Source organism: Schistocerca americana, chromosome 10, assembly GCF_021461395.2.
Source record: "Schistocerca americana isolate TAMUIC-IGC-003095 chromosome 10, iqSchAmer2.1, whole genome shotgun sequence".
Taxonomy (NCBI): Eukaryota; Metazoa; Arthropoda; class Insecta; order Orthoptera; family Acrididae; genus Schistocerca; species Schistocerca americana.
The window spans coordinates 63,090,278-63,334,070 of record NC_060128.1 but is presented as its reverse complement, the minus strand read 5'-3'; the positions used below and the strand labels follow the sequence as shown (position 1 = coordinate 63,334,070).

The window sequence follows — 243,793 nt, the reverse complement described above, 5'->3', positions numbered from 1 at the left end:
ACACAAATTCATTAAATTGTATTTATTTTTTTACAGGCCAGGCTAGCCATCACTGAAGTAGTAAATGTTTGTTGTGTAGTTAGTTCTCTTTCAGAAACATTAATGTTTATCTGATCCCATGTACCATAACCCTCATCATGTTAACAGTCATCAGAAATGCTGCATAGTGGTAAAACAAGTGTTTCATTGCTTGCATCCCTACCATGAATCATGGCAGGACGAATAGTGCACGAGGTCCAGTGGTAACCTCGAATCCTTTCTTGTATTATGAAAGCAGTGAAGTCCACTGTGCTTGGGCAAGACATTCCCTTTCAATGTTTAAAGAAATGAGGCTTGTGCTTAGCTATGTATGTATAAGTATGTATGTGGTGTTAACTCGTTTGCTTGCCACACTAACTCATCAGTGAAGTCCCCCACTGGGCTTGACCATCATATCATTTCAGCTCGGTCAGTTGAAACCCACTGACTGTACTCAACAGAACCATGTTAATTGTACTCCTCAGATTTTCATTGTAAAGAGCTGATAAGATTATCTTTCCATGGACACTTGTCACAGTGCCTCAGCATACATTCCGTGCCTGCTCCTTCCCAAAGAATGTACAACGTAAGTCCTTTGTAATTCTCTCTATCCCCGTGAATCGATGAAAGGACATTTTAACATCCGATGCTATTGCATACTAAGTGTGTGCCACCAGCACCAGCCAAAAGTACCGTGTAGCTCTCAGAGAACAAATCTTTGAAAAATCTCCTAAGCCAGGAGATTTCAATTAAAAATTGAGTATACCTCATGCAGATTACATAAAATCAATCGTTTATCTCCTGTATACATCTACATCTACATTTATAATCCGCAAGCCACCCAACGGTGTGTGGCGGAGGGCACTTTACATACCACTGTCATTACCTCCCTTTCCTTTTCCAGTCGCGTATGGTTCGTGGGAAGAACGACTGCCGGAAAGCCTCTGTGCGCGCTCGAATCTCTCTAATTTTACATTCGTGGTCTCCTCGGGAGGTATAAGTAGGGGGAAGCAATATATTCGATACCTCATCCAGAAATGCACCCTCTCGAAACCTGGACAGCAAGCTACACCGCGATGCAGAGCGCCTCTCTTGCAGAGTCTGCCACTCGAGTTTGCTCAACATCTCCGTAACACTATTACACTTACCAAATAACCCTGTGATGAAACGTGCCGCTCTTCTTTGGATCTTCTCTATCTCCTCTGTCAACCTGACCTGGTACGGATCCCACACTGATGAGCAATACTCAAGCATAGGCCGAATGAGTGTTCTGTAAGCCACCTCCTTTGTTGATGGACTACATTTTCTAAGGACTCTTCCAAATCGTTCCAGAAACATACTCCCAGATATTTTACAGAAGTAACTGCTACCAGAGTTTGTTCCACTATCATATAATCATACAATAAAGGATCCTTCTTTCTATGAAATCGCAATACATTACATTTGTCTATGTTAACGGTCAGTTGCCACTCCCTGCACCAAGTGCCTATCCGCTGCAGATCTTCCTGCATTTCGCTGCAACTTTCTAATGCTGCATCCATAACACCAGCAAAATTCTGGGCTGTTCATCATTGTGATAAAAATTATTACTGATTCAGTAGTTTCAGGACTCAAATTCTTCCCAAGTCTGCAATCAGGTTGTACTAAAAGCTCTTATCTTTGAATATTTTTTCAGTTTTACGAGCAGAATAATCCAGTATATTGAACGTCTCCATTACTTTTCCCCTAGACTAATTTAGTGCAGGTGGAATTGTCAGCACCTGTACCTGTTTGTTTCACGGTGTAGTGGGTAACTCATTTTTAGTTAAATCAACAAGCTTGCCCGTATCTTCAGATTTTGTTCCAATGCAGAAAAAACTGACAAGCTCATGGTGTACGAAGAGTGTAGGAAGAATGCAGTTCATTCTCGTAATGTGTATGCGGCAAGATATCCCAATAGATGTTATCCGTCTCGGCAATTATTTATCGACCTCTTTGTCCATTTATGTAAAAGTAGTAGTGTTAACTTCCAGATAACATAACAGTAGGAAACAAGGGATGATAGAAGAGAGGAAATTAGTATTCTTGCTGCTGTTGCAGTTGATCCACACGTTAGCTTCCGCGCAGTCGCACGAGGGATTGACACGAGTCGGGCTGGAGTCCTATGCATTCTCCACTGTCATAGGTTCCGTCTCTATCACATCTCTCTCCACCAATAGCTTCAGGGAAGAGATTATGAGAATTATGTTAACTTCTGTACATGGGCATTAAGACAGGATATTCCAGATGTATCGTGTATCTTGTTTAGTGATATCCTTGAAGTGTAAATGTGTGGCACTCAACAGTGAACCATCAGCTCATAGGCCCATTTTTCATAGACAGAACACTGAACGTGAACAAGCCTCGAAGCCTCCTAACACACCATCTTCCACAGATGCTAGAAGATACTCCTCTGTAGACTAGGAAGAACCTGAGGTGGCAACATTTTGGCTGTTCAAACTATAGTGCACAAAGTACTGCAGCATGCCTTCACAAATTGTTTCCACATTGTTCAATTGGTTGCAGAGGACCTGTATCTCGGCTGGCCTGTTCCTCAGAGTTGACGCCTGTAGACCTTTTTCTCTGGGGAAAGCTGAAAGACACAGAGACATACAAACTACACCTGATGATATGCAACAATGTATTACTGCAGTTGTTAAGGACATCTTCACTCAAATGCTGGCACGTGTCCAGCAGTCATTCCAGACTGGACTGGAGGTGTGTATTGCCACTGCTGGTGCTCATTTTGAACACAAACTGTGATAATCAATTGTTTCGTCACTGGTCAGAATCCATATAACCACTTTATGCACCTGTGTTGTTCTTTAGTCTATGCTACTACAGGTATTATACAAGTGTCGGTGCGGGAACTTTTCAAAATATGGTATCTGGTAAAATACTTGCACCAGAATCCTGCAACAAACACCACTGACATTCTAATTTAGCCTAGTTTTAGTCTGGCATTATTCCATTTAACAAGTGCATGTTTGCACAAAAATATACTTTCTAAGGCATAATCCATATCATTTCAGGCAGGGGGGTTACCTTCATAGTCTTGGATGTTATTGAATTTAGCATATGTTAAAATTCAGGAGTAAGTAAGAAAACATATTTTTTTGCTTTCTCTTAAAAAAAAAAAAAAAAAAAAAAAAAAAAAAAAAAAAAAAAAAAAAAAAAAAACCTCTAACAGTTCTAGATATTTTGTTGAGTTTTTTTTATTTGAAAGATAATTGCTTTATGATTACATAAGTACCCTCCGTTTGGACATACCTGTCGAAGTCCTTTTACTGTCACCTTTTTAATTTTTTTATAAACTACAGAAAATTTTATTTTTTCTAAAAATGCAAATCCAGAAAAGTTAGATTTTTTTCTGTTGATTAGTGCCATGCAGTACTACATTCTCCATAAAGGAGAGTTTCCACTTTTAAGTTGAACAGGTTTTATTTTTAAAAAATCGTTTTTTTTAACTTTCAAGGGTAATGTATCTTCACTGAAGTTGTTCCTTACTAATTTCTTTGTTACAATGTTTATTTCTATTGTCTTTGTTGCAGTTATTTCTTCTCACTTTCATTGTTGCAGATATTTCTTACACTTTGTTGAAGTTTCTTGTCAGTTTCTTTGTCATGGCTGTTCATTGCACGTTTCTGTATTGTAGTTGTTCAGTGGAAGAGGCTTCCAAGAAATCTGAGACCATCCAGCGAGTTCTGTGTTTTTGTGAGGAATTTGTCAGTTGACACAGTTGAAGTATGTTTTTGGAAAAGGACTGAAATTTCTTCTGACTGGGGTTACAGGAGAGCGAAATGTGCTGACTATTTGCATATCCGTATAAGAGTGATATATATGACAAACAAAAATACAGACTTTGTTCAGGTTGGGAATAAGTGTTCTCATTTGAAGACTCTTGTTTCAAAGTGAAGATGTTCCCAGTGATGACTTTTTGTGTTCAAAATGTTTTGACAGAACAACAACGATAGTATCTAAACTAGGTGAAGCCTCCCATGAATCAGTCAACTACAGAGGTACGTGTTAGCGCTGTTAAGAAACCACGTTCAGAGAAGTCGAGTCATAAACTCTATGCATCACGTAAGTGCAGAGGAATTACTAAATCTATGGATGAATACACTACAGAAAAACTGAACACACTCTTCTAAGTAGAAATTCCATCTTCAGAAGAAAATGAACCAAAGCATTCTTGCCAGGAATTTTTCACAAATATCAATTCAACTGTTGAATATTGTGCATCCTACAGTGAAAAGGTGCAAGTTTTAACTATTATTCCAGAGACTTTTTCAAAGAAAACAATTCTGAACCATGTTCTGTCAGTATCAAAGAACATGGTAGACAAATCAAGAAATGTGAGGCCTGTAAAAGGGGTCTTTGGAAGACCAGATCTCTATTATGGTCATCCTGTAGAAGCAGCTCAAGTTCAAATAGTGCAGTCATTTTATCTGAAAGATAAATGGGACTGTTCACCCCAGAATGCCAACAAAAAAGACACTATGACTGCAACAATTGAAGGTCAAAAAGTTGTGAAAGTGAAGAGGTACATGATTCGCAGTATTAAAGAAACTTTTGCAATTTATAAGAGCGACTATACATCTTCACGTATTGGAAGATCAAAATTTTATGCACTACGACCTAAGAGATGTCTGTTTATGTGTGTACTGCATGAATTTCAAACTGTGTGTGGTAAGTTTGAAGAACTTACTCGAGCACGTGACATATGACACCTTGGTTGGCATGTGAAGTCATTAGTAGTCTGTGACGTAAAGTGAGATACTTGTTTGTTTCGAGAATGTGGTGACTGCCCTGGAAAGGGAGGACTGTCTTTACAGACACTTGGCCTGGAGGAAGTAGCAGATAATTCTGCAGAAATTACATATGCAACATGGGAGGAAAATAAATTAAGAAAACTGTTGCCTTTGACAGTGTCATTGATGAGCTTGGTAAATGGTCAGTGAAAGCAGCAACACACCAGCATCTGAAAAAATTGCAACAACAACACGTTGCAGAAGTGAAAGGGTGTGTACAGGCTGAAGAACTATGTTTAGTGCTTCACTGTGATTTTGCTGAGAACTGGTCTGTAATTCTCCCACAAGAAGTACAAGGGTATCATTGGAGTAATGACCAGGTTTCAATTTTTACAGGAGTGACATATTTTCAAAACAAGAACACAAGCGTTGCAGTTATAAGTGATGACACAGGACATGACTCAGTACATGCTTTGTTAGCAATACGCAAAATTCTTCAACTGCAGTTAGGGCAGAGAAGATTATTATTTCTGATGGTGCTCCTAGTCATTTTAAAAATCAGTACCAGCTGTTTGAATTGTGTAAGTCGCTTGTGCCAACTGACTCGGTATACAGTGCTACTGGTCTCGGGAAGGGGCCTCGTGATGGTGTAGGAGGCCTCCCGAAGCACCACGCTGCAAAACAATCTTTCCGGACCAAATACAACTGCGATTCTGAATGCTGAGGATTTTATGAGAGTTGTGAAATCTTACACATCCACAGCCCTCATTGTTTGTCCAAAGAAGAAATCAAATTCTGTAAGCGGAGGAAAGAAAAATGGTCCAAACAAACTACTCCTGTGAAAGGAATTCAGAAGACACATTTTTTGACTCAGTGACGGGCGAACTCATACTGCACGCACTTTAAAGAGCAAGAAAGAAGAAATTTCATTCATTCGGCAACCACCTCAGAAACAGCAGAATAATATTAAGATTCACAATGTGAGAAGGGGGATGTTTGTGGCGTGTGTGTATGACTGTGACTGGTGGATTGCAGAGATTATAGACACCAGTTATGAGTTAAACGAAAGTGTAGTGAACTTTATGCTACCACATGGACCAGCTGCTGGATACAGGTTTTCAGCTGAAGAACAGCAACAATACCATCAGTGCTCACTTCCCGTTCACAATGTTTTGAAGATTGGAAGTGCTCCAGTTCCTATTGTTTCAACAGGAAAGCATCACTATATATCAAAGGAAGATAATGAAAGAGTGGAACACATTTTTAGTTCATTGACTGGCTAATTTCAATACAAAGCAGAGTGCACAAAAGTTGTATAAATTGAAACCTTTATGTTTTTTGACCTTTCACATACATTTTGGAACCATTTGAAATGTTTGAAAAATGAGTCTCTTCCTCATCTTTCAAAACTAAAATTATGTTAGATAAGGCTAGGTTTTGATTTTTATGTGCCTGTTATGTGATAATAAAACAGGTTTTATGTATGGCAAAAATTTCAATTGTTTATAAAAGGTGTTCTACCTAAAAGTGGAAGCTCTCCTTTTCAGGGAATGTAGAGCTACTACATGGTACTAATCAACAGAAAAAATCAAAATTTTATGGATTGGCATTATTGAAAAAAATTCCATATATTATAAAAAAAGTTCAGAACACTATAGTAAAAGAACTTTGACAGAAAAGTCCAAATAGTGGGTTTCTTTGTAATCATAAAGCAATTATCTTTCAAATAATAATAATAAAAAACATATCTAGAACTGTTGCAGAGACACAGCATTTTAAAATTTTTTCCAAACTTTGCATCTTCAAAATGGTATGCGGAGTGTAATCTTTGGAGGGCTGTATCTTGGAGCAGAAATTTTTTGGAGAAAACAAAAGAATACATGATCCTTACTTAAACTGTCATTTTAACATATGCTAACTTCAATAACATCCAAGACTATGAAGGTAAGAGTTTTTCCTAGCCTGTCTGAATTGAATGAGTATCATTACAATCTGTTTATTGGCAACAGTATGAGCCCCTGACTATCAACCCATTCTGTCAAAACCACACCAATAGCTCTTTCCATTTCCACAATATTTGAAGAGCAAGTTTTAGGTGATTCATGCTGTATATATATATTTACCAAACAAAAGCGCTGGCAGGTCGATAGACACACAAACAAACACACAAAATTCAAGCTTTCGCAACAAATGGTTGCTTCGTCAGGAAAGAGGGAAGGAGAGGGAAAGACGAAAGGATGTGGGTTTTAAGGGAGAGGGTAAGGAGTCATTCCAATCCCGGGAGCGGAAAGACTTACCTTAGGGGGAAAAAAGGACAGGTATATACTCGCACACACACACACACACACACACACACACACACACACACACATATCCATCCGCACATACACAGACACAAGCAGACATTTGTAAAGGCCTTTATAAATGTCTGCTTGTGTCTGTGTATATGCGGATGGATATGTGTGTGTGTGTGTGTGTGTGTGTGTGTGTGTGTGTGTGTGTGTGTGTGCGCGCGCGCGCGCGCGCGCGCGCGCGCGCGCGCGCGCGCGCGCGCGCGCGAGTGTATACCTGTCCTTTTTTCCCCCTAAGGTAAGTCTTTCCGCTCCCGGGATTGGAATGACTCCTTACCCTCTCCCTTAAAACCCACTTCCTTTCGTCTTCCCCTCTCCTTCCCTCTTTCCTGATGAGGCAACAGTTTGTTGCGAAAAATTGAATTTTGTGTGTATGTTTGTGTTTGTTTGTGTGTCTATCGACCTGCCAGCGCTTTTGTTCGGTAAGTCACCTCATCTTTGTTTTTATATATATATATATATATATATATATATATATAAAATGACTGTTATAAATGAAATGAGTCAATTTCAAGTGGTTTAATGTTTAGGCCATAAATATATATGCTACATCTGAATATGGGGAAAATTAGGTTTGAGAAACACAGAGCTCTTACTGAGATGTAAAAAATGAGAGAGCAATTGAGTGCTTGTGAATGAGTGTTGATCTGGAGAGAATTATTTCACAGTTATTAATGGTGGTACAGAGACTTGAGTGTCATCGTTAGTGTGGACCTGGGTGAGGAGTTTCTGTCGGGAACTTCACACTGAGGAAACACACACTGTGTGTGTGTGTGTGTGTGTGTGTGTGTGAGAGAGAGAGAGAGAGAGAGAGAGAGAGAGAGAGAGAGAGAGAGAGAGAGAGAGAGAGTGCATAGTTATAGTTTAATTTTAGTTAGTTTGTTTGGTAGATATAAAAAAAGTTTCCATGAAGCTGGAAGCTAAAATCTTGCTTCATTAAATTGCAACCCAGATCCATTGGAATCAACACATATGTGGAAGCACAGCTAACAAACTACATTGAGGCACGATAACTGGTCATCGTGGAAGAAAGAAAAATTATAAATATATTACTGTTTCTCATTTTATTAAAGAAAACAAGAAAATGAAATGACAGTGCATTACAGTACAGGAGAGTATAACAATCTGCAGTGATAAATATTAGGACCTTTTTGTACTTAAAGTGTGCACCGTCACGGATATAACTTCGGAGTTCAGTAAACATTAAACAAATAAAAAAATGGTACAAAACATTAAAACAACATTTTATTTACAAACACTATTGAACATACATAAATAGACACAAGCACAACAGCATTGCCCAAAATCCTCTTCTGTTTTCTCCTAGACGAAACATTCAACTGTACTTGTTACGGAACTGCAATTATAGTGCATTTGTTTAACAGTTTTAACATTTTAACTATGTGGTACAGAAGTGGAAGATGAGCATAGCTGTATTAGCACTGTCATTAAAACAGTGACAAAAGTGACCGGTTTGGAACATCAGAACACCAGTTACAGATAGAGCTACCTCTAATAGCACCACCACAAAGACTTTCTTACACATGACTTGAATCTCTAGCATGCCCATCACATCTTGTGACTGATTATTTCCTCTTCCAGATAATATTCAACCGAGGGGAACAAATGATGGGGAGATTTAGAGTGTATCTACTGAGAAAGATGAGGTATTACAAGTGATTGTGAGAGTTGGTATCTTAAATATTCCCTTAATATGATATTTATGCAAATGCTGGGTGCTCTGTACACAAAGCCTCCCTGTTTTTAATGGGAAATACACAGTATCTGGCTGATCCATCAATAATACACAAAATATGGAAGAAAATAGGTCATGTTCAGTCTGAATTTACCTGTCTTTAGATCTGTCATGCAAATGATGTGAAGGAGTCGCACTTCGGATTTTATGTGAGAAGGAAGGGAACAAACTGCAAGTTTCTGTACTGTCCCACATGACAGAACAGATAAAGTTAAACCATTTGACAACAATTGGAGAAAGAGTCACTTCTAAATAAGCAATATATAATAATAATAATATTGTTACATTCCATCCCGGATTTACCATTGTTTGATTTAAACAATATAGAATTTTGACACAGGATTCAACAAATCTTTTTTGTTGCATCTAAAGCTGATGGCTTCTTTCTCTTTTCAGTGAGTTGAGCAGTTCTTCATTTGTATAAAGAGGTTTAGAATTCTGACATTATTTCAGCTAAAGCAATAATAAGATCACCGGACAAAAAACTAGTCACCACAATGCGCACACACAAATGAATCATAGACCTTTACAAATGGTGCAGCGATCAAGTGACATGCTCAACTGTGATTTGCCTCTATGTCAGCATATGGAAGCATTGATCAGTGAAACATTTATGTTTCAAATGGATATTGTACGTAAACATGTGTCAATGTAAGAACATGACAGAGTAGCAAAAACAGGCAATCATGTTTGACCATGCCCATGGCCATGTAGGATGTGTGAAGTTAAGTTGCTGGATCTGTTGGTTTGCAGTGGACCATTCAATTTGCCTACATCAGTGGTATAATGAATGTGGCCATGAAACACAATGTCAGAAATGTGGTTGGAAAAATATCCTGACCCAGAGTGACTGGAGACATGTTCCACGGCTTGTGAATCAAAATTGCTTCCAAACCTGATAGGAATGGCAGCAGGTAATGAATGAAAATCCATCCCCATCTGTTACTGAGAGAACATTGTGACAGGAACTGCGTGTGACAAGCATTTGGAGTCAGTAATCCCACAAAAACTGCATGTCTTATTTCACTGAACATATACAAAACACACAGAAACAATGTAGTTAGTTGGGACAAGCAACTGTGTGCGCAGACAACTGTGTGTGTATGTTTGTAAGGATACACATTAGTGTGGTTTTGTTAGTTAGCTCTGAAGTAGGTGGTAGACCAAAATCTCAGTAACATTTTCAATCTTTCAGATGTCTGTGGACTGAACACACCTTCTGTCTTCACTCCACATTCAACACATTACACAGTACATATCTAGAACATATCTGTACAACAGCATTGTTTCTAAGTTACAGTTTTATACACGACCAGATTGCCGAGGAGGTATGGCGATCTTCCTGTTTTGCAACATTAAAGAAAACATGAAAGAGCATAGATCAGTTCCGTGACAGCATGAGAATTAGTTAATTTCCAGAAAACAACAACCATTTTTATTACATTTTGGCTGGTTAAAATTCTGTACCTCTTCACGAGGAATGCTAATTTGGCACAGTCTGGAGAAACTTTTGTGGATATTGTAAAAGAGAAGGATTAGGGGGTTTATGTCCCATCAGCCACATTATAGATCATTAGAGACAAATCACAAGCTTGCTGTGGGGACGGATGGGAAAATAAATAAGCTGTATCCCTTTCAGAGGAATCATCAGGGTGTTTGTCCTAAGTGACTTAAAGAAATCATAGTAAACACAGATAAGGCTGGACAGGGATTTGCAACATCACTCTTTTTTTAAGGTGTATCCTAACTGCCCACATCTCACAGAAAGTGTGCCTACAACGGGTTCTGGTACTGAAATATAGTTTACAAATGTTCAGCATTTACTTTTGCAGACTCCACTTTTCCAGGTCGATCTAACGGTTTCAGCTGTATTTTCTTCATCATACATTGGCTAATTTTCTATGTAGGTGGACCATTGTGTATTGGATGGATGACATATTTGAGCAATCTGCCAGCTTGGGAGGTTCTTGTGTGTAGTGTCAGCTGCAGCCAGGACAACTTTTGCAATATTTCAAGAGGATAATTACTCGTCATCTTCAGATGTGACTGTGGGGAGGTGTAGTAGCAGAGCAGCATACGTGCTAGCTCGCTGGCTAGGAAAGCGAAGGAACTGAGAGGTTGGTCGAGAATGGTGGGCATCACATCAGTGTGAGAGAATTGGCTTCCAGAGAGCCTAGCCGAAGAAAGGTGTGACTGCACAGAGCCTCGCATACGTAACGGGGCGAGTCACCAGCAGCTGGCCAAGGTGGCCCGGCTCCGAGATCCAGTTTTCGGATCCGTTTCTCTGATTGTAGTGTGACGACATCGGTTCCAACAACTTGCTGAACTGAGTTCCTACGTCTGTCAATTGAGTCATTTGGGAAACTTATTTTGAATGGTTCTCTGGTAATGGAGTCCCAATAGGTCACAGCAGACCACATAATCTTATAACACCACACCAGGCTAGATCAGCCAGAAACTTACGCTGTTGCCACCACCACCTAGGTACGGGACCTGGCATGAACTGCAGGTGGCTCTGGAAGTCTACATCCACTGTGACAGTTTGAAAGCCCCTCCTACACAATTCTAGTGAGGACTGCCACCACAGCTCACCAAAGTCTCATCACGAGAGGATAAGCAATTGCTCCATTGAGGTAATTTACAGTTTTCACAAGAGCATCTGACACTACATCTGAGAAACTTTCAAGCAATTGTTATGTAAGGAAAGTGTCATACAGGACATTATATTGAGCCATTACAGTTTGGGCAGGCAACTGTTAAGGTCCTATTTCTTCACCTGATATCTCGGCCATATATCTTTTGACCACCTTCCAACTGATCTGAGACACTGAAGCTATTCAACCTGCAGAATGCACCACTGTGCACGCGGCAGGAACACGAGTGTTAGAGATGTCATTTGGCGGCAAAGAGCTATGCGTAAACTGAATCTGCGGTCAGTCGGTTGACGTGTGCTGAGATATTGACCTGTCTGTAGTTGCAGCACTGTAGTGACATCTTTGAGAGTTTATTAAAGAGAGTTCTGGATTCCATGCTGATTACAGGCTGAAACCACAATGTCTGTTAATTAAGTTCTTCACTAAATTTGTAATGTATCCTTCACCACTGAGCCTGCATCCTTCACCACTGAGTCACAAAAAGATGAAGAGCCTGCTATAAATGTGTAACATCATGCTACACAGAGTGAATGGTGTAGATGCAGTGCTCTGCCACAACTGATTTATTGGGCTGTAAGTGAGAAGCACACTTTCGGTGTTCAGTGCACCTTTCACGGACCATAGGCATTATCTCCCCAACGTACGAATGGCGACACTCACACGGGATCTCATAAATCCCAGCCATGCAGAGCATCAGGTTACCTTCGGTGGACCTCGAAATGACAGCTGTGTTTGGCGAGAGATTCAAAATCACTAACTTTGCGCTTGCTGGTGATCAAACAGTTTGAAGATAAATTGCCATATATGGCAGGAAAGCCACTGATTTTAATCTCTCTGTATCACCTCCCTCATTCCTTTAGGGGGGTAGGACGTCAAACGTGCCGACTTGCAGCAGGATAGACACCAGAGGACATTTTAATTTCCACTGTATATACTTTTACAAATAAATTCATAAAACTTTGTCAGCATGACCAGGAAGGGTTCAGAATTCACACTCATATCAGTGGAAGTTCGAAAACATAATTAAGTACTTTTTTAACATGTCAAATTTCATCTTTTTTTTCACTTACTAATGGCAGCATTTGTTGCTATAGGTACACTTTTCTTCATAAGTAAGAGATGCTTCGATGAATTTTGCACACCATACAAACCATACTTAAAGGTGTATGAAAGTCTAGAATTTTCCAAATCTATTAAAAACTGTGGTAAAAATTGAGGTAGTTAACTATAAAATTTGTGTTTTTTCTAAACATGAAGTTAAAATTTAACAGCTCATTCGTTTTTTTATAAATTAAATAAATTCTAGAGTTTTATACACCTGTAAGTATGGTATGTATGCTGTGCAAAATACATCGAAGAAACTCTCTAACTTATGAAGAAAAGTGTACCTATAGCAACAAATGCAGCCATTAGTAAGTGAAAAAATGATGAAATTTCACATGTAAAAAAAAATTACTTCATTATGTTTTCGAACTTTCACTGCAATGAGTGAATCCTGAATCCTTCCTGGTGATGCTGACAAAGTTTTATGAATTTATTTGCAAAAGTATACTCACTGGAAATTAAAATATCGTGTGATTCCTCTCCTGCGCCAAGTTGGCCTGTTTTACGTCCTACCCCTCATAAGCTGATCTTTCGTTTTTATCTCTGATGCCTTACGAAATCTGTTGTGGATAGTACCCAGATCATTCTGCAGACAGCTCTCATCTATGGGTTTAAAAAGGGTAGATCAGGTACTGTAGCTTCTGTCTGTCAGCTCAGTCGGAAGATGGCCAACAGACATACAGTGTAAATATCAGATCAAGAAATAGGGATTTAACAGCCATTCTTTCCTCGGTGCCAGTGACTCTTGTAGATGCACAGCACATTATGTTGTCCTCTGGTGCAGGTGCACGCTAGGTGTGTAGCCTCCCCGTTCACCGGTAGTCCTTGTCCTCGGCAGGGTAGGCCAGGTAGTACGGGCTGGGCCCCAGCCCCGACCCAGGTCCTGGACCCTGCAGGTACGGCGGCACCTGCTGCGCCGGTGCCGATGCGACCCGCAGGTGACCGTGCTTGCCGGGCAGCGTGTAGTACACGGGAGGCGGTGCCAGCGGCATCGGCGGTTTCACGCAAGTGCACGTAGAACCGGGGGCCGAGCCGGGGCCGCCCCCGCGGTACTGGGACGACGCGGGCCGGCCGCCGGCGCCGTTCCCGCCCCCGCCGCCACCCCCGCCGCCGCCGCCGACTCCGCGCCCGCGGATGACGCAGACCCCGGCCACCAGGATGGCGATGAAGGCGACGACGCCCACCACGATGCCGATGATGAGCGTGTCGTCGTTGGGCCGCGGCTGCACCGGTGACGCCGCCGCCAGCCCGGGCGCCGTACCGGGCACGGCCGGTTTGCCACCGTCCTCTTCGCTGCCCCCGCCGCCCTGGCTGGCGGCGCTGCCGGGCCGAGAGGTGGGCTTGGCCGTCCATATGATGTCCGGCTCGTCCGCCGGTGGCGGCACCGTGGAGACGGAAGCGGCGGGCGCCTCTGTCGTGGCGGTGCTGGAGGCGGCGTCGCACGTCAGCTCCGAGTCGTCCACGTCCGACAGCAGGCGGCCGGACAGAGAGGCGGGGCTCGCGCAGGTGACCTGTGGCCGAACAGAGCACAGGTGGTTTCCTCAGTTGTAAGGCGATTGACTGTGTAAGCGATCATAACATTGTAGACAATGTGTCTGACACTACAATACTGAAGTAGCTTATGTATCAGGTAGTACAATACCTACTGCTTTGTGTTGGGTACTACAATTTAAGGTGCATGTTCTAATGTTTGTAAATAAAACTTGTAAATGAAGAAATAGGCATCAGAATACTGTCTCTGACATTTATATAATTTTATTATGTTCTGTTTATTTTATCACAGATTGATAACGAAAAGGAAGGTTTTTAATATGGCCATGTTGGTGACATACAGGGTGTTACAAAAAGGCACCACCAAACTTTCAGGGAACATTCCTCACACACAAATAAAGAAAAGATGTTATGTGGACATGTGTCCGGAAATGCTTAATTTCCATGTTAGAGCTCATTTTAGCTTCATCAGTATGTACTGTACTTCCTCGATTCATCACCAGTACTTCGGTACTTGTGTTGACATGCGACTCATTGCTCTACAGTACTAGCATCAGGCTCCTGCACATTTCAGTCGAAGTGTTCGTACGCTTCTCAACAACAGATTCGGTGACTGATGGATTGGTGGAGGCAGACCAATTCCGTGGCCTCCACGCTCTCCCGAACTCAACCCTCTTGACTTTCATTTACGGGGGCATTTGAAAGCTCTCATCTACACATCCCCGGTACCAAATGTAGAGACTCTTCGTGCTCGTATTGTGGACGGCTGTGATACAATACACCATTCTCCAGGGCTGCATCAGCGCATCAGGGATTCCATGCGACGGAGGGTGGATGCACGTATCCTCGCTAACGGAGGACATTTTGAACATTTCCTGTAACAAAGTGTTTGAAGTCACGCTGGTACGTTCTGTTGCTGTGTGTTTCCATTCCATAATGAATGTGATTTGAAGAGAAGTAATAAAATGAGATCTAACATGGAAAGTAAGCGTTTCCAGACACATGTCCACATAACATCTTTTCTTTTTTTGTGTGTGAGGAATGTTTCCTGAAAGTTTGGCCATACCTTTTTGTAACACCCTGTATATTTATCGTAAGATAGTATCTTGAGAAGTAGTTTGGTTCTGGTTAATATGTGATTTACTTTTACAGTGACCACAGAGTGTGAAAACTGAAAAGCCAGCCATACTACTAAAGAATACAAATTGATACATCATTTGAAGAAACATTTAGTTTCAAAAGTTAGATACTTAGCTACAGTTATTACATTTTGATAATTTCTATTTCACGGGAAGGCCTAGAGGATGGATAAACACGATGCACTGTAGAATATGTAATGCACACACCTGCATGTCACGCCCGGTGGACCCGGTCAGCCACCTCCTGAGGGGCCGTGCGTGGCAGTCACAACGCACCGGATTCGAAGCCAGGCCCCTCAGGGAGACGCCAGCCCGCCGTTCGTCCAGTGCCGACAGCACGGGGGCGCCGAGTGATGTCACGCGGCTGCCCGTCACGTCTAGCAGCACACGGCTGGAGCGCGGCAGCGCGAAGAAGAGTGCGGGCGGCAGTGACGATACAGACGTGTTGCGCAGCCACACCTGTGACAGGGAAAAAGTAAACTGTGCTATATAATAGGGAAGTTCTTACTGATTCACCAAATACATATTAAATATCAACTCAGGGCATTTTAACCTTGATGTTTCAACCTCTGTATGTAATAACGTGTGTGTGTGTGTGTGTGTGGTGTGTGTGTGTGTGTGTGTGTGTGTGTGTGTGTGTGTGCACGCAACCGTGCATGCTATATGGATTAAGTGCCTATGGTGTATTCGTCTTATGTTATTCTACGCATTGACTCATTCCGTGTCCCCGAAGGTCCTCTTCAGTGTGACTTACAGAACATTATGAAAGAATGGGAAGAGGTGTGTTACTATCATTGTGCACAAGATTCACAAGGTTGACAAAGGTCACGAAATACCTCCTAATATCCTGTCGGACCTCGTTTTACCCAGCATAGTGCAGTGCCCCAACAGGGCACAGACTCAACAACTCTCTTGAAGTTTCCTTCAGAAATACTGAATGATGCTGCCTCCATGCTTGCCAAAGTACTACTGGTGCAGGATTTTGGGCACGCACTGCCCTCTTTCCACAAATGTTTGATGGGATTCAATTCGGTGGTCTGGGTGGCCAAAGCATTCACTTGAACTGTCCAGAATGTTCTTCAAACAAACTGTGAGGAGTTGTAGCCCAGTGACATGGTGCACTGTCATTCTTAAAAGTCCCTTCGTTTCAAAATTGTTAAGGCTTTCATGGTCACTTGTTGACAACCTGACTGTCGGCTTCTGTCTCGGGTTCCTTGGCTGATGTTTGTTTCACAATTTTTCTGAGGTTTTGCCAGCATGAGTGGCTGGCATTGTCAGAGCTTCACCCTTCATTGCTGGTGGTGAACTGAAGTTGAGCTCAGAAATGTACCTAGTGCACCAATGTCCAAGGGTCATTTCTGGTGCAGTTCTCCTGTTGCTTCTTGCAATGGCCGTTCGCTGCAGCACGGGAATTCAGGATCCGTTCACTTTTTTGTCGAAGTTCTCCTGTTTTGTATTTCTGTAACATGTCTGAACAAGCGGATGTGATAGCTCTTCTTTGCAGCCAGAACTTCTGTGTCAGCGAATTTTACTATGTGGTGGGCCTCACACTGCGCGTGCTCTGACATGACCAATTTCTCCTCGTGCCCTAAGCTGCAGTGCCACTTATGCTCTGTGGTCCTTGTGTTGATTAATCATCCAGTCATTCCTACATAAACCTTTCCTCATGTGCAAGGTATGCGGTGGATTCCCAAGATTGCAAGCGAGTCCCTTTCCTCTTTTGTCAATCTTAGACAGTCTTTGATCTTCTTTGGTGGTTTATAAATACTCTTTACCCATGTTTGCACAATATATGGCTGATTCTGTTTGTCACTATGGGAATGTATGGCAGAAAGACTGTACCCGACATTCTTTCTCTGATGTGTCACAAAGGTAACGTAAGCTACATAACAGAACATAAGTGGCATTGCAGACTGGGGCAGGCAGAGAAATTGGTCTTGGCAGAGCATGCGCCATTTGAGGCTGACCGTATAGTAAAACTTGCTGACACAGAAGATCTGGCTGCAGAGAAAACCTATCACACCCACTTGTTCGAGGAAGCTATAGAAATACACAAACATGAGAATAGCTTCAACACGAAAGAAGAAAGCCTCAAGGTGAGTGGATCCTGGATTTCCTACAATGAACAACTGTTGCAGGTAGCAAGAGGAGAACTGCACCGGAAATGACCCACGGAGATCGGTGCGCCTGGTACATATAATCTGCAACTGTGAGCTCGACTCCAGTCCACCACCGGCAATATAGGGCTCAGCTTTGACAACACCATCCACTCATTCTGGCACAACGTCAGAAAAATCGTGAAACTAACATTAGCTGAAGAACTCGACACAGAAGCCAAAAGGCAGTTTGTTTGACAACAATGAGTTCATGAACTGCTGCAAATGGTCCCCAAGTAGCTGAACATAACCATTTACAGTCAATGATCAGTTCAGTTTTTAACACCTATATCAATTAGGAGTAGGTTTATACTATGTAACTGTGAATCTGTGATTATGAAGTGTTTGTTCTTTCTTACTTTAGGTCATTGATTTGTGACAGGAAAAACTAAATAATGTTTAAAATAATGAAATTTTGTAATATATATATATATATATATATATATATATATATATATATATATATATCTAAAAACAAAGATGATGTGACTTACCAAATGAAAGTGCTGGCAGGTCGACAGACACACAAACAAACACAAACATACACACAAAATTCAAGCTTTCGCAACAAACTGTTGCCTCATCAGGAAAGAGGGAAGGAGAGGGAAAGACGAAAGGAAGTGGGTTTTAAGGGAGAGGGTAAGGAGTCATTCCAATCCCGGGAGCGGAAAGACTTACCTTAGGGGGAAAAAAGGACGGGTATACACTCGCACACACACACGCACACACACACACACATATCCATCCACACATATTTCCTACGTGGAATGTTTCCCTCTCTCTCTCTCTCTCTCTCTCTCTCTCTCTCTCTCTCTCTCTCTATATATATATATATATATATATATATATATATATATATATAATGAATATAATAGAGGGAAACATTCCACGTGGGAAAAATATGTCTAAAAAGAAAGATGATGAAACTTACCAAACAAAAGCGCTGGCAGGTCGATAGACACACAAACAAACACAAACATACACACAAAATTCTAGCTTTCGCAACCAATGGTTGCCTCGTCAGGAAAGAGGGAAGGAGAAGGAAAGACAAAAGGATATGGGTTTTAAGGGAGAGGGTAAGGAGTCATTCCAATCCCGGGAGCGGAAAGACTTACCTTAGGGGGAAAAAAGGACAGGTATACACTCGCACACACACACATATCCATCCACACATACACAGACACAAGCAGACATTTGTAAAAGCTAGAATTTTGTGTGTATGTTTGTGTTTGTTTGTGTGTCTATCGACCTGCCAGCGCTTTTGTTTGGTAAGTTTCATCATCTTTCTTTTTAGACATATATATATATATATATATATATATATATATATATATATATATATATATATATATATATATATATAAAAAATTTGCCTCGGATGGGGATTTGGCTGTTGCATGGTACTCTCGGCAATACGGAATGGTGCTAACACATTAAAAATCTGTCACCAAGAAGAAATTGTAAAGAACATTCAAACATCAAGAGCTGTGAGTACAGTTAGTGGACACATCGCTTGCCACCACTACGTCGCCACTGCTCCGCCAACTTCATGCATACAGATATGTATCAGAGCAGCATGGACCAGTTAATTTGTGTGAGTGATTAATAATAATCCAAGTGCTATAAACCTGTGTTTAGAACCGTATCTTTTATCCTAATCATGACCCTATGCAGGATCCCCTCCTAAGTGTTCAGAAAACTGAGTATCCTGTTTCAAATAAACTAGTAATTTATTTCTGTGTATTAAATGTGCATAAATTCAGTGTCAGATTGTGTAAATGTTGCTTTCTAAATTACCTGCTTCACAAGTGATGAAAAAGGCATGTACGTTAAACTTATTTGAAACATAATTTAGCCCGGATTGCTATCATGAATGATTTTTTGAGGTCAGTCAAGTTGGGTAATTTGCTTTGAAGTGGGGCTAAGAATTAAATTTAGTAGAATTGAATTTTGCTACTGAAATAATCACAGGGTTTGATTAGTGAGACAGTATCAGTTTATGGGTCCCTGCTATAATTTTCTCATATTAGAAGGATAATTGGAATATAATAGTTACTAAAGAAATCTGATACATTTCTATAAATGGGAGTATAAACAGTGTAACTGAGGTGTTATTTAATTTTTATTTGTGGTATTTATATGTCAGTTAAGTCAGAAGCCCCTCCATGTCCAACTTTTGTTCGATGCTTCCTGCAGTAACATCTCAATGCTTAGTCACGTAATGATCGTGATTGTAACTGTTATTATTATGCGCTGGGTACAATTTTCCTTTCTATGATTACTGGTTTGTGCATTAATGATAACTACTGCTACCCACAACTTAGATCGCCCTGTATTTGTGTGTATCCAGGGTGCTATTCAAAGGGAGTCTTAATGAAAGTTACTACAACAAGTAATATTCAATTTTCTTGAACATAATATTTCAAATTAATGTGCCTAATTGGGCTGGCAACTATTCGATTTTTCATTCGTATATGAACTTTACTACTTTCATTATCCCCAAAGTAAAAGCCTGTTTAGTTTTCCTATTAATTTCAATATATTCAGAATTACTGTCTGATACCTTAATCCATTAGACTCACACACGATTGGAACTCAAAATCCTCCCAGAGGGTAACTTTGGTTTGTATCATGACAGGCGAGTGTTATAAGTTGGAGCAGAGGAGCCAGTCCACTCCGTATAAACATAGCCCACTCCATTATGCAGCCACCACCAACTCGCACAGTGCCTCGATGACAACTCGGTTCCCCGGCTTCGTGGGGTCTGCGCCCCACTCGAGCCCTACCGTCAGCTCGTGACAACTGAAGTTGGGACTCACCTGACCGGACCGCAGCTTTCCAGTTGTCTAGGATCCAACCGATATGCTCACGAGGCCAGGGGAGGTGCTGTTAGTAAAGGCACTCACATCAGTCTTCTGTTGCCACAGCCCATTAATGCCAAGTTTTGCCACAGTGCCCTAACATAGACATCTCCGTCATACATCCCACATCGACTTCTGCAGTTACTTCATGCAGTGTTGCTTGTCTGTTAGCACTGACAACTACACACAAATGTAATCACTCAAGTTAAGGCTGCTGCGATGCCCACGGTGAGAGGCAATTCCTAGAATTTGGTATTTTCGGAACATTCTCGAGATCGCGGATCACGATTTCTGACATAGAAAGCGCTATATGTCTACCTCCGACTGCTACTCTGCGTTCAAAATCTGTTAATTCCTGTTATGTGGCCACAATCACATCAGAAACCCTTTCACGTGAATCACCCGAGTACAGGTGGCACTCAGCCACTGCATTGCCCTCTTATACCTTACGTACACGACACTATCGCCCTCTGTGTACGTGCGTGTGGTTGGCACATCACTTTTGTCACCTCAGTGGATAATAACGACAACTACATCACCGGTGCTGGTACACGATACAGGAGGGCACCGATTTACCACAATGTGGATCACCTCGATCGTCTCCCGTTAATGAATACATTGTGATAAATGAAACTGGAATAAGACTGAGACTTAACCAGATTCCCCCCTTCTTACTGTCCTAACTGTGCAGTGTGCTACAAGAGCGTGCCTCCGTACCTCACTCAGATTTTGGTTGCCTGTTGCTTCCAGCTACGGTTTCCGAACACTGCTACCGGAGGTTGTCCCACAGGGTGCGTGGGAGCAGGACAGCACCACACGGGGAACAGAGACTGTGGAGGGCCGTGGCTTACCTCACTCTGCCACAGACACGCAGGCTCGATGCTTGGCCTGGCACAAATTTCCATTAGTCAGAATATACCCATTATATTTTACGCTCGGCATTCCGTGTCGGCGAATCTAATTCAGTCGATCTCCTGTTAAGCGAGTTAGAAACACTGTAATAGCTAGAAAATAACAGTTGTACACCTATCGTAGCACTGAAAGACCTGAGTCGAAACCGGGCCCTGGGAGTAGACAACATTCCATTAGAACTACTGACGGCCTTGGGAGAGCCATTCCTGACAAAACTCTACCATCTGGTGAGCAAGATGTATGAGACAGGCAAAATATCCTCAGACTTCAAGAAGAATGTAATAATTTCAATCCCAAAGAAAGCAGGTGTTGACAGATGTGAAAATTACCGAACTATCAGTTTAATAATTCACAGCTGCAAAATACTAACACGAATTCTTTACAGATGAATCGAAAAACCGGCAGAAGATGACCTCAGGGAAGATCAGTTTGGATTCCGTAGAAATATTGGAACGCGTGAAGCAATACTCACCGTATGACTTATCTTAGAAGAAAGATTAAGGAAAGGCAAACCTACGTTTCTAGCATTTGTAGACTTAGAGAAAGCTTTTGACAATGTTGACTGGAATACTCTCTGTCAAATTCTAAAGGTGGCAGGGGTAAAATACAGGGATTGAAAGGCTATTTACAATTTGTACAGAAATCAGATGGCAGTTATAAGAGTCGAGGGGCATGAAAGGGAAGCAATGGTTGGGAAGGGAGTGAGACAGGATTGTAGCCTATCCCCAATGCTATTCAAACTGTATAAAGAGCAAGCAATAAAGGAAACAAAAGAAAAGTTTGGAGTAGGCATTAAAATCCATGGAGAAGGAATAAAAACTTTGAGGTTCGCCGATGACATTGTAATTCTGTCAGAGACAGCAAAGGACTTGGAGGAGCAGTTGAACGGAATGGACAGTGTCTTGAAAGGAGGGTATAAGATGAACATCAACAAAAGCAAAACGAGGATAATGGAATTTAGTCAAATTAAGTTGGGTGATGCTGAGGGAATTAGGTTAGGAAATGAGATGCTTAAAATAGTAAAGGAGTTTTACTATTTGGGGAGCAAAATAACTGATGGTGGTCCGAAGTAGAGAGGATATAAAATGTAGACTGGCAATGGCAAGGAAAGCATTTCTGAAGAAGAGAAATTTGTTAACATCGAGTATAGATTTAAGTGTCAGGAAGTCATTTCTGAAAGTATTTGTATAGAGTGTAGCCATGTATGGAAGTGAAACGTCGATGATAAATAGTTTGGACAAGAAGAGAATAGAAGCTTTCGAAATGTGGTGCTACAGAAGAATGCTGAAGATTAGATGGGTATATCACATAACTAATGAGGAGGTACTGAATACGATTGGGGAGAAGAGAAGTTTGTGGCACAACTCGATGAGAAGAAGGGATCGGTTGGTAGGACATGTTCTGAGGCATCAAGGGATCACCAATTTAGTATTAGAGGGCAGCGTGGAGGGTAAAAATAGTAGAGGGAGACCAAGAGATGAATAGACTAAGCAAGTTCAGAAGGATGGAGGTTGCAGTAAGTACAGGGAGATGAAGAACTTGCACAGGATAGAGTAGAATGGAGAGCTGCATCAAACCAGTCTCAGGACTGAAGACCACAACAACGACAACAACAGACCTGTCGTGGTTACCAGAGCTAGAAACTTTCAAACGAGCCTACGAGATGAACGACAGTAATGAAGCTTCTTCTGTTGGACTCCTCAGCAATATAATGAGGTTATTATTAGAAAGGAGAGGAAAACAACTCCAGTCTGGACACAGACGGGCCAATCGATCCCACCCGAGTGCCGTATCATGACATTATTGAGAGATGCAGTATAGAGGGGTGTGCAGTCAGCACACAGCTCTCCCAGCTGTTGTCTGGTTAGCAGAGCTCAAGCCACCACTCGAGTAACAGGAGCATTCGATATGTAATGCAACACGTTTTTTTTTCTCTGCCATTTAGGTTGAAAAAATGCAGAATTTGCTGTGGGACATTGTGGAATATTCCTGCTTCAGCCCCTATAATTTTGTGAATTTCCGATACGTGGTAGCCTTCAAAATGGCATCTGTAACAGAGGAGCACTGCACACTTAGACCTGGCATCGAGTTTCTATCGGTGGAAAAACAGAGCATTGCAGATATTTACAGAATGTCGACAGAGACCTGGCAGTGAACGAAAGTGCGACAAGTTGTCGAGCGAGGCATCTGTGTCGTCGTTGCAAACTTTTCCGATCTCCCGTGTGCCAGCTGGTCGTACACAATTGTGACTCGAGCGGTGTTCGAACGTGCGGTCACTCTCATTCGAGACAGTCGATAAGAACCTCGTTGCTCAACTGTGTGTCTCTGTGGTTACTGCTGACACACTCTTCCACCAGTCGTGTTACCCGAGAGTGTGTGCTCGCCGGGTTCCCTGCTGCTTAACGGAAGACCGTAAAGAACAAGGAAGGGCAACCTGTGTTGTACAGCTTCCACATTACAAGGCTGACAGTAATTCTTTTTTGTCGAATATTGTCACAGGTGCCGAGATGTGGGATCATCACTTCGAACCAGAAACAAAATGGCAATCCGTGAGTGGCCCCACACCACTTCTCCTCCAGAGAAAAAGTATAAAGCCACACCCTTAACTGATAAAGTCACGGCAACGGTCTTGTGGGACACGGAAGATGTTATTCTGCTTCACGTCCTCACACACGCTGCAACGACCAACTGTGGAGTGCACCGTGCTCCCCTCAGGAAACTGAAGAAATGACTTCAGCGCGCTCGTCGCCACGAAAATGCAGAGGAACTTCTCCATCTCTGTGACGATGCCAGGCCTCACACAGGTCCGTGCACCCGAGATGAGATCACAAAACTCCATCGAATTCTTCTTCTTCATCCACCCTACAGCCCGGATCTCACACCTTCCGACTTCAATCCGTTTGGACCGACGAAGTTGGACTCCACGGGAAGTAGTACACGGATGACGGGGGAAATTACTGACACACAAACGTCGGCTCCGACGTCAACCAGTAGAGTGGTACCGGGTCGGTATACGGGCTCTCCCAGTAAAGCGGCATAAGCTGTCGCATCGAACAGAGATTGCCGGCCGATGTGGCCGTGCGGTTCTAGGCACTTCAGTCCGGAACTGCACTACTGCTACGGTTGCAGGTTCGAACCCTGCCTCGGGCACGGCTGTGTGTGATGTCCTCCCACTGAGGAAGAATCGCTGACAGTATTGGGAATTGAACCCAGGCCCCCTGCATGGCAGTCAACTCAGCTGATCACTCAGCTACAGATGCGGACTCGTTATTAGAACTACGCTACAGTTCGGTCCCAGTTCACGAGTTACGACTTGCGACCGTCACCATTTTAATAGGTACAAAATAATATAGTCCTATAACTCTTTCCAGAGCATGAAACTTCCAAACAATCCCACAAAGGGAGCAATAGTATTGAATTGTCTTCTGTTGGGCTCCTCAGTAACATAAAAAGGACATTATTAAGGCAGCCGTACAATTCTGCCACAGTCCACAGGTGATACGACTTGGAACTGTGACGTACTACAGGACCGAACATTATTTGTCATCTGTCATTACCTCTTCAGGAACACTGCAACAGCAATATGGCAACAGCCACCGTCACATCACAGCCAGTGGAAAAGACTCGCAAATATGAATAATGAAAAGAGCGAGACATATAAAATGATACATGTGGTGTGAAGAGTTACACATCTGGCCTGTACAGATACAATACAGTGTTCAAATGATCTACCACATTTGTTTTTAACTAATAGGGAGAGGTCCCCAGGGGTGGGACTAACATTTTCAGACTGCCTTTTACAGTTGTGTAGGTCAGGTTCCCAGGAATCACACCTTGGTGTGCCCTCATTTGCAAGTAAGTGACAAAAAAGTATTTCAGAAGTTCGCTTGATCCACTAGGGCCTTAAGAATAGCATTAAGTTTCAGAATGGCATTGTAGCATAGTGGTTAAATTATTTGGGTAGTATGCTGAACGTTCAGGTTTCATTGGGTACTACTTATTTTTTATATCTTTATCTACATGACTGTGATCATTACTTTCATTCAGTTAATTGTTTAAGCACTATTTCTTTCATTTATAATCATTTGCCACATCATTCTAATCATCTTATTTACTTTTAGGGTTCTGTACTTCAATCGGTAAAAACAGAACCCTAATAGGATCACTTCATTCTCTGTGTATCTGTCGGCCCGACTTTTCAGAACCCTTTTTCTCAGGTATGGATAGACATTTCAAGCTGAAATTTATGTCACACATTAAGCTCTAAGGTCCCTTGGTAATGTAAAACAGTGAAGCTTCTAAGTCAGGGAAATCGAAAGATACAGCCAGTTATGTCACATATATTGATACTTAGGAATTAACTTATCAAAAGCCTATATTCTTGAAAGTCTTGGGATCCCTCGGACTAATATCCTGACAGTATCAGTGCTGACAACAGGCTAAAATCATTGAGATTCTTGATTCTTGGAATGAATGAACTGTCTATGCAGGTAATTAAGTCTGTACAGAACCTTCAGTGTGTCAGTCCTACTCACATCTGGCCAATTCTTCATTTTTGTTTCTTGTACAGTTTTTCCATTTGCAATCTTTTCCCATGTTTTTTAAGTTATTTTTGTGTTTATTAAGATTTAATTTCTTTCTTTTCATCACTTTATATTTTCATCTGTGTTATTACAGTTGTTACATGTGTTACTCATTGTGCTTGAATTTCATTTAATTAAAAAAAAATTCGTTTAAATCTTCATCTGTATTATTTTGTCAGTGTTATGACAATAATTTATGTTTTAAATCCTTGTGTGGTGATTACCAACCAAAAAAATTATATCTTATAATGATAAGGAAATATTTGGCATCATTGAACTGCCAATACAAATAAATTATTTCATCTTCTATTTTTTAATCTGGTTATCAGTGTTTTTAAATGTGTAAAAATCATGACAGATAAATAATCGCAAGAAAAGGATTTTTGAAGAAGAGAAATTTGTTAATGTTGAATATAGATTTAAGTGTTAGGAAGCCTTTTCTAAAGGTATTGGTCTGGAGTGTAGCCATATGTGGAAGTGAAACATGGATGATCAACAGTTTAGACAAGAAGAGAGTAGAAGCTGTCAAAATATGGTGCTACAGAAGACTCCTGAAGATTAGATGGGTAGATCACATAACTAATGAGAAGATACTGAATAGAATTGCAGAGAAAAGAAACTTGCGCACTTCACTTCATATCTACAATGCACGTCGTCTACGGATCTAATAAACGTAAGCAAATAAATGAAAGATTAATTCGGCAGCCACTACGCTGTCTTACAGTAGGAAGGGTGGAGTGCGGTACCTCGAGGCCGGACGCACGGAGCCCGGCCAGTGCGCCCCCGGACACCTGTCGCAGGGCGCGGCCGTGCAGCCCGAGGTGGCGCAGCCGGGGGTGCAGCGTGGCCGCCAGCTGGTCGCTGCCGAGGGAGGCCTCCGTCGTCTCCAGGTCCAGGCTCTCCAGAGGGGGCAGGCCACGCAGCACGGCGCGCACGTCCAGGAAGCCCAGCCTGGAGAATGCTCAGATTTATTAATAGACGAGTATGGGATTCGGGCACGGTGTACTGGTCCGAAAGAGTTTTGACAAAGACTGTACAAAACAAAACAAAAAGGGTTGGAAACTGATCTTTCATCTGGAGCATTCTAAATCAAAAGTTAAAATTTATGGTATATGGATTTATAACTATTGACAACATTCCATTAGTATCACACATGCCCATTGGTGAAAAAAAATTGTGTACAGTACTTCTTGTAGGCTCTCTTACACTGTTTAATCTATAGGAATAACTTCCCACTAAATTCTAATTTGCTCAAAGCATTTACATTATTCTGGAGGCACATAAAAAGGTTATCCCTGGTTCTCTTCAGAACATACCTACTGCATGCTGAAAGTTATCTTAAAAATGTTTGAGGATGCTCCTATCGAACCTTTGAATTGGCCCGTCCAGAAAACCTACCTATTTCTTTGAACCACAATACAATGGTACTTGTCATGGCTACAAGAACACCCTCTCACACTAACATTGCCAAATCCGTAGTAACAAGGCCGTAAGAAAATGATGATGGAGACGACACTTAAGGCCTAAACTGCTATTGTAAATATCAGCATTCATTTTGGCATTAGCTGAAACTGTTGGTTTAGCACCAAAGAAAATTTTTTTCTGACGATCGCACCACTTTCACCATATTGTAGCGTCACCACACCACACTCAAATACACATCATTTGGGATACAGACAACGCAGTCTACGCATGTTCAGCTGAAAGCACATCACATCACATTCTGTGCTCACCAGTGTTCCTGTATAACTTGGCCAGCCGGTTAATAAAATACATACAAAATCCATAAAGAAGTAGGAGATACACACTTCAAGTAAAGTGAGTGATACATCGTAATTTTTACTATGTTAATGTACATTTACCATTATGTTTCTTCCTGTTGTACATATTAATCATTATTTAATATCACATGAAGTAATGTAATTACCTGCAGAAGACAGAGACCATTATCAGAAAACTTCAGGTATACATGTGTCTCTTCAGGCAGTTCAGATGTTTCATATCTTGGAAGGCACAAATTTGTTTTTAACGCAATTTTGGACAATATTATAGAATTATCACATAGAAATTTCCAAAAAAGTCTGTAAAATTTCATAGTTATATGTTCAAAATACAAACATTTCGAACATAAACAGCATTTAACTCTCAAGATGGCACACTGTTTTCCAGAACACGAGCAGGCATGCGGTGTACTTTGTACCCCCGTAAATAACAACTGTCTTTATGTTACCGAGGTAAACATGTATGTGCAAAATCACAGTTTAATCTTAGTTTAGTCAAACAATAATAAAATAAACTTTCATTATATGAGCTAAAGCATGGTTTAATTAAACAATAATACAATAAGCATCCACCCCCCAGGGGATCCACAACTCTTTTGTGGCTACGTGCGTAGCGAGCACGGGACACCGAGCTAATGTGGCCTTCCTTCCTTTCCGGGCTGCATATCTTCCCTTTCCGCATCCTTCCCCATCCCCCATCTTCGCCCCCCCCCCCCTCACCTCTGGCTCTTTCCTTCCCTTTCTCCCCCTCTGGGAGCATGGTTTGTGCCTACGTCCGGATACGGACGCTTGTAAATGTACCGTATTCTTCGCCTTTCTTGCTTGTATGTCTTCATCCTTCCTTTGTCCTTCTCTTTTCCTTACCTCTTCTCTTTACCCTTTTCTCCGCTGCGGCGTTTGAGACCTCTCTTTTTTCCTTTCCCTTTCTCTTTCTTCCCCCCTGTGCGTGTCTGAAGGCCGACCCACGCACTTCCATGCGTAGCCGGTGACGGGGTAACGCGTAATTCCCCGCCCCGGGTAGACAGGTAGGACACGTACGTACCCCCTGGTAACACGGCCAGGCCCAGGGAGGGGTGATTACCCGATCTGATACCTTCCAAAAGTGCCGATTGGTCCCTCCGTCCGTTTGTCAGGAGGTGTGACCTGAGGTGTGAACAATCACCTAAGGCGGGAGTGCCCTCAGAGAGGGCCCCCACAAGGGAGGAGCGCGCCATCGGAGACGCCTGTAATCATGGGGGATTCTTCCGCAATGGTTTCCTTACCTTCCACTATGTCTGCTCACAAACATCAGTTCACTGAGTCTCAGCCACAGTCAGTTCTTCCATCGTTGCCACAGCTCCTTGTTGTTTCTCGGTCTGACGAAGGTCACGACTTCTCCATGGTCAACCCTTTCATTATTAAGAAAGGTGTCGACGCAATTGCAGGTCCTGTAAAGTCTTGTTCCAGATCACGGAATGGCACCCTGTTGTTAGAAACAGTCAGTGCCCTCCAGGCACAAAAATTGCTGCGTACTTCTCTGCTCCACACCTTCCCTGTCCGGGTGGAACCGCACCGTACTTTAAATTCCTCACGCGGAGTCGTTCATACACGCTCCCTCGATGGAGTGTCTGACGAAGAAATTCAGCACTACCTGTCTGACCAGGGCGTAACGGCTGTTCATAGGGTTATGAAAAGGGTTGACACGAACATCATTCCAACCCGCACTGTCTTCTTGACATTTGACAAAGTTCAACTCCCATCGAAATCAAAGCAGGCTATGAGATAATTTCCGTTCGCCCTTACGTCCCAAACCCTACGCATTGCTATCGGTGTCAGCGGTTCAATCACACCAGCCAGTCCTGTTCCAATCCGGCCAAATGTGTTACGTGTGGCAAGGATGCCCATGAGGGTGCTTGTCCACCTCCATCCCCTCGCTGCATCAACTGTATGGGTGACCACGCTGCTTCCTCTCGAGATTGTCCCGTTTTTAAGGACGAAAAGCCCATCCAGGAAATTAGAGTAAAGGAAAAGGTGTCGACCTTTGCTGCTCGAAAATTATTCGCCAGTCGACAGCCCACCGTGCCTCAGAAAGGAAAATACAGCACTGTCCTTGCTTCTCCTCGGCCAACAAAGGAGGCGGCCACGCAGACTTGCGACCTCACATTTAGTACCACGGTCGTCTGATCGGCCAGCGCAAAGATCGCCCGTTCAACCTCACCACTTTCGCCTGCCCACTCTCTGGCTCACCCTTTGTCGAGTTCTGCTAAATCTCGAGCCCAAAAGTCAGACACCAAGACTTCGAAAAAAAAGCATACTCGTGAAGAGTTTTTACGTACGGCAACTTCCCAACCATCGGTTCCTCCTTCATCTAAACATCATACTTCCAAGAAGGCTACAAAGAAACCCAGTTCCTCTCCTTCTCTGCCAAGGCGTGTCCCATCTACAGCACCACCTGGCGGAAATCGCCCTCGGCCGTCTTCTATGTCGCCGAGGCGCACTGCTGACGGCCGATCAACCGGCCAATCGCTGGTGGCAGGAGCTGCTCCTGAACAACCTATGGATCAGGATCTTCTGCCTTCAGCTGAATGCCATTCCATGCTGTCGGTCGCAAGCTCAGAACAGTCGTTGAGTTGACAGCGACCTTGGTCACATTCCTCCATTTTCTGTTCACCCTATGTCCATTATCCACTGGAATATCCGCGGTATTCGAGCCAATCAGGATGAATTGTTGATCCTCTTACGATCCTACTCGCTGGTCATCATCTGTCTTCAGGAAACAAAGCTGCGTCCCCATGACCGCTTTGTTCTCCCTCATTTTCAGTCGGTCCGATATGATCTCCCCTCTGTTGAAGGCACTCCAGCGCATGGAGGACTCATGATTCTTCTCCATGAAACTCTCCATTATCACCCAATCCATTTAAACACTTCCTTCCAAGCTGTCGCCGTCCGTCTTTCCCTTTCCGGATACACTTCTCTCTTTGTACTGTATACATTCCATCGTCCACACCAATGGCACGAGCTGATCTCCTTCATCTACTTCGTCAGCTTCCACCCCCATATTTGCTGGTTGGGGACTTCAATGCCCACCACCCGCTTTGGGGATCTCCACATCCTTGTCCACGTGGCTCACTATTGCTAGACGTCTTCCACCAAGCAGATCTAGTTTGCCTCAACACTGGGGTCCCAACATTTTTGTCTGCCTCCACAACAAATTTATCTCATTTGGACCTTGCGGTCGGTAGTGTTCCGCTAGCTCGGCGCTTCGAATGGTTCACCCTTGATGATACACACTCGAGTGACCACTTTCCATGTGTCCTTAGACTGCAGCCTCAACTGCCCTACATGCGCCTGCGACGCTGGAAGTTTGCCCAAGCCGATTGGACACTTTTTTCGTCTCTAGCGACATTCGATGACCGTCACTTTCCCAGTGTCGACGATGAGGTCACACATATTACCGACGTTATTCTTACAGCTGCAGAACATTCAATACCACACACCTCCGAGTTGCCCCGGCGCCCCCCAGTTCCTTGGTGGAACGAGGCATGCCGTGACGCAATACGTGAGCGGCGACGTGCTCTCCGCGTTTTCCGCCACCATCCTACTTTGGCCAACTGTATCCGCTATAAGCAGTTCCGAGTGCGATGCCGTCGTGTCATCCGCGATAGCAAGAAGGCAAGCAGAAAATTCTTTATTAGCTCATTTAACACCTTCACTCCCTCCTCGGAAGTTTGGAGTCGGCCTCGACGGTTCTCAGGCGCGCCTAGTTTCTACCCGGTCTCTGGGCTCACTGTCGCGCATGACACATTAGTGGACACCGTCGCAATTTCTAACTCGTTGGGTCAGCACTTTGCTGAGATTTCGAGCTCCTCAAATTACCCGCCAGCGTTTCTCCTGAAGAAACGTGAAGCGGAAGTGCGACCTCTTGCTTTCTCCTCTCAAAATCGCGAAAGCTACAATACTGTTTTCTCCTTGCGGGAACTCCAACATGCCCTCTCTTCTTCTCGCTCCCCCGCCCCAGGACCAGATGGTATCCACGTCCAAATGTTGCTGCATTTATCAACTCATAGTCTGCGTTACCTCCTTCACCTTTATAATCGAATTTGGACCGACAGTACTTTTCCCAGACGATGGCGGGAAGCTATCGTCGTTCCTGTTCCAAAACCTGGAAAGGACAAACATTTCCCCTCTAGCTATCGCCCCATTTCTCTCACGAGTAGTGTCTGTAAGGTTTTGGAGCGTATGGTGAATTACCGTTTAGCGTGGTGGCTGGAATCCTGCAGTCTTTTAACACCTGCCCAATGCGGATTCTGAAAGCATCATTCTGCAGTTGACCATCTTGTTTCTCTCTCCACTTATATCATGAACAATTTTCTCCAGAAACGCCAAACAGTAGCAACATTTTTTGATCTGGAGAGAGCATACGATACCTGTTGGAGGACAGGCACCCTCCGCACACTGTTCTTTTGGGGCTTTCGAGGTCGGCTGCCCCTTTTTCTTCACAAATTTATGGCCGAGCGCACATTTAGGGTGCGGGTGAACACTACTCTCTCCCGTACTTTCTCCCAAGAAAACGGGGTACCCCAGGGCTCCATGCTGAGTGTTGTACTGTTTGCCATTGCCATCAATCCAATTATGGATTGTCTCCTTCCTGATGTCTCGGGCTCCCTCTTTGTGGACGATTTTGCGATCTACTACGGCTCTCAACGGACCAGCCTTCTTGAACGACGTCTTCAAAGATGTCTCGATCGCCTCCACTCTTGGAGCATCGAACCCGGCTTCCGTTTTTCTCCCAGTAAGACCGTTTGTGTTAATTTTTGGCGACGTAAGGAGTTTCTTCCGCCCTCCTTACATCTAGGTCCTGTCAACATTCCGTTTTCAAACGTCGCTAAATTCTTGGGTCTTATGTTTGACAGAAAACTGTGCTGGTCCTCCAACGTTTCCTATCTTTCGGCTCGCTGTCTGCGATCCCTTAACACCCTCCGTGTCCTGAATGGTACCTCCTGGGGAGCGGACCGAGTGGTCCTTCTCCGCCACTATCGCGCCTTAGTGCGCTCGAAATTGTACTATGGAAGCATAGTCTACTCCTCTGCTCGGCCGTCTATTCTTCGGCGTCTCGACTCTATCCACCACCGTGGATTACGTTTAGTGTCTGGAGCTTTTTACACCAGCCCTGTGGAAAGCCTTTATGCTGAGACTGCTGAACCTCCGCTGTCCAATCGGCGAGCAGTCCTTCTGAGTCGTTATGCTAGCCATCTGTCTTCCATGCCTGCTAATCCAGCCCATGACATTTTTTTCGACGCCTCCTTTGATGTAGGGTATGCAGGCCGCCCCTCCTCCCTACTACCACCGGGAGTCCGCTTCCGTCAACTGCTCCATTCTCTTTCCTTCCGCTTTCCTAAAACCTTCTTGACAACTTGGGGTACAGCACTGCCTTGGCTCCATCCCCGGATCTGCCTGCTCTGTGACCTTTGTCGATTTCCCAAGGATGGTACCCCTTCACTTGTTTATCGTCGGGCATTTGCTGCTCTATGTGCACAAATGACGGACGCCACATTTATTTACACCGACGGCTCGAAAACATCATTAGGTGTAGGGAGTGCCTAGATTGTTGGCGACACCCCAAATCACTTTCGGCTTCCCGACCAGTGTTCGGTTTATACTGCGGAGCTTTACGCTGTTCTCCAGGCTGTCCACTACATCCGCCGCCATCAGCGGATACAGTACGTTATCTGCTCAGATTCTCTCAGCTCTCTCCTCAGCCTCCAAGCTCTTTACCCTGTGCACCCTCTGGTCCACCGGATTCAGGACTGTCTGCGCTTGCTCCACCTGGGGGGCGTCTCGGTGGCGTTCCTCTGGCTCCCGGGACACGTTGGTATCTGCGGAAATGAGGCGGCCGATATTGCAGCCAAGGCTGCAGTCTCTCTTCCTCGGCCAGCTATTCAATCGATTCCCTTCACCGATCTACGGAGCATTCTATGTCGATATGTTGTTCATTTATGGCACACGCATTGGTCGACACTTACCCATAATAAATTGCGGGACGTGAAAGCTCTTCCTTGTGCTTGGACCTCTTCCTCCCGAACGCGTCGTCGGGAGGAGGTAATTTTAACTAGACTCCGGATAGGGCACTGTCTTTTTAGCCATCGACATCTTTTAAGCGGCGATCCTCCCCCAATCTGTCCCCACTGCTCTCAGCTGTGGACGGTAAGACACCTTTTAATTGAGTGCCCCTATTGTAATCCGTTACGCTCCCGTCTACAGCTTTCGCCTGATATATCGTCAATTTTAGCAGATGACACACGCTCAGCCGACTGCGTTCTCAAGTTTATTAGTGCCAGTGAAATGACGTCAGTCATTTGAAGCTTTTTTTGGGGACAACCAACCCCTTTCTGTAGTGGATTTTTAAGCCTTCCTTCTGCTTTTAGTTTCTCCAATTTTATGACTTTCGTTCCCATTGCTGCTGGTTTTCAATTTCGGCTTTTTACTGTTTCCTAAGTCACGGACCGGGCGCTAATGACCATAGAAGTCTTGCGCCCTAAAAAAAATAAATAAGCATCCAATATACCACACTGTTGCAATCTTCAGTTGTTACCCTGCAGTAATGATTCACTCAGAGCATGAGACAGTGCAGTTGCATCATATTCCAACCAACCACTTATTTGATTATCCCTTACACAACTGCCTCATTATGAGATTGTGCTGCTAGCTCGTAGTCTTGAGTCATTTTCTAACATGGATTGTAAATTTTTTCTCACCTAGCCCACTGTATATTTTTTATTGCTGTTACTCCCTTGGGCATATGACAACGCAACACATCATTGTGTTAGCTGAGGCAATAATGAAGGAATATGCATGGACTCACAATTAGAAAACAACAATGGGACTGCACAAGACAATATTATTTGCGGTTGCTGCACTTTATCCATACGGACACCCGTGCGAATGTTAAACTAAATTGAAAGGCATTTGTTTGTATCAACTAACAAATCTGTAGCATTGAAACATATGACTCAATACCACATGTACACTTATTGTCAAAAGTATGATCATATGGGATATCAAGTGAAATTTGTTACTGGATTCAGAACTTTTTGGTAGGGAAGATAGAGCATGTTACCTTGGATGGAGAATCATCATCAGATGTAGAAGTAACTTTGGGTGTGCCTCAGGAAAGTGTGCTGAGACTCTTTCTGTTCATTTTGTATGTTAATCAACTTTAGGACAATATTCCTAGTAACCGAAGATTTTTCAGATGATGCAGTTATCCATAATGAAGTACTGTCTGAAAGAAGCTGCATAAATATTCAGTCAGATCTCCATAAGATTTCAAAATGGTGTAAAGGTTGGTAACTTGCTTTAAATGTTGAAAAATGCAAAATTTTGCTCTTCAGAAAATGAAAAAAACATAGTACCCTACGTTACAGTGGAACGGCCAACTCGTATAAATACCTGGGTGTAACACTGTGTAGGGATATGAAATGGAATTATCACATTGGCTTAGTCATGAGTAAAGCAGGTGGTAGATTTCAATTTGATTGTGTAATCAATCTACAAAGGAGGTAACTTAGAAATCACTTGTTTGACTACGCCGACCAGACGTCCGGATTAATCTGGACATGTCCAAGGTCCAGGTGGATTTTTACAGTGTCCGGCTTTTTCTCAAAGCGTAATACAGATTAAATTTACAATTTGTCCTGTTCGATTGCTCTTTTCTTAAATACTTTAACTATTGGCACAGCCTTCGTGATAAACACACACGAAGGCGGTGTTAGTAGGTGGCACCAGGATCGTCAATGTTATCGTTTATCGACCTATAAGCGAATGCAAATATAAATTATTTAAAATTTTCGTTTTGTATCTTCGCTTTGTATTGGCTTGGATTCCCGTAGTGCACGTGTGATGGGGAGTACTGCAGAAGAGGATACCACCCGTCAGCTTTGGACAAGTCACATGAAAGTAGCCAATCCGGAGTGGCGTTTAGACAGCCGTCTTTGTTAAATCTTAAAACTACGCATAAATATAAAAACAATTGATGCCACACTGTCTCCACAATCAATGTTTTTAATTTAAAAATTAAAAAAAAATATATTGCTCTAGGAATCACCACCTGACCACCAGTAACAATTAACTACTAGTTTTACCGGTAATTCCCGGCAGTCGCGTGACTTGTCCAAAGCTGACGGGTGGTATCCTCATCTGCAGTTGACCCGTTTGATGTGTCCTCTTTTTTCTTCCTTTGTCCTCCTTTTTGAGGCTGCTTGTCCTCCATTTTAAACAACTGCATCTGGTCACCCTATGTGTGACACATTCTAGAACACTGTTCAAGTGTGTGGAACCCATACCAAATAGGACTAACAAGGGATATTGAACATATACAGAGAAGGTCAGCACAAATGGTCACAAGTTTATTTGACCAATGGGAGATTGTTACAGTGATGCTGAAGAAACTTAACTGGCAGGCTCAGAAGGTAGACATAAACTATCCCCTACTAACAACATTTCAAGAACTGCCTTTATATGACGACTCTTGGAATATACTGCAATCCCCTACTTATTGCTCGCATAGGGATTGTGAGGACAAGTTTAGATTAACTACAGGATGCACAGAGGCATTTAAATAATTCTTCCCACTCTCCATACTTGAAAGGGATAGGAAGAAACCCTAATAACTGGTACAGAGGGCTGCACTCTGTGCCACACTCTTCACAGTGGTTTGCAGATTGTAGATTTAGGTGTAGATGACAATGTATGTAACTAGAATAGTTAACAGAAACTTGCAGGTACCAATAATGACTGTTAAAACCCAAAATTTTACAATATTTTCTATGTGAAAGTTGACAATACTCATTACTTCAGAAGTGCCATTTGTTTGTAAATCCCATTGTGATACTTAAAGTTTTATGAAATTTTAATTCTTCTCTGTAAATCAAGAGAAGTTAAAATTGTAAGAATGAGAAATTATATGTAATTGTAAAGGCCAATGGAGCGCCAGGCACAGGGCTCGTTATTCAGTTATTGAGAAGTCGTCAGTTTGAATCTGTTGTGTAGCACATTTTGAGGCTAAAATGCACTATTTTTGAACCAGTTCAGTTAATGAATTCTTCACGCTGTGCTTGATCAGACAGTACAAGTTTTTGTCATATGTAAGGTGGTGTTTTATTCCACAGGTTTGAGTTAAAATCTGGAACTCTATCAACTGTAGACAGTGTGCCAACCTCATCAGCACATGTACATTAATATGTTCTACAGAAATGATTAGCATTTGACCAATGTCGGCCCACAGGTTCACGGTCAACATTGATATTGCAACACTACATCTATATCTACATCTACATGATTACTCTGCAATTCACATTTAAGTGCTTGGCAGAGGGTTCATCAAACCACAATCATACTATCTCTCTACCATTCCACTCCCGAACAGCGCACGTGAAAAATGAACACTTAAACCTTTCTGATCGAGCTCTGATTTCTCTTATTTTATTTTGATGATCATTCCTACCTATGTAGGTTGGGCTCAATAAAATATTTTCGTATTCAGAAGAGAAAGTCGGTGACTGAAATTTCGTAAATAGAATTCGCCGCGCCGAAAAAGTCTTTGCTTTAATGACTTCCATCCCAACTTGCGTGTCATATCTGCCACACTCTCTCCCCTATTACGTGATAATACAAAACAAGCTGCCCTTTTTTGCACCTACTGGTTAGCTGTGCCTACTGCTCTCGTCGCTATAAACTGAAGGCGATGGATGAGTGTGACTTGAGCAGGTGTGCAGGATGCCTTGCAGATGCACGCACAAAAAGTACTGTCAAATCTTAAGAGGGCTCATTATTGGCATGAGAGAATATGATGCATACATCTGGGAAACTGCTGCTCGTGTGGGACGAATTGTTTTGGCAGAGCAACAGGTGTGTGCAGAATGCTTCACAGAAGCCCGTAGAACACGAGGAGAAGAGTTAGGTCGCACTACCCAGAGCGAGCCCTGAGAAGATCAACACCTCAGCCGAATGGCATTGCAGGACTACCCTTCTCAGCTCTGGCACGACAGCGGAATAGTGTGACACGTCGTACACTATCAGGGTGACAGTCTGTCGCCGGTTATTACGGCACGGGCTACGCACGTGTCGCCCAATTCTCCACCTGACTTTGAAGAATGTTCAGAAATGTGCTAAACGACAGTGGTGTACGGAGCAATGCCATCGGCAAATGGAATGGCAGGAGATAGTGTTCTCTGGTTTGTTTATTTGAAAATAATGGCTGCACTTTGGCTCTCCACAGACAGGGTGAGCGGCATCACCGTCACTGCATTCGCACGAGACCTCGTGGCCTGACGGTGTGGGTTGTTGTCGAGTTCTACCACAAATCACAGATGGTTCTTGTCCAGGGCACCGTGGTCAGTCTGACCTATGTGAATGACATCCTGGAACCTGTGGCCATATCCTTTCTGCACAACACCCCAGACGCCATTTTTCAGCAAGACAATCCACTGCTGCATGAACATGTGCCTTCTTTGTGTCACAGGATGTCAGCCTTTTGCCCTAATGCACGAGATCACCAGACTTGTTGCCAGTTGAAAAAGTGTGGGATGTTGTTGTTGTTGTGGTCTTCAGTCCTGAGACTGGTTTGATGCAGCTCTCCATGCTACCCTATCCTGTGCAAGCTTCTTCATCTCCCAGTACCTACTGCAATCTACATCCTTCTGAATCTGGGATACGGTCCAAAAAAGGGAGCAGTGCTGTGACCCAATGCCAACCACCACAGGCGAACTTTGGAGGCAGGCGAATACAGCATGGACGGCCTATAGCCCAGAAAGCGACTCGTGTCTTATACGTGCCAATGCCATACTGCATAGAACAAGTTATCAGAGCCCATTGCAGAACCTGTGCCTACTAAGCGTCAGGAGACATACTGAACTGAGGTGACTGAAATGTTAAACATTTCTGCAAAACATACTAATTTACATGTCCTGCGAATGTGTACGTCCTTATCTCTTGTCATTCAAGGTGTTCTGGTTTTCCTGAACATGTCTGTATTTATTAAGATTTTTTATATTCCTCCTGTTGCAACATTAAATACAAACATGATTATTTTAAACTGGTTGCGCTTTTGAAGATATATATTTGGCTGTAGATAATAGGATAAATTAGAGCTTCTAATATTACATGGGCCGACTTCATTTGCAGTAGGATTTAGAAACATATAAATAATAAAATACCTTAAAGAAATCAATCTATTGACATGTGACAAACAGGGTTCCAGGAAATGTCATTTATGTGAAACATAACTGACTACGTTTGGACAAAGTGTGAGTGCTACAACAGGGGACATCAAGCTCGCAGTTTTAGATTATCTGAAGGCTTTTAATACTGTTCCTCATAAGTACCTTGTAATAGAATTTCATTCCTAGGGAGCATCACCTCAGTTGTGTGACAGGATTCATGATCTATCAGAAAGGTCACAGTTCATAGCAATAATGGGAAGATGTCTGCTGAAACCTGCTGTTCTTAGCCCATAGAAATGATTTAGGAGACAATTTGAGCACCTCTATTATTTTGTTTACTGGACATTAACTTACAGAATCACCTGTATCAGTAGAGGACCAAAACAAATTGCAAAATGATGTTGACAAGATATCTGCATGCTGCAGAAAGTGACAAGTGACCCTAAACAATACAAAGTTAGAGATTGTTATGTGGAAAAAATATTAAACACACACAAATTTATAGGCAGTTGGTTGAACTAAATACTTGGGTATTACAATTGCAAAGAATTTATATTGCAACTACCATACAGAAATTCTTGTGAGGGAAGGCAAACCAAAGGTTGTGTTTTATCGGTAGAACACTTTAAAGATGTAACACATCTGCTAAAGAGTTGCCTATCCTATGCTTGTATCTCCTCTTCTGAAATGTTGCCGCACGATATGGGATCCTTACCACATAGGATTGACAAAGAACATCAAAAGAGATCGAAGAAGGGCAGCAGGTTCTGAATTATTGTGAGATGGGAGAGAGTGTCATGCATATTATCAGCTAGTTAGGGGTGACAGTCAGTATTACAAATGTGTTTTTATTGTGGAGAGATCTTTTCACTAAGTTTCAATCACCAGCTTTCTGCTAACAGTGCAACCAATGCAAAAATATTTTGTTGACTCCGATCTACATAGAGAGAAATGATTGTGGTAATATGAGGGAAGATAAAAAAGTGTTGTTGTTGTGGTCTTCAATCATGAGACTGGTTTGATGCAGCTCTCAATGCTACTCTATCCTGTGCAAGCTTCTTCATCTCCCAGTACCTACTGCAACCTACATCCTTCTGAATCTCTTTAGTGTATTCATCTCTTGGTGTCCCTCTACGATTTTTACCCTCCACGCTGCCCTCCAGTACTAAATTGGTGATCCCTTGATGCCTCAGAATATGCTCTACCAACCGATCCCTTCTTATAGTAAAGTTGTGCCACAAATTTCTCTTCTCTCCAATCCTATTCAACACCTCCTCATTAGTTATGTGATCTACCCATCTAATCTTCAGCATTCTTCTGTAGCACCACATTTTGAAAGCTTCTATTCTCTTCCTTTCCGAACTGTATATCGTCCATGTTTCACTTTCATACATTGCTACACTCCGTACAAATACTTTCAGAAATGTCTTCCTGACACTTAAATCTATACTCGATGTTAACAAATTTCTCTTCTTCAGAAACGCTTTCCTTGCCATTGCCAGTCTACATTTTATATCCTCTCTACTTCGACCATCATCAGTTATTTTGCTCCCCAAATAGCAAAATTCCTTTACTACTTTAAGTGTCTCATTTCCTAATCTAATTCCCTCAGCATCACCCAACTTAATTCAACTGCATTCCATTATCCTCGTTTTGCTTTTGTTGATGTTCATCTTACATCCTGTAGTAACACTGTTCACGTTTACGTCCCACTTCACTTAGCGTAGACCGGGACTGTGTCCTAGGCATGCCCGATGTTAACTGACTGGGCACGGCCCGTGCTGCCGGAGTTGTTGTTGTTGTTGCCATGCCGGCAGAGGTCACGTCCGAATTCTCGCGTGCCCTCTGGTGGACAGGACTCTACTTGCGGCAACTACCGTCCGTGACGCGCCGTGCCAATGTGCGCCTCCCGCGATCTTTCTGGTGGCTACTACACTCTCCTCCTTCGGGGGGTGAAGCCACTGTGATCCACTGTGTCGGAAGGTGGAGTGTCGGGCAGGAGCGATGACCTCCACATCCATTGGATGGCCGGAGTCAAGGGGTTCTGCCAACCTTCGAGCCGGAACCTTCGAATACGGCTGGAAGTGACCCACACGAAGAGGCCCCCGTCGTCCCACAGCCGGAGCCCGGGACAGAACGGGCGACAAGCTGTCGAACTCCGGATCCTGTTCCACCTCGGGAGGGGCAAGACTCAGTGGCGGGGACGAAGGGGAAGGGACGACCACAGGTGAACCAACCTCCTGAGAAACTGGGCCCGCTAGGGGGGCCGGCTCTCGCTGGGGCATCTCGAACGATGGCGATGCCGGTGCTGGAGCTACTGTAGGCTGCCAAGGCTGAGAACCATAGCAGTGCGGCAGAGGCACAGCGGGGAGAGGAGGCAACGTCCCCTGTGAAACCAACACAGGTGCCGGCAATGGGGAAGCCGGTGTCCTAGAGAGCGGAGGGTGGGTGCCCGAACGTGGACGTAGCTGATTTTGGTGACGACGTACCACCCTGTCCCCCGCCTGCAAGGTATAGAGCCGGCGGCCATTTCAGTGCAGGACCACTGCTGGTATCCAACGTGGATTGCGACCAAACCCACGGGCCCAGACCGACATACCCAGTGGAAAGCCAGGTACTCCGTTTTGTGAAGACTGGCGAGGACCAGGCCGGAGGAGGTGCAGCAGAGTCCTAGGTTGACGCCCATGGAGGAGCTCTGCGGGGCTGCGTTCTCCCATTGGTGTGGTCAGGTATGCTGTCAAGAAAAACGTCAATGCTTCCTCCGCAGGAAATTCGTGCACATACTTTTTCATCTGCGCCTTAAATGTGCACACCATGCGCTCGGCTTCCCCATTCGATTGTGGATGGAAGGGGGGAGAGCAAACGTGCCGAATACCGAAGCGCCTACAAAAATCCTGGAAGGTCTGCGAAATAAACAGTGGTCCATTGTCAGAGACCAGGGTGATTGGCAGACCTTCCACAGAAAAGATTTTTGCTAGTGCCTGGATTGCAACTTCTGAAGTGGTTGAGGAGCAGCAAACCACATATGGGAATCGGGAATAAGCATCAATGACAATGAGCCAAAAACCGTTGAGAAACGAGCCCGCAAAATCAATGTGAACACATTCCCATGCTTGGGTTGCCGGCGGCCACAAAGAGGACGCTGCCCTGGGAGATGCCTGTTGGCTCGCACACTGGGAACAGGCGGCCACCAAGTGCTCAATTTCTCTGTCAATACCGGGCCAGTACACATGTCTGCGAGCCAAGGTTTTAGTACGGGAAACACCCCAGCATGTAATAACGTGAGGACCTCCCGTCGTAAACTTGCAGGAACAACCACGCGAGGAGCTGTATCATCGGTAGCCAGAAGGAGAATGCCTTCCAAGACCGAGAGGTGGTCCCGTAGAAGAAAATAATTACGAAGAGGGTCCGAGGCCCGGCCCGGAGGGCGGGATGACCACCCCTGCTGAATGAGGCGAACTACTTGCCGGAGAACCGGGTCAGCTGCCGTTTCCCTGGCGACTCGAGAACTAGTGATCTGGAAGCCATCAACCGCTTGGCGGGACGCCTCATCCAAATGAAAACACATAATCTCCTCTCGATCGAACGTAGGATCCGGGCCCACCAGAAGACGGGAAAGAGTGTCGGCGTTGGCATGCTGTCCTGTAGGGCGAAAATGAATGTCATAATGGTACTTAGAGAGGATCAAGGCCCAGCGCTGTAGTCTGTGGGCCGCCCTATCCGGAATCTGAGAGGCGGGGCCAAATAACGATATTAACAGCTTATGGTCAGTGATTAACTGAAACTTCGTGCCATACAAGAAAGGGTGAAACTTGGTAACAGCGTAGACAATGACCAAAGCCTCTTTTGCCACCTGGGAGTAACGGGCCTGCGCGGGACTAAGCGTTTTAGACGCAAACGCCAGTGGTTGCTCGGAACCATCTGCGTTGCGATGGGCCAGGACCGTCCCCACCCCATACTGTGAAGCATCTGTAGCCAGGACCAAGCCCTGGGAATGAACCGGTGGTAATAGGCTATCTTGCCTAAAAAAGCTTGTAACTCTTTCAGTGAAGTGGGCCGAGGAAGGTTGACGATACCTTGGACCAAACTTCCTAGTGGCTGGATGCCGTGCCGAGATATGGTGTAGCCCACATACTCAATGGATGGTTGGAAGAAGGTTGACTTATGCAGGTTGCAACGCAAGCCCACGGACCTGAATTTGAGAAAGAGGGTGCGAAGGTTGTGCAAGTGTTCCTTCGTGCTGCGGCCTGTGACAAGTATGTCATCCAGGTAATTAATACAATGAGGAATTGTCGACGTGACATGCTCAAGATAATGCTGGAATATCGCCGGGGCACTGGATATTCCAAAGGCCAACCGCTGGTATTGGTAAAGGCCAAACGGGGTGTTGACGACCGCCAACCGTTTGGAGTCCTCATCGAGTGGTATCTGATGATAAGCCTCCGACAGATCGATTTTCGAAAAATATTGGCCTCCCGCCATGGAGGAGAACAATTCATCAGCACGAGGCAAAGGATAGATGTCCACCACCAATTGGGAATTAATGATGGCCCTGAAATCGCCACAAAGACGTAATTTTCCCGAGGGCTTCCTTACAATAACGAGGGGCGAAGCCCACTCACTGGAAGAAATGGGAAGAACGACCCCTAGGGCTGTCAGCCGGTCTAGCTCTTCCTTTACCTGAGGGCGGAGAGCCAAGGGGATCTGCCTCGCGCGTAGAAAACGCGGGCGAGCCGACGCCTTCAACGTTAAGTGAGCTTCAAAATCTGAAACACGCCCCAGGCCCTCCTCAAAAATATCTGGAAAGTCTGAGATCAAAGATTCCAATGATTGATAGGGAACGTCTTCGGAGGCCAACTGTATGGTGTCAGCGATAGAAAAACTGAAAGCTTGAAAGGCATCCAGGCCAAAAAGGTTAGCTGAGCTCGCATCACTGACAACAATAAAAGTAATAGGCCGAGTGACTGATTTGTAAGTCACGTCGGTAGTGAATTGACCCAGTAGGGGAATGAACTGTTTACCATAACCGCGTAGACGCTGGTAAACTGGCGCCAACGGGGGCGATCCAAGATCGGAATAAGTTTGTGCATTCAACAACTAAACTGCCGCGCCCGTATCTACTTGCAGTTGTAACCGGCGCGACCGAACCGACACCTCGATAAAGAGTTTGCGTGCCGATGCGTCGGGAGCCTGGCCCGATGAAACTTCCTGAATGTCAACGTCCATGTCCTCTGTACCTGCTTCCTTCGATTCTTTTGAGGCTGAGCGGCAAACTTTAGCAATGTGACCTTTTCTATTACATTTGCGACAACGCTGGGGGCACTCTGACCAATCGTGATGTATATAGCACGACGCACAGGACGGCAACAGGGGCCGGCGGTCGGAATTCTGTTTACGCGCCGTGCGGGAGCGGCCGTAACGGCTGGATTGTACCGCTCGCACGTCGTCCACCCCGGACACAGTGGACGCGGCCGCGCCGCCCTGAACCTCCGCGACGTCGCACCACGCTTCCAGCTGTTGACCCGCTGCGTGAGAAACTTCATACGATTGAGCAATGGACAGGACTTCCTCGAGGGAAGGGTTTTCTAACTGCAGGGCCCGTTGCCGGACCTCCCTATCAGGGGCCGAACGAACAATGACGTAGCGTACCATAACGTGGGCATACGACTCTCGCGACTTCTCCGTGACAAAATGACACTTGCAACTAAGACCGTGCAGGGTAGCGGCCCACGCCCGGTAAGACTGATGGGGCTGTTTCTTGCATTGATAGAACTCGACCCTAGCCGCCACAACATGCGTGCGGCGGCGATAATATGAAGAGGGTGTAACACTCCGGTTTATTTTACTTATCCCGCTCGATCGGGATCTGATAGCAGCCCAAATAGATAATAACTAATGTGACCGTGTACCTAATGGGGCTGGCAATCGGATTGGACTGCTACGGAGTTGTTACATTCCATTTTGTCCTCCTCGAATGCTGTAATAATGAAATGTCTGGTGGCAGGAAGAACAACAACACAGCTTCATTAATCAACGACCTATATTCTCACAAAAACACAAAGTAAGGAGACAGCCACTGCCTTCGTCGTACAGAATTAATAACGGCTAGTCTCAGCACAGGCCCATTTGTTATTCATTATCATCACACGCAAATTTTAATCACTGTATCCAACACTGCAATCCAACACTGCAATCCAAATAATGCCGGCGCGGTAGACGCGAAAATACAAATATCGGCACTTAAATATCACTGAATCACACTAGTAATTGTACTTGTTCACTTTCCCGTATATTTCTAACACAAAAGGGGTTGAACCGCGGCGATGGCCACCCCCTTTGTCGGTACGGCCTTGCATTACGGCCACCGGCCGCCCCACGGCCCGGCCCGCAGCCTGGGTCCCACTCTACTACTCTCTCAACACTCGCTCTCGCTCTCGCAACCCGACACACACTATCGATTGTTTGTCCTGTCGACCTGTGCTGTTGCAAAACTTATAGTAAGGGCCTACGGACCCCTTACAACAGCAATGAACACAATGCGTCAAAAGACAAGGACGAGGGTTCCTGCAACGGCGCTAGCTGCCGCAAAACTTGATACAGCGAGGGAGATATCCGAGACAAGAAGAGAGCACGACATACCTCCGCATCGGCAACATCAAACGCCTGGAAATGCTGTCGAAGGCGATGTTCATATGCGTCCCAATCCTCCGCTGTCTCGTCATATGGGGGAAAGGGAGGAGGGAACGGCGCCGGAGCAGACGGCGTGGAGAGCAACGCCGGTAGCACTTGTTTCATGGTGGCCATGAGCTCCGTCTGCTGCGCAACCAAAACCCACACCAAATCCTCCATGCCATGGAGAAGCTGCGAAACCAGAACAACGATGCAACACGTGAAAGAACGACCCTACTCGTCGCCAATTGTGTAGTAACACTGTTCACGTTTATGTCGCACTTCACTTAGCGTAGACCGGGACTGTGTCCTAGGCATGCCCGATGTTAACTGACTGGGCACGGCCCATGCTGCCGGAGTTGTTGTTGTTGTTGTTGTTGTTGTTGTCATGCCGGCAGAGGTCGCGTCCGAATTCTCGCGTGCCCTCTGGTGGACGGGACTCTACTTGCGGCAACTACCGTCCGTGATGCGCCGTGCCAATGTGCGCCTCCCGCGATCTTTCTGGTGGCTACTACACATCCTCCTTTCAAAACACTGTCCATTCCGTTCAACTGCTGTTCCAAGTCCTTTGCTGTCTCTGACAGAATTACAATGTCATCGGCGTACCTCAAAGTTTTAATTTCTTCTCCCTGGATTTTAATACCTACTCCAAACTTTTCTTTTGTTTCGTTTACTGCTTGCTCAATATACAGATTGAATAACACCGGGGAGAGGCTACAACCCTGTCTCACTCCCTTCCCAACCACTGCTTCCCTTTTATGCCCCTCAACTCTTATAACTGCCATCTGGTTTCTGCACAAATTGTAAATAGCCTTTCGCTCCCTGTATTTTACCCCTGCCACCTTTAGAATTTGGAAGAGAGTATTCCAGTCAACATTGTCAAAAGCTTTCTCTAAGTCTACAAATGCTAGAAACATAGGTTTACCTTTCCTTAATCTTTCTTCTAAGGTAAGTCGTAAGGTCAGTATTGCCTCACGTGTTCCATCATTTCTACGGAATCCAAACTGATCTTCCCTGAGGTCGTAATTTTTTGACCAAAACGTTTAATAAGTAAAAAAAAATCACAAATGAACTTACATCTTTGATGTACTTTTCTATATAATCACCAATGTTCTCAACACATTTCTCCCATCTTGGTACCACTTTCAATACGGCCTGTTTGTAGAAGTCCATTTGGCTGGAGTATAGCCATCTGCAGTTTTGGATTTGACTTATGCATCCATCGCAAAGTGTTGTTTGGCCAGGAATTTCCTCATCAAACCAAACAGATAACACTCAGGTGCTGCAAAATCCTGATGGTATGGTGGATGCTGGGGCACCTCTCACCCGAATCTGGCTATTTTCTTATGAACAGGAGCAGCAACATGGGGGCGAGCAGTGTCACGAGGAAGAATGACACCGTCAGCTTTAATGTTGTGGCACTTGTCACGAAGGGCCCGATGCAAGTTAACCAGGCTTTTAATGGAAGTTGTAGCATACTCAGTGCTCCCATGTTGTGCAAAGCCCACCAATAACAATCCGTGCAGCACTGCAGCTCCTACTGCCTGCTCGGAGTGTGGCGAAACACTAAGTTTCACAAGGTCCTCTTGGAAGAATACACACCACGTGGAGACATTACTACAGTCCATACATCTCTGTAGGACAAACTTCTAACTATATTGTTGTAAAATTTCAATATTCCAGCTGCAACAATGGGGGAGAAAAAAATTATTGCGCATTACTTTCAGATCCCCCCCTCATAAAATAAGACAAATCGGGTTTTGGAGGGAAGACTTGTGAGTTCATTTTTCCCACGTGGTATTCAAAAATTAAATGGTTGGAAAATAGTCTAAAACTGGCTCTCTGATTCCGATGTCAAACACTTCAGTGCGTTATTTACATAGATGATGATGGACAGCCATTCGAAATTAGACCAAAATCATTTTGGTGAATGAATAATTTGGTGTCAGCTGTATTATGTCACCAACATGTAGGACATCTGTACCTAATTCAGCTGACGCCAAGTTATTTAGATCCATCGAATATTTTTTTATGTACTTGCATGTGAATTACAGAGTAGTCAAGGAGACATAGATGTTTGTGCTATGCTAAGCAATGCCAAGCATTTATTCTTGACATTTGTGGCTTTCAGGTAAGAGCACGACAAGGACATTTGCAGAGACTTCCGTCGCACGGGGAAGCAGAACACAATATCCCTGACGAGCAGTCGGAGTTTGCCCGCACGTTCCCCACAACACGTCAAATTCTGCAGCAATGCAATCACAGACCTGGGGTATCCGTAGACGGCGAGCTCCCGGAGGGACCTCAGCCCGCGGAAAGCGGCGGCCTCGATGCGGGTGCACTGCGGCAGGTCGCTGGCATCTAGGCGGGCCAGGGTTCGCAGCCCGTCCAGGTCGCCGGCCTGCACTGCCGCCACCGGGTTCCCCGACAGCCGCAGCTCCTGCAGTGCCGGCAGCCGTCGCCACGTCTCACGGTCCAGCCTGCCACACAGGTGAGGTATATCTTCCTGCACGGTTCTCCAATCGTGGGTGGGTGTTTTGGATGGAGTTGAGGAATAAATGCACGTATGTACTTTATATTTTATTCCAGTCTAATTATTTATGCACTAAATTGTTGTTTAACCTCTTTCATATTCGTTATTGTAAAAACAACTGAATTTTTACACTGAACACAGACATAAAAAAAGTTCTCCATCCATACAGGCTGTCTTATTTATCCTGATTACCTCAAATAATTTTTTATAAAGAAGAAAAATAAAAAATAAATGTATCAAGCACATGTTGAACAGCAGTACATCTTTTTAAAAGAGTACCCTCTATTTTTTTTATCCAGTAATGTACTTTGTCCCTTCTTTTCAAAAATGTATTACAATGTACTTTTCACATAAACATGGCAGTATGTAAAATGTAATAGAAACGTGACTTACACTATTGTGTACTAAAGTGCGCATCATTTACAACGGCGGCCGAGTTTAGGTTTGTTCTGCGCATCTGATGTCACAAAACACAGTCAGCTAATGAACAGAGAACGGCGTTGCCAGAGCTCGACTGCAGTGCAGAGCACGGACGAGTGTCTTCAGTTTTAGAAACGTTCAGTCATAAATAAAGTAACTGAACAAAAGCAATGTCTTGATAGCAGATTTTCTTTTATAGAAAGCTTGGAAAAAGCATTCTTTATACCAATTGCTTCATATTCTATTAATTAATTAAACCAAACAAGCAATAAGCCTCCTAATTCAGGTGATAGCAAGGAAAGGTGTTTGTATCATTCTAACTAACCGCTTTTTCGCAATAAAGAACAGCGGTAATTGTTTCTTTCCTATTGTACTTCGACAAAACGTGAGTAATTCACAGTCATACCAACAGTGTTTGTCTGTATTTTGCGTGCTAGTTTAAAGTCCTTCAGAAGGTCCACTGGATGACAAGTTGCGTTAGCGTAATGGTTAAAGTGTTTAGCTGCTAGCCGAAAGGTCCTGAGTTCAAACCTTCCTCGGTGTTTCATATTTTCTTTATTTTAAAACAATATTGAAGTGTCTTACTTCATGAATTTTATTCGTTTGAATGTAATTTTTTGAAATTTCTAGTGACAACTAAAATCAACCGTACGAAAAAGTATACGCTGTGGTCTTTTACCTCTGCAAACTCTTCAAAATTTCGTGCAATAGTTTACTACATCTAATGCTACACAATAACTGTGTTGAACATCGAAACAAAATTAAGTCATTTATGGGGGGCAGCTATCAGTCAAGAAGATGTGTAAAAATCAATTTATTTGGCCAAATACTTTTTGTGAAATCGAATGATAAAGTGTGTCAAAGCAGTCGAAACACCATGTATCTGCACAGGCGAGCAGTGCAGTGATGACAAAATCGCGCACAGCGCGGAATGCAGGGAGCACGTCTCTGTAGCAGCGAAAGGGTTAATGCGGCCGTGGTGGCTTTACTTCATAAACTGCGTGCTCCCCCCAAACGTAAGATTGCGAACTATACTATGGCGCTACTTCTCTTGGCGCGTACAACTGGCAACGTAGCAATCTCCTGTGTCTGGGCGGGCATGCGCTAACTGCCAAGATAAAAGAATTGAACTATTGCACACAGTACACGTATCCCAGGTAACATAACCCATCAACTTGCTGGCGTTGATAGTAAACAAATGGAAACACAATGAAAATGCACATCAGTCAATAATTTTCAGTCAACAAGATTTGTGTGAGTACAGTGTACACCAATGAAGAGAAGATACACAAAATATAATTTAAAAGTATTACAGTACTGTACTACATATATCCATACCTGTATTAAAAAAAAAAAAGTAAATGTTGATAGTTCTTCACTGAGTGCTTTGAAATTCTGACACAAATGCATATCTTTTTATACTCCTACTGAACTCCATACAAACACTGCCCACCACCACACTGAATGCTGCCTGGCGAGGTTGTAGGTGCGTGGCACAGTAACAGAGGTATGTAAGTGGAGTAGACATGGATGGCGAATCCCCCTAGTGAAGGCATGGGCTACAAATGGGGAAATCCACTGAAATAAGCAACTTTGACAAAGAGCAGATTATTATTACACAGAGTCTGTGAAAGAATATCTCAAAAATGGCGAAGCTGTTCGAATGTCCATGTGCTACTGTCATGAGCATCTATGGAAAGAAGAGATAGAAGGACGGTGAAATTACCACTACGCACTAAGTGGTTGGATGTCCACAACTGGTTGGAGGCTGGTCTGCTAGGTAAAGTAGGACAGATGGTGATCTGTAGCATCCTTGCTGAAAGAGCAAGATGGTTGTGTGCGCACACGTGTTTCAGAGTGCACTGTTGAACACGGAGCTCTGCAGCAGACCAACTATACGTGTTCATATGTTGATCCACTGACATCATCAATTACAATTTCAGTGGTCACGAGACTATCAGGGTTTGACTGTCAACCAATGGAAATGTGTCGCTCTTTAGGTGAATCGCATTTTTGCTACACAAGGTTGACGGTGATCTCCACAAATGCTGCCATCGAGTTGAACAGCGACTAGAAACATGCAGCATACCACAGACTCGTGTTGGTGGGAGCAGTATTATGTGACAGGAGACATTCTCCCGCATTTGCACGGTGTAATGTAACGGACTACTGAAACTACCGATACCACCGGCTGGCGAGGTGTGCGGTGCTGTCAATCAACTTGAAGGAGCAAGTGAACTTTATCTACATATACACAAACTGAAATATTATTATTTTGTTACAAAACTGTTAATATGAGGACAATCATGAGGTATATTGCTGCAGAACTATATTATAAACACTTTTCATTTTTCATACTACGTTTTTCATATATGTATACGTGCAATCGGTAAAATATCGATATACAACCAAGGTTGGCAGTACTGCACAGTTTGTAAGCTCTGTGAACAGGAGCCGGTTGTTGGTGGGTGTAGAGACAATGGGCAGTTGGCGTTGAGACGTCTTGTAATACGCTTGCTTTGAGAAGGTCAAGGATAGAGGGAACGAACTGATGTATTGGAAAAGCTGTTACATTGAAAATTATTGAATATTGTCATGATCAGCATTTATAAAATAAAAGTTGGAAGTTTAAATATGTGTCAGTTCTTACACAGCAGAATACACACCCTGGACCTCCAATTGATTTAACAAACAGCGGATGGCGAGATTCACCACTGGACAACGAGCATGCAACATTGACAAATAAAGGTAAGAAAGCTATATTACTCTAAATTCAAATTGTGATGATACTTTTCTTTCTCCATGTCTTCAACCCTGTATGTACTCTGTTGTTAGAGTGAACAGTGTGATGGGGACTTGTGGTCGACTAGGCACACCAGGGAGACCACACAGGTTTAAAATGGTAATTTGTAGCTTAATATACTACTACTGATAATAATTAATATTTGTCCCCCAGAGAAAGAGGTGCATTACAACTTGACCCGTGGTAGTAACTGAAGACACGTTGGTAGCTGCGAACAACATGCACCCATTCATGCTTGATGTCTTCTCCAATGGCAAAGTCATCTTTCAGCAGTATAACTGTCCACATCTCGGAGCCACAACTGTACTACAGTGGTCTGGCGAGCAGTAAAACTCACGTCGATGTGTCGGCAACAAATTTGCCTGATGTGAATCCTATGGAACCCTTGTGGGTTACTATCTAGCACCATCACCACGTACGCATATCAGCGGCCCACTATTTATGCAAATTACATGGTCTGTGCATAGACAGCTAATGCCACATATCTCCACAAACCTAACAACAAACTGACGGATCCCTGGTACTCTGAATCAGTTACGTATTTTTTTCCAAAGACGGACAAACAAGCTATTAAGCAGGTGGTCATAATGTCTTGGCTCTCAGTGTATATGGTGCTCCCATAGCTTTATAAAAATGTGTGTATTCAAATGCAACATTTTCAAATAAATCTGTGAAGAACATACATTTGCACCTGTATAAATAAAAATGTAAATGTTCATTGCTACAAAGTCTTAAATTTCTGAAAGTTTACCGATTGCTTTGAAACTTCGAAACAACATTGCATTCAGGTATGTGTGTGTTTTTACATACCTGTTTTTTAAATATATGTAATATATAAATAAATATCTAATATACAAACAGGAGGTGTTATTACCAAATATCTCAAAAATTTTCTCAGTTGATTTACTTAGAATTTTTACACATTACCATAATAAACAGTCACCCACATATATATTGCATGCACAAACAGGGTGTTGGAAATGCTCATTCCAAACTTTTAGGACCTGTAGGCAGGAGTGAGTGCATAATGTTTGGAAAAGGAACCTATGTCTGGAAACATATCATTCTGCTCTATAATGATATCAGTTCAGATGTGCTACGTGTCCACATCTGTTGACAGAAAGAGAGTCTCAGATTTACTTGTCATAGCATGCAACAGGGTAGAGAGGATGATGTGTACTACTTTTCGGGTCATATGCAAAGTTTAATTTGTGAGACAGCTGTAGTGACAGAGAAAGATCTGCTGGCACGAGTTCTGACTGCCGCCCTAGAAACTAAAGAGTCACCAGATGGGACGGAGTGGGTATACGAGAACATGCTCCATAGGTGCAGTGGCTGTAATAATATCGGTGGTGGCCTCTTTGAGCCACTGTTGTAATGAATCGGTACTGTTCTGTTCATACAGTATGCTGGATAGATATGTGTGTGTGTGTGTGTGTGTGTGTGTGTGTGTGTGTTACCCCTAAGGTAAGTCTTTCTGCTCCCAGGACTGGAATGACTCCTTACCCTCTCCCTTAAAACCCACATCCTTTCGTCTTTCCCTCTCCTTCCCTCTTTCCTGATGAAACAACCGTGGGTTACGAAAGCTTGAAATTTGTGTGTGTGTGTTTTTTATTGTGTGTGACTTACCAAATGGGAAAGCGCTGGTACATAGACACAATAAAAAATACACAAACACACACACAAATAGCTAGCTTTCACAACCCACGGTTGCTTCATCAGGAAAGAGGGAAGGAGAGGGAAAGACGAAAGGATGTGGGTTTTAAGGGAGAGGGTAAGGAGCCATTCCAACCCCGGGAGCGGAAAGACTTACCTTAGGGGGAAAAAGGGACAGGTATACACTCATGCACACACGCACGCACACACACACACACACACACACACACACACACACACACACACACACACACGTCCATCTGCACATATACAGACACAAGCAGACATATGTAACGGCAAAGAGTTTGGGCAGAGATGTCAGTCGAGGCGGAAGTACAGAGGCAAAGATGTTGTTGAGTGACAAGTGATGTACGAGGGGCAGCAACTTGAAATTAGTGGAGGTTGAGGCCTGGTGGGTAATGGGATGAGAGGATATATTGAAGGGCAAGTTCCCATCTCCAGAGTTCTGATAGGTTGGTGTCACTGGGAAGTATCCAGATAACCCGGACGGTGTAACACTGTGCCAAGATGTGCTGGCTGTGCACCAAGGCATGTTTAGCCACAGGGTGATCCTCATTACCAACACCAACAAACACTGTCTGCCTGTATCCATGAGAGAGAGAGAGAGAGGAGAGAGAGAGAGAGAGAGAGAGAGAGAGAGAGAGAGAGAGAGAGACATGAGTTGGACACTATAAATGTGTGCTTTTGTTTCCTTTCCATTTAACCAGAATGATTGACAGCAACACATGACTGGGAGCACTTAGTTGTAAATAAGAAAACATTGTCACTATTACTATTGCCCACAGATGACTAGCCTTTCTACCCTCTCTTCGCCAGTCTACAAGCTGCAGATCCAATATCAAACACTGGTACTTAGCGACCATAACAGAACAGGTGGCATGCCTGCAGGTGTGTGGAGTGGATCAGTGTCCCCCCCCCCCCCCCTCCTCCTGCCCCCGCAGACACACGCCGCCCCCACTCACCTGGAGAGCTGGTTGTGGGAGACGTCGAGCACCTCCAGCAGGGTGGCCCGCTCGAAGGCGGCGGGTGGCAGGCGCGCCACGGCATTGCCGGACAGGTCGAGCTCCCTCAGGAAGGGCGTCTCCAGTGGGCCGGCGGGCAGTGCCGTCAAGTTGACGCGTGACAGCCGCAGCCGCCGCACCGTCTTGGGCTCGGACAGCACCGCCGCCACCGCTGCTGCACTCAGCGGGTTCTCCGACAGGTCGAGCTGCTTGATGTTCACCTGCGGAGCGACACGGTGCACCGCTCCTGTACCCAGCAGACTCATCACACGCCTCTACCCTAACCTATGAGGTACATACTTTCTGTCTGTACTACAGGGTACAGTCAGTCGCCCGGCAGGTTCTGTAGCTCTGTGTTCACTGGCAACAGTGCTCGCATCACCCCAGCTCGTTACTGGCAGAAGCTGTGACAGCTAAATCACACAAGCAAGAAAATGAGCATAGGCCTCTACCTGATACGATTTTTTCTTCTTACCGGTTTGATGCACCCCTCTACAGATTCTTGTCCTTTGCCAACCTTTTCATTTCAGGGTAAGCCTTGCACCCTGGTCCTCAATTATCTGTTGAAAAATTCTACCTTCCCCTACAGTTTTTACCCTTTACAGGTCCCTCTGGTATCGTGGAAGTTAGTACTCCTTGTCTTTCATACATGACCGATCAGCATTTTTGTCAGTGTTACATGCATGTTCCTCTCTTTACCAATTCTGTGGATCACCTCCTACTTCACACCTTCTCATTCCACCAGATTTTCAACATACACTATGCGATCAAAAGTATCCGGACACCTGGCTGAAAATGACTTACAAGGTTGTGGTACCCTCCATCGGTAATGCTGGAATTCAATACGGTGTTGGTCCATCCTCACTCTCACAGATATATGTTCAATCAGGTGCTGGAAGGTTTCTTGGGGAATGGTAGCCCATTCTTCACATATTGCTGCACTGAGGAGAGGGATCGATGTCAGTCGGTGAGGCCTGGCACAAAGTTGGCATTCCAAAACATCCCGAAGGTGTTCTACAGGATTCAGGTCAGGATTCTGTGCAGGCCAGTCCATTACAGGGATGTTACTGTCATGTAACCAATCCGCCACAGACCGTGCATTATGAACAGATGCTCAATCGTGTTGAAAGATGATGTCGCCATTGCTGAACTGGTCTCCAACAGTGGGAAGCAAGAAGGTGCTTAAAACATCAATATAGGCCTGTGCTGTGATTGTGCCACGCAAAACAACAAGGGGTGTAAGTCACCTCCATGAAAAATATGACCACACTGTAACACCACTGCCTCTGAATTTTACTGATGGCACTACACACACTGCAGATGACTTTCACCAAGCATTTTCCATATCACACCCTACGATCGGATCGCCAAATTGTGTTCCATTATTTGTCACTCCACACAATGTTTTGCCACCGTTCAATCGTCTAATGTTTACACTCCTTACACTGAGCGACGCGATGTTTTGCATTTACTGGTGTGATGTGTGGCTTTTGAGCAACCACTCGACCCTGGAATCCGAGTTTTCTCACCTCCCTCCCACCTAACTGTCATAGTACGTGCAGTGGATCCTGCCACAGTTTGGAATTCCTGTGTGATGGTCTGGATAGATGTCTGCCTATTACACATTACGACCCTCTGCAATTGTCGGCAATCTCTGCAAGTTAACAGACGAGGTCAGCCTGCACACTTTTGTACTGTGTGTGTCCTTTCACATTTCCATTTCACTATCACATCGGAAATATTGAATATAGGGATGTTTAGGAGTGTGGAAATCTCACATGCAAATATATGACACAAGTGACAGCCGGTCGGAGTGGCCGAGCGGTTCTAGGCGCTACAGTCTGGAGCCGCGCGACCGCTACGGTCGCAGGTTTGAATCCTGCCTCGGGCATGGATGTGTGTGATGTCCTTAGGTTAGTTAGATTTAAGTAATTCTAAGTTTTAGGGGACTGATGACCTCAGCAGTTGACTCCCATAGTACTCAGAACCATTTGAATACAAGTGACACCGAATCACCTGACCACGTTCGAAGTCCGTCAGTTCTGCAGAGTGGCCCATTCTACTCTCTCATGTTGTCTAATGACTACTGAGATCACTGATATGGAATACCTGGCAGTAGGTGGCAGCACAATGCACCTAATATGAAAGATGTATGTTTCTGTGGGTGTCCGGATATTTTTGATCACATAGTGTACCTCTTTAACACCACATCTCAAGCACTTCAACTTTCTGCTTTTCTGGTTTTCCCCATCCTCAGTGTTTCACTTCCTTCCCTGAATGCCCTTTTTGTGTTTTATAGTCTGTTTTCCATATCCTCTTTGCTTTGACCGCCACATTTTATTTTCCTCCATGGTACCAGAATTTGTACTCTTTATCTGATTCTTCATCCACAATTTTAGTATTAAGTTTATCATTAATCTCATTTCTGCTTTTGTCGTTCTTCACCTCACTCTCGGTCAGTATTCTGTACCAATTAGACTGTTCATTCCATTCAACAGGCCCTTTAATTCTTCTTCACTGTCACTGAGGATAGCAATGTCATCAGCTAATCCTATGACTGGTATGCTTTCATCCTGATTTTTAATACCACACTTCCATATACAGAGTGAACAGTAGGAGTATAAGATTGAACTCCTGTCATACACCTTTTTTATCCAATTACTTTGTTCTCGGTCTTGCACTCATATTCGTCTCTCTTCATTCTCATACATACATTCAATATAGCGTTCATATTTTTGCACAGCTTACACCTATTTTTCTGAGAATTTTGAGTGTCTTGCGCCACTTTACAGTATCCAACTATTTTCTTAGATTGGCATACCCTATGAGGGAATTTTAATTCCATTACAAAGTGAAACATCATAAATGCGTCTCTGGTGACTTTATCTTTCTTAACCCCAAACTGATTGTCCTCTAAGAGATTCCCAGTTATTTTTTTCATTCTTTGGTATATTATCCTTGTTTGTAACTTGGATGCATGGGATGTAAAGAAGATTGTGTTTAATGTTGTCGTCTTTTTACATTACTGTCACCTTTTTAAGCTGTTATAGGAGGAAAATAAGTTACTTGCTTTTGTTTCCACGTTTCTTTTGCATTCATGTTTATTAGTTTAACCTTTTGGAATACTCCAAAGATGAAAGTAGATATAATGTAACCTGATGGGCTTCTGAAATTTGAGTGTGGTTGTTCTGTTTTGTTTTTTGGGTGTTTTTATATTTTGTGCAACTATTATTAATGTCAAATATTCCTCTGTTCAATTTTGAAAAATTTTTTGAAATGCGAAAATTTTTATACAGAATGTTTCCATAAAGTTTTTAACCACTTACTTTATTGGCACAGCAGATCCGTGAATTAAAAAAATGTTTAAGCTTTTAGATAGTGGTCTACAGGAATCTCTGAGGCAGACAACTTATAAACATTGGAACTTGCAATGTTCATACAATGCATAATGCCTATGTAAAGGCTTTGGAGTGTTTAGGTGAAAAACCATCAAAGTTTCTGGTCAATATTTAATCATTATTTTGATGGTTCACTTGTCTGCTAGGGAAATATTTGACGTAATTTAGTCTGTGTTTAACATCCTATATCACAAGTTTTTTAGGTGTACAACCACTTTCTTACTTTCTTAAGCATATATCTCTAAAAAAGTATTTGGCTACTGTCCAGTTCAAGTCATACAGTGCCATTGCTAATGCTTTAAAAAAAACTTTTGATGAAAACAGAACCTCATTTCATAATTTCATAAGCATAACTTTTCAATAAGTTCACACAATGTTTGCAAAGCCAAACATCTTTTATTCACAAGTGCATAAAAAATACACAAAAGATATTTGAAGTCTTATCGGTTTGGGTTTCGAAGGTTTTTACTTTGAGTACAATTGAGAGCATTTCTGAAGTTCTCCATAATGAACTCTTTACATTTTCTGATCTGCTTCCTCTTGAACAAGTAGTTATTAGTGGGCAGTAACCAAAGATCTTAGTAAGCTGGAAGAAGGTGACAAATTGTGGTTTCTAAAGAATGGTCAAAAACATTACATCGCAGCTTGCAGATGTGATGGAAAAGATGTGCTTGTCGAGATCACCACTGAAAAGATTTAGGTTTTTAGACCTCAAAGAAAGAATAAAAAGCAGAAGTTAGAGTGACAGGTTAAAGGTTGTAAAAATGATGCTGTTCAATGTCTGGAAAGAATACTTATTAGACGAGTGAAAGGTTCTACAATTTGAAAAAGATTACAGGGGGTATCTGTTGAGAGGCCAGACAAGCGTGTGGTTCCTGAAGAGGGGCAGCAGCCTTTTTAGTAGTTGCAGGGGCAACAGTCTGGATGATTGACTGATCTGGCCTTGTAACACTAACCAAAACGGCCTTGCTGTGCTGGTACTGCGAACAGCTGAAAGCAAGGGGAAACTACAGCCGTAATATTTCCCGAGGGCATGCAGCTTTACTGTATGGTTAAATCATGATGGCGTCCTCTTGGGTAAAATATTCCGGAGGTAAAATAGTCCCCCATTCGGATCTCCGGGCGGGGACTAATCAAGAGGACGTCGTTATCAGGAGGAAGCAAACTGGCATTCTACGGATCGGAGCGTGGAATGTCCCTTTATTGGGCACGTAGGTTAGAAAACTTAAAAAGGGAAATGGATAGGTTAAAGTTAGATATAGTGGGAATTAGTGAAGTTCGGTGGCAGGAGGAACAAGACTTCTGGTCAGGTGACTACAGGGTTATAAACACAAAATCAAATAGGGGTAATGCAGGAGTAGGTTTAATAATGAATAGGAAAATAGGAAGCAGGTAAGCTACTACAATCATCATAGTGAATGCATTATTGTGGCCAAGATAGATACGAAGCCTACGCCTACTACAGTAGCTACAGCCAACTAGCTCTGCAGATGATGAAGAAATTGAAGAAATGTATGATGAAATAAAAGAAATTATTCAGATAGTGATGAGTGATGAAAATTTAATAGTCATGGGTGACTGGAATTCGGTAGAAGGAAAAGGGAGAGAAGGAAACGTAGTAGGTGAATATGGATTGGGGCTAAGAAATGAAAGAGGAAGCCATCTGGTAGAATTTTGCACAGAGCACAACTTAATCATAGCTAACACTTGGTTCAAGAATCATAAAAGAAGGCTGTATACATGGAAGAAGCCTGGAGATACTGACAGGTTTCAGATAGATTATGTAATGGTAAGACAGAGATTTAGGAACCAGGTTTTAAATTGTAAGACATTTCCAGGGGCAGATGTGGACTCTGACCACAATCTATTGGTTATGACCTGTAGATTAAAACTGAAGAAACTGCAAAAAGGTGGGAATTTAAGGAGATTACTTTAGTTTTTGCCAAGATTCCTAATGAATAGTAATCCAAAAGTATTTTGTTGAGGTCTTTTGATTGAAGTGTGTAAGTCATTAATTGTAAAAATGTCATTTACATTTTGTTTGGGAATTAAGATTACCAATATTGAATTACCATAACCAAATTACCAATGTCTCTGCATATACTGGTATTAAGAAATTTGTATGAAGGGAAAAAATGGCCATAACCCATCCAGATTCATAGCAGACATTTTACTATGGTCTTAACCAGCCTTTTTGGTAGGGCATTATCAAAAATGAAAATAATTCATTTGTGCCATATCTGTTTATTGAATCTACAGGCACACAGATCCTTCAAACCAATTTTAATGGTCATTTGGTTGCCACTTCCCCAAACAACTGTATAAATTGTGCAGGGATGTTATCTATCTGTTTACCTTATTTTACCACAAGTCTTCCAAGGTCCTGTTAAACTCTGACTCTATCAGTGGAATTCCTATGTCTTCCATTTCGAGTCCTATGTCTTTCTCAGGCATGTCATCATCAAACAGCTGTCTCTCCTCATAGTGTCCTTCAGTACACTGTTTCCAGCAGTCCACTCTCTTTTCTTTGTTTTAACAGTGAAATTCCTGGTATGTCAACGCCATTGCTTTTAACCTCACAGAACTTTCCTTCGACTTTTCTGTATTCTGAATCTGGCCTTCCCTCTTCCTATATTTGCTTCCTAAGTGATTTGTTGTTGTTTTCTGAATCTGCTTGGTGTGTTCATCTCTTGGTCTCCCTCTACAATTTTTACCCTCCACGCTGCCCTCCAATGCTAAATTGGTGATCCCTTGATGCCTCAGAAGATGTCCTACCAATCGATCCCTTCTTCTAGTCAAGTTGTGCCACAAACTTCTCCTCTCCCCAATCCTATTCAATACCTCCTCATTTGTTACGTGATCTACCCATCTAATCTTTAGCATTCTTCTGTAGCACCACATTTCGAAAGCATCTATTCTCTTCCTTTCTGAACTATATATCATCCATGTTTCACTTTCATACATGGCTACACACCATACAAATACTTTGAGAAATGATTTCCTGACCCTTAAATTTACACTCGATGTTAACAAATTTCTCTTCTTCAGAAATGCTTTCCTTGCCATTGCCTGTCTACATTTTATAGTATCTCTACTTCGAACATCATCAGTTATTTTGCTCCCCAAACAGCAAAACTCCTTTACTACTTTAAATGTCTCATTTCCTAATCTAATTCCCTCAGCATCACACGACTTAATTCGACTACATTCCATTATCCTCGTTTTGCTTTTGTTGATGTTCATCTTATACCCTCCTTTGAAGAGACTATCCATTCCATTCAACTGCTCTTCCAAGACCTTTGCTGTCTCTGACAGAATTACAATGTCATCGGCGAACCTCAAGGTTTTTATTTCTTCTGCATGGATTTTAATACCTAATCTGAATTTTTCTTTTGTTTCCTTTACTGCTTGCTCAATATAGAGATTGAATAACATCGAGGAGAGGCTACAACCCTGTCTCACTCCCTTCCCAACCACTGCTTCCCTTTCATGCCCCTCAACTCTTATAACTGCCATTTGGTTTCTGTTCAAATTGTAACTAGCCTTTCGTTCTCTGTATTTTACCCCTGCCACCTTCAGAACCTGAAAGAGAGTATTCCAGTCAACATTGTCAAAAGCTTTCTCTAAGTCTACAAATGCTAGAAATGTAGAATTGCCTTTCCTTAATCTAGCTTCCAAGATAAGTTGTAGGGTCAGTATTGCCTCACGTGTTCCGAGGTCGGCTTCTACTATTTTTTCCATTTGTCTGTAAAGAATTCGCGTTAGTATTTAGCAGCCGTGACTTATTAACCTGATAGTTCGGTAATTTTCACATCTGTCAACATGTGCTTTCTTTGGGATTGGAATTATTATATTCTTCTTGAAATCTGAGGGTATTTCGCCTGTCTCATACATCTTGCTCACCAGATGGTAGAGTTTTGTCAGGACTGGCTCTCCCAAGGCTGTCAGTAGTTCTAATGGAATGTTATCTACTCCCAGGGCCCGGTTTCGACTCAGGTCTTTCAGTGCTCTGTCAAACTCTTCACACAGTATCGCATCTCCCATTTCATCTTCATCTACATCCTCTTCCATTTCCAGAATATTGTCCTCAAGTACATCACCCTTGTATAGACCCTCTATATACTCCTTCCACCTTTCTGCTTTCCCTTCTTTCTTAGAACTGGGTTTCCATCTGAGCTCTTGATATTCATACAAGTGGTTTCTTTTCTCCAAAGGTCTCTTTAATTTTCCTGTAGGCAGTATCTATCTTACCCCTAGTGAGATAAGCCTCTACATCCTTACATTTGTCCTCTAGCTCCCATTTTGCACTTCCTGTCAATATAATTTTTGAGACGTTTGTATTCCTTTTTGCCCGCTTCATTTACTGCATTTTTATATTTTCTCCTTTCATCAATTAAATTCAATATTTCTTCTGTTACCCAAGGATTTCTACTAGCCCTTGTCTTTTTACCTACTTGATCCTCTGCTGCCTTTACTACTTCATCCCTCAAAGCTACCCATTCGTCTTCTACTGTATTTCTTTCCCCCATTCCTGTCAGTTGTTCCCATGCTGTCCCTGAAACTCTGTACAACCTCAGGTTTAGTCAGTTTATCCAGGTCCCATCTCCTTAAATTCCCACCTTTTTGCAGTTCCTTCAGTTTTAATATACAGTTCATAACCAATAGACTGTGGTCAGAGTCCACATTTGCCCCTGGAAATGTCTTACAATTTAAAACCTGGTCCCTAAATCTCTGTCTTACCATTATATAATCTATCTGATACCTTCTGTGATTTATATTGCCGTATTCCTGTCTTTCAGTGAAGATACATTTACCTTCCTTGTACCTATGTTTCTCTGCACAACTTCTGTGTTTGCCCATTTTAGAGATGTTCAATTTAACTGGCTACTGTGATATTTACAATGGGTGTATCTACAGCCTTGGAGAATGAACTTCTCATCATTCCTCAGTATCTGATAACCTCACTTCTTTCCATGTAGATTCTTCCAGTGGTTCTCTTAAATGTCAATCTACTGTTCATAATCACTAAATTGTGATCTGAGCGTACATCTGTTCCTGGTTATATGAAAATTCGAGTTGATTAGTTAATGGTCAGACAGATTCTGAAATCAATATACACTCCTGGAAATTGAAATAAGAACACCGTGAATTCATTGTCCCAGGAAGGGGAAACTTTATTGACACATTCCTGGGGTCAGATACATCACATGATCACACTGACAGAACCACAGGCACATAGACACAGGCAACAGAGCATGCACAATGTCGGCACTAGTACAGTGTATATCCACCTCTCGCAGCAATGCAGGCTGCTATTCTCCCATGGAGACGATCGTAGAGATGCTGGATGTAGTCCTGTGGAATGGCTTGCCATGCCATTTCCACCTGGCGCCTCAGTTGGACCAGCGTTCGTGCTGGACGTGCAGACCGCGTGAGACGATGCTTCATCCAGTCCCAAACATGCTCAATGGGGGACAGATCCGGAGATCTTGCTGGCCAGGGTAGTTGACTTACACCTTCTAGAGCACGTTGGGTGGCACGGGATACATGCGGACGTGCATTGTCCTGTTGGAACAGCAAGTTCCCTTGCCGGTCTAGGAATGGTAGAACGATGGGTTCGATGACGGTTTGGATGTACCGTGCACTATTCAGTGTCCCCTCGACGATCACCAGTGGTGTACGGCCAGTGTAGGAGATCGCTCCCCACACCATGATGCCGGGTGTTGGCCCTGTGTGCCTCGGTCGTATGCAGTCCTGATTGTGGCGCTCACCTGCACGGCGCCAAACACGCATACGACCATCATTGGCACCAAGGCAGAGGCGACTCTCATCGCTGAAGACGACACGTCTCCATTCGTCCCTCCATTCACGCCTGTCGCGACACCACTGGAGGCGGGCTGCACGATGTTGGGGCGTGAGCGGAAGACGGCCTAACGGTGTGCGGGACTGTAGCCCAGCTTCATGGAGACGGTTGCGAATGGTCCTCGCCGATACCCCACGAGCAACAGTGCCCCTAATTTGCTGGGAAGTGGCGGTGCGGTTCCCTACGGCACTGCATAGGATCCTACGGTCTTGGCGTGCATCCGTGCGTCGCTGCGGTCCGGTCCCAGGTCGACGGGCACGTGCACCTTCCGCCGACCACTGGCGACAACATCGATGTACTGTGGAGACCTCACGCCCCACGTGTTGAGCAATTCGGCGGTACGTCCACCCGGCCTCCCGCATGCCCACTATATGTCCTCGCTCAAAGTCCGTCAACTGCACATACGGTTCACGTCCACGCTGTCGCGGCATGCTACCAGTGTTAAAGACTGCGATGGAGCTCCATATGCCACGGCAAACTGGCTGACACTGACGGCGGCGGTGCACAAATGCTGCGCAGCTAGCGCCATTCGACGGCCAACACCGCGGTTCCTGGTGTGTCCGCTGTGCCGTGCGTGTGATCATTGCTTGTACAGCCCTCTCGCAGTGTCCGGAGCAAGTATGGTGGGTCTGACACACCGGTGTCAATGTGTTCTTTTTTCCATTTCCAGGAGTGTATATACAACAAATAAGAGAGGAAGTTGGGTGTAGGTGCTTCTCAGAGACAATGGGATTGACACAGCAGAGAAAATTGGGGCAGGCTGCTGAAGTCAGAGGAATGAAATGAGGTGCAAGCCACTTGACCAGTCTAGTGGGTATCAGGAATTTTATCATTAATTTAAAATTTTTACTAGTTTAATGTTTGCTCTCGTACCTATTACTGTAGCCTATGTGCCAGATTAGCTGAGAGCACTAATGCACTAATTCCTGGACTCAGGTAGGTGAGCTGGCCCCAGATCGAATCTGTGAGGTGGATTACCGACATAGGCCGGTGTTCCGGCCAGCCTGGATGTGGTTTTTAGGTGGTTTTCCACATTCCACTAGGTGAATACTGGGCTGGTCCCCACGTTCTGCCTCAGTTACACGACTCACAGACATCTGAACTTGTTCGCACTATTCCACGGATTATACTAGACGCCGATAGCTGGGGTACACTAATTCTGTCCCGGAGGGGTACAGGGTGGCATCAGGAAGGACATCCGGCCATCCCTTAAAAATTAATCTTGCCAAATCCGACCCTAACCGTGCAGACCCTGTGAAACTGCGGGACAACGGCACGAGCAAAAGAAGAAGAAGACCTATTATTGTGGCCTACGTAGTCAGCAGAATCACTGCTACAGCAAAAGTTGTTTTTGTGAAATATGCTGAGACAAGTTGCCTGCACTACTTCTGGTGGACTAAAGAGTGAGGGTAGAGGGAGGTGAAGGGGCATTGGGGATGAGGCGGGAGGGAGGGGGGGGGGGGGGGGGGCGGTGCCGAATGGCATGCCAGTACATCCGGCTGACACAGGGGTTCTCTCTGGCTCTCAGTTAAACACAACATCCATCCTCAGCTTTTGCTCTCGGTTGCTCACACAGACTGCTCTCCGATGCAAAACGACATCTTCCATAACTACCACAGCCAGTGGGCGGTCGGTTCTTCTACCTCAGGCTGTACTCGCATATCGTATCCTCGAACACACTTCACAATGATTTTGAAACTACTTCCATGATTTTGACTACTCACTTCGGGTGCCCATACACCTGACAACTCTTCCATTTACCACTCTACACGGATACAGTAGATCTGTGCCAGCAGGCGGTACTCACCAGGGTGCTGTCATCAGCAGGCAGGTCACGGATCTGGTTGGCGGACAGGTCTACGGAGCCTAGGAAGAAGTACTGACGCTGGAGGGCGCGCAGTGGCGCCTCCTGGAAGCGGTTCCTGGCCAGCGCCACATCCTCCAGCGCGTGCAGCCTCGCCCGCTCGAACACCGCCTCCGGCAGCTCCGAAAGGAGGTTCCCGGACAGGTCGAGGCGTGCCATGCGCAGCAGCCCTTCCAGCAGGCGTTCGCCGATGCGCTCCAGGCGGTTGTCCGACAGGTCCAGCTCCTGGAGGAACACCACCACCACTCCAAGGGTTCTGGTCAGCCGATCGAAACTTTGTTCAGTGTAGCACCAATTGCCCTGAAGGCATGCACTACAAACAATGTACCCTGAAGCATCCCTACACGAAATATGTACGGTGAAATTACAATCCCTAGACAAAATATGTATGGTGAAATTACAATGAAATGGACACCCTTTGCTGCTTACAGGCGTTGACATACGTCAACGGGGACAGATGAAAATGTGCGCCCCGACCAGGACTCGAACCCAGGATCTCCTGGTTACATGGCAGACTCTCTATCCATCTGAGCCACCGAGGATACAGAGGATAGCATGACTGCAGGAATTTATCTCTGGCATGCCTCCTGTGAAACCCACATTCTCAATGTATTGTCCCGGATGTAGTGCGGGACAATACGTTGAGAATGTGGGTTTCACAGGAGGCATGCCAGAGATAAATTCCTGCAGTCACGCTATCCTCTGTATCCTCGGTGGCTCAGATGGATAGAGAGTCTGCCATGTAACCAGGAGATCCTGGGTTCGAGTCCCGGTCGGGGCGCACATTTTCATCTGTCCCCATTGACGCATGTCAACGCCTGTAAGCAGCAAAGGGTGTCCATTTCATTCTAACGAGCTGTTTGGTCACCGATGGTATCTGTTCTTTTGGACATGTCTGAAAGAACAGATACCATCTTAGTAAATATGTACGGTTCTGGGACTTCGCTATTCATTTAATAGAAGTAGGTTACGTAGTATTCAGTTTAAGTAAATATTAGAGTGCTCTCCATCAGGCATGTTTGTTCCATTTTGTGAATGTGCCAGGGAATGTGGACCAACAATGTGGAACATTGGTTTCCACATCACAGCCAGATTTTGTTTCAGTTCAGTATTTACTTATGTTTCTAAAAAATATTCTACATTTTGGGATACATAATATAGTTTGCACACTCTAAGATAAAAAAAGGCACTGCACCATGAAGGAATTATGCAAACTGGTGACAAATTGATATTCATATAGATATTGATGGAAAACGGAAAATTGTAAACTTTGGTGGCCGATGGATGAATGTGTGACACTGCAACGCCATTTCACTGTGGAGCTGGCAAGGATAGTCAGCAGGGGACATGTTGAAATGTCATGTGACGAGGGCCTCCCGACGGGTAGACCGCTCGCCTGGTGCAAGTCTTTCGATTTGACGCCACTTCGGCGACTTGCGCGTCAATGGGGGTGAAATGATGATGATTAGGACAACACAACACCCAGTCCCTGAGCGTAGAAAATCTCCGCCCCAGCCGGGAATCGATCCCGGGCCCTTTGGATTGACAGTCTGTCGCGCTGACCACTCAGCTGCCGGGGGCGGACAGGGGACATGTTGATACCAGGGCAAATTTCATTCCATGTACTCAATTGGACAGTAACTGGCAGACAGGCGTCTGAACGATACATGTTGTTGTTGTCGTTGTTGTGGTCTTCAGTCCTGAGACTGGTTTGATGCAGCTCTCCATGCTACTCTATCCTGTGCAAGCTTCTTCATCTCCCGATACCTACTGCAACCTACATCCTTCTGAATCTGCTTGGTGTATTCATCTCTTGGTCTCCCTCTACGATTTTTACCCTCCACGCTGCCCTCCAATACTAAATTGGTGATCCCTTGATGCCTCAGAACATGTCCTACCAACCGATCCCTTCTTCTGGTCAAGTTGTGCCACAAACTTCTCCTCTTCCCAATCCTGTTCAATACTTCCTCATTAGTTGTGTGATCTACCCATCTAATCTTCAGCTTTCTTCTGTAGCACCACATTTCGAAAGCTTCTATTCTCTTCTTGTCCAAACTATTTCTCGTCCATGTTTCACTTCCATACATGGCTACACTCCATAGAAATACTTTCAGAAATGACTTCCTGACACTTAAAACTATACTCAATGTTAACAAATTTCTCTTCTTCAGATACGCTTTCCTTGCCATTGCCAGTCTACATTTTATATCCTCTCTACTTCAACCATCATCAGTTATTTTGCTCCCCAAATAGCAAAACTCCTTTACTACTTTAAGTGTCTCATTTCCTAATCTAATTCCCTCAGCATCACACGACTTAATCCGACTACATTCCATTATCCTCGTTTTGCTTTTGTTGATGTTCATCTTATACCCTCCTTTCAAGACACTATCCATTCCGTTCAACTGCTCTTCCAAGTCCTTTGCTGTCTCTGACAGAATTACAATGTCATCGGTGAACCTTAAAGTTTTTATTTCTTCTCCATGGATTTTAATAACTACTCAAATTTTTCTTTTGTTTCCTTCACTGCTTGATCAATATACAGATTGAAAAACAATGGGGATAGGCCAAAACCCTGTCTCACTCCCTTCCCAACCACTGCTTCCCATTCATGCCCCTCGACTCTCGACTCGACAATATATGTAGATGTCACCATTTGAGAGAAGACACGAAGTTGGACTCAAAGAAGCCTGTCAGAGTAATCGGCGAATCACTCGATATTTGAATATGGGTGATGTCACTATCTGACGATGTTGGCAGCAGTGGGTCAACCGTGGCTGAACAATGTGTGAACAAGGAAGCAGTCAACCTGGAGAGGTGACAGAATGTGAAGACTGATCAATCATCTGAGAGGCACTCAGAGCCCCAGAATCGTAATTATCATTCACCTAATGTGCAACTGGAGCTGCAGTGACCAAAAGGACATCAGTACGCAGCTCACAGGGAGGGGGCTGAGCTCAGGGCACTTCTTGCACCACCTACCACTGATGTCTCTACACCAACAAGCCTGTCTGCAGTGGTTTGGGCATATTCGGCCTGGAATCTCATTGACTGGAGTAGAATTGTCTTCAGTGATGTGTCCAACATCCAATTGAGCCCTGATGACAAGTATAGGCATGTCTGGATACACCCTAGACAGTGCCAGGTTCCCATCCTATAAGCTGCCACACGGCCAACAACCGTGAGTGTTGGTCTGGGATGCCATTTCTTTTCATAGTAGGACCTCCCCTCTTGTCACCCACAGTACCCTTACAGCACAACGGTTCATCAACGATACTTTATTGCATTTTGTTTTTTGATACCCTTTGTAGTAAGCCATATTTCAGCTAGATAGTGCTTGTCTGCACATTGTGAGAGCTTCTACTGCTTCTCTTTGTGCTTGCCAAACCTTACCTTGGTCACCAAGGTCTTCATATCCTTCCCCAATTGAGAACATTTGTAGTATTATGGCATGGCCCTCCAACCAGCTTGGTATTTCCATATTCTAATGTGACAATTGGACAGAATTAAGCACGATATATCTCAGGAGGGCATCCAAAAACTCATAAATCAGCGCCAAGCTGAATAACTGCTTGCATATGGGCCAGAGGTGGACCAATACGTTATTGGCTTTCTCAATTTGTGAAGCTCTTTCTCTCAAATAAATCCTTCAATTTTCCTGAAACTGTAATTGTGAACTCAAATGTTCCACACTTTTTAAAAATTCTGTCATGGAACAGAAGCAGCGAGCTTTCAGTTTTACTAAAATTTGATAATGCTGAAATAATCTATTTCATAACAGGAAGCCTATTGTAAATTTGTATTGCATGTTTTGTGATTTGTAATGGATGTTTTGAATGGTGACACCCTTACTGACTGGGCACAGAACAGTCCAATTTGCCTTAGCATACTGAAGATTTTATCTGTGTGTACCACGAACTGAGCAATATGGCTGGCATATGCACAAGGGAGAAAATGTGTATTTCAACAGACCAAGCGTACTAATTTTACATGTATTTCTTTTTGTAAACAAACTGTGTGATTTGCAAGCCAGATACAGCTGATAAGTGCCACTGGAGAGTGCTGTGATCCCGAATCATGCACATTGTTAAGCACCATCTACATTTTAAGTATGCCCAAACCATAATGTAAATCCTATCTGTCATGCAGTATGACAAAACATATTTACTTGTGAGGATGGCTTAACTGTTGTTCTCAGCTGTTCATAAAAAAATTGACAGGGCAGCATAATTGAAGAGCTTATTTGCAGACGTATCTCCATCTCAGATATATAGTACCAGCATACAGTTTCAAAAGTTGTCTACCCATTTCTCCATCATTCTGCTAGCTTTTTAACAGTCTACTTTCAAGTAATCGGCCGAGCTGTTATCTGCATTTCATGCACAATATTTTGATGCCTGCCCTGTTGCCTTCTTTATATGTTCTCTTCTGGATGGAGTCCTGGAAACAAGTATACATAAGAGCGAAACTGGCAGCACTATTAGAAGACAAGTGGGTTTCTGTTTGGAATACTGTGCACCAAATGGAAACGACAACTCGGTCGAATACCCAGAAAACTGCTAATAATCAATCACGCAGAGAAAACCTGAAGATCACATTATTTGCTTTTTCTTTTACGAGGGCGGTTCAGAAAGTAACCTCCGATTGGTCACAGTGCGGGTTGTGGGGGGAGTAGCGACGCCATCTGTGCGTTCACGCACTCAACAGGTCAGTCGGCATCAAGCCGTGGTCGAGTGAACGTAGTACCTGCACTAGTTTAGTTTTTGTGGCAGTTTGAAATGTGTGCTGCAATAGGAAACCCCGCCAAATGTGAAGTGTGTGCTGTCATAAGGTTTTTTACAGCCAAAGGATATTCTGCAGCAGCTATTCATCGTGAGCTTTGTGCCATGTATGGACCAAGAGTTATGAGTGAAGGAGTTGTCCGTGACTGGGTACATTTATTTAAAAGTGGACGAGAAATCGTTCATGATGAAGAGAGGAGTGGTAGACCATCATTGGTGACTGACGAACTCGTTCAGACAGTTGATGCAAAAGTTCGTGAAAATCGACGTTTCTCAATGTCGGAGTTGTCTACTGGTTTTCCACAGATTTCTAAGACTCTCTTGTACGAGATAGTGACAGCAAGATTGGGTTACCGTAAGTTCTGTGCACGATGGGTGCCCAAAATTCTTACCGACCACCACGAAACTCAAAGAATGGCCTCTGCATTAGACTTTCTGTCACGTTATGAGGACGAAGGAGAACCATTGTTAAACAGAATCGTGACCGGTGACGAAACCTGGATTAAGTATGTGAACCCTGAGACAAAAGAACAATCAAAGATGTGGGCACATTCAAATTCGCCTACCAAACCAAGAAAAGCCTCGCAAGATTTTTCTGCCAGAAAACTGATGGCAACGGTGTTTTGGGATGCCAAAGGGGTGTTGTTGGTTGAATTCATGGAACGTGGTACGACCATTAATCAAGACGTGTACTGTGAAACAATAAAAAAGTTACTACGGGCTATACAGAACAAACGCCGTGGTATGCTGACTTCCGGTATCTTTTTTTGCACGATAACGCCCGTCCTCACTCTGCTCGCAGAACAACGGCCCTTCTTGAATCCTTCAAGTGGGACGTTATCAACCATCCGCCTTACAGCCCAGACCTGGCGCCAAGTGATTATCACCTCTTCATGCATTTGAAGAAATGGCTCGGGTCACAGCGGTTTGATGACGACGAAGAGCTCAAAGATGCGGTCACAGGCTGGCTCCAGGCACAAGTGGGTGATTTTTATGCAGAAGGAATTTCAAAGCTTGTGAAGAGATACGATAAGTGCCTCAATCGCTATGGAGACTATGTAGAAAAATAGTGCAAAGATGTACTTGTAAGATGTATATATTAAAATATTTTTATTTAACTTGGTGTATTTTTTTAAATCAACCGGAGGTTACTTTCTGAATGGCCCTCGTATTTTCATTGCAGCATTGAAAATGAAATGAAGTCCCATGCTTCTTTACAGAGCGTAGGGAATGATGCGGGAGACGCGCACCGCCTTACTAGGCAAGGTCCTAGGGGAGATGGTTTGCCGTTGCCTTCCTCCAACCATCATGGGGATAAATGATGATGATGAAGACGACACAACAACACCCAGTCATCTCGAGGCAGGAAAAATCCCTGACCCCGCCGGGAATCGAACCCGGGACCCCGTGCTCGGGAAGCGAGAACGCTACCGCGAGACCACGAGGGGCGGACCATTGCAGCATTAATCCTGCTCAAAACATTATTAGGAAACTAGTGTTGTTTCCAAACTGACATATTTTCTTTCTCTGTTTATTAGCAGACTGCCGCATTTATGCACAACCAATTCAAATACTTGGGAACCCATTATAAAACTTATGGGTGTAATGTTACAAGTACTATGCTGTCCTCGTTCATTGGACACCATATCTAAAGTCCTCAGTACCCGGCAACATTACACACTGCTTTTACCATTCCTTAATACACTGTCTGTCAGCAACACTGATTCCCTCACTCTCCTAGAATCGAAACAAGGCAGCGTATACTTCTTGCAGCTGTTGACACTTTCAGCCGAAGGTGCAGAGTTTCACACTGTCTCTCATCACTCAGTGCAGTGTCTGCCTTGTGGGTCCTGTTGCCAATTCCAGTCTGTGTATGGGAATGACAAATGGCACGAATGGGTATTCTACTATGCTCAGTGCAGATTTACACTGATCAGCCATAACATTACAAGATTCACACTGATCAGCCAGAACATTACAATCACCTACCTAATAGCCAGTATCTCCACCTTCGGCACAGATAACAGTGGCAACGCACCGTAGCACAGAAGCAACGAGGCCTCAGTAGGTCACCGGAGGAAGTTGGAACCACATCTGCACACACAAGTCAGCTAATTCCCGTAAATGCTGGGGAGGGGGGTGATGAGCTCTGATGCCACATTAAATCACATCCCAAGTGTGTTCGGTCAGGTTCAGATCTGGCAAGTTGGGGGTCAGCACACGAATCGGAACTCACCACTGTGTTTCTCGAGCCACTCAGTTGTACTCCCGACCTTGTGACATTGCACATTATCCTGTTGAGAAATAATACTGTCATGAAGGGCCACCACACTGCCTTGCACAAGCTCCACTGGAACCACAGATGCCCACACAAATGTCCCAACATAATGTAGCTGTTGCCAGCTTGTCTCCATCCCACAGAACAGGTGTCAAGTCGCTACACCTACATCTACATGGATACTCTGTAAATCACATTTAAGTGCACGGCAGAGGGTTCATCGAACCACCTTCACAATTCCCTATTATTCCAATGTTGTATAGCACGCAGAAAGAATGAACACCTATATCTTTCCGTACAAGCTCTGATTTCCCTTATTTTATCGTGGTGATCGTTCCTCCCTATGTAGGTCGGTGTCAACAAAATATTCTTGCATTCGGAGGAGAAAGTTGGTGATTGGAATTCCGTGAGAAGATTCTGTCGCAACGAAAAATGTCTTTCTTTTAATGGTGTCCAGCCCAAATCCTGTATCATTTCTGTGACACTCTCGCCCACATTTCATGATAATACAAAATGTGCTGGCCTTCTTTGAACTTCTTCAATGTATCCATCACTCCTATCTGGTAAAGATCCCACACCACCCAGCAGTATTCTAAAAGAGGACAGACAAGCATAGTGTAGGCAGTCTCCTTAGTAGGTCTGTTACATTTTCTAAGTGTCCTGCCAATAAAACGCAGTCTTTGGTTAGCCTTCCCCACAACATTTACTATGTGTTCCTTCCAGTTTAAGTTGTTCGTAATTATAATACCTAGGTATTTAGCTGAATTTACGGCTTTCAGATTAGACTGATTTATCGTGTAGCCGAAGAGTAACAAGTTCCTTTTAGCACTCGTGTGGATGACTTCAGACTTCTCACACAATTCAGATATCTTTTCTAAATCGTTTTGCAGTTTGTTTTGATCTTCTGATGACTTTATTAGTCGATAAACGACAGCGTCATTTGAAAAAAACCAAAGAGAGCTCCTCAGATAGTCTTCCAAATCATTTATATAGATAAGGAACAGCAAAGGGCCTATAACACTGCCTTGGGGAACGCCATAAATCACTTCTCTTTTACTCTACCACTTTCCGTCAGTTACTACGAACTGTGACCTCTCTGACAGGAAAGCACAAAGCCAGTCACATAACTGAGACGATATTCCACAAGCACGCAATTTCACTATGAGCCTCTTTTGTGGTACTGTGTCAAAAGCCTTCCAGAAATCCAAAAATACAGAATCGATCTGAAATCCCTTGTCAGTAGCACTCAACACTCCATGTGAATAAAGAGCTAGTTGTGTTTCACAAGAATGATGTTTTCTAGACCCATGTTGACTGTGTGTCAATAGAACATTTTCTTCAAGGTAATTCATAATGTTCGAACACAATATATGTTCCAAAATCCTGCTGCATATCGACATTAGCGATATGGGCCTGTAATTTAGTGGATTACTCCTACTACCTTTCTTGAATATTGGTGTGACCCGTGCAACTTTCCAGTCTTTGCGTACGGATCTTTCATTGAGTGAATGGTTGTATATGATAGTTAAGTATGGAGCTAATGCATCAGCATACTCCAAAAGGAAACTAATTGGTATACAGTCTGGACCAGAAGACTTGCTTTTATTAAGTGATTTAAGTTGCTTCACTACTCTGAGGATATTTATTTCTACGTTACTCATGTTGGCAGCTGTTCTCCATTCGAATTCTGGAATATTTACTTCGTCATCTTTTGTGAAGGCATTTTGGAAGACTGTGTTTAGTAACTCTGCTTTGGCAGCACTGTCTTCTATAGTATCTCCATTGCTTTTGCACAGAGAAGGCATTGATTGTTTCTTGCTGCTAACATACTTCACATACGACCAGAATCTCTTTGGATTTTCTGCCAGGTTTCAAGACAAAGTTTCACTGTGGAAACTTTTATAAGCATCTCGCAATGAAGTCTGCGCTAAATTTGGAGCTTCTGTAGAAGATCGCCAATCTTGGGGATTTTACGTCTGTTTAAATTTGGTATGTTTGTTTCGTTGTTTCTAGAACAGTGTTCTGACCCATTTTGTGTAGCAAGGAGGATCAGCTCCATCGTTTGTTGATTTATTTGGTATAAATCTCTCAATTGCTCCTGATACTATTTCTTTGAATGTAAGCCACATCTGGTCTACACTTATATTATTAATTTGGAAGGAGTGGAGATTGTCTCTCAGGAAGGCATCAAGTGAATTTTTATCTGCTTTTTCGAATAAGTATGTTTTTCACTTATTTTTCGAGGATTTGCGGATTACAATGTTCTCTAATCCCTGAATCAGGTTTGATGCTCATTATTAACTATGGATTATTTGTTGCTAAATGGTCAAGTATGTTTTCACAACCATTTACTATTCATGTCGGCTCATGAACTAACTGCTCGAATGCATTTAGCACAATTTCGGATGATATTTTATGCGTACCTCTGGAATTGAACATGTATTTTTACCAACATATCGAGGGTAAATTAAAGTTACCACCAACTATTATTGTATGAGTGTGGTACGTGTTTGAAATCAAACTCAAGTTTTCTTTGAACCTTTCAGCAACTGTGTCATCTGAATTGGGAAGTCAGTAAAAGGATCCAATTATTATTTTATTCTGGTCCAACAATGACCTCTGCCCATACTAACACACAGGAAGTATCTACTTCAATTTTGGGACAATTTAAACTACTACTGACAGCAACAAACACGCCACCACCAGCTGTGTTTAGCCTACCCTTTTGAAACACCGTTAGGTTCTTCGCAAAAATTTCGGCCTAGCTTACCCCTGGCTTTAGCCAGCTTTCAGTGCCTATAACGATTTGAGCATCAGTGCTTTTATTAGTGCTTGGAGCTCTGGTACTTTCCCAACACAGCTACGACAATTTACATCTGTTATGCCAATGGTTCCTGTGTCTATGTTCTTCTTGTGTTCAGCCTGCACCCTTAGTGACTGAAGTGCTTCTTGTGTTTTTCTGAGACCCTCTAACCTAAAAAACTGCCCAGTCCATACCACACAGCCCCTGCTACCTGTGTAGCCGCCTCCTGCATATAGTGGACACCTGACCTATTCAGCAGAACCCGAAACCCAACCACCCTTTGCCGCAAGTCGAGGAATCTGCAGCTTACACGGTCGCAGAACCGTCTGAGCTTCTGATTCAGACCCTCCTCTCGGCTCTGTACCAGAGGTCCACAATCGGTCCTGTCGACTGTGCTGCAAATGGTCAGCACTGCTTTCATCTTGCAAGGAAGACTAGCAGCCTTTACCACTTCTGTTAGCCACTCGAAACCAGAGAGAATCTCTTCTGATCCAAAGTGACACATATCATTGGTTCCGAAGTGAGCAACCACCTGCAGTTGGCTACACCCTGTGCTCTTCACGGCATCCGGGAGGACGCTGTCCACATCTGGAATGACTCCACCCGGTATGCACACGAAGCGCGCATTGGATTTCTTACCCTTTTTGGCATCCGTGTCCGTCAGGGGCCCCATAACGCGCCTAACGTTGTAGCTCCCAACTACCAATAATCCCACCCTCCAAGATTGCCCGGATCTTGCAGGCTGAGTGGTTTCCTCTGAAACAGGACAGGCGACAGCATCTGGCTCAGCGACAGTGTCAGCCACAGACAGCACCTGGAACCTGTTTGTCAGACAAACTGGGGAGGCCTTCGCCACCTGCTTCACCCTGCGGTGACCTCCCACTCGACCACAGATGAGGGGTCAGCCTCAGTGCAAGCAGTAACTGGCTTGGCCACCGGTGAGGACCGATCGGAGGACTCGGACGTGCTGGACGTCCGTTGGATCTCCACGGCCGGTCCACAACAGTGGTGACCATCCACTGCAGCCTCAAGCTGTGTAACCGAAGCCTTCACAGCCTGTAGCTGAGAGCGAAGGGTCACCAACTCAGCTCACATCTGCTCACAACAATCGCAGTCCCTGTCCGTACTAAAGACTGTGAAAAACCAAACTATGCAGATAAACAGACTATCGGCACATGCTGCCCAACTCTACTGTAGACCCTGATGAAAATGCAGGAACTGTCTAGTAATATGCAGATATTCAAAACCCTAACTACCAAAGCACTCGGGTGAAACTAAATAATTCGCCCATGATTAGGAACTTGTAATATGTCACAAAATTGGTTTACTTTCCAACACAAATGAAAACACGAGAACAGTGGCTATTAGATATTAAATTTACACGCAGAAACTCAAGAAACTAAACTATTAAAGCACACAGATGATATAATAAAATTCGCTCCTGGTTAGGAACATGTAAATGTCACAAAAGCGGTTACTTCCCTGTTGCTGCATCTGTCTTGGTCGGCTACTACAGATACCTCTGGATTCCATCACTCCACTGACTGTTACAGCTGACATTGTTATAACTTTGAACTGAATGGTATGAATCTTTTGTAAACTCTCGTGGGTGATCAGTTTCACAATATGATCCCTAGTTATTATTACTAAATTGTATTTATTACAGGTTTTTGTATCACTGTGGTATCTTTCTTTGTGATTACTGACTCTCTTGGGTTTCTAAATTGTATGTATACAGGGTGATTCAGGACGAAAGGTACACGTGTACTGGTGTGACAATATTGGCCATTCCAAATAGAAAACTACAAATGAACATATGACCTTTTCTTAACCGTATCTGACATACAGGTGTTTGAAACTCACAGGTATCAGTTGCATGTCCTTCTTCATCAGCATTCACGCACAACCAAATACTACCAAAGTGACATTAGGCTACGTAATGTTATCTTCAGTGACCCATACAGTGCTCTGCGCATTCTGTATGGCCAGTGACACAGTACCTCACTGAAATGTATCCTGGGCAGTGGGTCAATCGCAGTGGAGTTTCTGGGCCACTGAGGTCACCCATCTTACTCCGTCAGATTAATGTTTGTGAGGTTGGCTTAAGAGCTAAGTCTACAAGCACAGAGCAGGCATGAAACAGAACTTCTCACTCATATTTTACATGCATGTGCTCAAGCAAGAGGCCACATGAATGAACTCAGCAACACGGCAGCTAGACAGCTGAGCAGCAAAATATATGCAGTTGACAGAGGACATTTTGAAAATTTTTCGTGAGGAAGTATACAAAATTAAACAAAGAATTAGATCACAATGTTACATTTACTATCACCCTGTATTTGTCTGTTCCTAACTGTTTTCATTAGTTTCCTTGCAAACTCTTAAGAACAGGAAATACAGGGTTATTACAAATGATTGAAGCAATTTCACAGCTCTACAATAACTTTATTATTTGAGATATTTTCACAATGCTTTGAACACCCATACAAAAACTCAAAAAGTTTTTTTAGGCATTCACAAATGTTTGATATGTGCCCCTTTAGTGATTCGGCAGACATCAAGCCGATAATCAAGTTCCTCCCACACTCGGCGCAGCATGCCCCATCAATGAGTTCGAAAGCATCGTTGATGCGAGCTCGCAGTTCTGGCACGTTTCTTGGTAGAGGAGGTTTAAACATTGAATCTTTCACATAACCCCACAGAAAGAAATCGCATGGAGTTAAGTCGGGAGAGCGTGGAGGCCATGACATGAATTACTGATCATGATCTCCACCACGACCGATCTATCGGTTTTCCAGTCTCCTGTTTAAGAAATGCTGAACATCATGATGGAAGTGCGGTGGAGCACCATCCTGTTGAAAGATGAAGTCGGCGCTGTCTGTCTCCAGTTGTGGCATGAGCTAATTTTCCAGCATGTCCAGATACACGTGTCCTGTAACGTTTTTTTCGCAGAAGAAAAAGGGGCCGTAAACTTTAAACCGTGAGATTGCACAAAACACGTTAACTTTTGGTGAATTGCAAATTTGCTGCACGAATGCGTGAGGATTCTCTACTGCCCAGATTCGCACATTGTGTCTGTTCACTTCACCATTAAGAACAAATGTTGCTTCATCACTGAAAACAAGTTTCACACTGAACGCATCCTCTTCCATGAGCTGTTGCAACTGCGCCGAAAATTCAAAGCGTTTGACTTTGTCATCGGGTGTCAGGGCTTGTAGCAATTGTAAACGGTAAAACTTCTGCTTTAGCCTTTTCCGTAAGATTTTCCAAACCATCGGCTGTGGTACGTTTAGCTCCCTGGTTGCTTTATTCGTCGACTTCCGCGGGCTACGCGTGAAAATAGCACGCACGCGTTCAACCGTTTCTTCGCTCACTGCAGGCCGACCCGTTGATTTCCCCTTACAGAGGCATCCAGAAGCTTTAAACTGCACATACCATCGCCAAATGGAGTTAGCAGTTGGTGGATCTTTGTTGAACTTCGTCCTGAAGTGTCGTTGCACTGTTATGACTGACTGATGTGAGTGCATTTCAAGCACGACATACGCTTTCTCGGCTCCTGTCGCCATTTTGTCTCACTGCGCTCTCGAGCGCTCTGGCAGCAGAAACCTGAAGTGCGGCTTCAGCCAAACAAAACTTTACGAGTATTTCTACGTATCTGTAGTGTGTCGTAACCATATGTCAATGAATGGAGCTACAGTGAATTTATGAAATCGCTTCAATCATTTGTAATAGCCCTGTATATTCATACGGCATTGTGTTCAGAACACACACACACACACACACACACACACACACACACACACACACACAGAGGGTGTTCACCTTAAGAGCCATCAGGCTCATTTTATCTGGCGTTTCAGCAAGTATTTGCAATTCTGTTTTTGCTAAGTGTAGTTGGAGTAAGCCCAGGCAAGTACTGATCATTATGTCTTTCAGGCAACACCCAGTTTCGAAGGAAAGAGTCTGTTTATTCCCTGCCACAAACAAAATTATTTTCAAAGTGGCATTTACATAGCCATTTGACAGAGTGGTCCAACTTATTCTTGTGCAATGTTCATGTTTTAATAGGGCCAGTAAATCACGAAGAATAACCAGTACTCCAGCCAGTGACAAGTGTTGCCCTGCGCTGACTACTACCGCCTTGCAGCAGTGCTGCTCAGCTGCTGCTGGAGTAACAGTTATTCTTCTTGTTTTAGTGTCCTTGTTAATACATAGAGGTAGGGGTGTAAATATGGAAGCATGTGGGTAATGTGGAAATGTCTAGTATCTGGCCAGCAGAGTACTGTACTGTAGCGAGGCAGCCAGAAATTGTTGCAGTGTTTTCCTATTTGTCATGATAAAGGGTTAGCAGTCAGTTGAGCAACAGACGCTGTGACAGTGATGGAATTTACATTCACGCATTTTCTATACCTTTCTCGAGGTACGTTGTGGTATTATATTTATCTACATACTTTGTAGTTATCTTTCTTTACGTCTGATAGCTTATAAAGGAGGGTGCATAGAAGGTGTTAGCAGCCCTTTGTCAACCATAAATGAATAGTTGCTTAATGTAATCTACTGAAACATAAAATGGCCATTGTGTAGGTAATGTGGAAGCATACATACGCTGCCATTGTGGAAATGTTTCCACAATATCGACATCAAGTACATTATTTCTAATACCTTTTTCATATGTTTCTAAATGCCACGAAAGCTAACTGATCAGAAACCAAGAGCTAATGTTAAGAAGTGGGATGCAGAAAACATGATTAAGGCTATAATAGCCTTAAGGGAAAAGCAGATGAGGTTAAGAAGAGCAGTTAAAGCTTTCAGTGTACCTCAGATGACACTTCAAAGGTTTGTGCATAGTGATATGTCACCTGAAGAATGTTGTCCTTTGAGACTTTGACGAAGGCCTGTACTACCTGATGCTATTGAGGAACAGTTGGTACAGTATCTCATTGAAATGGATAATCACTTCTATGGCCTTACCAGATTAGATGCCAAGAGAATGGCATATCAGCTGGCAGAAAGAAATAATATTAATCATCCTTTTACTTCAAATTCTGTAGGTAGAGCTTGGTTTGACCTTTTTCTTAGACAACACAGAAATAAACTCACAATCTCTCATTCTCGAGAGTGAATGGGTTCAACAAAGAAGCTGTAGAAAAGTTTTTTGACATTTTGGAAGCTGAGTACAGTAAACACTTCTATAGTGCTGATTGTGTGTACAATGTGGAGGAGACCGGGCTCACTGTCGTCCAGAGTAGAATAGCACATGTAATTGGACTGAAGGTAAATGTCAGGCAGGTGCCCTCACATCATCAGACTGAGGATCCCTGGTGACTGTCATATGCTGTATGAGTGCTGGTGGTACTTTCATATCACCAATGATGATCTTTCCCAGGAAGAACTGGACTGATACTCTATTGGAAGGAGCACCACCTGGAACAATTGGTAAATGCCATCCTTCAGACTGGATTCAAACTGAGCTCTTCTCCAAGTGGTGTGACCACTTCATTTCTAAGGCACTCAAAAGAATCTCTTGTGTTCTTGATTCTTGATGGGCATAACAGTCATGCCAGAAACCTTCAAGTTATAGAATGTGCAAGGGAGAACCGTGTTACAATCCTGCGCATCCCGCCTCACACCTCTCATAAAATTCAGCCACTTGATAAGACCTTTATGGGCATCTAAAAACCTAATATGCTGAGTATGTTCGCCAATGGTTGTGACACAGCAGCCAGCCCTTAGGGCCATATGACATATCTGAGTTGTTTGGGAAAGCCGCCAGACTGGCTCTATTGCTGCAAAAGGATTTTTGGAGACTGGAATTTTCCCATGTAATGGGAGTGTTTTTGCAGAAATTGACGTTATAGGTGCCACGTCAGATTTAGATGAGGCCAGAAGTCTGAGAGGAACTTATGAGACTCCAGCATCTCCAGGCAGAAGTAATGACCTCAGCCAAGAAGACACTCAAAACGCATTCAGACCTGTGACAACTGACAGCTCAAGTGAAGTTGGCCAAATAGAAAGCAGAAGGTCAACATCGTTGTCAAATACCTCATCAAACACACGTGTGTCTCCACAGGATATCATGCCAATCCCCCCTCTAAAGAAGAAGGTTTCCAACAGAGATCGTAAGCCAGGTTCATCAGCTGTTTTGACATCTTTGCCTTATAAAACACGCCTTGAAGACTCCTTACTGAAGGGTAAACAGAAACTTCCTAAGGCACCTGCCAAAAGCAAGAAAAAACGTGAAGCTCCTCCTAGAAAACCATGCAAAAAAACGGCTTATCTGAGGATTCAGGTGAAGAGCCCAAAGCGCCAACTGTCTCTTCAGGCGAGTCAGATTTGGGTCTCCCAGTTTGGGAAGAAAAACCTACTGAAGAAGATACCATTTGTACTTTTTGTGGAAGCGCATTTCCAAAGATGTTCAGGGAGAATTTTGGATTAAGTGTAAAGTGTGAGAGGAGTGAAGTCACTCTGTGTGCCAGAAATGAAGGAGATATTTACATATGCGATTTTTGCAAGTTAACTTCGCTTATGAAGCATTTTTCTATTACACTTGCATTTAAAAATATTTTTGTGTGATTTAAATTTAATATAAAATAAAACAGTTTCTAACATTTTTAATAGTTTTCATTTGAAATAGTCAGTTTCCCACAATTTTAAGGCATTTCCACATCACCCGCACTTCTTGAAAAATTAATGTGTTTTTGTGCAAGCAGAAAATGATTTTATGACAGATTCACGAACAGAAAAGAGCGTGTGTATCAAATTCTATGCAAATCTTGGGAAAAGTGTTATGGAGACATGACCTGGAGACAAAGCAACGATTGTCCCAGTGGAAGAGCCCGGGCTCTCCGAGACCCAAAAAAGTAAAACAGGTGAAGAGCAAAGTGAAGAGCACGATCATCGTTTTCTTTGATACTGAGGGAACTGTGCACAAAGAATTCGTCCCACTCAACCAAACAGTGAATTGCGCATACTACTGTGACTTCTGCGACAGCTCTGTGAAATGGTGTGGAGACGATGGCCCGAACTTTGGCATCGAGGGAACTGGCTGCCGTGTCACGACTACACGCCCTGTCACACGTCCTTGCTCACTGGGACCGTTTGGCAAAAAACAACATGGCGGTGGTACCCCACCCATCGTACTTGCCAGATTTGGCACCTTGCGACTTCGCGCTATTCCAAAAACTGAAAATGAAGTTGAAAGGCCGTCGGTTCGACAGTCTAGAGAGAATTCGAGAAGTATCGCTGACAGTGATAAACACCCTCAAAGAGCAGGACTTCCAGAAAACATTTGACCGGAGGCAGAAGTGCTGGGACTGGTGTGAATGTGTGGATGGGAACTACTTCGAGGGTGATGGTGACCATTAGTCCGAAAGTAAGGTTTTCAACAGATGGCAGTACCAATCCCGAAAATTTTGGATAACACCTCGTAGTTTAGGACTACTCTATTGAATGAGTACATAAAATTCTGCTTTAAAAAAAATTTTGTTCGTGACAGGAAATGAACCGGTGCTTTCTGTTGATACTGGTTGTTACGTGACAGATGTGACGGGCAGTATTTGTTTGGGCTGACTCCAGCTACATATTGCAAAAATGAAACTGCAAATATCTGCTGAAATATCAGATAAACTGTGACTGATGGCTTAAGAGCATATCACTACAGTGCAGTGCCTTCAGTGCAAACTAGTGAGAGTCATTTAAAAGTTGTGCACCGGATGAGCTCATCCGGTGTTATCGCCTATAAAACGTAGCACTGTGGTATCGACCCGAAGACTCAAAGTAGCCCTAGTTTTGTATATAGTAATATGCCATTTACATTATATACATGTTCCTGTAGAAAAGTTAATAATGACGAAAAAATTCATTTATGGATGAAAGGACTTGGTGTACTTGCTGAAAATGTAGCTGTAACTGGAGGTATTACTCTGTACTATAATTATTAATAAAGTGTGATCCTTGACCTCTGTAACTGCTAGTCGTACATCGCGAACCAGAGGTTCAAGGATGCAACAGTTTTGAAAAATTCAGAAACATAGTGCCGCACTGCCCGTCGAGTGCCTAGCAAGTCGGTGACGCAACCCGCCCGACTCGGCTCGGCGCCACATGGCCCAGACACACCGGCTCATCCGGTGCACAACTTTTAAATGACTCTCACTAGTTTGCACTGAAGGTGACTTGACCCAGTGCATTACCTCTTAATGAAAATGATAGGAAAGAGCTGTCAGTTTGACAGAGAGCGCACCTGCAGCTGTGTGGAATTGTGGAAGGCGGCCTCGCTGACGCTCTCGATGACGTTACGCGCGAGTAGCAGCCTGCGTAGACGGGGCAGGCGCGCGAAGTCGAGGTCGTCGACAGTTTTGAGGTTGTTGCCGGAGAGGTCGACCGTGTCGAGGAATTGCAGCGACGAGATGAGCTCCGCCGCAGGGAAGAAGCTGAGCCTGTTGTCGGCGGCGCGCAGTTCGCGCAGCAGCGGGTGCGTCCTCTTCAGTGCCGACGGGAACACGTAGCTCAGCTCATTCCTCGACACATCCAGCTCCTCGAGTGCAGTCGGTTCCGCCCCACGGAAGAACTCACCCTGGACAGACGACAGAGTTAAGGTGGGGCAGATATACAGGGTGTTACAAAAAGGTACGGCCAAACTTTCAGGAAACATTTCTCACACACAAATAAAGAAAAGATGTTATGTGGACATGTGTCCGGAAATGCTTAATTTCCATGTCAGAGCTCATTTTATTACTTCTCTTCAAATCACATTAATCATGGAATGGAAACACACAGTAACAGAACGTACCAGAGTGACTTCAAACACTTTGTTACAGGAAATGTCCAAAATGTCCTCCATTAGCGAGGATACAAGCATCCACTCTCCGTCGCATGGAATCCCTGATGCGCTGATGCAGCCCTTGAGAATGGCGTATTGTATCACAGCCGTCCACAATACGAGCACGAAGAGTCTCTACATTTGGTACCGGGGTTGCGTAGACAAGAGCTTTCAAATGCCCCCATAAATGAAAGTCAAGAGGGTTGAGGTCAGGAGAGCGTGGAGGCCACGGAATTGGTCCGCCTCTACCAATCCGTCGGTCACCAAATCTGTTACTGAGAAGCGTACGAACACTTTGACTGAAATGTGCAGGAGCTCCATCGTGCACGAACCACAAGTTGTGTCGTACTTGTAAAGGCACGTGTTCTAGCAGCACAGGTAGAGTATCCTGTATGAAATCGTGATAATGTGCTCCATTGAGCGTAGGTGGAAGAACATGGGGCCCAATCAAGACATTACCAACAATGCCTGCCCAAACGTTCACAGAAAATCTGTTTTGATGACGTGATTGCACAATTGCGTGTGGATTCTCGTCAGCCCGCACATGTTGATTGTGAAAATTTACAATTTGAACATGTTGGAATGAAGCCTCATCTGTAAAGAGAACATTTGCACTGAAATTAGGATTGACACATTGTCGGATGAACCATTCGCATAAGTGTACCCGTGGAGGCCAATCAGCTGCTGATAGTGCCTGCACACGCTGTACACGGTACGGAAACAACTAGCTCTCCCGTAGCACTCTCCATACAGTGACGTGGTCAACGTTACCTTCTACAGCAGCAACTTCTCTGACGCTGACATTATGGTTATCGTCAACAGCACGAAGAATTGCCTCGTCCATTGCAGGTGTCCTCGACGTTCAAGGTCTTCCCCAGTCGCGAGTCATAGGCTGGAATGTTCCGTGCTCCCTAAGACGCCGATCAATTGCTTCGAACATCTTCCTGTCGGGACACCTTCGTTCTGGAAATCTGTCTCAATACAAACGTACCGCACCACGGCTATTGCCCCGAGCTAATCCATACATCAAATGGGCACCTGCCAACTTCGCATTTGTAAACATTGCACTGACAGCAAAACCACGTTCGTGATGAACACTAACCTGTTGATGCTACATACTGATGTGCTTGATGCTAGTACTGTAGAGCAATGAGTCGCTGTCAACACAAGCACCGAAGTCAACATTACCTTCCTTCAATTGGGCCAACTGGCGGTGAATCGAGGAAGTACAGTACGTACTGACGAAACTAAAATGAGCTCTAACATGGAAATTAAGCGTTTCCGGACACATGTCCAAATAACATCTTTTGTTTATTTGTGTGTGAGGAATGTTTCCTGAAAGTTTGGCCATACCTTTTTGTAACACCCTGTATAGTGGTGCACTTGTGCTCTGGGTCACACACTACGTGAAGATGCCAGAAATAAGAAGACGAGCCAAAACATTGGTCTACCTTCTGAATGCACTACAGCAGTGATTCTGCGTGTCACGGACCTGACGAGTACTTGCTCAGTTTCTGGAGCTAAGTGCCTTAGATGCAACATAATTCCCACTGTAATGTGGTAGAGTGAGAAGCACATATTGAATTATTCGATACTTCATTTAATAAACTACTTGATCCATACTTTGTTACAACTGTAGATATTCCAGCTCGTGACGTTTGGTCAAATATGTAAAAGTGCAACCAGTTTTCCACATTGTCACATTCTTAATTATACCGTAATTTACAGCAGCAATATCAAAACATTAATTACATGTTTAATTAAAGATTGATGATTCTTGATCATTAAAATTGTTATCTTCCAAATCTGAAACTAAAAATGTTTAGCACTCAGTACGCTGTCGCAGCCAATCTGTTTTGCACTTTATTATATGTCTCCCATTTGATTAATAACCTAATTCTGTGATCATAAATTCTTCAAACCTGTAATATTAACAGTAAGTTTATTGATTTCAATTATAATTATGTATATGCTCGGGCAGTGGTGACCGCAAGACAAATTGTCATTGACAGAAGTTCACTGCAGGTCATTTTTTAGTTCACTTGTGCACACCTGACAGTACTGGTCAGACTCTGCAGGAAAAGTATTTTAAACAATGGAATATCAGCTTGGAATATCGGCGGTGTAAGGAAAAGATAGACACTCAATGTAAAGAAGGCACGTTGAGCTGCAGACGGGCACAATGAGAAGACACTTACTCATTAGCTTTTGGCCAGCACCTTCTTCAGAAAAGGAAACACACGCACACACATTCATTCGTACGAGCTAGCACACCACACGCACACACGACTGCCATCTCGGGCAGCTCAGATAGATCCGTACGAGCTGCCAGAGATAGCGGTTGTGTGTGCGTGAAGTGTGCTTGCTTGTGTGAATTACTGTTTGTGTCTTTCCTTTTCTGAAGAATGGTATGTACAAAACATAATGTTTTAAGTGTCTTTTCATTGTGCCTTTCTGCAACTCAATGTGTTCTCTTTATGGTGAGTCTATCTTTTCCTTATACTACTGAAAAGTATTTTATGCTTATTAAATTTCAGTTAAAGTTCAAAATTGTGTGGTCCTCCTTTCATTGCAGTATCAAACCAGTTTCCACTGCAATTAAAACCCAAAAGGGAAGAAAACTGCCTGAAGTGATATCAACACCTGTCTTTGACATATTAATGAGAATGCAGAATGAGTATTTTTTACGAGGGCTATCCACAAAGTACATTACGTTTTGGAATTAAAAATAAATAAAGTATTGGAATTTTTTTAAATTATATACAGATGAAAGCCACACTTAAATACTACTTTTCTACATAGTTGCCATTTAAATTAAGGCACTTATCCTAGCGATGGACGAGCTTGGAAATTCCTTCGTCATAAAATTCGGCCGCCTTCAACCACGCGGTTACCTCTTCTTGAAGCTGTGCGTCGTCGCCAAAACGCTGCATAGCCAACCACTTCTTCATTGCTGGGAATAAGTGGAAGTCACTCGGTGCCAGGTCAGGACTGTACGGCGGATGAGGAAACAACTCCCATTTAAAAGATTCGACAACTTCACGAGTGGCATTTGCCGTGTGGGCCCGGGTGTTGTTGTGAATTGGCAAGATCTTTGAGCCCAACTTTCCCCTGCACTTGTTTTGTATTGCTCTTCTGAGGTTGTGCAGAGTTTGGCAACACCTTTGAGAGTTTATTGTAGTGCCTCTTTCCAGGAAATCCACAAAAATCACACCTTTTCTGTCCCAATAGACAGTCGCCATCACCTTCCTTGCCGACATTGTCTGCATGCATTTCTTTGGTTTTTGGGGGGAATTTGTGTGCTCCCACTGCATTGACTGCAATTTTGTCTCACAGTTCACATGCTTAAACCATGTTTCGTCACCAGTAACGATGCGATCGAGTAATGAGTCGCCATCTTTCTCGTAAGCCATTTGCTGATTTTTGTGAATCTCTGTCAAGATTTTTGGTATGCATCTTGCACAAAACTTGTGGTAACCAAGCTTTTCGGTAAATGATTTCATGTAACAAACTTCGTGAAATTTGTGGAAAACTCATAGAGAGTTCCATTATTGTGAAATTACGGTTTTTACAGACCGTGGCATCGACTTTTTCGACAAGTTCGGCAGTCACTATGCTGGGTCTTCCACTTCGCTCTTCATCGTGAACGTTAGTTTGGCCATTTTTTAATTTTATGACCCATTGACGCAATCCAGCTTCAGTGATTATGTTGTCCCCATACACTTCACAAAGATGCCAATAGATTTCTATCGGTGTACAGTTTTTTGCAGTCAGCACGCACTTCACACTTCGCGGCATTTTCAATTAACGCTGACATTTCAAACTGTCACAGTAACTCAACGGAGTACAGCACGAACCTCTCACTAGTGCGGCAGGATGCCGACTGAGCGGCGGAATGCCATGACACCAAGATGGCCGTGCTAGCCCCGCCCCTAACGGACACAAACGAAAATGTAATGTACTTTGTGGATAGCCCTCGTATTATTTTTGTACCTCACATCTACCATCCTCTATCTATTGTACAATAAGCTTTGTTCTGATCATTCTAAAGAAGCACCTCACTTTGTGTACTATTAAAATGGTAGCATGTAAAATTTTACATCATACATTATGACCTGTAATTTGTGGGTGTAGATCTGGTGGCCAATACTGTCCCAGATGTGTTCCATCATGTTCAGATATTCTTTGACTTGTCTGCATTTTTTTTTTTTTTGCAAATGTGCTGTGGAGATAAAAATGTTTGCTTGCATGCAAATTTGTTTGCATGTACTATACCTATGTGCTATCTACCAACCGCTGGTAACAGGACTGGGGCAACCTGTTTTCAAAAATTGAATAAGTGCATGAAGATGAGTCCTTAGAGCTCAAAATGTATTGGGTATTGAAATAAAAATCACAAAGCAATAGAAGATGCTTTTCTTCTACCAAAGTAATACAGGCAGTTATGCTGACAACACTGACAATATTGGGCAAAACTAAGTACAATGATGAATACTTTTCCCAATATGAACCTAATGAAAGAAATTTATCTATGTGGCTAAGCATCAAGTCTGTTGCTGAGCTCAGTGAGACTAATTAGGCCCCATATAAGTACTTCAAGTGCAATATACTGTGTTTGAACTGAATGACTTATATTATTGCTAATACTCATTAACTTAAATACAGTTCTCTACAGTTACAATATGCACAGTCCCCACATTACATGACAGCAATCTGTGAATCTGGTCTAATGAACCCACCCGCTCATCCAGTTGCCAAAGCTTGGGTGAACATTTATTTTGAGGAGAATACAAATGGAGTTTGACTTTTATTGATAAAATGAAACCAGTAGAGGACAATGAATGGCCAAATAATCCTAATAAACATAAGTACAGACACCAATGGTTTCCCTGATATGATATATGCACAAGTGCAGTCATGCACAAGCAAACTGATTATTTGGATAAATGAAGGGCCTACAACCCATAGTATTTTAAATGCAAGTGGGCTGATTTTAATTTAGATTAATATTAAAGTTTTGATTGTGGTTCTGCACAATGGACAAAATTAAAACAACTCTGAAGGAATTTAGGGCTTGTCTCAGTGTGTGACAGCTGAAGCAAATGGAAGTAATGTGAATGAAATCCATCAAACTGTAATGTCATGAAGTTGCAGCAGTGAAGTTATGGAATTGGTGTCAGAACTCTTGATTTTGTCATATTCATCATGACAAGTGTATAGAATGTCATATTCTAGCAGGGTAATGCATTGTAGATCACACTATTTATGTCTCGAGGAATAAATCGACATATTACTGGCCTGTCCAGTTCCCCAAATTGTCATCCACACAGAGTGTCTAGGATTTGATGGCGTACAGCCAGTAGCCCTCACGAACTGACTCAGCACGTTCTACATATTGCAAGAAATTCCTCGAGATATTTGGAGGCTTCTACGCCCTGATGAATACGAGAATGTAATCGTGCCTGTGGAGGTCACACTGTAGCACCTGAAAGTCCTGAGCAACTGGAAAAAAGCGCAGGTGACGCCTGTATATAAGAAGGGTAGAAGGACGGATCTTCAAAATTACAGACCAATATCTTTAACATCGGTTTGTTGCAGGATTCTCGAACATATTCTCAGTTCAAATATAATGAATTTCCTTGAGACAGAGGAGTTGCTGTCCATGCATCAGCACGGCTTTAGAAAGCATCGCTCCTGCGAAATGCAAGACGCCCTTTTTTCACGTGATATCTTGCGAACCATGGATGAAGGGTATCAGACGGATGCCATATTCCTCGACTTCCGGAAAGCGTTTGACTCGGTGCCCCACTGCAGACTCCTAACTAAGGTACGAGCATATGGGGTTGGTTCCCAAATATGTGAGTGGCTCGAAGACTTCTTAAGTAATAGAACCCAGTACATTGTCCTCGATGGTGAGTGTTCATCAGAGGTGAGGGTATCATCTGGAGTGAGCCAGGGAAGTGTGGTAGGTCCACTGTTGTTTTCTGTCTACGTAAATGATCTTTTGGATAGGGTGGATAGCAATGTGCGGCTGTTTGCTGATGATGCTGTGGTGTACGGGAAGGTGTCATCATTGAGTGACTGTAGGAGGATACAAGATGACTTGGACAGGATTTGTGATTGGTGTAAAGAATGACAGCTAACTCTAAATATAGATACATGTAAATTAATGCAGATGAATAGGAAAAAGAATCCCATAATGTTTGAATACTCCATTAGTAGTGTAGCGCTTGAGACAGTCACGTCGATTAAATATTTGGGCGTAACATTGCAGAGCGATATGAAGTGGGACAAGCTTGTAATGGCAGTTATGGGGAAGGCGGATAGTCGTCTTCGGTTCATTGGTAGAATTTTGGGGAGATGTGGTTCATCTGTAAATGAGATCGCTTATAAAACACTAACTGACCTATTCTCGAGTACTGCTCGAGCGTTTGGGATCCCTATCAGGTTGGATTGAGGGAGGACATAGAAGCTATTCAGAGGCGGGCTGCTAGATTTGTTACCGATAGGTTGGATCATTACGCGAGTGTTATATTTCGCGGAAAGACCACAAAGATAAGATAAGAGAGATTAGGGCTCGTACAGAGGCATATAGGCAGTCATTTTACCCTCATTCTGTTTGGGAGTGTAACAGGGAGAGAAGATGCTAATTGTGGTACGAGGTACCCTCCGCCATGCACCGCATGGTGTATTGCGGAGTATGTACATAGATGTAGATGAATAACAGGTGATCAGCATGATACAGTTCTGTTAAGTCTTGAATGGAATGAAATTGTCAGTTTGTCACCAACTGAGACAAAATTAATTAAATGGAAAGGTGGAGTATGGTCGATCACAAATGCACCTGCAACTCTACCACTTCTTCCTATTATTATTATACAGATAAATTACAGCCTACCTGCAAAACTGCCTGTCTCCTTGTACATTCAGCATTGGGTTTGCAAATGAAAACAGGTGTTTCAGTTGAGGCATGATAAAATTAATTTGGAACAGGGGAGGTCTTACAGAAGCAACAGAGATACTGCAATTGAATTACAATCAGTGTATTGCTCTTAATACCAAGACAGACGCAGTCTTTTGGGAAAGCCATGAAAGCGCAATTCTGAGAAAGTACAGGCACAAGCAAGCTATCCATGGAAAAAGAATATGCAAATTACACAAGGAAATAACAGTGGGAGTTCATCCAGGATTTAGAGAAAAATACTCAAAGCACTGAGGGAGAACCAATTGAAGGGAAATGTGCAAACAATTAATGAGCCATACAAGTGACTAAGATGAGGAAAGACGGCACATTAGCATGTTGCTTACCACAGATGCACTGAAGTATAGTCGGAGGACTGCTCGAAGAACCGGGAACGAGCACGTGCTGTCGTCACAGTCACTACCGTAGTGTGCACCTTCTCAAAACATACTCAGACTTTAATGACTTATTTAAAATGTGAGCCTGGCTTCAAAGCAATGAAGTCCAGTGCATGGTGGGACTACAAATGGTAGCTGACTTACACGTTAATCTTCCAATGTATTATAATCAATGGACTGTGTCTAGATGCTGCTTTCGAGTGGGTCTCTACAGTATGTGTCCCTCGGTTTTTTTACATCAGTGGTGACAAAGCAGTGTGGGTAATCCAGAAAAAAGTGATTCTGTACTGTCAACCTAACCCGAGAGGTTGCACTGTCATTCCTGGGGCAGTTCAGATAGAGATGTGGGGACACCTCTGGTCATTTACACTGGTCATTCTCAGGACGTGGTGCCAAACCCCCCATCCCTCTCCCTCAGCCCAAAAAATAAGGTCTCCGTCCACGGAGCTGTGTCTGCGAACCAAGTACGAACGTAACAGCTAAAGTCTTCCCGTACAGCACACTGCCATATTGGGACTATTTTGCTAATGTCGCTTTCAGGAAACTGAAAATTATGCAGACTGTCTCATCTGGTGATGCTATATCCTGGCAATGTTGGGTTGGTTCAGAACTACTGTGAAAATTAGTTATTAGGGTGTAAATTTTCTACAAGATTTAACAGCTCATTAATTACACTGCTGGCCACCGTAAATGCAACACCCTGAAGGAAGCACCCGAATCAAGTGAAATTTACACCATGGGTTTGCAGCGATGAGATATGCAACTGATTAGAATTTCAGCACAGACGCACATCACGCGCGCCTGTGGTGCCACCTCATAGCACCATTTAAGGCTTGGCGATTTCGATGAGTGTACGTTCGGCACGTGTGTTTACCTTGTGGTTGTTTCACAAGACGATCAGTTATGCCTCGTAGACAACAGCGAACATCGTTTGATCAAGTATCCGAGTTCGACAGAGGAAGGATAGTGGCTTACCGAGATTGTGGATTATCATACAGAGAAATCGCTAGTCATGTTGGACGAAACCAAGCAACTGTAATGCGGATATGTGACCGTTGGATGCAGGAGGGTACGACGGACCGACGTAGTCGATCGCATTCACCTCGGTGCACCACTGCACGTGTTGATAGGCAAATTGTGCGCATGGCAGTGACGGATCGCTCAGTGACATCCCAAACCATAGCACAGCACATTGCGTCTGTAACGCATCATCCAGTGTCTGCGTGTACCATTCGACGCCGTTTACAGCAGAGTGGTCTGTCCACAAGACGTCCATTGCTTCGTCTACCATTGACGCAGAATCACAGACGTCTCCGTCGCCAATGGTGTGATGACAGACGGATGTGGACGGCAGAATGGAATGACGTTGTCTTTACTGATGAGGCACGCTTCTGTCTGCAGCACCACGATGGTCGGATTCGAGTGTGGAGACACCGTGGAGAGAGGATGCTGGACAGCTGCATTATGCACCGCCACACTGGTCTTGCACCGGGTATTATGGTATGGGGCGGTATTGGATATTACTCTCGCATGCCTCTAGTACGCATTGCCGGTACTTTAAATAGCCGGTGCTACATATCCGAGGTGCTGGAGCCAGTTGTCCTTCCTTACCTTCAGGGCTCGGCCACAGCCATATTTCAACAGGATAATGCGCGACCGGACGTGGCACGCATTGTCCAAAGGTTCTTCGTTAATAACCAGATTGAATTGCTTCCCTGGCCGGCTTGCTCTCCGGATCTTTTGCTGATAGAAAACATGTGGTCCATGGTTGCTCAACGAGTGACCCAGATTACATCCCCAGCTGCCACACCAGATGATCTTTGGCAACGTGTGGAAGCTGTTTGGGCTGCTGTACCCCACGAACACATCTAACGTCTTTTTGACTCAATGCCGAGACGTGTGGCAGCGGTGATCTCCAACAATGGCGGCTACTCTGGCTACTGATTCTGGCAGGAACCACATGTCACAGATGTCTGTCAACGTAATCATTTGATACTTGGTCAACATGTTATCTACAAAATAAATTTTGTTGTGCTACCTCTTGTCTTTCTTGGTGTTGCATTTATGGTGGCCAGCAGTGTACATACATAATCGACCCGTGATTACAGACACTTGAAACTTCCTGTTGCATTAAAACTGAGTTTCAGACCTGGACTCGAACCTGGGACCTTTAGCAGGCAAGAGCTCCGGCAATCGAGCTTCCCGAGTGTAAATCGCGACCCACCACCCTCATAGCTGTATCTCCGCCAGTGGCTCATCTTCTAGCTTCTGAACTTCACCTAAAGCTCTCCTGTATACCAGCTGTAGAAGTATGAAACTGGAATTTGGTTGCAATAATTACACGTCTGTTGTCTGAAAATGATAAACAATATTTTATCCAAAATAATCTCCCACATCTCTGGTAGGGTACGCATGCCACACCAAAAAAACTGCTCTTCTTTTGAAGCGGTCCAGTCAGCTAGCCGTTTTCATACGAATTGAAGCATTACTCAGTGAGTGTCCCAGTGATGCAAATAGATGATAACTGGATGGAGTCAAGTCTGGAGAATAAGCCACATGCCCTAGTATTTTCCAGAGACATGCCTTTTCCACAACCTGGGGAAATGTTTCCGGAATGAGTTTTTTTCGTTCTCTATTCTGGAAACAGTCTCCCAGGCTCTGACTAAGCCACGTCTCCTGCCCGCAAAAGGTCCCAGGTTCAAGTCCAGGTATGAAACGCAGTTTTAATCTACTAGGAAGTTACATATAAGCCCATGCCACTGGACAGTGAAAAATTTACTCTGGAAACAGTGATTTGATTTGTCATCTCGCTTACAGTCCGACAGTCCGAATCTGTACTCTGCTTTTAAATTGACTGAATATTTTGTATCTCTTCCATTGTGAGGCTCAACATAACTTATCTTTGGGTCTCTCAATGTGAGTGTGTGTGTTGTAACGGAACATATTAAAGGCTTTACTTTTCCGAAGTATGCGATACCCTCCAAATTCAACCAGTTTAACGAGTATTTATGATTATAGAAAAGTTATTGTGTATGTTAACAATGATTGCATAAGATGTCTCCATAAACAGTCAACCCATTAAATTATACTGAATAACTGACCCACACAAAAGTTAATTCCACTTGATCACTGATACAGCAAATTTCATCATGTAAAAACACTAAGTTCATCTTAAATAACTAAAACGAAGTACAAAAAATAGTGGCCAACTTCGGTATTATGGATCTCCTTAAATAAAAATCACCCAGTGAAACCTATTTGTTCACTAGCAGCGTTTTCACTCCGTATTCAAGTAATCACTCCTATTTTAGACGAAAACCAATGTAATTCTTAATAATTCATGTTATTTACTTATTTATGCAAATTAGAAAAGTCAGTTGACAAACTTCTAAAAAACGGCCTTTTTGTAACAAAGAATTATTCTGTCAAGTCAACAAATCTGTCTGTCATTTTAATAACATGTTAAATTATGTCACTTGCTGTAAATTAATAACTTTTCTGCACAAATTATGATAACAGATGTACATGTGACTTATAAACTATATCGCTTTTTAGTAGTTCTTTGGCAATGTTATAAATACAAGCAGCAAGAAGGGTCGGGGGCGCAGTCGGAATGTCACTTTGGTAAAGTGTGTTTGTGTGTTATTGTTTGAGGCGGATAAACAATGCAAAGAACATGTAAAGGAAGTACTACTTTGTGTTGTGTCATGGTCTTTGGTGGACAGTGGAATTAAGATGGCCACCAGAGTAATAAATATTTGAAGTTTACATATTCGTTGGTTTCGCTCGTTCTTCATCATCAAAAGCACATAAAAAACACGGGACCTCATGTTTTTAACCCTAGACAACCAGATTTAGAGCCAGCATCAGCATTGAGACACAGCAGCAATCCAGCAAGCAGTAGCAATTACCACAATGCATTTTAATGGTGCCAACCTAACATCAAGTGCTAACAAGCTCTGTAAATGGGAGTGAAATAGTGCGATTATAGCAATTAGCAATATCTACAACCAGGTGACCATTACAGTGTGTGCGATAGAAAAGTCTCGTATTTAAAATACCTCATACCGATTTTGATGATGGACAACAGTTCCAAATGAAACAGAAGGTTAATCATTTAATACTGTTACATTATGAAGGTCTCCACCAAATTTGATAAATATCACATCGGTGTTTCACGGTGCAACATTTTCCATTTCCGCCTGTGTTTCAGTTGATACGGGACAGTGCCGTCTACTGAACTCGGCAGACCCCGCGCACTAACTGTAGTACCCGTGCCACACTGGGCCCACCTTGAAGGCAGAGATCCTGTTGCCCTGGAGGCGCAGCACCCGGAGTGACGACAGCCCGGAAAAAGCGCCGGCCCGCACGTTGAGGATGGCGTTCTCAGACAGGTCCAGTGTGGTGAGGTTGCGCAGTGCCGCGAATGCTCCCTCGGGCACCTCCTGCAGCTGGTTGCCCTGGAACACATGACACAGATCAGCAGTCAGTGGGTTAACAACCTTCCACACATTTGGATTTCCAGCGGGTTCAGTTCAGCTACACTTTCAAAGGTACAGAAATGTGTCACAGCGTGTTCCGGATTAGGCTCGTGTCCTCCGCTGTCCGATGCGGGCCACAGGAACCTGCACATCAGAATGTAAAAAATGTAGAGGTGTGTTTTATAATTTGGTGATTGCACATGATAGAGTGATACCACAACTACCTTCTGACACCTTTTAATTCAATGAAAATTCTTACCTTCTGATACCTTTTAATTCAATGAAAATTTTGTGATACTGAAATAGAGAAATATTTGAGCTTTTAAGAAAAGTTGATTTTCTTTTTTTGCTACTCAATACTTATCATGCCATATCTCCTAAGCTACGTGTCAAACAACAAAATAATTTTATAGTTGGCATCAGTAGTATATGTTGAAAACATCTTGTAGCGGGGCTTTGAATTTCGCCGCGCTACACTCGTTCCCTCAGATAAAAAATATCTCGTCGCAGCGGTATGAGCGCTCGACGGCAGAGAAACTACCAAAATTGTTAACTTTTTTTGTTTTTTTATTCCGTTTTCAATTGTCTCTTGACAGCCGTAGCTTAAGGCAGGCGTGATCGGATGCTGACGTAAAAACTTAATGGCTAATCTTGATCTGATTGTAATGTGTAGATATTGTGGAAGTTATTAAGAAATTCGTTGGATGGAAGTAGCAAAGTGAATTAAATTGCATACAGTATCAAGATGATTTTAATTGGTATAAATTAGTGGTCCCTGGACTATTGCAAGATTTCGGAGCAGATTTTTTCACGCTGAAATGAATGAGATTTTTGAAGACGTGGACGCCGCCCTAAAGAAGATAAGTTAATCTGGTAAAGGATGATCTCTCGTCTACGCCACTTCCCCCTGTCCGTTACATTCTGTTATTCTCTGTTTCTTTTCAATAACTTTTGTAGTGAAAATTGGTTTAACTTTTGCTCAAAAACGCCACAAGGACCACCCCAACAATAGCTTTTCCGAATAACGAAGTCCGATAGCTTTTCTGTAATACAAAGTCCGATTTGCTTTTCATTCTTTCCCTTTTTCACGGTCTCTCTTCTCCCATTTTTTTTATTAACCACTACAACTGGCTCCCGCGACTGGACGCAATTTTCGGATGTGTCGTTTTTGAGCAAATTTGAAACTTTAATTTGTATTTTTCCCAACAGAGAAAAAAATCCTGAACTTTAAATGGTAACTAAAACACAAACTTTATTGTACCTAAGCAAATGATACCACAATATTGTAAAGAATTTTTGTAACTAATTCAATCTGTTTTTCTTTTCATGGCATATATTGATGCAAAACTGTTATTTTGAGACCTTTTGGTGATTATCCGATGGAGATGTATTAAGAAAATCCATATTTTGACGAATACGATTTACGCAGAAGTGATTGACCAGCCGTTGCAGGACAGAAAATTTAATGGTGAGTCACACAATTATGTTTCATTCAAACATTCAATAGCCAACTGCAGAATCCATTTTTCCTTTTCCACACATCCTGTAGTTTTCTTCTAGATTTTTACAAAATTATCTATCTCTATTGTAGTTTGTCTTAATTATAGTATTGTTGTAGCATATGAAGATCGTGAATTTGACAGCCAAACAGTCATTTGTTACGAAAAATTTTGTCCGCCCTGCTGCATCTTTCTCAACCATTGTTTGCAATAGAGCAATCATTTACATTGACGAGAAAATATTTCAACCTAAATTTGAGTCAAATCTTTATTAATCAGACTTATATTATTCCCTTTTTGACTTACTATTATACATCCTATTACAATGGAACGTGGTAAGGTAGAGATAGTTTCGGCAGATGAGTTAAGTGAAGTAGAATCATCTTTCAACCAACAAGAAAGTCCGCGTTTCCCTCCATGGACGAGTTCACAGATCAATGCAATGATTTTGCCTCAAACTCGCAACATTTGTGATAGTACACAGATGGCGACTTTAAATGACGAAATGTGGAATGGACGCGAGACTAGACCGTCAGCGCCATTGTTAACATCAATGTCAGAACCGAATATGAGACAAATTCAGCAATGTGACACAAATCGGACACAGGTAACTGACAAACTGGACCGACTATTAGAGTTATTTGCAGACATGAAACGAGACGTTAGTCAGAAAATTGACATATTAAACCATACTATGACCGAAAATTTTGAACGGACGACAAAACAGATGACAGAATTAAATAACACCACTCAACAGCTCAGCCAGCGATTTGAGACATTGTCCGATCGAGTCACTAAACAGGAAGAAACTTTGGTTACATTCACACACGAAACAAAAAACAATATCACCCGATGTGAGAATCAGTTAACTCAAATAGTTAATGTGCAGCAGGAAGTGAACACCCGTGTGGAAGAGTTAGCTCAGGCCCACACTTCAGCTAGCTCCACCCAAGAAAAGCTGACTGAAGAAGTGGGAAATATTACCCAACAACTTACAATGGTAGTTCTTGAACAGACCCACCTCAAAGAAAAGATAGAAAAGTTAGAAGATCGAGCGGACCTCGCGTCACTAAACAACGACACCAACATGGCCGAAAGAATTGTACATGAATGTAAATTGTGTGACGACTATCTGGACAAAAAACTTGAAACAATTACACAGGACATACTTTCAAAAACAAAGACACATGTTAAAGACGAGACAAAACACATAGAAGACGAAGTGACAAAATTACGAGACAATGTTGTGCCGTGTTTGGCGATTGGTGCAAACGCATCGCTAGGAAACGACAAAACAGCTAAAACCATGGCTAATGACACAGACAGAACACCACCTATTGTGGAATCACCTATTTCCGATCAAAATTACAATGTGCCGCTTTCTTTTCCACCGAACGACCAATATTACGGTACCACACCTAGAGTAGCAAGTGACCTAAATCACATCAATACAGTTATGCCAACCGGCATGGCCGATGACACGTTTGTAAGACAAGGGTATTTCCAGACATTTTCCAGTGAGGACAAGCACAAAGTCCACCCTATTGTGTTTATTAGATCATTTGACGGTGTTTTTCCACGTAGTTGGTCAGAAGTCGATAAAATCAGATACGTCACCAATCTCATGAGAGGACGAGCAGCTAAGTGGGGTGCCGCTATGAAGCGGCGGTGCCTTACGTTTGAACAGTTCGAACAAGCCTTCTTGGACGAATTCTGGTCCGAGAATGAGCAACAGAGTCTAAGGAGAGAAGTGTGCAACCCCGAGACCTATGACCCTAAAAAAAGAGACATTAAGACAATACTTTGAGAGGTACCTAGACAAGACACTGTACTGGTCCAAACCAGCCGACTTGCCAGCGATAATTGACACTTTAAAGAGCAACTTACCCTTTCCATACCGAGACAGATTAATAGGAGTACCGGAGAATGACGTTAAGACTTTCTTAAACTTCTTAGATCAAATGGACGTAGTTTACAGAGGCGATTCACGCCATTCAAATTTTATTCATATTAGTAACCAAAACCAGCACCCACCCCAAAGGAACCGTAGTGACGGTGGTTGGTGGAACCATCCGCCTGCGCGCGAAACATATTCAAATGGAAACGTGTATAACAGTAGGAACAACCGCAGAAATTCGTGGAATAATAACAATAATTATCACCCATATCAAAATGGTAACTACAAGCAAAATGAAAATTACAGACAGTACAACAACAACAACAATAGGAGACGTGAGAATAACCGGTACAACCCGGGCTACTTTGACAGGAACATGACATATAACAGACATAATTACCACCAAAACAATACCAATCCCAACAATCACCGACAGAATATGTGGAACACACAAAATTCACGCATGACAAATCATAACCCTACACGGAAACCGCCGCCGTTCCCCGGTACAGTTATGCACTCCCCGCCACGAAGTAGCAATAACAATTGCGGCGCGCCATCAGCTGACGCGTGGGCGCCAACCGGTCGGAATGTAAACATAGTGGAGCTGGTCAATGAACCCGGCCAAACACAGCAGACGACGGAAAACAGTCGACGACCGAGCTAAGCGCTCGTGCTACGGTCGTGGGGTGTTGTAAGAGCGCAACGGCTGAGACGGTTTGTTTCCTCAGGTACGATAACAAAATGACAGCAGAACAGGAATTAACCAACGAAATAAACATTAAATCAGGCAGTTGTGTAGAAGAATTCATACAAGCTACGGCATGGGTTAAGTTTAACGATTATGATGTACAAATTTTATTCGATACTGGTGCTGCTGCAAGTGTGATGTCAACCGCATTCTATAATGAATTGAAAGAAATTATAAACATACCTACATTACCTGTACAGAATTGTCATGTGGTTAGTGCCACAGGTACTAAATCTAAGAACATACGCATGCAAGCCCTTGTTAACTTCACATTTTCCAATACACAGTTCAAGTGTAATTTTCTGATTGTAGACAAGCTTATCGTACACTGCATCCTAGGGATGGATTTTTTGAATGAACACAAAGCAATCATAGATTTAAGTAATGGCATATGTCAATTATCCGTAGGAGAACAACTAATTAATGTTGAACTTAACAAGACGATTGAACCACGACAAAAACATTACGAAGTAAGTCAATTTCAATTGGTATATCCTACCATAGTTAGTGTATGTAATTTAACACCTGAAGATTCAGACTATCAGGAAATTGAGCAGGATTTATTGTATCAGAAATGTGTCGAATCTGACTACTTAACGAAACCACAGCAAGAAGAATTGTACAAATTATTATGTGATTATGCACAAGTTTTCAGTGAGAGGCCTGGTGTAATCAGAGGTTATAGCTACAAAATGGATGTTAAGCCACATAAGACTTATTGTAGGACACATTATAATATTCCATGGGCGAAGAAACCTGCAGTTTTACGTGAAATCGAGCGTATGTTGATCTGGGGTGTTATAGAAAAATCACATTCCCCTTATTGCAGTCCTATCCTGGCGGTAGGCAAGCAAGATGGAAATGTCAGATTGGTGCTAGACGCACGTGAAATCAACAAAATTATTATACCCGTTAACACAAGACCCGTCAACTTGGATGAACAGTTGCTAAAATTTTATAATGTACAATACCTAACTAATATTGACCTCCGCTCATCGTACTGGCAGGTGTCCCTTCACAATGACAGTCGTAAATACACTGCTTTCCTTTGTGAAGGACGCAGTTATCAGTTTTGTGTGTTGCCTTTTGGCTTGCGCGTAAGCGCGGGCGTGTTCATCGAGGCGCTTGACGCCGTCCTCGGCCCGTGTTTGTTGTCACGCGTCACGGCGTACGTCGATGACATCGTCGTGGCAACAAATACGTGGGAGGAACATATTGATCTGTTACAGCAAATTTTATTTAAATTTTCACAAGCTGGAGTCACAGTAAATCTTTCGAAGTCCAAAGTAGGAAGGCGTGAAATCAAGTTTTTGGGCCATATTGTCTCGCCGGAAGGCGTTCGTCCCGATTCTAAGAAGATTGATGCTATTCGTAATTTCCCTCCTCCACAAAACCGTAAACAGTTGAAAGCATTCTTAGGTTTATCTTCTTTCTTTAGGAAGTTTGTTTCAAAACAGCTTCTGAACAGCTCTCATCTGCTAACTTTACTGAAAAAGAACGCAATTTGGAGATGGACAGAGTTTTGCCAAGCTGATTTTCAGGCTATTAAAGATGCATTGGTGAACGCACCCCTCCTCTGCCACCCTGACATGACGTCAGATTTTTGCCTATCCACGGATTCGTCATCATACGGCCTTGGAGCTTTTCTATTTCAAATTCAATCCGAATCAAGACAATCTGTCATCAAACCGATAAGTTTTGCGAGCCGCACGCTCACTGAGTGCGAGAGGTCGTACTCGGTGACGGAACGGGAGGCTCTTGCCATTATTTGGGCATTCCGTAAGTTTCGCTACTTTCTTTGGGGTAAACATACTCGCATATACACAGACCACCAAGCCCTTTCTTTCTTGCTATCATGCAAATTGCTTCATTCACGGCTCACCCGGTGGTGCCTTTCACTGCAAGAATACAGCTTCGAAATTGTTTACATTAAAGGTGAATCAAACGTAGTAGCCGATGCCCTGTCCCGTTTGCCCCAAGGCATACAGGATTTTTCGGAACTTTCCGAGCAAATATCAGACTTTAACATCTTACTTATGTATGATGGTACATACGCTCCATACTACCACAATATGTGCAAGAACTTTGCTTCACTTCAGGACAGCGACCCCAGGTGGTCAAATATCAAAAAGAAATTACGTACAGATCCTTCTTCACATTTACAAAAATATTACACAATACACAAAAATGTACTTTTTCATAGGCGTACCCCAGACTCGCACCATTGGTGTGTCTGTCTACCCGACGCGCATGTTGATGATTTTATTCTGTTCACACACAAAACTTGGGGACACTACGGAGTCACCAAATGCACTGATAAAATAGTACAGTACTGTTATTTTCCCAATCTGCGTCGGAGAGTGTTGCAAATTGTTCGTAAATGTATCATCTGCCAAAAAGCAAAATTTTCCAACCGATCATCTTTGAATGAATTACATCCTATTATACCAACCCGACCTTTGGAGTTAGTATCGTTGGATATCGCAGGACCTTATCCCAGGGCTCGTGGAGGTGTGAAATATATCGTTGCTGTACTTGATGTCTTCTCAAAATACTTAAAATTGTATGCTATCCGCACTGTCAACGCATCTGCTATTGCTAGACGTTTGACTAACAGTTACTTTACAAGGTTTGGCAAGCCCCACAGCATTATTACGGATAACGCACCCTATTTTACGGGAAGAAAATGGAAATCTTTTGTTGCTACACATAACATCAAACATATTCTTACATCAGCATTTCACCCAGAAGGGAACCCCGTAGAAAGGATTTTTAGAGAATTTGGTCAATTCATGAGAATACATTCACCTCGCAAACACACCAAGTGGATCGAATTTTTAGCACCCTTTGAGCAGATAGTAAACAACTTGCCTCATGCCTCAACAGGATACCCACCACAGGAATTATTATTAAACAAACCTGAACAGAACAAGTGGGCTATGCCCATTCCAAAGCTAACCCCATCCACAACACACATACCTTTGGAAGAGAAAGTAAGACAGGCATACACTACGTTGTGCAATAAAGCCAAGAACAGGAAAGAGAAGTATGACAAACGTGTTACAAATACACAAATCTATCAGGTTGATGACCTTATTCTGTTGCGTTCACATCCCAAGTCTACAAAATTAAAACAATTGAACAGAAAATGGCAGCTATTATATTCAGGTCCTTTCAGAATAGCAAGCATACCTCACCCAGGTTGTTACTCCCTAGAATACCCGTTATCTCACAAGCCGAGGGGGCTGCATCCCCACAGACATTTGAAACCCTTTGTGCACTAAAACAACATAATATAATGATAACTAAGTTGAACATGAGCAAGTTGCTGTGAAAACGAGATCATAAATATTTGTATTGAATACACGAACATTAAGTTATACAGCCTAAGAACAGAAACATTCATTTATGGAAATTATATACTGCAGTTACACTTGCACACATAATTATGAAGAGAAGGTAAACCCAGGTGAGTACACTTGCTGAATGAGAAAGATATTCATATAGGAATGAGGTCTATGCAGGTTACATTGGTTGTTAATTGTAAATTATAAGGTGAATCAACAACTAGTTAGTTATTTCAAGGCACTATAATGAGAGGAACTAATAGCTATTGACATCAGTAATGACATAGGTATGTAGCAGAATGAATGAGGATGTAAGAATGAATGATCAGTATGAATGAGTTAATATTTAAGTTAATATAAGAAGGTATGTTACTGTGAAGTGGTTGGAGACAAGAGATTATTTGAGGAAAATATTATTGGAGTTTTATGAGAATGGAAGTGCCAAATGGCCCCACGTATGTGATATATTAATGTTTGATGAGGAATATGTTTAATGTATAAGGATATATATATATATATATATATATATATATATATATATATATATATATATATATATTATGATGAATATGTGAGTAAGGAATGAGTGAGAATGTTTTGGTAATATTGTGCTACATGGAGAAGTGAGTAAACAGTTTATATCTTTAAGATTACATAAGAATTTCAGTTTGAAAGAAAAAATTTGTGATGAGTTAGAACACGTGAGTACAAGACGTTAAATGTGAATCTATTTTCAGTGCCCTTGAAAAGGAATGAATGCAAGAAAAGCAGAGTGAACATAACGATGATTACAGCTGTGGAAAGAAGTGTAATAAGAATGTAACTTGGAAACACATTAGCTTTAATTTATTTCAGAAGTGTAACTTAGTAACCTTTCGTTAAGTTTTGTTACGCCATTGTGTGGAAGAAAACATTTATAGTTCGTGTTCAGACAGGAGAATGATATTTTAAGGAACTTAAGTTGAAACGTAGTTTTTACACAGCCCTCATGTGAATGCATTTGTTAAAAAAAAAAAAAAAAAAAAAAAAAAAAAAAAAAAAAAAAAAAAAAAAAACACGAAAGTGAAATTTAGTGCCATATTAGCCTTTATTATAATTACATATGACAGAAAACCCTGAGGAAGCAAAAGATAGGAGAGTTATTAAGGCCGTTTTGCGACTCGTACAACACCTCCACTTAAGCGAACAGATGACAAAATTACATCTACGTTGAAGACATTTGACTTTTTAGGCTATGCAAGGTAAGTGCAAAGGAGCAGTGACCATCCGTGCAGCCGACGTCGAGCAACGGACAGTGAGAAAGAGACATTTTGCTGTCAATTATAATAATATGTTCTTTGTTTATAATTTATAGATAGAAATGATATATATATATATATATATACTACATACATGATATTTAACCTTCACTAAAGTCGAAGAAAGTTCATGGTTGAACTCTTGAGAGGAAATTTGATATGTTACCATATAATACACATTATGAGAGAGACAATCTCTGAGATACATTTTCCATTTGTATAGACGGTATCCACAAGAAGTGGAGATATTGAGGATGTACTGAGCAGACATGCGATTCACTCATGCAAGGATTTGTTAAGGTATAATACACTAAGTCATATGAACAGTCAGAACACAAACAGAGAATCTGTCATGATGTTACACTACACAGACTTGACGTAAGGACACTTACATGTACCCATGATATGGTAAATTGTAAGCACCTCCTTTCACACACCCCTTGAAGGTGATGCAAACGTTACAATGTATTATATTCTCTTTTTTTATGTATTAGCTGTAGGATTTGGTAGTTTATAGGTAGTGAATAGTTTCTTCCAGTCTATCTTTCTTTCTTTCTCCATTATCCTACCACATACTGCAGCTGGGTATTGTTTGTTTATGGAATGTAAGAATATATTGTGTGACAGTAAACTTTCAGGTATGAATAAAAAGACATGAAGAAAACTGAATATTGATGGCATTACAAGCCTGGTCAACCACTAGCCAGCCAAGATATGGAATCAAAGAAAAGAAATAAATAATAAATAAAGGAAAGCCCGTGCTTTTAAACATTAAGTCTTATATCCCTTGGCACGTCAAAACCTTAATAAAGAAAATCAAAATGACCATAAACCCCAATAAAAGAAAGCCAATGGGACTTAGTATAATTTTTTTTAGCGTAAATATTTCACGTGTATATATTGTAAATTTATATGTATTTGTATATGTGTTAAAACTTTGCATATTGTCAACATTTTGAAACGTGACCACGAAATGTAAGCTTTCATAATTAACGATGTAAACATGCTTGGACAAAGTGAACTGTTGAAATGTAAATGTGGCAAAAAGTGATGCAAACTGTGTTAAACAGTGAACGTTATAAACGACGAATTTTGTGTTGTTTGTGAAACTTATGGCGCATAAACCAAATAACTGTTTATAAATCGATATAAACTGCAGTTTACTTTGACGATAATGAGGATTTTCACACTGCAAATGAACGTTTGTTGGCAAGTGTAAACAATGTGGTGAAACACCTACCTTTGCGAACATCGACGCCGTTGTTCCTGGCCGGCCTTCAGATGCTTGGAGACAATAAACTCAGCACCTGTCGTAGGCGATGTGGAGGCTAAAAACTACATCGACCATATATGCCCCGGGAACAATAGTCATGAAAACGCACAAGGACCTGGAGTGTTGTGTTGTAACAGAAGACATGGACGTTGCTTCAGATCACGCACACGCTCAATCTTATGGTGTCACCGAACTTAACACGCCATTTATGCTGGAATAACAACTTGTAATGAACACTATGTGAGAGTGAATACTGTTGAAGACTGTCATAACACAGCGATTTTGAAACTGCCGCACGCGAAATTCAGTGATGCTACTGCGCATGCGCAAAGACTACGTGCTGCCAGATGTGCATTGGGAAACCAACGCTGGGAGCACACAACATTAACTGCTCTGGTGAACAGCTTGTTCAAACAAACTGTATGTATATATATATATTAATTGTGTAAAAAAGGATCCAAACTGTAATAATTGTATTTAGTATATAGGTTTAGGAAGTAAGTGTTGGTTAAGATTATCCCCTATGGATGCACGTGGCCTTTCCAATGAAAATTACATGTATTGACTTTTAGGTTTGCTAGCCTGCCACGCTAAATGTTTTAGCGTGACAGTCGAGGGGGCGATGTAGCGGGGCTTTGAATTTCGCCGCGCTACACTCGTTCCCTCAGATAAAAAATATCTCGTCGCAGCGGTATGAGCGCTCGACGGCAGAGAAACTACCAAAATTGTTAACTTTTTTTGTTTTTTTATTCCGTTTTCAATTGTCTCTTGACAGCCGTAGCTTAAGGCAGGCGTGATCGGATGCTGACGTAAAAACTTAATGGCTAATCTTGATCTGATTGTAATGTGTAGATATTGTGGAAGTTATTAAGAAATTCGTTGGATGGAAGTAGCAAAGTGAATTAAATTGCATACAGTATCAAGATGATTTTAATTGGTATAAATTAGTGGTCCCTGGACTATTGCAAGATTTCGGAGCAGATTTTTTCACGCTGAAATGAATGAGATTTTTGAAGACGTGGACGCCGCCCTAAAGAAGATAAGTTAATCTGGTAAAGGATGATCTCTCGTCTACGCCACTTCCCCCTGTCCGTTACATTCTGTTATTCTCTGTTTCTTTTCAATAACTTTTGTAGTGAAAATTGGTTTAACTTTTGCTCAAAAACGCCACAAGGACCACCCCAACAATAGCTTTTCCGAATAACGAAGTCCGATAGCTTTTCTGTAATACAAAGTCCGATTTGCTTTTCATTCTTTCCCTTTTTCACGGTCTCTCTTCTCCCATTTTTTTTATTAACCACTACAATCTGCAAATTTTATGGCCAGTAGTCAGTAATAGCGAAGTAATATACTAAAATCTCATATCTGAAGCAGACATTTTACAAGACCAGCATCTGAAAGGTAGTAAGCAACAAACATTTTCCCTTAACATTTTGTGTTGCAGAGTGAAAGTGAGAAAAAGTTTTCAAAAGGTTTGAATTATTTTTACAGTTTGTTGAAAGTCGGTGTGTGCCACAGGTTGTCCTAGGTGACAGGACTGTTGCGTGGTTCACTGGGACAACACAGGTTCCAACGTGCGCCGCGGAACATTTCTCTAGGAGCAGGGCAGTGTGGTACCAGAGTAGTAGTAGTGATGGCAAAGGCCAAATATGCAGTGGAATGCTAGATCTATTTGACACTCTGAAAGTACAAATTAGGGAGGATGAGGATGGTATATTATTGGGATGAGTACTCGAGAAGAGCTGTTCACAACGCTGGCCACAATAACAACATCCATCTCATTAAACTATGGTTAAGGAATTAGTACAAATATATTTACATATGTATTACAATGGATATAATAAAGACTTTAGTTGTTTTCTTCATGCTTCTTCTGATTTCTGCCCAAATTATGTCCCATTTCATTTAGCTTTTCTGCTTGGCATCAGCCATGTTCCGCCAAATATGCTGTGTGGATACAACATGACAACATGATAACATGCTCATATTCTGAGGCAGAGAAGTGATGAACTGACATTTCTGGCGAATGTTTCAATAATTAAATCTGAAGAATTAGCTACTCTACCGCTGACTCTGCTCGTGAAACAAATACTGCAGCTCTCACCCAGCAGTTTGCTGCTGTTCAGTGAAGCCTTCCCTATTTGTCCAACCGAACAAATCATTTCAACATGCAGGACAACGTCACCTGGAGACCAAGAGTTGGCAGATGCGATATGTCTATAGTGGTAGTTATGCAATGTAACTGAGCCTCTGGGTAGACAGACCTCGGCTGGTCACGCAGTAGAACGATGATTGCAGTCTCACCCTCAGATTGATAGTCATCAGATAAGGACTGAGCTCCACTAGTATCTGAGTGATGTCATTTGCCTCGGCACGGACCGAGTGTTGAGGAAGAGAATGTGTGAGAGCCGGGTCAAACCAGAGCCGAGTAGTGGCGTGCAGCGGACACATTGAGGTGTGAACTAGTAAGGGTGGGAGGTAGTGAGCTCTTACTGTTAAACAGTCCACAGGTTGGGATAGCGCTCCTGCAGCATTAGAGTGACAGACCTGTTCCTTATAGCACGGAGATCTAGAACTGGTCCAGCAGGTAACGCAGAGAATGTGGACTGCCATCGAGATTCGCGGTCCTCGAGCGGGGACACGGCATCATTAGCACTCAAGTAAACATTTAGACAGGGACGAGGGAGAGAAGAGAGACACCGATCTGCATTCTTACCTTGAGACTGACGGTCCGCAGGTTGGGACAGGGCTCGAGCAGTGCCGGAGTGACGTGCTTCAGCCCCACGGAGGACAGGTCGAGCACCTGCAGCTGGTGCAAGCTGCGCAGCGCACTGCCCCCGAGTGCTGGCCCCAGCTGGGGGTTGGAGCTGAGGTTGAGGTGCAGCAGCGACGTCAGGTTGGACAGGGGTGGCACCTCCGTCAGCCTGTCGACATACGTGCACAACACGCCTGTCAACGGCATGTCGTAGTAGACTCTGCTGGTATCATTAGAGGGGTCTGACCTGTACACCCTTCCCCACAGAACTATTAAGCATGAGAAAATGAAGAAGTATACACCAAATCAAGAAAACAAGAAGAAAATGCAGAAAGTTCGCCCTTGCTACAACGAGACTACACACGTATGATTCTGGAGTACAGTAGTAGGCGATACAGCTGTAATCAATCGTACAACATGATACAGCTTTTGACCCTGTAAATAATTTGTGACACTAGTAATGTACATTTTCTCAATGTGAATTCACTGACTTATTTTGATGTTTCGGTCCTATAATTTAATGCCTTGTCGATCTAATGCTTATGCATCTTCCATTTGTGTTTTCTTTGGCTAGTAGTAGTAGAAGCAGTAGTAGTAATAGAAGAAGAGATGTGAGCTGTGATGGAGAGAAGCCGAAATGTAATGTGTTTCTGATGTACAGTTGTGCGATGTATTCTTAATGTTTCGTAAGTGTGAAAAAACTGATTTGTAGTTATTCAAATGTGAATAATACATGCTAAGTGACTCAAACTGGTCTTCGATTTCAAAGAAGCTACATTTTATACCTGTTTACATCATTTTGATTACATGACAGAAATTCAGTATTGAAGGAAGAAATTTTGCCACAATAGTGACAGCAGCAACAAGATTAACATATTGTTCTTGAACACTTTAAGGTCCTGGAAACCCAGCACTGATATCAAAACCTGTTTAGTTTGCACAACAATGAGCAACAATTACAGCAGCAACAACTATTGCCTCAAATAAAAATGTGTGTATTGTTCTCAAATAACAACTTTGTGTAATTTCCAGTGTTATCAAAAATTGTTCTAGGTTCCATACCCTACAGTTGGCTTTAACCAAGTCTAAATATGCTTTCATTAAAAAACATAATTAATAATATTTCAATTGTTGGCAGGGCAGGGTTCCATTAGATGTCTATTCCTGTATGTCCAAGACACTCATACTTTTTCAGGATAGACATCAAATATGCACTAACATCAGAGAAAATTGCTAGAAGGACACATGTAAGTGAAATAAATCTTACACTCTACAAGTACAGGTATTTTCCTGGGGGTTGAGTGTCTTCCCCCTCTGCCCTGCTTGTGATTACTGACTGACTTCTCTCCAATACGCCTGGCTTTTATATCACCTTTGAGCTACCACAACGCCGTGTGATTAAGAGTGTCGGGTCTCAAGGCCTACAATGTTTCTGTTGCGGCACACGAGGCTGTCAAACTTTATTGAAACAAAGATAACTCTCCCTAGTTACGCTTGCAGTAACATTATATTTTGTCACGAGGGTGGTGCAATGCACACTTACCGCTGGTCACCAGATCGTGACACCTTTACTTTGCCTAAGAGTACAGTGCATCCTGTCGCCGCCAGCTCAGCTGACCACATACTTATGTAGTCCACCCACATCGTACTTGTCTCAGTTTGTCCAGCCACGACAGTGGCAACTAGCTCAGACGGGAGACTGTAGAGTTGACTAGAGGCAGACACCCACCTGTTGGCAGAGATGTCCAGCAGTCTAAGCTGCGGCAGGTGCAGCGGGCCCTGGAGTGCCGACAGCCGGTTGTCCGACAGACGCAGTCGCGACAGTGTCGCCCCCACGCCTGACAGCGCCGCGCCCCCTGTTATAGAAAATGACAAACAGGTAGATGTGTTTAACTTCTCACGGTTGGGATTCACAGTCATATAATATTTCTTAAAAGACATCATAGTCGCCATTGACCGTATAAAATATTTATTGTTACTACTGCGATTTCGGCCTTATGGCCATTTTCAAGTAAACTGCAAAAGTTACCTAAACACAAAAATACAAAAGTGAAGTACAGAGTGTATATACATAATTAAGCAAACATTTCATTAAGAAAGTAGCTCAATTATAAAAATTGGAGATAAATGTACATTACTTACATTCTGTCAGAATATAAAACTATCTGACATGAGTACATGTCATCGTCAAAATGCAGCCTTTTGCATGTGAATGTAAAATACACCAGGATTACTGATAAAATTTGTTACTTATGATTTAAGACAAAACCAGTCAGATCCATCACATAAAAATTAGCGATCTTACAATACATAAAATAAGAGATGTGATGTATCTGACCAGTTATGTCTCAAATCATATGTAACAAATTTTACCAGTAATCCTGGTGTATTTTACTGCAAAGAAAAGTTTATGGACTATAACGAGGGAAGAAAAGCATACTCCAATGTATTTTATTTTTGTATGTTTTATAAATGAAATGTAGCCTCGCCAGTTCATTGTATCCAAAGAATGTGATTTATTGTATCAATCTACTTCAACAGTAATTTATAAAACTGTACAATTATTTTAGGCACTTACCAAAAACATTTTAAACAATTCTGATGGAATAGTATACATATTTACTTAGTCCTGTTTGCTATAATAGAGCCTGGTTGAAGGATGCATCTTGTATTTGTGCAGAGGTATTGTGATGTTTTGTCAGAATTTGTGGTGCTACACAGTGAATTGGATTGCTGGCGAGTGTTTTACACCATTCATATTCGTAAAATTTATATGCATACAAAGTATTATATATCAGAGCTCTGTCTTCATCTCATTTACGAGCACTTAAGTCAATGCGAGAGATTATTAACAGATAACAAATGTATTATCCCCTATTATGTTATAAATAAATATTCCCATCCTATCCTACTGCCCATTACAATCATAGCACTATTTAGTAAGCTGTATGATGTCGACAGATGAAAAGACTTTACGATATAAAGCTTATAAGTTGTATCCTCGGTGTGCACTTTTGTTGCTACGTGCACGGGCAGTATCTTTAGTAAGTGTATTTTCACGCCAACTGACTTAGCTCCACATGTCGTCAGTGCACCTGAACTTGTATGTGTGACAGATTATTAGAATGATGGTAACATCGACAGTTCAGTATATATTTAACAACATATTACGATGTAATAAGTGTGGTACTCATCGGATCTTGTGGGAGTCTCACAGTCAAAAGGCTGCATTTTGATGACGACATGTACTCATGTCAGATAGTTTTATGTTCTTACAGAATGTAAGTAATGTACATTTATCTCCAATTTTTATAATTGAGCTCCTTTCTTAATGAAATTTTTGCTTAATTATGTATATACACTCTGTGCTTCACTTTTGTATTTTTGTGTTTAGGTAACTTTTGCAGTTTACTTGAAAATGGCCATAAGGCCGAAATTGCAATAGTAACAATAAATATTTTATATAGTCAACGGTGTCTTTTAAGAAAAAAGGCAGATGTGTGTCTCCACCTCACTCACCTCAGAGCCCTCAGACTGGGTTCACCAGTACATTGCAAAGGGTCCAGTGCTCCCTTGACTGTGGAATGTTGCACTGTGCTGCCTGTGTACTCCTAGGCTTTCCTGAACGTAACAAATGCCAGGGTGGTTCCTTTCAAAAGAACATGGTCAATTTCTGTCCTCATTCTTTTCAACCTGAGCTTGTTTTCCGCCTGTAATCACCTCATTTTACCACGACATTAAACTGTAAATGTGTGTCTCTACTAGCAAGTAAACTTCCAGACAACACTTGTAAAAACTACTTCTGCACTTTCTTTGACATGGAAACACCACCAGCAAATCAATTTCTGGGTAGTTCCTCAGGTTCCAAAGTAGCTTCTGGGAGTTAATAGAAACAGTTTCTTACATCTTACTGCAATTACATGGCAAACTTGCCAGTTGCCTGAAGTTTTTTTCCAACTTGAAGTTCTGTGTGTTTGTCAAGAAATAGGGAATACTTGTGGAGCAATGAGACAGTGTAATTTTTAATTCAGAAAGTGAAGAGGTTTACTGTATTGTTGAACATGCAACACATAGAAAATATAGTGGAAGATTTTGAGACAACAGATGCTGAATTTATCCACAAATTGATGCAGCATGAACAACAAATTAATAAAGCCTTTCTTGAAAATTTAAATATGTACCCATTTCTCCACCTAAACACTAGTTTTTTCCTTCATTTTTTTTCATAATTTTTCTTTAATAACAACAGTAACACAATAATGGTGGCACACGCTCTGTCTTTTAAGTGTGATATTGCAAACTTCCAATAGCCTATCTCACCATGTGACTCTAGTGGAAACACTTGAGTGACAATTACTTGCAGTGAGTTAACTTGTCCGAGAGACTTTGTTGCAATTCAAGTACCTCAGCAAGTGACAACAGAAAATACGTGCAGAAGTTACTTGCTAGTAAACACAAGCCTTAATCTTATGTCCTCATTTCACAACTGTGTGAGTGTGTCGTGTAACACAGACAGGCTAGCTTCACCCACCCCTCACAAAACGCCAGTGCTGTGTCTCAGCAGTGGAAGCAGGACATGACTCATTTCCATACACCACGCCACAAGTTAAATTACAGATCACAGCTGTTATGTATCTCTGATTACAAAAATATTACAAAAAACGGTGGCACAGTAGGAATGCACTGAACTCAAAAACTTTCTGCTGACAACAAAATGTCGCAGGCTACAGGACAAAGACTGTGCAGTACTTCATAATAGTCAATGTTGACATACTTCGGAGATGTTGTTGTTGTTGTTGTGGTCTTCAGTCCTGAGACTGGTTTGATGCAGCTCTCCATGCTACTCTATCCTGTGCAAGCTTCTTCATCTCCCAGTACTTACTGCAACCTACATCCTTCTGAATCTGTTTAGTGTATTCATCTCTTGGTCACCTTCTGTGATTTTTACCCTCCACACTGCCCTCCAGTACTAAATTGGTGATCCCTTGATGCCTCAGAACATGTCCTACCAACCGGTCCCTTCTTCTTGTCAAGTTGTGTCACAAACTCCTCTTCTCCCCAGTTCTATTCAATACCTCGTCATTAGTTATGTGATCTACCCATCTAACCTTCAGCATTGTTCGGAGATGCCATATTGAATTTTGCCATATTTCATTGTTTTCATATTATAACCTGCATGTTATGATGGTATGCTGTTTCAAGCCAACAGCACACTGAAGGTTTCTCACAGACACGTCACTCTTGGTACAATTTGCTGTAATTAAATGCCATTTATTGGCACGTAGACATTAAAAGCCTTCAGGAGATTCTAAGATTAAAGACGCAGTAGCATAGATATTTTTTTGTGCATCTCTGTATTTGTGAATGATTCTAGGACTTACTTATTAATGGAACAGAAGTATGTTCCGCAATATTTAATGAAATTTACATATAAGAGTGCTCTTTCTCCCAAGAGTGAATTTGTTCAATTTTGTAACTTCAGTCTGATGAACGAACGAAAGATGAAATGGCTTGCTTGTCACAAATCTTTAGTGTTTTTTCTTGATTTTTTGGGTGGTGGTGGGGGGGGGGGGTGTTGTCATAATTACTGAGGGTGTGCAGCTGAAGAGTACAGTTTAAACTGCTGCTGCAAGTAAAATGACCAGCAATGAAGTCATACTCTTCCTTGTCGCAAATATTTGGCTGTTTATTTCTGAATTCGTCGCAATTTCCGAGGGTCCTCTCACACACACCTTATCTTCTCACACCACCATTCACAATTACTTTTGCGCAACTTCAGTTATAAAGTGCAAACAGTCGTGATGTCGCGCTCATCCAAAGCAGTCCACAGCTACCGAGTACTGCACCATCTTCGTAATAAAGCCTCTGACGAATTTTGCTGTCGGCAGATGGTCATACGGACCCGCAGCGTCGAGAGCGACGCTTCACATCACGCGGCCAGAGCTGGCTACCGACCTTGGAGGGCACCGGCGAGCAGGTTGCCGCTGAGGTCGACGGCGGCGAGGTGTTCGCAGCCGGCAAAGACGGCAGCCGGCAGCTCCCTGACGAGGTTCCTGGCCAGGGAGAGTGCCTCGAGTCGCGGGCAGAGCGGCCGCAGGATGTCCGCCGACAGTGCTGCCACGCGGTTGAAGCCCAGCTGCAGGTGTGACAGCCGCGGCAGGCGCGACAGCGCTGCAGCCGGTAGCAACAGCACGTTGTTGTCCAGCAGCGAGAGGCGCGACAGCGCCGGCAGCCCCTCGAACGTACCGTCCTCCACCTGCGACAGCCCGAGCTCTGCTGCACTCACTCTCCTGTATTCTGCCGGTGAATACTGCAATTGCGTATCAGAAAATGGCACCCACACCAAAAAGGAGGTTAATGGAGACTTGAGAGCCATGTTAGATCTGCTCCTATTCAGTAGCTACTCCACAATATCTAAGAGGGAAAGCTGCTGTGGTAAAAGTGTACAAGTACATCAATTCTTACAAGGGAACCTCCCCATCGCTCCCCCCCCCCCCCCCCCCAGATTTAGTAATAAGTTGGCACAGTGGATAGGCCTTGAAAAACTGAACACAGATCAATTTAGAAAACAGGAAGAAGTTGTGTGGAACTATGAAAAAAATACGCAAAATATACAACCTGAGTAGTCCGTGGGCAAGATAGGCAACATCAACGGTAATGTGAGCTCAGGAGTGCCGTGGTCCCGTGGTTAGCGTGAGCAGCTGCGGAATGAGAGGTCCTCGATTCAAGTCTTCCCTCGAGTGAAAAGTTTGGTTTCTTTATTTTCGCAAAGTTATGATCTGTCCATTCGTTCATTGACGTCTCTGTTCACTTTAATAAGTTTAGTGTCTGTGTTTTGCGACCGCACCACAAAACCGTGCGATTAGTAGACGAAAGGACGTGCCTCTCCAATGGGAACCGAAAACATTTGATCGCAAAGTCATAGGTCAATCGATTCCTCCACAGGAAAACACGTCTGATATATTCGATACGACACTGGTGACGGCATGTGCGTCACATGACAGGAATATGTTGTCGACCCTAACTTGTACACTTGGTGAATGGGTAGAAAGATTCTTCTACCTTGTCCGATTTAGGTTTTCTTGTGGATGTGATAATCACTTCCAAAAAAGTGATGAAAACATAAGAGTTTGTCACATAAACTGCAACAAATGAATGCAACAGTTTCGCTAACCATGTTTTCCCTGTGCTCTGTCAAAACATATTTTTTTAACATTTTCAAATTTTTCCATTTAGGTGTAGCATCTCCGTACTACGTCGCAGTTACCTCACATCGGATGGACGGACAGATAATAACTGTCTGAAAATAAAAAATTAAACTTTTCACTTGTGGGAAGACTTGAACCAAGGACCTCTCGTTCCGCAGCTGCTCACACTAACCACGGGACCACGGCGCTCCTGAGCTCACACTATCCTTGATGTTGCCTGTCTTGTGCACGGACTACTCAGTTTGTATATTTTGCTTATTTTTTTCATAGTTCCACACAACTTCTTTCTGTTTTCTCGATTGATCTGTGTCCAGTTTTTCAAGGCCTATCCACTGTGCCAACTTATAATTAAATCTGAGGGGGGTGCGATGGGGAGGTTCCCTTGTTAGAATAAATCTTTTTTGTACAGTGTCCTACGAGATCCACCAACAACTCATCTCAAAACATGCTAACCACCCTGGTTTGGTTCAGAAAATATCAATTCTGTCAAAGTGACCTCTGCGTGGTGGCAACACTGGAGTGAACACCTACCCATCAACGCTCAGCTGGTTCAAGTTCCAGCAAAGAAGATTCACGGGTCGCAACTATCGTGCCAGACCTAGTTGCAGCTGAACTGCATTACGATTGGTCAAGGGCACAAGAAAAGCAAAAATGTTGTTAGGTATAAACTTTCTCCTTATTTTGAGGGAGGTCGCAGAGAGAAAAAGCTTCAAACAGGTTTGAAACTACGTTTAATGTGCAGATACTGACAAGGCTGAGTACCACCAAGCAGTCTGCTGAAGAAGTCATGGCTGCGAAACATGGACATGAATTCTTTACAGAAGGATACAAAGCCAACCTGATGCAAGATCAGTTTGGGTTCCAGAGAAATACAGAAACATGCAGGGTAATATTGTTCCCATGACTTATCTTAGAAGATAAGTAAACCTTCATTTATAGCATTTCTAGATTCAGAGAAAGTTTTTGAAAATACAGGGAGTCAATGGTTACATACTACTTGTACAGAAACGGGACTGCAGTTTTTAAGTCATAGATCTTGAAAGGGAAGCAGTGGTTGAGAAGTGAGTGAGTGAGACAGTTTTGCAACTTATTCCTGATATTATTCAGTCTGTACATTGAGCAACCAGTAATGGAGACCGAGAGAAATTGGAAGACTGAACGAAAGTCCATGGAGAAGAGACAGAAACTTTGAGGTTTGCCAGTGACATTGTAATTCTGCCGAAGACAATAAACGGCTCGGAAGGGTAGTTGAGTGGAATAGGCAGTGTCTTCAAAAGAGGATATAAGATATATATCTACAAAAGAAAAACAAAGATAATGGAATGTAGTTGAATAAAATCAGGTGATGCTGAGGGAATTAGATTAGGAAATGAGACACTAAAAAAAGTGTATCAGTTCTGGCATCGGTTCAGAAAAACAGTGTACAACTGCTGCGGAAGAGAGAATTTAAAATGCAGACCGGCGATACCAAGCAAAGCATTTCTGAAAAAGATGAGTTTGTTAATATCTAATATAAATAAAAATGTTAGGGAGTCTTTCCTGAAAGTATTTGTTTGGATTGTAGCAAAATGTTGACAATAAACAGGTCAGGCAAGAAGAGAATGGAAGCTTTTGAAATATGGTGCTACAGAAGAATGATGAAAATGAGATGGGTAGATCACATAACTAATGAGGAGATGCTGAAATGAACTGGAGAGAAAAGCAATTTATGGGAAAACTTGACTGAAAAAAGGGATTGGTTGATAGGACACATTCTGAGATATCGAGGGACAAAAGTTTAGTATTGGCGGGAAGTGTGGGGACAAAACTCATAGACAGAGACTGAGAGATGAATACAGTAAGCAGATTAAGAAGCATGTAGGTTTCAGTAGTTATTCGGAGATGAAGAGGCTAGCACAGGATACAGGAGCATGGAGAACTGCATCAAATCAGACTTTGTACTGAAGACCACAACAAAAATATCAACAACTTTTGTCTTAAGATTCTTAACAAAACAGTACTCTCTTAAATTACTACTGCATGCTCTAAATGCCTGTAGTTGTTATGCTCATAAAGTAGTTCTGGCTCTCAGAAACCATTTCATGTTACTTATTATGCTATTTGAAAGCAGAAAATTCTTTCTGTGTCTTGTGCTAGTTGTTGTGATCGTTAAGTACGTAAATTCAGCTATACTGCATACAAACAAGTTAGTCTCTGCAGTTGAAATTTAAAGCCATGACAAAATTTTGGAGGTTATTGTGGGATATTTTCAGAGTATTTTTGTGTAAGTGACCCAAGTGGCTCATTACAGATTAATTCTATAGTTATACTTAATTATATAGTTATACTTGTTTGTTCTATTGAGTCAGCAATCAAAGTTTACATAACAGTACTTTCAAAACAATGAAAAGACCCTTAATGTGTACTCCTGAAAAACTGCAGAACAAAACACAGAGTAATGCAACAGTTCTCTGACGCGAAATAACTGTAATGACTGATCGAGTTGGCATCACGGTGGGAAACGTCGAGCACAGCATAGTCGTGCCACTCTTCCACGAGGTGTACGTCGGCCAACCCTCCATCAGTAAACTCGTTCATAGCACTGCCGTGTATCACTGTTAACGCACAACTAATGCTGCGGGAAAATGAACCCCTGGACAGAACTGAATGCGAGTTTCAGGGTGAGGAGCAAGGTATGATTCACTGTTGTCTAGAGTAAAATAAAATAAAATATATGAAAAAAATTTAAAAAACAAATAAAAAATAAAATATATGACAGTGGTGAATGGCCTGAGGACTTTCTGACAACAATAATGATTCCATTACCGAAAAAACAAGTAACCAAGAAATGCAACGAGCACAGGACAATCAGCCTCATTTCACATGCAGCCTAAGTGATGTTAAGAATAATTAATAAAAGACTTGAAAAAGTAATGGAGGAGAATCTTGGCAAGGAGCAGTTTGGCTTTAGACGGAATACGGGCACCAGAGATGCTATAGGGCTCCTACGAATCTTGGGAGAAAGGTTTATTGAAAAAGGAAGAGACCTATATATGTGCTTCATTGATCTAGAAAAGGCATTTGACAATGTGGTTTGGGACAAGCTGGTGACTATAATGAGGGAAAAGAGAGTGGACTGGAAACCAGAAGACTTATAAACTCATTATACCTTAATCAAAAAGTTTCAGTTAAAGTGAGAGGAGAAAGTACAAACTGGATCAGACTAGGAAAAGGAGTAAGACAAGGATGCTGTCTATCACCTACTCTTTTCAACCTCTACTTGGGAAATATGATTGACCAATGCTCATTAGATGACAAAGGAGTAGAAATTGGAGGAAGAAGAGTAGGGTGTTTGAGGTTTGCTGGTGACGTGGTCCTTTTAGCCACAGGGGAAAAAGAATTACAGGATTTGGTGGACACCATTGCAACTAACAGAAAAAAATATGGAATGAAAATTAACACAAATAAAACAAAAGTATTGGCATTAGGAGGAAATAAGGAAATAAAAATTATGCTGAATGGAGAAAAACTAAAACAGGTGCAAAATTTTAAGTATCTTGGAAGCAGGATAGACATCAACTGGAAGTGCACCACAGAAATTAAAACAAGGATAGCAATGGCAAAAGAGGCATTTTATAAGAAAAGGAGAATTTTCTGCAGCAGTCTGGACAGAGAACTCAGAAAGAGACTCATAAAATGTCTTGTATGGAGTGTGTTGTTCTATATGGCACTGAAACATGGACTGTGAGGAAAAAAGACAGAGAAAGGCTGGAGGCTTTTGAGATTGGACATGGCGGAGAGTGGAAAGAATAAGTTGGATGGACAGAGTAAAAAAATGAAGATTTACTGAGAAGAGTGGGAGAGAAAAGACAGTTACTAGATGTAATAAAGAGAAGAAAAAGAAATTGGAATTGGGCATATATTAAGAAAGAATGACAGACTGATAAAAACAGTTTTAGAAGGTTATGTAGAAGGGAAAAGGAAGGGAGGAAGGAAGAGATTCCAGATACTGAATGACATGATGAACGGTACAACATACAGCCGCCTTAAGAAGGAAGCACTGGATCGCAGAAAATGGAGAGGCAAAGGACCTGCTAATATAGCAGATAACTGATGATGATGATGAGAGTGAGTGCAACAAGTTTGTTTTGAAACAAGACACACACCACATACTGCCAACATTTGTACTATTGTTCATATAGACCGAGGTGACGAAAGTCACGGGAGACCTCCAAATACAGTTTCGAACCTCCTTTTGCCCGGGGTAGCAGAGCAACTTGACGTGGCAATTTGTTGGATCTGTGTACGAACTGCCCTCTCAATAATGTCACATAGTGTTCCGGGGGATTCATAATCAGGTGATCTGTGTGCCAAAACCATTTGCTCAAATTGTCCAGAATGTTCTTCAAACCAACTGCACACAAGTTTAGTCTGGTGACACGGCACATTGTCACCCGTAAAAATTCCATCGTTGTTTGGGAACTTGCAGTCCACAAATGGCTGCAAGTGGTCTCTGAGTAGCTGAACGTAACAATTCCCCATCAATTATCGGTTTGGTTGGACTGGAGGATCTGGTCCATTCCAGGTAAACACAGCCCACACCATTATGGAGCCACCAGTAGCTCGCACAGTGCCTTGTTGACAACTTGGTTCCACGGCTTCGTGGGGTCTGCTCCACACTCTAATCTTACCATCAGCTCTTACCAACTGGAATTGGGACTCACCTCACCAGACCACTGTTTTTCAGTGTCCCAGAGTCCAACGGACACAGTCACGAGCCCTGGTGAAGCACCGCAGGCAATATTGTGCTGTCAGCACTCGCGTCAGGGCACTTGCGTCGGTCATCTGCTGCCACAGCCCATTAATGCCACATTTCTACATCTACATCTACATTTATACTCCGCAAGCCACCTAACGATGTGTGGCGGAGGGCACTTTACGTGCCACTGTCATTACCTCCCTTTCCTGTTCCAGTCGCGTACAGTTCGCAGGAAGAACAACTGCCGGAAAGCCTCCGTGCGCGCTCTAATCTCTCTAATTTTACATTACCACCTCGGGAGGTATAAGTAGGGGGAAGCAATATATTCGATACCTCATCCAGAAACGCACCCTCTGGAAACCTGGACAGCAAGCTACATTGTGATGCAGAGCGCCTCTCTTGCAGAGTCTGCCACTCGAGTTTGCTAAACATCTCCGTAACGCTATCACGCTTACCAAATAACCCTGTGACAAAACGCACCGTTCTTCTTTGGATCTTTTCTATCTCCTCTGTCAACCTGACCTGGTACGGATCCCACACTGATGAGCAATACTCAAGTATAGGTCGAATGAGTGTATTGTAAGCCATCTCCTTTGTTGATGGACTACATTTTCTAAGGACTCTCCCAATGAATGTGAATCTGGCACCCGCCTTACCAACAATTATTTTTATATGATCATTCCACTTCAAATCGTTCTGTACGCATACTCCCAGATATTTTACGGAAGTAACTGCTACCAGTGTTTGTTCCGCTATCATATATAATCATACAATAAAGGATCCTTCTTTCTATGTAATCGCAATACATTACATTTGCCTATGTTAAGGGTCAGTTGCCACTCCCACCGAGTGCCTATCCGCTGCAGATCTTCCTGCATTTCGCTGCAATTTTCTAATGCTGCAACTTCTCTGTATACTACAGCACTGCACTGCACTGTCCTAACGGATGAGTTTGTCGTTCGTCCCACATTGATTTTAGCAGTTATTTCACACGATGTTGCTTGTCTGTTAGCACTGACAACTGTGCGCAAACACCACCGCTCTCAATTGTTGTGTGAAGGCCGTCAGCCACTGCTTTGCACGTGGTGAGAGGTAATGCCTGAAATTTGGTATTCTCTGCACACTCTCGACATTCTGGATCTAAGTATATTGAATTCTCTAACAACTTCCGAAATGAAATACCACACGTGTCTAGCTCCAACTACCATTCTGCATTCAGAATCTATTAATTCCCACTGTGTGCCCATAATCACATTGAAAACCATTTAATATGAATTACCTGAGCATAAATGACAGCTCTGCTAATGCACTACCCTTTTATGTCAGGTGCATGCGATGCTGCTGCCATCTGTATCTTTGGTACATCACTATCCTGTGGCTTTTGTCACTTCAGTCTACATTGGTTGGATAAAAAGCAGTGAAAACACAGTAAAATGCGTACCAGATTTTATTGACAGTTGTTCACCATACCTTCAATACATTCGCCCCGCACCTCAATTTCCTTCTCCGACAGATGTGGAAGTCTTACTCTGTCAGTTTATCCGACGACTGTAGATGTCTCACGATGAACATCCTATGGCACGGGGGATATCTTCTCGTGTTGTAGCACACACCACGAAGAGGTTCCTTCATTTTGATGAACAGGTCATAAACGGACAGACTCGTATCGGGTGAATACGGGGATGTTCCAGTATCTCCCACCCTCGTGTACGCAAGGGCTCCTGCGTGAGGTCGACTGTGTCACATCGTGCATTGTCACAAAGGATGATGGGAAGCAGTGCCAGAAGCAAAAACTGTTGTGCACTCTGACCACGTGCTACGCCAATCTTCATCCGTGCACGTGGTTTATGTTTCCGAAACATACTGTTAGGGTGCTTGAACTGGCCGCCTGCACTTTCAGACAACACACTGCAACTGACTCAAACACAGCCATCGCCACTCACTGCACTATTTCAGCTGAACTTCCGCTATCTGCTGCTATAGTGGGCATGCCGTGTGATGCGCATCCTTCATGTTATGGCAGTGTTGCCACAACTTTTTATCCAACCTGTGTTTCACTGCAATACGGGTACAAAGACAATAGGTATAAGAAATCAAACATAGTGCATGGCTACGAAGTCTTTTGCGACGTATTTCTTGAATAAAAATTGGCTGTCCTACGTACAGGCTTGCAAAACACTTAACTAAATTGTTGGCACCTATAGTTGGTCACTGCCCACATCATATTAAAAATTCAAAAATGTTTGTTGATATCATAAAACAGATGAAGATAGGCCAAAATGATATCACGGTCCGCCTCAACGTGGTTTCTCTGTTCACCAAAGTAACTGTGGATGACACATTACAACTGTTGGCTGCTCATTTTTCCTCAGAAATTTTAAAGTTGTTCCGGCATACCTTGACGACCACTTACTTTTTATACAGTGGAAATTATTATGAAATGACGGATGGAACAGCCACGGGTTCGCCACTATCACCAGCAATAGCGAATTTTTTCATGGAGGATTTTGAAGAACGAGCGTTGAGCAGTGCTCACCTATGCCCATCATGCTTCTACAGATACGTCGACGACACTTTTTTAAATCTGGGCACACGGCAGCAACACACTGCAGCAGTTCATTGAACATTTGAATGGGGTACATCCAAACATAAAATTTACAATGGAGGTAGAGAACAAAGAGAGGTTACCTTTTTTAGATGTGTCGGTGGAGCGAAAACCGGATGGACGACTGGGCCACTCTGTGTACAGGAAGCCAACGCATACAGACTTATATCTGCATAGCCACAGCTTCCATCATCCGTCTCAGAAGAGACCTATGCTGAATAGTTTAGTACACAGAGCCAGGACTATTTCTGGCAAGGATCACCTCGGTCACGAGATTAACCATTTGACGACTGTTTTCAAGAGGAATGGTTATTCTGCCGGTGAAATTAAATCAGTATTGCCCAAGAAAGTAAGACATGATGCCGTCCATAAACAAGAAGAGGACCAACACATAACGCGGCTTCCATTTTGCGGTGATACAACAAGCTAGATAGCCAGAGTCCTACGACGCAAGGAATAAAACCAGTTTTCCAACCACCTAGGAAAATTAAGGAAATGTTGAGACCAGTCAAAGTCAGTCTCCACTTAAGGGTGCTGGGAATTTATAGTATTCCTTGCGAATGTGGCAAGAGTTACGTGGGCCAGTCTGTAAGAACCATGGCCGACCGTTGCATCAAGCACCAGCGCCACCTGAAATACAGGTATTTCGAAAAATCAGCTGTGGCTGAGCATAGCCTGCTTAACAAGCATAAGATTTTATTTGAAGAAACCAGAGTAATAGCCTACGCATCCAATTACTGGGACTCTGTGATCCGGGAAGCAGTCAAAATTAGACTTAGCGATAATAACTTTAACTGAGACAACAGCGATGCACTTAGCAACACGTGGAAGAGTGCACTGGATAAAGAAAAATCGCAGAGGAAAACTTCCTGCACTTTACCTCCCGATTCAAGGGATGGTGCTGCAAGCAATGCTGGATAGAAACTACATCTATGGAAGTAGAGGGCACCACTTCACTATGCACCATATCGCTGTTGCTATGACGTATTCCAGCCAATCAGAAACCGTCCTTTACATACAAAAATGGGAGCCTCGCTAGTTAATGACAGTCAGTTTTAGCCCTGACAATGACCATGGAGGTAGTGGTCGAAAGCTTGAAGTTTTATCCTGAATTGATGCGGCATGTACACCGAGAGATTTTTATTCAAACATAGTGCAATTACTGTGTAATGATCAAGCAGAGACTTCGGGCCCCCTATGTCAAAATATTCAGAAAATATACCTGAACAACCTCTGAAATGCTGTCAGTGGAGTTGCGCCTTGTAGTGTATATCCAGGTATGCTACCTAGTTGGAACACAGCAGTTGCCTTTGAAACAAAATTCTTCTATTGCACCTTTCTCTTACTTAAAGATGTTCATAATCAGTTTTGATTTGTTTAAAAAGAAATGAAAACAGAAATGTAAAATTCTAGAAAATCAAATTAACAAACAGATTTTCCTTTTCACAATTACAGCAATTCATTGCATTACATAGTAACTCATTAAAGAATAGCTAAAGAGGCCAGAAAAGATGTTGCCAGTGTAGGTACCTGCACTCTGATCGGTGTAACTGATGTCTACAGTTAACTACATAGTAGTATAACTCTTAAATCACAGATATAAATACAATTTTGACATAATAAAACTGATGCCAGAAATTCACTATCGGATCAAAAGCATCTGGACACACTATGTGATATGGAACTGACCACAAAAGGTGGATACACCAGTATAAAAGGAAGTGGGGAGTACTGTCTAGTCAGTAGAGAAGCTGTAACAGGAGAACAGGTTAGCCTAGAGCACTCGGTGACTTCAAACCTTGACCAATCATTGAATGTCACCTGAGTAATAAATTCACCAGGGAGATTCCAAACTTTCCAAAGCTGCAAAAGTAGACTGTTGGTGATGTGATTGTGAAAAGGAAACACAAAGGAACGGCCATCTAAACTGATACCAGGTGGATGTTGCATACTGACAGACAGGGACTGTCAAGCACTAAGAAGGGTGGCTGTGAAAAAAAAAAAAAAATCACGCAAAATTAGTGGAAAGAACATACGGGAGTTCCATAGTGCTACCAGCAGTTTAAGTAACACAATGACTGGAATGAGATTTTCACTCTGCAGCGGAGTGTGCACTGATACAAAACTTCCTGCCAGATTAAAACTGTGTGCCGGACTGAGACTCTAACTCGAGACCTTTGCCTTTCGTGGGCAAGTTCACGCCTCGGTCCGACAAACAGTTTTAATCTGCCAGGAAGTTTCATATCAGTACACACTCTGCTGCAGAGTGAAAAATCTCATTCTGGAAAAATCGCCCAGGCTGTGGCTAAGCCACATGTCTACAATATCCTTTCTTCCAGGTGTGCTAGTTCTGCAATGTTCAGGAGAGCTTCTGTGAAATTTGGAAGGTAGAAGACGAGGTACTGGCAGAAGTAAAGCTGTGAGGACGGGGCGTGAGTTCTGCTCGGGTAGCTCAGTCGGTAGAGCACTTGCCCGCGAAAGGCAAAGGTCCCGAGTTCGAGTCACAGCCCGGCACACAATTTTAATCTGCCAGGAAGTTTTAACACAGTGACTGTCTGTATGGAGTTTAAAGGAAGGGGTACAATGCTCGAGCAGCTCCTCATAAGCTACACTTTTCTGTAGTCAGACGCTCGATGTAGTGTGAAGTTTGATGCCACTGGACAGTGGATGACTGAAAATGAGTGATTTCCGTGTGGTAAACTGACAGAAGGGTTTGGGTTTGGTGAATGCCTGTAGAGCATTGCAGGCTATCATGTGTAGTGCTAAAAGTGTAGCACAGAGAAGGTGGTGTTACAATACGGGGGTGTTTTTCATCGTTAGGGTGCGGTCCCCCAATTGCACTTAAGAAAATGCTAAATATGGAAGAATACGAGCACATTTTACAGCACTATGTACTGTAGAGAACAGTTTGGAGACAACATATATCTGTGTGTGTGCACGCATGCATGCATGGGCGTGGGCGTGAGGGGCAGCTGGGGCACCTTACCGTGCGCAGCATGTTGACACCAAGGTCGAGCATTCTCAGCTTGCTGAGGCCTCGGAAAGTTCCGGCGGAGATGCTGGCGATGCGGTTGCGGCTGAGATCCAGTGACTCCAGGTCTGGCAGCGAGGCCAGCTGGCTGTTCTCCAGGGTCTGGAACCGACAGGGGTGTCGTTTAACATCCTGAAACAGCTTCGACAAGTTGCCGTGCTCCTCTACAACGTGGAATACCGACTGACTACTTGTGGCATTCTTTACAGAGAAATTTTCAAATTATATGACATGTTCCAGTAGCTGTCTACAATAGGTTATATAAGTTCATCTTGCACAACATGTCAACAGTAACAATTTTAGAAATTTATGAATGTTTTGCAGCATGATACAGTAAAAATAATAGTAATAAGAAAAGTACAAAAGTCTAGGGAAAAATGAATAACAATTAAAAGAATGACTGGAAATAAAAAATACAATAAATTAAAAATACCTCGATTATGACCCAAATACGATGTATATGCCCCACCAGTTTTTAACCCTTCAGACCTGAATTTTTCTTGGAGTTTATGTGGTAATGCTCTTAGATGACTTTTTAAATGATTTTAGATGCAAGATTTATGTACTCATTTTCAAAACATACTTTGTGCATGTGGCCTCATTTTAAGGACTACAATAACTAAATACAAGATATTCTCTATCGTAAAAAATAGTAAAATGGTCATTCAATAATTACCGTGAAAAATAACAATATTCAATTATGTGGTGGAATATAGCAAACCAACTGCATACGTATACACTTGTGGTGGCCACTTTACACCACCACCCCCTCCTGCCCTTTGCCGTAAAGAATGGACTTTGAGTTGAGCCCAGAACCTTTGCCTTTTGTGGGCAACTGCTCTACTGATTTGGATCCTGTGAAATATTTCCATATAACTCACTGCACTTTTCATAAGTCTAATATTGACTGTGGCCAATAGATTTATTCCAAATGAAAATGCTGCAAATGAAAACTGTTTTGTTCATCATAATCTGACATTCCAGTCGATTGCCTTGCCTCATCGGATACATCACGTCTTGTCAGACCACCCAAGTCAAGCAATGCTGGGGTGACTGGTATTCAGACGGGGACGGGTAACTACCTGGGAACACCACGCGCTGTTCGCTGCTTTCACCTCGTCTTTACGGCAAAGTGCAGGAGGAGTTGTGGTGTAAAGTGCCCGATCATCAGCCACTACACTAGTGTCGTGGATGAAATTCCGAACCTCTCCGTGACACTGTCGATGCTGATCCGTCTGTCGGATGGGGACTTTATGCTTGGCGGGCACCTCAGCAGTGTGAGCAGTGGCTTGTGTACTGGGATTGGGTTTTACCTTCTCCCTTCCCTTCATCCGTAACAAACCCAATACTAGACTGTACTCACATCCTTTACACCCACATATGCTCTATAAAATGCGATGACGGTGCTCACAACTCCAGAGAGTACCGCACCACAATCGATAAGCCACGCTCAAAATGCTCTTTGCACAGCAGCTGTACGGGTCGGGAGTACAAACTATATCGAGGTCTGACGAGGGCCGTAGCTGCCAATCCATACGCATCACACGTGTGGACAGTGGCCAGTTACTGCCTCGTCAAATACCGGAACACTGAGCTACGGTGGAAAATTCTCTTCAGTGTGCCAAGTCGCATATAGTAATCAGTTACCACCGAGTCTACAAGCTTCGACGTTCGTCCATTGCCTCCGAGACTTAGGCTCTGTAGAGATCGTAGGCCAGGTTCGGACTCCGTGTAGGTCTCACTCGGAGGCACAGTGATGGGAGTTTAATATTTTAGAGGACTCATAATAATTTCAAATTTAGAGGACTTGTAATAATTTCTAACATCTAATTGTGCTGGACATTTCACAAGAAGAAGCATCATTTACGTCAAGTATTTCTTCATATTTGACAAATATCATTTTATTACTAATTATTGAGAATATTTCTGATTGAAGATGAGCTACACCATCCTACTGCATTCCAACACAAAATATACTCATACATCACACCTCTTACATATTTGCACGGAAAGGGCCAGCGTGTGCAGCGAAAGAACAGACTTTCCGACAGGCGGCTCAACCTGCCCCGTGAGATATAAGAGCCGACAGTGCCACACAACATTTACGTACTACACTCTTGGAAATTGAAATAAGAACACCGTGAATTCATTGTCCCAGGAAGGGGAAACTTTATTGACACATTCCTGGGGTCAGATACATCACATGATCACACTGACAGAACCACAGGCACATAGACACAGGCAACAGAGCATGCACAATGTCGGCACTAGTACAGTGTATATCCACCTTTCGCAGCAATGCAGGCTGCTATTCTCCCATGGAGACGATCGTAGAGATGCTGGATGTAGTCCTGTGGAACGGCTTGCCATGCCATTTCCACCTGGCACCTCAGTTGGACCAGCGTTCGTGCTGGACGTGCAGACCGCGTGAGACGACGCTTCATCCAGTCCCAAACATGCTCAATGGGGGACAGATCCGGAGATCTTGCTGGCCAGGGTAGTTGACTTACACCTTCTAGAGCACGTTGGGTGGCACGGGATACATGCGGACGTGCATTGTCCTGCTGGAACAGCAAGTTCCCTTGCCGGTCTAGGAATGGTAGAACGATGGGTTCGATGACGGTTTGGATGTACCTTGCACTATTCAGTGTCCCCTCAACGATCACCTGTGGTGTACGGCCAGTGTAGGAGATCGCTCCCCACACCATGATGCCGGGTGTTGGCCCTGTGTGCCTCGGTCGTATGCAGTCCTGATTGTGGCGCTCACCTGCACGGTGCCAAACACGCATACGTCCATCATTGGCACCAAGGCAGAAGCGACTCTCATCGCTGAAGACGACACGTCTCCATTCGTCCCTCCATTCACGCCTGTCGCGACACCACTGGAGGCGGGCTGCATGCTGTTGGGGCGTGAGCGGAAGGCGGCCTAACGGTGTGCGGGACCGTAGCCCAGCTTCATGGAGACGGTTGCGAATGGTCCTCGCCGATACCCCAGGAGCAACAGTGTCCCTAATTTGCTGGGAAGTGGCGGTGCGGTCCCCTACGGCACTGCGTAGGATCCTACGGTCTTTGCGTGCATCCGTGCGTCTCTGCGGTCCGGTCCCAGGTCGACGGGCACGTGCACCTTCCGCCGACCACTGGCGACAACATCGATGTACTGTGGAGACCTCACGCCCCACGTGTTGAGCAATTCGGCGGTATGTCCACCCGGCCTCCCGCATGCCCACTATACGCCCTCGCTCAAAGTCCGTCAACTGCACATACGGTTCACGTCCACACTGTCGCAGCATGCTACCAGTGTTAAAGACTGCGATGGAGCTCCGTATGCCACGGCAAACTGGCTGACACTGACGGCGGCGGTGCACAAATGCTGCGCAGCTAGCGCCATTCGACGGCCAACACCGCGGTTCCTGGTGTGTCCGCTGTGCCGTGCGTGTGATCATTGCTTGTACAGCCCTCTCGCAGTGTCCGGAGCAAGTATGGTGGGTCTGACACACCGGTGTCAATGTGTTCTTTTTTCCATTTCCAGGAGTGTATCTCGTTTTGTCTGGTGAAGTAGCACAATTTTACATTTCTGAACATTTAAAATGAGATTCCAATCTTTGTACCACTTTCAGATCATATGAAAATGTGACTGACTGTTCGAGCAGCCTTTTTCACACAGGATTTCATTGCTGCGAAAAATCTGAATTAGATTGGTGGCGAGGTCATTAATACAGGGCGTCTCAAACTTGTTGGGTCAAATTGAAACAGGTGATAGTGGGTCCCCAACTGATAATATTGATACAGGGAACAAATGGTCAGAAATGCATATTTATTGTGTTATGAACATACACAGCATACACCACGTATTAACAATGTAGCTCACAGTAATTGTTCAAAGCAACAATCACTAGTCTCACCGTGTGTACTGCAGCGGCACACGCAGTTCTGCCACACTCTTGCAGGGATCCCAGGTGTCTTTGTTTACTGAAACAGGCAGCGGGCATAACTGGCATACACCTCTGGCTGCCAGTCACGTGATGACCGTGTGCAACACACCAGTGCATTAACCTGTGCCGCATGCACACCATTATCCCTCGTGTCATTTGTCCGTTGCATCAGACAGCTCGCGATGTGTCCACAGAGAGGTGCATTACTGAGTACAGTGCATGAGACACGCTCAAAGATAGAATGTTACTCGTCACGAGAATTGGCAGACACACATTTAAACCGCTGTAAAGTGGCACGAATGTACAGAGAACACTTTTCCGACAGGCATCATTCTAACTGGAAGAAGTTTATCTCCACGGATACCAACTTATGACAGATGGGGGTCATTCTGCCACAGAGAGCTGGTGTAGGCTCCTGTCAGAGACGTACCTGAACACCAAACTTTGAGGAGATGGATGTTGGATCGTGTGGCACACCACACAGCAATAAGCACCCGCCAACTTGCCCATGAAATGCACATTTCAAAGCATACGGTATGGAGAGTACCGGTGGAACAGGGGTTACGTATACAATGTGTGCAGGCACTGGGACCATCAGATTTTGAGCCCCAAGTCACTTCTGCTGCACTGCCAGACATTGTACAGTTTGTATTGTTAATGTATGAGGTCTTATTCACCCAGGGAGGTATTTTCAACAGCTGCAATGGTCATGTCCAGAGTGAGGAAAATCCCAATGCCACTCGCATTGGTGGCCACCAGAAATTGATCCTCTCAAGATGTGGGCAGCCATTACTGTCTCCCTGTTTCACTGGTCCACATTACCTGGTGTACCTGTGTGATGTACTGGCACAGTTCTTGAATACTGTACCACTTGTTGTCTGCAAAAATATGTGGTTTCAACACAATGCTGCAACATTCAATTCAATATTAATGTGTGCAAGCACCTAAGCAACATGTACCCTCAATCATTGGATAGGAAGGGGAGGTACTGTCCCACAGCTAGCACGACTTGTAGACATCACGCCTCTTGACTTTTTCCTCTGGGGTTACTTCAAGATGTCGGTGTACGAAACCTGCATAGAAACAAATGAAGACCTGCTTGCTAGGGTACAAGCTGCCCATCTCCATGTGCAACAGACACCAGGAATCTTTGAGCAAGTGAAGTAGAGCCTCATGTGCAGTTGTCACGCATCCATTAAGACTTACAGTTGTCACAGTGAACAATTACAATGAACTACGTTGTTGTTATGCGGTGTATGCTGTGTACATCTCTAGCAGAATACATATGCGTTTCTGATCATTAGTTCCATATCCCAATATAATTGATTATCGACTTTTTATCATCTGGTCCAATTTGATCCAAAAGGTTTGAGACACCCAGTATACAACAACAATAGTAAGAAAGGGTCCCATTCCATTTCGCTGGGCACACGAAGTTACTTCTGAATCTGTCAGTGACTCAACCTCTAAGATAGTGTGTTGTGTCCTCCATATCAAGAAATTCTCAAACCAGTTACAAATATCACTTGATACCCCATATGATCCTATCTTCATTCATGTAGAAGATATGCTGATGAGTAAAAACTTTGTCACCACTTGCCTAATAACATGTTGGTCCACATTCAGAATGCAATACAGCAGCCGTCCTGTGTGGCTTGGATTACACAAGTCCTAAGTAGTTTGAGGAGCTACGTAGTACCAGAGAGGACTGTTGATATTTTTAAAAATATTGAAAATCCGATACACTGATATTAAAAAATATCATTGTAGGCTCTCGATCTGTGAAAAAAAGGTACCGCTGCATCGCTGGAGATAATATCAGTTTCACATTGTAAATATGTTGCCAATCTTAGAGCTGTATGTTTAAGTACTAATATATTATCAGATATTCTGCACATCAACAAGCTAGCAGTCTGCCTCTCCCCCATGTAGCAAGAATTTAAAGGAAAATGACACACATTCATGTTTGGCGATAACCACTTTGGTAACATTGGTAACTACATGTGAGGGGCACAATAAAACGTGTCCAATCGGTCTATCATTTGCTTTCGCCACATTTCGGATTTGTCCAGAACACTTCATGTTGACTTCCCAATTTTTTCCACGTCAGCAAACTAGCAGTTGTAGTGTCAAAACTGCACGGCGGAGCTAAACGCTGCAGTTTTTGTTGGAAGCACCGACCGCCGACTACTTGAGCGTTTCCTCTCATGTTTCTGACCACCACAAACCACTCTAGCTGTCATTTAGATTTTTGTTAATCATTTTCAGCAATTGTTCCTGAAGGATGCTGATGTGAAAAATTGCACACTAATTGCATTAAAAATTGTTTTTTAACACAACTGGTTGGCTATTTCTCCACATCAGAAATCTTGTTATTCCATTCACATCACCACCGACCCGTGCAATCAGACTTTCTCTTTTGTCCCACTTACACTCGCTTCACACTGTCAAAGAGAAAGACTGGACATGATGAAAGCTCCAAAAGTGGTAAGACTTCTTCACACAGTGAAAGTAAAATTATGTACTACCACAAAAAAAGTTCAAATATCTACCAAAAATTGAGAAAAATATAATATAAAATAAAATTATCAGCACTCTATATTGCCATTTGATGCCAATATATTTTTGGAAAAAATATCGCCAATATATATCAGTATTTTTTGGAAAAAATATCAATATATCGATATTTTATCAATAATCCTCGTACCAGATGTCTATGCACATATCATGCATTCCTCCAAATCACAGGCCGCTGGTTTGTGGTTATGGAGCTGGCACACAACAGCATCCTGGGTGTGATTCACATGTGAATTTGCTTTGTCAGTGGCTGCACTATTATGCTTCTGAAACCAGTTAGGAAATTTATGGCCTAGTGACATGGACTTTTATCCTGCTGGAAAATGCCATTGCCATCAAGGAAATCTTCAAGTATGAACAGGTGCAGGTGGTCCACAGTAATGTTAACAGAGTCAACAGCTATCGAGGTGCATTCGATTACTACCACGGATCCCATGGAAGCCCAGGTGAATGCCCCCCATAGAATAATACTGCCTCCACTGGCCAACTACAGTGCTTGTATTGTGCAGCATTGGCCTGGTCGATAGCGTGATAGGTGTCTGTTATATGAGGATGGTTTACAAGTCTGGTAAATTTCCATGAACGACTGGAAAATTTTTGTTACACTTCCACTCCCTCGTATAAAGAATTCTAACACTGTACGGCATACAGTTCATTTGATTTGATTTGATTTGATTTATTTCGTGTTCCATAGGCCCAACTGTGTTGGATACACAAGGACGTGGAACGAGTCAGTTTTTTACAAATACAATCTGATAATCTTATAGCATATACAGAAATTTGAGTACATAATTATATAAAAATTTACACAGTAAATTCTTTGGGCAGCAATACAGAAAAAGAAAATACATATTTTCTTAGAATCATTAAAACACTACAGAAAACAGATACAGAGCACACAAAGATACAGAGCACAGGTTAAATAAAATTATTAGTGGCATGATGTCAACTTGTATTATATAATATTAAAATATTACAATTTATTTAGTTAAAAATTCATCTAGACTGTAAAAAGCCTTTTCTAGCAGAAATATCTTTAGTGCTTTCTTAAACTCTTGTTATGAATCTTTGTCTTTATTTCGGGAGGAAGAGCATTGAAGAGTTTTGCTCCAGTGTAGTGGACACCCTTTTGTGCCAAGCACAAATTTCTGAGTTCACTGTGTATGTCATTCTTCCTCCGTGTGTTATGCTCATGATAATTACTGTTTGGTTGAAATATCTCTATATTTTTACAAACAAAACACATGAGAGAAAAAATATATTGGCATGTAGTTGTGTATATTTTAAGATTATGAAAACTATTTCTACATGAGTCTCTTGGGTGCAATCCACATATAATTCTTAAAGCTCGCTTCTGTGCAATGAACACTTTCCTTGCTAATGGCTGGTTGCCCCAAAAAACAATTCCGTGCTCAATGAGATAATGAAAATAGCCATAGTATGCCACTTTTGCAGTGTTAGGGTCAACACATGTAGTGACAACCCGTAAAGCATTGTTGACAGCAGTCTGATTTTAAATGTGTTCGGACAAGCAACAAAGACAATGTGTTCCGGCTGTCCAGTTGACAGGGCACCACAATCGAAACCATTGACAAAACTAATGACGTGCTACTGCAAGACTGCCAAATAAAAATTGGTGACATTGCTGAGACTGTATGTGAGTGCATAATATCCTGAACGGAGAACGTGCTACGAAGAAGCTGTGTGTGAGGTAGGTGCCACAATTGCTCAGTGTTGCCCAAAAGCTCATCAAGCACAATTTCTGGCAATGTGTAATCGTAATCCACAAGACTTTTTGTGTCGATTTGTGACAGTTGATGAAACCTGGATCCATCATTACACACGAAAGCCAAATCGGCAGTTGAAACAATGTACAGAGGCAAATGAAAGTGCACCAAAGAAGGCAATTTGTCAGCTGGTAAGATTATGGCCACTGTTTGTTTGCATTCCTGAGGAATAATCACCACAGATTACATGGGACAAGACAGAACAATAAATGGACCATATTATGCTTCCTTGTTCAATTGTTTGAAACTTGCACTGGCTGAAAAAAGATTAAGGCCGGCACACAAAAAAGTGCTTTATCACCAGGTTAATGCAACGTCTCTCACATTGGTGATAACAATGGTAAAAGTTGGCGATAACAATGGCAAAAGTGCAAGAATTGGGCTTTGAAATGGTTCCTCATCCACCCTAATCACCAGACTTAGCTCCAAGTGACATTTTCCTGTTCCCTACCTCGAGACTTTGGCTTGCTGTGAAAGGAGGATATTAGCGTTTAACGTACCGTCGACAATGAGGTTGTGAAATATGGACTGTAAGCTTGCATTAGGGAAGGATGGAGGAGAAAATTGGCCCTGCCCTTTCAAATGAACCATCCTGGCACTTGCATAAAGCAGTTTAGGGAAATCGTGGAAAACCTAAATCAGCCTGATGGGGGTTTGAATCATCATCCTCCCAAATGTGAGTCCAGTGTGCTAACCACTATGCTACCTCACTCAATTGCTGGGAAGAAATTTTCATCGAATGAGGAAGTGACAATTGCAGTCAGTGACTATTTTGCAGAGTTTGAAACAAACATTTTTTTCTTGGGTTTTCCCAGACTTATCAAACCACCTTCACAATTTTCTATCTGCCATACACAGTGGAGTGACAAGGGTCATAGGACACCTCCTGGTATCGTGTTGGACCTCCTCATGCCTGACACAGTGCAGCAGTTCAATGTGGCACAGACTCAACAAGTCATTAGAGGTCCACTGCAAAAATATTGCGCCACGTTACCTCTACAGCTGCCCGTAATTGTGGAAGTATTGCCAGTGCAGGATATTGTGTACGAACTGACCTGTCGATTATGTGCCATAAATGTTAAATGGTGATCTGGGTAGCCAAATAATTTGCTCAAACTGTCCAGAATGTTCATCAAACCAATCGTGAACAATTGTGTCCCGGTGACACGACGCATTGTCACGCATAAAAATTCTGCCGTCATTTGGAAAGTGAAGCGCACAAATGGCTGCAAATGGTCTCCGACTAGTCGAATGTAACTATTTCCAGTCAATGATCAGTTCAGCTGGACAAGAAGACCCAGTCCATTCCGTGTGAACCCAGCCCACACCATCACAAAGCCACCATCAGCTCGCACAGTGCCTCATTTACAACTCGGGTCCACAGTTCCGTAGGACCTGTGCCACACTCGAACCCTACCGTCAGCACTTACCAACAGAAACCGGGACTCACGGTGACCGAGCCGCAGTTTCCCGTCTGTCTACGATCCAGTCGATACGGTCACGAGCCCGGGAGACGCACTGCAGGTGATGTCGTGCTGTTAACAGAGCCACTTGGTTCAGTCATCTGCTGCCATAGCCTATTGATGCTAGATTTCACTGTACTGTCCTCTAACAGATACGTTCATCATACATCCCACATTGATTTCGGCAATTATTTCATGCACTGTTGCTTGTCTGTCAGCACTGACAACTATGTGAATGACGCTGCTGCTCTCGGTCGTTAAGTGAAGGCTGTTAGCCTGGATTGTCTGTGGTTAGAGGTATTCTCAGCACACTCTTGGCACTGTAGATCTCAGACTATTCATCTCTCTAATGATTTCCAAAGCAGAATGTCCCATACGTAAATCTCTAACTACCATTCTGCATTCAAAGTCTGTTAATTCCCATCGTGTGGCAATAACCACGTCCGAATCCTTTTGATGTGAATCACCCGAGTACAAATGACATCTCCGCCAAAGCACTGCCCTTTTATTCGCTGTGTACGTGATACTACTGCCATCTGTGGATGCGCATCCAGTGACTTTTACCACCTCAGCAACAGGCTCCGTGGCTATTCCATACAGATTGCTCTGGAGCAAAAATGCGTTTAGCTCGTGCATGATATGGTGTGCTTTACAAAGAGACTGCATTGAATTACAGTAAGAAAGATTGATAGCAATAACTTAAAGTGGTGTGTGGTTTGTACACATGCAGTGCTACTGGTATTGAGAATCTACATCTACATCTACATCTACATTTATACTCCGCAAGCCACCCAACAGTGTGTGGCGGAGGGCACTTTACGTGCCACTGTCATTACCTCACTTTCCTGTTCCAGTCGCGTATGGTTCGCAGGAAGTACGACTGCTGGAAAGCCTCCGTGCGCGCTCTAATCTCTCTAATTTTACATTCGTGATCTCCTCGGGAGGTATAAGTAGGGGGAAGCAACATATTCGATACCTCATCCAGAAATGCACCCTCTCGAAACCTGGCGAGCAAGCTACACCATGATGCAGAGCGCCTCTCTTGCAGAGTGTGTCACTTGAGTTTGCTAAACATCTCCGTAATGCTATCACGCTTACCAAATAACCATGTGATAAAACGCGCCTCTCTTCTTTGGATCTTCTCTATCTCCTCTGTCAACCCGATCTGGTACAGATCCCACACTGATGAGCAATGCTCGAGTATAGGTCGAACGACTGTTTCGTGAGCCACCTCCTTTGTTGATGGACTACATTTTCTAAGGACTCTCCCAATGAATCTCAACCTAGCACCCGTCTTACCAACAATTAATTTTATATGATCACCCCACTTAAACTCATTCTGTACGCATACTCCCAGATATTTTACAGAAGTAACTGCTACCAGTGTTTGTTCCGCTATCATATAATCGTACAATGTCCGCAGCTCGTGGTCTTGTGGTAGCGTTGTCGCTCCCGCGCGCGGGATCCCGGGTTTGATTCCCAGCGGGGCCAGGGATTTTCTCTGCCTTGTGATAACTGGGCGTTGTGTGTCTTTCATCATCATTTCATCCCCATCGACATGCAAGTTGTCGAAGTGGTGTCACCTCGAAAGACTTGCACCAGGCGAACGGTCTACCCGATGGGAGGCCCTAGTCACATGGCATTTTCATTTTTTCATACAATAAAGGATCCTTCTTTCTATGTATTCGCAATACATTACATTTGTCTATGTTAATGGTCAGTTGCCACTCCCTGCACCAAGTTCCTATTCGCTGCAGATCTTCCTGCATTTGGCTGCAATTTTCTAATGCTGCAACTTCTCTGTATACTACAGCATCATCTCCAAAAAGCCGTATGGAACTTCCGACACTATCTACTCATATGGAATACTCTCTGTACACCAACTCCAGAACACAAAGTAATGTGTTTCTTAATTTTAAGACTTGATGAGGTGTATTACAACAGTGTGGTTGCTTAGGCAATGTTATCAAATGAGTGGCAGAGTAGTACTCACCACTATGATTAATGTGGGGTAGGTCCTATTTTGTTTAAGGGTTGTTTCTGTTTCATGAATGGATATCGCAAGCCGGTATCACATTCACCAAAAGGTGAATGAGATATATGTTTTTCAAATCTGTGTTATGGAGTCTTGCTATGATTTTTATTAGGGCTCAACATGAATCATGACTGTTCAGTGTAAAATCTTTGTATTCTTAGTATCCAATTATAATTACTAAATCAACAGATCATCACAAATATTGTTTTCTGTTAAGGACTTTTCATCATTTTAATTAAATGATGTATGGTTTTTGAAATGTAAAGCTTTTCACTAATGTCTGGGGTAAAAATAATGGAAATGATTTTATGCCTCCAGCTCATTTACAGTTTGATGATTATCCTTATTCATGTTGAACAAGGCTCAGCAACGTGTTTATGTGTCAGATTATGGAAGATAAGTTTGCTTCAGGAGCTTCGAGTAGCGGCAGTTCCGTTGTTTTGTTATTGTCATCTGTAACAAATAACATTGCTGGACCACAATAATGTATGGTAGATGTTTTGAGATGCCAACAGGTTTTCCATGTCTGCGATGAATAGTTCCAAAGGGCAGTCAGAACATGTAAGAATATTATTTCTCTTGGGTGTTATTCACTTCTATGGAGGGCATTTTTATTTGTGCAAGTTCAAGTGGAACTTTGATGTCCTCTGCTAATAGCAAAGTCAATCCAGTTTTACAGACACTGTACAAGCATATCCAGACATGACCATTGACCGGAAGTAAGAAGAAATGTGATTCATCCTATCAGGTGATACCTTTCCATTGACTCGCAATTCTCTCATCGATCCTGTGCCCAATGATTCCACTGTGTCACCGTTGGAACACATTGGGATTATCTTTTGTGGGGCCCAATGTTCAACTGTATGTGCTGAAGGGTGTGCTCCAAAGCACTTATGGGTGCACCAGCACTATTCTCTGTCAACAGATCTGCCACAGATTGTCAGCTATCCTCCTTCACTGAGGAAAACGAATTTCTGAGCTCAACGTTTCCCGATGAGGCACGTGTGTCCGACACTTTGTCAGCTGTTCGTGGTTTCACCATATTTCAACCATTTTCCGTAGGTGCTCAAGATCCACTACACCATTTCCGACAAGCTAGTTACTAGATGAAATGAAATGAAATGATTGTGGATACCGACGGCTGGGAGTTCCCATATGAGAAAATTTGGCTGTCAAGGTGCAAATCTTTTCAGTCGATGCCACGTCGTGTGACACGCATGACGATGACGACGAAATAGTGATGAGAACAACACAACACCAATCCCCGAGTGGCCGAAATCTCCGACTCCGCCGGAAATCGAACCTAGACCTGCTTCACGGCAGTCAGACGTGCTGACTACTCAGCTAAAGGGGACGGTCCCTCTGTAGGTGCTCGGCCATAATCTTTCCTCGTCAGAGTGGCTTGTGCCAACGAATTTCACCATTTGCATCTGCATCGTCACTAGAATGGCACCACCATTCATCTCTGCTGCTCTTGTATACCACCCACACCACATCACAATGACGCAGTGCCACCAGGTGGCATGCAGTGTTGCAGAGGCTCAGTGGTCATTGATGTGTGGTACTGTGAAGTGAAATGACTTTTTGAAATGCTTATACATCTCAACCCAGGAACTATTCCCGCCGTTGTGAAGTGGAATGTGTCTACATGGTGCAAAGTCGCTTCACGCAGCATAATTACACTACTGACCTTTAAAATTGCTACACCAAGAAGAAATGCAGGTGATAAATGGGTATTCATTGGACAAATATATTATACTAGAACTGACATGTGATTACGTTTTAATGCAATTTGGGTGCACAGACCCTGAGAAATCAGTACTCAGAACAACCACCCCTGGCCGTAACAACGGCCTTCATACGCCTGGGCATTGAGTCAGACAGAGCTTGGATGGCGTGTACAGGTACAGCTGCCCATGCAGCTTCAACACGATACCACAGTTCATCAAGAGTACTGACTGTCGTATTGTGACGAGCCAGTTGCTCGGCCACCATTGACCAGACGTTTCCAATTGGTGAGAGATCTGGATAATGTGCTGGCCAGGGCAGCAGTCGAACATTTTCTGTATCCAGAAAGGCCCGTACAGGACCTGCAACATGCGGTCATGCATTATCCTACTGAAATGTAGGGTTTCGCAGGGATCGAATGAAGGGTAAAGCCATGGGTCGTAACACATCTGAAATGTAACGTCCACTGTTCAGAGTGCCGTCAATGCGAACAAGAGGTGACCGAGACGTGTAACCAATGGCACCCCCTACCATCACGCCGGGTGATATGCCAGTATGGCTATGATGAATACATGCTTCCAATGTGCGTTCACCGCGATGTCGCCAAACACAGATGCGATGATCGTGATGCTGTAAAGAGAACCTGGATTCATCCGAAAAAATGATGTTTTGCCGTTTGTGGACCCAGGTTCATCGTTGAGTACACCATCGCAGGGGCTCCTGTCAGTCATGCAGCGTCAAGGGTAACCGTAGCCACGGTCTCCGAGCTGATAGTCCGTGCTGCTGCAATTGTCTCGTTGAACTCTTTGTGCAGATGGATGTTGTCTTGCAAACGTCCCCATTTGTTGACTCAGTGATTGAGACGTGGCTGCACGATCCGTTACAGCCGTGCAGATAAGATGCCTGTCATCTCGACTGCTAGTGATACGAGGCCATTGGGATCCAGCACTGCGTTCCGTATTACCCTCGTGAACCCACCGATTCCATATTATGCTAACAGTCACTGGATCTCGACCAACGCGAGCAGCAATGTCGCGATAGGCTACAATCCGACCTTTAACAAAGTCAGAAACGTGATGGTACGCATTTCTCCTCCTTACACGATGCATCATAACAACGTTTCAACGGGCAACACTGGTCAGGTGCTGTTTGTGTACGAGAAATCGGTTGGAACCTTTCCTCATGTGAGCACGTTGTAGGTGTCGCTTCCGGCGCCAAGCTTGTGTGAATGCTCTGAAAAGCTTATCATTTGCCTATCACAGCATCTTCTTCCTGTCGGTTAAATTTCGCGTCTGTAGCACGTCATCTTGGCGAGGTAGTAATTTTAATGGTCAGTAGTGTATATATCAGCTGCTCACCTGTATGGTGTTGGCAGAGAGGTTGAGGTGGCGGAGGCTGGCAAAGGCCTTTATGGCGGCGGACGGCACCTCCTTCAGGAAGTTCTGCGACAGGTCCAGCTGCTCCAAGTTGTCTGCGCCTGCAAAAAGAGCGACAATGTACATTGCACGGTGAGAAGGACCTTACGTGTAGAAGTGCGGAACAGAGTTCTCGTCAACTCCCTATTGGTCCTTAGTTCTTCCCCAGTAAAGTATTAGTGAAGATGGCCAAAAGCGTATGATGTCAAAAAAGAAAGCTTTCCTTTGGAGAAACTTCAAATTTAACTGCTTTTGAGGTGTAACGAGCAAGTAGTTAACTTCATATTGAACTGATAGGAAGGAGGATAGATATCTCACACACCTCTCATGATGATTTTTCTTCTGGATTAAGTTCTGAGACCACTTATGTTCTTGCTATAAACAAGTATAAACAGGGTGAAAAGTATTTAAACCGACAAACTGTGGGAGGTTGTAAGGGACATCAAAACAAATATTTTTCCCTAATGTCATTTTTTCCTATGAGGACTATTTAAACCGGTGGAGGCCGTATTACGCTCTTCAGTTGATAGAGGCCGTATTACGATCTACAGTACTTAGCTGGCGTATTACGCTCTTCAGTTGTAGGCAACTGCTGTCCACCAGTGTAGTAGTGCATTGTCTCTGTTTACTAATGGAGCGCTACACCTGGATTGAGTACACTGATATGGTTGGTGCGTACTACGTAGCGCACCACAACGGACGAGCTTCACAGCGGGTTATCAACAACAATGTCTTAATCGCCGTATCCCGCATCATACGACCTTTGCTGCTGTGTACCAACGTCTGCGTGAGACCGGGTCATTTAGCAGATTACCTGGACAGGGACGCCGTCACACAGTAAGAACTCTGCAACTTGAGGAAGCTGTCTTGCAGCATGTGGAGCAGGATCCTTAAATCAGCACTCGTGCAATTGCACGTAACATGGGGACGAATCAGACGAATGTAAGAAGAGTCCTTCGAGAGCAATTGTTACCTCCATTTCACTTACAGCGTGTCCACAACCTAGAACCAGTTGATTTTCCACCCAGAGCATTGCCAGAATTGCTGGAAGACGTCCCGTTCTCTAAAAGACAAAGCATGTGGTTCCAACATGACGGGGCGCCGGCACATTTCAGCTGTCCTGTGCGTCGATTCGTGGACCGACGGTTCCCAGCAACGTGGACTGGCAGAGGTGGTCCTGTACCGTGGCCTGCTCGATCCCCAGATATGTCCCCTCTGGACTTCTTTGTGTGGGGAGAGATGCGCAACCTTGTTTACGCAACCCCTGTTGCATCAGAAGGTGATCTGGTTGCCTGGATAGTAGCAGCAGCAGGAACAATTCAGGATGCTCCTGGGGAAAGCTCGTGAGAGAGAACATGATCCGACGGTTTAACCTTTGTTTACGCGTCAATGGAGGCATTTTTGAAAATCTACTGTAATTGAAATTCGGTTGTGTTAATGTGTTGTCTCTTGGTCGTAAAAAAATGGAAAAGTGTTTCTTGGTTTAATTAATTTGCCGCCAGAGAAATCTTCCTCTACCGGTTTAAATACTCCTCATAGGAAAAAATGACATTAGGGAAAAATATTTGTTTTGATGCCCCCTACAACCTCCCAGAGTTTGTTGGCTTAAATACTTTTCACCCTGTAGATTGTCACCTTAAATAACTTTTTTCCAAGAAGTAAACAAAAAAATGTATCAAGCAAATATTCTGTAACCACTTGGGGCACTTTAACCTGTGTGGTTTCCTTTCTTGCAATTTGTTTGTTATGAAAATATGAACAGCAGTACCTCCTTCATACATAGCACGGAGTATTTTTTTGTTCAGTAATCCACATCATCCTCTCAAGGCATTTGCATAAACATGACGTTATTACAAATGGCAACACAAAAGTGAGCGACTGTGCTCTATCGGCACACAGTCCAGGAACCCGGGGTAACATACAAGGGGCATTCAATAAGTAATGCAACACTTTTCTTTCCCTCGGCCAATTTCAGTTGCAAAAAAAACAAGGCAGAATTTCTTTTGGGACATCGACGGAATATTCCCAGTTCATCCCCTGTAGTTTTATGAAGTTCTGACAGGTGATGGCACTAAACGTAGCCTCCAAAGTGGCATTTGTAGCCGAGGTGTGTTGCAAGTAGAGAGCTGCCATTTAAGTTTGTTTTGGCAGAAAACAATAGCATCACAGATATTCAGAGGGTTTTGCAGAATGTTTATGGAGACTCGGTGAGTCATTGGGCAAGGAATCTGTCATCATCACGGCAGGATCGTGCAACGACTTGCAGAATGTAGAGATTGAATAACATCAGGGGTAGGCTGAAAGCCTGCCTCATTTCCTTCTCAGCCACTGCTTCCCTTTCATGTCCTTCAACTATTACAACTGCTATCTGGTTTTCCTGCTGCGTGCGGACAGCCATTCAATCTCTGTATTTTATCCATGCCACTGACATAATTCTAAGTGTGCAGTCCAGACAACACTGTGAAAAGCTAGAAATGCTATAAACATTAATGTGGATTGTAGAAGCAGTCCATATTTCTAGTGTTATATTTCTACACACGACTATTTATTTTCAAATACTGCCTGCTTCTTCACTCCAAACTTCATTAGACAGTAAATGCATCATGAGGTTGTCATTAGTAGGCCTAATAGTTTTAACAGTCTCCTTTGTGATGTTTGATGATCGACAGCAGACATATATCCGTACATCACATGTTTGTGCAGTGAATACTGCACATCTGCATGTGGAACTGCCCATGAAAAGTATTCTGTAAGACATTGACGAATCAAAGTGTGCAAAGTAAGGTAGTTTTTTGAAGCTTTCATCACAGGAATCAGAAGTAGCATGTAGAGCAAATGTTGCTGAAATTCAGAACCTGTTTTCCAATTCAAGTTCTGGTCAATATGCATGCCTACGAATTTTTAATGATCTGTTTTAGACTTACATCCTTATTGATTATGATATATCATGTCTTGTACATGTTTGAATGAAATGTGTTCTCTCTAAGTTAAGTGACAGACCATTCACCAAGAACTAATGAATAATTAATTGTATCATGCAAATTTTGTTTGGCTTTATTCTTCTCCAAGATACAAAGAACAATAGTCAATGTCTTTTTTAAACTGCATGCTACATTTTTTATTCAGTAATCCACTCGGCCTTTCCAAGACCTCTTGAGAAACATTTCACAGTATAGCATTCACGTAAACCTGACATTACTAAAAACGTGATACAGAAGTGATTCTGACCCTCCTGTATAGCACACAGGGTAGGCACCGAGGCTAACATAACTCGCCCACTTGCTAGAGATGAAGGTACACAAACGGAAACAAAAGGAAAATGCACACCTCTTTCAGTCAACCGTCTTTAGCTGAATTGTTTGAGTGGGCACAGTGTACACTAACAAAAGGAAGCTAGAAATGCTATGCAACTATGGAGAATGCAAATTAACAGAATGGTAACCTCAGCAGTGTTTTGCTAATTTACATTGTGGTAACTTATACTGATCACCGAGAATGTTATGACGACCAACCTGTTATCGATATAAAGGCAGCCAGGTGATAGCAGTGTCACTTGCTGAGGAATGACTGCTAGTCAAACACAAGCTGTCAGTGAGTGCACTGTCCTTGTGTAGAATGGAGAAGGTGCGAGATCTACCCGAGTTTGACCAAGGACTGATTGTAATGCTCCGAAGGTCTGACACGAGCATTTTGGAAACTACACGACTTGTCGGGTATTCGAGGGGTGCAGCGGTGAATCTCTTCGACACACGGTGAAACCACGTGGGTGGTACGGCCAGCCCTGAATACAGATGTCAGATGCCTTAGGCTAGGCACATCGGTAAAACAGGACAGGCAATGAACAGTCGCAGAATTAATGTCAGACTTTAATTCTGGGCAGGGTACAAATGTGTCCAAACACACAGTGCACAGAACACTCCTAATGGTGGTCCTCTGCAGCCGACAGCACACGCGTGTACCTATGTCTTACGGAATATTTTTCGTGGGCAGTTCCACATGCAGACGTGCAGTATTTGCTGCTCAAACATGTGATGTAAGAATACATGTCTGCTGTCAATCATCAAACATCACATAGGCAACTCTTAAAACTATTAGGCCTACTAATGGCAACCCCATGATGCATTTACTGCCTAATGAAGTTCAGAGTGAAGAAACAGGCTGTATTTTAAAATAAACAGTTGTTGTTGTTGTGGTCTTCAGTCCTGAGACTGGTTTGATGCAGCTCTCCATGCTACTCTATCCTGCGCAAGCTTCTTCATCTCCCAGTACCTTCTGCAGCCTACATCCTTCTGAATCTGCTTAATGTATTCATCTCTTGGCCTCCCTCTACGATTTTTACCCTCCACACTGCCCTCCAATGCTAAATTGGTGACCCGTTGATGCCTCATAACATGTCCTACCAACCGATCCCTTCTTCTGGTCAAGTTGTGCCACAAACTCCTCTTCTCCCCAATTCTATTCAATACCTCCTCATTAGTTCTGTGATCTACCCATCTAATCTTCAGCATTCTGCTGTAGCACCACATTTTGAAAGCTTCTATTCTCTTCTTGTCCAAACTATTTATCGTCCATGTTTCACTTCCATACATGGCTACACTCCATACGAATACTTTCAGAAATGACTTCCTGACACTTAAATCAATACTGGATGTTAAGAAATTTCTCTTCTTCAGAAGCGCTGTCCTTGCCATTGCCAGTCTACATTTTGTATCCTCTCTACTTCGACCATCATCAGTTATTTTGCTCCCCAAATAGCAAAACTCCTTTACTACTTTAAGTGTCTCATTTCCTACTCTAATTCCCTCAGCATCACCCAACTAAATTCGACTACATTCCATTATCCTCGTTTTGCTTTTGTTGATGTTCATCTTATACCCTCCTTTCAAGACACTGTCCATTCCATTCAACTGCTGTTCTAAGTCCTTTGCCGTCTCTGACAGAATTACAATGTCATCAGTGAACCTGAAAGATTTTATTTCTTCTCCATGGATTTTAATACCTATCCCAAATTTTTCTTTTGGTTCCTTTACTGCTTGCTCAATATACAGATTGAATAACATCGGGGAGAGGCTACAAACCTGTCTCGCTCCATTCCCAACCACTGCTTCCCTTTCATGTTCCTCAACTCTTGTAACTGCCATCTGGTTTCTGTACAAATTGTAAATAGCCTTTCGCTCTCTGTATTTTACCCCTGCCACCTTTAAAATTTGAAAGAGGGTATTCCAGTCAACATTGTCAAAAGCAAATAAACAGTAGTGCACAGAAATATAACCCTAGCAACATGAATAGCTTCTACAATCCACAATTACATTTATATCATTTCTAGCTTTTCTCAGTGCTGACTCTTAGAATTTTATAGGTGGCACGGATAAAATACAGGGGCTGAATGGTTGTCTGCAGGTAATAGGAAAACCAGATAGCAGGTCATGAAAGGGAAGCAACGACTGAGAAGGGAATGAGGCAGGCTTGCTGCCAATCCTGCTGTTATTCAGTCTCTACACTCAGCAAGCTGTGACAGGAAGCAAGGAAGAATATGGACAGCGATTTACAGATCAGGGAGAAAAAATAAAGCCTTTGAGATTTGCTGGTGAAGTCAAGAGACAGCAAAGGGTTTTTGAACACCAACAGCTGAACATTGCAGGACATTAGAGAATACTGTATGGCATAGCAGGATACTACAGGACATTATAGGATACTATAGGACACAAGGGTGACACAGGGCACTGCAGGACACAATAAGACACTGGTAAATAATACAAAATGTGACGTACCTTGAAAGACATCACTGTTGAGCTTATCCAGCCGATTCCTGGAGAGCCCGAGGTAGCGCAACCTGGAGAGTCCCGCAAACGCACTTCCCTCCAGTGTGGTGATGGAGTTGTTGGCTAGCTCCAGTCGCTCCAGGGAGCTCTGCCCGGAGAAGGCACCGGTCGGGACCGCCTCTGTGGAGACACACAAACCGTGGCGGATGACACGTGGTCAATGTCAGGATCTCTGACTAACTGCCTGCTTTCATTTTCTGGCAGTAGCAGTTAAAAGCTTTTCAGTGTGCAATTATCAGTTTCAACCCAGAAGAAAGTGCAAAACTTGATGCAGCATACGGCAACCTAAGGCTTTACTGCTTTCTCAATGTAAGCTCATCAGAGTATTAGTCTCCCCCTTAAGAGAGCAGTCTCGGCGTTTTGTAGCCCTCAGTACGTTGTAGAACTAGGACCAGCTGTTGATGTGAACTTCCACTGCTGGCGTAAGTTGTAGCAGCGAGGTCCGGTGTCTGCACCAATTGGATGTATTCAATAAGCACAGTATGATAATTTGCTGTGGAGACATGAGATAACAGCTATCGTGTTTTAAGTATAAACATATAGTCCTTTTTATGCACCACTTTCTCGAAACATATTAATGCTACTTTTATGAAACTTTACATATGATTTGTATGGCATATTTTTCAGAACTATGAGAAGAATTATGTCTTTAGCTCAAATATTTCATGTGTTGTAATGCGGTTTGCTTGACAAAGAAGTTACGAGGGTGGTTTGATAAAGTGTGATAAAAAACCACAGGAAAATCTTTCTTTCATTAACTACTTACCTTAATTGTCAACATAGTTTCTTCTGAGTGATATACAGTTGGTCTGGTGGTCCTCCGGCTTTTTCATCCCACTGTAAAAATAGGTTACGTCGAACTCTGCAAAATACTCGTTGATGGCAACTGTCACTTCCTCATTTGGTGAAAATTTCTTCCCACAAGCCAAGTATCAAGTTAGGGAACAGGAAGAAGTCACTCTGTGCTAAGTCTAGTGAACGGAGTGGATGAGGAGCCAATTCAAAACCCAATTCATGCACTTTCTACATCTACATCTACATCCATTCTCCGCAAGCCACCTGACGGTGTGTGGCGGAGGGTACCTCGAGTACCTCTATCGGTTCTCCCTTCTATTCCAGTCTCGTATTATTCGTGGAAAGAAGGATTGTCGGTATGCCTCTGTGTGGGCTCAAATCTCTCTGATTTTATCCTCATGGTCTCTTCGCGAGATATTCGTAGGAGGGAGCAATATACTGCTTGACTCCTCGGTGAAGGTATGTTCTTGAAACTTCAACAAAAGCCCGTACCGAGCTACTGAGTGTCTCTCCTTCAGAGTCTTCCACTGGAGTTTATCTATCATTTCCGTAACGCTCTCGCAATCACTGAATGATCCTGTAACGAAGCGCGCTGCTCTCCGTTGGATCTTCTCTATCTCTTCTATCAACCGTATCTGGTATGGATCCCACACTGGTGAACAGTATTCAAACAGAGGGCGAACAAGTGTACTGTAACCTACTTCCTTTGTTTTCGGATCGCATTTCCTTAGGATTCTTCCAATGAATCTGGCATCTGCTTTACCGACGATCAACTTTATATGATCATTCCATTTTAAATCACTCCTAATGCCTACTCCTAGATAATTTATGGAATTAACTGCTTCCAGTTGCTGACCTGCTATATTGTAGCTAAATGATAAGGGATCTTTCTTTCTATGTATTCGCAGCACATTACACTTGTCTACATTGAGATTCAATTGCCATTCCCTGCACCAAGCGTCAATTCGCTGCAGATCCTCCTGCATTTCAGTACAATTTTCCATTGTTATAACCTATCGATATACCACAGCATCATCCGCTAAAAGCCTCAGTGAACTTCCTATGTCATCCACAAGGTAATTTATATATATTGTGAATAGCAACGGTCCTATGACACTCCCCTGCGGCACACCTGAAATCACTCTTACTTCAGAAGACTTCTCTCCATTGTGAATGACATGCTGTGTTCTGTTATCTAGGAACTCTTCAATCCAATCACACAATTGCTCTGATAGTCCATATGCTCTTACTTTGTTCATTAAACGACTGTGGGGAACTGTATCGAACACCTTGCCGAAGTCAAGAAACACGGCATCTACCTGGGAACCCGTGTCTATGGCCCTCTGAGTCTCGTGGACGAATAGCGCGAGCTGGGTTTGACACGACCGCCTTTTTCAAAATCCATGCTGATTCCTACAGAGTAGATTTCTAGTCTCCAGAAAAGTCATTATACTCGAACATAATACGAGTTCCAAAATTCTACAACTGATCGACGTTAGAGATATAGGCCTATAGATATGCACATCTGTTCGAAGTTCCTTCTTGAAAACGGAGATGACCTGTGCCCTTTTCCAATCCTTTGGAACGCTACGCTCTTCTAGAGACCTACGGTACACCGCTGCAAGAAGGGGGGCAAGTTCCTTCGCGTACTCTGTGTAAAATCGAACTGGTATCCCATCAGGTCCAGCGGCCTTTACTCTTTTGAGTGATTTTAATTGTTTCTCTATCCATCTGTCGTCTAATCCGATATCTACCATTTTTTCATCTGTGCGTCAATCTAGAGATGGAACTACAGCTAATACGCCCCTGGAAAATGAAAAACGAACACACTGACGCAAGTGAATAAGACCAGCCATACTTACACTGCACACTACGAGTGGACGGTAGAAGCGACGATCAAACGCGCAGTGCTGCGGACACACCGGGAACCGCGTTATGGGGAGTGGAATGTTGCTGGCTATGCAGCAGTTGGTCACCGCCAGAGTCAGTAGCAGCCTGTGACATACGGAGCTCGGTGTGTGTCTACAACACTGTTAGCTGCTGCGACAGCGTGTACGTGAACCGTTCGTGCAATAGACGGAGTTTGAGAAAGGGCGCGTAGTGGGTCTGGAGAGGCCAGGTGGATGTACTGCAGAACTGAGCAACACGTGGGACATAAGGTCTCCATAGTGCATCAGTGTTGTCACCAGTGGTCAGCAGAAGGTACAGGGTGTCCGAAAATTCTTTCCCTGATTACATAAATTGATAACTCAGGCTAGAAGTAAGATACAAATATGAAACTGGTGTCTAATTGTTTACAAACTATCAAAGTTTTTTTTCACACATCAGTAAACTTCCACATGAGCACCCTTGGTAGCACGTAGCACGTCTAGGTGATATTCAATTTCCGTCCACACATTAGCCAACATCACTGGAGGGATCGATTCGACGACTGTGGTTATCCGTTACCGCAGGGTTTCGAGATCTGGTACACGTGTTCGGTAGACCTCGTCCTTGACGTAACCCCGTAAAAAGAAGTTTAATGGGGTTATGTCAGGAGAGCGTGGAGGCCAAACCGTTGGCCCATCACGACCAATCCGTCGCCCAGGAAAGGTCATATCGAGATAGGCACGGACATCCAAACCCAAATGAGGCGGTGCACCGTCTTGCTGAAACAAGACATCGGGGTGATACTGAAGCAGCTGAGGAACAGCATACAGTTGCAACACGTCCAGATACACTGCAGATGTGACGGTAGCCTCAGCGAAGAAGAATGGCCCGATAATTCGATCGTGCAATAGCGCGCACCAAACGTTCACCTTTGGACTGCCTCTGGTGCACTCCGTGATCTCGCCAGGGGTTGTGAAGCCCAAATGCGCACATTATGGCGAGTCACTACTCCACTGACGAGAAAGGTCGCTCCGTCGGAAAAGGCAATTCGTCTGAGATAACCATCATCGTCCTCAACACGTGATAGCGTTTTGACCGCAAAGTCATATCGACGTGTACTGTCATTGGGCAACAAGGCCTGAACGATTTGCACTTTATATGCACGAAACTTTGATAGTTTGTAAACAATTAGACACCAGTGTCGTATTTGTATCTTACTTCTAGCCTGAGTTATCAATTTATGTAATCAGGGAAACATTTTTCAGACACCCTGTCGACCTGGTTCTGGACATCGGCGACACACAGAAACATGACAAGACCGTCGCATTCTACAAAGTGCCGTAGTGGACCGTACTGTCACTTCACAACAACTTAGGGATACTATCGCTCCAGGGGTAGCAGCAAGAACCATTTGCAACCGGCTCCGTGAAGCAGGGCTACGGTCCCGTATACTGTAAGGGCATCTTCCGCTCACACTGCAACATCTTTCAGCCCGCCTCCAGTGGTGTCGCGATAGGCGTTTATGGAAGGACGAATGAAGACGTGTCATCTTCACTGATGAGAGTCACTTCTGCCTTGTTGCCACTCGTGTGTATCATCGTGCAGGTGAGCGCTAAAATCAGGAGTGTATACAACAGGGGCACAAAGGTCCAACACCAGACATCACGGTGTGGGGAGCAATATCCTACACTGGCTGTACTCCTCTGGCAATCGTCAACGGAACATTGCACAGCACATTGAAACTGTCATCCAAGCCATCATGCTACCGTTCCTGGACCGGCAGGATGATGTGCTTTACCAACAGGACGATGCACGGCCACCTGTATCCTGTGCCAATACGTGTTCTTAAGGCGTACACCAACTACCGTGGCCAGCATGATCCCTGAATCTGTCCCCCATTGAGCATGTTTGGAACTGGATGAAACGTCACATTGAATGGTCTGCACGAACTTTGGCTCAACTGAGGCACCAGGTGGAAATTGCACGGTAGGCCATTCCGCAAGACTACACGCAACACCTCTACGATCGTCTCCGTGGGAGAATTGCAGCCTGGATTGCTCCAAAAGGAGCGTATACACGGTACTAGTGCTGACATTGTGCACGCTCTGTTGGCTGTAATAATAATAATAATAATAATAACAATGAGCGTATGGCATTGGTGGCCGGGAGACCCCTCACGGGGCGGTTCGGCCGCCGCTCCACAAGTTCTACGGCGACTTGCAAGTCAAGGAGGATGAAATGATGATGAAAGACACACAATACCCAGTCATCTCGAGGCAGATAAAATACCTACCTGTCCGCAGCTCGTGGTCGTGCGGTAGCGTTCTCGCTTCCCAAGCCCGGGTTCCCGGGTTCGATTCCCGGCGGGGTCAGGGATTTTCTCTGCCTCGTGATGACTGGGTGTTGTGTGCTGTCCTTAGGTTAGTTAGGTTTAAGTAGTTCTAAGTTCTAGGGGACTGATGACCATAGATGTTAAGTCCCATAGTGCTCAGAGCCATTTGAACCAGCCAAATACATACCCCCGCCGGGACTCGAACCCGGAACCCCATGCGCGGGAAGCGAGAACGCTACCGTAAGACCACGAGCCGCGGACGTTGTTAGCTGTACTAACGTGTTTATGGCTCTGTCTGTGTGCTCGTGTGTTGTATACGTCCTCAAGAATGTCTCCATAAAATTTCCCCCTGCTGGGGCGAGGAATTCATGGCGTTCGTTTCTCATTTTCTATGAGTGTATATGGGTGGTGCATTATCCTGATGAAGCAGCACTTTTTGTGCGCCAACCTTGTTTTTTTTTTTTTTTTTTTTCCTCAGCCAACACAAGTTTCAAACAAACAGAAATTAATCACAACAGGTTCCAGCCATACTTCTGCCTTTTCGCAACTAGTCTATGATGATTAGTCCTTGTTAACCCCCCCTCCCCCCCCACCCCAAAAAAAACAGTGACCGTCACCTTACCAGCTGACAAAATAGTTTTTGCCTTCTTCAGTGCATTTTCACCAGCCTTTGTCCATTGTTTTGACTGTCTTTTTGATTCTGGTGTGTAAAGATGGTTCCGGGTTTCGTCAACAGTCACAAACTGCCGCGAAACGTCTTACAGACTGCGATCAAACATCCCTTGGCATTGGATTGAAAAACTGTGCCGGATGCAGTTTTGGTCGACTGTGACCAATCACGGCACCCACCTTGCACACAGCTCCTTCGTAGCCAACTGCCCATGTACTCGCTCTGTTGAGGTGTCTACAGTCTCGGCGGTCTCGCATTACCATGTCATGGATGTTGTTAATGGTTTCATCTGTGTTGACCTCAACCGGACATTTAAATTCATTAATCCAAAAGCAAATAGTCTTCAATGACGGTGCGAGCTTCATCCAATTCTGTTTTGATTTGTGCGGCAATCGAACCCTTCAAATGAAGATTTTTAATAAAAGCACAATACTCAGGTTTCCATTTTCAATCGCTGTCAACACTGACCAATTCACATAGGTGTCAACAATTAACTGTATGCTGCACATTGTTGAAATTCTTTATACAATCCTTGCAATAATCAAGCTTACCAACCACGAAGAGCAACAAACATGTTCTATTCTTTCATGGAAATTTACCATACATGCAAACCACCTTCATATTTGTATTGCTTTTCTCTCACAAAACACCATATAATACCTAAACTATAAACTTTCAAAATTTAAAATTTGGTGCAAATATAGTGTGGATTGTCTAAAATAATTGTGCCTAATCTCATTTTTTTTCTCTCATAGTTTTTGACAAAATGACTCCTAAATAACCAAAAATGCTACTTTTAGCAGTACTCACTTCAGGAAATATTCCAGCTGCATAACCATTTTGATTTGCGTCCTGGAGTTGCTCTTCGCTTCTTTAAGTGTTTTCTTCACTCTCGCCTGCTTTGAAGAAGCCTCTGTAGCTCCATCTACAAAGCCTCAATCGTTCATCTCGCTGGCAAAGAGCTTCGGTTGTGCTCATTTCTGACTTCATTCCAAGGTCATAGAAAATCTGTGTTCTGCATTGGCACCACTACTGAAGCAGAAAGCTACGTCATACACTCCAATATGCTTAGCTTTCAGTTCAACAAATACACTTTTTGGCAGACGCTTCCATACACTGTTGTTCAAGTTCTAAGTTCTGGTTTCAACGGTGAAGACGTTTTACAGCAACTTCTCGCCCCTCAATTGCTTATACACAGATTTTATTGTCCGGATGACAGCACAAGGAAACCATTGATTATGCTCGTACATTTCAGCAGCACCGCCACTTGCCGCTACTGCTATCTATTGTAAAACGACGGAAGCAAAGTAATAGACCCAATATTTATTGTCTTTACAATGAGAAAATATTTAAAAATTATTTTGACTCATTTCGCATCTGTGAAGATCATCTCGCTTGGGATCTGTGGAATATACATTAGTATATGAACGATTATTATGGAAGGCGAAGAAATGAATTAAAATATGTGCCACAGCCAGGACATGAACCCCGTCTCCTTACTTACTAGGCATACGTGAGTCCAACGCCCTCCCCCAAACAAACTTCATTTCATATCTTCAGCTTATTTTCCACCCAAATCGTCACTGTTGCCAGGGATCTCCGGCACTGGGGACGATTTAAGGAAAAAAAATAAGCTGAAGATATGAAATGAAGTTTGTGTGGGGGAGGCCGTTGGACTTGTGTAGTCCGTGCAGCAATGCTGACCATACCTGCCAAGTGAGCAAGGAGACCTAGGTTAAAGTCCTGGTCGTGGCACAAATTTTAATTCATTTCTTCGGCTTCCATCATTATCATAGATAAAGATGAGACATAATTGTCTGAAGGAAATTATTAAAAGATATACATATATACACTCCTGGAAATGGAAAAAAGAACACATTGACACCGGTGTGTCAGACCCACCATACTTGCTCCGGACACTGCGAGAGGGCTGTACAAGCAATGATCACACGCACGGCACAGCGGACACACCAGGAACCGCGGTGTTGGCCGTCGAATGGCGCTAGCTGCGCAGCATTTGTGCACCGCCGCCGTCAGTGTCAGCCAGTTTGCCGTGGCATACGGAGCTCCATCGCAGTCTTTAACACTGGTAGCATGCCGCGACAGCGTGGACGTGAACCGTATGTGCAGTTGACGGACTTTGAGCGAGGGCGTATAGTGGGCATGCGGGAGGCCGGGTGGACGTACCGCCGAATTGCTCAACACGTGGGGCGTGAGGTCTCCACAGTACATCGATGTTGTCGCCAGTGGTCGGCGGAAGGTGCACGTGCCCGTCGACCTGGGACCGGACCGCAGCGACGCACGGATGCGCGCCAAGACCGTAGGATCCTACGCAGTGCCGTAGGGGACCGCACCGCCACTTCCCAGCAAATTAGGGACACTGTTGCTCCTGGGGTATCGGCGAGGACCATTCGCAACCGTCTCCATGAAGCTGGGCTACGGTCCCGCACACCGTTAGGCCGTCTTCCGCTCACGCCCCAACATCGTGCAGCCCGCCTCCAGTGGTGTCGCGACAGGCGTGAATGGAGGGACGAATGGAGACGTGTCGTCTTCAGCGATGAGAGTCGCTTCTGCCTTGGTGCCAATGATGGTCGTATGCGTGTTTGGCGCCGTGCAGGTGAGCGCCACAATCAGCACTGCATACGACCGAGGCACACACGGCCAACACCCGGCATCATGGTGTGGGGAGCGATCTCCTACACTGGCCGAACACCACTGGTGATCGTCGAGGGGACACTGAGTAGTGCACGGTACATCCAAACCGTCATCGAACCCATCGTTCTACCATTCCTAGACCGGCAAGGGAACTTGCTGTTCCAACAGGACAATGCACGTCCGCATGTATCCCGTGCCACCCAACGTGCTCTAGAAGGTGTAAGTCAACTACCCTGGCCAGCAAGATCTCCGGATCTGTCCCCCATTGAGCATGTTTGGGACTGGATGAAGCGTCGTCTCACGCGGTCTGCACGTCCAGCACGAGCGCTGGTCCAACTGAGGCGCCAGGTGGAAATGGCATGGCAAGCCGTTCCACAGGACTACATCCAGCATCTCTACGATCGTCTCCATGGGAGAATAGCAGCCTGCATTGCTGCGAAAGGTGGATATACACTGTACTAGTGTCGACATTGTGCATGCTCTGTTGCCTGTGTCTATGTACCTGTGGTTCTGTCAGTGTGATCATGTGACGTATCTGACCCCAGGAATGTGTCAATAAGGTTTCCCCTTCCTGGGACAATGAATTCACGGTGTTCTTATTTCAATTTCCAGGAGTATATATATATATATATATATATATATATATATATATATATATATATATATATATATATATATATATACAGCATGTTCGTTTTTCATTGTAAAAACTTATTGTCTACAGGGTGGTTTGAAAAGTTCTCGGAACAGATTACAAAAATAATTCTGACATCACTGAAACTTTTTTTATTTTTCAATATAGTCTCCTTGTAGATTAATGCACTTGGTCCAGTGTTCCAGTGCATTGATCCCATCTCGAAAATGAGTTTCCTCCAGGCCTGCAAAATAGTTGTCAACTCTGGTTATCAATTCGTCGTTTGAAGTCAGTCTTCGCCCACCAAGAAAAATTTTCAGTTTCTGGAAGACATGGAAGTCTGACGGAGCCATATCAGGTGAATAAGGCGGGTGTGGCAACAACTCATATCTTAGTTCGTGTAATGTTTCCATGACTACGACCCATGTCTGCGGGCGTGCATTGTCTTGGTGGATGATGACTTTCTTCCTTGCTAAATCTGGCTTTTCTTGCGTTTCTTTTGTTGCAATTTTGCATAATACTCTCCAGTAATTGTTTGCCCAGTGGGGAGACAATCTACAAACAGAATCCCCTTCGCACCCCAGAGCACTGATGCCATGACCCTTGCTGCCGAAGGAATTGTCTTCGCTTTCTTTGGTGGCGGAGAATCAACACGTTTCCACTGCTTTGACTGTTGTTTTGTCTCTAGAGTATAGTAGTACACCCAAATTTCATCTATGGTCACAAACCAGCGCAAAAAATCTTGTTCTTTTCTCCTAATATGAACCACACATTGTTCCGATATGTCTATTCTCGTGCGTTTTTGATCCAGCGTCAAGAATCGCGGCACCCATCTTGCAGATAATTGTTTCATTTCTAATTCCTATACGCTTTCAGATGACATATGGCAATCGTGAGCAATTTCACACACTTTCAATTCTCCACGACTATTTTGTGCACTTTTGCAGTGATTTCTGGGGTAGTGACACATCTTGCCCGACTACTGCGCGGATTGCCATCTAAGCTCTCCCGACCAAATTTAAATTCAATTGTCCACTTGGCAACAGTTGAATATGAAGGAGCAGAGTCCCCCAGTGTATTGTGGAAATCTGTGTGAATGTCCTTTGCTTTCATACCTTTCTTCACGAAGTACTTAATCACTACACGGGAACAACATAGCCACGTCACCATCCCCGGCTGTCTTCCCAGAGCACTTACGTGGCTCGTGTTGACAGGCAACAGTCCAATGAATAAAACGTAAACAACTCGTTGCGCTAGCGCTGACGTGTCGTGGTGATTCCGAGAACCTTTCAAACCACCCTCGTATTTTTCGTTTTTGTGCCATGTTCTACATCCTGGAGGATACCCTCAGAATGAATCAACTGGAACAAAAAGTACTTCCAATGTAATGCAATGTTTGACACATTAACTCATGTTTGAGGCCGCCTTACGCGTAGGAGCTCGATCCGTGAGAGATTTAGAGGTGTACTGATTATTTACTGAACGAAACTCATAGGTACAAATGTATACTACGAACGTACACTACTGGCCATTAAAATTGCTACACTATGAAGATGACGTACTAAAGACGCGAGATTTAACCGACAGGAAGAAGATGCTGTGATATGCAAATAATTAGCTTTTCAGAGCATGCACACAAGGTTGGCGCCGGTGGCCACACCAAAAACGTGCTGACATTAGGAAAGTTTCCAACCGATTTCTCATACACAAACAGCAGTTGACTCTGGTGAAACGTTGTTGTGATGCCTCGTGTAAGGAGGAGAAATGCGTACCATCACGTTTCCGACTTTGATAAAGGTCGGATTGTAGCCTATCGAGATTGCGGTTTATCGTACCGCGACATTGCTGCTCGCGTTGGTCGAGATCCAATGACTGTTAGCAGAATATGGAATCAGGAGGGTAATACGGAACGCCGTGCTGGATCCCAACGGCCTCGTATCACTCACAGTCGAGATGACAGGCATCTTACCCGCACGGCTATAACGGATCGTGCAGCCACGTCTCGATCCCTGAGTCAACAGATGGGGACGTTTTCAAGACAACAACCGTCTGCACGAACAGTTGGACGACGTTTGCAGCTGCATGGACTATCAGCTCGGAGACCATAGCTGCCGTTACCCGTGACGCTGCATCACAGACAGGAGCGCCTGCGATGGTGTACTCGACGACGAACCTGGGTGCACGAATGGCAAAACGTCATTTTTTGGGATGAATCCAGGTTCTGTTTACAGCATCATGATGGTCGCATCCGTGTTTGGCGAAATCGCGGTGAACGCACATTGGAAGCGTGTATTCGTCATCGCCGTACTGGCGTATCACCCGGCGTGATGGTATGGGGTGCCATCGGTTACGCGTCTCGGTCATCTCTTGTTCGCATTGACGGCACTTTGAACAGTAGACGTTACATGTCAGATGTGTTACGTCCCGTGGCTCTACCCTTCATTCGATCCCTGCGAAACTCTACATTTCAGCAGGATAATGCACGACCGCATAATGCAGATCCTGTAGAGGCCTTTACGGATACAGAAAATGTTCGACTGCTGCCATGGCCAGTACATTCTCCAGATCTCTCACCAATTGAAAACGTCTGGTTAATGGTGGCCGAGCAACTGGCTCGTCACAATTCGCCAGTCACTACTCTTGATGAACTGTGGTATCGTGTCGAAGCTGCATGGGCAGCTATACCTGTACACGCCATCCAAGCTCTGTTTGACTCAATGCCCAGGCGTATCAAGGCCGTTATTACGGCCAGAGGTGGTTGTTCTTGGCATTGATTTCTCACGATCTATGCACCCAAACTGCGTGAAAATGTAATCACATGTCAGTTCTAGTATAATATATTTGTCCAATGAATACCCGATTCTTCTTGTTGTAGCAATTTTAATGGCCAGTAGTGTACAATTGCCCGTCCTACATAATTACGATTAATTGTACAAATGATGCGTGTAACGTGAAATTCGCTGGGTAACGCCGTCCGCTGGTCTCCCTGAGCTATTGCTGGCGCCATTAAGGCGCAGTGGCGTCCCTACCTATGCGGTTTCCGGACAGCGACAGCACGGACAGCGCCCGGGGTCCGTTGAGGGACGAAGCGGGGACCTCAGACAGCGCGTTGCCGTCCAGCAGCAGCTCCTGCAACACACAGGGAAGGCCAACATGTCAGTTCGCCGCTGTCGTCACAAATCCGAGATGAACTGCGACGATCTACTGCTTCAGTTGGAACATATGCTGAAAAAAAAAAAAAAAGTTAACACCCTCAAGCACTAGGTCACTCTACAGGGTGGTCCATTGATAGTGACCGGGCCAAATATCTCACGAAATAAGCGTCAAACGAAAAAACTAAAAAGAACGAAACTCGTCTAGCTTGAAGGGGAAAACAGATGGCGCTACGGTTGAAATACGAATGTTTTAGCTGAACCACATTTTTCGCTTTGTGATAGATGGCGCTGTAATAGTCACAAACGTATAAGTACGTGGTATCACGTAACATTCCGTCAGTGCGGACGGTATTTGCTTCGTGATACATTACCCGTGTTAAAATGGACCGTTTACCAATTGCGGAAAAGGTCGATATGGTGTTGATGTATGGCTCCTGTGATCAAAATGCCCAACGGGCGTGTGCTATGTATGCTGCTCGGTATCCTGGACGACATCATCCAAGAGTCCGGACAGTTCGCCGGATACTTACATTATTTAAGGAAACAGGAAGTGTTCAGCCACATCTGAAACGTCAGCCACGACCTGCAACAAATGATGATGCCCAAGTAGGTGTTTTAGCTGCTGTCGCGGCTAATCCGCACATCAGTAGCTGACCAATTGCGCGAGAATCGGGAATCTCAAAAACGTCGGGGTTGAGAACGCTATATCAACATCGATTGCACCCGTACCATATTTCTATGCACCAGGAATTGCATGGCGACGACTTTGAACGTCGTGTTTAGTTCTGCCACTGGGCACAAGAGAAATTACGGGACGATGACAGATTTTTTGCACGCGTTCTATTTAGCGACGAAGCGTCATTTACCAACAGCGGTAACGTAAACCGGCAAAATATGCACTATTGGTCAACGGAAAATCGACGATGGCTGCGACAAGTGGAACATCAGCGACCTTGGCGGGCTAATGTATGGTGCGGCATTATGGGAGGAAGGATAACTGGCCCCCATTTTACACACAGTTTACACCCCTCTGGTGGGGGCGTTTGAAAAGTCCGAGAGATGGCACCACCGGCGCGTATCGAGGTCATGTCTAGTTTGTAGCATCTTTGGAAAGAACGCACACCAAGTTTCAGCCATATTGGTCTATTTAATTGTGTTTGGCATTCGTGTGAAGCAAGGAAGTCGAGTGATTGTCGAAAAATGGACGAAAAAGAATTTCGTATGGTGATGAAACATTACTTCATGAAAGGCAAAACGCCTCAGGAGACTAAAGAGAAGCTTGATAAAAATTTTCAGAGTGGCCATATGGGCACAAGTGATGCTAAATGTTCTCGACGCCATGTGGAGGTTACGACTCCATAAATCATTAATAAAATCCATGATATGGTGATGGATGACAGAAGAATTAAGGTGCGTGAGATTGCTAGTGATCTGGGCATCTCGAATGAATGGGTACATAATATTTTGCATAAACATTTGGACATGAGAAAGCTATCCCCAAGATGGGTTCCGCGATTGCTCACGCTTGACCAAACACGAAATCTGGTGCAGTCTCTGTAATGGTGCAGTTGGAGTGATAAGGTACGGCTAATACGTCTAGATACAACTCTGACAGTGACAGGTACGCCGGCATCCTGTCTGATCCCCTGCACCTGTTCATGTCCACTGTGCATGCCGACGGACTTTGGCAATTCCAACAGGACAATGCGACACCTCACACGTCCAGAATTGCTAGATAGTGGCTCCAGGAACACACTTCGGAATTTAAACACTTCCACTGGCCGTAACCACCCCAGACATGAACATTATTGAGCATATCTGGGATGGTTTGTAACGTGCTGTTCAGATGAGATCTCCGCCCCCTCGTACTGTTACTGATTTCTGGACATCCCTGCAGGATTCATGGTGTCAGTTCCCTCCAGCACTACTTCAGACATTAGTCGAGTCCACGCCACGTCGTGCTGCGGCACTTCTGCGAGCTCGCGGGGGCCCTACACGATATTAAGCAGGTGTACCAGTTTCTTTGGCTTTTCAGTGTATATCTTCCTTTCAACACACTGTCCACTACTTGCCACTGCTCTTTGAAGTCGGTTGTCGCCTCCGACCTCATTACAATGTCATCGGCACGCTTCAGTGTTCTTATTTCTTCTCTCCGAACGCTAATTCTCTTTCTACATCTACATCTACATTTATACTCCGCAAGCCACCCAACAGTGTGTGGCGGAGGGCACTTTACGTGCCACTGTCATTACCTCCCTTTCCTGTTCCAGTCGCGTATGGTTCGCGGGAAGAACGACTGCCGGAAAGCCTCCGCGCGCGCTCGAATCTATTTAATTTTACATTCGTGATCCCCTCGGGAGGTATAAGTAGGGGGAAGCAATATATTCGATACCTCATGCAGAAAAAATGGCTCTGAGCACTATGGGACAACTTCTGAGGTCATCAGTCCCCTAGAACTTAGAACTACTTAAACCTAACTAACCTAACGACATCACACACATCCATGCCCGAGGCAGGATTCGAACCTGCGACCGTAGCAGCAGCGCGGTTCCAGACTGTAGCGCCTAGAACCGCTCGGCCACACTAGAGTTTGCTGAACATCTCCGGAACGCTATCACGCTTACCAAATAACCCTGTGATGAAACGTGCCGCTCTTCTTTGGATCTTCTCTATCTCCTCTGTCAACCCGACCTGGTACGGGTCCCACACTGATGAGCAATACTCGAGTATAGGTCGAACGAGTGTTTTGTAAGCCACCTCCTTTGTTGATGGACTACATTTTCGTAGGACTCTCCCAACGAATCTCAACCTGGTACCCGCCTTACCAACAATTAATTTTATATGATCATTCCACTTCAAATCGTTCCGCACGCATACTCCCAGATATTTTACAGAACTAACTGCTACCAGTGTTTGTTCCACTATCATATAATCATACAATAAAGGATACTTCTTTCTATGTATTCGCAACACATTAAATTTGTCTATGTTAAGGGTCAGTTGCCACTCCCTGCACCAAGTGCCTATCCGCTGCAGATCTTCCTGCATTTCGCTACAATTTTCTAATGCTGCAACTTCTCTGTTTACTACAGCATCATCCGCGAAAAGCCGCATGGAACTTCCGACACTATCTACTAGGTCATTTATATATATTGTGAAAAGCAATGGTCCCATAACACTCCCCTGTGGCACGCCAGAGGTTACTTTAACGTCTGTAGACGTCTCTCCATTGATAACAACATGCTGTGTCCTGTTTGCTAAAAACTCTTCAATCCAGCCACACAGCTGGTCTGATATTCCGTAGCCTCTTACTTTGTTTATCAGGCGACAGTGCGGAACTGTATCGAACGCCTTCCGGAAGCCAAGAAAAATAGCATCTGCCTGGGAGCCTGTATCTAATATTTTCTGGGTCACATGAACGAATAAAGCGAGTTGGGTCTCACACGATCGCTGTTTCCAAAATTGTACTTCGTTTCCTCTGCTCTTTGTTCACTATACAGACTGAACAACATCGCACGTAAACTACATTCACAGCACGATTTGTCTCGCTGCTCGCGTGATAATTGCCTCCGGCAAGCAAGTTCGCACAGTGTCGGCCCGTTCTTCCTGACGTGGAATGAGATCGCCCCGCGCTTTCCGCGGCTGGGAACTTCGCGGGATGTTGCCACTTTCCTTCCTTCCTCCTGAGGCTCCCACGCGCTGGAGCGCGTATGCAAACCGGAACCGGAAAGCGTTATTCAGATGAGCGCCTCCAGAAAGTAGTCCAGGGCTGTTAGCTGCTGGAGGATGTGCTCCGGCTCCCGTGACAACGGCTCCGTAACACGAAAGGGACGGGCTAGTGGACGTAGCTGTATTGTGGGACAGACCGGTATGCGGTTTGTTTACCGGCTGGCGTTCAGGACTTTGCAAGGAATACAGGCTGGTCGTAAAGCACGAACTGTCAAATGTCCACGGTCAGAGCATCGCGTTCTTACAAGGCGGTAGCGGCAGTTCACTACAGCTTTGGAAGCTACCACTGCTTTTTCTTAATGCTTAACTGGGAAAGTGCAGACATCATTCGTGCAATATTCATTCTGAAAATAAATACCACCGTCTCTCGCTGCAATTTATTTAATTTCTCCCAGACATGTTTCGCCTTTTACTTATCACTTATGAACTTTTTTCTTATTTACGAGGGTGAGTCTAATGAAAACCTTAAACTTGCAATAACAAAACGAAATTTCGCGCCGTTATCCTGTAAGAGACAGCAAAGGACTTGGAAGAGCAGTTGAACGGAATAGACAGTGTCTTGAAAGGAGGGTATAAGATGAACATCAACAGAAGCAAAACGAGGATAATGGAATGTAGTCGAATTATGTCGGGTGATGCTGCGGGAATTAGATTAGGAAATGAGACACTTAAAGTAGTAAAGGAGTTTTGCTATTTGGGGAGCAAAATAACTGATGATGGTCGAAGTAGAGAGGATATAAAATGTAGACTGGCAATGGCAAGGAAAGCGTTTCTGAAGAAGAGAAATTTGTTAACATCGAGTATAGATTTAAGTGTCAGGAAGTCGTTTCTGAAAGTATTTGTATGGAGTGTAGCCATGTATGGAAGTGAAACATGGACGATAAATAGCTTAGACAAGAAGAGAATAGAAGCTTTCGAAATGTGGTGCTACAGAAGAATGCTGAAGATTAGATGGGTAGATCACATAACTAATGAGGACGTACTGAACATAATTGGGGAGGAGTTTGTGGCACAACTTGACAGGAAGAAGGGACCGGTTGGTATGACATGTTCTTGAGGCATCTAGGGATCACCAATTTAGTACTGGAGGGCAGCGTGGAGGGTAAAAATCGTAGAGGGAGACCAAGAGATGAATACACTAAGCAGATTCAGATGGATGAAGGCTGCAGTAGGGACTGGGAGATGAAGAGGCTTGCACAGGATAGAGTAGCATGGGGAGCTGCATCAAACCAGTCTCAGGACTGAAGACCACAACAACAACATCCTGTAAGTTCGTAAGCGTGCTACAAACAGCGTGCAGAACGGCCTGAAGGTGGCAGCATAGTGCAGATGCTCACATACCGTCGCAGTATCAGTATAAAGATGGCCGCCCCACTTGCGACTTGCACCAGGGAAGAACAGCGTTCTGTTATTCGGTGTTTCCGTAGTGAAGGTGTGAAACCTATGAAATTCATCGACGAATGAAGGTTCAGTACGGTGATGCGTGTTTGTCACAGCAATAAGTCTACGAATGGAGTAGGAAGTTCGCAAATGGTGTGACTTCAGTGGAAGATGCTCCTCGTCCAGGTCAGGCACAACGAGTTGTGACCCCACAGAACATTGCAGCAGTTGAAGCCATAGTGAAGGAAAACCGCCGAGTGACACTGAATGACATTGCAGCATGTTTACAGATTAGTCATGGGTCAGCACGCCACACTGTGCATGATGTGCTCCAGTTTCACAAAGTGTCTGCAAGATGGGTGCCACGGCAGCTGACTCCTGAAATGAGAGAACGACGTGTTGATGCTTGTGAAGAACTTCTTCGGCGCTTTGAACGAGAAGGTGATGGCTTCCTTGCTAGAATCGTTACTGGGGACGAAACCTGGTTCACTTCCACCAACCGGAAACGAACAGAGCGAGCAAGGAACGGCGCCATTCCGCATCACCAAAACCAAAAAAGGTCCGAACAGAACCATCAGCAGGGAAGGTTATTCTGACTCTCTTTTGGGACGAAAAAGGCGTCATTTTGGAGCATTACATGCCTAGAGGGACCACTGTCACCAGTGCATCATACACAGATCTCCTAAAAAATTATCTGCGGCCTGCAATCAAATCAAAGCGACGTGGATTGCTGTCAGCAGGTGTCCTTTTGCAACATGACAATGCGAGGCCCCACATTGCCCGTACAACAGTTGCAACAACCACAGACCTGCACCATAGTCACCAGACCTTGCCCCAAATGCTTTCCATATGTTTGGACCACTCAAGGACGGAATGGGAGGAAAGAAGTTCCGTTCTGATGAAGATGTACGCCACGCGGTGCATGAGTAGTTGCGCGGACTACCAAAAGAATTTTTTTTTCTAAAGGAATTTATGCACGTTGTAAGCCCTGGAGGACTTGCATTGAGCGTGGGGGAGATTATGTTGAAATGTGATACAGCTTTGTACCACTTCTGCACAATAATATTTAAAAAAATATTTAAGGTTTTCATTTGATTCACCCTCTCATAATTTTACAGCGTAAGACAATGCAATTCCCCAAACAATAGTACAACAACGCAAACCAAAAACATGTCAAATAATATCGCTTCAATACTTTGTCAAGCTTGTATTAAAACATGTTTCTGTTACTCACAAGGACTTTCGCACTTATCAGTAATAACAGGAAGCTCTTACCTTTGATCAGGAATGCCCTATTGAGTACAAAAGAAGAACAATAATTTTATGTCTGTACATGTAAACTGTACTTCCATCAAAAGTAATTGCTTTGCTTACATAAAAATCCAGAAGTTACACGATCAACTAGTTTTTATTACTTATAAAACGTAATTTATATTTGTAAGGATATAAAATACACAGTGGACTAACGCTGAAAGATGTGCTGTTTAACAATGAACGATGTGCTGTTGCAATTACGTAAAAAAATAGGTGGCGGGGGGGGGGGGGGGGGGGAGGAGAGAGAAATTGTCGGCTTCCAGTTTCTCTGACACATTCATTTGTTTCTTTTCGTACCAGTATTACCGGTAATCCTACTGTACATAAATTATAAATATATCTTGCTGATGAAGATATTTCAGAAGTGGTGTGAATTGTAAGCCAAGACACTTTTAATTATTTTCCAATTCAATTCAATTTTTAAAACATTATGTACAAAACTGTAACAGTTAAGCTTTTTATTCTTGTAAATATGCATTTCTGTATTTGTTTATTCAATTATGTGTACATTGTCACTATGTGTTGCCGATGGCAAAATTGAGTACACACTCAAAGGCCAAATAAAAAAATAAAAATAAAAAAATCCTACGATTTACTAGGTCAGTTGCGTATTGTACCAAACCTATCGAGCTGTAGAGCGCAACTCTAACTTTTACTAAAGGCGGGTTCATTTGAAGTTCTTTGACAGTACAGTAAATTATAAGTACAAAGAGCAAACTATACGCACTGTACAGAACATTTGATTGAGCACTAGCTATAAACCCGTCTTCTACAATGCAATAAATCTGCAGAGGCTGAATACTGTATTTCCACAGGACATTTCACCGAGTATGGGAAAGTTAAAATACTGGCTACAGCCTGATCCTACTGGGATTCAGTGGTCAAGGAAGCTGTGGAAGTGCAGGTAGCAGACAACCTGCTCACCCGAGACGAGGGTTTCCAGCTCGACAAATCGGGAGACCACCTCACTTGACATGTGTACTCTCTACCTGACATCGCAACACTTGCGATCCATAATAATTAGCCACATACTCCGTAAGCACTGTGGATTTGCCGGCTGTGCATTTTTTTTTTATTTTACTGCTCCATGCATAAAGTTTTATCTACGACTGACATGGACACTCTTCTTATCAGCGGTGTTATAATAGGAAGTTTGGACATACCTTTTTGTTACACGTAGGATTACCAGGTTTTCTAACTGAAAATAAAGGAGATTCTAAAAACTGCTAACATGCTACACGATGTACGATGTAACACTACCCTATCGACGTTTCCTATACTATTTAATTTTTTTCCTTTAATGAGTCTAATGGAACTTTTAATCTCATGCACTTAAAATACATAAAACACTAGAATTGCCGAACACGGTTACAAATATTTACAATCTAACTTGCATTCGGAAAGAAACCGATCATTCACATATTTGACAAAATTCTTAAGAGATTAAATTGAAATTTGTTATAATTTGCATTTCAGTTTTAATGTTTCTCACATCTGTCCACTAAATACTTATAACTGAAGACACTCTGTGTGGGCATCAGATCGTAGGATACTCGTAAGAAAACACAGCGACTTTTTTTTTCAAAATCTGTACGCTAATTCCTTTGTATTTAGAATCACAAAACACAGACACCTATTTCTCACAAACTTTGCCAGCAAGACTGACATTACCCTTTAAAATTTCCCTCACACTTCAGAACTCATCATACAGTTTATCTCCATTTACATCACGTTCAAAATATTTTAAAAAGTCTTGTAGCCCACTGAAATTAATTTTTCTGGTTAAGCAAAGAAGAAAATTGTTTACAACTATCAAAGTTTTTTTTCTGTTTTGTGTTCGCAGTACGTAAGTAGTGGATGAGGTGCAGTGCCCAAGAAGCCATGTTAACCAATGAGAAGGCACAGTGTGTCCTGTGGTACCATGAGACACGAGCACCAACCACAGTGCAGAGACTCCTCCAGACAACATTTGGAAGGAATCCACCTGATGTCAAGAGCATTAAAGCCTGGTATGAGAAGTTCAAGAACACAGGATCGGTTGCTGACCTTCCGAGGTCTGGTCGACCGAGAACCTCAGCAGACAGGGTGGAAGCTGTAAGGCAGTCTTTTCTGCCAAGTCCGAAGAAATCGGTGCGCAGGGCCTCACGTGAATTACAGATGCCAAAAAGCCCTCTCCGCGATATTTTACAGAAACGTTTATTGTTCCGTGCATACAAAGTGCAAATAGTTCAGGCCTTGTTGCCCAATGACAGTACACGTCGATATGACTTTGCGGTCGAAATGCTATCACGTATTGAGAACGATGATGGTTATCTCAGACGCCTTTTCCGACGAAGCGACCTTTTTTGTCAGTGGAGTAGTGATGTGTGAAAAAAACTTTGATAGTTTGTAAACAATTAGACACCAGTTTCATATTTGTATCATACTTCTAGCCTGAGTTATCAATTTGTGTAATCAGGGAAAGACTTTCCTGACACCCTGTATATTTGTATGAAGTACGGGAGAAATGTTCTTAAACGCGTGAGTCAGGAAACTGAAAAAAATACAGTCAAAATACGGGAAAACTAGTGAAGTAAAGATGACCTATCCTAGTTGTTGTTGTTGTTGTTGTTGCTGCTGTTGAGGTCTTCAGTCTGAAGACAGGTATGATGCAGTTTCCCATGCTACTCTATCCTGTGCAAGCTTCATCTCCCAGTAACTACTGCAACCTACATCCTTCTGAATCTGCTTACTGTATTCATCTGTTGGTCTTCCTCCACGACTTTTAGCCCTCACACTTCCCCTCCAATATCAAACTGGTAATCCCTGGAGGTTACAGAATGTGTCCTATCAATCGATCCCTTCTTCCAGTCAGGTTTTGCCACCAATGTTTTCTTCTCCGTAATTCTAGTAAGTACATCATTAGTTACGAAGTCTACCCGTCAGCATTCTACTGTAGCATTACACTTCAAAAGCCCCTGTTCTCTTCTTGGCTAAACTGTTTATCGTCCATGTTTCACTTCCATACACCACAGACGAATACCTTCAGAAGAGACGTCCTGGCACTTAAAGCTATATACCGAGCGAGGTGGCGCAGTGGTTAGCACACTGGACTCGCATTCGGGAGGACGACGGTTCAATCCCGTCTCCGGCCATCCTGATTTAGGTTTTCCGTGATTTCCCTAAATCGTTTCAGGCGAATGCCGAGATGGTTCCTTTGAAAGGGCACGGCCGATTTCCTTCCCAATCCTTCCCTAACCCGAGCTTGCGCTCCGTCTCTAATGACCTCGTTGTCGACGGGACGTTAAACACTAACCACCACCACCACTTAAAGCTATAATCTAAGAAATTTCTATTTTTCAGAAACGGTTTTTTTGGCGTTGCCAGTCTACATTTTATAACCTCTCTACATCGTCCATCATCAATTATTTTGCTGCCTGAATAGCAAAACTGATCTACTAATTTTAGTGTCTTGTTTAATAATCCAATTCCCTCAGCGTCACTTGATTTAATTCAACTATATGTAATGATCTTTGTTCTGCTTTTGTTAATTTTCGTCTTATATCCTATTTTGAAGACACTGTTCATTTCATTCATCTGCTCTTCCAAGACCTTTTCTGTCCCTGACAGAATTCCAATATCACTGGATAATCTCAAAGATCTTACTTCTTCTGCCTGGACTTTGATTCCTGCTCCAAATTTTTCTTTGCTCTCCTTTACTTCTCGCTCAATGTACCGATTTAATAACATTGGGGATAGGCTAAAATCCTGTTTCATTCCCTTCACAGCCACTGCTTTCCTTTCATGCCTCTCGACATAGTTTTTACACCTTGTAAATAGCCTTTCGTCGGCCGCTGTGGACGAGCAGTTTTAGACGCTTCAGTCCGAAACCGCGCTGCTGCTACGGTCGCAGGTTCGAATCCTGCCTCGGGCATGGATGTGTGTGATGTCCTTAGGTTGTTTAGGTTTACGTAGATCTAAGTCTAGGGGACTGATGACCTCAGATGTCCCAAAGTGCTTAGAGCCATCTGAACATTTTTGAATAGCCTCCCGGTTACAGTATTTCGTCCCAGCTACCTCAGGAAGTTTAATGACAGTATTGCAGTCAACATGGTCAAAACCGTTCTCTGACTAGAAATACTATAAATGTAGGTTATCCTTTCGGTAGCCTATCCTCTAAGATAAGTTGTAGGGTCAATACTGCCTCAGGTATTTCTGCGTTTCTCCGGAATCCGAAGTGATCCTCCCTGAGGGCGCCTTTTACCAGTATTTCCATTCTTCTCTAAGAAATTCGTGTTAGTATTTTGTAACCGTGACTTATTAAAGTGACAGTCCGGTATTATTCACACCTGTTAGCACCTGCTTCCCCCCTATGAACCATGGACCTTGCCGTTGGTGGGGAGGCTTGCGTGCCTCAGCGATACAGATGGCCGTACCGTAGGTGCAACCACAACGGAGGGGTATCTGTTGAGAGGCCAGACAAACATGTGGTTCCTGAAGAGGGGCAGCAGCCTTTTCAGTAGTTGCAGGGGCAACAGTCTGGATGATTGACTGATCTGGCCTTGTAACATTAACCAAAACGGCCTTGCTGTGCTGGTACTGCGAATGGCTGAAAGCAAGGGGAAACTACAGCCATAATTTTTCCCGAGGACATGCAGTTTTACTGTATGATTAAATGATGATGGCGTCCTCTTGGGTAAAATATTCCGGAGGTAAAATAGTCCCCCATTCGGATCTCCGGCCGGGGACTACTCAAGAGGACGTCGTTATCAGGAGAAAGAAAACTGGCGTTCTACGGATTGGAGCGTGGAATGTCAGATCCCTTAATCGGGCAGGTAGGTTAGAAAATTTAAAAAGGGAAATGGATAGGTTAAAGTTAGATATAGTGGAAATTAGTGAAGTTCGGTGGCAGGAGGAACAAGACTTTTGGTCAGGTGATTACAGGGTTATAAATACAAAATCAAATAGGGGTAATGCAGGACTAGGTTTAATAATGAATAAAAAAATAGGAGTGCGGGTTAGCTACTACAAACAGCATAATGAACGCATTATTGTGGCCAAGATAGACACAAAGCCCATGCCTACTACAGTAGTACAAGTTTATATGCCAACTAGCTCTGCAGATGATGAAGAAATTGATGAAATGTATGACGAGATAAAAGAAATTATTCAGGTAGGAAGGGAGACGAAAATTTAATAGTCATGGGTGACTGGAATTCGTCAGTAGGAAAAGGGAGAGAAGGAAACATAGCAGGCGAATATGGATTGGGGGGAAGAAATGAAAGAGGAAGCCGCCTTGTAGAATTTTGCACAGAGAAAAACTTAAACATAGCTAACACTTGGTTCAAGAATCATAAAAGAAGGTTGTATACCTGGAAGAATCCTGGAGATACTAAAAGGTATCAGATAGATTATATAATGGTAAGACAGAGATTTAGGAACCAGGTTTTAAATTGTAAGACATTTCCAGGGGCAGATGTGGATTCTGACCACAATCTATTGGTTATGATCTGCAGATTGAAACTGAAGAAACTGCAAAAAGGTGGGAATTTAAGGAGATGGGACCTGGATAAACTGAAAGAACCAGAGGTTGTAGAGAGTTTCAGGGAGAGCATAAGGGAACAATTGACAGGAATGGGGGAAAGAAATACAGTAGAAGAAGAATGGGTAGCTCTGAGGGATGAAGTAGTGAAGGCAGCAGAGGATCAAGTAGGTAAAAAGACGAGGGCTAATAGAAACTCTTGGATAACAGAAGAAATATTGAATTTAATTGATGAAAGGAGAAAATATAAAAATGCAGTAAATGAAGCAGGCAAAAAGGAATACAAACGTCTCAAAAATGAAATCGACAGGAAGTGCAAAATGGCTAAGCAGGGATGGCTAGAGGACAAATGTAAGGATGTAGAGGCTTGTCTCACTAGGGGTAAGGTAGATACTGCCTACAGGAAAATTAAAGAGACCTTTGGAGAGAAGAGAACCACTTGTATGAATATCAAGAGCTCAGATGGCACCCCGGTTCTAAGCAAAGAAGGGAAGGCAGAAAGGTGGAAGGAGTATATAGAGGGTTTATACAAGGGCGAAGTACTTGAGGACAATATTATGGAAATGGAAGAGGATGTAGATGAAGACGAAATGGGAGATAAGATACTGCGTGAAGAGTTTGACAGAGCACTGAAAGACCTGAGTCGAAACAAGGCCCCGGGAGTAGACAACATTCCATTAGAACTACTGACGGCCTTGGGAGAGCCAGTCCTGACAAAACTCTACCATTTGGTGAGCAAGATGTATGAGACAGGCGAAATACCCTCAGACTTCAAGAAGAATATAATAATTCCAATCCCAAAGAAAGCAGGTGTTGACATATGTGAATTCTTTACAGACGAATGGAAAAACTGGTAGAAGCGGACCTCGGGGAAGATCAGTTTGAATTCCGTAGAAATGTTGGAACACGTGAGGCAATACTAACCTTACGACTTATCTTAGAAGAAAGGTTAAGAAAAGGCAAACGTACGTTTCTAGCATTTGTAGACTTAGAGAAAGCTTTTGACAACGTTAACTGGAATACTCTCTTAAATTCTGAAGGTGGCAGGGGTAAAATACAGGGAGCGAAAGGCTATTTACAATTTGTACAGAAACCAGATGGCAGTTGTAAGAGTCGAGGGGCATGAAATGGAAGCAGTGGTTGGGAAAGGAGTGAGAGAGGGTTGTAGCCTCTCCCCGATGTTATTCAATCTGTATATTGAGCAAGCAGTAAAGGAAACAAAAGAAAAATTCGGAGTAGGTATTCAAATTCATGGAGAAGAAGTAAAAACTTTGAGGTTGTTGTTTGGAGAGCGAAATAACTGATGATGGGCGAAGTAGAGAGTAAATAAAATGTAGATTGGCAATGGCAAGGAGAGTGTTTCAGAAGAAGAGAAATTTGTTAACACTGAGTATTGATTTATGTGTCAGGAAGTCGTTTCTAAAAGTATTTGTATGGAGTGTAGCCATGTATGGAAGTGAAACATGGACGATAACTAGTGTGAACAAGAAGAGAATAGAAACTTTCGAAATGTGGTGCTACAGAAGAATGCTGCAGATAAGGTGGTTAGATCACGTAACTAATGAGGAGGTATTGAATAGGATTGGGGAGAAGAGAAGTTTGTGGCACAACTTGACTAGAAGAAGGGATCGGTTGGTAGGACATGTTCTGAGGCATCAAGGGATCACAAATTTAGCATTGGAGGGCAGCGTAGAGGGTAAAAATCGTAGAGGGAGGCCAAGAGATGAATACACTAAGCAGATTCAGAAGGATGTAGGTTGCAGTAAGTACTGGGAGATGAAGAAACTTGCACAGGATTGAGTAGCAAGGAGAGCTGCATCAAACCAGTCTCAGGACTGAAGACCACAACAACACAACAACAACAACAGCGTGGAATAGCACGTTCGGGAGTCTTTCCGGACGTGCAGAGCAATATCTGGCATGTCAGATATTCTGAGCGTGCGTCTGAGCGTTGGCCAATGAGATGACACAACGCCACCTACGTCACACGCACGCCGTCTCCCTTCAGTACAGAGTTGTGAGGCGCCATATTGGCATTCATTTCAAGCCTGCACATATATATGCCGTTTCTGAGCACCAGCAAATTGAGAATCACTGGAAAACCCGTTGTTAACTGTGTTATTCGTTCCAATAAAATAATGAGAAACATCACATTTGTGGCAAAAGAATTATTGTAACTTGCGTATTATGAGAGTATGCTATTTGAAGGCAGCGACACACTGAAGATCCACCCAAAACGCATTGTTTTTGGTACAATTTGTTATAGTTAAATTTCAATTAGTAACATAATTATATACGATTGATGTTTTTAGCAAGGGGTAAGACCATATGTATAAGCCCCAGGAATTTGTTGTTGGGGTATCGTAATGAGTAACGTCTCTGAACAGGGATTGAGTTTTTGTTGGGGCAGTGGTTCTCGTCGTAACACTTCCAAAATTTTTTTCCTAACGTTCACGTTTTTATTAGGTTCTGATACTTTATTATTAGTTTCATATAAGTATATGTTATAATATTTGGTGTTATATAAATAAAAGCTCACCTCTTTTTGAGGGGTGACTTTGTTCGATTGGCTTAATCTACTAGACAGCTGGCGCTACTTGTATAAAGATATTTTGCTCCTTTTTCTTTTACGCTTCGTAATTCACACGTTGCAAAGATTCTGCTATTGGGTAGGAACAGTGATCAAGTAAGACTGACCTTGGGTTTTACTAAAATGTGGGAATGATGAAATAATGTTTATCTTACGCGGAGAAGTATTCCAAATTTGCACCGCACTGTTTGTAATGGAACTTTTATGAGCCTGTGTCCTTATTGATTAGACATGGTACTTTCCTTTTCGTGGACGATGAAGGAAATGTACGTTTTAATAGAGCTAACGTGGGAATTTTACGCACGCCCGTTGAGTATACAGTGTGCTTTACGAACTAGAAACATCCTTCAACTGCCGCTGGAGTGCGTTGCGATCGCGTATACCAAGTTTGGGGCCCACGTACCGTATGCACGAGTCGCATCGTTCCTGAGCGTTCAGCAGCACGTTGAACTTGGCACGCTCAACGTTGACGTTCGACAGCACGGTCCGTGTGCCGACGGCTTAACCCTGTCTCACTCTCTTCCCAACCACTGCTTCCCTTTCATGTCCCTGAACTCTTACAACTGCCATCTGGTTTCTGTACAAATTGTAAATAGCCTTTCGCTCCCTGTATTTTACCCCTGCCACCTTCAGACTTTGTAAGAAAGTATTCCAGTCAACATTGTCAAAAGCTTTCTCTAAGTCTACAAATGCTAGAAATGTAGGTTTGCCTTTCCTTAATCTTTCTTCTAAGATAAGTCGTAAGGTCAGTATTGCCCCACGTGTTCCAATATTTCTACGGAATCCAAACTGATCTTCACCAAGGTCGGCTTCTACTAGTTTTTCCATTCGTCTGTAAAGAATTCGCGTTAGTATTTTGCAGCTGTGACTTATTCAACTGATAGTTCGGTAATTTTCACATCTGTCAACACCTGCTTTCTTTGGGATTGGAATTATTATATTCTTCTTGAAGTCTGAGGGTATTTCGCCTATCTCATACATATTGCTCACCAGATGGTAGAGTTCTGTCATGACTGGCTCTCCCAAGGCCGTCAGTAGTTCTAATGGAATGTTGTCTACTCCCAGGGCCTTGTTTCGACTCAGGTCTTTCAGTGCTCTGTCAAACTCTTCACGCAGTATTGTATCTCCCATTTCGTCTTCATCTACATTCTCTTCCATTTCCATAATATTGTCCTTCCACCTTTCTGGTTTCCCTTCTTCGCTTAGAACTGGGTTGCCATCTGAGCTCTTGATATTCATACAAGTGGTTCTCTTCTCTCCAAAGGTCTCTTTAATTTTCCTGTAGGCAGTATCTATCTTACCCCTAGTGAGACAAGCCTCTACATCCTAACATTTGTCCTCTAGCCATCCCCGCTTAGCCATTTTGCACTTCCTGTCGATCTCATTTTTGAGACGTTTGTATTCCTTTTTGCCTGCTTTATTTACTGCATTTTTATATTTTCTCCTTTCATCAATTAATTTCAATATTTCTTCTATTACCCAAGGGTTTCTACTAGCCCTCTTCTTTTTACCTATTTGATCTTCTGCTGCCTTCACTATTTCATCCCTCAAAGCTACCCATTCTTCTTATACTGTATTTCTTTCCCCCATTCCTGTCAATTGTTCTATTATGCTCTGCCTGAAACTTTGTACAACCTCTGGTTTAATCAGTTTGTCCAGGTCCCATCTCCTGAAATTTCCACCTCTCTGCAGTTTCTTCAGTTTTAATCTACAGTTCATAACCAATAGATTGTGGTCAGAGTCCACATCTGCCCCTGGAAATGTCTTACAATTTAAAACCTGGTTCCTAAATCTCTGTCTTACCATTATATAATCTATCTGATATCTTCTAGTATCGTGTCGACGCTATGACGTCAGAAACTCGGCACGCTCAACGCTCAACGTTTGGATACACGGTCCGTGTGCCGACGGCTTTAGACTGCACGGCCAACCGGGCGGGCTGTCTTCCCCCTAGTGATATATGCTTCTAAATCCTTATGTTTGTCCTCCAACCATTCCTGTTTAGCCATTTTGCACTTCGTGTCAGTCTCGTTTTTAATCCCAGTTGCACCCTGTATATCAGATGAAAACGTCGCAACAGACAGTGTGTTGTGGCGGGCAGCGTCAAACCAGTGTCCACTTCGGCCACGAGGCCTTTCCCGAACAGCAGCCGCAGCCGTAAATCCCACGCACGCAATGTGGGTCACGCAGCGGCCTGGAATGCGTGCGCGCGTCATTAACAGCTGCCTGCCGTCCAAACTACCTGCTCCCTCCCTCCCACGCCCATCACCAGACCCACCAGCTCCGCTGACGTCGACACGGCTTCTCCAGTGGACCGCCTGCACCTTCAGCTCCCCCCCTAGACTGTCAATAATATTCCACAATAGTTCATTCTGCGCAGTACTGTTGGGCGTCAAAACGAGGGTGGTCCCAAAAAAATAAAAAAAATAATTAAAAATATAGGGAAATACGTCATAAGGTCTTTACTCCTTAATGTTTTCAAACCAGACTTTGATCACCTTCAAAGTATTCTCCACTGGCCACAACACACTTCTTCAAACTGTCTTTCCTCTGCTCAAAGCTTTATATATACACTACTGCGCATTGAAACTGCTACACCACGAAGATGACGTGCTACAGACGCGAAATGTAACCGACAGGAAGAAGATGCTGTGATATGCAAATGATTAGCTTTTCAGAGCATTCACACAAGGTTGGCGCCGGTGGCGACACCTACAACGTGCTGACATGAGGAAAGGTTCCAACCGATATCTCATACATAAACAGCAGTTGACCGGCGTTCCCTGGTGAAACGTTGAGATGCCTCGTGTAAGGAGCAGAAATGCGTACCATTACGTTTCTGACTTTGATAAATGTCGGATTGTAGCCTATCGTGTCTGCGGTTTATCGTATCGCGACATTGCTGCTCGCGTTGGTCGAGACTCAATAACTGTTACCAGAATATGGAATCGGTGGGTTCAGGAGGGTAATACGGAACGCCGTGCTCGATCCCAACGTCTACATCTACATAAATACTCCGCAATCCACCATACGGCGCGTGGCGCACGGTACCTCGTACCACAACTAGCATCTTCTCTCCCTGTTTCACTCCCAAACATAACGAGGGAAAAATGACTGCCTATATGCCTCTGTACGAGCCCTAATCTCTCTTACCTTTGTGGTCTTTCCGCGAAATATAAGTCGGCGGCAGTAAAATTGTACTGCAGTCAGCCTCATGTGCTGGTTCACGAAAAGAACGCCTCCTTTTCTCTAGCGACTCCCACCAGAGTTCGTGAAGCATTTCCGTAACACTCGCCTGATGATAAAACCTACCAGTAACAAATCTAGCAGCCCACCTCTGAATTGCTTCTATGTCCTCCCTCAAACCGCCATGATAGGAATCCCAAACGCTCGAGCAGTACTCAAGAATAGGTCGTATTAGTGTTTTATTAGCGGTCTCCTTTACAGATGAACCACATCTTCCCAAAATTCTACCAATGAACCGAAGACGACTATCCGCCTTCCCCACAACTGCCATTACATGCTTGTCCCCCCTCATATCGCTCTGCTATGTTACTCCCAAATATTTACTCGACGTGCCTGTGTCAAGCGCTACAGTACTAATGGAGTATTCAAACATAACTGGATTATTTTTCCTATTCATCAGCATTAATTTACATTTATCTGTATTTAGAGTTAGCTGCCATTCTTTACACCAATCACAAACCCTGTCCAAGTTATCTTGTACCCTCCTACAGTCACTCGACGACGACACCTTCCCGTACACCACAGCATCATCAGCAAACAGCCGCACATTGCTATCCACCCTATCCAAAAGCTCATTTAAGTAGATAGAAAACAACAGCGGACCTACCACACTTCCCTGGGGCACTCCAAATGACACGCTCACCTCCGATGAACACTCACCATCGAGGACAACGTACTGGGTTCTATTACCTAAGAAGTATGACTAGCAGTCGAGATGACAGGCATCTTATCCGCACGGCTGTAACGGATCGTGCAGCTACGTCTCGATTCCTGAGTCAACAGATGGGGACGTTTGCAAGACATCAACCATCTGCACGAACAGTTCGACGACGTTTGCAGCAGCACGGACTATCCGCTCGGAGACCACGGCTGCGGTTACCCTTGACGCTGCATCACAGACAGGAGCGCCTGCGATGGTGTACTCAACGACGAACCTGGGTGCACAAATGGCAAATTGTCATTTTTTCGGATGAATCCAGGTTCTGTTTACAGCATCATGATGGTCGCATCCGTGTTTGGCGACGTCACGGTGAACGCACATTGGAAGCGTGTATTCGTCATCGCCATACTGGCGTATCACCCGGCGTGATGGTATGGGGTGCCATTGGTTACACGTCTCGGTCACCTCTTGTTCGCATTGACGGCACTTTGAACAGTGGACGTTACATTTCAGATGTGTTACGACCCGTGGCTCTACCCTTCATTCGATCCCTGCGAAACCCTACATTGCAGCAGGATAATGTACGACCGCATGTTACAGGTTCTGTACGGGCCTTTCTGGATACAGAAAATTTCGACTGCAGCCCTGGACAGTAAATTCTCCAGATCTCTCAGCAATTGAAAACGTCTGGTCAATGGTGGCCGAGCAACTGTCTCGTCACAATACGCCAGTCACTAATCTTGATGAACTGTGGTATCGTGTTGAAGCTGCATGGGCAGCTGTACCTGTACACGCCATCCAGGCTCTGTTTGACGCAATGTCCAGGCGTATCAAGGCCGTTATTACGGCCAGAAGGGGTTGTTCTGGGTACTGATTTCTTAGGATCTATGCACCCAAATTGCGTGAAAATGTAATGACATGACAGTTGTAGTATAATATATTTGTCCAATGAATACCCGTTTATCATCTGCATTTCTTCTTGGTGTAGCAATTTTGATGGCCAGTAGTGTATGAAGATAGTATCTGTTCTTTCGGACATGTCCGAACGAACAGATACCATCTTCATATCGTCTACACAGAACTCGGAGAAATCATAATTTAACGGTGGTATGCTGCTGAGGGGCACACATGGTCGATTCGTGAAATGCGTTTTTAATGTGCGACAAATCGCAATTACCGAAAACTAACATACACAAAAATCATTCATATCGGAAAGTCAGAGTTTAGTTCTGTCCCTAAATACGAGTAAGCAGATATACTTGACAGTGTCTCTTAGTTCATACTTGCGACTAATCACAGTGTAATATCTACGCATAAGTTGGAGAAATTGCAATTTAACGTTGGTGCGGTGCAGAAGTTGTGAATTCGTGAACTGCTATGTTGAAGTGTGATATATTGCAATGTAAAATCACAGTTACTGAAAAGTAGCATCCGCAGAAATCACTGATATCGGAAAAGTCACATTTAGCTCATCCCTATGACCGGTAATACACTATCAAATTTCTTTGTCAAAGAAATTTGATGGTGTAATAGGGAACTTTGTCAAATGTCGTCAAATATTTGATAAAATCTAGGGCCTGACTGTAGATTTGATCGAAGAAGTCGCTTGTCTTCTGTTCACTGTAATGTGACATGTTACCACTTGGAGCGCTAGCATCGGTGCAGCGTTCTGTCATCTGTAGTGTTTTTATAAACATTGCCGGTAAATACAATTGGTGTGTACCGACAACTACAAAATTAAGAGAGATGTATGAAGCTGATGAGACGCTTTACAACGTGAGGCACCCTGAATACAAAAACAGATAAAGAAGATTGGAGACGTAACCTAAGCTAAACTAACTCTCTCCTGTAGCAAGGAATCGGAGCCTGTATTCTGCAGATATAGCAGTTCTTAAGTGAGTATTGTGATTTGTGATATGAGGATACACTTCACTGAGCACGTACAGAAATGTATGCTCATCCATTCTTAAGTAACTGATGTACGACTTGACGTCCTCCACTATAAGCTCACGTAACACATTTTGTTGAATGCTTTTATCGTGTAGTCGTAAAACCCACGGCTTCACCCAGGTACGTTTCCTTTTTTTCCCCACTTCCCTTCCACATGTGCACACAGTGCAACTGTGGTACAGTCGTGGACAAAACGAGCGAGACCCCTCGCCTTTTCGTTATGCTGATCCGCACAGCTTTAAAGTCTGCTACACAGCATAACAGGCAAGGCGACGACGTGCTACCAACATACTATGCACAGGCGTGAAATTGATAAACTATCCGAACTTTTTCAGATTGTTTTCAATCATGTGTAAGAGTATATTAATGCTGATTAGTGTGTTAAACACAACACGTAAATATAAGATACAAATGAAAGAAGCTCACTTTTTTACACCACCAAGGGACTGTATACCGAAGTGCGATAGATTTCCGTTTATTATGTCTACCCGTACTCGAGGTAAACAGGTTTTAAAGGTTGGGTAGACAGACAGACGGTCAAGAAAGTGTGACTAGTAGGGTTCCATTTTTACCGATTTAGGTGACGAAACCCTAACAACGAAAATAGTTACGACCGTTACTGAAGATGAGGGCCGCATAAATAATTCCCCCCACTCTTTATTCGACATGTTCTAGATGCAGTTCTTACATCAGCATATTAATCGTAGCTAAGCTTTCGATCCAAACCACGTTTACAGGAATGCAAATAAAATCCATTTGCCTATACACGTGGTAATTCAGATCCCAGTATTAATGCCACCGCGTTTTACAAGTGCGAGCATTCCCATTGCTAGCTAGCTTAAGAAACACTTCGGCTAATGAACGTTTTCTGGCTGTGGCGAGTCTAATGGAGAATTTGAAACATTGTAGAATACGTTTGGCAGCTATGTAGCCCTTTATTTCTTGGGGTGGTGCAGAATTATCCTACTAAATTTACTCGCTAATAACAGTATTTTGTTATTTCGATAACCATCCCGAAAGATTGTCACATAAGCGGTGACATAAAGATAGAAAATTCATGTTTTTGAGTCTACAAAGCTCTACGCAACAGAAACTGCAGATCATTTTGCCATTTTCATTGCGAAATTGCCGGCTTATTCCTGTCTGGGATAATAATAGAGGGCTGTTTGCCTGGGTTGTCTGCTAGCGTAGTGAAAGGTATTTGGTACTGCAAAGGAGGTCTGGTTTGTTTTCGGTTTTAATCTCGATGGAGGCAGATAGGCTATCAGTAAAGAAATTTTAAGATATTCTCGCGCCCCAATACATTTTATTGCTACCTTTATTCTGTATCGGCGCCCTGTGGATGTCGATATGAAACTCTTGTAGAACTTTATACTTGTTACTGCCTGCTTTTTCCGCTTCTGTCGATAATTGAATTGACTTAAGTGTGGCACTGAATGATTTTTAACTGAATTTCGTTGTGAATCTTCACGCATTGCTAAATTTGCACACTTTCATGGTAGGTCCCCCAGGCTGTGGCTAAGCCATGTCTCCGCAGTATCCTTTTCTTCAGGAGTGCTAGTTCTGCAAGGTTCGCGGGAGAGCTTCTTTAAATTGGAAGGTAGGAGACGAGATACTGGCAGAAGTAAAGCTGTGAGAACCGGGCGTGAGTCGTGCTTCGGTAGCTCAGATGATAGAGCACTTGCCTGCGAAAGGCAAAGGTCCCGAGTTCGAGTCTCGGTCGGGCACACAGTTTTAATCTGCCAGGAAGTTTCATATCAGCGCACACTCCGCTGCAGAGTGAAAATCTCATTCAGCATTAATATAGTCTTACACATGATTGGAAACAGTCTGACAAAGTTCGGAAAGTTTTTCAATTTCACGCCTGTGCATAGTATGTTGGTAGCACGTCGTCGCCTTGCCTGTTATGCTGTGTAGCAGACTTTAAAGCTGTGCAGATCAGCATAACGAAAAGGCGGGGGGTCTGGCTCGTTTTGTCCACGACTGTACATGCAACTGCTGCGGTTAATAACAAGTTGTTGTTGTCAGCCATCTTGAACTTTGACGAAAAATATGACAGTAACACCCCTTTTTAGCGCCACGTCAAAGATCTTTGTCAAATATGTTTGACGGAATATTTGCTCACATCTTTGATCAAATCTTCGACAAAGAAATTTGATAGTGTAATACCGGCGTATGTGAGAGGAGGAGAGACGGGCCTCGTGTTTTGAGGCGGGCTAGCCGTGAGCTGGCGGCAGCCCCTCTACCTGTACATAACGGCGCTGAGACGTGGCAGTGGGTGCGGTCGGCCATTCAGACCCGCCAACGTCGTAGTGGTGTGAGGGAGGGGGGAGCAGAGGCTGGAGGGGGGCGGAACATGTGTACCCCCCCACCTCCCCCAGGCCGTAACCACAGAGGAATGCACCTCACTGGAGGTGAGCGGACGCAAACGTGAAAGAAGGTTTCCGACCTGCAGGGCCAATGCGGTACGTGTCCAGTGGCGTGCGCCACACCGCAGGTCTTGAGTTCCAGCGAACATCTCCAGCACATGATGAGTCACAATTTCAGTCTAGTTCAGTATTGTTATTTTACCCATGTTGGATCTTACGAACTCCGCGGTCGTTAATGATACTTGGTGAATGACGCAACCAGCCATAAATACTTTTTAAATGTTTTATTGTAGTGCCGTCACCGGTTTTGGGGTACCATGCCCGTCTTACCTCAGACCAGAGACATTTCGAGCAACTTCCATAATATGAATTTGACCCTCATTACCCCAACAGAAATAATGTCCATCATAAAATCTTTAAAATCAAAAACATCTAGTGGGTATGATGAAATATCAACAAAGTTAATTAAAGAACGTGATTCTGAGCTAAGTAACATAATAAGCTATCTGTGTAACCAGTCATTTATCAGTGGAATATTTCCTGAATAGTTGAAATATGCTGGAGTTAAGCCACTGTTTAAGAAGGGAGATAAAGAAATAGCATCAAATTTCCGTCCAATTTCACTGTTGCCAGCATTCTCAAAGATTTTAGAAAAAGTAATGTACAATCGGCTTTATATCCAAATAACATACTGTCAAAGTTCAGAATGCTTCTGGCTACTGATGGACACCATATTAAGCCCTTTTTGTAGGAATAATGGTACTGGTATGTAATGGTATGATGTACCGTAGCAGCACATTAAATGTGTCTCAATCGAATTGATTCTGCATTGTTTCTCTTCACCATGTCCTTGACACTAACGCTAACAAGTTTGGAACTCGTACGGTAATTACTTTCCGTGTTATAACGTGTTAAATAGGGAAAGTTTAATTATAACCATCCGGTATATATAATGCAAGCAAAATATTAACCGTCTGAAGATGGGCATGGTAGCCCGAAAGCGGTTATGACACTAAAATGAAACATTTAAAGGAATTTGTGACTGGTTGCGTCATTCACCAACTGGGTTAATATTTCCTAAGTGTGTGTATAAATACAGGCAAGCTCCTAATAACACTTACGACATGACAAAAGTTAATATCTTAAGTGCGTACGTTTTCATTGGCATACTGACTTCCGATGGGTCCCGGACGGAACCGAGAGTTCACGATGTATGTCGGGAAAGGCACCTGGTGTGACGACAGAAGTTCGTTGCGGGGCCTACTGTGGGCAGCGATAATACAGGACAGAGCGCACGTCTGTGTGACGTCAGCGATGTAGCGTTCGCGGCTAGCGATAAATACCTATCAAAGGCCTTTGGTCAAAGCTTTGACAGTGTAGTAGCCAAGCTTTTACCAAAGATCTTTGAAAAGAGTTGAGCGAGGGCCTATTTTGATGAAAGTTCGCCATTGTATACACGTCGTTTCGCTTGCTTTAGTACATATAAGCTATAAAATGACGAAGCACATTTGGTACGTGCTACCACCAAGTGACCATTGCAAAGTACTTCTTCACAACACTAAGCATGCTGATCACGAAGACCGTAATTAGCGGTCGGGATCTTCCAAAGAAATAACTGCAGCAATCATCTGCGTTAGAAGACTGGAAACAAGTGCAGGTGACGCCTGTATATAAGAAGGGTAGAAGGACGGATCCTCAAAATTACAGACCAATATCCTTAACATCGGTTTGTTGCAGGATTCTCTAACATATTCTCAGTTCGAATATAATGAATTTCCTTGAGACAGAGAAGTTGCTGTCCGTGCATCAGCACAGCTTTAGAAAGCATCGCTCCTGCGAAACGCAACTCGCCCTTTTTTCACATGATAACTTGCGAACCATGGATGAAGGGTATCACACGGATGCCATATTGCTTGGCTTCCGGTAAGCGTTTGACTCAAGGCAGCCTGTAAAAGGAAAAAGAAGGCGTATCAAAAATGGCTACATACTAGAACGCAGGTAGACATAGAAAGTTATGTTGAAGAAAGAAACAAAGCCAAACAGATAATTGCAGCATCCAAGAAGAAATCTTGGGAAGACTTTGGAAACAGGTTGGAGACTATGGGTCAAGCTGCTGGAAAACCATTCTGGAGTGTAATTAGCAGGCTTGGAAAGGGAGGTAAGAAGGAAATGACAAGTATTTTGGACAGGTCAGGAAAACTGCTGGTGAATCCCGTGGATGCCTTGGGCAGATGGAGGGAATATTTTGAAGAGTTGCTCAATGCAGGTGAAAATACGATCAGCAATGTTTCAGATTTCGAGGTAGAATGGGAAAGGAATGATGATGGAAATAGGATCACGTTTGAGGAAGTGGAGAAAATGGTCAATAGATTGCAGTGCAATAAAGCAGCTGGGGTGGATGAAATTAAGTCGGAACTCATCAAATACATTGGAATGTCAGGTCTTAAATGGCTACACAGGATAATTGAAATGGCCTGGGAGTCGGGACAGGTTCCATCAGACTGGACAAAAACAGTAATCACACCAATCTTTAAACATGGAAACAGAAAAGATTGTAACAACTACAGAGGTATCTCTTTAATCAGCGTTGTGGTTAAAATTTTCTCAGGTATTGTTGAAAGGAAAGTGCGAGTATTAGTTGAGGACCAATTGGATGAAAATCAGTGTGGGTTTAGGCCTCTTAGAGGTTGTCAGGACCAGATCTTTAGCTTACGGCAAATAATGGAGAAGTGTTATGAGTGGAACAGGGGATTGTATCTATGCTTTATAGATCTAGAAAAGGCATATGACCGGGTTCCAAGGAGGAAGTTATTGTCTGTTCTACGAGATTATGGAATAGGAGGCAAACTTTTGCAAGCAATTAAAGGTCTTTACATGGATAGTCAGGCAGCAGTTAGAGTTGACGGTAAATTGAGTTCATGGTTCAGAGTAGTTTCAGGGGTAAGACAAAGCTGCAACCTGTCTCCATTGTTGTTCATATTATTTATGGATCATATGTTGAAAACAATAGGCTGGCTGGGTGAGATTAAGATATCTGAACACAAAATAAGCAGTCTTGCATATGCGGATGACTTAGTTGTAATGGCAGATTCGATTGAAAATTTGCAAAGTAATATTTCAGAGCTAGATCAGAAATGTAAGGACTATGATATGAAGATTAGCATCTCCAAAACGAAAGTAATGTGAGTGGGAAAGAAATATAAACGGATTGAGTGCCAAATAGGAGGAACAAAGTTAGAACAGGTGGACGGTTTCAAGTATTTAGGATGCATATTCTCACAGGACGGCAACATAGTGAAAGAACTGGAAGCGAGGTGTAGCAAAGCTAATGCAGTGAGCGCTCAGCTACGATCTACTCTCTTCTGCAAGATGGAAGTCAGTACCAAGACTAAGTTATCTGCGCACCGTTCAATCTTTCGACCAACTTTGTTGTATGGGAGCGAAAGCTGGGTGGATTCAGGTTACCTTATCAACAAGGTTGCGGTTACGGATATGAAAGTAGCTAGGATGATTGCAGGTATTAGTAGATGGGAACAATGGCAGGAGGGTGTCCACAATGAGGAAATCAAAGAAAAACTGGGAATGAACTGTATAGATGTAGCAGTCAGGGCGAACAGGCTTAGATGGTGGGGTCATGTTACACGCATGGGAGAAGCAAGGTTACCGAAGAGACTCATTGGTGCAGCAGTAGGATTCGGTTAAGAGTGATTTTGAAGTAATAGGTTTAACATCAGAAGAGGCACCAGTGTTAGCACTGAACAGGGGATCATGGAGGAGTTTTATAAGGGGGCTATGCTCCAGACTGAACGCTGAAAGGCATAATCAGTCTTAAATGATGATGATGATGATGATGATGATCTCTACCATATTTCGCGACAATACAAGACGAGCTGCCCTTCTTCGAACTTTTTCGATGTACTCTGTCAGTCCTATCCAGTAAGAATCCCACACCGCGCAGCAGTATTCTAAAAGAGGACGGACAAGCGTAATGTAGGCAGCCTCCTTAGTAAATATGTTACATTTTGTAAGTGTCTTGCCAATAAAACGCAGTCTTTGGTTAGCCTTCCCCACAACATTTTCTGTGTGTTCCTTCAAATTTAACTTCTTCGTAATTGTAATTCCTAGGTATTTAGTTGAATTTGCGACCTTTATATTTGACTGATTTATCGTGTAACAGAAGTTTAACGGATTCCTTTTAGCACGCATGTGAATGACCTCACACTTTTCGTTATTTAAGGTCGACTGCAAACTTTTCGCACCATTCAGGTATTTCTTCTAAATCGTTTTGCAATTTGTTTTGACCCTCTGATGACTTTACTAGTTGATAAACTACAGCGTCATCGGCGAACAACCTAAGACGGCTGCTCAGATTGTCTCCCAAATCGTTTACATAGGTAAGAACAGCAAAGGACCTATAACACTACCTTGGGGAACGCCAGAAATCACTTCTGATTTACTCGATGACTTTCCGTCAATTACTACGAACTGTGACTTCTCTGACAGGAAATCATAGATCCAGTCAGATAACTGAGACGATATTCCATAAGCACGCAATTTCACTACAATCCGTTTGTGTGGTATAGTATCAAAAGCCTTCCGGAAATCCAGAAATACGGACTCAATTTGAAATCCCTTGTCAATAGCACTCAGCACTTCATGTGAGTAAAGAGCTAGTTGTGTTTCACAAGAACGATGTTTTCTAAACCCATTTTGACTGTGTGTCAATAGACAGTTTTCTTCTAGGTACTTCATAATGTTCGAACACAATACATGTCCTAAAATGCTGCTGCATATCGACGTTAACGATATGGGCCTGTAATTTAGTGGATTATTCCCACTACCTTTCTTGAAAAGTCGTTCACTTTTTTATGGTCCTCTTTGTTGCAGTATTCTCCGAACATATTCTCAGTTGGAATATAATGAATTTCCTTGAGACAGAGAAGTTGCTGTCCATGCATCAGCACGGCTTTAGAAAGCATCGCTCCTGCGAAACACAACTCGCCGTTTTTTCACATGATATCTTAAGAAGGGTATCAGACGGATGCCATATTCCTTGACTTCCGGAAAGCGTTTGACTCGGTGCCCCACTGCAGACTCCTAACTAAGGTACGAGCATATGGGATTGGTTCCCAAGTATGTGAGTGGCTCGAAGACTTCTTAAGAAATAGAACCCAGTACGTTGTCCTCGATGGTGAGTGTTCATCGGAGGTGAGGGTATCATCTGGAGTGCCCAAGGGAAGTGTGGTAGGTCCGCTGTTGTTTTCTATCTACATAAATGATCTTTTGGATAGGGCTGTTTGCTGATGATGCTGTGGTGTACGGGAAGGTGTCGTCGTTGAGTGACTGTAGGAGGATACAAGATGACTTGGACAGGATTTGTGATTGGTGTAAAGAATGGCAGGTAACTCTAAATACAGATAAATGTAAATTAATGCATATGAATAGGAAAAAGAATCCCGTAATATTTGAATACTCCATTAGTAGTGTAGCGCTTGACACAGTCACGTCGATTAATATTTGGGCGTAAAATTGCAGAGCGATATGAAGTGGGACAAGCATGTAATGGCAGTTGTGGGGAAGGTGGATAGTCGTCTTCGGTTCATTGGTAGAATTTTGGGAAGATGTGGTTCATCTGTAAAGGAGACCACTTATAAAACACTAATACGACCTATTCTTGAGTACTGCTCGAGCGTTTGGGATCCCTATGAGGTCGGATTGAGGGAGGACATAGAAGCAATTCAGAAGCGGGGCTGCTAGATTTGTTACTGGTAGGTTTGATCATCACGCGAGTGTTACGGAAATGCTTCAGGAACTCGGGTGGGAGTCTCTGGAGGAAAGGAGGCGTTCTTTTGGTGAATCGCTACTGAGGAAATTTAGAGAACCAGCATTTGAGACTGACCTCAGTACAATTTTACTGCTGCCAACTCACATTTCGCGGAAAGACCACAAAGATAAGAGAGATTAGGGCTCGTACAGAGGCACATGGGCAGTCATTTTTCCCTCGTTCTGTTTGGGAGTGGAACAGGGAGAGAAGATGCTAGTTGTGGTACGAGGCACCCTCCGCCACGCACCGTCTGGTGGATTGCGGAGTATGTATGTAGATGTAGGCAGCGAGGCATCACAGCTGACACACGCCTTTTAGATCCTCAGCTGGTAGACGGCCAGTTTAGCACTCAAGTGCGTCTCTGTGATCCGCCCATCTCCTCGAATGAGAGTGTCCGCACGTTCCAAGGTTGCAGGGAGTCACAGCTGTGTGAGGACGGCCGGTACGCGAGAGATCGGACTGGTTTGCGCGAACTTCATGCGATGGTGACAGACACCTCGCCCGAGAGCCCACCGTGATTTTGTTCACTGCCAGACCTCCGCAGGCATTCTGCACGTTCCTGTGAGTATCTGCAGTGCTCTGGTTTTTCGCCAAAAGAAACTAGATGGCAGCTGTCTGCTTGGAACGCACCTCTGTTACGGACGCCATTTGGAAGTCTGGGTATAGCCCCGCCACGCATCGGAGCTTCATGAAACTATAGCGGCTCAAGCGGGAATGTTCTAACATGCCCGACAACAAATTCCACATTTCTTCAACCGAAAGTGGACGAGAAAAAAATGCGCCTCTCGTACAGAACAAGCCCAAATGAATGATGTCATTCCTCGAACACTTGTCTAGAATGGGTGGTGAGCGACTGAGGAAGCAAATCATTAGTACAATTAGGAAGCTGAAAGGACAACCAACACGGTTTACACAGACATTCATTCAAGGACCTGAAAGGAGCAATCATGAACATACTGGACGCATGTAACAGGAATTTAGTTAGGAACAAAAATTCAGAAAATGATCTTTGGGGACAAACAAGAAGAATATAGAAAACAGCCTCATAGCATCGAGCAGCGAAGGAGGAGAGTGAATGCAGCAAGAACTAAATATGGATTTCATGTGCTCTGTAAAAAGTCTGTTCGCATAAATCAATGGCATTATTTTAAACACATGTCACCTTCATGAAAATTGCTTCCTAAACGTTCGAGCTATTGTTAAATATGCAGTTTTGAAGCTTGAGCCAACGTCATAAACACATGTTTTATTAATGAAGTACAGAAACAAAAATATTTAAAGAGGGAAACTATTACAGAAAACGGACACCATTATGCAGGAACTTTCATTTGTTTTGTAAAGTAAGTTCCGTCTACCGTCGTTTATTAGGCAGTACTCTCTTATTTTAGAATAAGTGTTTGTGAACGTATTTTTCGAAGTGTCCTTTAGCACAAGTGTCGTTCCCAAAAACTCTTCTATATCACTGGTTGTGTTAGGAACGAATTTTTAAATTATTCTTATATAAATGTTTGAAAGAATTGTACCCTGTGAAGACAATTTGAAACATTACATCAGATAACTGATCTAATGTGTGCCTACACAGGTTAAGTAAATATGACTTGACATTATTGTTCATCCTGACTGCACCACTGGCAACAAGCACTTTACATGTATCACATCGATTTATAAATTTCAATAAACATTGATATGTACTGTCCTATGTACAACAACAGTATGGTCAAGTCATTGTGACAGGTTTCTGTAACGTCGTGTCTATATGAGTGGTACACTGTGATACGTTTGCTAGCAGGGCTTGAGGAGAGAAAATAAATTATCAAATAAAAAATGTGGATTGCGAATACGTTTAATGTAGAGGTTTACCCTTTTCAAAATACTGTTGTTGCTCTATCTTGGTGTCCTCCCCTGATAGCTGGCTGGTCAGCGCGACGGAATGTCATACCTAACGGCCGGGCTTCGATTTCGGGCTGGGTCGGAGATTTTCTTCGCTCAGGGACTACATCTACATCTACATCTACATTGATACTCCGCAAGCCATCCAACGGTGTGTGGCGGAGGGCACTTTACGTGCCACTGTCATTACCTCCCTTTCCTGTTCCAGTCGCGTATGGTTCGCGGGAAGAACGACTGTCTGAAAGCCTCCGTGCGCGCTCTAATCTCTCTAATTTTACATTCGTGATCTCCTCGGGAGGTATAAGTAGGGGGAAGCAATATACTCGATACCTCATCCAGAAACGCACCCTCTCGAAACCTGGCGAGCAAGCTACACCGCGATGCAGAGCGCCTCTCTTGCAGAGTCTGCCACTTGAGTTTATTAAACATCTCCGTAACGCTATCACGGTTACCAAATAACCCTGTGACGAAACGTGCCGCTCTTCTTTGGATCTTCTCTATCTCCTCCGTCAGACCGATCTGGTACGGATCCCACACTGATGAGCAATACTCAAGTATAGGTCGAACGAGTGTTTTGTAAGCCACCTCCTTTGTTGATGGACTACATTTTCTAAGCACTCTCCCAATGAATCTCAACCTGGTACCCGCCTTACCAACAACTAATTTTATATGATCATTCCACTTCAAATCGTTCCGCACGCATACTCCCAGATATTTTACAGAAGTAACTGCTACTAGTGTTTGTTCCGCTATCATATAATCATACAATAAAGGATCCTTCTTTCTATGTATTCGCAATACTGGGTGTTGTGTTGTCCGTATCATCATCATTTCATCCCCATCGACGCGCAAGTCGCCGAAGTGGCGTCAAATCGAAAGACTTGCACCTGGCGAACGGTCTACCCGACGGGTGGTCCTAGCCACATGGCATTTATATTGTATCTTGGTCTTTCCCTTCTTCAAACTTTTGTCGTTAGTCACATGCTGGCTGAAATATTGTCTGGGTGCAGAAGTTCGTAGAGTTTTTTTCATAAGTTTAATTAACACAGCCGGCCGTTGTGGCCGTGCGGTTCTAGGCGCTTCAGTCTGGAACCGCGTGACCGCTACGGCCGCAGGTTCGAATCCTGCCTCGGGCATGGATGTGTGTGATGTCCTTAGGTTAGTTTGGTTTAAGTAGTTCTAAGTTCTAGTGGACTGATGACAACAGATGTTAAGTCCCATAGTGCTCAGGGCCATTTGAACCATTTAATTAACACAACAGATATACATAGTAGCGAGTTTAGTGATCAATAATACAGGGCGTTTCAAAATGAATGTATGGCTTCTAAGGCTCTGTAGCTTTTATTGCATTCAACTTACAATTATAAATAGTACATCAAATGAAAGGGCAGTTGAAACAGTTTTACTTGCAAGCGTTCAATGTGACCACCATTCGTCTGACGTCGAGTCCGTATGGGAGTTCTTCCCAAATCATGATCACTGCGTCTGCTGTAATTATTGCAATCTAAAGTGAGGTTGAAACGTCCCCTTAGAAAAATAATGAATTACTGTGCTGGTAAACCCCTTACGTTATTTGAGAGCAGAAATGAACGTACTCAGACATTTCTCTCTTTACTTATTCTGATCCAACACTAAACTGACACAGAATATTTTTAGCGCAACGCAATCTGACTTTCAATAATCCCTACAAAAGAATGGTCCTGACTAACAATAACCTATACCTTTCATGAATCACTTACCTCACAAAAATCTTCGTTACTCGAACTACTGCAATACAGCGAGCGCCAATACTGCCAGCTAAATAAAAGATTCAAACTACTGAAGGCACTAACTACTGATAGGCATAGTTAGCAAATGAAAGATTTTGATTGAGAACAAACAATGTATTTACCTTAATAATGTTCAAAAGTCATCATATATATCACATCCAACTGCCCAACACTACAATAGCAAATATTCTAACAATGCAAACCATCCACAGACTGCATACAGCACAGTGTGTGATTTTCATACAAAGCGGTGCGTGGCGTTACCAACATAAAAACCTAGACAGACTACCTTCAAGGTGACTCAGCTTTGGAGCTTGTAGCAACTGCAAACGATAAGGACGTAATTGTAGGCGTCTCCACACAGGTGTCACTGGAAGTGCTAATTCATGACTAGCCTGCCGAACTGATTTCTGGGGCCTACGTGTGAAAGTCTCTCACTCGTTCAACACGTTATTCAGTCACTCTTGGCTCGTTCCACTCTCTTCCCTTTGCGTACAGGTACACAAACAAAACTGTTTGAGCTGCTCTTTCATTTGATATATTATTTATAATTGTGGCCTACCGGGTCCATCCGACCGCCGTGTCATCCTCAGTGGAGGATGCGGATAGGAGGGGCGTGGGGTCAGCACACCGCTCTCCCGGTCGTTATGATGGTTTTCTGTGACCGGAGCCGCTACTATTCGGTCGAGTAGCTCCTCAATTGGCATCACGAGGCTGAGTGCACCCCGAAAATGGCAACAGCGCATAGCGGCCTGGATGGTCACCCATCCAAGTGCCGACCACGCCGCGAGCGCTTAACTTCGGTGATCTCACGGGAACCGGTGTAGCCACTGCGGCAAGGCCGTTGCCCACTTATGTTTGTAAGGTGAATGTAACAAATGCCACAAAGCCTTAAAACCCGTATGTTCATTTTGTAACGCCGTGTATATTCTCCTTCACTATTTACAACTCTCTGCCAACGCCGGGATAGCTCCTTCATTCCGCAACTGTAGAAAGCACGTAGTTGTGAGGCGAAGCTATATTCGGAGAACGTTTTCATCCGGAAAGGAAGTTTGTTGGCGATTGTTCGATACAGAGCGGAAGAGGTAGGAAATGTCGTGTGGCTAGGGCCTCCCATCGGGTAGACCGTTCGCCTGGTGCAGGTCTTTTGATTTGACGCCACTTCGGCGACCTGCGCGTCGATGGGGATGAAATGATGATGATCAGGACAACACAACACCCAGTCCCTGAGCGGAGAAAATCTCCGACCCAGCCGGGAATCGAACCCGGGCCCTTAGGATTGACAGTCTGTCACGCTGACCACTCAGCTACTGGGGCGGACAGCGGAAGAGGTGAAAATCTGTGGGCGCAAGATCAGGTGAATACGGTGGGTACGGAACGCCTTTCCAAGCCAACTCCTGTATGGTGTTCGTTATCAGTCTAGCAGGCGCTATCGTGGACTGGCACCACTTCACACAGTCGGACTGCGTGTGCAACACGTCTCAGGTGTCAGCAGTGATGGGGAAGCACATCCTCACTGTTACGAGGCGTGTTTTTTTTAAGTACCGTTTTGAAATTAAAAAAAAAGACGTACTAAGATATCTCAATAATTTTATTTTTAGATGAAAGCCTGTAACTTAATCTACTTTTCTACATAATTTCCGTCAATGCTGAGGCACTTGCCATAACGTTGTACCAGTATTTGAATACCCTCTCAGAGAAGTCTGCCGCCTGACTTGTTAACCGCTGCATCATCGCTGTTTTGACTTCGTCATCGCCTCGAAGACGCTGACCGTCCAGGTGTTTCTTAAAGTGCAGGAACAGATGGTAGTCACTGGGCGCAAGATCGGGGCTGTACGGAGGATGATCTAGACTTTCACATCAAAAAGATGTGGTGAGATCTATGGTCTGATTCGCCACATGCGGACAGGCATTGTCTTGCAGCAAAACGATGCCCTTGCTCAACTGCCATCGACCGTTGCTTTGATTCTGGTGTGACGTAGGCCACCCACGTTTCATGGCCCGTAACAATTTGGCTTAAGAACTCACCACCGTCGTTGTGGTACCGCTCAAGGAAAGTCAATGCACTGTCTAAACGTTTGGTTTTGTGCACATCCGTCGACGTTTTCGGTACCCAGCGTGCGCACAATTTTCGGTAATTCAAGTGCTCGGTCACAATGCCATACAAAATACTATCAGGAAAGTCATCCCACAAGGAGGGAATCGTAAAACGTCTGTTTTCTCTCACCTTATTGTCCACTTCCTGCACCAAACTTTCATTAACGACCGAAAGACGCCCACTCCGTTGTTCATCATGCACATTTGTGCGGCCATCTTTAAATACTCTCACCCACTTTATTACCATTCAATCACTCATACTGTTTTATCCGTAAACTGCACAGATCTCACGATGAATATCGATCGCTTTCAGGCCTTTAGCACTGAGAAATCTCATAACAGCCCGTACTTCGTAGTCGGTGGAACTCACGATTATCGGAGGCACCTTAAACACTCAGTACACAACGTAAACAAGGAAGAACAGACTGCAATGGCGCCAGTGCGTAGATTAAGGCACAGGATTTCATGTAAAAATGAAATTATTGAGGTATCTTAGCACGTCGTTTTTTACTTTCCAAACGGTACTTACTTAAAAAAACACGACTCGTACATCAGATGCATAACGTCATCTTTTGTGGATGCACGCAGGTCTTCCTAAGGGGAGTTGATGCTTTGTTTGGGCTCAGCCATCCTCCCCGTTTGGTTTTGTTACCATAAAAGCACGAGTTGTGGACACTTGTGAGAAATCCGGGATACTAAGGGACCGGCACAGGGTGTGTCGCAAGTGCTGCGCCACTACCTGCTCGGCCACTGCCTGCTGCCGCTTGGTGTGACTGAGCGCTCGGCTTGTGCCGGCCCGGGCAGCTGCCGAGGGGCGTCCACACTCCTCCAGTGCAGCCAGGGCTACATTATTACAGAATTTTTTTGGGCAAGGAAGAGTGGCCTTAGTCAGATTAGAAATCGGAGCTGACTTTGCCCCCACGATATCATGTCAACCATTAGTTGCAGCACAGTTATGCGTAAAACCTTTTTCATTCGAATTTTTGTTCTGATTAATCTTATATAGGACATAATTTTCGCTCGACCTCATACTTAACGATGCATTTAACAGAAACTATAGAAACCGAAAATGTTTTCCATCTTTCAACCCATCACCCAAAATTTGGTATGATAGTAGTGGCAACCTTTTACCATATATTAAGAGGAACCAACTAAAGAATTTGGTTCTCAGTAGAAACTTTTTTCTTTAATTATTTCGAAATAAACCTCAATTTTCCCGCACCACGCATGGAAGTGTACTGAGGTCTAATGTGAGTCCTGCTAGCAATTATCGTTAAGGAATGCAATTTATGTATTGAAACAAGCTGTATTCATCGTCCACTCAAAGAGACGTTGTTTCTAAAATTCTCTACACAAAAATGCTGATTGTGACTGTTAGAAAAGCTATGACTTTTCATCATTAGTGACTCTTTTACAATTTGCAAAAGACATTTAGACGACTTTGTGTCGTGTCCAGGGAACACCACGAGGAGGCAGACTCTCTTCGTCCCCCATTACATTTATTTACAATATTTACAGGATGATTATTTATTTACAATTTTTACAATAGGGTGATCGGCGTGAACTGAACCCCTTTTCAATATTTACAAGTATTGCTAAAGCTTCAGCCATTTCCTTTTCATTGTAATTTCTGTGCATAGGTCACACAAGTAAGACATGATTTTACATTGCCGTCAACCTGGAGTCTTGTAAGGGCCTTAGAAACTATCTCATCTGTCTTAATTGCGGACTTCTTCCTTCTTTTCCCAACTAGATTTTAAACTAGTCGGTCAAACTGGTGCCCATGATACTCTATTCTGTGTCCTCTCTGAGAATTTTTACTAAGGAGTAAAAATTTGGATGAGCAATTAATGTATTCATCCTCCGATTCCATCCTTCTGAAACATTGTTGCTGCGGTGACGCCTTCCTGCGCAGTTCCATACATCCCTTGGCATGTCGTCATTATCCAGCCATTGTTCAACAAAATAGTCGTACAAATCCTGCAGTTTTTCATTATCTGGCGTGCTCTCCTGAATCCACAGCCATCCATCGTCTAACATGTCCAGTGGAATGTGAGCCAGAGCGAAACACACCCTTATGTGAAAACGAATTTCTTCGTTTTCCTTGTAGGCAGCAACAAGGCCGCAATTCTGCACTTGCCTTCACAAGCACTGCTTGAAATGGTAGTTGCAGCCATTAATATTTGCATCGGGAAACAAATGTGTTACTGATTGGATGACTGCAGCTTCAAAATCCATCATGATAACTGTATGATTCCGTCCAGGTACGTTGCTCTTAACAGCTGTGAAAAAGCGATCGTACGTTTCTCGCTTTTTATTGGGAAGCAAGGCGTAAACGGTTGGAACGGTGTTTATTTCCTCCTCATAACTAGAAATATCGGCATGAACAATAAATAACTGTCCAAACTGCTTGCTGGAGCTTTTCAACGTTCCATCGACAAAGAACGAATTTGTTAAACAGGATCTTCCCCTTATGCTGGCGAACACCAGTATCCTACCATTTGGTACTCTGTTGTCATCTGCAAGTAAAAATTTGCTCTCATCATTCATTAGCAAATGATGTTCTTGCAGAAATATTCCTGCAGCATCGGTCGGATCTTGTGTAGATCCCATGTTTTTTTGCCCGATTGCAGCGATCGTTTTGCACTCCTGTGTGACGGCAGTGATGTGACGATGTCGTATCCTTGATTGAACAGCGGTTCTACTTCTTCGGCGTAAACAGGAGACATTGAAGTGTCCGTTTCTTTTGCGCGCCTTTTGGCGTTTGCCCCGTGTTTTCGCACTTCATTAACAGCGACGTCCGGAATACATGTATGGCTGCCTTCACCTATAACTAAGTGGTTTCTGGTAGTTAGTCTTCCTTTACACTTCTTGTTTACGTTTACGCACCGCCGATAACTTACAAGGGGAGGCCGCCAATTGTGAAATTCAGATTCGATTCATACTGCGCATAACAAAAGCTCATGGCCAGAGGTGTAATGTGGCAAAGCACCAAGATGCACTTCTCAGTGCAGTTAAAAGAAACCGTTGCGGTGAAATACTCTACGAGTAATGATTTTCTACAGCGTTATAGCGCAGCGGTAAGCGCTGGGGTTCGTAATCCGAAGGTCGCCGGATTGAATCTCAGGCCATGCAATATTTTTTATTATTAGTTTTTTGCAATTCATATATATATATATATATATATATATATATATATATATATATATATATATAAACTATTAATGAATTGCTTATGCACGTTGGTGAAGGCGGATGGCTCTCCAATTGTACCGCCTCCATTTTTCCGTTTGTTTAACAGGGTGTACCAAAGCTCTCACGTCCGCACTGATTTTCGACGATGTTATAACTTGCGCTAGGGACCGCATCTACCTTCTTTCGAAGTTAGCAGGCAACTACGCTGTTATGGGGCGGCTCGTTTCGGCCCATTCAACATCTGTCCTTCAAGTGTAACGAGCGAGTAACGGAGTTTATATTTCATACCTGCCATAGCAAGTTTGTGTTCGTGGGGTCTCTATTCTAATTCGAACGTTTGACTTACGCTATACGTCTTCGTTTCTACGTCTTCCGTTAACTATACGTGGTTAACATTATGAAGACAATTAATAACATTTGTGAAATACAACTTGATTTGCGGAAAACATAATGATGTTCGAAGTCGCCAGTTTTTCCACGACAAACGACTTTCAACAACTTATTATATGCATAATTGTTGCAACTGATTGCCGGGAATTATATATATATATATATATATATATATATATATATATATATATATGAATTAAAAAAAACAAATACTAAAAAAAAAGTTGCATGGAGCGAGATTCGATCCGGCGACCTTCGGATTGCGAACCCGAGCGCTTACCGCTGCACCACCACGCTGTAGAAAATTACTAATCGTAGAGAGTATTTCACCGTAACGGTTTCTTTTAACTCGATTTCCACGTTTCTACCACCAACCCCTGTTTTTTAATAGCGATTTTAGTAATTTAATAATTTCCAACCCCGGTCGATGACTGATCAATTATCACTTGGTCAGTTATCCCCGCCAGGTGATAACTGCAGCCGGAAAAAGACCAAATGTGTTCAAATGTGTGTGAAGTCTTATCGGACTTAATTGCTAAGGTCATCAGTCCCTAAGTTTACATACTACTTAACGTAAATTATCCTAAGGACAAACACACACACCCATGCCCGAGGGAGGACTCGAACCTCCGCCGGGACCAGCCGCACAGTCCAGGAAAAAGACCAACGACGACTGAAGAGAATCGTTCAACTTGACAGAAGTGCAACCCTTCCGCAAATTGCTGCAGATTTGAATGTTGGGCCATTAACAAGTGTCAGCGTGCGAATCATTCATCGAAACATCATCGATATCGGCTTTCGGCCCACTCGTGTACCCTTGATGACAGCACGACACAATGCTTTACACCTCGCCTGGGCCAGTCAACACCGACATTGGACTGTTGTTGAGACGAGTTTCAAATTGCATCGAGCGGATGAACGTATACGGGTACGGAGACAACTTCATGAATCTATGGACCCTGCATCTCAGCAGCGGACTGTTCAAGCTGATGGAGGCTTTGTAATGGTGTGGGCCGTGTGCAGTTGGAATGATATGGGACTCCTGATAGATATGTTTCTGACAGGTGACACGCACGGAACCATCCTGTCTGATCACCTGCATCCCTTTGTGTCCATTATGCATTCCGACGGACGTGGGCAATTCCAGAAGGAAAATGCGACACCCCACACGTCCAGAATTGCTACAGAGTGGCCTCAGGAACACCCTTCTGAGTTTAAACACTTCCGCTGGCCACCAAACTCCCCAGACATGAACATTATTGAGCGTATCTGTGATGCCTTGCAACGGGCTGTTCGGAAGAGATCTCCACCCCCTCGTACTCTTACGGATTTATGGACAGCCCTGCAGGATTCATGGTGTCAGTTCCCTCCAGCACTACTTCAGACATTAGTCGACTCCATGCCACGTCGTGTTGCGGCACTTCTCCTTGCTAACGGGGGTCCTACGCGATATTAGGCAGGTGTACATATAGTCGCAAGCGACGCACGCGCCAAGAGAAGCAGCGCCATAGTATAGCATAGTGTAGTATAGTATAGTTCGCAAACTTACGTTTAGGGGGCAGCGCGCAGTTTATGAAGTAAAGCCACCACGGCCGCATTAACCCTTTCGCTGCTACAGAGAGGTGCTCCCCGCATTCCGCGCTGTGCGCGATTTTGTCATCACTGCACTGCTCGCCTGTGCAGACACACTGCTTTGACACACTTGTCATTCGATTTCACAAAAAATATTTGGTCCAAAAATTTGATTTTTTACACATCTTCTTGACTGATACCTTCCCCCCATAAATGACAATTTTGTTTCGATGTTCAACGTAGTTATTGTGCAGCATTAAATGTAATAAAGCACTGCACAAAATTTTGCAGGAGGTAAAAGTCCATAGCGTATGGTCGATTTTAGTTCCCACAATGTTGAGAATGAAATGTGAACAAGATACCTAAATTTCATATAAAATTTACTGTATAACAATACCTCATTTAATTTAAGTACCAAATAGGTGTCATAATGTAATATTGAGAAATATTCCGTCTTTCACGACTGTAATAAAAGTTTTATTTATACCACAGTCATTTCGCTTTTTTCTAAAAAGTTCTGATTAAAACAAAATTGGCGAAGTACACAAAACCGAATTGTGGACGTAATAAAAGATAGAAACTAAAATATATTGTCAGGGAGGGGCAGTGCGCAAACAATTTGTGTTTGTCACAACGGACAGCAAATACTTGCCAAAACATAGATCAGTTGACGAAAACATTGAATATGATGATGTTGCCAAAGCAGCGAAGCAAAGAATTGCGTCAGACAACCAAGTAGCTCGGCAACGTACGAGCCGAAATTCTGCTCTAAATAATATTTTTAATACTGTCGCAAAGAATGTATCTCAATATAATACTAAAACAGCGACTGCAGAAGAGAAGATATACAAACAAAACAGATAACATGAATATTGTATGTGTGACTTTTCATTGTTTTTAATTGCTGTGAAAAGAAATATTGGAGGACAAAATTAGAAAAACCGAAAACTTATATGATAATAATGAATTTCAAAAAATTACATTCAAACGAATAAAATTCATGAAGTACGACACTTGGATATTGTTTTTAAATGAAGAAAATATGTAGCACCGAACAAGGCTTACACTCCGAACCTTTTGCTTCGCAGCCAAACACCTTAACCATTACGCTATTGCAACTCATCATTCAAAAGATGTCTTGGAGGAGTCTAAAACATTACGCAAAATCCCGACAAACACTAATGGTATGACTGAATAATTCAGTTTCGTCGAAGTAAAATAGAAAATAACAATTACCGCTGTTTTTTCTTGCGAAAAAGCGGTTCGTGAGAGTGATACAAACACTTTTCCTTGCTATCGCGTGAATTAGGAGGCTTATTGCTTGTTTGATTTAATTAATTAATAGAATATGAAGCAATTGGTATAAAGCATGCTTTTTCCAAACTTTCTATAAAAGGAAGTCTGCTATCAAGACATTGCTTTTGTTCAATTACTTTATGACTGAACGTTTCTAAAACTGAAGACACTCGTCCGTGCTCTGCACTGCAGTCGAGCTCTGGCAACGTCGTTCTCTGTTCATTGGGTGACTGTGTTTTGTGACGTCACATGCGCAGACCTAACCTAAACTCGGCCGTCGTCGTAAATGACGCGCACTATAGCACGAAGCCTTGTGGTAATACAGTGTTACTTTCACGTGGTTTCACAGGGAGCTGAGTCAGACGTACCTGCAGCTCGGCACACCCCTCCAGCAGGCCCGGCTCCAGCGCGCGCAGCTGGTTCCTGGAGAGGTCCAGCAGGGCGAGGCGCCGCAGGCCGCGCAGCTCCTGGCTGGAGAACACGGGGTTGAGGCCGTCGCCCAGCAGGTTGTCCGCCAGCCGGAGCTCCACCAGGGAGTCTCGCAGGCTGCCCAGCAACCTGCACCACACACACGTCGTGAACACCTCTACGTCTCAACTTGTCCACGTGTACAATTAGAAAACATCGTGCACTACCTGCCAAAATTCCGACAGAAAGTCGCCTACAAATTTGTACACTCGAACATGCCGCACCACAACTCCACAGAAAGTTCTCCGTACAGATATGTCTATGTACAGGGTGTATCAAAAAGAATCATCGGACTTTTAAAAAAATCGTAACTATTACGTTATTTGAGATACGTGCGTGAACAATGTACTGTTGGAAAGAGCAATCTTTCGAGTTTTACCAACACCGACTCAAAGGAAAGCCTCGGCGCTTGTTGGTGACGTCACGTCAGCTAGGCACGGCGAACGCCAGGTCTGTTGCAAGCATACTCGTAATGGTGGTGTCTCCCTCTCTGACGCAGGAAAACGTGAAACTACTGGCGGTAGTTGATCGACACACATTGTTCTGAGGGATTTCTGCAATCTATTAATTGTTCAATTCATTACACTTCTTAACAAATAGTGTACTCCTGAACTTAAATTTCCACCTGTTTTAGGGATTGACACACAAAAACAACTTCACGGTCCCGAAGCGACAGAATTTGCGCTTCTTTACCTTATTTGTAAATCTGAGGAAGTTACGTTTCTACTGGGTTGCTTTTACAAGAAACTGTGAACATGTTGGTGCTCTTCTTTAGGTATCTTGGTTGACTATGGGGTGAGGAGCACTCAATGTTAATGAAATATCTTGCGACTGAACACGTTGAGGGAGGGGGTGGGGGACAGAAGAAGAGGCTAAAGAGAGATACTTGTTTTATCAAATAAATTTTTTTATCTTATAAAGTTTCTCCTTTCAGTTGCAAGTGGGGAATATTTATCTTTTCTAATGTGCACGTCTAAAAAAGTTTAAGCTCGGCAGTATTTTCGATGTATGAAACTATTTCGTTTCCTGTTTAGAATTCCTTTCGTTGAAAACGACTGTAATCTAATGAGTGGCAACAGTTGGACATTTACACATGTAAATTAGTTCACATTTCCAGTGACGATGTCAAACGAAAATAAATAAATAAAAGAAACGAGTTTATTGTAAGGGGGTTGGGGTAAGTTTCGATAACAGAATGGATCAAATAGTTACTTGAATGTAAAATTTCCGAAGCTTGCAATGGGACAAAGCATCTTCTCATATTGATCTACGTTTGTTTCGACAAGATTCAGTAATACAGAACTATGATCTTCATTTGTAGCTTTACAATAGTAAGAAAATCTTTCATTTCAATAAAACTGCAAAATCCAAAACAATACCAAACATTTTGTCCAAAAATAAATGATAAGCACGCCCAGGCGTTTGTGCCTGCAACAGACGTGGCGTTCGCCGTGCCTAGCTGACGTGACGTCACCAACAAGCGCCGAGGCCTTCCTTTGAGTCGGTGTTGGTTTTACACGGTTTCCGCTAGGTAGCAAGCAGCGTGCGCCCACTTCTAGAAAAATGGTGTGGGGGCAACAGAAAGCGTTTTGTGTTCTACGGTTTACGCAGTGCAGGTCAGTAATAACTGTACAGCGTACAGGTACGGTGTGGGTCTTCCTACAGCATACAGCATTAGACGATGGCACGAGCAATTCCGAGAGACGGGTTGTCTGTGATTTCGTTCTTGGCAAGATGGAGGATGACAGTTTTCTTCCACGCTTAGTGTTTTGGAGACGAGGCAACATTCCATTTAAATGAAAAGGTGAACCTTCATGATATCAGAATATGGGGTACGGAACAACCACAGTAAGTTGTACAAGATGAGAGGGACTCAGCAAAATTTAATGAGTTTTGTGCAGTTTCATGGGAAAAGGTGTACGGTCCATTTTTCTTTGCTGAGAACACTGTCACAGGAAGCACATGTCTCGATATGCTCGAGAACTTCCTTTTCTCACAGTTGAACACTGAGTGAAACGACTTCATTTATCAAGAGGATGGCGCACCGCCACACTGGCATATGGAAGTAAGGGAATTTTTAAATCAAAGGATTACTGAACGATGGATGGGTCGCACTGGACCAAATGATTCAGCCTTACATTACTGACTCCATGGTTCCTGGACCTGACTGTATGTGATTATTTCTTGTGAGGGTGCCTCCGTTACCAACAACAATGAATGAACTAAGACATCGCATAAAGGGAGCTGTGGAAGCTATATCTCTAGATATGCTCGCTGCAGTGTTTCATCAGTTTGAATACGGCATTGCCACATGCTGCGCATCTCCAGGGTGGTATACTGAACACCTATGAAAAGGTATGAAAAACACTGAGTTTTCTGTTCATCAAAAAACTAATTCATTGTACTTGTTTATTAGTTTCAGAAATATATCGTTCAAATGGCTCTGAGCACTATGGGACTTAACTTGTGAGGTCATCAGTCCCCTAGAACTTAGAACTACTTAAACCTAACTAACCTAAGGACATCACACACATCCATGCCCGAGGTTCCAGACTGTAGCGCCTAGAAGCCCTCGGCCACTCCGGCCGGCTCAGAAATGTAGACGTGCCAAATTCGATGATTCTTTTTGATACACACTGTATACGCAGCGCCTTTAATCCTAAGGCCGAAACATCTCTTAAACGTGTGTAATACGGCTAATACGGAGAGCAACGTTAAAAGAATTTTTTGAAGAACAAAAATTAATTTATTTTAATAAAATTTGTATGCATTGTAGCACAGGTCTTGCATTTTTTTTCACGTAATCCCCATTTACCTCAATACGTTTTGTCACCCGTGGGACGAGTTTTTTGATTCCTGTGTCATAGACGTCTTCCGCCGCCTTTTCCCAGCCTATTCTTCACTTCGATTTTCACCTCGTCGTCATCGTCGGAAAAGTATTTTCAACGAAGGTGTTCAATTTAATGAACATATGATAGTCAGTACGTGCAAGATCGGGGCTGTCAGAGGGGTGGCTTGCTGGCCGCGGTGGCCGTGCGGTTCTAGGCGCTTCAGTCCGGAACCGCGTGACTACTACGGTCGCAGGTTCGAATCCTGCCTCGGGCATGGATGTGTGTGATGTCCTTAGGTTAGTTAGGTTTAAGTAGTTCTAAGTTCTAGGGGACTGATGACCTCAGCTGTTGAGTCCCATAGTGCTCAGAGTCATTTGAACCATTTTGAGGGGTGGCTTAAAACGTCCCAACCAAACGAAGTCAACAACTCTTGTGTTGCACGAGCGGTATGCGGACGTGCGTTCCCATGGCGACAGATTCCCGTTGTCAGCATCCCGCGACGTTTCTTCCTGGTCTCAGAATATCTTTCAGCATTTTTTGTATCACCTCTTTCCGAAAAAATCAACGAGGAGGAACCCCTTTTCAGTCCCAAAAGACTGACGGCATGATTTTCCTCGCTGTTTGCTGAGTTTTGAATTTTTTGCCTGAAGAAGAATGAGTATGGCTGAACTGTGTTGGTTGAAGCATGGTGATAAGCCCAAGTTTCATCTCCTGCCACTATAGAGTTCAGAAAAGCCTCGCCTTTAGTCTCGAAACGGTCAAGAAATTCGCGAGCGGCACTCAATCTGTTCATTTTGTGTGCTTCGGTAAGCATCTTGGGCACCCATCGCACCCACAACTTGCAATAATTTAGCTGATCAGATGCGATTTCGCGAAATGTTTGGACAAACTGCAGCAAGTCGTCAGTTGCCGAACGGCGACCAGAGATATGATGACCTTCAATTTTCTACATCACATCGTCAGTCACAACAGACGGATTTCCGCCTCTGTCTTCATCGTGAATTTCCGTCCTCCCAGAATTGAAATTCCGTACAGGCCGAAGCAACTGCGCAAACACCGCTACTGCAGACCAATAACTCTACATGCACGCCCAATACGTTTCCGCGAGAAAGTCAAATACCTCGGTGTCTGGCTGGACTGGAAATTACTCCGGGGGGACCACATACAACGCGTGACCAACCGAGCAAGCGCGAGGCTCAAACAGCTCTATCCTATGCTCAACAGGCGTAGCATTCTGAACAGAAGGGTGTCGAGGTCCATGTACACGACACTTATCCGACCCCTGATGACGTACGCAGCTCCTGTCTGGGGATACGCTGGGCCTACACGCCTGCGCCGTCTGCAGCTCATACAAAACAAAGTCCTCAAAATCATAAGCAATGCTCCACGATACACACGCATCGCGGACCTTCACCGGGAATACCGGCTTGAGACTCTCACGGAGATAATCCACAAACTCACCACAAGACTATACAGAAACTCCAGACATTCGCAGAACCCGTTTATTCTGAATCTGGGGAACTACGACCACAACCATAGATGGAAACATAAAAGACCAAAAGACATACTTGTAAGGACATAACATCTATGGCCAAGCATACGCAAACATAACGGCACAGGCGAGCCCCTGTTAATCAGACGCCATTACTGGATATCCAGCTGGAATACACTGCCGAATAACTGGCACCACGCAGGGAAGCCGTACCGTACACTGCATGCAAACAAGCTCCACACATCCCCCACACAGTGAGATGACCTATGGCCGATCTCCCACTACAGTATAACGATCTTGATTTTTCCAGGGATGTAGCAGCTGCTGCAACTGGGACACATCGCCATCGCTTGTCACGGTAATGATGCATGATACCCATACTAACAAATCCAACCTTGCATGAGCTATCGCAGCTAGTAAGCCACTACTGCTCTTACTGCCCATCCCACTGTCGCAGAGGCTTTTTTTCCCCACGGCACGAGCCTTGGCACTTTTTCCCCTCTGCTCTTCAAATCGCTACCCTCACTCGCGTTTCGTCCACTATCTATCACCTGATGGACCGTGTTAATGCGTAGTCTTACCCAGACGCACGGATAACATCACAGCCCAGCATCCTGTGATCCACTTACTAGATAACTAACATGTTTACGGAGGTGACAGTAGAACTTTTGGTTTGGTCACCACGTTGGTGCGGGAGTGGAGGGGCCCCATCTCTCTTTACCCATTTGGTCACACGAAGCGTTGAAATTACGCCCTCTCAGTAAACTGAAACAATTTCATGACGAATCGCAGTGGCGTCCACGCCCTTAGCATTTAGGTGGCGAATTACAGCGGGCACTTCGTCCCACAACACTACTCAGCCGCGCGGTCTTAGGCGCCGTGCCACGGTTAGTGCGACTCCCCCCCCCCCCCCCCCCCCCCCCCCGTCGGAGGTTCGAGTCCTCCCTCGGGCATGTGTGTGTGTGTGTGTGTGTGTGTGTGTATGTGTGTTGGTGTGTTGTCCTTAGCGTAAGAGTCAGATTACATAGTGCGTAAGCCTAGGGACCAATGACCTCAGCAGTTTGGTCCCAAAGTAACTTACCACAAAATTCCAACAGTAATTGACGGGCTACTGATTGTTGGGAATGCTCGTCCCTTTCGCTGGTTCCCCGCTACACAGCAGTCGTACCAACTCCTTCCCCCCCCCCCCTCCCCCCCACCCCCCCGCAAAGGACATTCCATGCTAAAGCTAAACATGCCATGTACCTTAATTTCAGGATAACCCTCGTACAAACATGCAGTCTTGTAGACCTATTAATATTTTTTCTCACCTACCTCCAAATTAACTGACAAAAGTTAAGTGAATAGCCAACTATTTCCTATTATAAGCAGATAAAATACTGTTCATCGCTTCTACAGACTTCATTGATTTTGTCATTCAAAATGAAGACGAATCATCAAGTATATATAGTCTTGAAAATACTGTTAGTATTGTTACGCCAGTCACGATATTTATAAGTACAAATTAAAATGTAAGCGAAAGTAATAATGAACTGACCTGAAAATACACTACTGGCCATTAAAATTGCTACACCAAGAAGAAATGCAGATGATAAACGGGTATTCATTGGGCAAATATACAGGGTGATTCAAAAAGAACACCACAACTTTAGGAATTTAAAACTCTGCAACGACAAAAGGCAGAGCTAAGCACTATCTGTCGGCGAATTAAGGGAGCTATAAAGTTTCATTTAGTTGTACATTTGTTTGCCATTTCAGCCAATAAAGTTTTTGGTCCCTTTTTCTTCGAAGGTGCTACTGTAACTGGACTACAGTATCTGGAGATGTTAGAGAATTGGCGTTCCCTCAGCTCGAACAAGAAGCACAACAATTCATATTTCAGCAGGATGGAGCCCCACCACATTGGCACTTATCTGTCCGTAACTACCTGAACGTCAACTACCCGAGGCGATGGATCGGCCGCCAGGCAGCCCGTGACAGAGCACTTCATCACTGGCCTCCAAGAAGCCCTGATCTTACCCCCTGCGATTTTTTCTTATGGGGGTATGTTAAGGATATGGTGTTTCGGCCACCTCTCCCAGCCACCATTGATGATTTGAAACGAGAAATAACAGCAGCTATCCAAACTGTTACGCCTGATATGCTACAGAGAGTGTGGAACGAGTTGGAGTATCGGGTTGATACTGCTCGTGTGTCTGGAGGGGGCCACATTGAACATCTCTGAACTTGTTTTTGAGTGAAAAAAAACCTTTTTAAATACTCTTTGTAATGATGTATAACAGAAGGTTATATTATGTTTCTTTCATTAAATACACATTTTTAAAGTTGTGGTATTCTTTATGAATCACCCTGTATTTTAGAGAAACCTAAAGTTTCAAATGCCCTGCTATCACATTAGCCATTAAAATTGCTACACCAAGAAGAAATGATAAACGGGTATTCATTGGGCAAATATATTATACTAGAACTGGCATGTGATTACATTTTCACGCAATTTGGGTGCATAGATCCTGAGAAATCAGTACCCAGAACAACCACCTCTGGCCGTAATAACGGCCTTGATACGCCTGCGCATTGAGTCAAACAGAGCTTCGATGGCGTGTACAGGTACAGTTGCCCATGCACCTTCAACACGATGCCACAGTTCGTCAAGAGTAGTGACTGGCGTATTGTGACGAGCCAGTTGCTCGGCCACCATTCACCAGACGTTTTCAATTGGTGAGATATCTGGACAACGTGCTGACCAGGGCAATAGTCGAACATTTTCTGTATCGAGAAAGGCCCGTATAGGACCTGCAAGTTGGGGTCGTGCATTATCCTGCTGAAATATAGGGTGTCACAGGGATCGAATGAATGGTAGAGTCACAGGTCGTAACACATCTGAAACGTAATGTCCACTGTTCAAAGTGCCGTCAATGCAAACAAGCGGTGACCGAGACGTGTAACCAATGGCACCCCATTCCATCAAGCCGGGTGATACGCCAGTATGGCGATGACGAAATACAGTCTTCCAATCTGCGCTCACCGCGACGTCGCCAAATACAGATGCGACCATCATGATGCTGTAAACAGAACCTGGATTCATCCGAAAAAATGACGTTTTGCCGTTCGTGCACCCAGGTTCGTCGTTGAGTACACCATCACAGCCACTCGTGTCTGTGATGCAGCGTCAAGGGTAACCGCAGCCACAGTCTCCGAGCTGATAGTGCATGCTGCTGAAAATGTCGTGAACTGTTCGTGCAGATGGTTGTTGTCTTGCAAACGTCCCCATCTGTTGACTCAGGGATCGAGATGTGGCTGCATGACGCGTTAGATCTATGCGGATAAGGCACTCCATCTTTAGGCAACAAGTCGCCCATCGGGACCATCCGACCGCCGTGTCATCCTCAGTTGAGGATGTAAGTAGGAGGGGCACGTGGTCAGCACAATGCTCTCCCGGTCGCTATGATGGCTTTGTTTGACCGGAGTCACTACTATTCGGTCGAGTAGCTCCTCAATTGGCATCACGAGGCTGAGTGCAGCCCGAAATATGGCAAGAGGGTATGGCGGCTGGATGGTCACCCATCAAAGTGCCGGCCTCAGCCGACAGTGCTTAACTTCGGTGATCTCACGGGAACCGGTGTATCCACTGCGGCAAGGTCGTTGCGTCTATGGGGATAAGATGCCTGTCATCTCAACTGCTAGTGATACGAGGTCGTCGGGATCCAGCACGGTGTTCCGTATTCCCTCCTGAACCCACCGATTCCGTATTGTGCTAACAGTCATTGGATCTCGGCCAACGCGAGCAGCAATGTCGCGATACGATAAACCGCAATAGTGATAGGCTACAATCCGACCTTTATGAAAGTCGGAAACGTGATGGTACGCATTTCTCCTCCTTACACGATGCATCACAACGACGTTTGACCAGGCAACGCCGGTCAACTGCTACTTGTGTATGAGAAATCGGTTGGAAACTTTGCTAGTGCCAGCACGTTGTAGATGTCGCCACCGGCGCCAACCTTGTATGAATGCTCTGAAAACCTAATCATTTGCTTATCACAGCATGTTCTTCCCGTCGGTTAAATTTCGCGTCTGCAGCGCGTCATCTTCGTGGTGTAACAATTTTAATGGCCAGTAGTGTATTAATTCGTATAATGTTTGCACTTATGATTGACGTTTCAGGCAAATTGACTGACCACATTTGGTGCACGTACAGCACAGCTTACACGCCCTTTTTCTTTTCTTTGACGCAGGACACTTCACACACAGCTTCCTCTTTTCCATTCTATCAGTTGGTATATCTGTAACACGTCTTCATCATATAATTCTCCCATATTCGAGATTTGGTGGGCGTTTGGGCAAAAATTCGACTTTTGATTTAGTTCAAGTGTTCCTCCTTTCACAACGTTGTGTATGGGCGTTTTTCTTGGTCTAATAGACTTTGAACATACAGACTTCAGATTATCTTTGCGATAAAGGATCGTATTTGCTGTGAATAATTATGTGTGGTACAGGTCACAGCTGCCTCCTCTTCCAATGAAGCATTTTCTTCGCTAGTATCATACAGTGTTTCATGGTGACCACTAGCTACCAGAAAATGAGAATCAGCATGAGAATAAAAAATGTGATCGTCGCTCCCATTATGTGCTCTGAAAAGTTAGTCATTTGCATATCACAGCATGTTCTTCCTGTCGGTTAAATTTCGCGTCTTCGTGGTGTAGCAACTTTAATGTCCAGCAGTGTATTTTGTTTACGCCAGAGCCGCGTTGCTTACCTCTCGGTGAGGCGGCGCAGCAGGTTGTGGGAGAGGTCGAGCGTGCGCAGCGGCGGCCGTCCGGGCGCGCCCAGCGCGTGCTGCGGCAGCGCCTGCAGGCCGGCGGCCCGCTGGCTGAAGGCGACGACAGGCGCCCCCGGCGGCAGCGCCGCGTCCACCGGCCACGCGACGGCGTCGCAGTCGACGGCCAGCCCGGGCCCCGCGTCGCCCGCCTCGGGCAGCAGCACGTCACAGCGGCACGGCGCGCGCACCCCGCCCGCCAGGATGTCCGCGCACGGCCGCGTCGCCCCGCACCTCGGCGGGCTGGCCAGCCCCAGCAGCAGCAGCAGCAGCAGCGGCAGCGCCTGAAAGCAAGTACAGCCGTACACACCGAGGGGCTTCACGAAGCTCCTGAGAATAAGCATAAGAAGTGAGCAATTTTCTGTACCCTCATCGTCTGTCCATTACAGTTATCCGGGCTGTTATGCCGAGGTCAGATGATGAATTCTGTGATGTCTGTGATCTGAAGATATCTCCCGCAGACGGGAATGAAGCGTTGGGAAACGACACAGTAGCGAGCCGGTGGGTGTGTTGTACCTTCCATCGAGCACAGACCCCCTTGAAAATGTCTCCCGCAGACGGCTACAGAATTCATCAACGGACCACGGCATAACAGCCTGGATAACTATAGTGGACATGACATTTCCGGTTGTGAAAGTCTGTACTTTAGTACCCTCATCTTCTACAAATGAGCACACGTCTACAACAAAGTTAATTTTATTGTTAACAACAATTAAATGGTACAGGACTAGCGCACAAGCATTCATTAATAAACATTTTTGGAAAAGTGATTAAAAGTTTTAAAATCTTTTTGTTTTTAAAATTCAGTCTTAATCACACCACATATGTTACAAGAACATAGGTGACCGGTTTCAGTCATATCATATGACCGTCATCAGACCTGTAATTTAATTTAGAAAGTAATAGAAACCTTACTAGATTTACAATAAAATATGATATATGAAGGTAGTATCTGTTCCTGAAAGAACCGTTACTGTTAATGACCATACAGCTTTCGATAGAATGTAATGATGATTAAATAGACACCCTAGCTGCAAAGAGGCATTGATATACTTCATAGGGGACATGTTGAAAATGTGTGCCCCGACCGGGACTCGAACCTGGGATCTCCTGCTTACATGGCAGATTCTCTATCCATCTGAGCCACCGTGGGCACAGAGGATAGTGCGCCTGCAGGGACTTATCCCTTGCACGCTCCTCGTGAGACCCACATTCCCAACATGTCCACACCACTACATTCGTAGTGCGCCTAACAGATGTTTGCCCGTCATACTCATTACTCGTGGCAGATTAATCTACCAAGTCTCGTAAGAGTTTCGGCATAGCGTGTGCATTCACACAAGAAGGTCAACGGCCGGGAAGCCACATTTTAACTATATATGAAGGTAGTATCTGTTCCCGAAAGAACACTTACCGTTAATGACCATGCAGCTTTCGAGACAATCAAATTATAATTAAATGGACACTCTAGCTGCAAAGAGGCTTTGATATACTTAATGCTTATAAGGATAAAATACAATAAGACGTGTTATACCCATGGCATCCTTCGAAGATGGTAGGTGGAGCACTCTTGTAGTCGAGTTACAACTCACATATCGATATGATGCCGCAATGCCCAAGACCTCCACAACATGCGGTAGCGTTCTCGCTTCCCACGCACGGGTTACCGGGTTCGATTCCCAGCGGGGTCAGGGATTTTCTCTGCCTCGTGACGACTGGGTGTTGTGTGATGTCCTTAGGTTAGTTAGGTTTAAGTAGTTCTAAGTTCTAGGGGACTGATGAGCATAGATGTTAAGTCCCACAGTGGTCAGAGCCATTTGAACCTCCACAACATCGTTGAATTTGAAAACATTGTGGTAGTATCACCTTAGCCCACAGAGGGCACACTGACTATACATCGTCTGTACAGTTACTTTAAAGCTTTTAATTAAAATTTTGTACAACATTGTAATTCAATGGTTGTAAAGAGATATTATACATAACTATTTTTATATTATTATTGTACTTTTTTATGTTTTGACGACTATGTGAACCCGTTTTTATAGCGATTGGTTGATGTGAGGTGCAGGGGGAAGAGGTAGGCGGAGCATTTTCGTACTTAAGCGTATGCCCTTGACTTGCTGGCACCAGTTGACATCACAGCAGCTGAGAAGAGTGCTCCACCTACCATCTTCGAAGGATGCCATGGCTATAACACATCTTATTGTATTTTATCCTTGTAAGCATTTTGTCTTATTTTATTGTAAATCTAGTAAAGTTTCCATTACTTTCTAAATTAAATTACAGGTCTGATGATGGCCATGTGATATGACCGAAACCGGTCACCTATGTTCTAGTAACATACGTGGTGTGATCAAGACTGAATTTTAAAAACAAAAAAATTCTATTCATTTATATGTACGATTGGTCGGTTTGGGGTGGAAGACCAACAGCGAGGTCGTCCCATCGGATTAGGTAAGGATGCAGAGGGATGTCGACTGTGCCCTATCAAAGAAAACATCCCTTCATTCGCCTGAAGCGATTTTGGGAAAGCGTGGAAAACCTAAATCAGGATGGCCGGAGACGTGTTTGAATCGTCGTCCTCCTGAATACGAGTCCTAAGCACTGTGCGACCTCGTTCTGCCATTTATATGCATGACGGATGTTCAAAAGAATAGGTACAAAAGAGCGCTGTGCTCATCATTGAAGTCTTTATTCAGAAATGATCACCAGAGGCCTGTTTCACATGCCGAGGGATTCCCTGTTACCAGAATTCCTGTGGAAGTGGCAGGAGCCAGATATCCACTGTGTTCTTCAGTTCGTCGTCTGAATTGGTGCCCTTCCCTCTGAGATGTTTTTCTTTGTGGACCAATAACATGGAAGTCTCAGGGGGGGGGGGGGGGGGCGCATGTCTCGACTGGGACTGTAGGGTGGGTGCTCAAGCTACTCTTACTTGAACTTGGCCGATACAAAAATGTGCAAATGTGTGTGAAATGTTATGGGACTTAACTGGTAAGATCATCAGTCCCTAAGCTTGCACACTGCTTAACGTAAATTATCCTAAGGACAAACACACACACCCACGCCCGAGGGAGGACTCGAACCTCCACCAGGACCAGCCGCACAGTCCATGACTGCAGCGCCTTAGACCGCTCGGCTAATCCCGCACGAGTGGCCAATACACTTTGTGTCACCTTAGAGATGTGCAGATGATGTGCAATATTGTGAAGCAGATTCACTCCGTCCTGAGGAGCTCGGGCCATTTGCTCTCGACGCACTTGCATAGGCTATGTGTGTCTCTCAGTACACGTCACTGTTAATGTTTTGTCCCTTGCTCGAGGAATTGGACGAGTACCAGACCTCAGATGTAAAGAAAGATGGTGAGGCTCATCTTGACTGTTGAAGGCTAAGGTTTGGATTTTTTTGCGGAAGGAGACGGTGCATGCTTCAATTGCATGCTGTCCCATCTTGTCTCTGGCTCGAAGTCGTGGCTGCGGCTGGTCCCGGTGGAGGTTTGAGTCCTCCCTCGGACATGGGTGTGTGTGTTAGCATAATTTAGGTTAAGTAGTGTGTAAGCTTAGGGACTGATGACCTTAGCGTTTAAGTCCCATAAGATTTCACACATATTTGAACCTTTTGAAGTTGTGGCATCAGATCTCATCGCCAATGACGATCCACTCCAGCGAAGTGGGTTCAAATGGCTCTGAGCACTATGGCACTTAACATCTGAGGTCATCAGTCCCCTACACTTAGAACTACTAAAAACCCAACTAACCTAAGGACATCACACACATCCATGCCCGAGGCAGGATTTGAACCTGCGACCGTAGCGGTCGCACGGTTCCAGACTGTAGCGCCTAGAACCGCTCGGCCACCCCGACCGGCAGCAAACTGTGGTCTTCGTTATAACAGAACGGATGTTGCAGTACTAGCCCCATATGCAGCTCTCTTCCAGTTGCTTCAGATCCCACTGTACTCACAGCTTCCAGCAACTCACTCTGTCGTGCACAACTGTCCACGTTCTTCCAGCACTGGATCCCATGATCACTCCCAACATTTGCATTGTGACACACTAGTCGGTCCGCGCCAGGTCGTTCACCTTCTGAATGAGTTCAGCCGTGATTATCGTGTTTGTCTAGCCTGGTCTCGGATCACGACACGAGCACTCCCGGCCTTCATGAAAACAGGCACTCCACTTTCCCAATAACTTGCCAGACACACAGTCTAGCCAATAATTGGCCACCATACGGCGAAGAATATCAGCGAGTTTAACGCACTCCGCACTCAGAAATCTGATATCACTTCCAACTCCTAGTATTCTGTAATGTGAACTCCAAGATGGCCTCACATGCACTGCCATGCCATACAGTAGCCACACACCACTGTCTGCTTCTCTCCTGCACCATGTGCCCATGCATGTGCATAACCATGCCAGACACCACATTCACGTCTCGACATGTGTCGCCATGTTGTCCTAAAGCGGCATATGCAAATTTCAACCGCTTGGGTTGCTACAGTGCCGGCCGCTGTGGCCGAGCGGTTCTAGACGCTTCAGTCCGGAACTGCGCTGCTGCTAAGGTTGCAGGTTCGAATCCTGCCTCAAACATGGATGTGTGTGATGTCCTTAGGTTAGTTAGGTTTAAGTAGTTCTAAGTCTAGGATACTGATGACCTCAGGTGTTAAGTCCCATAGTGCTCACAGCCGTTTGGGTTCCTACAGCGTTTCGTGCCTTTTCATTTGTAGACGCCTGATACATGATATCCTGTATATGTTCAAATATTTCTTTTACAATTTTGTAATTTTTTGAGATACTGCTTCTTGTTGTAGTGGTCTTCAGTTCTGAGACTGGTTTGATGCAGCTCTCCATGCTACTCTACCCCGTGCAAGCTTCTTCATCTCCCAGTACCTACTGCAGCCTACATCCTTCTGAACCTGCTTAGTGTATTCATCTCTTGGTCTCCATCTACCATTTTTACCCTCCACGCTGCCCTGCAGTACTAAATTGGTGATCCCTTGATGCCTCAGAACATGTCCTACCAACCGATCCCTTCTTCTCGTCAAGTTGTGCCACAAACTCCTCTTCTCCCCAATTCTATTCAGTACCTCCTCATTAGTTACGTGATCTACCCATCTAATCTTCAGCATTCTTCTGTAGCACCACATTTCGAAAGCTTCTATTCTCATCTTGTCCAAACTATTTATCGTCCATGTTTCACTTCCTTAAATGGCTACACTCCATACAAATACTTTCAGAAACGACTTCCTGGATGTTAACAAATTTCTCTTCTTCAGAAACGCTTGCCATTGCCAATCTACATTTTATTTCCTCTCTACTTCGCCCATCATCAGTTATTTTGCTCCCCAAACAACAAAACTCCTTAACTACTTTAAGTGTTTCATTTCCTAATCTATTTCCCTCAGCATCACCCAAGGTAACTCGACTACATTCCATTATCTTTGTGTTGCTTTTGTTGATGTTCATTTTATATCCTCCTTTCAAAACACTGTCCATTCTGTTCAGCTGCGCTTCCAGGTCCTTTGCTGTCTCTGATGGAATTACAATGTCACTGGCGAACCTCAAAGTTTTTATTTCTTCTCCATGGATTTTTAATACCTACTCCGAATTTTTCTTTTGTTTCCTTTAGTGCTTGCTCAATATACAGATTGAATAACATCGGGGAGAGGCTACAACCCTGTCTCACTCCCTTCCCAACCACTGCTTCCCTTTCATGCCCCTCGACTCTTATAACTGCCATCTGGTTTCTGTACACATTGTAAATAGCCTTTCGATCTCTGTATTTTACCCCTGCCACCTTCAGAATTTGAAAGAGAGTATTCCAGTCAGCATTGTCAAAAGCTTTCTCTAAGTTTACAAATGCTAGGAACTTAGGTTTGCTTTTCCTTAATCTTTCTTCAAAGCTGAGTCGTAAGGTCAGTATTGCCTCAAGTGTTCTACAGAATCCAAACTGATCTTCCCCGAGGTCCACTTCTAACAGTTTTTCCATTTCTTCTGTAAAGAATTCGCGTTAGTATTTTACAGCTGTGACTTATTAAACTGATAGTTCGTTAATTTTCACATCTGTCAACACTTGCTTTCTTTGGGATTGGAATTATTATATTCTTCTTGAAGTCTGACAGTATTTCGCCTGTCTCATCCATCTGTCATAGTGAGGTACCAAACAACAACAGCCTGATGATAGAAAGCAATCACCTGTGATTTCCGCCGAGTCCCTATGCTGGCCTGCAGCTAGTTGTCTGCTGGCTGTCCTCATAGCCTCCAGTTCATGTGAGTAGAGATGAGAATCAGAGGGAGCCAAAACTGGGCTATATTATGGTGGCTGATGAAACACTTCCCACCAAAATGTGGGGCGGAGTATTGTTACACGAAGAAGGAAGATGTCTGACGGCAACATTCTTCTTGTTCTCGCCCTTTGTAGACGATTTTCTCGGATCGCCTGATCCGCTCGCTGGACAAGATCAGCGTTATGCACTCGCTTCCTTCCCTGCGTCATCAACATCGGCACGTAGTCCTTCCAAGTTCTTGCACTGTTGTTGAACTCTGCTGTCACACATGGCAGTTACGTTATGTGGGCTGCATGAAATCAGGCGCAACGCGTGAACATAAGAAAAAATCGAATGACAACATGGACGTCACACTTTGCGGGAGAAGCTATTGTTGTAGGCGTCTTTCCATGCTCCCTCTGCCCTCGGAAGTGAGAAGAGCGACGTGATGCGGTCGACGGGCATACAAGAGACACTGCCCAACACACCTGTGCGAAGCTTCACCGAATTTTCACTGCGGTTTTAAATTGGCGACCGATCGTAGATTGGAGAAAAAACAGCCCGTGTTAGCCGTGCTAAAAACTGTTGGTTTGAAGAGCGCACGGTAGCGCGTTGTGTGAAGTAGCCGCCCTCCGTTTCTGGCGGTGGCGCCGCTGTGGCAGTCGCAGCTTTGGTGTCTCCCTCTGGTGGGAAAGGGGAAAGGTAGCCTGTTCACGTGCAATTAAGGGGCGCTATCAGCTCGCCAGGGAGTCAGCCTGGGTGAGTCTGGAGTCAGTCTGGGGTCAGTATGGGGTCAATCTCTCGTCCCCAGCTTGCTACTCTGTCTCTCGTCGAAATTTGTGGCGCAGTGAGAGAACTCAACGAGTGGTCGGCCGGTCGGGGCTTAGTTCCTGCATCTGAGTCTGCGCGTTAGCCCGCCAGTCTGCTCGAGTTTGCTCAGGCAACGGACATTGGCGGTTGGGTCGATTGGTTGGTCGGTCGCGCACTGAAACACGAGATGACTTGTCCGTCTTGAGCGTCGGCGCATGTGAGGTCGCCACGTGAGTCCAGTGGGCCGCGCCGTATAGTGAGGGGTAGTGGCTTCGCGGTCGACACGAGAGCAACAGGAGTCAAACCACATCGGTCTGGCCGGTGCGAGCTGCGACGCCGTGAGACGGGAGATCGGCGCGCCTTCCTGCGACCGTTGAAGCGGCTGGCAGCGGACGGTTCGGGAGAGCGTTTTGGGGGTGCTGCGCCAGGTCTTCGCCAGAAATCGCAGTTTATTAGAAGTTAAGTGATGGGTGATATGTTGTTTCATTTACTTGTTAAATTCTACTTGTTTTCTTGGTGAGGTCACCAGCCGCTTTGTTTTGGGGTCGTCCCACCATTCTTCTCCATTTGCCCACCCGCGGGAAGGTGGTTGTTTATGAATTGGATGGTCCGTTTTTTCCCTTGTAGAGTAGGGGCGGGTTAGAGCAACCTGCAGTTCGGCTTGTTCGGTAATCTCCCTATCAATCTGCCGTACTTTAATAGCTGCCTCTGTCATGTTTGTCGGATTCGGCGTGTTAATGAATTTATTGCTTGAAGTGTAACGGTCTAATTCCTGAAATATGTTTTTATCTTGCCTATCATCTTGAGAGCCAGTGTATGTGTACTGTAGAGCATGTTTGTATATTTTATGTAAGACTGCATTTCATGAGCTTTTATTTAAATGGTCATTTTAGTATATAAAGTTGCCACCCTTCCACCGAAAGACTTTTCTTAGAAGTTAAAATCAAGTTGCACCTTCTCTGGCAAGTTAATCTTTTAATTTTAGTGTTTTGTACCATTTCCAAATTTTAAATTAAGGTAATCTGGTGTGTTGCAGATTTGCACCAGGGTAGTCTTTCAGAGGTTGTTGTGAGCGGTCGTGACTACGGCCGTGTTGAAAGGGAGTAGGCAAGCTTCTCAGCCCCAAAGCTCATACACTCAGAAAGTTGTTTCTTTCTGCCTCTGAATAAATTGTAACCTGGTATTTAGAGGATGCTTTCTGATTATATAAAAAAAAACTTTTAGGAATAAAATTTCCATTTGTTAAAAGCAATTTCATTTTGATTTCATCAGTTACTCCCTGGCAACTACTTCCACGCTCACATAGTGTGATTAGATGTGTTAATGTTCTTGGTGAATCGCTAGTAAATAAAGCAAATTCTTCAGAAAAAGTTTTGAAAGTAAATTCACGGTTCACTGTGAATCTTATTTCATCGAAGTTGTAAGAAAAATGAGAAACTAAATTACTATCACATCACTACTGCACATTTTGAACAGCAAAGCTGCAATAATCGTAGAAATAAAGGGAAAAGTTGTTCGATTTTAATACATATTACACAGCTGTTCGTTTTTAAAAATTCGGAAAGGAGAAAAAAATGGTTCAAATGGCTCTGAGCACTATGGGACGTAACAGCGGAGGTCATCAGTCCCCTAGAACTTAAGAACTTCTTAAACCTAACTAACCTAAGGACATCACACACATCCTTGCCCGAGGCAGGATTCGAACCTGCGACCGTAGCAGTCGCGCGGTTCCAGACTGAAGCGCCTAGAACCGCTCGGCCACTTGGGCCGGCGGAAAGGAGAAGACACATACTGAAAAGCAAATACTCATCATTTTGAACACTATCAGTTGTTAAGTATGCAAATGCCATGGCTGCAACCTTATTAGCAGATTCACAGAGTGCAGCGGTATGTGAAATTGTACAAATTTGCAAATGTTACATGTAATAAAAAAAAGTTGCCCAGGACTTACGCTCCGAATGTTTAACACAAACTTAATAATTATGTCGCCAGTTCATTCATCCTGTCGACCCGTTCCTGAGAAAAAAGGAGTCTTACCAGACGTATAACAAATGACAAAAAAAATTTTCGTGCGATATAATTACAACTTAGCAATTTTCTGATTATTTCCTTTATTTATATTGTACTGTGAAACAGTCCTTTTTGCCAAATTTCATGATTCTATGTCAATGGGAAGTACCCTACAGTTTCTGATGAGTTTGCGAGAATCAAAATATGTGACGTAAATGGCCATATCTTTTGTCTACATTGACTTAGAAGCTTAAATTTCTTCACCGCCAGGGGACCATAGACTTTAGTATGTGAAATGAATTTCAATTTGATAGCTCTGCTCGTTGATGAAAAAAAAATGGATCTTAATAGACATGCAAACGGACAGACGGCAAAGAGACCCTATAACGGTTCCTTTTTGCCAATTGAGGTACGAAACCTTAAAAATCCGGACTTATGACATAAAAATGGGTGGCGTATTATAATACTAGGCAAATATTAGTTGCAGGTCACTTGAGATGATTATCCGAGAAGGATTCTAAAATTACCATTTTTCATATAACTTGTAACGCCATAAAGATAAATCATGCAGAACTTTCTCAAGGGTCTATCTTGGGCCCATTACTGCACCTGTTTTTGTTAAACATCAATCACTTCATTTGAATCACGAGAATGAATTCGCCCATTTAAATGATGATAAAAGCATCACTCTCAAGCTGAGCAAGAAAGCATCGACAGTAAATCAGTAAATAATGTTTTCAGTTAGGTGATAAACAGATTTTGCACAAATGGAGCAGCTTTAACTTTTGGACTGTCAAAACTACCACAACATTTATTAGCGGAGTTTTCCAAGATAGGTAATAAACAGAACTGTGTATAATGATGAAAACTTACACTACAAAAACCGTACAGAAGACCAGCTCAAATACTGAGATACTGCTATTTATGCCATACGAATTATTGGAAAGATTGGGCTCGTAAAAATCAACAAGCTAACGTATTTTTCACATGTTTATTCATAGATCAGAATTCTGTGATAGCTTCTCGTATACAAACAGTGTTGATTGCACATAGGAAAGTAATTGGAAGTCTGGGAGCGATTATCCATACCTATATCTGGCACACAGCTGTTTGCATATTCTTCGCAATACTTCAGTGTCAGTTACGGTAGCTCTCCATGGTATTTTAAGCATTCTGCAGCAAATCCACTTTTCAATGGTCTCTTCGTTCCTTGCTGTGTGCTTATTTACTGTCCGTCCTACAGAACTATGCAGAAGTGCATACCAGATGTAGCATCTTATAAATCTAACTCTAATTCTTAAAATTTATGAAGGCTTTATCTGCGTTGTGTATGTGACATTTTATCTCTATATCTGATCTCCACTGTTCACAGAGCCACGTTCCAAGAAACTTAAGCTTCTCTATTCGTTGTGTTAAGGAGCTACTGAATCCTACGTTTGCATTTTTAAGGGAGTCATAAAAACGTTGTTTTGAGTGGAGTGTTGAAGATCATCTAATTTATCAGCAATCACACTATATCATCAGCATTGCGAATGTTGTTGATGATCCCATTAACCGTTGTACCTTTTTGTTTATCACCAAGTGGTTCCTGAAAGATACTCTCTGACATTAACTCAATTTTTCGTCGATGCTTCACAGAACAAGGTAGTAATATTACGGGAAAACACTTACTAATGTTCTGCAAGATTATATTTATTGGGCTATGAACAGGCTTTCGAATTCTCAGGCCATCTTCAGGTGACAACTGAATGTCACAAACACAGATAAACATGATACGGGACTTGCACAGATATTATTAGTACAGACGATACAAAAATGACAATATGTTTACACAGGAAAATATCACGACAGTTACATTTACTAAAAGAAAGGTGGCAAACAAAATTTTTATGTGGAGTTACATATAACAAATGATGAGAAATAAAATGAATTTACAGTTTGGATCTAGTACTTGTAACGGAAACTTAATATGGAAAATGAGTATGATGATTTAATACTAGGTTGACATTCTAGGTCATGTGTTTGTTGATTTCCAGTAGGATCATGTTTTTGTTTTTTCTTTGACAGGATTTAAAACTTTGCATTCTACATCATATGGGTGGTTTTCTGCTAAAAGATGATCAGAAAGGTCGAATTTTTCTTCTTTAATCGTCAGCTTCTCTCGTGTTCATGTAGCCTAATTGCCACGACTCCGCCTGATGGACCAGTACACATTTTTTCACACTGCTTGCAAATGATTTTATATACACCAGTTCGTCTTTTTTTTATATGTTATACCAGTTTGTCTTTACTACTGAGTAAAATTTTTGATATGTTATTGGTATTAAAAAATTCAGGTCTGCAGTTGCGAGACTAACTTTTTTGCAAGATTGTCTGAAAAGTTGCCAATACATGGAATTTTGCACCAGCCTTTGAAACATAAGTGGTGTAATTTCGTTTTCTTTTTTAGTAGAATATTATCAATCAGGGCAGAGCTATAGCCATTGCTGGAAGCGATTTGTTCGAGGATGAACATGAGAGAAGCTGACGATTAAAGAAGAAAAATTCTACCTGTGCTGATCATCTGTTAGCAGAAAACCATCCATACGAAGTAGAATGATAAGTTTTACATTCCGTCAAAGAAGAAACAGAAACATGACCCTACTGGAAATACTGGAAGTCAACGAACACAAGATCTAGAATGTCAGACTATTATTAAATGATCATACACAGTTTCCATTTTTCCTATCGTTAAATTAAGTTTCCGTTATAAATACTAGATTCAGATTGTATACTCATTTTATTTCTTATCATTTGTTATATGTATCTCCACATAAAAAATTTATTTACTCCCTCTTTTAGTTAATGCAATTATCGTAATATTTTGCTATTTAAGCACTTTGTCATTTTCATACCTTCTGTACAAATAATATCTGCGAAATTCGCACATCATGTTTATCTGTGCCTGTGACATTCAGTTGTCACCTGAAGATGGTCTGACAAACCGAAGGCCTGTTGGTGACTAAATAAGTATAATTCTGCTGAACATTAGGAAGCGTTTACCTTTTTAATATTATGACACTCTCTGAATACAAATTGAAAGACAGGGGTCACACGAAGCATCGTTGTGGGACTTCTCTTCAAATGTTAACCATGTCGGTGAGCTCCTTATGAGACCTAACCTGTGCTCTCTGATTCCGATGTAAATTCTCTACACAGCGGATTTCCTTCTGATCTGTACCAATTCTTTTGAGATTTTGCATGTGTTTACAAATACAGTAATAGAAGAAAACGATCTTCTCTACTGAGAATCCATGGCGCATAAAGAAGTGAAATACACAGCCGTAGCACTCTTTGACAATCAATCCATGGAAATAAGATATCTGACAGGCAGCAATACTGCTCTCAAACATAAATTTAAAAACTTCTGCTACCGCGTAGTGGTATTCTGGAGCGGAAATAAATGGTAAGCAGCATGTACATTACAAATATTATCTTTTCAAAATGTCTATGCAACCTTTTGTGCAGTTCGCATCGTAATGTTTGTCGTGAATATGATCTACAGAACATGCAGGTAACACTCTAGCTGCACTGTAATTTAAGATGGGTGCCATCTGATGTTTAACGTTAGAAGTTGCGAAATATGGCTACAAGCACCGTCTGCAGTACTCCGCGACGATGGAAAAACGCTTAGGAGTCTTTTGTTTCCTACAAAATCAAGTAAAAAAAAATGTGAATTCTGTTGTGCGTGAGATCTCTATAGTGTCGAGAGACTAAAACCTGTTCTCAATTTTAATTAGGACCCGAGCTACATTAATGATTTGAAATGAATGAAAATTTTCCATCTGGGTAACAGCTTCAAGATCGTGACGTCATGTCTCGAAAACTACGAAACTCACTAAGACACTTGTTTATATTTATTTATTTATTTATTCAAGGATTAGAGAAAGACACTGAAGAGCCAAAAAAAAAAAAAAAAAAAAAACTGGTACACCTGCCTAATATCGCGTAGGGTTTCCGCGAGTACGCAAAAGTGCCACAACATGACGTGCCATATTATTAAAACTGCACACGCCCCACGCCATTACAGAGCCTGCAGCAGCTTGAACAGTCCATGCTGAAATGTAGGGTCCGTGGATTCATGACGTTGTCTCCATACTCGTACACGTCCATCTGCTTGATACAATCTGCAACGAGACTCGTCCCACTAGGCAACATGTTTCCAGTCATCAACAGTCCAATGTCGGTGATGACTGGCCCAGGCGAGGCGTAAAGCTTCGAGTCATGCAGTCATCAAGGGTACACGAGTGGACCTTCGGCTCCGAAAGCCCATAGCGATGATTCCAGAATGAGGTTTTCACCCTGTAGCGGAGTGTGCGCTGATATGAAACTTCCTGGCAGACTAAAGCTGTGTGCCGGACCGAAACTCGAACTCGGGACATTTGCCTTTCGCGGGCAAGTGCTCTACCATCGAGTCTCGGTCCGGCACACAGTTTTAATCTGCCAGGAAGTTTCATATCAGCGCATACTCCGCTGCAGAGTGAAAATCTCATTCTGGAGACATCCCCCAGGGTGTGGCTAAGCCATGTCTCCGCAGTATCCTTCCTGCAAGGTTCGCAGAAGAGCTTCTGTGAAGTTTGGAAGGTAGGGGACGAGGTACTGGGAGAATTGCAGCTGTGAGGACTGGTCGTGAGTCGTGCTTGGGTAGCTCAGATGGTAGAGCACTTGCCCGCGAAAGGCAAAGGTCGCGAGTTCGAGTCTCGGTCCGGCACACAGTTTTAATTAGCCAGGATGGTGTTTCTCGGAATGATTCGCATGCTGGCACTTGTTGATGGCCCAGCATTGAAATCTGCCCAATTTGCGTAAGGATTGCGCTTCTGTCATACTGAACGATTATGTTCAGTCGTCGTTGGTCCCGTTCTTGCAGGATCTTTTTCCGGCCGCAGCGATGTCGGAGATTTGATGTTTTACTGGATTCCTGATATTCACGGTACACTCGTGAAATGGTCGCTCGGGAAAATCTCCAATTCATCACTACCTGGGAGGTGCCGTGTCCCATCGCTCGTGCGCCGACTGTAACACTACGTTCAGACTCACTTAAATCTTGATAATCTGCCATTGTAGCAGCAGTAAGCGATCTAACAACTGCGCCAGCCGATTGCTGCCTTATACAGGCATTGCCGACCGCAGCGCCGTATTCTGCCTGTATTTGAATACGCATGCCTATACCGGTTTCTTTGGCGCTTCAGTGTGGCTTTGCTCGGCAATGGGTCTTCTCAACGTTTCGGGCTGCATTGAGTTTGCTGTGAATACTCTTCGCAAAATGGCCTTTCTTTGCAATTCTGCCAACATTAAACTTCTAACAAGTTGAAGTTTCCCACACTTAGCGTATTGGGATACTCAGGACAGCATTACGTAATCGATGTTTACGTAAGAATTGGCGAGAATTCAAGACACACGCTGGTATGGCCTTACATGGTGGGTAAGAATTATGTTCGTAATTTTTTAAATAAAATGTCAAAGTGATAATTTGATGAGTACCTTTGACTTGAGATAATGTTAATTCATAGACAGAAGACGCTGCACATCTCTGCCTAGTTTCTTTCTTTTGTCTTCCGATGAGGAAGACGGCGAGTATTAATTTGCTGTCTGTAGAGGGAGCGTTTAATGTTTCGCCTCTATATAAGAGCTCACGTAAATGGTTGACAGTCGCAACTGCAGCAATCTACTGAATTAAGCAGTATATTGATTAAGAATGATTACATTAACCAGTCCGTGTAATGACGAGTTGTACAGAAATGAGTAGTTCAGACAAGAAAAGAACAGAAGGTTTTGAAACACGGTGTTCACAGTAGAATGCAGAAAATTAGGTGGGGGGATGGAATAAGTGATGAGAATGCAGTGAATCGAATTGGGGAAAATAGAAATTGGTGGAACAACTTGACAAACTGAAAGGATCAGTTGATGGAAAACAATCTGAGACACCAAGGGATCACCAATTGCGTATTGAAGGGAAGTCGGGAGGAGGGGGAATTAAAAATCATAGAGAGATCATGCGATAAATTCAGATGGATGTAGGTTGCACTGATTATTTTGAAGCTTGGACAGGATAGAGTAAAATGACTAACCGCATTAGACCAGTCTTTGGACTGAAGATAACAACAATCTACATCTACATCTACATTTATACTCCGCAAGCCACCCAACGGTGTGTGGCGGAGGGCACTTTACGTGCCACTGTCATTACCTCCCTTTCCTGTTCCAGTCGCGTATGGTTCGCGGGAAGAACGACTGTCTGAAAGCCTCCGTGCGCGCTCTAATCTCTCTAATTTTACATTCGTGATCTCCTCGGGAGGTATAAGTAGGGGGAAGCAATATATTCGATACCTCATCCAGAAACGCACCCTCTCGAAACCTGGCGAGCAAGCTACACCGCGATGCAGAGCGCCTCTCTTGCAGAGTCTGCCACTTGAGTTTATTGAACATCTCCGTAACGCTATCACGGTTACCAAATAACCCTGTGACGAAACGCGCCGCTCCTCTTTGGATCTTCTCTATCTCCTCCGTCAACCCTATCTGGTACGGATCCCACACTGATGAGCAATACTCAAGTATAGGTCGAACGAGTGTTTTGTAAGCCACCTCCTTTGTTGACGGACTACATTTTCTATGCACTCTCCCAATGAATCTCAACCTGTTACCCGCCTTACCAACAATTAATTTTATATGATCATTCCACTTCAAATCGTTCCGCATGCATACTCCCAGATATTTTACAGAAGTAACTGCTACCAGTGTTTGTTCCGCTATCATATAATCATACAATAAAGGATCCTTCTTTCTATGTATTCGCAATACATTACATTTGTCTATGTTGAGGGTCAGTTGCCACTCCCTGCACCAAGTGCCTATCCGCTGCAAATCTTCCTGCATTTCGCTACAATTTTCTAATGCTGCAACTTCTCTGTATACTACAGCATCATCCGCGAAAAGCCGCATGGAACTTCCGACACTATCTACTAGGTCAACAATAACAACATGTTAATGATAAAAAAGATTACATGGCTCATACTGAACAATTTACGTACTACTCTCCAAGAGAAAATAAAATCGAAAAGATGTATTAAGTTTATTATTATTTTACAAATCATATTAATCCTATTTAATGTGTTCCCAGATCCTGCGTCAAATATGCAATACAAATTATTTTTATAAGGTCTGCTCCAAACTTTATTGCTTTTCTTGGGGAACATGGCTTGAAATTTAGAAGTGCAGGGTGGATCGCATATGACGGCGCGTGCAGTCACGCTCAAATGGCGTCTTTGGGATTTGTTACCCGCAGTTCCTTCTTTAGAGAATATTCAGGCGTGGGAGGCACGCACAAATAAGAGTATTCATTATCAAGATGCGACCACGCCAAAAATGGCGGTGTTTTACTGAAGCTCGAAACTTAATACGGACTTCAATGCGAGATGCTTTTAATAGCCCCCACAACGAATCTCTGCAACGCAATTTGACAGCAAATTCAAAGAGATTGTGGTCGTATTTAAAAGTACACCAGCGGCAGGACACAGTAGCTTCAGTGCGCTATACCAATGGTAATATTACCGAGGACAGCACCACTTAAGTAGAGTTATTAAACTTAGTTTCCCGGAATTTCTTCACCAAAGAAGACGAAATAAATATTCTAGAATTCGAATCAAGAATGGCCGTGAACGTGAGTAACTTAGAAGTAGTGTCGATGTAGCGAAGCAGTTTAAATCACTTAAAGACAAGTCTTCCGGTCCAGACAGTATAACAATCTGGTTCATTTCAGAGTTGTTGTTGTCGTGGTCTTCACTCCTGAGACTGGTTTGATGCAGCTCTCCATGCTACTCTATCCTGTGCAAGCTGCTTCATCTCCCAGTACCTACTGCAACCTACATCCTTCTGAATCTGCTTAGTGTATTCATCTCTTGATCTCCCTCTACGATTTTTATCCTCCACGCTGCCCTCCAATACTAAATTGGTGATCCCTTGATGCCTCAGATGATGTCCTACCAACCGATCCCTTCTTCTAGTCAAGTTGTGCCACAAACTCCTCTTCTCCCCAATTCTATTCAATGCCTCCTCATTAGTTACGTGATCTACTCATCTAATCTTCAGCATTCTTCTGTAGCACCACATTTCAAAAGCTTCTGTTCTCTTCTTGTCTAAACTATTTATCGTCCACGTTTCACTTCCATACATGACTACACTCCATACAAATACTTTCAGAAACGACTTCCTGACACTTAAATCAATACTGGATGTTAACAAATTTCTCTTCTTCAGAAACGCCTTCCTTGCCATTGCCAGTCTACATTTTATACCCTCCCTACTTCGAGCATCATCAGTTATTTTGCTCCCCAAACAGCAAAACTCATTTACTTCTTTAATCTAATTCCCTCTGCTTCACCCGATTTAATTCGACTACATTCCATTGTCCTCGTTTTGCTTTTGTTGATGTTCATCTTATATCCTCCTTTCAAGACACTGTCCATTCTGTTCAGCTGCGCTTCCAGGTCCTTTGCTGTCTCTGGCAGAATTACAATGTCATCGGCGAACCTCGAAGTTTTAATTTATTCTCCATGGATTTTAAGTCCTACTCCAAATTTTTCTTTTGTTTCCGTTACTGCTTACTCAATATACAGATTGAATAACATCGGGGAGAGACTACAACCCTGCCTCACTCCCTTCCCTTTGAGAGTATGCTGACACAATATAGCCCCATAGTAGGCAATCATATATAACCGCTCCCTCGACGCGAGACTGGAAAGTTGCGCAGATCCCAGCAGTACTCAAGAAAGGATACAGTAATGGTCTGAACTGCAGACTCATATCAGTAAATCGATTGGTACTACGATTTTGTTACATATACTGCGTGTTCGGACATCACACATTACTTTGGAGAAAACGGTCTATTGACACATAGCACTGATTCAGAAAATGTCATTCTTGTGAAACACGACTAACTGTTGCACGAAGTAATGAGTGCTATCAACAGAGGATCTCAAACTAATTCCATATTTCCAGAAGGCTCAATTCCTTACAAGAGACTTCCACTCAAATTGCGTGCTACGGTGTATCGCTTCGGTTGTGAGACTGTGTTAGTTATTTCCTCTCAGAAACGTGACAGTACGTATTAATCTACAGAAGAACATCGAGTAACGTATCCTCCTCAGATTGGTTGGTTGGTTGATTCGGGGGAGGGGATGGAACAGCGAGGTCATCGGTCCCATCAGACTAGGCAGTCGGCCGTGACCTTTCACTGGAACCTTCCAGGCATTTGCCTGAAGCGATTTAGGGGAATCACGGGAAACCTAAACCACGATGGCCGGACGGGAGTTTGGACCGTCATCATCCCGAATGCGAGTCCAGTGTGATAACCACTGCGCCACCTCCCTCAGTCATCGAATAAAAGATAAGTGATATTCTGCGTTGCCTAAGGAAGTATTATAGGCTGACTACTGATCCTAATCCACGTAAACGATTTAGAAGACATTCTGAGCGGCCATCTTATTGTTTGCAGATGCTTCTACTATTTCTTCTTCTTATTCGGCACTACAGCCCTTGGTGAGCCTTGGAATCCTCAAGAATCTCACTCCATATCTCTCTGTTCTCAGCTTTGTCTTCCATCGACGGATCCCCATCTTCGCAAGGTCAGCCAGCACATTGCCCATCCATCTAGCTCTTGGTCTGACCTTCCTTCTGGTGGAATACAATCTGGTATTCATTATTCGTTTGGGCGTCCTGTCTTCCGCCATATTCTCCATATGTCTTAACCAACGTATTTTTTGAGATTTGATGAATTTCACTATATCTTTCCCTTGTATAAGCTCTTGTATATCATGGTTGTATCTCACTCTCCAACCTTCTGCCATAGATTTTTCATAAGATTTTCCTTTCAAATGCCCTTAGGCTGTTTGATTCTGTCATTGTACACGTTTATGATCTATACGTGGCAACAGGTCGCACCAGGGAATATTACATTCTCAATTTAGTTGTTCTTGTAGCTAGAGTGTTCTTGAGTATCCTTAGGTTTGCACAATAGGCTTTATTCCCTGCTTGTATCCTTTCTTTAATACATTGTCTCATACTATTATCATTGGTTAGGAGGACACCTAAATAATGGAAGCATCTAACAGCTTTGAGGCATTTATCAAAGATCTTCAGGTCCTGTGGTGTTCTTCTAGTTTCAGAATTGGACACAACCATATATTTTGTCTTGCTTTCCTTTACAGTAAGTCCAATTCTTGTCCCCACTGCTTCCATTTGTCCATATATTTCTTTAAGCGATGTTACATCCCTTGTCACGATGGCAACATCATCTGCAAATGTGCATATCTAGATGGACTTCATCATTATTGTTCCTCTTTTACCTACTTTTTGTAAGATACTGTGCAGTGCTAAGTTAAACAGGACTGCAGAGAAGCCATCTACTTGTTGCACTCCATCCTTAAGGTCAACCTGCCTGGTCATTCTGTTATTCACTTTTACTTTTGCTTTTCTATCCTTCACTGTTAGCTCGATTAATCTTCTCAGTTTACCACAGTGCCAAATTCTTTCAGCCCTTTATACAGTGCTGGTCTATTAATACTATCTAAAGCTTGTTTAAATTCAACGAACAGGAAGTGGAGATCTAAATCATATTCATAAAATTCTTCCATTGTTTGTCTAACAACAAACAACTGCTCAGATGTACCTCTGTTTGGTCGGAATGCACATTAGTATGCTCCCAATATCTTTTCGGCGCACTTCTTTATTCTTTCGTTCAGCGCTCCAGAGAAAATGTTATATACTGCATTAAGTAGGGTTATGCCTCTATAGTTTTCACAATTGAACTTTTCTCCTTTCTTATATATAGGGCATATTATTCCAGTATTCCACTCCTCCGGGATGCTTTCTTTTGCCCATACGTTCTTTATTACATTAAATATTTCACATCTTAGAGGTTCCCTCCCTGATTTTATTACTTCTGGTACGATCCCATCTTCACCGCGTGCATGGTTATTTTTAGTTTATTTATCACTGTTTCCACTTCCAGCATTGTTGGATTCTTTTGTCTCATCCCTTTCAATTTCTCTTGCCTCTGTGTTCTCTTCCTGTTTATCTCTTGGGGCCTGATCTGAGTTTTGTTGAGCGTATCTTCAAAGTATTCTGCCCACCTCTGCAATATTTCATGTTCGTCTCTTATTATCTCGCCGTTTCTGTTTTTGCATGCAGTTTGTTTGGGTTGAAAATTTTTTCTCGTCTTTCCCGCGACGTCATATAATTTCTTCGTTTCATTCTGTTCCATTAATTCTTCCACCTGTTTAAACTTTGATTTCAGCCATTCCTTTTTCTTTTTCTTGCATATTCTTTGGGCAATGAATCTTAATTCTTTGCGCACCTCCACGTTTCTTCTTGTTTCTCTCTGTCTCTCTGCGCTTTTACGTTCTATTAGTAGCCTGCATTCACCATCAAGCCACTCATTTCTTGCAATTCTGCTCATCCCGACTATGTCTTCTGTTGGCTGTCTCAGCGCTAATCCATCTCTCTTGGATTCCCATTGTTTCCTCGCTGGGAGTCGGTGCATCTATAAGTTTTGCTTGGTACGCTTTCACAACTTCTGGGTCATTCGGTTTTTCTGTGTCCCAGTTTCTATTTTTCTCCATTCCAGGTTTTGGTGTTACAGATGGTTTCTCCCTCACTACAGCTTTTACAGCTTAGTGGTCTGAGTCACAGTTGGCGCCCCTGCAGCTCCTCACATCGATAACAGACGTAGCACGCCGTGCCTTTACTAACACATGGTCTATTTGATTCACTGCTCCACTTACATTTGATTTCCATGTTCCGAGATGTATTCTTTTATGTGGGAAACATGTGCTCCTGGTGATTAGATTATTTCTAGCAGCAAACTGACATAACACGTCTCCATTCTCGTTACTTTCTTCATGTAATTTGTATCTCCCAGATTCTCTTCCATATTCGCTTCGCCCAACCTGTGCATTAAAATCTCCAATAATCAAGAACAGATCATACTTTTGTACTTTTACTGCAAGCTCTTTCTAGATCCTCTTAAAACTTCTCCTTTGTTTCTTCTTCTGCTTCCTCTGTTGGTGCGTGTACTGTTAACATCGTTATATTTCTGAATTTCCCTTTCACTCTCAGTCTGCTAAGTCTTTCCTTTATGGGTTCAAATTCCAAACCACTTTTACCAACCTCCTTTGTTATTATGAATCCCGTTCCGGTTAGTCCTGTTCTTCTGTCTGGTCCACTGTATAGCAGAGAATACTGTGGCATACCAATCTGTTCTTGTCCTTGCTATCTTATTTCTTGTAGCGCTACGATGTTATACTTGAACTTCATGATCTCATCAGATATGTCTTTCATATTTCCAGATTTCAACATTGTTCGTACATTTCATGTTTGTATTGCCAAATCTTTTGTCCGTTTTCTTTGCCGAGGTCGTGTTTTTCGTCTCACATCCATAATCCGAGGCTCTTGTTGGGATTCTGTAATCTGTCATTTTTACAGTGTGGGGTTATCGGCCCCACGGCCAACCCCCATCTTGGAGGACCTGGATTTCTTTAGGGTTTACTCCCCTGGGGAGGTTGGCTTCCCTGCGCCTAGAGAGCCCGCCCCCCCCTCCCCTCCTCCCTATGTTGCGGGACACACTTCGTATGGCTTCTCAGTGGAGACCAGTCCGTGCTGGGTGACCCTGCCAGTAGCTACGCTACCTCCGGCATAGCTGTCTACTTCATCGAGGCACGCAGACCCTGCCGCCCGGCACTGAAGGTGCCTACGATACGGCGGTGTCCTCTGGGAGGGGATTCTGTTATTTACCGTCTTGCAAAGTCATCAGGAAATCAAAAACAAATGGGAAATGAATTAGACCAAATATCCGTACGGTGCGAAAAGCTGCAATTGTCTCTGAATACGAAAAGGTGTGAGATCATCCACATGAGCAACAAAACGACCTAAATTTCGGTTTTCGATAAATCACACAAATCTAAAGGCTTTACATCCAACTAAATACCTAGGAATTACAATTACGAATAACTTGGAGCGATTACACAGATAATGTTCTGGCGGAGGCGAACCGCAGGCTGCCATTTATTGGCGGAAGATGCAACAGGTTTACTAAAGAGATTGCTTACATCATCACGCTTGTCCACCCTTTTACGAAGTATTGCTGTGCGGTGTGGGATGCTTACCAGATAGAATTGCCGGACATCGAAAAAGTTCAAAAAAGGGCAGCACGTTTTGTGTTATGGCGAAATAGGAGAGAGAGTGACACTGAAATGATAACGATTTGGGGTGGACATCATTAAAACAAAGGCGCTTTTAGATGCTGTGTGCTCTTTTCAGAAATGTTCAATCATCAACATTTCTCCTCTGAATGCGAAAATGTTTTACTGTCGCCAACGTACATAGGGAGAAATTATCATCGTAATAAAATAAGAGAAATTAGAGTTTGCACAGAGGGTTTTAAGTGTTCATTTTTCTGACGCGCCGTTAAGAGTGTGGAACGGTATAGAAATATAATGAAAGTGGTTCGAAGAACCCTATGCTAGGCACTTAATTGTACATTGCAGGTTAGTCATCTAGATATAGACCTAGAGGATTAATTATTAATATTCAACCATGAGAGTTGACGACGGTGTTACTGCTGTACATACTCACTGATCAGGGAGATACACTATTCCCAACGATGGATGAGTTGGTTGCACAAGTCTGTATTTTGGTTGTCTGGGAAACGGTCCATCGCAATTATCGCCTTGTTGTCTTTCTGGGGCTGGATTCCTCATGCGAAGAAAGAGCAAGAAGTCACTGTGTGCCCTATCATGATGATAATGGCAGATGGGACAAAATCTGACATCCCAAAGAAGCAGAAAGTCCTAGCGTCTCGTGAGCAGAATGAGCTGGGTCGTTGAGGTGGAGCAAGCACACAGTCTCAGAGAGTTTCTTGCGACAGTCCGTCTTGACGGGCTCATACTACCTCGCCAGGAGATTTTACCGGCATGGTCCCGTTGAGATTTGCCCCTTATGGTCGTTACCTGGTAGCATCACACACAGGCAGTTCCAAAGATAACTCAGCATCACCTTGCCTGATGGCAGTCTGGCCTTTGTCGTTTTCTGGCGGTGGCGAGTTCGCGCGTTACTGCTGTTAGCTTTTATCCTTTGTCCTGGAGTCACAGTGAACAGGAAAGGAAATGAAAATCATTCGTACAAGGTACCTCTGCCACGCATCGTGCGATGGTTTGTGACGGGACATCCTCCTGTAGAAATATTTTTCCTCAACAGTAGTTGTCGTTACCATTATTATTTTTCGAATTTTGGACAGGTCAGTATTATCTCAGCTGCTTTCCTGAAAACTTTCATATAATTTTATACACAGTACGTTATATTTCAAGCTAAAAGTTTCGAAAAGGATTTACTTTACTTTTGGTGTTATAATCGATAAGTACTAGTTCAGAATGAACAGCTAAATTTATTTATTTAGAAACATTTGAAATTACGAACTATTTGCACATTTAAAACTTCTATTATGTAACATTTTCAGCTACAACAATCAGACCCGTGGACAAGTAGATGTGGAATCAGCTCAGCACGAAGCGCTAAGTAAACTAGATAGTTTATTCTAATCTTCGCTCGTCTCAAATTTTTCATAAAGGACTGTTTATTGTGGACAATTACTGCAAGTAGGAAGGAGGGGGTAGATGTAGGTATAGAAGAATATGAATAAGGCCAGTACTCCTTCACGTTGATTAGGTGCGTATAAAAGTTGTCTGGACTGACCGGACAGAGCTGCGCATTTCTGCTGCTCCATCGTCTCGGTGGGTCTTTTAGAAGAGTGTCGGCAGTAGTTCCATCCTGCCGATCTCTGTCATGTTCAAAATGGCGTGCAACATGTTGAAAAGTGATTCGTGACTACACACTGAGGTGACAAAAGTCGATGCTCACGTACAGATAACGGCAGTACCGACTACACGATGGGTAAAAGAGTAGTGCTTTAGCATAGTCTGAACACAGAGTGGTAGTTGGGGCTAGACGCATGTGACATTCCATTTCGGAAATCATTAGAACACTGAATTTCAGACAATTCCTCTCACCACGGACAGCGCAGTGGCTGACGGCCTTCACTTACCGACCGAGAGCAGCGGCGTTTGCGTAGAGTTGTCGGTGCTAACAGACAAGCTACACTGCGTCAGATAGCCGCAGAAATCAATGTGGGAGGTACGACGAACGCATCCGTTACGAGAGCGCGGCGAATTTTGGTGTTAATGGGCTGTGGCAGCAGACGGCCGACCCGAGTTGCTTTGTTGACAGCGCGACGTCGCCTGCAGCGGCTGTCCTGGGTTCGTGACCATATCGGTCGGACGCTGGACCACTCGAAAACCGTGGCCCGGTCGAATGAGTCCCGATTTCAGTTGGCAAGAGACAATGTCCAATCTGTATATTGAGCAAGCAGTAAAGGAAACAAAAGAAAACTTCGGAGTAGGAATTAGAATCCATGGAGAAGAAATAAAAACTCAGGTTCGCCGATGACATTGTAATTCTGTCAGAGACAGCAAAGGACATGGAAGAGCAGCTGAACGGAATGGACAGTCTTGAAAGGAGGATACAAGATGAACACCAACATAAGCAAAACGAGGATATTGGAATGTAGTCGACTTAAATCGGGTGGTGCTGCGGGAATTAGATTAGGTAATGAGACGCTTAAAGTAGTAAATGAGTTTTGCTATTTGGGGAGCAAAATAACTGATGATGGTCGAAGTAGAGAGGATATAAAATGTAGACTCGCAATGGCAAGGAAAGCGTTTCTGAAGAAGAGAAATTTGTTAACGTAGAGTATAGATTTAAGTGTCAGGAAGTCGTTTCTGAAAGTATTTGTATGGAGTGTAGCCATGTATGGAAGTGAAACGTGGACGATAAATAGTTTAGACAAGAAGAGAACAGAAGCTTTTGAAATGTGGTGGTACAGAAGAATGCTGAAGATTAGACGGGTAGATCACGTAACTAATGAGGAGGCATTGAATAGAATTGGGGAGAAGAGGAGTTTGTGGCACAACTTGACTAGAAGAAGGGATCGTTTGGTAGGACATCTTCTGAGGCATCAAGGGATCACCAATTTAGTATTGGAGGGCAGCGTGGAGGGAGTAAAAATCGTAGAGGGAGACCAAGAGATGAATACACTAAGCAGATTCAGAAGGATGTAGGTTGCAGTAGGTACTGGGAGATGAAGAAGCTTGCACAGGATAGAGTAGCATGGAGAGCTGCATCAAACCAGTCTCTGGGCTGAAGACCACAACAACAACAAGAGACAACGGTAGGTTTCGAGTGCTCGCAGACCCCACGAAGCAATGGATCCAAGTTGCCAACAAGGTAGTGTGCAAACTAGTGACGAACCCATAATCGCGTGGGCTATGTTTAGATGAAATGGACTGGATTCTCTGGTCCAACTGTACCCGTCACTGACTGGAAACGGTTATGTTCGGACCACTTACAGCCATTCACCGACTTAATGTATCCGAACAACGATGGAATTTTTATGGATAACTACACGCCATGTCACTGGTTCACAGTTGTTTGAGACTGGTTTGAAGATCATTCTATGCCGTTCGAGCGAATGATTTGGCCCCCAGATGGACTGACATGAATCCTCCCGAACATTTATGGAGCATAACCGAGAGTTCAGTTAACCCGCCAGGGTAGCCGAGAGCGCAAACGCGCGCTGCTTCCTGGACTCGGGCAGGCGCGCCGGCCCCGGATCGGATCTGCCCGGCGGATTAACGACGAGGGCCGATGTGCCGGCCAGCCTGGATGTGGTTTTTAGGCGGTTTTCCACATCCCGCTAGGTGTACGCCGGGCTGGTCCCCACGTTCCGCCTCAGTTACACGGCTCGCAGACGTCTGAACACATTCACACTACTCCACGGATTACACTCGACGCAGACGGTTGGGGTACACTAAATCCGTCCTGGGGGGAACGGGGTGGCGGCAGGAATGGCATGACCCTGCATAACTGTGGGACAAGGCTCAAGCGATAGACAGATAGACAGACAGATAGAATCGAGAGGTCAGTTCGTGCACAGAATCCTACAGCGGCAACACTTTTGCAGTTATGGGCAGCTATGGAGGCAGTGTGGCTCAGTGCTTCTGCAGGGGACTTGCGACGGCTTTTTGAGTCCATACCACGTCGAGCAGCTGCACTACACTGGTCAATAAGAGATCCGACAAGATATTAGGAGGCGTCACCCCAGTGTAAAATTGCCATTGCTGATACAAGTGGGTTGTTCAGTTCCCAGACGAGTCATGCAACAAGAACTAAATTTCATAGCCGCCACAAAACTTATTATATGTTAAAGAAGTGTTCGCTATACACAAAAGTGTATTAGAATGATGTAATGAATGAAAACTGTGTATTACATATCCCAGGGTGTACAGGTGGGAGCAACTGCCCACTCTTCCCTCTCCACGCCTCCCCCTGCAGTTAGGCATGGAGGATCTCATCCGGGATGGAGAGTTATCGACACAATGAGAAATACCCTCAGGCAAGCCCAAGGTAAACGTGCTGCGACTCTGGAACTCCTGTTGTTAATGAATTGCAAACAATATTAACGCTTGTAACACTAACGCAGTTTCAATTAAAAACGTGCCTTACTGGGGGAGGGGGTTCAAATGGCTCTGAGCACTATGGGACTTAACTTGTGATGTCATCAGTCCCCTAGAACTTAGAACTACTTAAACCTAACTAACCTAAGTACATCACACACATCCATGCCCCAGGCAGGATTGGAACCTGCGACCGCAGTGGTAGCGCGGTTCCAGACTGTAGCGCCTAGAACCGCTCGGCCACTCCGGCCGCCACAATTCTGACAATAACAGTGTATTTTACCATATAGTGTACACCGAGGGCAGGGATACCTAATGTCTCCCGCAAAAAATTTAAAAATGCTAATTTTGTTGTTTATTTTGAACTTTCACTCACAAGATACTTTTTAAAGAGGTAACGATTTCTAAGTGGGGTCCTAAACCCGAAAAATATTGAATATGACATTAATTCTGAAAAGTGATATTTACAAATTTTAATCTGTTAGGATACTTCATAAAAACAAATATTTTTTTTTTTAGATTTTTTAAAATATAAAGTACTAGCTAGATTATAACATCTTTGAAAGTATCCCCTCCTTCCTCTTGGTATTGCGAATATCGATAACAAATCAGAATTTTCTTGCGCGATGTACTTTAACTATTGTGTAAAGACGAATCGTAGTTTCCCGTTGTTACCAAAAATCGCGAAAAGTTCTGGATCGAGTTACTTCAGATTTTTACACGTTACTGTAATAAGCGTACTGATGGATATGGGCAACATATTTCATGTAGCATGTAACTATGTGTATACACTATATGAAGGGAACACGTTGTTAGCAAAAACCTCAAAAAATTCCTCACACGACACTCTGACAAACGTTCCAACACACACAAGCTTATGTTTAAATGCGAAAGGCTTATAAATGTATATTTAATATATAAACGGAAACCGTTATTATAAAAAAAATTGCGGAATATTCTTGCCTGTTTTAGTTCAAATTTTTGCTCGATGATGTAACAAATGATCGAACCAACAAAGACGGAATGTAAAATGGATTTGTGTGTAAAGACAAACCGTTGGCAAAAATCTCGAAAAGTTATTGACCAGTTTACTTCAAATTTTTACAAGTTAATCTAATAAATATTCGTGCGGACATTGTTTCTACATATTTTTAATATAAATATTATATAAAATATGGAATACATAGCGTGGAAGCGTTGCTAGTAAAATTAGTTTCTATGACTTATTAGCTTATGATCAGAACACCACGGAATGTTAATTATGCGAAACGTTGTAATCCCACTGTGGTACTGTCACTTAAACTACTATCGTCACAGACCCAGCAGCTGGAGAGGTCTCTCTCATATCCTGCGTACGAGTGATACCTACCACTTTGTCATTAATTATAAGCGAATTCACCTCCCAATGAAGGTTTTGTTTCCAATAACATTAAACAAGGCTAGGGTCAAAGAGAGGTTCGAAGAGGAAACGGACAGTGGGGAGGGGAGACGAAGTGCACATACAGGGGGAAAGCAGGAGATGGACAGAGATAGAGGGGTAGAGGAGGAAATGTAGACAGATAGGGGAAGAGCATATGGACAGAGAGAGGGGAGGAGGGGAAGGAGACTGACAGAGAGGGGAGGAGAGGAAGGAGACGAACAGATAGAGAAGAAGGAGTGTAACGAGACAGAGAAAGGAAGAGGACAGGTAGGAGACAGAGAGCAGGGGAGGAGGATGAGAAGGAGACAGAGACAACGAGATGAGGGGAAGGAGGCAGACAGTGTGAGGGGGAGATGGGGAAGGAGGTGGACAGAGAGAAGAGGAGGGGAGAAAGTGCCAGACAGAGAGAGGGGGAGTAGGAGAAGATGATGAAGAGAGGGTGGGGGAGGAGACACAGAGAGGTGGACGAGGGAAAGGAGACAGAGAGGTGGAGGAGGGAAAAGAGACAGAGAGAGGGGGAGAAGGGGAAGGAGATGGACAGGGAGAGAGGGAGGTTGAACAAGTGATGGACAGAGAGAGAGGGAGGAGGGGAAGTGAATAGACAGAGAGAGGGTGGAGAAGGAATGAAGACGGAAAGAGAGAGGAGGAGGAAAGAACGAACAGAGAGGGAGAGGAGGGAAAGGAGAGGGACAGTGAGTAGGGGAGGGGGGGGGAAGGAGATGGATAGAAAATGGGAGAGGAGAGGAACTTGATGGACACGGAGACGGGTAGGAGGGGAAAGTGACAGACTCAGAGAGGGGTGACGAGGAGATGGACAGAGAGAATATGCAGAAGGAGATGAGGGAGGATGTTTATCCTATTCCCAGACTTATTTAGCAGTTAATTGTGAATCATTAAGTCTGAAAATGTGTACTAATATTTAGTCAGATCTCAAAGTGGTGCAAAGACTGGTAAATTGTTTTAAATACTAAGAGATGTAGAATTGTGCGCTTCGCAAAACGAAGAAAAGTAGTGTCGTATGACTCCAATATCAACGAGTCACAGCTGGAATATGTCATCTCGTACAAATATCTGGGTCTAACACTTTGTAGGGGCAAGAACTAGGATGATCACATAGGCTCAGTTGCAGGTAAAGCAAGTGGTATACTTTGTATTATTCGTAGATTAGTGGGGATATGCAATTCATCTACAAATGAGATTGCTTACAAATTAGTCGCATTCCAGCCGCAATGGAACGTGAAGAAACCTCAGAATCTGATACTGTGCTAAGTAATCTCTGCCAAGCGCTTCACAGTGGTTTGCAGACTATGCATTAGATGTAAATGTAGATGTGGAAGTGAGAATCAACAGGGGATGGTATAGACACAAATAATGGACATTCAGATATACTAAAGACAACTTCGTTATTATGACTCACACAGCGAACTTTGTACTAAAGTTACAACTAAGGATTTTTTTGAGTTGTATGTTATTCGTGTTATATGAGACTTAAATTTTATTGGTGGCGTATCACTGAAATTAAGTCAGAAGCCACCCTCCGCGATTTACTATTTCGTTGTGCGAAGCAGAAGTTTTTTTAATTCTGTTGCAGACAGTCAGATGCTGGAAATTGCGTACCGTTGCGCTCCAAATGTTCTAAAGTCCGTGAAACCTCCAGCAAGAAGAGATGTCAGTCAATTGCAGTCACCGTCAATAAAGAATATCTAGCGACCACTCTCTCTTTTTACTGCAACGAGGATTTTGGAGGTTACCGGCTAACTAAATTTCTGTGACATTTGCGAAAGAGTGAAATGTGAGGGATAACGATGTGTAGTACGGAAAGTGGAGACGGGGTGGGGGGGGGGGGGGGGGGGTGCTCGGTCGCGGCAGGTGCGAGACGCTGGTTTTTCCAAGGCCAGGGAGCTTCGTACAGAGGAGAGGAGGATTTCTTGCAGCGTGAATCAGCGCCAAACCCGGCTTGCTGTGACCTTTGGCGTAATTCGCAGGATAGGCCGTCTGCGTGGCATTTCGTTTCAGGGTTTCGGAGATCGACGTTGCTACTGCGGATCTTATACACTACTGGCCATTAAAATTGCTGCACCACGAATATGACGTGCTACAGACACGAAATTTAACCGACATGAAGAAGATGCTGTGATATGCAAATGATTAGCTTTTCAGAGCATTCACTCAAGGTTGGCGCCGGTGGCGACGCCTACAACGTGCTGACATGACGAAAGTTTCCAACCGATTTCTCATACACACACAGCAGTTGACCGGCCCTGCCTGGTGAAACGTTGTTGTGATGCCTCGTGTAAGGAGGAGAAATGCGTACCATCACGTTTCAGACTTTGATAAAGGTCGGATTGTAGCCCATCGCGATTGCGGTTTATCGTATCGCGACATATGCTGCTCGCTTTGGTCGAGATCCAATGAGTGTTAGCAGAATATGGAATCGGTGGCTTCAGGAGGGTAATACGGAACGCCGTGCTGGATCCCAACGGCCTCGTATCACTAGCAGTCGAGATGACAGGCATCTTATCCGCACGGCTGTAACGGATCGTGCAGCCACGTCTCGATCTTTAAGTCAACAGATGGGGACGTTTGCAAGACAACAACCATCTGCACGAACAGTTCGACGACGTTTGCAGCAGCACGGACTATCAGCTCGGAGACCGTGGTTGCGGTTACCCTCGACGCTGCATCACAGACAGGAGCGCCTGCGGTGGTGTACCCGACAATGAACCTGGGTGCACGAATGGCAAAACGTCATTTTTTCGGATGAATCCAGGTTCTGTTTACAGCATCATGATGGTCGCATCCGTGTTTGTTGACATCGCGGTGAACGCACATTGGAAGCGAGTATTCGTCATCGTCATACTGGCGTATCACCCAGCGTGATGGTATGGGGTGCCATTGGTTACACGTCTCGGTCACCTCTTGTTCGCATTGACGGCACTTTGAACAGCGGTGCAATTATGAGCATGCTGGAAACATCAGGTAAGTGGACAAAAAAACAACTTTCAGCCACCTGAAGCGTCACACAAGACGAAGAAATATCCATCAGGACTGAGTGTTCTTGTCGGATTATCGTTGTCTGTAGAGATCCTCTGTCTGAGTAGCGTATAGTCTACCTTCAAGTACAATAACAGAAAAGCAATGATGATGCAGGTTTTAATGAAAGACTGCTTTCACTCTACACACCTTCAAGTGAAGCTGGTTGACTGAGTGACAGGTGGCTATTTTTCTTGTGTATCCATTTGTTTACCATCATCTCCTGTAACTGGGCGAGACATTTTTCTGTGACCTCTTCAGTAACTCCATGTTTACGTGAATCGTACACTACGATACGTTTCTGGACAGTCTTGGGAGAAAGTGGGTTAGCAAATACAAAGATAGCAATAATCCCCAATTATTGAGACAATTAAACTACCATGTGTTTCAAAAATGGTTCAAATAGCTCTGAGTACAATGGGACTTAACATCTGAGGTCATCAGTCCCCTAGAACTTAGAACTACTTAAACCTAACCAACCTAAGGACATCACACCCATCCATGCCCGAGGCAGGATTCGAACCTGCGACCGTAGCGGTCGCGCGGTTCCAGACTGAAGCGCCTAGAACCGCTCGGCCACACCGGCCGGCCAAACTACCACGTGTAAAGCAGGTTCGAACGTCTGATTACTTTTCAAATGATTTGATGCGTGAAACATTTTACGTTCAGAAAAAGGTTAGGAAACGTTTGAAATTACGCTTGAAGTTTATAGAAAGTCACCAAGTGCTTTCATTATAAAATATTGAACAGCTATACCAGGTGGTTATACTTAAAATGCAGCTACTGGTGGAGGTCAAGCCAGGACTGTATAATGGTATGGCAGCGAAACTTGGTATATGAGCTCAGTGTTAATGCGGAATCGATTTACGTTGGAAAAAATTAGTTCCGCTTTTCGCCACCAGGTGCTGGCGCTGGACACTGTCTTTATGGCAGTATTGGCAGGCGCGCTGTCATTTGACAAGCCATAACGTGAGAGATTGGTATGGCTACAGAGAAGAGAGATCGTGCGCTGCAAGTGAAACAGTTTTGTGTGAACGGCAGCGATTACGGTGCTGCATTGAGAGAGTATCGCCGAATGAAAGATCTAAGGAGAGAGGCGATGTCATTAAACGGTTCAAAGAAAATGGCAATGAAATTCTACACCACGGGCGAGCTAGGTGCCGCAGCTCCAAGACAAGGCGTCCTATCCCAGTGGAAGTTAGTGACGAGGCTGCTGTTACTATAACTGACCACGCAGCACATGCCGCGGATATCGCTAGTGCTCGTGCAGTGTAACGAGAATTGTCCATACCACGGTCACCAGTACGAAAAGTTTTAGGTCTATTTCATCACTCAGTACCAGTCCGCAGAACCCAGGCAATTCTACCCGTGTTTAAAAATTTACATGTTGCAACATATCGAACATATATATACAAAATTAACACTATTTAATCCCATTTTGCCTTCTTTAATATGCAGCTATGCTCAATATCCTGTCTGCTACAACATGGACAACCTATGTTATTATACACTGAAGAGCCAAAGAAACTGGTTCACTTGTCCAATATCGTGTAGGACCCTCGCGAGCACGCAGAAGTGCCGCAACACGACGTGGCATGGACTCGACTAATGTCGGAATTAGTACTGGAGAGAGTCGATACCGTGAATCCTGCAGGACTGTCCATAAATCCGTAAGAGTACGAGCTGGTGGATATCTCTTTTGAGCATCACGTTGCAAGGCAACCCAGATATGGTCAATAATGCTCATGTCTGGGGAGTTTGGTGGGCAGCGCAAGTGTTTGATCTCAGAAGAGAGTTCCTGGAGCCACTCTGTAGCAATTCTGGACGTGTGCGGTGTCGAATTGTCCTGCTGGAATTGCCCAACTCCTTCGCAATGCACAATGGACATGAATGGATGCAGGTAATCAAACAGGATACTTACGTACGTGTCACCAGTCAAAGTAGTATGTAACATTATGTGATTGCCTTATCATTTTAAATCATTCACTAATCGAGCAGTCGCTCGGCAACAGCTACAGTTAGCAAATAATGTTGTGAGAATGTGAAAGGTGAACGACCTGTGACGTAACGTGTTTATTGTCGAAGCGCCGTCAGAGATGCGGTGAGTTACTGACTTTGAAAACCGCGGCGCGAAAAACGGACAGAAGAAGAACACTTCGACACATTCTTTTGATGTACGAAATATTCTCGATGAACAGTTACTCAGTTACTCATTTTCTCTTGTCACTTGTAACTTGTGTCGGACGCGCATGTCTTGCCACCGCATTATTATTGTTGTTAAAAATATTATTATTTTCGTGTAAACTAAAAGTGAAATACTGAAAGTGCAATACTGCATAGCAGTAGATTTATTGTGCGACATGTATGTGAAAACGTCAAAGGAATTATTTTCATTACGAGAAGTGCCAGTCAAAACGGCATCCATGTTAAATCCTTCATTGCAGTGTAAGTTCATCCATTAATTGCCATAAATTCAGAGTTAAATGGAACTGGTGTATGGACTATTTATTTATTATGGAATCTATGTCTCACTCTTTCATGAAGTTATTTAATTTTCTTTATGTCTCTGCCAAATAGAGAGTACACAGTCACGAATTCTTTCGTCGAGATCGGACGGAAGTTGCATGCGGCGAAATATTTTCTCCGCGCCATATTCTATTGGTAAATGCATGATAAAGTACGGTCCCTTAGGAAATTCATATTGAGCTATCCAAAAATAATTATATTTTGAATGGGCATTTCCTCTCCTCTGCAATGCAACTTCCGACTGATCAGACGATCCAACAAGAGACAGCCGCAAATGGTCGGCTTTCGCAGTTTCTTGTAAAAGCAACCCAGTGCAAACGTAACTTCCTCAGATTTACAAATAAGGTAGAGAAGCACGAATTCTGTTGCTGCTGGACCGGGAAGTTGTTTTTGTATGTCAATCCTTAAAACAGGTGGAAATTTAAGTTCAGGAGCACACTATTTGTTAAGAAGTGTAATGAATTGCACAATTAACTGATTGCAGAAATCTCTCAGAACAATGTGTGTTGGTCAACTACCGCCAATAGTTTCACATTTTCGTGTGTCAGAGAGGGAGACACCACCATTATGAGTATGCCTGCAACAGACCTGGCGCTCGCCGTGCCTAGCTGACGTGACGTCACCAACAAGCGCCGAGGCCTTCCTTTGAGTCTGTGTTGGCTGTAAGCGGCAGAATGGTCCGGTATTCATGTCGGGAACAAGCCGAGACTGTGTACGGCCAAGCAGGTGGAAACGGTTGAGGCGCACCACGGCTGTACAAAAACAAGTTCCTCCAACCACATTACCCAAGACTTAAAGCCATTTTTGGGCGTTTGTGTGATCACAGGTCGTTTCAGACATACGAACGTGCAGGGAGGTGGCGGACTATGCGTACACCAGATTTGGAGTACCAGGTTCTATAGGATATTGAGAGGGACCCCTAGTACAAGCTCCAGACAAGTGGC

The 243,793-nt window shown here is 43.5% G+C and overlaps 1 protein-coding gene across 1 annotated transcript; it reads right to left on the bottom strand.

Annotated features, from left to right (window-relative positions):
* Positions 1-13,464: 13,464 nt before the first annotated feature.
* LOC124552672 (chondroadherin-like protein) lies at positions 13,465-200,270 on the bottom strand. Its single transcript, XM_047126996.1, has 18 exons — positions 200,251-200,270; positions 199,954-200,143; positions 158,667-158,766; positions 146,632-146,802; positions 140,804-140,922; positions 125,879-126,025; positions 114,297-114,597; positions 110,071-110,197; positions 108,303-108,510; positions 95,333-95,500; positions 83,103-83,435; positions 64,945-65,226; positions 53,838-54,097; positions 47,710-47,922; positions 26,541-26,745; positions 15,490-15,741; positions 13,774-14,163; positions 13,465-13,704 (listed from the first exon to the last, which is right to left on the bottom strand). Exons 1-18 carry the CDS (start codon positions 200,268-200,270, stop codon positions 13,465-13,467), a joined length of 3,726 nt encoding a protein of 1,241 aa, XP_046982952.1.
* Between the last annotated feature and the right edge of the window lie 43,523 nt (positions 200,271-243,793).

Bases quoted from the DNA above. Each gene is read 5' to 3' on its own strand.
- LOC124552672 (XM_047126996.1), bottom strand. From the start codon at position 200,270: ATGTTCGAGTGTACAAATTT. The intron at 95,501-108,302 runs GTAAGAATGCAG...CATGTGTTCCAG, and splicing joins TGCGGACCGTCAGTCTCAAG to GGCAACCAGCTGCAGGAGGT. The intron at 26,746-47,709 runs GTCTGTGATTGC...AGCATTCTCCAG, and splicing joins GCCGTCTACGGATACCCCAG to GCTGGGCTTCCTGGACGTGC.